The sequence below is a fragment of the Tinamus guttatus genome, unplaced genomic scaffold (assembly GCF_059628265.1).
Source record: "Tinamus guttatus ecotype Peru unplaced genomic scaffold, ASM5962826v1 Tinamus_guttatus_pri_ptg000260l, whole genome shotgun sequence".
In the NCBI taxonomy this organism is placed as follows: domain Eukaryota; kingdom Metazoa; phylum Chordata; class Aves; order Tinamiformes; family Tinamidae; genus Tinamus; species Tinamus guttatus.
Window position 1 is genome coordinate 2819866 of NW_028288794.1, and position 288358 is coordinate 3108223.

The 288358-nt window shown below is 39.1% G+C and overlaps 4 protein-coding genes across 10 annotated transcripts in view; 1 reads left to right on the forward strand and 3 right to left on the reverse strand.

Moving 5' to 3' along the window:
- DNAJC10 (DnaJ heat shock protein family (Hsp40) member C10) overlaps positions 1-15478 on the reverse strand; it is a 19980-nt gene extending 4502 nt beyond the window's left edge. Inside the window, exons 1-17 of the mRNA XM_088526992.1 lie at positions 15249-15478; positions 13713-13878; positions 11780-11830; positions 10449-10531; positions 10119-10250; positions 9138-9231; positions 8948-9025; positions 7313-7356; positions 6836-6973; positions 5711-5800; positions 5135-5248; positions 4643-4757; positions 3572-3699; positions 3180-3296; positions 2517-2618; positions 1463-1618; positions 929-1062 (exon numbers count right to left, since the gene is read on the reverse strand). Of these exons, the coding sequence (XP_088383118.1) occupies positions 929-1062; positions 1463-1618; positions 2517-2618; positions 3180-3296; positions 3572-3699; positions 4643-4757; positions 5135-5248; positions 5711-5800; positions 6836-6973; positions 7313-7356; positions 8948-9025; positions 9138-9231; positions 10119-10250; positions 10449-10531; positions 11780-11830; positions 13713-13878; positions 15249-15446 (1940 nt within the window). The 5' untranslated portion in view covers positions 15447-15478. The remainder of the gene's footprint in view (positions 1-928; positions 1063-1462; positions 1619-2516; positions 2619-3179; positions 3297-3571; positions 3700-4642; positions 4758-5134; positions 5249-5710; positions 5801-6835; positions 6974-7312; positions 7357-8947; positions 9026-9137; positions 9232-10118; positions 10251-10448; positions 10532-11779; positions 11831-13712; positions 13879-15248) is intronic.
- A 40986-nt stretch (positions 15479-56464) lies between these two features.
- Positions 56465-183202, forward strand: PDE1A (phosphodiesterase 1A). Of its 7 annotated transcripts, none has more exons than XM_088526995.1 (16): positions 56465-56572; positions 57253-57366; positions 137864-137977; positions 145585-145767; positions 146206-146272; positions 147146-147262; positions 148311-148451; positions 151916-152016; positions 153697-153822; positions 159015-159116; positions 159236-159356; positions 164386-164467; positions 166144-166264; positions 168250-168434; positions 178428-178796; positions 183088-183202. In XM_088526995.1, exons 2-16 carry the CDS (start codon positions 57263-57265, stop codon positions 183162-183164), a joined length of 2010 nt encoding a protein of 669 aa, XP_088383121.1. In that variant the 5' UTR covers positions 56465-56572; positions 57253-57262; the 3' UTR covers positions 183165-183202. The 7 variants fall into 7 exon arrangements, with proteins under 7 accessions (XP_088383121.1, XP_088383120.1, XP_088383119.1 ...); XM_088526994.1 differs by lacking the exon at positions 56465-56572 and adding an exon at positions 57006-57099; XM_088526993.1 differs by lacking the exon at positions 56465-56572 and having other exon boundaries at positions 57012-57366.
- Positions 183203-190700: 7498 nt separating this feature from the next.
- PPP1R1C (protein phosphatase 1 regulatory inhibitor subunit 1C) lies at positions 190701-230376 on the reverse strand. Its single transcript, XM_010215698.2, has 5 exons — positions 230008-230376; positions 227670-227730; positions 209109-209146; positions 208320-208380; positions 190701-190795 (listed from the first exon to the last, which is right to left on the reverse strand). The coding sequence occupies exons 1-5, from the start codon at positions 230086-230088 to the stop codon at positions 190707-190709; spliced, it is 330 nt and encodes a 109-aa protein (XP_010214000.2). The 5' UTR covers positions 230089-230376; the 3' UTR covers positions 190701-190706.
- A 7657-nt stretch (positions 230377-238033) lies between these two features.
- Positions 238034-275778, reverse strand: ITPRID2 (ITPR interacting domain containing 2). Its single transcript, XM_088526991.1, has 18 exons — positions 275556-275778; positions 275411-275459; positions 270548-270597; positions 269661-269717; positions 267263-267299; positions 266194-266292; positions 265466-265674; positions 263870-264558; positions 260791-260863; positions 254266-254357; positions 251428-252675; positions 249054-249134; positions 248494-248621; positions 247353-247503; positions 246465-246530; positions 245325-245741; positions 239679-239803; positions 238034-239257 (listed from the first exon to the last, which is right to left on the reverse strand). The coding sequence occupies exons 1-17, from the start codon at positions 275776-275778 to the stop codon at positions 239693-239695; spliced, it is 3780 nt and encodes a 1259-aa protein (XP_088383117.1). The 3' UTR covers positions 238034-239257; positions 239679-239692.
- Positions 275779-288358: the final 12580 nt, after the last annotated feature.

A 288358-nucleotide genomic window follows, 5' to 3' on the forward strand; every position in this document is an offset into this window, starting at 1 on the left:
AAAAAAAAAAACCCACCAAGGAAAAATAGCAACTATAATTCATTATTTGGAGCTTCAGAATAACTTTAGTTTGAAATTCCCAAGGATGAGATCAAGAATTAATTGGGGATTTACATCTACTCCTCTACCACACTCTAACAATTTTTTATTTTTTACTTTTTACTATAGAAGTGTCTAGTCAAAATATGACCTGAAAGCTGTTGTTGGTTTTATTTTAAGAGAATTTTTCAAATCAGGTCTTGGCATATTTTCAAAAGAATCATGACTCATGCTTGTTAGAGTTGTAAGCATCTATCTCCTAAACAATTTGTTCTCGGTGAAGGAAAAAAATTTACTTTTAATAAAAATTGTATCCAGAAGAACCAAATAAAAGCAAGCACCCCCTGATGAAAGATACAGAAGACTGCTATTAAGCACTATGTTGAGTTTCTCCTTGGATTTTCAGCTTCCATAGAAGCACATTTATCACAAATTTATTCACAATGGCAAAGTGAAAGGGGATGCCTAGATATACAAAAAGGACAATTTTTGCAGTGATGTTGATGTGCTGTTGCCTGCAAGGACAATCAAAGGATTATATCCCTCACTTCTCTAGAGATGAAGTTGCAATGACTCTCATCTAAAAGTAGTTCTATATTATTTGTCTTACATCATGATCTTCAATATGTTACTGAACTTAGAAAACTGGCAATCGTTAAATAACGAGCAGTAAAAATCAAGGCTTCTGAGGCAATACAACTTAATCAACTGTAAAATGATGAAATGAAATTGCACTGGTTCAAAAAAATAAAGTCAGTGCCTAAGACAATAAGGTCACAAAACCCCATTTTAAGAGCAAGTTACTACTTTCCCAAACTTTTATATAGAGCAAAACATGTAAATTCTTTCTGTTACACATCATAAGATCTTCCAAACTTAAACTACTTACTAATATTGTTGAGCTGTGTTTGATTTTTGAGGGAAGAGTCTTATTTCAGGATATCCCCGAATGTTTTCTTGTTGACAGAAGGAATAGTATCTTTGACAATCCACACTCCCTACACTGATCAATCCATTCAACATCTAAAAAAAGGTTAAAAAAAAAAAAAAAAGTCAAACATGCTAATCAATTTTACCATGATTTCAGTAATATTCCAGAATTGAAGTTCTAGTTAAGCTTCAAGGGAAGCTTGAGGGAATTCCCTCAATTCTAAGGAGTGAGAAAACACTCTTGTATCAAAGGAATAATTGGATTATTATATCAATGTACTGATCCTTAAAAAACAACCAACACAAACCTCCACTGTATCGAACACAATATAAACGGCCATGCAGTAATTCCTTATTTTGTAAATATTAATCACCAGTCTATTTCATCAACGATTGTCAGACACTAGGTCTACAGTCTCAATGACTTGAATTAACAGGATACAAAAGCAGGAAGAAAAAAGGAAAAAATAAAATAAAAAGGAGTGCTATTTACCCTGGCCATTTTTTTCCATTCTGGCATTAAAGCCTGGCAAGGCCCACACCATGGAGCATAGAAATCAACCATCCAGGTTTCCTCTCGTTTTCTTCTCTTAACTAATTCAACGAACGTCTCTGGTGTTAGGGAGACCACTGATGGATTCCTAAGATCCTAAAGCAAAGACAACTTATAGATAATTACTTTGCAACTTTGTTATCCCTACCTAGTGCCATCACATCCAAACAGATTGTATAAAATGCTGAAAACATCTATCTTGGTGAAATTGATTTGCTGCTGTGGAAGGGAAGCCCCCCACCACTGAAAGGCAGGAAAGGAAGAAAAGTCCGAGTCAGCCTGACAGTCACATGCCTCCTCTGCTATTAGGCAGAGGGAAGAGCTGTTAAAGATATGCAACACGATGGCAAAATGGAGATTCTCTGCCTTTCCCTTATAGTGGGAAGCTGGCTGCACTACTGTTCATCTGCAAGAGGGCTAAGTTCTGCTGGCAAATATGGAATTTGTTGGACTCAGCCCTGTTGCTTTGTCTGGAAGGCAGAGGAATGTTTAAGGTGCACACAGCGCATCAGCTGAGCACTAGCTAAAAGAAACACACGTATTTGAAGACGACCGTCTTTGCTGGTTCTCGTGTATACTACTGTGGTTGCTGTTGAGGGGCTGCCTGAGAAATGAACAGTCTCCTCGAAGTGTGGAGCTGGCAGTGGAAGAACATGAATGCTGGAGGAAAGACGGACACCTTGAGGAACACATGAGAAGTCTGCAGGGCAACAAGTTAATTTACAAAAATATGAAACTTCTCCCATGTTAAGTCATTTTCACTATAATGTCTTTTTAATTCTTTTATCCTTTCTTTGGGTTAGGAATCAGTAGTAGTATTTTACATATTGCAAAGATACCTTAAGTGATTTGCCAATTATATCAAAGAAATTTCATAAAATTTCACCACTCCTTATCTCATTACTATAATTAATTAAAAAATATCTTAGAATCTTTTGCATCTAAAGAACATGTTTGTGGACATAAGCTGCAACACACCTCGTAAATCACGTACCTCTATAAACTCCAAGATCTGCTCAGCAGAATGATGTCCTTCATACTCATGCACATCAGACTGATTGAACACAACTGTTGTTGGATAAGCTCGAATATTATGCTACCAAAAGAGACAAAATTGCAAGGAATGATTAGGTGCCCTATACTGTCCTTTAGCTGTTGTTGATATTTGTGGCTCAGGACTGCTAATGTGCCCAGATTGTAACGCACAGTTGCTCACAGCTACATGAACATAAGCATTTGGAAATGCTCCAAACCACTACAGCAAAAATATCAATTGTATTCAGGGACCACAGACATAAAAACCACCCAGCACTACTTTTGTCGTGCTCCACAATTACAGAAACCACCTTGCTTAAGCCTTATAAAATAAAAAGCAAAGTCTCTTGAGTAAACAAAAAAAAGTTGATTGCCAACATGTTCAAAAAATATTATACCAATATAAATGCATTTATCTATTTATCTGTAGATTAGAAAAAAAAAGTTCTGAGGTGGAAATTTAACCCATATTTTGCATTTTTGTATTATCTGTAGAAATTACATAGTTAATGCCTTCAAAAAAACCTCGTTTCCATCTGACACTAAAACAAACAAACAAAACTCAATAAATGTAAGAAAGCAAATGTCTTTGAAACAACTTTTTAAACTCCTTCAAGCTTACCATGTTGCAAAGCCCTTCATGGACAGTACAGTCTAATGTTCCAAATTTAAGTTGACCATAAAGATGTTTTGATGCTTTTCTCAGTTCTGGTAACAAAGCTCGACAAGGAGGACACCACTAGAAAATGAAATACAGATAAGTGCATTTGCTTTCTCTGCAGTTGACTCTTGGAGAATGTGAGCTGGTTGTGATGAATAGTATGTTTCCTTAATGATTAGATTCCACTAAAAACAAAAATCATACAACAATCCAGGAACTACTACATCAAGAACTGAAAAATCACAATACTGTCTCACGATACGGAAAGAAACTTTGAAGATGTTGCCAGTATTTGGCCACAATGTTACATAACAGTTTTTACATACAGAGAAATGTAGACATTAAATACCTACTGGTGCAAAGAAATCCACGAGCCACGGTTCCTTCTCTTTGTCAGGAAAATTCTGAGGCCCCAAAGTGATAACATGAGAGTTTACACTCTCTTTGGCAAATGCAACAATGTCATATAGGATCTTCTTTCCTTTAAAATGACAATGGAGAAAGGAAGCTTTATTTTCCCCTAGGAGAATCTTATTCAAAACTCACTGACAGCAGTGGGAGTCCTTCAATTGCCTTTACTGACCCTAAAACAAGGTCTGCTAGATAAAGCAGGCATCGTCTCCCCCTCACTCAGGAAGATGTCTTGGAAGTGCCTGGGCAAGCCCCGCTGTCTTCAGGCATTATCTGCCATTTAGCTAAATACTGAGCTGGGTGTTTAACTGGCATTAGCCAAAGAAACGTTTGACCCAGGACAAAATGTAATCCAAGCATCCTTCTTACTTTCCTTCTTCTTATACCAAGATTTTTGCTTTAACTTCTTGCAAGCTGCGTTTGTAATAGCTCACAGGCTGAAAAATCAGAACCTTGTCAAATGGAAATATCTTGCGCCTCATTCTGGGACTACACTGATTGTGGCTTGCTACAGTTGGGCTCATCTGTTTTTTGCCACTGACATTTTGGAATTCTTTTCAAAGGGACATGGTAATACAACCTTACCTATGACCAAATATCTATTCCTGAAAAAAGCATATGTGGTGAAGCCTCAATACAGGTTTTCTTGGGCATGAAAGGAATTGTTGTTAGTGCAGGAACACGTGAAACCAAGCGCAAGGTTCTCAAGTTGAGAGCACCAACTAAGCCGCAGTAACCGTGATAAAGTGTGCGCCTTGCAGCATTCCTGGGTTATCCTCCCCAAAGCAGGGGGTTATCCTCCCCAAAGCTGTCCTCATCAGCTTTGTGCATTTCTTTCTTATTCAAAGGAAACGCAAAGGGATAGCAAAGAAAATACATCTGCTGACTACTTATCAAAAAGAGAAAAAAGAAAAATTACAAAGCTGTTGTTTTGCAAAGCAAACGTAACTCACCAAAGATAATGTCACCTCAAAGTGAATGTGTAAGTGTTTAAACTTGTTAAATTTCCCTACCGTGATGAATTTCGTAATTGTCAGTTCCTTTTCCTTTGAAGACAGCTAGACAGGGCTGATAGACATAAAGTTTATTGCAGATGGTTGGTGAGGAAACGCAGTCAAACTTGCCAACCTATTTAACAAGACAGCACATTAGGGTTCATTTAAAGCCAAAAGGTAAAAAAGTAGAGTAGTAGCAGCCTTTTATAAATAACAAAGGCCTTAGGACAATCTTATAATTATGTTTGAGGAAAACTCACAACTCTATTAGGCTATTCTCCTAATTCTTAATTTAAACACAATTTGTTTGAAATCCATAGATTATAGAACAACATGGTATAGGTACTTTGAATTACATCATGAATTACTAACCTAGTGCTGGCTTTAAAAGAGTTACATCAGACTACCAGAGCAAACCGTGTCCCTTACAAAATCAGGTGGTAATAAACAGCTGATAATAAGGAACAACACAGCCACTTGTTTTCTGAATGCAAATAGAGGTTAACACACCTGGATATGTTCATCTTTAAGTAGAAAGTTCAGTTTTTTAAATTCCTGTACACTTGATTTGTCACCCTCCCCAAACTGGAAGAAAATCAACCATCGGTGATGAGCCAAACGGTCCTTATAACGGGGAGAGAAAGAAAAAGAAAAAAGTTACTTCTAATTTCTATCAATTTATCAATTCCTATAGATTTTGGAAAGGAAAATGATCAATTATTCTCTGTCATTTTGACTATAATGAAACAATACTAGGCCAGTCTACGTGGATGAAATTCAGTTCATATTTAATTTAACATAAGCAAACAAATATTTTTTTCTTTCCTATATTACTGAATACTAAAACAAAATTCACCAAAATATATAAATAAATCTCCCTACTTTCATTCTTGTGCTAAAATACAAAAGCAGAATTAAGCAATTTTAGCTAGAGGAAAAAAAAAAAATCATTGTCATCTAGAGAAATACCGGGTTGGTGTACCAACAGAAATTGAAAACACAAAAGTAATAATTGATGAAAAATATAAAGATACATATATAAAAAAAAAGATTTAGAGGCAAATAAACATATTTTTAAAAACTTACCTCTAATGATGCTGGAGATATAATTTCAAAATCTGGCAGATGCTTCATTACTTCTTGATATATTTCTCTGGCATCCAATGAGTTAAGAAACTAGAAAGGAAAGTCAAGCTCTATTTATTATAAGTAATAAAAACATCAACCTGATTGCTGATGACAAGCATTTAAACTGTCAGAGAAATTATTCTGATTAGTTTATTTCCATCAACTGAAGAGTATAGTTAACATACTATTTGATTGATGACTTTTTCATATACAGAATTTCACAAATATTTTTCTCAGAATACTTTTGAGTGTGTTTTCCCATATTATTAAACTTAAAATATAATATTAGGTCAAAATTAATCCTAGAAGCAAGTCTCCAGATCAAACCTCAAATCAAGTTCTACAAACCCAATTTTACAGGCCTTCTCTATTTGCATTATACAGATTCCTATGTTTCCATAATATGTAAAAATTAGGAATGAAGAGATCATTAACTCAGGTTGGTAGGCTACAAGATTGAAAGCATGTATTTTGCAAGTTTTATTTTCTTTTTTAGAGGATATGGATGACAGTAGTGACAAGGAAGGAACAAGCCATGCTTCAAACTGTGACATTTAAGTTAAAACTATCATAGCAATGTAGGAGTAGGTTGCAATAATAGCATAGAGAGGAATAATAGAGTCCATATCAACAGGCAGCATAGGAATGCTTTATCACCTGTGTGCCAGAACTCCCTTTCGAGCAGTATTTCTCAAAATTGTGATATCTGGGACACATTCTTTCTGGAATAAGATTTGCAGGTGCGTGGCCACTCTCCCAAGCCTGCCCAGAATAACAGGGCAGCAGCTTCAGGACTAGATCTTCTTGGGTTTGTCACAAACCCCCCACGCTCTGAGCCCACAGGCTGCTGCTGCTGCCTGTGCTCTGTTCACCCAGCCGCTCACCAACAAGCTGGGGGCAGCACTGGGGGCCACTGCCTTAGAAGATGAGAGGGATGTAAATGCACACCCGTGGGTAGAAGCAAAGGGAAAACCAAAATTATCTATTCAGCTTTTTATAATCAAACTGTTAGTTATCTATCACTCTTTCATTGCCATCGGCCCATTTTATATAAATACAGAACTGTTTAGAAGCAACTCGTACCAAGACACCTCCTTTCTCTTTGTTATTTAAGGTGGCTCCAGGTGGAAAGTATGCTGTAGTACTAGATGAGATATCTAAATTATCACAAAGCTCACCCTGGGTGCCACAGTCCATCCAGCCTACATTAACAAGACCTTCCTGTAACAAAACAAAACAAAACAAACACACAGTATTTTCAAATTCAGGTTCAGAAGTACTCCTGAAAATTCAATATAAGCAATTACATGCTACATTTAGAAAATGGAAGGAGATTTCACATCATAAACTCAACAATCGGTATTAATTCATTTGCATTAAAAAAAATGTTAAATATTTAGTGTCACTCCAAGCTATTCATTAAAAATATTTCCAGAAGCTCATGGGTGAAGTCTTGGTTCCACTGAGGTCAGTGACAGATTTTCATTAAAATTTCATGCTTTCACTTCTGTTACTTCACTTTCAATAAAACATGTAATGCTTTCAAGTGAAACTGCTTACCAACATGCCAGCAAGCTTAAGGCGTGTTTGATAACTCAAACAATCTGCAAAACAAAAACATTTTATTCCAAAGATAAAACTTCAAATTACTAATTCACTTTGCCTACTCTTTTTCACAATTATCCCCTTCCCACCTATAAAGGAAAGCCTTGCGAAGGATATGATTCCTGGCTATCTATCCAGCATTTCAGTTAACTCAAACTAGTTAAGATCTGGTAGTCAGCACTTGACTGCTGTCTACTCTAAGGTAAAATGCTGGAGAATTATTCCACTCATTCATTAACAAAGAACTACCATTTAAAAATATTATTTGCTTTACTAAGATTGACCTCTAAAATGTCATCTTACATAAATCAATTAAAAGATTGGAAAATTCATCTACATGCTGCCATGAAACGAGATTTCAATGGAAATACTGACTTCCCGTGTTTCAAATAGTAATTATGCATTACAGTAAACACATCACATGTTCTAATACCCATCTGGACATAGGCTGAACAGTTACTCTGATACAGATATTTTCAGAAATAAAAAGAGGTATCAACATCACTTTAACTGAACCAAAGTTGAAATCTTAATACTTAGGACTAACGATCTTAATGAATCTTAAAGGGTTACAACTTGAAATCAAACAATCAACAAACACAGATCCAAGACTGGAACTATGGTTATTCACAGAACAAAGGTCTCTACATAAGACAGAGAAATCTTTATTTGTCAAAGGTGTAGCAAATTTCCTGAGCGAATTAAAGCAACTTTACCACATTTAGTATGCAAAACTGTCACAATTTTAACATTTGCTCACAGTGGTTGTACACATATACACACATACACTACACATCTATTTGTACTATAATACTAAAAATCATAAAATAATATGTGGGAAGTCATAAAATAGTTGGATTGCTGTATTACATTGTCTATGTGGAAAATACACATTCCAGCTTATCTGATAGTTATCTAACAGTTCAAGTAACTTTATTAAATGTCTAATTGACTACGTAAGTTCATTTCTTCTGGAAACATTAGGAGGCCAAATGTCTGCTCTGACATATATTGGTCTATTAGGAGGAAAACAAACAATCAAACAAGAAACCCAAGTTCAACAACTAAACCAACTCTAGGCTAATTTTTACACACTAAGTGAACACCAGGTACAGACTGGCCATCAGACATAAAACCACATTACAAAAAGGGATTTTTACTAGTAGTCTTGAGACATATCCAGCCAATTTTTGGTAAGTGCTATTTTGTGGGGGAAATGCATTCCTCCTCCTACCTAGGTATCATGACAAGACATTATGCACCTGTGCACTATTTGTTAATTGAGCCTGAGATGACACTGAAGTCAGAAGCCTTTCCTGCCCGTTTCCTTCCTGAGGGCATTAAAATTCTGTGCCATTTTAGTGACTCATGTGGCATTAGCAAATCCTAGTAGGATAATCTTTCCATTAAGGCCCTTTGGCCAAACTGCCTCTAAAACAGAACTTTTATGACCCACAGCCCAGGTACTGTGATTGTCTTATAGGATCTTGATGAACTTTCTTCAAGAGGGAAGCAAGAGGGATTGTGCCTTTGTCAACACAAGCATCAGCTTCCTGCTTGCCTTGCTTGAAGGGTGGATAATGCACCTACCTCCACGTTCAGCACAGAAAGTGATCAGCCAGCCAACACCAGAAGCAAATGAAGTTTCAATGGCATTAACAAAGTTTCCTAAGAATGAAACAACATGCACGAGTTTTTGACTGGTTTCATATATTTAAATATAACTATGAAAAAAGAACATAAAAAAAGTTTATAACAAAACATAAGACATTAATATTACCTGCCCATAACTCAGTGACGGTGCTTGTAACATATTGCATAGCAAAGTTCTTTAAACTCTCTTTTGACCTGTCTCCATAATATTTCACAGGTTGCTAAACAAGACAAAAAAAAGTATTTATAAAATGCATAGAATATACTAGTGTTGTTAATATGGGCATTTATGCAATGCAGGACCCCCAAAAAACCCAGCTCGAACTGTTCTCTCCCTCCCACAGTGGAATGTTTGGAATTTAGTCTTCAATAGAACTTTGTGACATGCAATCTCCTTCCCAAGTCCAGCAATATAAGGAAAATTAAGCCTTAGAAACACCAACTCCCATTAATTATATTTCTATTTAAATAAAAATAAAATTGCTTGCATCAGTCCACTCGGTGTGTGTTTGCACAATCTCTGTTTCAACCTCTTAGAGCTTATCACTGTCAAAACATACCTAACTATTCAAAGGTGATTTGTATTCCACACCAGCTTTACCATTTAATTCTCAGCAGGCAGCTATAAAGCATGAAGTAGGTAACAGGCTACTGCAGAAGAAATCTTGCGGAACCAAGCTCCACGTTTCCTTAGGTACACAGCCCTCCTACTTAGATTCAAAACGCAGACTATTCTTTGTATCTGAAAACTCCATTTTAACACTGCTGAACTCTTTAGGCCATTCAAGTGCTTAGACTCATTGCTTCTGAAAATACCCACTTACATCGTAACTGACACGCTGCATGGTAGAATGATTTGGAAAAAAACAAAAAACGTTCTATAAAGCAAGTATCTATTTTTAAGGTTAATTGCTGTACAAACTGAATCAAAGTGAAAACATCCAAGTCAACTTAACCAAGGTGAAGTAAGAAAAAAAAAATTGTTAAAAGGAAGTTAGGCAAATGAAAAGATAATCATTATATGGAGAGTTATCATTGAACAAGCATTTAAAGAAATATTCTTCTGAATTTCAATCTTTCTGAAAATGTTAAAAGTTTTATCACTCACCATTCCAGTTTTGAAAACATACAGACTTGGATAGCTGTTAATCCCTTTTATTCGACAAAGCATTCTGTTATCTCCACAGTTGACAGCTCCAATGCGTATCACTCCATCCATCTCTTTAGCAAACTCTCTCCACTGTGGGGGAAAAGAAAAAGGAAAAAAGTAAGCTGGATAATTTTCCTATAAGAATATCATGAAAAAGTTGCCGCATCTTGAATCACTATCTCAGGTTTCAACTTCAGAACAGAAATCCACCTGTCTGAGTTTTACTCTGGCTGCAAACAGTGTTGTTGAACTGTTTTCAGCATGAATTCACCTGCTGCATGTACATACCGTGGGTGCCAACTCATGGCAGTGGGAACATCGGGGAGAGTAAAAATTCACAAACCACAGCTCCCCAGAGTTAACAGCAGCATCTACATCGAAAGAAGAAAAGCATATAAAAGAGATGTATAGCTACATGGTAGCTTTATCTAGAATGCTTTTTTCTACATCCCTCCTGCATCCTCCTTTCCGCCCAAAAAAGTTGAATTAGATTTTTTTGTGTATTGGATAAGTTAGTAATAGCAACCCAGATGGGATAACGATTGCATCCCACTTGCACAAACTTGCTGGTGTATACAAGCACATCAAAATCATACTTGAAAGGATATCAGCAGCTCAATCCTCAACACCTGCTTACTTCTATTAGTTTAACTATTGAAAAAATAACAGTTAAAAAACATAAAAACAGACCTTTTACAGATTAACCTTGCTGATATTTTTGATAGCGTAAGTTTGGTTACCTTAACAACAAAATACAAGTACTAAGCCACTTATACCCAATAAAATGTTCCACTTCCTTATAATTGTTTTACTTTTCTGACGGGTTTCACCAGACCATCTGTTTTATGTAAACTCCCTGTCTAACACTTTAAAATGTCATTTGAAATAAAGTAAAAATAATTGCTAAAGAAGCCGGGGAAGCATAAAGAACTAAGCTTACTACTAAATATAAATATAAACACAAATATACACACACTTGAATTGCTTGAATTGTTTGGCTTTCGGTCTCTCCATTTTTGGACATAAGTTGAATGAACAAATGACCATGACACCAAGATAATGACATTTCTCTCTAGTCTCTATGTTAATTATATAAATCTTAGCTTTTAGAAGAGAAGAAAAAAGAATGGATGAACTCAATTTACCTTTCCGGACCTGATTTTCAATATCTGATGTCACCTTTTTCAACCTCTGTGCAAGACACAGTTATCCAATTTTCACTTCAGAAACACAAACAGGAATATAATAGAAAGGAAATTCTATCGACTGCATTTTTAGACTGCAATTTACCAATTACAATTGATTAAACTGCCTCATCAGAAACTTACAGTGACAACAGCAACTGCAAAAGAGTGATGATAAACACGACAAACAAAATTTAAAATTAAATATTTCCTCTTCCTAGGTCTCACAAAATCTCTTTCGAACTTGAGTGGTTCATACCAATGTATTTGCTAACTGGCACTTGCCAGGAAGCATCAAGGGTTTTTTGGTTTTGGTTGTCTCAGATGATTTTTGACAGATATGTAATAGATATTAGCTCAGAATACAAAAAAAAAAAAAAAAAAAAGTTATTCTGGGTTGATATATTGGCAAATAGGTAACTATTTAAAACTTACCAAATTCTCCTCTATCCAATGTTATAATTTCAGGATCATCATCATAAATGCCTATCAAAAACAACAACAAAAAAAAGATGCTTTTTATTTTTGTCATCTTTAAAATAATGAACCAAACTCTAATCTTGCTTACAGGAGAGAATGAGGAAAGTGTACCTCATTTGCAATAGTAATCTGGCAGAGCTGGTTTTCACAACAAAGTGCATTCATTTGGTGATAGGTAATCTTCATTTAATCTCAGGTGAAGTTCCATGACCTCACACTAGAGAACTTTTCATCAGTTCTTTTGCTGTTTCAGTAGGTTAATCACTAGGTAAGCAAAGAAGTTAAACTATCCCTTTATACCAAGGAACAGTTTAATTATACAGAAGGTAAGGTATTACAGCAAAAGCATAAGGAATAGCAGTTGCCAGATTAAAAATGAGGTTGACATGAAAAATGAAGAAGCTTCAGTTCTAGGCCCCACATCAGAGAGCGAGCTATATTTAATGTCTGAAAGCTTTCACTTCCTCCTTCTGCCTCTGATTATCTGAACTAGATCATAAAGCCCTTACAGATACAAATTCTTTCACTAACACAACATGTATAATAAACTGGAATAAAATGCATAGAATAAAAGTAAGGAGGACAGGTCTCCTAAAAATTGAGCAATCTTACCTAGAATGTCATTTAAAAATTGCCAGCTACTCTGAGCACTCAAACAAAGCAGTACGGGATGCCAAAAATACTATTAAATAGCAAAATATTATATTACTACTACTACAGATCTTTTACAATACCTAATATGGTGAGATCTCATTTCACCTGAGGAGTTCCAGGATTAAACACAAATAAATAACAAAAGAATTTGATTTCCACAGTTGATGAGACTATTACTGGTTTGTTTGTTTGTTTTATATTACAGGTAACATATTACACACGCACGTATATAGACTAGGTATATATACTCCAAATGATACCGTTAATAGAAGTTCAAGGATATTCTTTCTCAGTCAAGCCTTGCAACTTCAGACAGATTTTATTTTTTTAGCTGTTTACTCAAGAAGTTCTAGGCCAATTCCCACTCTCCCACCCATAGAGTGGTGGCACTCTATGCCACCAGAGGCATAAACCATTGCCTCTGGTTTATGTAGTTTCAATTTCTACTGACGTTAATTTTATAGAGATTGGGGCATCTTACATCAGATTGCTTTGCAATTTTTTTGGTGCAATTAGAAAAAAATATATATATTTTTGCCTGCTAGGTTTGCCTGCTTTGCCAAAGTAGAGGTTCACTTCAGCTTGTTTTTAAACACCAAGCTATGACGCTCAGCTCTAATTTAGTTACCTTTTGTTACTGTTGCCCCGAGAACAGTTCATTCCTGCCAGTTTCCTAAAACTACCTAAACAATTGTTAAGACAAAGAGTAAACAACTTGTGTCAAAACTATTTTAGGTATGATTCTATCACTATGTTTTCAGTCATGTTCTGTTACAGCTTTACTAATCTCTAATGGTGTATCTGTATATAGAATGGGCTTCAGAGTGCAAAATCTACTTTAGACTGCTTTTAAGTACAAAAAGTCAATGGAAAATAAATAAAAAAGTCTTCTGGCATTAAAGAGTTAAAATGCGTACTGATGAAACATTAACACTGGAATTTAAATTTTAATCCTTAATAAAAAAAAGTTTGGTGATCATAATAAAAAAGGTACACAGAATTAAAAATGCTAGATAAACAGATTATTACTCTTGGTGTATGTTGGATAGCCATTACAAAGATAAGTAAAAAGTTGGGTCAAAGAGAGAAAATGACAGCTACAGGAGAACAATAGAATGGGCAGAAACCTGGAGAAAGACTACACGAGAAATGTGCAGAAAGAACTGGCATAAGTCTGAATACTGCATTTACTCACGACTTTTAAAGCAGATCACTAACATAGACCAAAACTTACCAAAATCATAGCGATAGAAGTTCCAGCTTTCATAACGACCACCCTGCTGCTGATCCTCAAGACCCTTCTCTCCATATTTATCATACTTCTTCCGTAGATCTTCATCTTTAAGTACTTCATATGCTCTATTTATTTTCAAAAAATTTTCATGTGCATTTGGATCATTCTAGTTAAAGAGAATTACAGTTAGTAACTGATAAATTGTATTGTACATATACTGCTGAGAAATTAATCCTTGGAAATATTTTTGTATCCCTGTCAAAGATGTCTGCAGTCTCTTGGTGGAAGCTTGCATTATGGAGTAGTCTCCCAACAACCTACAGTAATGCTTTCCTCGAGAGATGTCTTCTGCTCCTTCTTAATCCCAATTTTAAAACCTCTGCTAAAAAGAACTATCTCTTCTGATCTTACACCGCAATAGCCTCCTTTGTATTTAAACAGCATTTTGGTTCTAGGTAGCTTCAGTAGTAGAACGGCAAAGTATCTACAACCATGTTTTGAACTGCAGTTTTGCATATGAGATGATGCAGGTGTAACTGTGGTGAGCAAAATCCATAGCACTCTTCCATCCCTTTACCTTCTGCTTGAAAGCATGGTTTCAAAAAGACACTTTTTAAAGCTATCTTTTGAAGGTATCAACACAGGGAAATTATAACCAGTTAATGCCTGCAAGTTGGGATTTCTAAATTTGTTGATATTTGACTACTCTGTTTCAGGGTGTGTTCAGTTGCCACCAAGTTAATCTACGGACAATCGCATGCATCTTCCAGAAAAAGGGAGGAAGAGGCCTCCCGAAATAGGCTCCAGGTATCCATACTTCATTTCTTCAAACACGTATTCACTTCCTCTTTTTCACACTACAGAGTTTGTCTGACATTTTTCTCTTTGAGCTTTCTCGTTAAAATCCAAATGTAAAAACACTGGCACTTCAGATGCTTCAGGGTGCCCTGTGTGGGTATACAGACAGTTTTCTGTGTTCAGCTGCACATATATTTAATGATCAGCACCCACTGCTCCCAGTCTTCTTACTCTAGTCACCGTACAGCTCCTTTTTGCCCTCCCTCATTATGCCTAGGCAGGTCCAGATCTTTTGCTTTGTCCTTTCCAGTACTTGGAGACTGATGTCCGAGCACCACCTAGGCCTGTTTGCTCTTTAGATGAGACTTCATGGTAGTGGGACAATAAGTAATGGCTCAACAGAGAGACACAAACTCATCAGATCACCAGAAACATGATGTGGAACAGATATAAACTGTTCTTCCTTTATATATATATATATATGTATATAAAAAGATTAAGAATCAAAAGATCTTCCTTTATTTTTACGACAGCATTTTCATACGGCTTAAGTTCAGTCCAACAATGTATTACCAATGTAACCCTTTCTGCGCCTTTTCTGTGTGAATAATGTAAGCTGAACCATATACTGGGTGGTTACATTACTTCAAATGAGTTTTAAACCTACATGGAAACATTTTAGACAAAGAGTCTTATTGTTTAATCCAACCACACTGACCTGTTAAAGATGCAACTTACCTGATTTTTATCAGGGTGTAACTTTAACGCCAGTTTCTTGAAAGCTTGCCTGATTTCCCTACTGCTTGCCTCTTTGGATACTCCAAGCAAACTGTAGTAGTCCCGATCAGTGCACACGAGAACTATTAGGCACACCAACACCACTAGCAACGACCTGAAACATCTAGCACAGTCTCCTGTGGAGAACACGAGCTCCATGCTAAGTTTGGGGATGTTCACTGGCTCTGTGGACGGTCTCCAGAAAACTCCCGACGTGCAGGAGAGCAGCATAAGCGACAGGGCTCCTCGCAGTTGGGCTCGTCCCGCTTCACATCACGAGCCTCCCAAAACTCGCAGGCTGCAAAGAGCGCAGGGAAGCCGTTCAGCTCGCGCCTCGCCTTGGTTATTAGCACACGCGTTAGCCGCGTTACTGCCGAGTGTTTGCAGACAGGCAGGAAGGGTAAAGCTCGCCTCGAAGGCCTCGCAGTTCATTAACGGTGCGAGCTCCGCGGTCTCTGCGCCCTCAGCGGGACGCTGGGCGTGAGCGGGAGCCCCGCACGCACGAGGTGCCGCACACTTACATCACCTAAGAACGCAGATGTATGTATGTGTTTGCGTGTGTATAAATGTGTGCGCGGGTATGTACGTGCTGCTCGCTTCCCGCCGCGGCCCCCGGCACGGCAGCCCCCGCCCGAGGGAGGCTCGGGGCGGCCGGGCCTCCCGGAGCATCAGGGCCCGCCGAGCGCCGCGGGGCGCGAGGGGAGCGGCTGGGGGGAGCCCCGCGGGGCCGGGCGGCGCGGACGGGGCCCGGTTGGGGGACGCTGCGCGGCGCTGCCCCCGGCGCGGCTCTTACCGGGCGGTAGCGGCGGGCGGCGCGGGCCGGGCCGGGAGCGGCGCGGAGCAGCCTGGGACGGCGGCGGCCGCTCGCCGGCGCCGGGCGGAAGGGCGGCCCGCGCCGGGATCCGGCTCGGGGCGGGGCGGGATGAGTCACGGCGCGGGCGGCGGCGGCGCTGACGTGGGGGCCGCGGGCGCGGGGCGGCCGTTACGCGGCGCGGCAGGGAGCGGCCGTCAGAAGGGAGCTCTGTGGTTGCGTTATTTGTTTTTCATGAAGTTTAGTCAACAAAGATGAAAGTACACCCTGGGATGATAGCGTACCTCATAAATTAGTTTCTAATTTTAATGTTATTGCAACCTCTGAAATCAAAGCATATATATTTCAGTTTAATGAAGGTAAGAGATCAGCTGAAACACATTCTATTTTCCCCTAAAAGCTTTCTAAAAAGCATTTTAAAAGGGTAAATCCAGTTGGTTTTGATATTTTTTCAGAGTTTAAATGGTATGTCTTACAGGTGAACCAGGTTCTTGTTGTAACTTGTGGCTTTTAGGGTGGTATTCACCAGTTTCAGGTTTTTGGAGTCGACTGGAGATGGTCAGTTGTAGGTCATTTAGCACAGTGTAATGACACGTAAAATCTCTCGAGGGTGTTGAGAAGAGTATCTTTGCTAAAATATTTGAAATCGATTAGTGGGGTCTAATTTGCTCTCACACATTCCATTTTTTAAGCTCAATCTTGAGTGAGAAGAACATGAGCAAATGGTGGCCAGGAAAAGGCAAGTTATTTCTCTGAACTAGTGTGCTGGTGCCAGGGAAGGCAATGGTATATGGACGGCAGAAAAGGGTAAAGGCTCACGCTTTATTTAGAGGAATGCAAGAAGAATTTTGTCTTGATCTTCTGTCGCGATTAAAACTTCAATACCAACTTTAACTTACTTAATATCAATGCAGGTGCAGTGGTTGTTTATATGTATTTTTGAAAACAATACATGTCTAAAAATATTCGCTAAGCTATATGCTTTAATTACTAGTAGCAACAAGCTTCATACTCTGCTGGGTTTTTTGTTAATAGTTTTTGAATGCCCTGTATGTTAGAGGAGATGGCAGCAGACAGAAACTCTTACTTAGTTTAGACTCTGAATCATTTTAACAGCTGCTTACCCCACATTTATCAGGCTACTTCATTTTTTTTTCTTCTACTCGCTAAAATACTTTTTTAAAATTATTTTTAATTGAATTTTTAAATGAAAGTAGAAAATAAGATTATTCCTTTATCTGTGTATACTGTCCTGGTGTGTTGCACAGTTGCATTTCATCTATTAAGGAACATCTGTAATGTTTTAGTTTGCTCCCCTGCTAATGGTGTGGGTTTGTGATGGGCGAAGCGAAGTAGAAAAGGTGCTAAGTTTTATGAAGTTTTTGGCTGAAGAAGGCTGAACAAAAGCCCAGTGAAAGCATGGGAAAGCTGCCAGAAGTTAAAATGTATCTTTTGAGTTACCTAGAGGGTTCTGTGAATTACAGACCGGGTGAATCTATGAGACTTGTAATTCTCTTGGTCGCGTTCATCAGCTATAAAAAAAATAATAGTGAAACCCTTCCTTGAACTTGACATACTGCATGAAGTTTGTGTTTAGTAAAGCTTTCATGGAAACTTTCCCCGTTCTGCTTGTTATTTCTTCAGTCTTTCGTGTTCCTCTTTTCTTCCAACTATGTTATAGTAGCTTTTTGGAATCATGTAAACTGATTTTATTTCCCCCTGGGGAAACTCAGGGGACTGCACACCTATTTTCAGCTTGCACTTATCTCTTGGTGTAAATTCTAAGGCTTTAAAAAAAACTGTATTTGTTACAATCTTTCACATTCTTCACTGGTTGTATCTAACTAAGATAGTAGCATCTGTATATTGTTCAGAATTTTTTATAGGTTTCATCAGAAAATAAATTCCTTCTTATTTTTTCCAGGGTCACTATTTTCCTTTTTTATTAAAAAAAAGGAGATGAGGAGATCTAAAATATTTAATTAGGACTATTTAAATAATCTAGCAGAGTTTTGAACACACATTAACATTACCACAATGAGGAAATACCAAAGGTAGGGACAACTGTGGATTTTTTTGTTTGTTTGCTTGTTTTCTGTATTAGAAAATGGAAACTAGATTGCTTAATTATTATTGGAAATGAATGTTTTTATTAGTTTTCTAGTTAAACTAATGTACACATAAAATTACTTTGTAATTTAAACTTAGCAAATCAGACAGAATGCCATCAGAGATCATTTTGTAGAATATATCAAATGCTTAATTAAGCAATAAAGTCATGTAAGCCATCTGCTTCTGTTTAGTTAGTCAAGATGCTACAGAGCAATTTCTTGTGATTTAAAATATCTATACATTTTTGGTTACTTTAATGTTCAACTTTCCTAAGAACTTTCTTCTTCTTTCTGTAGTGAAATATGCAATAATTATTAGTGAAGTGCATTTTGACTGTTTTTGACAGTTGTAGAAAAAAGATGAGAAGATAAAGTGAGGTATGACTGTGGGAGCAGAGGTTTCCTGTAGTACGTGCTTCACAGTCTATGCGTTTCCTCACAGGTCTTGAACATCAAAATGTACTTTTCCTCTGACTTGGTCTGCAAATGCTTGTTCTTTTTAAATTTGTGCTTGGTAAAAAGTGTTTCATGTTCCAGGAATTTAGGACTTATTTTGTTTTCAGTTAGTTTTTGTTTTGTTTGTTTTCAGTTAGTGTTCAGTTAGTTTTCATAGAATCGTAGAATGCTTAAGGTTGGAAGGGACCTCTAGAGGTCCTCTAGTTCAACCCCAGTGCACACGCAGGGACACCTAGAGCACGTGGCACAGGACTGCGTCCAAGCGGGTTTTGAAGATCTCCAGAGAAGGAGACTCCACAACCTCTCTGGGCAGCCTGTTCCAGGGCTCTGTCACCCTCACTGTCAAGAAATTTTTCCTTGATGCTTCAGTTTCTGTCCATTTCCTCTAGTTCTGTTTGTGGCCACCAGTGAAAAGAGGCGAGCACCATCCTCCTCACTGCCTCCCTTGAGGTACTTATAGACACTGATCAGGTCCCCTCTCAGCCTTCTCTTCTCCAGGCTGAACAGGCCCAGCTCTCTCAGTCTCTCCTCATAGGGCAGATGTTCCAGGCCCCTGATCATCCTCGTAGCCCTGTGCTGGACTCTCTCCAGCAGCTCCACATCCCTCTTGTACTGTGGAGCCCAGAACTGGACACAGTACTCCAGATGTGGCCTCACCAGGGCTGAGTAGAGGGGCAGGATCACCTCCCTCGACCTGCTGGAGACGCTCTTCTTAATGCACCCCATGAACCCATTGGCCTTCTTGGCTGCAAGGACACCCTGCTGCCTCATGGTCAACTTGTCATCCATCATGACACCCAAGTCCCTCTCTGCAGAGCTGCTCTCCACAAGGTCGGTCCCCAGCCTGTACTGGTGTCTGGGGTTATTCCTCCCCAGGTGCAGGACCTTGCACTCGGCCTTGTTGAATTGCATGAGGTTTTTCACCACCCAGTTGTCCAGTCTGTCCAGGTCCCTCTGGATGGCAGTGCAGCCCTCTGGGGTATCGGCTACTCCTCCCAGTTTGGTGTAATCAGCAAACTTGCTGAGGGAGCACTCTGTGCCTTCATCCAGGTCATGGATGAAGATCCTAATACCAATGTTAACTACAGTTTGGTGTGTACAAGCATTGCCATAAGAACTCAAAGTGCTGCCAGTGAGGGTTTTGTGAGATAAATTTCCTTTTAAAAATAAGCCTCAAACTGCAGTATTTTATCGGATTATCAAATATGTTAGCTGAAGAGATGATCAGAGGTGACATCATGTATAGTCCATTATTGTGTATAATGGGTAAAATTTTGGTGAGTTTTATTCCAGATTGACATGCACATTTTGAAAATATAAAACATATCCAATTATGGATTTGGATTTTTTTTACCCATTCCAAAGATAAAAAGAGACACAAGATAAAAAAAAGAAGAGCGGAACTAGCAGTTAGGAAAATGGAGCTGACTTTTTTGGCTAGGGGCCCTAAAAACATGTTCAAGAACAGAAATTAGAAGTGTGAACAGTGAAAATTACTGATGGATATCATATTAAATTAGTTACTAAAATGGTACTTTTCATATTAATGACTTAGGTTGTGACCTTTTAATCTCACTGTCAAATAGTATTCACAAAAATACTTCATCTGATGTCATGATATTGTTCTTGTAAATGCTCTCCAGTGCAGCGGTTTGGTGATGAGGCTGTCTAATGCTCTTCCTGCAGGTTCTTCCCAACGACTGTTCAGTGTGCTCTGCTTGTCCTTGTGCCTGTGTCCTCAACACTGTTGAATTTCTTTGCGTCTAAGCTATAACAGGGAGAGTATAGTGAAAACCACATGCTTTAAAAATATGTATCTATCCTAATGGACAGTAGGAGGGGACTGCATAGCAGCTTGTTTGCACCTTTTGTTGTTGCTGAGGTCTGGAGCACAGAGACGTTCCTTTGGAATTGCTATTTTACCACAGAAGGGCAGGATAGAGGTTTGAGTGCTACAGTTTGCAAAGGCCCTGCTGCCTCTTCCATTTTGCTAGCAGGTGCAGGGACATGTCCCAACACTGGAACATGGCACCGTGTACAGTCCAGAAACACCATGTTTTAACTTCTAAGTGACCTATGTAGTTGCTGGGTGGGATCCTGAACAGAGAGCTTGGCTTTCTGTCTGGGATGAGCTGGCATAGTTCTGCTGAACTCATTGGGAACTGTCACTCTCTCCCCTGCACAACCTTGGACATCTCATCTTCTTCCGCTTTTTTAGAAGATGGTATTAAACATGTTTCGTTTTCAATTCTCTACTCAATAATACTGATTTCTTGTGAACAAATTATTAGCATACTAGTAAGAATATTATGAGGAAATAGTTTTGAAGTAGGAGGAGACTGGTTAGCACATGTAGTCCCAGTTCTATGCACTTAATGTACCTTTTTGGGGGGAAGAAGAACAACTTAGAGTACGTTATACTCAGAAAAGGGATATTTGTACCTGTAAATGTTTGCAGAATTTAAAAGTGTACAATACAGGCAATAGATTTAGAAGAGTTGTAAAAGGGCCCTGATGTGTTACTGTGATCCAAGAATATATCTGAATACAGTAGAATCCAAAATAACTATGATACATTTTTATTATGTAAACTAGTATTCTCATATAGATTGCAAACCAAAATACTTCCATCTTGAATGTCTTTGATATGATGCAAGCTTCCACTGCATTGTAAATAGGTAAGCAGTTTTTGCCTCAAAAAGGCAGTATTTGCTAAGAGCTCTGAAGCTTTTTACGGCATTCAGTGTGTTAGAAACCTTCGCTTGACCATAGGCACTTGCCTGAGATGGAGTGACCCAGCAGGACGTCCAGTTGTAGTGCTAGAAGTTGCATTGGTTCGTAAGATACCAGTCACTGCTGTGGTGGTCCCTAGGAGGGGAATAAATTTAGTGCTGCTCTTAGCTAGGATTTTAATCTCAGGCTAAATGTTACAGTACTTTCTGATGGAGTATTGTGGGATGCAGTGCTTTCAGGTTTTGGGATGCGCATTGATTGGAATCCTTTAAATAAAAAATGGAACTACCAGAAGGGGTTATTCATGAAGGAATCTTCTACTTTGATAGTGATTCATTCCTCTGATCATTTTTCAAAAACTTGTCTTACAAGCATGATAAGAATACACCATTTCCTCATCTTACCAGGACTTGTAGGACTGGTGAAAGAAGGAAGGTAATAGGAATTCAGGGCAGGCAGCTTTGTAGGAACTCCTGAATGAGTTTTGTTCGAAAACTTCCATGGTGTTGTATGTAGTATTTGATAATCCTTTCCAATGCATAGTAACAGGTGGTAGCAGGTTTTATTGGTGGTAGCAGGTAAAGCTAGGAGAAATGCATAGATGCGTTAGTAATAAAATCTTGCATGGCGTAATTATTTTGCTCTGCAGATTTTGCATAAACAAAGCAAATTCTGAGACATACAACATTTGTTTTAGGTTTTGTTTGTTTTAGGAGTGTAAGTACTAAAATCAATGCTTTCTGGAAATGAGGAACTTTTCAGGGATAGTGGTTCTCTGTAAGGCTGTAGTGCTAGTAGCTGACTGAACTGTTACTTAGTTATCAAAAGAGACTGCCTGGTTCTAATCAACCTCCTCTTTTAAGAGCGATGCCATCATCATTTTAAGAAATTGTGCAAACCACATTTTGTGCTCATTTAATTTAAGGAAGACTGAGATAGTCAAAAAGGCAAATTCTTTTTTATTCCTACTTCCATCCTGAGGATGGCTAGGATATTAAAGTGATGGGCTGAATATATTGCAGTGGAAAAATGAAAAATATGAATTAACTGATAATCTGCAGGGGCGAAAATAATTGAAAAGTATAATGTGCTGGTCTTGTATAGCATAGGTCTTAAACCTAGTTTGTGGAGCAAAACAAGTTTGTGGTTCTTAAACTTTGGCAATGAAGGAAGCATTTATGATTTCTTTTCTCTTTCTTAATGGCAGCTGTTTATACATGTCTGTTTCTAATTGTAATTTATGCACATGTAGCTCTGCTAGTTAACTGCATATTTGTAATTGTCTGTAGTCTTTTCATTCTAGAAGAAACTGTCACCATCTACAATATAACGCATTTTTCTTGAAGACAATTTTTTGGGTAGTTTTGATTACTTGTTTCTTTTGTGTTACCAGTTGCTGCTTAAATGAAAGAAAACAGCTTATTGTAGCACAGTTGTTCCCTGGAATCCAGTGCTGCTGGTTTTATAAACCATCTAGAGGCTGTGAAAGAGATGCCCTATATTTGCCCCTCGGGGACTTTGCCCAGAGATCCACCATCTGCGTTGCTTTAGGAAGCCAGCAGAGCAGTGCCGGCTGCTTCCCTGCTCCGCTTCCTTCCCCCTCTCTGCCCCTTCGGCCCTGCTGCCTCCGTGAGCTCAGTGGTGAAAGGGGCCGCGGCTCCGTCTCGCCCTTCTCTCCATCCTCTCTTCCCACCCGCTGCCTTTTAGGCAAAAGACAAGGATATGTAGAATGGTTTATTATGCATTGTAATACATCACTTTCCATAGCTAGTGGCAAACGTCGTCCACCCACACTCCTTATGCCCTTCTTTAGTTTCTGTAGAATTAATAATCCATTGGGTTTGTTAATAAGCAGAGATCTGGAATATCTCATGTTCATTTCAGTAGAAAAGTTTCTTCTAACCTGAATTCAAAAGTTCAAACTCCAGATTGCTGTAAGTTCTACTGCAGTTACTGAAACAATTTTAAGTAGTGTTCAAAGGGAAAGGAATGTTCTTATGTATCCATATGGTTTATTTAAGGATGTATTTTTTTTATTACACATGGAAGATTCCTCTACTAGCTTAGCTTCAAATGTGAAATATCTCAAAATTTAATTGGATCTTGTGATATATAGAACAAAATTTACTGCACTGAGTTAAGAATTTAACTGTACTGTGTGAATTCATAAACTTAATTAATTGGGAATGTGAAGCTTTTTCACTAGTAGGATTTCATAAAAATGTTCCCGAGTGGAACTATGTAGGATGGTGATGTATATAAATGACCTAAACAGTCTTTTATAACTCAAGGTTTGTAGCAGAGAGAAAACTCTAGAGGGAGCCCAACTTGCATGGTTTTCTTCATTGAGAGAAACAGCTTTACAAAGATAATAGAACTAGTGCTGTTAATGATTGATTTAATGTAAGCTCTCTTCTGATTCTGAGATATAAAAGAAAATACACCCAAGTATATTTTTTATGCCACTATTCCAAAGTACCGTAGGAAATTTATTTGCAAACGTCCTGGTTATATTCTCTATTCATGACGTCAATTCTATCTCACCTTTTTCTGTATTTTGTGAGTATTAGGGAGGGAGTAGTATAAAGGAATTTTCAATATTATGGTTGCATAATAAAAGAGAAATTATGACCTTTCTCTTTTAAGGAATTCTCAAAACACTGCAAGTGCCGCACTACGGAGGTAAAGTTTGAATATAAGCATCGTGAGGCATTGCACTTGTACAAATACACACGGAAATACCATCTTTTTGAGGAAAATGTCCAAATACAGTATTTTACACTTGATTGTGAATGCATATATGTTTCTGCTACATAATATCCTGCTACATATCAGTAGGCAGAATATGGGTGATGCAGCAGTCATAGTTTTAGCTGTGATTTCTGAGTAGTGTAATTATGTGTTGACAGGGAATAGAAACCTTATGTAATGCTATAGAAGCTAATGGCTTTACTGTCAATTTGATTTTAGTCCTTAACCTCTTGATTGCATTTTGGTTACTGTGTAGAGTTTAAGATTTAACTAGGTGTTTTTCCAAGGCAGACTGCTTAAGGCCGCACTGCAGGAGCTCTGCGTCCTCTCGTTGTCCAGGCTGGGGACCTGATCAGAGGGTGCCATAGTTCGCATAGTCCACGTGCCATAATTCCCATAGTCCATCCTGTATGACTGGGTTTCCTTCTGATGATACTTCCAGAGGAGTGGTAGACAGTCAAAGGAAATAGAGCTGATGGTGTCCTTCATCTTGATATGATTCAGGAATTCGCAAAGGATTTAGTACTGAAGACTTGTGCTTTGTGCTTGGTCCCTAAGTTTATAAATGGTAGAGTTAAATCCATGAAAAATCTGTTTACAAAATAAGTATTCAGTATTAACTGATTTTACTTGCATTCAAATAACTCTGTAATACTTCCAGCCAACAACAAATATATTTTAAATGCCTCACTTTAGCAGAAGATTATGTAAGTGTGTATTGTAGTTTACTCTGACAGTAACTGCTATCAACATGGTATTTACAATAGAATACAGTTCTCTCTGAACAGAGAACAGAAATGCATGTAATTTATCAGGACATACTCTCCATCCATATGTTGCTTGTACTGTGCTCCTCAACTAGTATTTACAAAACACTAACCCAAAGGTCTTTGCTTGGTGTCTATATCCTTGTCACCCTACGCTGTGCTAGTGGCTTAATCTGGGTTATTACCAAGGCCTTCAGAGCACCAAGAACTGAAAAAGCCTTACTAGGATTGATAGGAATGTACTCCAAATGATAGGAAATCACAGCTGCTTGTGCTTTTTTTTTTTTTTTTTTTTTTTTCCAAATGTAGCTCTTGGAGCTGCTACTGCATATGTGTTTACAAGATATTCCTTGTTTAAAAAATCATCTATGTTTAGTGCATGCTATTCTTCTCATATTGTTTTCACTGTTTGAAGTATAGTCAGTGCTTCTGTTGACTGCTCACTGTTTTTAACAGAGAGTGAACAGAGAACTGTTAATTTTATAGGTCTTTGTGGAATTTATCATGGATGTACAAATGCTGCAAATTATCAACCAGCTGATTTTTCTCAGCATTCCTCTGGAGCTAAGGGATATTTCTAGTCCTGTTTTAGAACAGACAAGAATGACACTCAAATTAATACCAGAGTAGCAGGGAGATTTCTGGACATGAGTGAGAGAAAAATCCTTTAACAGAAGTCCAGGTTCCTCAGTAGTGAGGGACTGAGCTTGTTGAGCTGTAAAAACTCCTTTGAAAGTGTAATTTCTAGGAGGAATTTTGTTTGAATGGTTCATAATTCCATCATAAGCATTTTGCACAGCCTACATATTCTTTGCGTTTGATGATGCAAAGATGAGTACAGTCAAGCATTGCATGAAGCTGATGTCCTGAGCAAAAGAAATTGTAGCGTTTCTATAGTTGTTTGCATGAATAACAATTTTGAAACAGAATTCCAAAAAAAATCTGTCTTTTTTTTCTGGTTGTGTATGCAGTTGTGTTTTAAAGTTAAATATTTTAAGTAATTCAAACAAAATTAAGTGCTACAATTTTAGTTTAAAGGTGACCGTTAGCCAAGCGAAGTAAATCATAGTAAGGCTTTTCACTTGCCACAAAGGAGAAGTGAAGTGTTCCTGTGTAATTCTTTGTCGATTTTCCCCCATACTTTCCGATGTATCCTCGTGAGAAAAGGAAAACATTTCCCATATATTTACAATTTTTCTGGGCAATGAGATATTTTGTTTGAATTCCCTCCCATTTCTGTATGAAATAAGTTAAAGGAAAGAGCTATAGTAAGAGATCTCTTGGTCAAACCTAATATTATTACTAGTTATTTTGTCCTAACAGTGTGGCCAACATAAATGCTAAGCTAACAAAAATATGTCCTTTAGCATAGTTACAGAAACCTGTTCTATGGAAATACTGTATTCTGGGTCCTATATGGCCTAGGTAGCAAGCAGAAAACTTATGTGGGCCTGAATTTGTTCAGCTAGACTCAGATGCAAGGTTTTGTATAGTTGTGAATAAACAGCATGTGCCCGAGAATGGGCTCTGTTTAAATGAGTGCCGTGCTGGCCAGGGTGCATGCAACAGCTGGTAAACAGATCGTGAGCCTTGCTGCAGTGTCCGTGACCGCATCAGCTTATTCCAGCTGATTCACAAACCACGCACAAAATCTGCCAAAGGATTTAATTTAATCTAACTGATAGAACAAATGTTTGCGCAGTAAAATGTTCAGGACTGCGTTTCAGTGGCTGTTCAAATATGAACTTAAAATATTCACTGTATGTTTGTAAATAAGGATTAATGCCAGAAGAACGTACTCATTTTAATTATTTACCAACACCATTTATGCAATGTCGTTTTCCAAGCATGATTTTTGTGAGTCAGTTGCCACTGATGTCAATATAATTGTGAAGATATGTGATAAGGTAAATATACTTTAAAAGCCGTTTAATTTCAATGAAATGTGGCTCTTTTGAGGATTACTCCTTTATGAGAAAGATGAAAGCAAATAGTCTTCTTGGGGTTTAGATGCCAATTATACATCATCTTCATCCTGAAGACTTTATAAGGTGTTTGTATTTCTGATTCCTCTTGAATCCTATTAAGTTGATGCTTTTTGCAGGCTGTTATGTTATAGGAAGCAGTAATTCATTTCTTACTGTGGAAATGTGAGATGCTATGAGCTAACCTGAATGAGAAGAGATCTCATCACCAGAAATTTAAGATACCCTAAGATGGAGGCTGGTGAATCCAGAGGTTGCCCTTGAAGAGATTGTATGATGGGGTGGAAGTGACCTTGACTTCTTTTTGATGAGAGACCGATTTTGGTCTTCCAAGTGGGCTTTAAGTTTTATCAAGTGTAGACTGTCTACACCGTGTATCACCACATACGTGAAAAGAACAGTGTTACTTTTCACTTGAAAGAAATTCATGTGCTTAGAGAAAACCATAAATGCCCTTCTACAGTTGAAGAGGCATTCCAGAGCCAAGTATCTATAATTCTAAATTACTAAGGAAAGTTGGCATTTTCTGGAATATCTTAATTGAAGATAAGAGTAATACAGAGTCCATGGGTAGAATTTTCACTTAGGTTACTTAACTAATACCATGTCTCTGACTTCGTTATTTTTAAGCCAGGCTTCTATGGGAAAGAGCCTTTGCTGTCATCCGCTGCCATGTGGTTTGCCCTGCCCTTTGGGCTATTGCCAAGGGAGCTCACAGTATGTTGGATGGAGGAACCATTTGTTGAGAACGAATTAATTTGATGCTATTTGCTGGCCTAGTTCCAGTCAAATCTGTTTTCTAATAAGCTCAGCATGCAGCCGATGCTTGCGCTAATGCAGGGAAAGTGGTGCTAAGTGTAACGGGGAGGGGATGGCCCCTTTAGGGAGCAGCTTGGGTAAAGGGGTCGCATTCACGTGCGTATCACTCGTGTCCGGGGTACTTGCAGGATGGGAAGTGCCTCTTGCCTCCTCTAAAGTCTCGCTCTGCTTTGCCCATGTCCTCTGTTTCTGTGGTTGCAGGCCTGGGCGCTTGGTGCATGCTCAGCTTGGCGGCGGGAGCTGCCTTCCCTCCTAAAAGCCAAAGTCTTTGGTTGTTTCTGTGCGAGGGAAAGGGGGTCTCAGGTGCCCTGGCCTCTTGTGCTTTACCTGCAACAACAGTTTGCCACTAATGTGGTGGTGCGGATGTAGCCTTGAATAAGTGAAAGAAAGAAAATTAGTTTCCCACAAAGATAACCATGTTAATGTTTAGAATGGTGTATTGTCGTAGATACCCATTTCTGCTTATGTCAGTAGTTAGCCATTGCTTCCTGTGACCCTGACTGATTTCCTGCACTAGAAATCCTTCGATTATTTATTTATTTACTGTCAGCTTAATTCTTGTTCCTTGTCATCCTCGGTACACTTCTGTTCTGAGTCTTAATGGAGACAACTTCTCAGTTTTAGGCATGCAAATTACCTTCCATGGTGTTAAACTCCAGCACACTCGCTCTCTGCTAAAGAGATAGGAATACAATATTTACTATTCTGCTAATATTTCTACAGTTTTATTAGTTCCTTCTAAGTTGTGTTTTATGTGCCAGCATGTGTTACACTCTTTTCTGATATTTTTCTTCTGAGCAAAATATGGTTTGCTGGCTTATGAAAAATCAGTATGTTATAAATACACTGTAAATTTATTTTTGTGTTGAAAAATGCAATACTAAAGCCTATTTTTGTAATGCATAACATTTTAACGCATACACAAATAATAACATCTTTGGAATCTGAATGCTCTAGTGATGCTTCTGTGAATGAAACCGTTTGTTTTCTGATACATGGCTGAGCCATGGTTTATTATAACTGTTACATTTTCCCTGCGTAAAGGGAAAAATGGAGGTGTTTCTACCCTTCAATGGTGAGGTTTTGTATTATATACTTTATATCCTGTGGAAGGATATATATACATATATATATATATGTACACATACTTTTCTGCTGCTGTACCCTGTGCCCCGTCTGCTTCCCTCCCGCGGGGAGCTCCTGCACGAGGACACGGGGCTGGCGTTGAGCACGGGACGTTCTTGCTGGTAGTGGCTCTTGGGAGGATGATGTGGGGCATCCCCAGCATAGAAGTGGGCCTCGTTGTGTAACTTCTGGTGTGAAATGATGAAAAGAAATGAACCCTGATGCAGTTGTTCCTAGGATAAAGACAAAGACAGTACCAGGATCCCAGCTGCAGAATTTTAGCACAGACAGTTCATTAGGATTAACGTGAACATCTAATGTTGATCTTATGATCTTGTGTAAGATTGAAAAAATTGGAGCTTTATCATGAGTACTTATACAAATGCTATCTTGTATTTTTGCTGTGTTTGATATTTATAATAATACTTTATTGTGACACAAATGCAATTGAATAAATAAGTTTAGTGCATGAGACAATTCTAATTTAGTTTTTCTGTCCTAGCATAGATTCTATATTACTAGTTACAAAAAAAAAAAAAAAAAAAAAAAAAAAAAAGGGGGGGGGGGAAAAAACAAACAAAAAAAGCTGAAAGGCTTATTTTAGTCACTGGAGTCAGGACTGTTTCTGTTCTTATTGTATATTTCAGTAAGAAGTTGCCAAGTTAACTTTTGCTTTTAGAGCTTAGTCATTTTTTTTAATGTGCAAATATTAGGACATTCTATAAAGACTCTTCTCTAGGTGAATGAAAATAAGGAGAATCAAATTCCATGTTAAAATCAAGCAGAAAAGAAGCAACAGAAATACTGCAAAAATACTTGTGTTTATTGTCATGTTCTATTATGTCGTATCAAAACAAAAGTATATGCCTTGCTTTGCTTTTTAACCTAGTGATTTATTGTTGTTTGGAAATCCTCTAAGATTTTCTGATTCCTCGCCAGTTCTGTAATTCATTTCATTTATGTATTTAGTCTTATAAAGTGAGCTTGCTCAGGAATATAAATCTTTCCTTTTTTAGAGGGTAAGAAAGACTCTCATGATTATGTTTTCATAACCAGAATCATAGGACCTCAATTTAACTATTGGAGCAGTACAAAGCTCCATATATGCCTTTTCTGAGATGGTATGTCATGAAAATTTTGATAATCCTTTAAGCAAGAAATCCTTAATTACATATATGCAACAAATTTTTTACTGTGTAATTCATCTTCATTCTATATGAAATACACGTTATCTAGTAATACAGATATTGCTAGATGCTATTTCTATTATTTTCATTTTTCTCATGTGCTAGAGGTTAGACACAAACAACTGTGATGAAGTCTGAGCGTTCAGAACTTGCTGGCAAGTAAAGCTTAGATTGTGTTTCATGGCAGTGTGCATTTCTCTTAGTTCATTCCTTTAGGCACCCTCAAAGCTTTAGATATTATCAGCTTTTCCAGTCTTGAGATTAATGTGAGCTTAGGATGTTTTTGAGGGGAAGGAGAAGGAAGAAAGTCATTTTAAAAGATTAACTTCTGAATATTATTACAATTGCAGAATTTATGTAACAAGAAAAGCAAACCATGAAATATAAGCACAACAAAAGAGAATGTCAAAGGTATCTTGTTGATTAATTAAACCCAGGTACTTAAGAGGCATTCACTGCCAAAACTCTTGATTTTCCTTTTTCTTTTCTTTTTGATATATATTTTATTTATTTGGAAGAGGGGAGTGGTCATTGAGATGGCATACACTCAACTAAAAAAAAGTATCCTTCCTCTTTGAAAAGTATTCCTTCTCTCTTTGAAAAGAGAGCCTTACGACTGGTTTCCAAAGAACTGTTTAGTGTTAGGATGTTTATTTTAATGTGTTTGTCAGGGGTAATTAAAAAATACCCCAAGAAGTATTTTTACTGGAGTATATTTTGAGGACAAATGAACAGAAATGCAATCTTCTCTTATTCTTTGGCCATTTCTTTAATCCCTATTTTTATAAGCAATTTGAGGGGAAAAAAAAAGTCAGTGTAAGAATTACTAATACTAATTTAACTCATTCTTAAAGCTATTCAAGTCTATGAGAAATTTCCTGCATAGGCAGTAACAGGAGGGTTTAGTGCAGGGTGTGCAGTTTCTGGTGGTGCACGGTCTCCATTGGTCGTATGCTCTGAGGAGCCGTGTTCACACTTGCATTTTCCCTTCTTGGCAGAGGAGTTCAGGGTTTTTGTAGCAGAGATTTTGCATTATAGCATCTGAGCTCCACCTGCTGATTAGTACTGAATGGTGGGTGTGCAAGCAAACATACTTTAATGTGAACGGGCAGTAGAACTGCTCAGCTGAAATAAAGCTTCATTAAACCTCTCTGAGGTATCCCAGCTAAAGCACAAATTTCTGTTCCCTTCGATTCAGTTGTTTTTTACCCCACCCTTTCACTCTGAAGTCACACAAGTAATTTTAGGCTGCTTCTCCCAAATGTTAGGATGGCATCCAGGTTCAAGCAGTTATTTCAGGTAACAGTGGAAAAAAGTTTTAATTTCATTCCATCATGGAACAAAAACAAAATCTGAAAATTCAGAATTTGCCATTTGCTCAACCCTCACACAGAGCACTGTTGTAAGTCAAAGCAATTTTTTGCTCAGTTACTGGGCACGATACAGACCTTATTCTTTCAGTCATCTCTGGCACCTTGGTGCCACACAGTGTGCATTTCTTCAAGAGGATGTAGAGCCGAGGAGGGGAACTTCCCTGTGTGAACTGCCTGGCGAGTGAAGGGCCTTGTGCGACTGGTGGCACTGGCACTTTGGTGATTTGAATTCCCAGCTGTGGAAAAAAAAAGGAGTACTACCCACTGCGCTCCATTTCCACCACCCTGGGTGCTGGGGCAAAGTGTTGCTTCGTACCTAGGAACTGCACGTGGAAATTCCCTGGCCTTGACTCTCCTGGAATGTGTTTCTCTTGTTCTAACTGTGGTTTGGCCAAATGCATGGTTAAGAAAAAGTTTATTTGGATGGCATTGCTCTGATTAATACCAGGTCAGCAGAAGAGAATCAGGTTAAAAGTCCCTGTGGACCAGACTGCACAGCTGTTTGAGCAAGAAACTGCCTTAAGGTCTCAGCCACATAAATTGCTTTATTGCTCTAGTGAAGTTTCTTATTAGGACAGAGGATTAAATTTCTTAAAAGCACAGAGCAGTATTTCAAATACTTTCCACAGTGATATGTGTTCCAGAGTTGTGCACAAATTAGGATACATTGTCTCATGTTTATCATCTGTGGCCATGGTCCAGGAAGCTTCATAGTAATTCAGGAGCGTACTGAATCCTGAGTTGCCTGTTGACCTCAAGTGCTGGCAGTTGCAACATATTTTTTTCCAGTTCAGGGTAGGTTGCGAGTCAGCCTCGCATTGGCAGTTTGCCACTTCATGTGCTGATGTGCATGTACCTCAGAGGAGTCATTTGCAAGAAAATAAAACTGGATAAAGCCCTGAGCTGCCTGGTCTGACATCAGAGCTAAATTTGCCTTGAGCAGGAAGTTGAAGTAGGGATCTTCTGAAGCCTCCTTTGACCTGAGTTATTCTGTGTGGTTAAATGGAAAGTCTATCTCACACAGCATCATTTTAATCTGGTTTCCTTGTTGATCTATTCTTCTCACAACAGGATGGGAGGATGGCTGGATTTCTGATTTACGAAATCCTTCTCTTCAGTAGCATTCCGTGATCAGGAATCTTGCAGAGTAACAGAAACTAGACTGGTTGCATGCATGGCCTGGTTCCTGACAGTCTTCCATGCTCTCTGACAATGGTAAATATTTTTTTCCACAAAATAGTATAGTTACCTTCTCCTTTAGTCTTCCATTGCAGCTTTTCCAATAGGTAATTTTAGTCCATCCTGTCCATCTTCATCTCCAAGAAAAAATGTTAGTCAAAACTTTTTTTTTTTTTTTTTTTTTTTTTTTTTTTTTAAAAAAAGGCATGATTCAAACACTCCTCTCTGATGGCCAACACTTCAGAGCTGGGTTTGATTACCATGTCATGAAAAGGTAAGATGGGCCCAAAGTTAAAATTTTTAATATGGATAGGCTATTTAGTAAGCATTTATATCATGAAAGTGTTCTAGCAATAGAAAAGTTTCAGTTCCTATATTGGATTGTATTTGTATTGATAACGATCCTGACCTGAATGATCTCAATATTTTTTCACTATTTACATCACCCTCAAGGCATTTAATCACAGCATAATATCCTGCTATTGATTTTTACTGAAAAATCCTATTGCCTGCAAATGGAATGATGGCAGTGTGTGACTCTGGACAGATTGTTCAATGTTATAGGCAAGTCTCCTGACACCCAATTTCCTACTCGACTGAAACTCAGAACTTGTAAAAATTATTACTTGTTTTTTTAGAGGGCCATTTTAATGTTTATAAACTATCCCTCGGCTATCGGGGACAGTTTTGAAATGAATTACATTGTGCAACTAGGAGCTCTGTCACACCTGTAGTCAAATATGAACAGTGTTTCGTATTTGGTTACTATGAATCAATCAAAGATTATAAGTTAAAAAAAAATGCAGCCAATTAAAGTTCTTCCACTTACATGGGGAAAATTGGTGCTTTTATGTAGAAATTTATTTTAATCTTTTTAATAGACTTCTGAGTCTGTTTACAATGGAAATTCCACAGCAAAGGCTGGTTTTATTTTATGTTTCTGTAGATAAGTAGTTTTGTAGTCGATTTCTAGTATTGCATAAAATATTTCTAGGAAATAACCATCAGAGAGCAACTCTTGGATAAAATTATCATCACAGCTAGTCTGTTCTGTAATGTGTCCTGTGTTAAATGTAAGATAGATACAGCGTCGCTCAGCTCCATTTATTTTCTCAGAACTTAAATGTATCCTTCTCAATCTCACAATTATTATTCTATTACTTATACAACCACAGTTCAATCTGAATTTCAGTTCTTCTTTCGATTTCAGTTTTGTGAACTTTTCTTCCACAAGACAGAACACCTACTGTCCTAACTCATTTTGAAATATCTGAGATGCAAAGCTGGGGTTCTGTACCAGTGTAGTATCTACCTAAATAGTACTGAAGTCTAAGTTAGTGTAGCTAAATATTATTTCTGTGAAGAGTATAACTCTATTATGGTTACCAAGAATGTCTTTTTTTCTGACCCTGATTAATTAATATTAGTTATAATATCAGTATTTAATAAATTAATATTAATCACAATGATGATAAATGATAATTATTTGTAATTCATTAATAATAATAATAATTTTCATGTTGATAGTAGTACTGAGTATTTATTTGGAATGGAATGATCTATTTGTGACCTCAGCAATTGACTTGGTGTAGAGAAATATATGCATGGGATGAATATTTTCTATGCATTATTTTTTTTCTATGCATTATTTTATACATATTATTGTATATAGGCAGGCATACATATCTATAAATAGATATAGAAAGTATTTAATATATACTTGATCTAAGATATATTGCATATATATCATATACATATGGTATAATTTCACGGTGTGTTTCTAAGTGGACTGAGATCACTCAAACAATATTTTTCACCCTTCTTTTTTCTGTGCATAAAAACATCTCCAGAGACAAAAGCTCCATCTTATGACTATGCATCTGTTATCTGAAAGGACTCAAGAGGAAACATTTGGCTCTTTTGTGATTATAGTATTTTTCTCTGGTAATTTCTGTAACATGCTCTCTGGTGTCCTTTATCAACTCCTGAATGGCAACTGACAGCATTTTTATTTCATGAAAAAAGGCTTTTAATGGGCTTTCCCATAAATAGCTGGAATTTGCTGTCCTGTGTGGAAAATACAGGACATGAGTCATTGCCAGCAGTGGGAGACCTTAGATCCTCTGTAGCTTCATGTCTCTGCTATGGCCATATCAAGGGCTGCATTTAATCTGAGCAGCACATGTTCATTCCCGATAACTATAGGAGACAACTTGGCTCCCACTGACAAGTTTTGTAATCCCTGTCCTCTAGTAAAATCTCCATACTTCAAATAAGCTCCTGTTCATTTTGTAATCACTCAGTTTCTGGTACCTTAAAATAAAAATGAGGAGAACTCAGTAACTCCTGGATGTAATTCCATTCCCAAGAGTTATATATGGCTTTTGAAATTCCTAAATATGCTTTTGAAATGCTTTATAAATGTTCTGCCTTTGAACATTACTTTCATAGAAATGGGTAAACAACAGGTAAAGAGAAGACACTAACTGTATAATTCACATTTTAATTAAGAATTGGTGAGAAAGTATAAAAGCAAGGTGAATGCCTTCCAGATCTCTTGAATCCCAGGACAAGGCTTTAATTGGATCACATGGGGTCCCAGCCCATAAAAGATTAGAAAGAATAAAAACCTGAAAGTGGCATAATGTAAACAGAAATATTAACCTCGGTGTTCTCCTCAGGAATGTGTGTTCTTTCTTAAATAGGTATTCAGGATGGAACTCACTATTTTTTGATATGCCCTGATGAAGTTGTACACACACATTAAAAAAAAATCACTAGTGTAAATCACTAGTTTGGATTTTTCCCCATGAAAAAAAAAAATCAAGAGAAGGCTCAGGAATGTGGCTGGACTTCTGATGAGCATGCTAATGTGTTTTTAGGCATCAAACATTTTTTGGTAGATGCAAGTTATAAACAAGATTTGTTCTTCAAATGTTGATACCCAGTGCTGTTTGTTTGTTGCTATTTTCTTTTTAGTAGAATTTATAGTTAGCAATACTTAATCTTTTACTTCAAATTTTTGTACACAAATTGCCTGTTGGATGTTGATTTTTAGAGTGTTTGATGACAGTTTAGTATCACGAGGGAGTTGTTTTCACACAAGAAAGCCCACTGGCTTGCAGCTGTGATACTCTACTATCAAAGAAACCAATACATACAAATGTGAGTCTTCTGCAAATGTTCCAAAGGAAGAAAATAATGCAAGAAAAAATGGCATATAATGACATTTCTTTTGATCCCTTTTGACCTGTTCAGTCATTATATACAGCCTTATTTTGTGTTACAGACCAGCCAAAACCTAATGTGAATTTTCCCAAAATTCTGCAGTTGAACTTTTTCTAATATAATGCTCCTTTAGATAATGATACTTTTACCAGGAGCTGCATAAAGTGTTCCAGTAAATACACAGGTTCCAAACTTTTTGATGTGTTAGATCAAACTGAAACACCTACAGCACTGATTTCTTTGGCTGTGACAAGTGCTAATGTGGAGACTTTTCATATCTGTAGAACCTACATCTTGAGATCCTGGACCAAAGCTGGTTAAAATAGCTACAGAAAAAGGCTACAGAATAATCCATCCCTGTAGAGGCTGGTGTAGTCACTCTGATGTATTCTGGGATATGGTTGGTAACCATAAGATTGAGAAGATGAAACTTTAACAGACACATGTAGGATATTCATGAAATTAATAAGTAAATAAGTAGGGCAGGCTGAAAGACCTTGGAGTAACCTTGAGCTGTTAGATGGCAGGCCGGTAAAAGGATGGGTGGTTACGTGCTTTGTATTTTTAGATGTCAGCTTGAAGCTGATTTAGTTGCAGAGCAAAGTGCTTCAAGGATTGGATTGGATGTTGCAATCTTTATGCATATACTCAGGCAGCTTAGGGAGGCTTTCAGTGCAGAAAATGGTAGGTTGATTTAACAGATTGAGATAAATCTACGTTCAGAAGTTAGTCCTTCTGATATCTGAGATTTCTGACTTTGAAAGATGAAGGGCATAATCCTAAAACTTGGCCAGTGCCACTGAATATGAGTGGCTGTTGCATTTTCTCTGTTTCGATCTTGTACTTTTGTTTGGAACAGCTGCAGTGCGAAAGGTGACAGATTTCTGCCTTTGGTCACCGGGGTTTAATGAACACTTTTGCTTTGGTAGCAAAATACCTACATGATATTGGTTAAGAAACTGTGCGCAACAGAAGAGACTTGACTAGAACTGCTGTCATCTCCTGAATTTTTACTGACTACCTGTTACCATTGTCTAAAAATTAAGACAAGAGGCATGATTTAATTAGACCAATTAATATCTCTGCTTGCTTGGTAGCAAAATTAATATGGAAGCTATGTTCTAAACACCTTTTCTTGTGGTGTGCTTCAGTAAGGGAACTAGCCAGAAGGGTAAGATGTGTATTGCTTCTGCATGCATCGCTTCCTACTCTGCCTGTTTTGTGGCAGCCAGTGAGAAGTTGGCTCATGGTTCAAGCAATAGAGGGTCATGATGTGCTTGTTCACCAAGTGGCAGTCCCAAATTTCATACGTGCTTTCCTCCCATCTGGTAAGTGGATGATTCATTTATGACTCACTTTTTCCCCTCATCTTAAGAATAATTCTTAATGAGTCAGATCTAATGTTTTCAGGAACTCCTGCTGTTGTAGAGCACTTTACCCCTACTGCTCTCATCTTCTCATCTTTCCCATACTGTGAGCCATGGTCTAACTTTCAAAGCAGAATTCTTTTACTCTAAATATAGAATTTGTGAAATTGCTGCTTCAGTGAGCCATTTCTGGTTGAACATGATTTTGGGCTTTGTCTATAATATTGTCACTTATTGGGGTGAGCTCAGCTTTATGGATTTTCATAGGTTTGATGGTGTGTGTAAAATATCTAGGTATGGAGTCTTGATAACAGAGACCTCATCTGGAATGAGGACTGGAAAACCCAACTAGAAATAACAGGTCTCGGTGCTCTCTCTACTTACAAATACTTGGAAATCAGACAACAACCACTAGGCCCTCCTGTGTGACTCTTTAAGAGGATCAGAGAATGTTTCTTTATCTGGCACCAAAATGTATGTAAATACAAATTACTACTTAAAATAAGGAATTTTGTACTATACTTCTCCCAAAATGTCGATCATAAGAACATTCTTCCTATGTGGTCTTTAAAAAGTGTTATGAAGACAAATTAACTCCAGAGTCGAAATCAAAACTAAATTGCTAAAATCCTACAGCCCATTATGGCTAATAGTCCTTGCTTATCCCCCTGAAACAAATTCTGCAAGTTTTCTTCTAGCTGGTAGATAAATTGTCTCAGACCAAAGGGGTCTAATGTTGATGTGAGACTTCGGAGCTGTTCTCTTTGGTGTCTCCATCTTAGCCATTTAAGTCTGTCTGGAGTTTTCAGAGTAAAGCTGATGGGATGAACTTAAGATAGAGGAGAGAATGAAGCGAAGCATCTAAGTTTGTGCTAAGCAGCATCTAATGGATGATGGTAGCAGGGATATAATAGCCGTGAGACCAAGGGTTACAGAGCCCTTCCAGGACCTGTTCACTGGCTTTTAGTGCTGGAAACTTCATGTGGAGACTCTCCCTCTGGTGATCTGGACAGCACTGTTGGCTGCAGAGGACACTTCGGAGACACTTAGGATGTTTTCAGTTGTATTGGACCCAGAGAAATTCATCAACAGCTTCAGAGTAGATTTTTTTCTGTACTACTTAGCCTTTCTATGCCTTGCAGCATTATAAAATTGTTTGCATGATTGGAATGTTAGATTAAAAAAGAACAAAAGACTGTCCTAATTTAAATTGGAATCCATTAATCCAGTTTCTGGCATTTACAATGATCTTCATAGTGTTAACTGTTATCCAGTTCTTCTGATATTTAGAAAAAAAAAAAAAAAAGGATGGTGAGAATGAAGTGTTGATCTCTAGCCATCATTTCTTAACTTTTAGATGTGCAGGGCAAAGCTACTGATGCTTAACTGTGTTAATCATTTTCTTGCTCAGGAAAGTTATTGTTTTGTTTCATATAGATCAATGGAGGGGAAATTAAAATTACTGCATTGCTATGAACTGAAAAAGTGCTTTAAAATGAATATTTTTTTAAAAATATATGTTTCTGCTTGCAAGTAAAATTCTACAATATGAGGTGCCATTTTGTTGCTTTAAACAGCACTATTATCAGACTCATATTTCAAATATCATCTAAACCCATTTTCTGTTCTGTATTGAGGTTTGCAAGAGAAAAAAGATCCAGATTTCTGTTTTATTGCCTTTTTTTTTTCCCCCATCAGTGACACAGCTTGCTTGCACATTGCTTAAAAGAGTGCTCTTTTATTGGTGTGCTTAATTAGGTGCCTCCAGACAGCATGAACAGCAAGAAGCTTAAGCAACATCAGCAGCTGCTGACTCGGTGTTGCTGAACGCCTTCAGAGCAGTTTCTGCAATTGGGCAGAACTGCTGTAGCAGTATCTACCCAGCAGTGGAGGACCTGCTTATGAAAATTGAAATAAAAATAATGTTCAGAGTAACATCATGACTTATCCTTTAGCCTCAGCAACATCAAGAAACTCAAAATTATTTCCGTGACAAAAATAAATGAGAATTATTTTGGCTTAACATCACCCCTAGAAAGATTTCTGTTTTGGGATGCCTATCGGAACATGCTTCTTTGCACCCTGAATATTTTGGATATTGGGCACTTAGCATAAGTATCTCATACTTGTCTCATGTAAACATGATGCAAAGATGGTTTTTGACTTTTAGCTTCACCTCGGCCCTATGAGAATAAGCTTGGAGCTCTAGTCGGTTCTGTCAAATCAATACAAATTTGCATTTTCCAGACTTCTCTAAGGGATGTGGAGCTACCGATTCTACTGATTCTGAAATGTTTATGACGACTTCTTTATCCAAATGCTGTCTGAGCACTGAAAGATTTTGAGCACTGAAAGACAGAAATGTTATTCCTATGGCCAGGTTAAGGTGCATCAGATGTTATCAGGCAGTGCATAATCCCCCCATTCTGAATAATTAAGGCATATAATCTGTAGTTATCATACCAGCCACAAGAGGATATAATTATCCGATTACATTAGAAAATGACATTTAAAAACTGATGGCAGTGCTGTGTTTCTACACCTCTCTTCCTCTAGGTTGGCAATATGCTTTTTTCCTTGGATGGAACCATGGTTTATGATTATGATTATTATTATTTTTTCAACTTGCTATAAATATTAATGAGAACTTCATTCTCCTTTTTAAACAGTTCAGTTATTTGGAGAAGAAAAAGGAAAGGCAGAGAGAGAGACAGAATATTTGTAGGCATCAATTAAAATAATGTTTTCATTTAAAAATACCTCTGAATTCAGAATACTTCTGTGTTTTCTCTTCAGAGATTTTTACATACTTTTAAGATAAATGGTATAGTCGCTTTCCTACCCTGGAAAGCTAACTAGTGACTTTAGCCTGGTAATAACTATTAGATCACTTATTCTGTTTAACCAGCCTATTCAGACAGGGAAAAAATGAATTGTGAACAGTGCAGAAGATGCTGGAGTCTTTAATGTGGATGTCTGTATCCAGAGTTTGTTCTTCTAACTTTGCAGAATGAGAGAACACTTTGCCCCTGCCATATGCTCTGTCTGTCTACTTAGCTTTCCTGAATTAAAATTAAATTTACTGAAATACTTGGATGAAATGATGCTTTAGTTTGGTCTCCATAACAGGGTTTCTTCCTTGTCTAAGCAGTTGCTATTCTCAGTATGCTGGCAGCAGTGATACTAACTGGTAGCCAATGTATAGGCTTCTGTCTTGAACCACAATGTTAAAATCTACATTTAGAAAGTATCTATTGTCCCATCCCAGGCTGCCTTAGCTGTACAATTCAGTATGATCAGAATGGGATCCTTTTTAAATGCTATTTTTTGGATGCTGTTGGTCTATTTGCTTTATAATTTGCAGCTATCCTTCTGATTAAAAAAAAAAAAAAACTGTATCTATGGAAACAGAGCGTGGAAAAATGGCTTCTACATCCAGGAAATGTTCAAGGAAAATGGTTAGGTGGTCTTAAGAATCATAGCAGTTGTCTTGGTAGCAAAACTTGGGGCACTGCTGGAGTGAAAAGGAATGTAGCAATGTGCTGCTGTCGAGTCGTAACATTTGAAAGCTAAGAGGGACCCCTCCTTAATTCTAAACTATTTGTTTGGAATACTTCATACTTATGGAGATTTAATTTTTTAAATGGCTAAGAACAAATGGGTGGATTTTAATTTCATTCAGATAAAATTGTTTTGCAAATTATATTTGTGCAAATTATTGCCTTTTTTTTTTCTTTTGCTGCTTTTGTGAATTGCCATATCCTAATTAAGGAGACCTCCCAATTTAATAGTTAGATCATATTTACTGCTAATGAATTGTCCCTGATTGCTACATGAGGTTAATAAACAATATAACGCCACATTTGCCACTGTTTGTAATGATCTTTAGGAGCCTCTGCCAGAAACCTTGGCTTCTCTCTGGCTTCTTGCTGTAGACTTAAGGAAACCTATCTGTATTCTCATCTCTTTTACATTTTATTTTCTGACTAAATGTGTTTGCCAACAAACTGTAATTTTCAAAGGCTATTGGTATTAACATTTCTAGTCTTAAAGATATTTTCTTCTCCAAAAGATTTCCTTAGCTTTTCAGCCCCCAGTAGTTACTGTTTGATCTGCGCAAAACTTCTACAGAGCCATGATGCATGTACCGTTGTCACGGAAAATGCAGGAAATGTCTGCGTTCTTGCTAAGAAAAATATAAATATGTGATTGAGTTCACTCACCTTTTTTGAATTATTGAGGGACTTGAGGGTCATGATCCTCAGCTATTGCGCTTTGGTTCATATTACAAGTTTGTGTTGGAAACATGAACTTGATTCCTTCTGGATGAAAGTAGGAAGGATCTGCTCCAGGAACAGATCTTTCCTCCAGGGGCTGGTTAAAACGTGTCCAGAGTAAATCTCCCTGATACACATGTAACGTAGACATCATGTCCCCAGCTCTACACATCCACTCCTATTGCAATATATTCTTGTGATAATTGACTGAACTATCTGTTTGTGCAGGAATATAGGTTTGATGTAGCAGTAAGTAGTGAAGTGCTCCTTAGTGGATGGTACAGCCCAGTTTTCAATGAGAAAGACTTTCATTTCTGTTATGACTTTTGCCATTACAGGAATGTTTCTAGATGATCTTTGTGGGTTATGAGGCCTATATGGTTTGGAATGTCAAAAGTCTGCAGGTGTTCCTGCGTGTGCTGGATTTGTTTTGCATTAAAAAAAAAAAAAAAGTGAATCTCAAAATGCGAATGCCCTGTTATATAAACATCCCTTATGCATTTCTATCTCTACAAGTACTTGACAGAATGAGAATGTGAATATACAAATGGCTTCGATCTAGGACATGATATTTTAGTGTGTATGTTTGCTTGCTCTTTGCTTTAGTTCGTGACTTAAGATTTTATTTCTTTCCTGTGTCAGAATGCCTTCCTTGCATAGTATTTAAATGTTGTCTAAGTACTAGTTGCCTAGTACTAGTGCCCCTTACTAGTAGAAGAAAAAAATAATGTTTTTTGAAAGAGAGTTTCATTTTAGCACTTTCTTGCACAATTATTTTTCAACACGGGAGGGGATAATTCCCAGATCAAGTCATGTTTTTATGTAGTGTCACAAAGAAAATAGCACAGGGATGACTGCCACAGTCCTTCACATCTTAGAGCTGTGCCACCACTTGGTAGGTTCAACAGTTTGTTCCCTTTTTGCTTGTCAAATGAACATTCAATTTCTGATCTCAGTAAACCTGAACGGTGTATTTGTAATGCGATTGTGAGCAAACAACATGACTTTAAGATATCGCATAGGTGATTGCACTAATAAATTTTGCTGGAAATGCTGTGAAGTCCCCTAAGGTTCTGGCCTGTGCTCTCACTGGACTTCTGTTAAAAGCAACAAGAACCTCTTTTGGTTTTAACAATGGAATTTATTTCTTTTAAAATCTACTTATTATAAGGCAAAATGAACAGTGCTCCAAGATACTGATTATTAAATAGTCTGCTCTTTGTATGAGCAAATGTTATCTCCATCTGTGGTCTTCTTTGAAGACTAAATAAGAAGGATTAGCATCTAAGAACGTTTAGAATGTGATGCATTTGCTGTTGCAAAGGCCAAGTTTATAGAACTTTTGTATTGCAGTGTTACTCTCTGGAAAACAGGCAGTCAAAATCATTTGTGTAGAGGAGAGTGCAGATAAGGAGAAAAGGAAGACTGGCAACTCTGCAGTTGAATAGATATAGATATTGTAACAATTTTCTTCCTATCTTTGACCTTTAGGATCAAAGATAGGATAAATATTCCAAGCTTTAGCATAGCTTTGTTATGAGATTCGTTCCTTCCCGATTTTAAACCCTGTGTATCAACAGTTGGTTGGTGTATTTTTTATAGAGAAAATCAAACAAAAAAGATGTCCATGGCCTGATTTTAATGTTTTGAGAAATATAAAGTATTTTCAGTGATAGATAGAGTCAGTGGGATTTAAAGAATCAATATGTCTAGGATCAAAGGTTCATTTTTTTTTCTTTTGTTAGTTCTGTAATACCTGAGGAGATTCCTAATTCACCCATGAAGGCAGTGTACTATAAAACTATGCACCCATGCCAGTATTTCTGTGAAATCTTTGCAACTGTCTTTGGATGATTAATGATCAAGGACAAATATGCTAATAAAGGGGCAAATAAGGAGACTGCCTTTTTTCACTGAAAACATAGCTTCTCCAGATTTAAAGGACCAATGAAAAACTAAACCAGCTAACTTCCAAGAATTTCTATTTTCTGATTTTGCAGAGTATGGTTAGATGATTAATAATAATATCAGTAATACAGCTATAATATCATCACAATGCCTCAGGGTTGTAACTGCTGCACTGCTGTATAGTTACTGAAATGCTACTGCGATAATCAGTTCTTTTTCTTTTTTTTTTTTTTTCCCCCCTCTCCTTTCTGCAGACGCCAGGACCCTCCCCTCCCATCAAAATGGATCTGATTGAAACGTGCCTTGTGGCAGAGCACAAAGATACTTCATAGCTTTAGAAAAGCTGGCAGAAATCCTGGCTGCCTCTCACATGCACATGCCTCTCACTGCCCCAGGGCAGTTTATCTCGTCACCATGGAGGTCACCAGGTCTATGTGGGAGCTCTCGGCTTTGGTCTCAGCTCCCCTGATGCTCTCAGGTAAGCACACCTGGCCTGCTGGAATAGCAGCTCTGCCAGTCAGAGGAAACCTGTGCAGGAGGACCATAGTCACTGCTTTATCGTGTGTGTTTCTGAAATTGAGTGTGTAATTTCTGCAGATTTCCAAGACGTTTAGTTTATCAGTTATTTAAGAATCCAGAATATTGTTTTTCAGATTTATTCTCCTATTTACACTTTTCGTTCAGCAAGTGGTTTCTTGGCTTGGGACCAAGGGACTCCATTTCCAATATGAAATCTTAAATGTACTCAAAAGAAAAGGGCCAAAATGAAAGGAGTAGAAGGATAAAATGCAAAGATTTAATTTCCTTAAAATGATTGGCAATCTTCTAAATTTATCATTTGTGCTTGTTCCCAATGTTCATCTTAACTTTTGAAAAAAAATGCAAAGGCTGATCAGAATATATTTAAAGAATGTAAATTCTTCACTGGGAATGCTTTCTAGATATCCATGTCATTTCTCGGATGTTGAACACATTTGTGGAGTGGCTGACAGTGACAAGATTATGGGCAAGGAACTGCATTGCTGTGATCAGAGGCATAAGTATTTTGGTTTTGTCTCTTTGTTTCTTTGTGAGTTTGAGCTCTCCACCATGTCTATAAATAGCTTGTGGCATCCTTCATGATGGCATGGACTGACTTTGGATAAGGTCTAATTTTACTTGTACTGCATTTGTAGCAAGAATCTTGAACATTACTTTTTTTTTTTTTTTTTTTTTTTTTTTTTTTTTTTGTAATTTTGGTGCTTTCCGTAAAGTCTTTTTAAAGTTTCTCTCTTCATCCCTTTATCTGAAATCTTTCACGCAAAATGAAAAAGAACCATCTGAAAAAATCTGATAAGTTATATGAAACTTGATTTTTTTTTTTTTTCCCTTTGGAGATTTCCAGCAAAACCACTCTGTTTAATCCACAAGCTACGTGCTATTAAAAATATATGACGAATGGAAGTAATCAGAATTTCTGGACAAAAGTGACTCAACAGAGGAAAAACCCCATATTTCTTAATTAAAAAGTCCATATTTATTTAAAACTTAGACCAGTGCCAAGCGTAATTTGCTTTGTGCTGCCTCAATGCCTTGGCCGCCTGGTGGCTTGCTGTGTATGACTATATGGTAAAAGCCGGGCACGGTGACTTCAGCAGCATTTTGTGCCAGGCATACAGCCATTTTATCGTGCGCTATAATCTGATATATTTGCTGAAGTTTTCTATATAGACTGTTGGATTCCCAGTGGTCACATTCATAAGGATACAGATTGAAATAATAAGCTTTCTCTTATAATGAGCAATATGAAGAAGCCTTAGAAACGGGATAAAAAGGATACACTTTACTAACTTAATGTCCTGAACTGTGTCTTACAGAGGCACAAACAAGCTCTAAATTACAGATTGGGTAAAGTTAACTCTAACGGCCTTGTTTAACTTGCCCATTTATGGCCTACTATTAAGTCCCCTTGGCTCTGCCCCTGGATTTCATTATGTAACAAAACTCTGCTTAACAAGCTTCGATCTGCCAGCACAGCCATATTTGGCAAACTTTTAAAAGGTGGGTGTTATTGTCCTTTAAAATCCATGAAAGTGGAACTTTTAAAGCAAGTCAGTTGTTTCATGTCTGACGTTGTGGGGCTTTGCCATATGAAAAAAAAAATGGAAGAAGACTGTGATGTTTATTTGCCTTCAGCAAAGACTATGACCCAATTTAAATATTTGGGAGCGAGCAAATCATGCTTGCTTTTGAAGTTCAATTCAAGCTATCATCAGTAACTTTCTAGCTTTCACAATCTCCTGAGGAAATCTAAAACACTTACGTTTTATTTTGTTCTCTTCCTTCTTAAAACAAAAACACAAAAACAAAACATATTACTGTTGTTGGCAAAGGCCATAACTGAGGAAAATTTTCCTCCTTTTGTTTATTATGAAGTGACAGATGCAGACTGAAGAAAGGTACTGGGGAATAAAAATTATATCAAAATAGAAGCCCCAGCTTGTTTGGGAAGTGGTTGCAATGTGAGAAGAATTCTTATCTGCTGGTAGTTGTGCCACACGATGTAAAGAGGTGACATTTATTTTGTTAAAACAAGTAGTGGCTGTGCTGGCCTTCTCAGGACTTATTTTAAAATAATTCAACAACTTTGTTATGAAGAAAGTTTTCAGACATTAATAATCCACAAAAACTATATCCATTAATATCTTTCACATTTTTTTTCCTAAAATACAGTTTGGTGCTGTGCAGTCAACTGTGATGTTCTTAAAAACAGAAATTCAAATTTAAAATATTTAGTAAACAAGAAATGTGAAATTAGAGACATACAAGCATTTTTATGGAAGTTGTTTCTTCACTGATGAACACTATTTTTTTTTTCAGTGATCTGCCTGAAGGCCATGGACATGTTGGCTCATCTTCCCTTCTGAGTGATGCAGCAGAATTTTTTTGTGTGCTCCCCAGCCTTCTGGTCGAAGGGATGCGAAGGCATTTTCAGAAAAATCACCTGGATGTGAATGTTCTTTTTTTGTGTAAGTTTTACTTTTAGGTGGTATTTTCTTATATTTAATTCTTATTCTTATTTTCTTATTATCTTTAACACTTGTCCTTGTGAGGGACGGGAAGGAGGAGCTGATGGGAATGGAGACGAGTTTCAATTCTGTGCACTTGGCACCTTCATAGGCTTTTTTCAAAATGCTGTAAGATTTTGTAGATAGTAAAGTGGAATATGCGTATCATTCATTGAAACAGAAGAATATTTACCATCTCAGGTACTTTTTATAAACAGAAATTTTAAGAATTATGCAAATCTACACTAGTGATGTCTAGAGAGCCATTATGTCAGTTATTACTTAATTGATTTGCATACATGTCAGCCTGTATGAACAAATGCAACGTTCTTTAATGCAGGTAATGTTTTCTGCATATGCAAATGTATGCAGTTGGAGCTTTGACAACCAACAGCAAATTCCAGTGTGATCTTTTGTGAGATTATAGAAAGCTCTGCCAAATGTACTTTCAAGAGAATTTTTCTAAGCAAAGTTGAAATCTAAAAATTTCCCATGAAAACTCCAATTCATGTAGTTTCCTGCCAATTTTGCAAAGAGCAGCGATGAGATAAATACACTTTTGATTAAAAAAAAAAGTCAGATGAATAAAATGATTTTTGATTTTCCTTTTACTGATGTCATAATTTTTAACGCCTTCTAAATCACAGGGGGAGGCAATGACAGAGGTTTTCCTCAGCTTTAATTTTCCTTGTGTCAGTGCTTTACTCATGGTGCCATACATCTCTTTGAGGTAGGAAGTGCTTTTTCACCATGTCAGTATATCAAAAGTCTTCAGATAGACATCTGCCTTATGTCACTATCTGAAAGAAAGTTTTGCATATAAGAACTCTAAAATTCATGCTGATACTTGCCTTAAGAGACATAGGGCTTGATAATAAGCAACATCCAATGGCTTAGAATATACCATTCAGCTTAACATGTATTTCATCTACCCTGGATTTTAAGAAATCTTTCCAGAAACTGTATTTGGTTAAGTTACTTTTTATTGTCGTCAGTAGATAATGTCAGTCAGATGGCTCTGAGTCTGGAGAAGGCATTACTTTGACTAAGGCTTCACTGAAATTAAATTTGGAATTTGAATCAATGCCCAGGAATGATCTCAGATATAACAGATTAAATTTGCTAAGGTCTCTTCATTTTAAATGTGTTTTTAAAACAAATCAGATAATTCTTCCAGACTTTGGCCTTTTAATGCTTTTAGTCTTTGTTTGGGCTGAATGAACCATTATACTTTGGGTTACTGAACAACAAATTTTAAAACTATTCTGTAGTATATTTGTATACAAATAAGTGCATTTAATAGATGCATATGTTTCAATAATAATTTATAAGTAGCAGAAAAACCTTTGTCTTTTGCATGCTATCATAATTTTCCTTTTATACTTTGGAGAAATATGAGTAAAAGGAAAGGCAGAGAATAATTATGGGTGTACAATATTGTCCACTGTGCATCCTCAGAAATCAAATATATGAAAGGGTTCTTCAAATACTTTACTGTGAAAGCAGGATGCAACACATAGGAAAATAGTTAAATAATTCAGTTTTCTGTCTCTGATAGTATTAGATACACCTGACCAGGATTTTGTATTATTGTAACAAGATAATTTGGTTTTTGTTCCATCTGGTGATGCACTTATGGTCTGAAGCCTGAAAATTACTTGCCTTTTCATTTTTATCCTATGTTACATTAATAGCAGTTGCCATTATTTATCCAATCTGTTAAAAGTCTTAATAACATAATTAAATCAATTACATCCTGCAGTAAAGAATTCTGCAGGTAAACTATTTAGTCTATATCCTGCTACCGGATAGAATACGAAGTGTGCAGATTCACGTACTTCTTTAAAATAACTTTTAATTTATTGGAAATGCCAAGTCCTAATGCAGAGCATTGCAAAGCATAACCTTGCTAGTACAGTTTCATCCATGTTGGCAGGACTTCACCATGCATTAGAATCACAGAATGCCAGTCTGGGTTGGGAAAGACTTCTGGAGCTCCTCTTGTGTAGCCCCCTGCTCAGTTAGTTCAAGGTACTCGAGGACTCCAGTCAAATATTGAACAACTTGAAAACCTGTGGGTGTTTGGCTTTTTGAGTCTGAAACTGGGCCCAGTATTCCAGTTGCAGTCTTACAGTCGGGGAAAAGAGGAAGGGTGACTTTCCTGGGCCTGCTGGCTTGGCCTCTTACTCTCTGCAGTGAGTGGTCCTTCCTCTGCTGAAAGGGTAGGGACCTGGGGAGCCTGAGAACAAGCATTACCAGTGAAAACCACAATGTTCTTCTCTCTCCTTTTTAATGCATCCACATTTTCACCTCCGTGCACAGCTCTCTGTCACCAATGCCTGTAGCTATCTCAATACCAGGAGAATTCCTTGGCTAAGGTCAGTCAGAGAAGCCTGATGGAATAGCTTTTGTCATTCGTGTGGAAAGAAGGTTGCCTGGATTGCACCTAGGTAGCCTTCATCTCTATCATTTCTGAGGGACTCTAACCCATGAGGATGATGATGAATAATGCCAGAAATAAAGAACTACAAAGGTCTCCTTTATCTTACTGTTGCATTTTTCTTTCTGGGATTTGGTGGGTGCAAAGGTCTTTGTGATCTGACCTTTTAAATATCTTTACCTTTTAAATATCAAGACATAATGCTTCCTTCTGGTGCCAGAAATATCAAGCACTAAGTTGCTGATGCTATAAAATGTTTGTGTTATGTATCTTAATGTAATTAGTCTCTTTGATCTCTGGAGTGATTCATGAACACTTTTAGGAAAGCAGAAATAATGCTAATCTGGCTTCTGAAGCCAAGTATATTAAAAAAGTCTTTCTATCGTGTTCTGTCTTTATACTTTTGCTCCTCTTTTATAGCTTGTATAGTCATCATAGTATTTGGATGTTATATTGCTGCTAGTTTGTTTTCCTTCTGTGTCCCCCCGCCCCACCACAGTTAGTAAGTTAATAGCATTTCTGACACTGACACAAGCGTTTATGAAATTCAGAAAGACAAGTGGAAATTTCCGTGTTTGGTAAAGAAATCATAGTTCAGTCATACTGTTGTTCCTGAAAGTGATGTGGAATTAGTCCAATTATTTAGATTACTGATGTGTTAAGCAGCACATCTGGATACATGAAACTATACTTATAGACCACAAAACATGTACAGATATTCATTAGTTTCAACAGATGCTTTCTGGAGAATCAGTCTCAGGTATCTTTCCATTTTGAGGGAAGTACAAAGGATTATTTGTTGCTCATAAGTTTCTAGAATAATAGATTAGTAGCATGAATTTTTTTAAAACATTTTCTCTCTTTATGAGGAAATGACTGGATTTTATTAATGGAAATGAAAATTTGAGTTTAGCAATCATGAGAATTCCTCTGTGGGTAGCTGAGTGTTCTTGTGCTTATAATGTGCTCTCCCAATGCTTCTCTGTGGGATCCATCTGCCATCTTTTTATTCAGAGAATATATTTGAATATCTTAACCCCGAAGTGATTAAAACACCTATTTTCTAAATCAAGATTAAAAGCATGGAAATAGAAAAAAACACATGGGACCATCTACATTTCTGATTCTTCTGATTTTTGTCTGTTCTTTTTGTAAGCTGTGGTGAAATATTCCATTATCACCCTGGGTATCCAGTTCTAGGGTTTAACTATCATAATTAGAGAGTGCTTCTTAATTTCTAGCCTGAATTGTGTTTGGTACAAATTAAACTGATTACTACTTTTGCTCTCCTGACTACACCTTGAGAACCTTGAGTTTTAATATTATCATCCAATATATAAAGAAAAAATATTGCATTTAACAGAAATCTTGTAATTTCTCGAATGGACAATACAGTTCTTTCATTGTTTTTCTACACCATGAGATCTGACAAATCCTCAAATCATTCTTGTTCACTTCTGGACTTTCTCCAACTTGTTCACATCGTTAATACTGTCAGGAAGCACATTCAAGCAAATGGTAACCTAAATTATAATTATAAATAAACAGACAAAGCGCAGAAAAATAAGCCTCTCAAATGATTCTAGTGAGCTGAAATGGATACGTCTTGCTCTTCCTTTTCACTTTTTCACTTTTTTTTTTTTTTGTATGAGTCTTTATCCCATCACTCCCTAATGCAACTTCACCAGCCGTATCATAGGTTAGGCTTTGATATTGTAATGGTTCAAAGAAAGTGGATAAGATAAGGGATGGAGTAATGATGTTTTCCTGTTAGCGCTGGAGATGTATCAGTGGCAGTGGAATAATGTGAGCTGCAAAAGCATTTTAATGAAAACAGTCTGTGGTAGAGGAGTTCTAGCTATTCTTAAGGTGTAAAAGCTGGTTGTATGACCTATGGATGTCAACTTTTTGCTAATGTATTAATCTATGTGTTGCTCACTGGAATTAGGTAAAGTTCAAATTCTCCTCTGGCCTCTTCCAAATTTTGCTGACCCTTATTGAACTCTTTCTTTCAATGTATATTTAACATTTAATTTCTCAAGGGCTATTAATGTATAAATTAAGAATGCAGGATAATTAAATCATGCTTTTAGAAACTCTCACTTTAAGCAATCTAATATTTAAGAAAGATATAGACGTTTTATTTTAAAAACCAATTATTTTAGTTCTGTCTTTTCACTTGAGTTCATGCATTTTTCTCTTCAAATTTTCTACTGGAAAATACATATGAAGATGTTTATGCCAAGTCATGGGATGATATGAAAAACTTGACAGAGAGATATTTTGTCATTCAGTTTACCTAAACTTTACCTTTACACTTTGGTTGAACTTGCATACTCCAGTGATATTAAACATGTTCAAGTGATACTAAACATCTGACTGTCAGCTGAGTTTTGCTCTTGTCATTAATCTTCTTGCATGCTACACTGTTGAACTATTTTTTAAATGTGCTGCCAGTTTTTACCATCCCTTTAATACTCCACTCATCCTTTAAGATGTTTAAAAACTATTGTTCCACTAAAAAAAACTGTTGTTCCACTAAAAACTGTTCCATTAAAAATGGAATCTGTTTTACGGGAAATGCAAGGTGAAAATGCAGTGTATGTTAAGAACTGGCCCTTCTGATTTCAGCAGCACTTAAATTTCAAGTGATGTAGCAATTCCATGAAGTGCAATGGTTTGAAATAGACTCATTCGAAGTCAGATAATATTGTGCATGCTCCAATACAGTCGCACCATGCACTCAATCAATATCCATACAATTACAGTCACACTGACTTATAGTGAATATTAATTGTGTACAGTTTGAATATTTTGAAAATTAAGGTGCATTCATCAACTTTCTGTGGTTCCTTGTGTGTCTCTATGATTGGTTTTACACTAGATAGCATATTATTCAGGCAGCCTTCAAGGACATGGGGAACATTTCTTGGCTCTTTAGTAGGATTCCCTGTATACTCAGTTTTCTAGCATGCGTTTGCCAGTACCAGTAGCTCCATCTACTAGTAAAACAGATAGAATGTTAGACTTAGAATAGATTCATATGTTCTTCACCTTTTAAAAGTTCTTTAGTTATTTAATTCCATTATTTGTAATGCAATACAGATACAAATGGCCCCATGAGGGTAGGAAGTGTATTTCAGTCTCTTGTGTTAAAATGTTCCTTGATGCTTTGAAGTGAACAGAAAACCTCTTTTCCTCTAAAAAGAGAGTGGTTACTACAACATTTTGTAATTCCTTTTATGGAAAAAGTCCCTCTATATAAGTAAATATATAAAAACAATCCATTAAAATATCTTCGAATTTGGTATCAAGGTAAGCTGACAACAAATATATTGGGCACTCTTGCCTCTAGCTTGCCCTGTTCATCAATTTGTTCTGATCTGTTGCCACTTCCCTTGTGTTGTTATGTCTTACTACTTAATCTGTGTGAAAAATATAATGGTCTCTGCTGCATTCTATTATTTATTGTATGTGTCTTCTGATTTCCCAATATATCCTTTCCATTTAAGCAAAACTCACTTGTGTTTGACTCTCCTTAAGGTATGAAATACTGGTGAATAGCCTTGCTATTCTGGATTACTGATTTCTTCTATTCTAAAATGCAGTGCATTCATTACAGCTAAATCACAACAGAACTTTCTGAAGGGGAATGGGATTTCATATGATATGAGAATGAACTGGTGTAAATACACTGAATGTTGTTAAAGAAGGCTTGGTTTTAATTTTTCATTAAGATCATTTTGGCAGTGTAGTACTTAAAATGAAAGTACCATTTTGTGGCTCTTCAGAAGTACCAGAGCTGGAGTACAGGCTTTAGAGTAAATTAAATTAATCCTTTAGTATGCTTGGAAAATACATTTATCTCAGAACAGTCACAGAAAACTTTAATTAGACTAATACGTGATTTAATTCTATTGTTAGCATATTGTGACATGAATTGCTGCATGGATGGGTGGAAAACAGGTGACCTGCTTATAGTCTTTTAATACATTTATCAGTTTCCTCTCCTGACATATGAATAAGCAGATTATCACTCACTAATATTAGGGCACAAAAAGCGTGCTAAAGGGATGAAACAATTCAATGACATTGTGGGACTCACTCATATCTTTGTGAGTATTTGCAGGAAGAGAATTCAAATCTGGAAAATGTGCAGACCATACACAATGCAAAGGAATACAGTTACAGGAAAAGAGTTTTAACAGATCAGTGACATTACTTATACGTTCGGATATGAAAAACAGCATCAGACAAAACATGGTCTCATAATTTTGTATTCTGGTAAAAGAGAGGTAGTCCTTCTTTGGGGAAAATGCTTAGAATTATCTGTGTTCATCTGGAAACCAAAACAGCAATTGTGAAGAATTGCAGAACTTTTTTATTTATTTTTTTTCTTTTTTCCCCTTAAGTGTTTTGTGTTTGTATCAATCTCTGGAGTTTCATTCTGTGTCTATGTAAGTATAAAATGGTGGTAAGTAGGCAAGACAAATCATGGTTTTGTCAAGGGAGCTCCACTTCAGAGCATAATTTGCAAATAAATTCAGCTTTGCCGCTTTATCTTGTCACAGCAGAGTGACCCCAAGGACCAGGGAGGAAATGCGAGAAGATACTGAACTAATACATACGTTTCTGTGTGCCCGTTTCCCCCTTCCACTTTCCTCTTGCTTTTGATGAGAAACTGTAAAGCATTTTTTTTCTGAATTTAAAAAATGGAGAGGCTGTAGAGAGTGTAAAGTCCGATGACATCAGTTAGCCTTTCAAATGAGACAGCACTTATCCGCAGTTGCACCTGTGTCCAAGGCCAATGGATGATGGCCAAGGAAATGAAAACTGGAAAAATACAGACAAAGAGCAACACAAAGTCTCTAGACTTTGTGTGTAAGATGAAGCCTTTAGAAAAATGTAGATTCTGATATGCTTTGTACAAGAGACGTTTCTGGGCCTGCTGTGGGCAATTGTATTAAAAGCGACTGTACTATGTGAGTGATTACACCCAGTATTCACAAAGCTAACTGGTGACTGAAGTTACAGACACCCTTGGTCTTTAAGAAACTGTAAGCAGAAAGCAGAGAACTAAATATGTGCATGTTGAAGCTTTGCAAATAAGCAAAAGTCTAATAATAGTTATAGGTCAGTAATACATGTATGGTCACGGCATCTAAGAGTTATGCTTGTAACAGGAAGCATTTCTGTAGTTTTAAAAGTAGTTTAAAAAAAAAAGAAAAAAGGAACCTGAAAGTTTATGTTGTCAGGTTTGGAGGGATGAGTGTTGGTAGGAGAAATTACCCTGCAGGCCTCTTGTTACTTCCTTTTTCTCTGTTACTCGTGAGTTGTATGTATTGAAGATAATTTCAAATAAAGCAGCGTATTTAATTTCACTTCAGAAGCAAGGGATTTGTTTAAAATAAAGCTCTCCTTTTCCTCATCACAAGCTGCCCTGGCCCCTATTCCTGTTTCCCAGCCAATCTGTTACTGGTCTGGCTGCAGGATTTTCCCTGTTTTAAGGTAGAAAGATATTTTTGTTGCAACTGTGTGATTTTGGTACAACTATAAATGTCTCCTGTAATTCAGCACTAAAAAGCTAGTCTGTCTTTACTATTGAGTAGGCTTTAAAATGAAATTACTTCTTTGCATATGACACTGAGTGTTATTCAAGGGAAGCGGTTTTGGTTAATGGGGAAACATTGCCATTTAGTGCAGCTTCCTATCTGAGGATTAAGTGGCATTGGGGCAGTTTTGTTTTTGCCTTAGTTATTATATCTCCATGTTGACTCACAGAGTCTTTCCTTTAATGTTCATTTTAATCCAGAAATTTTAATCCTAATTAAAAAACAAAACAAAACTGTGGGCGAAGGACCAAAACCATTATATTTTTGTAGGAGGAAAATGAACTCTACTATGGTTTGCTGAGAGCCTAGCAGGAATACTGGATTGGCCAGGGCAAAAGAGGAAAAGAGAACAAGAAGAGAAAGTGGCCGAAGGAAACCTCTTTAAGGTAATTGATCCTTTCAGCTGGTACCTTGCTGGTTAATGTCAGTCCCTGAAGTGACTGCTCGTTGTTTAGTGCCCTGGATCATCATCCAACTAGTGTGGACCACAGGGAAACAGACGTGTTCCTGAGCCAGTCAGGCCAGTCCTGATTCCTGATAGGATATTAAGGATATTAACAGCTGATAATACTTCTCTCCAGGAAACCAAAATAATGCATTTTCACTACTGATTTACTTGTTGGGGAGAGAGAACAGCTTAAACACACTACTATTTTTCCTTATAGAATTAGACAAGAGTAAGGAAATAAGAGAAAAAATAGGCCCTTAAAATACCCTCTGCCCCTGGGAGTTTATATGGTTTATAGAAATACGTTTTTTTTTTTTTTTTTTTTTTTTCCTCCTTTCATTGCTTCAGGTGTCTGGTAGTTTAAGAGGAATGAAACAGATTAGTATGTGATATTCTCATTAATTATTCTATGGAAGGATATTTATACTGTTTCTTATGAACTTTAGTAGGATTCCATGTGTAACAGTAGTGGGAACTTTGGAAGGTCCTAAGTGGTTCCTCAGGGAAGTCTGAAAGTTACTTTGTGTCTTCTTTAAGCAAAGAAATGCCTTGCAGTTTTTCAGAAAACAACTGTTTTCTGAAAACTGAACTGAACTGTTTTCTTCATTATTGTCTTATGATGCTTTTTGAAAATTATAAAGATATGGCTCGTTTAGTGACTGTTTCTCAAATGTTGCTAGCGGAATGCACAGGACTGATTCTTACAGATCTGAGGCAGGAAAAGTTCTGTGCAATTTTGTGAAAAATTAGAACAATTTAGACCTGTGCATGTGTTAAAACTGTAGAAGTAAATGAAACGTATTGTTTAATTGTCTAGATGGAATCACTGGATAAAAGGCACATCTAATGCAGATTTATAACTCCTAGAGGAGATATTTTAAATCTATAACAAGAAAAGTATTTTAGCAGAAGAAAACTGTGTAGAAAATTCTGAGGAGTGTTAGGATTCTTTCAAAGCTATGAATTTTTTGTTATAAACATTATCACCGAACAGTATTACCTGAATCTGCCACTGCCTCAGAGGGGGACCCCTCCTCATCTCTTTATAAGATTTAACACAGCTCAAGCTGCCTCGCTGAAGTCATCCTGGGATATGCATCACACCCCCTCGAGCTCCTTCCAGTCAGCAGCCAAGGAGGCTCTTTCTCACCATTTCATCACAGACCTAAGGCCCCTTTTCTTGGTTGGCAGTGAGCGCAGTAGCTGGCAGGGCTTAGACATATTTACTCCCATTTGGCACTCCTCTCTCGCCGGCTGCTCGCACAGCTCTTAGTGTGATTGAAAGAAGTGTGATCCCTAAGATAAGTGCGATATGCTTGGTTATCTGGCTGCTGCTCTGGAAACGCAGGTTGGCACTGACTCACAGATGGGGACAAGTGCTATGCAAAGAGCAGGATTTGCTCTGCAAAGCCCCGCTGAGAGCTGAGCAAGCAGTGCAATCCCCTCCAGAAAGCAGCCCTAACGCGGGGCCGGTCCGTGCGTGCGGCTGGGTCCTCACCTCGCGCCGCCTGCGCGCGCGTCATGGCGCTGCTGGCAGCGCCGCCTCGCATTGGCACCGGCGCTGCTGTCCCAAAGGATTCACGAGCAGGCTGGCTTGCAGCTGCTGCATTTTCCACTGGTTAAATTGACAGTTTCCTACTGTGTAGAGTTGCTAGGAGAAGGTGAATAGTCATCATTACAGCGTATGCCTCCCCTAACAACCTGTAGAGCTCTGATTCCTCTTCGGCAGGGATTTATACGTGACTTCAGTACTGACTTTGCATTTGTTCAGTCATATTCTTGCTGATAGGCTGGTTGATATTTATTCATTAAGAATCAATTCAGGATCAGCGAAAGAGATGAAAGCTGTGGCATTTAAAACATGCGCCCTTTCTGTAGGGTGATAGTGGCTTCTACCATCTGCTTTCCTATTGCAGCCTGTGTCTCCAACCTGCCTTTCTTTCCGTCTGGATTGCTAAAGCCACTTGCATTTCTCCTGCATAGCAATGAATCGTAGTCCATTTTAAGGAATCTTTTGTGCTTCTCAGTATATTCCTGCAACAGACCAAGCGCATGGGAGAGGAGCTTCGGCGGTCAGTCAGTCTGTAGGGTAGCAGCAGGCTCACATGGATGAATTAGACTTGTGAGATGAGAGGGGCTGCTTGTGCTGCTCTGTGTGTGTGAGCGAAGAGTGGATCTGTCTATCAAAGTGAGCAGCAATTCAGGCAGAATCTTCCCTTGGCTGTTGTAGCTCCGATGGGCAAGCTGCTACCGTGTAACGTTTGTGGATCTCCTCACACTGGTAGGGAATAAGGAATGCTTTTCCTTGCTGCTGAGCCTGACTGTGGCTGTCTCGCTATAGGGCAATAACCATGGGGGCTCGAGCTACGGACTCAACTCGGGACCTGGAAAGCACCTCTATCAAGTACCAAATTGGAGGACATGCGGAGAAAATGTGGCAACGGCTCAAAGGAATGTGAGTAGTTTCTCTCCTTGGCTTTTGTTCCTTTCCTTGGGAAAGATTATTTTCATCTCTCTGTTAAAATGACTAATTACTAAAATGAGAGAGAGTGATTTCTAAGCAGTGATTATTTGCTATTGCGATACAAATATATCTCTATGATACGTGATGGTACTTAGCTTAATATCGGTTACTGTGCAAGGTTCATTCACCGCATATGAAAGATGCAGGAGTGCGAACTGTGAGAACTGTTATCCAAATTCAAATGCAGGTAAGTCCTTTCAGGCTAGTACTCTCTTAGCTCTGATATGGTTTAGTTAATGTTATCTTCAGAATCGGCATCTCTGGGGCTGTTTCATCATTGCTGTCAGTATATGTAGGTAAGTGCATTATCACAGTTCCAGAGAAGATACCGATACTTTCCCTCTTGAGAGTGCAGGTAAACAAGTTTATGCTAGAAGATGCTTAGCTAGCAAAAGGATGTTATGTCTCTGTTTTTTTTTTGTAAACCATTTCGATACTCAACAACACTAAAGATTGATTAAAGGGCCAGCTGAAGGGACCATCATTATGCACCTGCAGGGTGTAATTCAGTCAAATTAATTTTCAATATAGACTTTTGGTGTAAATGTAACTAAATAAATGCGACTTATCAAAGAAAACCAGTGTGTTTTTAAACCCTCAAACATCAATGTCTCCTTTCAAATATTTGGCTTGTTTTTGCTCTAAAAGCTGCTGTCAGGATGTAACAAATGAATAAACACACATTATGTTTGTTGCTTTGGAAGCAAGGAGATGGCATAATTATTTTAGCTGGAGCGAGAAATATTGAGTTTCAAAAGGTATGAAATAAATGCTATATAGTGCATCAACCATCAAAGGAGAATATTTGATTGAAATCTATGCATACCCCACAGCACTTAAGAAGATTAGATGTGTTGGTCATGGCAACATCTGCATCCCCTATGCACTGGATAGAAATTCAAGCAGGCTATGGGAAAGCAAGTCTCTGCAGTCTGCCTTCTTTCAGGGGAAAGTTGGTTTGCTTCGCAGAGAAGCCACTTTAAGTTGTGGATAGGGTTTATAAGAACTTCTCTGTGATATGCCTTTGAATCCTTGCTCTGAATCCTATCACCACTCTGTTTAAGATTATGCACTTTGGGAACTGTGTTGGCCCTGGGGATCTCTAAGAGCGCTCAATGGAGCAAATATTTTCATTGTTTTCTGATGCCACAAGCTTGCTGCTTGACTTGCACCAACCAAAGAGCTCCCCAAGTTTGTGCTGACTTCCATTAGCATAGGATCTATGCTGCTACTTTTGTTCATTTTGCAAGTTCTTTATTACTACCAACGTCTTTGGTAGAAATGGTTTTTCTTTTAAGTTCCCTCTGAATATTGAGTGGAATTGCTTCATTATGCAAACTAATGTAAATAACTAAACAGTAATGCAACTGAGTGCAACCTCCAAGAAATAAAGCTCACACCTTTAGGTATAACTAAAGCAATAGTTGGAGTTTGTGGTTTATTAAGGTCAAATGGAGCTAAAGAGTTTGAAAACTGAAGTGTCTGGTGCTTTGGTGGTGCCGTGACAGTTGTGACTGCAGGACAGGGTACTTGACAGAAACAGGCCATAATATTAGATAAGTGTTGAGCTGTCTATTCAGCAGTCTTTCCAATGATTCACTCAGTACTTAATATGATATCAAATAAAGTCACTGACTAGTCTGAATATTCACTATTCTCAGCGTTGAATGGGGAAGTTGATTTTTTTTCGGAGCAGGTACTATGCTCAGCTTACAGTGTAAGCATCAAGTCACTAAGGAAATGAATTCATTCTGTTTATGTGGCGGTATGAAAGTAGCTGGTAACTACCAACATGATAATATGTGCTAAGGGAGAAGGACAGATAAGACAGACTGTCACAGATAATTGTGTGTGAGGAAGAATTCTTTTATAGATTGTTAGTTCAGGAAAACAGGTTTGTCTTGGGAAATGGAGCTGTTAAGGAAACTGAATTTTGCCAAGGGAAAATCTTTTGTCTGCAGAATTCCATGTATATAAAACCTCAGTGACTTCTTTTTGGTTTTTTTTTATTTTGTTTTGTTTTATTCCATTTTTATACATGGATGGTGTTATGTACAATAATTAATGAGAAATTGTCATCTGAATGAATGTCCAGTAAAAGCTGTGTTGTGAATGTGCTTGGATGAAAGAGCCTTCCTGCAGAGCCTCCTCTGTATAAAATTGCATAGCCCTTGTTGTCTTAGTGCTTTCCTCAATGCTGGATGAAAGTCTGGATGTTTCGAGTGGCACCAAATCCGTACACAACTTTCACCCAGTCCCTGTGACCTTGTAATCAGATTCTGCTTTCTGCATCGTTACCTCCAGTCCGACTCCTTTATCTTTACATTGAAACTGCATCACGGCTATGCAGGAGAGAGGATATAAACTATTTTAGATGCTAAAGGAGACTGACTAGCCTAGACCCTGTTTGTTGATCTTGCAATGTTGCAGTGAAAAAACGTCCATTATTGTTTGTGTAAAAACTTCATAGGGCAAAATGGTCCCTAGTCACTGATTTGCGAAAACACAAGCAGCCTTCCCAGTGTGTTAGTATCAACTGCAGAGATAACTTTTCTATTTAAACTTGACAGAAACTGTCAAGTAGAGAGACAATTCCCCTATTCTTGCTGAATTATCAGAAGGGAGAACGCTTTAAAAGGCAATCAATGTAGTTGCAGATTAGCAGACTGTTAGGTCTAAAAAGCACCAAGATGGATAAAACTAGTTAAGAAACCTTACTCGACCATTCGCTCACCAGACGCACAAATACTGGTGGAAAAACTGCAGAACAGTTTCCAGAAACGTATCCAACAAAGAGGTCTTTCCCTGCTTTCTGCAAGTTCCTTGCTCACATTATATTTTATACTGTAATTGGTATTTACATTTTTTTCTTGCCCTTTTCTCTACATTCAGCTTGCCTAATTGATGAAAGTTCAGAAAAAAAAAATGAAGAGATGTCTATCCTTATCAAAGCATGCCCTTTCGTGATATGGAAGTTTATAAATTTGTAAGTACTGAATGGTTAGGAGAAAAGATAAGCTTAGAGATGAATAACTGTGGTAAAAAATACTTAGACAGAAATTGTCACTTCCTGGCAACTGCATCAGGAACAGTTCAAGTTGTTTTTTTCTCTTGATACGATGCCTATTTTTAAGTTTTCTTAATATAAAAAGTTTTCTTAAAGGAAAATTATAAGCTCTTACAGAAGATAATGTGAGAGACAATTCTAAATTGTACTTAAGTGAAGTTAAAGCTGTTGTTTGTCAAGTATAATTCCAGAAATTCTCTGAAAAGAAAATTGAAGAATAATATAATGATTTACCTGTTGGTGTTTATTTAGCCCGTTAGTGCTATCATTACACTAAGAAATGTTCCATTTTAAATTGTGAACTAATTCTTGTATTTCTGAAATCTAAAATCTGTTTCTTTGGCCAGGTAGTCAAGGTAGACAATTTAGACTAATAGTTTTGTAATCTAAATATATGTATTTAAATGAAATGTGTAGTATGATAAATGTTATAATTTTCAATAATTTTAGATATTTTAGACATACAATTTTAGATAATTAAGCTAGCATTAGCAGTTTAGAGAACTCTGTGATCCAGTGATATTAGAATAATATATTTTTGTTGCTAGTAAGGTGTTTCACCTATTCTTATGTACAAGAGACATAGAATTATTTTTCCAGTTGGTACTTAGTTTTGCTGCAATTTCTGGCACGTCTGATGGTTTGGATGCGTTGCTGGTTATTTTGATGAATTAGGGCAAATGACAGTCCTGCAATTTAAAGTGGGCAGGTGCATTGCTGTGTACCCACTCCTTCATTTTGCAGTCCCTTCCAGCAGAGCCTTCTACACGCAAAAGTCATGATTTGCCTATGATCCCCATAAGAACAGCAGGAGTGTTTCTTTACAGCTTTCACAGCCTCTATATAATATAACATTGAAGTCCAGCAGCTCTAGGCCATCAAGTGTACACGTGCACATACCCCTCACCTATGCGTCCAATTAAAGTTAAATATTTTAACTGAGAACACTGCAAGGAAAATTAAAGACATTGTTGTATAGGACAGGCTACTAAACTGAAAATAAATGGACTCTCAAATTACTGTTGTCTGTATTTCTGTTTAGTTTAGATGTTTGCATGCACTTATATTACACCAAACACTTCTAAAGATTCCTAAAAGGTGATTTCTTTGACTATTTAATTCATCTTTTCTACTTGGATCTCTGGCTAGGAAGAGATTTCACCTAATCCACTGCACAAACAGTGACTACCCTCCTACTTTGAACCCCTGCCAGCTCATGCACCCTGCATTCAGATCAACCTGTTATTAGAAGTATTCGTTTAAAGCCCTCATTCTCCAGCCTAGTGGATACCTGTGAAGCCTCCCATGAAGTGGTTGCCCATTTTCCAAAGCCCTTTCTCAAAACCTCTGGAGTTTCCTTGTCTCTCCAACACAAAACTCCCAGCTTTGGCTTTGCCTCCACAGCCGGGACCTACAAAATGAAGTAAAAAAACCTGGGTCAGTGTAAGTCTTGCATCTCCCTAGTGCACCCTGGTAGACTACTTTGCTTGCTCTCTGGTGGCAGCAGACTTTTGGGAGCTTAGGTTTTTTGCTTTTCTATACCATCTCATTTAATATTTCAAGTCACCAGTGCAGTTTAGGAACTTGTTAAAACAAGGCCTTAGAGAAAAGAGCTACAGTGGGAGTCAGAACTGTGTATAAAGTCCAATCTTTTGATTTTACTAGAGAGATAAAAATGAGCCATTGTGGCTAAAATAAGAGAGAAAATTGCATGCTGCTGTGGTTAAGGGAGTCTGAGCAGAACTGGATTGCAAAGTAATCAATATAAACTGACAGCAGCGTGAATCAAGTTTCACCCTGAGTGAAGTATAACAGCTAGTCGAGCAGTGTGACGCGGTAAATGAGCAGTCCTCCTCCCGACCTCGCTCTTCTTTCAGAAAACTATGTAAGCCTATTTGTAAAGAGCTCCTTAAAGGCATTCGATATTCCTCAAACACTGCTGCTGACTGCAGAGTGCCATGTGGCTCAAATCAAAGGCACGTGTTCCCTGATATTTAGGAAACAGTGGATGTAAAAGAGTATGGGACTTATGCCTAAAGGTTTGCTTGATACTGCTGGGCCAGCATGTGAAATTTCATCTGTGCAAGTCAGACTGCTACATAACGTCTTGCATTTGTTCCTGTGGATTCTGATAGAAAAGTGGTTTCTACACTGGTCCTCTGTGAACTGTAGGAGTTTGTTGGCCACAGGGTCCACAAAGGATGACCTTTTTCAGCAGCTGTATTGGATTATTTTGTTCTCCATGATTCATTCTTGCCTCCCAAGTCTTGTTGTTGCCTCTGTGCTGTGTTTCTTAGCTATTCCGGCTTGACTCCCTGTGAGGCCATGCAGGGAATTCTTCTGGATTAAAAATAACCCAGTAATATCTTTCTTTTCTTTCTTTCTTTTTTTCTTCTTCTTTTTTTTTTTTTTTTTCCCTGCTGATGGCTTTTAACTTGAATCACTTCCATTTAGCTTCCTTGATTTGATTCTTTCTTTATTTCAGCACAGACTTGCTTTCTTACAATGGAATAAGCAGTCCAGGCGTGGGAACATCTGATTTCAAAGTGAAAGGAGGCAGTCCTGCCTGAGCTGGTGCAGTTCTTCAACAAAGCAATCATAGTCTTAAATCACGATTTAAGTCTAGGGTTTTGTGATAGGGTAAATCCTACTTTAGGGTACTACTTTTGACCTATTATTAGGTCAAAAATATGACAGCAAGTGTTATTGCAAAATGAACTTGAGCCGGTCGCAATTTGTTCCATCGTTTTTGAAAGGTTAACTTTGCACTAGCAGATTTTATGAAGATCAAGTATTGTCTGTCCGGCTCTCTCTAGTTTTGTGATGCTTCAGATAACATCAGTTCTCCTGCAGTCAAGTGAAGCTGGCCTAAAAGAAGTCCAGTATAAACATCTGCATTGTGTACTTTGGCTCATTCAATACAATAGTAATCACATATTTGTACCTCAACTGGATCAGTTAAGTACTGCTGGGTAATCTATAACTAAGTCAAGAAATGTGACCTAGAATTCCCTAAGCTTATTGTTTGCCTTTGCTGCCTAAAGTTCCCTGTCACCACCGGCAGTGTTTTAGATGTCTGCAAACTGAAAGAAAAAGAGAAAATTGCTTCAGTGGAATTTGATTCTTTTTGACCAAGAATGCTCTCAGAATTAATACCCACTAGCCAAAATGGCATTGCTTATGGTCTGCACAATGAAGCTGGAGGGTCATGAGGTTCAGTATAATTTGAGGAGAGTCACGAGGTTCAATATAACTTCAATATAACTAGTTATGAGCAGTATTGCACAGAAGTAACTGAAATACTGCACAGATCTCAGTCAGTGCCCATAAAACGAGGGGGGAAAAAAGGTATTTTGCAGTGTAAATTCATAAACAATAATGCCATTTCTGAAGAGGCTTCAACATTTTTAGGAATCAACAAGCATCAGGAAATAAATGAGAAAAGGCAATTCTGTCTTACTGGCAGGACTGCAAATACTGCCTATGACAGTTCAAGCTAAAGACAGTTAAGAGAGAGAGAATAATGAATTTTTAGGGTTTTTATCGTTTTGGTCTAAATCCTGACTCATAATTACTTTCTCCTTGTCAAAGAAAAACATTTAATTTTTCTGAAGATTTTGTGTGGAATTGTAAATTCTATAGAATCTGATTTTGCACCTACATACAAAAATGGAAATGCAGACTAGACAGAAATGAGCCAGTGAGCTTCTCTATTTGACAATTTAGGCAAATACATCTGATTTTAGGCCTTCCAGAGAAGCCAATATACTTTTAAGTATCAGCTGGAGAATAAAAAATGAGAGAAAAATATATTCAAATATTTTTTTTTCCAGAACTATCAGTTCTACTAATATACTTATCCTGAAAACTAAAAAAGTCAATGAACTGGCCAAAAAAAAAGGGAAGAAAAGGTGCTTTTTCTGAAGCCTTCCTTATTGATCATCTTCACTGCATGATGGCATAAGTAAATGTTTGTAATCATGATAATTCAGTATTTTTTGCCTGGTTTTGTTGCTATTTGCTTAACGAGTTTTTCAGTCTTGGAGGATTTATTATATCTAGTCAGGCCTGTTGAATTACCACAGTAGCAACTTTCCAAGCACAGGGCACATATTATTTGATGCAGAGTATTTAGCAGAGAGAGAGCTAAAGGGAGATGTTTGTCTATACCAAGTGCCTCTGCTCCATCATCTATTGTTTGACATTGGCTGCAATTTATTTGACCCAACCCTTTTGCAGCCTTTTGTTGCCCCCGGGAAAACAAGTAGCCTCTATAAATATTATGTGGATGTTTAAATGTTGTGAATTTCTCTGTTAAATACCGTGTTTGGAGGCAGTTCCATTTGAGTGGTTCACTGTTAGTGTAATTTTTGCCAGAAAGACACTAAGGAACAGATTAACAGAGAATATTTACTTTCTTTTGTTCATATACAGTACTGGACTATTGTTCTCCCTGTGCAAACTGAGATGAAATACTAGTGTTGCTTTTTTTCTGTTCTTTTGTCTGCAAAACTTAGTGAAAAATCAATGTGCTTTACCTGCAGTTATGTGCAATGAAATGTTTTTTAGTGTTTGTTTTGAATAGTTTTTTTCTGTGTTTGTAGTTTGTCATTCTTCTTGGATATTTTAGTAGCTTTCCTTTCCATTTTTTAAGGCACAATGAAGGTTTGATTTTATTATTATTATTTTTTGACTGAGAATTGTTATTAATATCGCTAATTTCCTAAACCAGAATACTTTCAGGTAAGATAAGTGAGAGGCCTGCTTGAGAGGGATGCCAAATATGCTTGGCGCCTCTGCATTTCAGTTGGAGCTGTCTTTTGACATATGTCCTTTTACCATGGACATATTATTTTCTGATGCACAAACAACTACACTGAAGGAAAAAAAAAAGTCCCTTGCCTCATTTTTGTATTGATTATTAGAAATAATTTTATGAGCAAAATTTTTGAAAGCCGTGCATAAAACCCAAAATTTTCCATCAGAGGAAATGTCTAATTAGAAAAATATTGACCCGTTCTGAGTTTATTCTTTTCAGCTTAACTAGAAAGCTGTAACAAGTCTTAAATTTTATGAGTAATTGGGAATTAGATACCTCCATCTACCAGGAAACTCTGAGGTGTCACAGAAAGTCTTTTGTGATCATGTTTATTCAGTAATTTGAAATATATAAGTCTCAACAGCTGCTAAGACATCTACCATAATGGTGGCATCAGTTAAAGCTTAGAGAGACCCCAGATTTAAGGAGTAATCCTCAAATTGCTAGTGGCAATGAGGTAAAGATGTAATGACCTTTTCCCTGGCATGCACTGCTGTTACAAGGAAATTATTCCTATTTTAGTTCTATATCGCTCTTGAGCAGACATTAGTGGTCTTTATTTTAAACAGTTAGAACAAAACAGAGGCTATGAATTAATATACCTCTGACGAGTGTGTTTATGCATGTATGTTTGTGTGTGTATATACACACACATATATATATATATACACACACAATAGACCTTTAAGAGAGTTTTACAGAAAAATACGTATTTTTTTGCATACAGCTTGTTTACAAGCACAGGTTAATAATGAGCAGAAACTTGTGTCTTAACCTTTAAATACAATGTATATATTTGAGGCTTTTCACAGTGCTGCATTATTTGTATTTCCCTGGAAAGATTGAGCACTCCCTTCCTATTGTCTCCAGGAAGGCTCTTCAAAACTGCTTTTTTTTTTTCTTCTTTTCATTGACTAAAATAATATACTTACTACAGTTTTACTTCCAAAGGTAAGTAGATAACAGGAAATATTACATAAAGTGCTGAGAATATATATAAAAGGAGTGGAAAGATTTATGCTCTTCACAATAAGTTTATTTAGTTCTACTAGATGCTTTCTGATTTGTGTAGACTTTATAGTATTGTGTGCTTAGCTTGAAATGTTGTGGATAAAAGCATTTGGTTTATCTTGGGCCTTTGACTTCAAAGTGCCTTTCTTTGCAAATTGATTTGATGTGGTTGTTTTTCTGGAAGTAAAAGCATTGGTTTATTTGGGCCTTTCACTTTGAAGTTCTTTTCTAAACAGATTGATTTAACATTGGTTGTGGCTCTGGAAATATTTTAAAATATTTGTCAAATACATGTCAAAACTAAGCTTGTTAATAACATTCATTTAAATAGAAGAGTGATGACTGTCATGGAGCTTTGCTTCAGACTGAGAAATACTTAAATCTATTTTATGTTGTTCTCTGGATTCATATCTCAGTTGGCCATTTTTTACCTTGTATGACCTATATCAAGAAGTGATTTCTTCTTCATTTGATTCATAGATGTGTAAACATGTAAAATGTAGATTAACTATGCATGAAAGTGTTAAAACATTTCAGTTCAATACACTTTCAAACCTGAAACATGAATGGCTTCGTGGCTTGTAATAAGTAAAAATATGAAGTGTACTTATTAGTTTTCCACTATTAAGTGGGTTATGTCAGATGATCTTCCGTTTGGTAGGAAATGAAAGATCATTAATGGATTTGTATCCTATGAAACAGAAATTGCATTTCCAAGAATGCTGAACAGAAGATTCATGAGCTGTTATGGCTCAGGCCTTATGATTTGTAATTCTGGTTTAATATACCAATTTTTTCCGCCTTTCTTCTCCATTATTGTGTTATTTTATCCCTGGTACTCCAAGAAAAAGAATGCATATAAGTACATATATACCCATATACAGCAGTTGGCTCATATGCTGTGTGATAGTGAATATTAGTGAAGAAAAAAAAGATTTGTCCACATAACAGATGGGGGGTGGGAAAAATGGTTTAAAAATGAATGTGTAACAGCTGCATGCCTGCTTTAGAGCTGGATACAGGATAAACACAGGATATGAGTATCTCAGAAGATTATGATAGTTTATAGCTAAATCCAAACTTTCTGAGTGGCTCCTACCGTTGTAATAGCCTAAAATAAAGTGTTGGGTTCAAACACTTAGACTCTTTTGGAGAACTAAGTTGTGTATAGGTCTAATGGAACTGTGACAAAGCATGTCCTGATGTTGCTTAAAATAAATACAGTGTTTGATTAACTATCGGGAAGAATTAGGTAGCTGACATGGGTATATGCTAGACATGGGTATATGACAAGTCATTTCTGTCACCTGTTTCTTCATTAAGTCTCCATTAAGTCACACTCAACTTTGACCAAATTAATTGTGGACACATGTGAGACAGTAGATCTTATCTTACCATTAAGCCATTAGAAGATTTTTTTTTTCTTTTTTTTTTTTTAAATCACAAGATTTTATTCAGAATCCTGTAGTGCCTCCTTATGTTACCATGTAAGATGAAAGTAGAATGTAAAGAATAGAAAATGAGTTAAAGTATACTTGAATTTTAATACTCTTTGAGCTTTACTTAATATGTTAAGTGTAATCTGGAATACACGCCTTGTTTGAATGAACAAAGAAATAGAACGAAACTTTGTATTTTTAGACAGCTTCTGTAGATGAAGGCTTCAAGGGGAAGGATCTCAAGGAAAAGGTGGATTTCGTAGTAAGTTCAGAAGTTTACTGGGGTTTTTACTTCAAAGTAATGAAATGCAGTACTGCATCTTTACGTACTGTGAGTCTGCATTGAAACAGACTCAAAAATGGTGCTACGTAAAGCTCTATGTGGACAGTGTAATATCCCACAAGCGCCAACAGATGCAGTATCTTGTGTAAGTGTGCTCTTATCATTTGGCAGTGATTAACATTATGATGATCTTCTTGGCATAGATCTGTTATTTTTCTACATTGAGCAAGCTATATTAAATCTGTCTTTAGCTGGCACCTATGCTTTGCTGAAATTGGCTGACTATCACATACACAGGACCAATTCCAGATTTATACATGGGCATGAATGCAGAAATCTCCATATGAAAATTAGTTCTCACAAGAGAGCTGCTGCGTAATGCAATGCTGTATCGTTCAGCAAAAAGTGCTTCATGATTTCTTATTAATTCAGTCATTTGCTTTTGTTCAATCCATTTGATTGCAATATTTAAAGGCATTCCGATTTCTGGTTATTCTGCAGCTTAGTGATACAGTCTCTAAGAACAGAATATCTCATAGCTTTATGAGATTGCAGTTCAGAGATTAAGAAACTGTCAAGATCCAATAATTCATTCCTACAGGTAAGTTGTGGTCTTGGGCTACAACTTTTGCTGAAATGGACAAAATAAAACATCTTTAGGGGCCTTGAATGAGCAAAAATATGTATGTAGTAAGTTTTAAGGCAGATGTAATTTTCATATTGATAGTGTGCCCATAGATCATGGACCATAGAACTTTAGCCTCTAATTTCTCCATCAGGCCCACAATATAATAAGATTAGCCTAATTCTGGTCTCACACCCTTTTTATTTGAGTCAATTCAATTAAAACACAATAAATCTGACATCAAAATAAATTTATTATGACAAAATTATGACAATTTGTTATGGGTGCAGTGGAATTTGGCTTCTCATATTTGACAACACTGAATTCTTTCATATACCTTAATTTTTTTAAAGTTAGTTGTTACTGGATATGATTCTTCTCTGACATTGGTCGATGGGCAACCCACCTGAAAAGACAAGAGTGAATTGTTGAAGCTGCTTTTTTGAAACATGTTTCCCTCTCCTTGTCTACCACTTGGCTGCAGCTGGATGTGATACCAGAGAAGCAGATTGCAATTAATTTGCTATTTACTGCTATGATTTTGGATTTTTGCCACTCTCACTACTGAACTATGTCTTTGCAATCAGACAAGCTAAGGATTGGTCCCCCTGCTAACAGGCCCTTGGTTGTATCCCAGTTTGTCATTTAAATTTATTTTTAATAGTAAAATCAACAGATTGTGATTTGTATTGAGATCTTCATGAATAGATCTCAGCATGTTTAATGCAGCTGTGAAACTTTCACTGTGCAGATGAGGCGACTTAGACAACTTGTGTAGATGAGGTGAATGAAACCAACCAGTTGCACTGCGTCATGCAGGCAACTGATAACAAAGCCGATGGTAGAAATGAGACTTTTGGACTCCCAGACACATGTTTCTGGATGCACTATGCTTTCCAGATTTGTTGCAGTTTGGGTGGACTTCATTTTTAATTTTATTTTAGCAGTTTTTGTAGAGTAATTTGGGGAATGGGAACAGAGAGGAGAGGAGGGATAGATTGGAAAGGACAGTGTTTATCTAATGCTCTCCTGCTTAAACCATGTAATTACATTGCATTCTAGCACTACAACCAGCAGAATATGCATAATATCGTACAGTATCTGGTACAGCAGGAGAAGAACACGCTATGTTAAGCAGTGAAGCCTTAAAGTTTAACTCACATTTTTCTAGGTAGCTGAAAGCATCTTTGTCCTTTTCACTGTACACACTCAGTATTGCTAAAAGTGTATAACAAGTAAAGGTTAGAAGTTTTGAGTTTCTTTCCATGCTAAGTTGCCTCAGAGGAAAGTGTCAGAAGCACAAAAGTATTTGTTTCATGATTAAATCCAGCATTGTCTACTGAAAGAACTCTTTTACTTTGTCATGCCTTTTACAAAATGTTTCTTTTCCTATCTCTAATATTACAGTTCCTCCACTTTCTAGTCCTCTTTTGTACGGCAAGTCACACCCTAATATTCTGGTTCTAGAAGCTGCCATGCCTTAATGCATAAAGAATTAAGCTTGGCTGTTGCATGTGCGTGAAAGAGATGTTTTACTCTGTAGAATATCTCTGTATAAAAAGTAGGCTGCTAATGAGCACATGTAGGCTATCAGAGCAACTACCTTTTATTATTTTTTAAATTTCATTATCTAGAGAATAGAAAATATCTGTATATGAGATTGCAGATACACAGTTTGCCTTGTCACTGAAAACGAGTTCTGAAATGGCAAATGAACATTTGTTGGAGCAGCAATATATTGCCAGTTCTAGTGTTGGGGTTATGCAACCATAACACCGTTACTCAGATTCTTCTCTGGTATGGCAGCCTTTCTCTGTTCACATTAAAAAAATTCTTAGCAAATAGGGTAAGCTTAAAGAGTCACATTTATACTCCAAGATGAACTGTTAACACAGGAAGTGTTAATACATACACTCTACACATTTAATAATGATGCAGTGTCACCTGCATCAGTTTAAGTCCACAGCTTTGGATACCATGCCACAACGTACTCACCTCAGAAGTCAAGGTAATTCCTTCTCTCTTACTCACCCAACGTATTTTGAAAAGGAGACTTGATTTTAATCGAGCTCATTTAAGGAATCTGGATAATTCCAGGGATCTGTTTTACTGGAACAATTAAAGGGATAATGAATTGTGGCACAGGCCAGGGATGAACTGTCAGAGCAAGGCTAGGAGTGTTACTTAATGCACAGCTGAAGCTGGTGTACTGAGAAACTAAATCTTTAAATTGTATTGAAGAGACTCTCTTCCACTAAAGCTGACAAACAAAAGGAAACGTTATCCAAGGTGCCGTGTCCTTGCCGAAGCGATGTTAAACAAAATATTAGATTGTCTCCCTCCCTCAGTGCAACTGGAACAATAGAAAACAGTGAATCAAAGACCAATGTTTTACATTTGCTTGGCACCATGCTAACTTAATCAAGAATTAACTTGCTCAAGGATTTTTTCCATAGAAATAGGACAACAAGACATTCTGGTACCAGTCCCAGAATATGACTCACAAGGAGAACACAGTGGAGAAAAAGAGTGTTTTTTTTCCTTCCACAAAATCACTCGCTTTCTTTCAAGGTTATATACGTTTGTTATTGTCTCTAAATGTGTTATGTGATTCTCTTCCTATCAATATTTGATAAGATTGTCTTTAAGGTAGAAGACAGTAATATTGATTGGAATGGGATGTCTTCAGGCCTTTTTCTTTTAAGATACGTGGGTACATTCTTTCTGATTTAGTCATTTCAGTTCAGCATGAAATCCTGTTGTGCTTGCAAGTTCTCTTGGCTCCTTACTAAACTATTTGGTTCCAGCAAAACTGACCAAAAAATACAAGTCAACTCTTTTTCAACATTAATGTTTTAGACTTAGGAAATATTGTGACTGGCAAGTCTTTGATTGATGGTTAAAGTACTTCTCATTCAAGGTAAACACAAATGTTTCCTTTTCAGTATTCCCACCCCCTACTTGAACAGGTGCTAGTCAGTTTTGATCAGTCACCTGCTAATCAGTATTTTGTTCAGATGGCTTTCCACTTAAAAATGCTGACCCACATCTTTGTTCTACTCACTACTAAATGATTAGATTGCTAAGTCCTAAGCTCACATTAAGATGCAATTATTGGGATACCTCAGGTCATTGCTTTATACCCTTGTTAGTGCAGTGTCTGATGCCATTCATTATCAAATCACTTTTTCACAATAATCAAATCACTTCTGAAACATTTCAGGTAGTACTTTGAGCTCCAGTAGCACAAAAATGTTAATGTGTTGCTATTAAACATGTGTTATCCTGAGAGCAAGAAAGTGCATAAGTACCTGACCTGGAATAAAGGCTTAATTTTTAGTCTCAATTGATTTACTTTTGGTCATCTCACTATGTATTGCTAACAAGACAATTCCATTTAACCCTTCATCTCTCAGAGAAAGAGATCAAGGAAGTATGAATGACTAATAGAGCTGGGTATATCTTCAACAGTAAATTTAGGTAAGCAAAGATAATGTATTTCAAAAATGTTTAAGGAGCATTCAAAGCAGTGTGCATGTAATTGGTGGATGGTCCATTCATGTTTCTATGCAAGAACAAAGGCAGTAAAAATATTTAAAAAAAGAAAAAATATTTTTGAAACATGAAACATATGCTAACACCAAATTATCTGGATTTGTTTATATGCCCAATGTTTTCTTTTATCTGCAAAAGAAAGAGGAAAAGCAGGAAAGAATGAGTTGCATGTTTATGTTACCACCAGGACACACATCCCTTGTGACTGCTGTTGACTGTGGATATGTCTAATCACATGTGCAGAACAGTGAGGCAGAGTTTATCTTTAGTGTTGGTGAAGTATCAGATAAATCTGAATGATAGATTTTTTCACATGATATTTAAGTGAATTTGAATTATTTAGAGCAATAGATAACTGAGGTTAAATACACTACTATTAATTAAATTCATCAACATCACGTGAGTGTTGGAAAGTGTGGACAAATAAATGAATAGAATACTTTCATAAAACAATTTTTTTTTAAAATGAGAGGAATCATCTCTAGGATTAGAAGCACTGCTTTATCTACTAAAAGTATGTATGAGTGGCTAGAGAGAGACTCATCCACCTTTTTAAAAAAATATTAAGCATTAAAACAGGTACAATTCATATTCATTTTACATTTTTCATTAGTTTGCCCAAATTAAATAACATTGCATAATAAATAACAGGAAGAGGTACAGGAGTAATAAAAAGTATGGCAGGAGATTGTTACTTTAGACAATTCGAAGTGGTGGACAAGATATTATATCTGACATGATATTCAGCAATTTAAATTCGTGATTTTTACGTTTTTATTTCTAAATGCAACACTTTGGCATTATAGGGTCTAATATTTTATTTAAGCTGTCCATATTTGATAAAATTCACATGTTTGGCTGTGTAATGTTCTAAACAGTCTGGCAGATGTTTCAGTTTTAGATTTTTAGGTACAATTATTTTCACTGCTTGTGCTTTTCATCTTGATGCATTTTATCCTGTGTAGTCATATAGAATGAGGCTGTTGAAAATTTTATTTTCTTGGAACATACAAAAAAATTAAAAGATAAAGGAATTATCACGCTTAACTTGAAACCTGTTTCTTGGGACATTTTATGTGTGCATTTATCTAGTATTTGGTGTGCTTTTTTTCTTTCTACAGATATGCAAAAGAAGGGAATATAAATTATATCTTTTTGAGTTTCAGTTCTTTATTTTCTCTGTAATCCTAAGCATTACAGAGTTAAAAAAATGAAATATATGTTAATAGCTCATATATACATAAAAATATAAAGTATATCTACTAAAAATGAAGCAAAAAAAAGCACACCTGTCATTTTTCAATAATACAACTTATTATACATAAGTGTGCATGATATGAAGTAGTATCAAACTGAGGAATTCTGTCACCTTGAACAGTCCTTTTGGTTCTGGGGTTGATCTTGTCTACCCTGTCATAAAGTGTATTTTCAAGTATGCATACTTTTAAAAAGGTTTGGGTTACTTATATGCAGAAAATTCTGTAGTGCATTCACGGTTGATACATAACCAACTTAAAGGTTGGAACTAAATTAACTATACTTATTGCCACCTTAGAACAAGACAATTGGTATATATTTTTTCTCAAGAAACTGATAAAGTAAATCTAAAGACTGAAAGATTCCATATGCAGAGGATCAAAATTTCTAGATATTCTGTGTCAGACACACACAAAACTGATCATATACCCCAGAATACTGAAGAGAGAGGTTTTACAAACACTGCTTTTATGAGCACTGATGTTTTATTTTAGAAGCATTCATCTTAGTTCTTCTCCAAGCTTTTTTTTCTTCCCCTTTTCTTTTTTTTCTTCTAGAACTTCATTTCATGTTTTTCCTTTCACTTTTTTGGTGATAGTTGTGGAAAGTTTAAATCTGACAGTTTAAGAGGAACCTCAGGCTCCATCTCTAGAAGATCTTGGACTTTTGTTGTCATTGACTTTTCTCTCTCTCTTTTTGAGGAGTTTGTCTGTTACATTTCTCTGTGCGCCTGTTTTAACCCTTTGTCTAGAAAAATCTGTTTCAGCTTTTTGGACATCTCCCAGAATAAAATGAGGATGAGCTCCAAGATCCTAGTTTTAAAGGACAAGAGAATCAAGAGAATATGAAATGATTCACCATCACTTCCTGTATAATTTCATTGCAGTCACCACTCACTATCTCTTTGCACCCTTTAAAGATGTGCTAAATACTGTACCTTCGGAAAGTTATAATTTCACCTTAAGAAAAAAAAAGTAGTGCAGGTTTGTGTTTTTAGCAGAAGATGATACTGATTTCCAGGACTCATGGCTGCTTTTCTTAGAATAATCTACAAAAGAAGTTTCATATCTGTGTAAAAATTCTGTATGTTGAAATTAGGCCAGCTGCTTTCCGGAAGAAGGTGTGCTCACCTATCTAGCTCCAGTATTGGTCATTATTGGACACTGACTCTCAAAGTGTGAGATCAGTATAATTATTATCTCTTTTAAGGAAATGGTTTGTTACTATCACTCCCATAAATATTCCCAACATTTGTCTATATGAAAAATATGGAGGCTTGTTTCAACCTGATATAGTTGTAATTTCTCCATATTTTGAACCTCATAAAAATGTCTCAAAGCATGATTGCTTCTCTGTAATTGAATCACACTTGGTTTGATATGTTTATCAATGTGCTTATTTCTCAGATAATAACTAGCTTATATTGTAAAATCCCCTTTGGGAAGGAGTCAACTTTTCATTCTGTTTGTATAGCACCTGTTACAGCAATATCTTTATTTATCACTGGGAACTAGATACCATCGTAAAAAAACAAATGACTCAAAATGAAAAAAATTCTAAGGTATTATAAGCAACTGCTACATTAGTGAAAGGTTTTTACTCAGTAAGTAAATGCTGTTATTTTAGTAGTGCAGTATTTTTTCCCCTGCTGAGGTACTAGTAAAACTGGAGGAATCCAATGGTGTGTAAGAAAAGAATTTCTAAGCGAGACAGGAAGGAGGAGGTAATGACTTGAATGGAAGCAGTAAGGGAGAGAGAAGACCTAAAACTCCCCAACTGTTGGTTATAGAATTGGTTCGAAACCTTATTGTAACTCTAAATCCCTTCAGTCAGTATGCCCAGTGGCTAATTAATTTTGGTAGGACAAAACAGTCTTCCAATATAGGTTGCAGCTTTAGAATGAATAATATTGTCTGTCTAGCAGAACTCTGTCAAAATATAGGCATTTCAGTGCTTCTTTTTCATCAGGAAAATAAATAGGTGGATATTTCATGCATTGTGGTGTTCAATTTAGAATTTTATAAGGATTTGTCTTTTTAATTTTCATCGTTATCAAGAAGTCCTAGAGGTTAAAGTAGATTTCTTTTTCAACTCTCTGTTAGAGCAAGTACATAACTGGGAAGAGCTCTGAGTGGCTCCTGTGTTTCTACGTGTTTCTTTAGAGTCCAGAGTAGTTACATCTTTGACCTGTTCTCCTCTTTGACTTGTGGCATTTCAGAATTATTCCTCCTTCCTCTCACCCTGAGTCAATGTAGTTAGTGAGGAGTGGTTTAAGCAGGATAATCTCCCTATTCCTGTTTTTATGGCTTCAATTTAAGAGAGATTATTGACACACGATGTTGCTTTCATTGTCACATTGCTTAACTTGGGAAATTGCACCATGATGATGGGAGAGAGGAAGTAATTTGATTTAACTTCAGACCCATCTAAAGATATTCTTCCATTTAAAAAACTAAGATGTTGATAGTGAAACAAATTATGCATAGCCTTGTGATTTAACAAATCAGCCTGGTCAAGTGTAGCAGTTCTCTCCTAATGCAAAGCTCTTCAGTATTTCTCACTGTGATTTGAAAGTTTATTTGCATTACTGACTGAGCAAAAAGTCTGATATCATAGATGGAGTTTGTCAGCAAGCTGGCAGAACATAAGCTTTCCTTTCCTGGCACAGATCACATAAGAAATTTATCAGAGAATATTGTGCAGACTCCAAATCTGTCAAAAATATGAATGATGGTGTGACAGAAACCTCCTGCATAGCTCATGATGTTCTTGGATCAAAGCACCAGCAGGAAATTGCTGCAGTATTACAAATATTAAGTGTGCTTTTGGAAAAAAAGCAGAAACCTTGGAGAGAAGATGATATTTGCCTTTTATCACCTTAAAGCAGGTCTCCAAAGCTTATATCGAAGGATATACTGAATTTGTGGAAATTGTTACTGAAAAATTGTAACTTATATGTGCACAAGTTGTCAAGAACTATATCAAGCAAAAGCTTCTGATATATGAGAAAAATGAAAGAGATATTGTTAGATATCTGCATGGGGGAAACTATGATGAAAAGCTCACTGAAATAAAAAAGAAAATATGCCTGGTATAGCAGAAACAGCAGACGAAAAAGAAACAAGTAGTTCTTGAAGGCATTTTAATCTGTAAAAATCAAAGCACCTTTTACAGGAAAGAAAAAGGAGGATCATGGATACCATTCATCAGGGATGGTCATGTTGGAAAAGTAATTTTGGCAAAGGATTATGAAAAGCTTATTATCAGAATTAAAGATGGATCTAATAGCTCTGAAGTCCTCCATCACAGGGCCATTTCTAATCAACAGTTTGCAGAATTACTAATTTACTGCAAGAGCGTAGATTGCACTGGAAAGCAAAGTAGAGTTCATAAATACAAATATGGTTTAAAAAACAATGCTGTGGCCAGGCTTTTGCCACACTTAGGCAACAGTAATGAGCTGTAGAAACACAGGGTGGAGCACAAGTGGCAATTCCACAGAAAAGGATCCAGAGGTTAATCACAAAGTTGAACAGAAGTCAGCAGTGTTCTGCTCTTTCAAAATAGGTAAAATGTCAGGCTGGGAGATATAATCCATGTTGCCCCTTTTGTGGCAGCAGTATACACGTTTGCCAGGAGTGTATGTATACATATAAATATATATATATATATATATGGCCAGGAATACACACTTTTGTGTACTCCTTCAAAGTAATGTAATTACTGCAATTCATGCATCTCTTTCCAAATAGTGACCCTTGCGTTGTTTGTATTGCTTCCAAAATACCATTTTTTTTGTACATGCTGATTTTGAGCTTTGTATGACTGCCACAGTTTTTGTTTTAAGAAATTTCGTCCTTTCTAATAGTCATGGTGTCATTTGGTAGCACAAAATATGCTTTACATACAGATTTGCAAATAAACAAATATTGTCATTTGCAAATTCACAGTTAATTGGGCCAGAAACAGATACAAAATCTCTCAGTAGTCTCATTCTGAGATTTTTACTGAGATCATCTTTTTTTTTTTATTAGAGATTCAGACTATGTATGTTTGTTGATGAAAGTCTAAATCCGCTTTTCCTTATTTTCAAGGATATTTGTTTGCAGTTATCAAATTTACAGCTTTAGGTGGAGTAGTTTTCTTCACCATCTGCAATGTAGTCTCCTAGTTATTGCCCTCGCCTGCTATAATAGCAAACTATGAGAATATAAAGTGCATCAGGTCCAGTTATTGTAAGAATTAAAATGCTAAATGTTAAACTAAAACATTATGTAAATCTGCAACTATTTCTTGTGTTTCCAAAGAGCCTCAGCTCTGTTGGAACTTTAATGGCTTCCTTCTTTCAGTCAGGTTATTTTCTTAATTCTTTCTACTTTTGACACCCTCATTGACTCGGAAAGTTTGCTTCATCATTATACCACATCCCGGCTGTGTAACATGAGTATCTGCACAACACAGTAATAGTTTGAACTCACTCATGAAAACTGCCCTGTAAACAAGGTTCCCCACACTAGAGAAGTATCTTCCTATTGACATAAACCATGTGGCTGACACAGGAATATGAAAAATAGAAGTTAGGAGAAGTGGAATACACCTTATTTTTATGCAGACATATTCCTGCTATTTTAGTTTTTCCTTTTCCATGTTTCCCCTGTTTTTTTTCCTAGAAATGATAATGCCAAAACAGCTTTAGACAAGTAGACTTAGGATATTTGTTTTTTTTGTGGGAAGATTTTCTGCATCATGATTTTTCAGTTGGTACCTACAACCTTCATGCAAGGATCATTTCATGGGGGGCGGGTTAAAGAGTACTATAAAGCTATTCACATAACTTATTTGGATAAAAGGATAATTAAATAGCATTGCATTGATCCAAGTGAGAAAAAATGATTAATGTTAATTGACATTTTACTGCCAGAAGTCATGTGGACATAGATACCTGCTTGTATAGAGTTAGGAGGAAAAGACAGGTTGCAAATATTCTGTTAAGTGAAGCTGATCAGTGAACAATAAAGTTTTGGTACCTGCCATATAGTCATTAATTATAATATGCTCCTTTTGTTATACATGCTATTGAATTGTTCACCATTGTTATATACTTCCTTGACTACCTGTATCTGCAGAGAAAGGCCATTCCCTACACCAAACCAGAATCATTATGTGGTTATTACATTTTAAGATTTTAGTTTATTGTGATGGCATTGAACAATTTGCGTTATTTCCTTTGCAATAAAAGTTGTGGTGGTTCTCAAATGAGTAAAACTCATTTGGGATTAAAGAAAAGGAGCATCTCCATGCATCTAATATAGGGAAAGTTCAAGCACTGAGATTCAGGAAGCTTGAGCAGCAGTATAGGAGGAAAGGACGCAGCAAGCTCATTCTGCCTAGCTCAGGAGCAAAACACAAAATCTTGCCAGGTGAAGTTTGGCTACTGTAAGATTGATTTGACCTGTGTGTTATGGCAGGCTAAGGTTGGGAGAAGGTACCAAACTAGGTGCCAGGTGCCATGCTCTATGTTGAGCGGAAATGCGAGAGGCTCTTCGGCTTAGCGTTCCTGTCTGTGAGCAGACTGGTTGTGAGGAACGTTAGTTAGTTGTCTTTAGGGATCATATTCTTCTTACCGAAATTCCTCTCTTGAGAAATGTGAATGGGCTGTGCTCATATTTCTGGAAGCAGATTTTACAGGTGTTGTCCAAGTTCAGGGCTCCTATGGGGGTAAGAATTCCTCTATGGAGAGTATATTTTGCTATAGTTTTGCTTTAAGATCCCCTGAAACCTGGTCCTTTATTGGAATAGGAATAGTCCCTTCCTAAGTATTATCTCTAATTACTATTGTTGTTTTCCACCACAGTTATCCTGGGTAAATAAGGGCAATTGTACAGGGCATATGGTTTTGCACAGACAACTTATTTGATGTGTATCGCTCCTCTGGCTCTCTGACCAAACTGGGAGGGAGCTAATTGTACAAATAATGCTGATGTTATGCTGATCTTATAGCAACTTCTCCCTAGCGTGAAAAAGACTCTGTGGGTTTTAAAATGTCTGTGTGTTGAGTATAACTTATGGTGGGAAGTAGTGAATTCTCAGAAATTTGTTTAACTGCATGGCTTAATTTTAATTAATTGGTGATATTTAGTTTTCTGAGTTGGGCCTGTTGGTTGGTTAGGACTAGGCACATGACCACAGACATGTCATATATGTCTTGTCTCATGTGTCCAAGGCCTGAATATTCAAAAGCATTGAATAAGGGACAAAATAGAAGCCTGATAACAGCAGAACTGTTAAATGCTTGACATTCCCCAGGGAACACCCTGCTGGGTTTCTGCAAGAACGTCATTTTGCTACACCTGCAGGATATCTGGTAACCACTGTTTGCTTGGGCTGCATATTGTGATCTCAAACATGTGCATTCCAGTTCTAGCTTGTCTCTTCAGGGTAGTAGCAGAGTAGCATTAATGAATGTACAGATTTCTATGCTTACCTTATAAATTCTGCTACAAGATAATGAAAAATTTGCTACTGGGCTATTTATATCCTTAATTTCAAATTATGCTTTATTCTTTACTGATTGCCAATAGCATGTGTAACAAAAGTGGTGTACTGTACTTATGGAAGGGGTATTTAAAAGCAACTGAGAATGTAGATTTCGTATTAAGGGGAAAGGTGTATATTAAGCATTACTGGAGAGCTGATTTTAATACTTATAAAAATGAGATAAAATCATAATTACATTTAATAGACAGGAGTAAGAAAACAAATAATTGTGTAATATACTCTTGTCAAAGAAGAAGCTATGTTAAAATAATCACAATGACAATTTTGCTTTAATTATAAGAATTTGAAATAGATGAGGAAAATGCACCATAATTCAGACAAAGGGGAATTACAAAACTGATGGGACCTGAAAGAAGAATCTTGTATCCTTTTATTCATGATTCACATCTGAATCCTTTTACCCAGGGTTCAGTGGTTCACATTGTGAGTGTTTAGATTGTGAGTTCTGATTCTAATCAGAAGGTGCCCACATTATATAATGCAGAATCATAACAAATAACACAGCCTGTTTTTTGGCAAGTGCTGCGGCAAGAACAAGATGGGACGAATTCAGGGAGGAGTGGAACCAAGTGGTAGAGTTCTAATAAGAGCTACAAAATTGATGCCGTTGGGGGGTGGGTGGGAAAACACACTCATTCTCCGGTTTTATAACATAACAAATTATACTGGAGAACCTTTTCTTAACGGAATATGGGGTTTAAATTAACTATTCAGCAGTGACTCATGAAAAAAGTTTTAAAACATTTAAACCTGACAGTTTCATGAAAGACATCAGTGTGAAATTTTCATTAAAAATATGGTTCTTTGTTACTTTTCATTCAATTTGAAAACTTGCATCTAAAAAATATGAACCTGCTCTGGGGTCCAGGTACACCTACATGGCATATGTAGCAAGTTTTCAATGCTTTATAGTGGATAAGAAAAATTCTGTTATGTGGGACTGGTAGCACCCTAAATGCATACTAAATTCATATGTAAAATAAATGCATGAGTAATAAAGTCAATTATATTGTACCCACATGCAAAGATCACAGAGAATTTAACCAGCAAAATTAGTTTGCCTCATCCTGGAATCTAGGTGTAGTATTCTACAAAAAAAAAAAAAAAAAAAAAGAATGTATTAACTTCTGTTGCAGTTTGTGGTTTGATTACAGCTTTTGAATTGATTTTCTGAAAAGATGTTTTGAAAGTATGGATGAAGAAAGATATATTTTTGTGAGGAAGGGAAAAAGGAAAAAAATTCTATGCCAAGAGCTTGCAGGAAACCATGACTCATATGTTGTTTACAAACTGTAACATGTTTGGTATGTTTAACCTTTTTCAGTCAGGCCCTTTTTATTTTACATTTCCAAGTTTTTGAGCCCTGATGAAAAGGATGAGCACTGAACTATATGTGAGCACTCTTTTTTATTAAAGAAGAAGAAAATTGTTGACTAGATAATGTATATTCCAACTAATCTACTGCAGATTACTTGATTGTTGGAATTTATTGAAAGGAGTAGCAGATCCTAAACACACACACAGTAGCAAACCCTTCTTGAGGTTTGAGCATGATTTCAGTGGGAAAATACATTATCTCTTTCCCACACTTGTGTAACTTTGCTCACTTTCTCCAGCAGGAGGCTGTTTTGTTATTTTTTCACAATAGCCTTTTAAGTCAAATCAGCTTATGCAGCTGAGACGTGGTCCAAAGATTCCTCCCAAATGGAGGCTGCAATTCTCAGGAGGGCCCCGTTTTAGATACTTCAGTCACAGTAAGTAAGAATTAACTCTCTTGGGAAGAGAGATAGAAGCATTTGACATACCAAAATAAGTAAATATCAGTTTCTGCTTTGCTTGTTAAGGATATTTTTCCTCTCTGAACTCGATACTGAGAGTGCTTCTGCTGCTGTATACACAAGTACAGAAAGAGCTGCTGCTGTGGCTCACAGATGAAAGTTTCTTCTGGTTCTCTTTTAAATATCACTAAAGGAGATAAAATTCCAAGTCTCCTGACCCTAGCGATGCTGCAGTGAAGAACAATTATCAAGCAATGAGTGGCACAAACTACTGACAGAGGGGAAAGATTCCTGGAATTAGGCCTGGCCTTACAGGAGTCTCAGAGAACGTGAGTCATATCCACAGATAACTTTGGAAGACAGTTATAAGGGAAACGTGTTATCAGGGTAAATACATCTGCAGTAAGAGGATAGGGTCGAAGTCTATGTGTGTAGGCAGTGGGGGAAGACGGTGAGTTGTATAAGGAAGAAAATAATATGAATAATTTCTTTGTAAAGTAGAAGATATAAAATCTGTGCAGTCTTCCCCCCTTTGAAAACTGGCACTGTGTATTGCAAGGGCCATAATAGAATCTAAACAGCATGAAAAAAGCAAAAGCAGATCATTGCTGTGTGCATTATGTTCTGTGGATATCTTTGTAATAGAAGGATAAGGTGGATCAAAATGTTATTATGCTGGATTTCTGAGTCATGCAGAGGACATCTTTTGTGTGTGGCTGTTTTATGGATCTGAGGATAGAACCAATCTCCGTACTTCATTTATCAGTACCTGTAAAACTTTAAAAGGAAGAATGTCAAATTCTAAGACATGTACAGGGAAACTGTTATTTAAAAGTAATTTTTGGCATCAGAAAGCCATGCTCTGGTTTATTAGTGATGCTAGGAAGAGTTTTGTAAGAAGAGTTGCACCTGCAGAATTTCTGCTATTGCAACTTCTTTTGTGGGAATGCTTGTGTGTAGCATTCCAAATAGTCGCCATCTCTCTAGAGCCAGAAACCTATTGATGAGAAGAAATTGTCAATACTGTACATAGGCTGGAGCTTTTTCACCAGAGAAAATGAAGTTCCAGAGAGCTAAAAAATAGCTTTGAGACAGTGATATAAGTGCAAAACACCTTCAAAATCAAAAATGGGAAAAAAACCTTATCAATGTATCTGAAGCAGTATTGCCAGAAAAAAATATTTTAAAAAGTATTTATTTTTCATATGCCCTTAGTTAATTGCTCTCTGGCAATTGTTTTTCTAATGTACATGACTGATATTCGCTTTAACTTCATACTCTAGCAAAACATCCCCGCCTACACAGAAGGGTAAAGCTGGGTTTGAACCCTCATTAAGAAGAAAAAGCTGTGTAGTGGGTAGGCTGCTGTGATGAATTCTTACCTCTTTATTGACATCTTTCAAATGGGAACTTCTATTGTATATAGAGAAAATTGGCATGGTTAAGTTTCATAGCTTGTATAAGTTCCTAAGAACCTCTTTCCTCATCAAATATAGCTCCAGGCAATAACTGCCTACCATATTTCTTCTGATTCCCTTTTCATGTAGTCCCTGTGTTATTAAATACCCAACTATTTTCCCTGGAGAACTGCAGTTTAGCAAAGAAATTCTTTTTGTCATGATCCTGCAGCTGTCCAATAGCCATTCTTAACATGCCACAAGTACCTACACTTTCCTTTATGGATAAATTTGGAAATAGTTCTAAACAATTTTTTGTTATCTTTAAGTATCATAGCAAATATTTGTAATGTCACTTAATTTTTAATGAATATTGTTAAATTTTAGCCATTATTTTAAATTAATATGATTTAAAAGTTTCCCACCATTTTTACTAATGTTGAGTATCCTATCAGCCCAGGTTATTTTACTACCTCTTTCCCTCTTGTAGAATAACAGTGTGCTTACTCAGGAGTTGCTTTATTGTTTGGTATATAATCACTGTTATATTTATGTATTTAGAAAGCACACAGCCAATCAATTGCAATGTTTTCCAATAAAGACAGAAATTCCATCAACATTGGCCAATAAAAATATTGCACTGGCTCAAAACCAAAGAATGCCAAGTTTGACTTGTGTATCTCAGTACTAATTTAGCATTTTATATTCCAAAGAATTTCTTTCTCCTTCCCTTTTCTGAACCCTCCTTTTTTTTTGCTTCACTAAGATTGCCAGATATAAAATCCTAAGAATATTAAGCAGAATCAAATAAACCTGACTGTGATACAGGCCATACTCTTCAAAAGAGTTGTATTAACATAAGCGAGCAATGTTCTCATGAGAGAGTATTTATTGTTTTTGGTAACTTTTGACAATATATTTACGGCTAGTTATGCATGATAGATATTTACATAGATTGATTGATCTATATCTCCACCCATCTATCTATTGGAATGTATTTTATTGTATGCTACTCAGTCTGGACTCTGGGCTTCTGGTCCTAGACTTGCTACTAGACTTGCAGACTGTACTTCAACAATTAGTCTTGTGGCAAGCAGGATGCTTCTCCCTGCAATATTACTTGCTATTCTTTGGGTCAGAAAAAGTTGTGAAATTCACAGGCATGAATTCTGGAAGGATTCCAGAAGTAATCCTTATTCACTGTTGTAAAATACGATGTAAAAGTTAATTCTGTATCTTTAGTTGCTTTGAAGATTGACTAATGTCATTCATGTTCAATATACTACAATTTTCAGTGAAATTGTCCTCTGATCTAAGATGACTGTTTAAGGCTCTTCTGTAAAGATTGTAAGAAAAGTACCATCAAAGGACACCTCTGGGTCCAAGGGACATATTCCAACATGTCAGATGAGTCACCTGGAGGTGCTCCTGCAGGAGCAGAGAATGGCTTCTTGTGAACTATTGCACAAGCTAGCAGATCCAAAGCAGGCCTGAAAAAGGAAGGGTAGTAGGATATTCACAGGGAATATCAGGCAGGGGGACATAGGTTTATAGAATATGAGTCTGCAAACAAAAAATGTAAGAACATGTTTGTTAAGGGAACTTGTTGGGATATAAAAGTAAGCAGTGCCACTTTACTATTTATTTATTTATTTATTCTGTGGGACAATTTCACTAATTTGCTTAAAGTTTTTCTAGATATCTTGAGATGTATTAAAATATAAAAGCAAAAGTAAAAGCCTCCTAAACTTAGTTCCTCTGCTTCTGTTTGAGCAGGAAAAGTCTTAGCAAGGAAATTAATCTCTTGTACGATGGCATTGACGTAAGCCTCTGTGCTTAGTTTATGTGCATATGTAAACAGAGAAAGCAAGAGGGAGAATAAAACAATTTTATAAATATGCATGCTTATGAGAGGTGAAAAGGGAAGCCAGATCTTAAAGCCTAACTGTTTGCATAGAGCTTACTGATAGAACCAGTAATGTTCGCCAGCTTTTCTATCTTGATTCTGAATAAGTCAATGTTATCTCCAGTACCATCTGCTCTTCAAGCTTGAAGAAGCTATTAGGTTAAGTTTCAGAGTGGGTTTTGCTGATATCAACACAAAGAAATAAACTGAAACTGCAGGTGTCAGAATTTACTAGTTAAATATTGTCTATGATGGAATAAGTATATAACATATTTCTAGCCAAGTGATTTGAAGAAAATATTGAGGCCCCAGACAGACAGCTTCCTAGATAAATTGTCTTTCCAGTTTGAGAGAAACACTGCTCTTCCAGAAGGATTTACTAATTGTTTTTCTCATTTATGCTCCAGAAGTTTCATACAGACTTTTTTTTTTTTTTTTTTTTCTCATATGTTGTTAGCCAACCATTTGGAGCTTCTCTTTCTTCCCTTTCTGTTGGTCCTACCACCTATCTCTCTACTGAGGTAAATGTGTCCTTACCCCTGACCAGCAATCTTCATTTACCATGTTAATTGTCCATAGGTTTGAAATTAAGTAAATTAATTGCGTTTCTAGACTTCCAGGGGAAAGCTAGAGATCATGATGAAGTTAAAGCAAATAGAGTAAAAGTCTTTCTGATCTCCAGCTCACATGCAGTCATTTGGATTAAGATATAGTACTAGATATCAAGTGACTTGACTATTGCCATACATCAAATTGGTCAAATTCAGGTTTTGTGAGCAGTGGGATGTTATATGCTTTTTATCTGAAAAGTCTGCTTTCACATGAACGTACGCATGGCAGATGAAATAAAAAGTAGCTCACATCAAGTAGAAAGAGCTGTGGCCATTGGTTGTGATGGACAAACAACAGCAATGATAATTGGAAAAAACATGAAAACAAACAATTCAGGAGTTTTCTGCTTGAATTTTATTTTGTTGGTAGATTAAATAAGGCAGCTCTAGGGCATTTTAAGAACAATTCTTGTTATTCTTTTTGTTGCTGAAAGGGCTAGTCTGAGGCAAGAAATAAAGTGAAGATTATCTACTGCAGGTTTTTTTTTTTTTTTTAAATCCAATAATGTTATCATGAAAAAGACTTCCTCATTCTAATAAAAATGCACCCGTTCAGTTTATCTGATTCAGGTATGTCATATGAATAACTAATGTGTTTTGCCCCAATCTTGTGATCTGCAAAAGTTAATTGCTGGTCATTTTACTTGTGTTTTCCTGATGAATGGTATAAGAGTAATTTTAGTGGGATTCAGGCTTCAAATAGACTGGTTAAAATGTCACGTTTTTCTGAAATGCCCTATATTGAAGAATCTGTGGGAATACTTTTTCTACATGAAGAACCAATTTCTTGAGGTTATAGGGTATAAAGATCTGTGGTCTTAAATGGACAAAAAAAATCTATTTGAAAGATGAAACAATGTAATTAAAACAGCATTCCACAGTAAATTTATATGAAAATTTTATTTTTCTTTTTTTTTTAATCAGAAAAAACCCTCTTATCCAGAGTAACCACACTGCAGAGATTTCAGATCCCCCAAATAATACTTTCTTCAGTGCTTGAATTTTCATGCTTGAATTTTAAGTTCATGAGCAAGAATATTCACTTCAATAGACAGAGAAACAAAGACTTTTGAGCACTTCACTAGTTTCAAGACTGGCAAAACTGCTAGATGAAAAGATAGGAGTTAATATATAATGTAAAATAACATATTTAGGATCACTGAGAATCTGTAGTATTTTTCCAGAGACTCTCAGAAGTCATCAGAATCTTTATCCTGAGTTAGAGCTAGTCTGAATAACAGAAACATTTAATGTTAAAAAGAAATTCACTTAATGTTAAAAAGAAATTTTTCAGTGATCTGCTTTGTCTTTAGACAGTGATTTAACCTATATTAAAAACAGGAAGTTATTTTGAAAAGCTGAAATCTGAGGGAGAAAACTACATAGAAAAATGTGAATTTTGACAGGCCACATAATATCATGACCATCTGAAAGGCTTTAAAATATTTCAATATTAAAACTTCTTTGTTTTCTAAACAGTAAATATATTTGAGAAAAGATCCTCAAGAGCCCAGCAAAAACTAATCTGTGATGAAGTTGTACTCCTCTCTACTTCTCAAATAAGTGAAGTGAGCAGTGGGCAGGGTGAAACTGGATTAACAAAAAGTAGCTGATGATGGATGTCTCATCATTTTTCTTCTGGCTAATTCCGTCATGGTTAGATCAGGAAAATAATTTAACATGGTGTATGACCAGCTTCTGGGTCATTCCAGACCATGACCAAAACTTTATACCATCCCTCTGTTCTATAGGCCATAAACAGTAGACAGAGGAAGAGATTTTATCTGTTTCAGCAAAATTTTCTAAATTGTTGAATTTTACTGTGATTGTGAAAATATTTATTGCTGGAATTATGTTCTCTCAGGTTGTCACACAGTTTCCAGCAGGCACTTCCAGGGCCCAGGCAGGGGTGCAGCTCAGGGACGGTGCTGCTGAGGGGCTGGTTTGCGGCCGGCGTTCCTGCCAGCACGGAGCCCGCGGCAGCACAGCGGCCTTATTGCCCTGGAGGTGGCATCTCCTCCAGCCACTCGTGGCTCTGCTCGCCCCGAACCACCATGAGCCACGGCTACTTTGCAGCTCTCTTTACAGCCTCTGTTTGCTCTGCTTGAAGCCTTCCTGATTTATGCCCATGTGACGTCAGAGTAAGCCCTTGAGTTTGAATTTCTGTGGAGTTTTTTTTGTTGTTGCATACAGTAACAGTTCACCACTGCCACTATCTGAATTTGCTCATTTTTTGTTTACCTCCCTAATAAGGCATTGGTTTCTTTTATGTAGTTTTGGTTATATCCACTGCAAATGCCACATTCTGCTTCAGCCAACTGTAGGTTATTAGGTTATGAATGCTAAAAATTATGAGCAGTGCTTTAATTTGCATAGTTATATCCACACATCATCCAGTGTGAATAAAAGCCAGATTGTAAAATAATTACAATCTCTTGAAGTAGAGCCAGCCACACAGACCAGATCCATCCATCTTCATTAATTTGTGTACAGCTCTTTTACCAGAGCAAACTTTTCTGAAGGTACTCACATGGGAATGCTGCAACAGCTGCACAACTTTTATTTTGAAGAAAAAAAAAGTTGAGTCTCGGAACAGTGTGTTTTAAAGGGAGAGAGAGAGAGAGAGAGTTACTCTGCATTTAAGACTTTGACCAGCATGTGTAAGGAAGTGGTCTCATGGCTGGGATAATCTAACAGATTTTTACCTGGGTAGCACTTGGCAAAGCTTCCCGTTTTTCTTGTACAGTTGAAAGGAATCCAGCCCTATTCTGTGCTTCAATCAAGTCGACTGCAGTGCTTTTGCACAGCCGGAGTGGTTTGGTAGTGCACAGACGTGCCTGGCTTATGTGGCCTCTATGGCCCTTTTTTGCTCAACTGTCAGGGAGAGGGAGGGAGGCTTCCCCCAGCATCAAAATACCATTCCGTGTGCTCCCTGCAGCACAGTAGCTAAGGACAAGTTTCCAGATTCCTGCCCGGGCTTTTTGGAGTTATTTGCTGGAAGAAGTCTGTTTTTCCCCTTTAAATGGATGATTGTGTTTCAATTAAGAAAAAGCATCTTCAAAGACCAATCTTTAGGTAAGTGATGTTATGGTTGCTTTGAAGTGAAAATGTCAACTTTGCTCTCTGCATCCTCTTTGTTAACTTAAAATTCCTATGCAAGCACAAAACAAAGTAGTTCAAGGGAACGTTTAAAGTTTAATGTTGTGTATCCAAGTAACGTATTAGATATTTTGGTGCTCAGAATATATTTCTTCTACTTGCATTGAGACTTTGTAGAAGTTCTTTTTCTCTCATCTCACTCATCTACGATCTCGGAAGTTTTGTGTGGGACTGGCTTTATTATGAAGGAGGAACAGCAGAGCTCTTGAAAACTTTTGTTTTGTTTTGTTTTCGCGCAGCTCTGCAATCCCTCGGTGTATTTTGGAATTATAGCGCTCTTTAAATGCGTTGCTCTCGGTGACTATAGCTGGTTCGCGTGGACGGCAGGCTCCTCGCACTCGAAATGAGACACCTTCCCGAGCCAAGGAGCGAGCTCGCAGCCGAGTGGCTCAACTATAGCTAATCCACAGGGCTCTGCTCATAGGAAAGGCTCAAGTGTTAGGAGTAACAAGCTGGAGGTTTTGTGAGGTGGCTCTTCTCTGGTTCCAACACACGTGATATTGATTTGTAAAATGTCTTATATTTTGTTTTATATTTTGTTTTATATTTTAAAGTGAATTATAAAATTCTTCTTACAGATCTATTTTATTTCTGTTTTTTATCCCAGAAAACTCCTTTCTGTTCTTTGTCCAATTGTAGTTTCAAATCAAGTGACCTTGCATGGGAAGTAACATCTATCACACTATTATGAACAAGGATTCAGTCGCTATAAAATTAAATAAATCTGTAGTGGTTCACACTTCTGTTTATAGCTAGTGACATCCTTAATAAAACTCTAACTTGTACTGGGTGATATCAATAGGCTACTGTAACTACCATGTTGATGTGACATAAATATAAGGTCCCAGAGCAAATACAGCATTGTAACTTACAGGATGGCCCTTCCTGATGTCATCTGTTGTGGGATGGCAGTAATGATTTGTATTTGAGCTTCTGTGTTAGTCAGACAGGTAATAACCACAGGCTTGGTATAATATCACACTGGTATTGTCAAGCGTGGACAAGAAAATTGAAGTATTACTGCTTTGGTGCAGGAAGGGAATATGGACATTGTGAGGTATTGTGAAAATTAAGTGACGTAACTATTGACCTCAATTTAGAAAGCTCTAAAGTGTGTGCATTTCCTATGCAGTTTGCATCATAGATTAAGCCTTTGTCCTCCACTTTATTGAAGTTAACGGTTATTCTGTAGAAAGTTTTTGACTGATGTTTGAGATATTCAATATTTCCTTTAAGTGATATCTTTATATTTAGGCTAATAGTTTTAGTTGACTATATCTTTGTTTAAACATAGGTAATTATTATTGAGGATTTATAATAATTATCCACTAAATGGTGACATTTAAAAAACTTACTTTTAAGACTCATTCTTTGCAGCCTTTTGGGACTATTAGAATTGGAGCAAAATAACTGCAGATATTCTGATGTTTTTGGAAACCTGCTGTAGAAATCTGATGTAGCTGAAGTACTAGATAGTTTGCAAAAGCTTTCTAAAGGATGTTTCAGTAAATTCTCTTTTGGGAGGAAACTTTTAACCCAGTGAAATACAACCAGTTTCAGCATTTCTTACCCAAACCAATTCCTGTAAATCAGTTTTAAATACAGAACTGCAACTAACTATTCTGACTTCTTTAATCCTGAGCTTGAAAACCCCAAATATGGAAAACCCCCTCAGAATCCATGGCCCCAAGGCTACTCCCTGGCAAAGGATCTCTCTTACACTGCAGTAAATGCTTAAGAAGAGTTTCCAAGGTCAAGACCAGTGTAATATTTTAGGCAGCTCAAAAAGACAGTCTCCTTACGCCATAAAGATTATATCATGTACAGTAAATACAGGGGCTATCATAGTATGATACAGCTGATTTTTTTATGTGTCTACATTTTGCTTTGGAGAAGTAAAGTGAAGATTTAGTATTAGTTCTTTTAATTCAGTAATTGTCTGTATAATTACGTGGGGTGGTTTTATTAGGTCCAAAGCTTACATCCAGCTAACTGAATTGTCCCTTTAAATAATTATTTGTTCAAAAAGTGAGGAAAATACCAAATAAACCATATTATTTTTGGATTTTTAACCAGATATCACCTACATCAAACACTGACTATAAACGAATCTTAAAAAGTAGCTCTTTTTTTGCTATCTAAATCAGAATTGAATAAGTGAGTGTGAGTATCTTCCTTTCCTACTAAGCAAAGTTACACTTACCTCTGATCTATACTTTTACTTGAATTGCTTTTAGGGTAATATGAAAAATAAAATGAGTATTTCTTCCAAATAATTCCATCAATATCACCAATCCTCTGCATAGGTGTAGGATAGTTACTATGTTTTCAGACATGAAAATTGTTAAAAAAGATATTTCTGATTAATTTCTATATTTTTTGTAATACTTGAACACCCAGCAGAGTGAAAATATGAAAATAGTGGGAAAGTAGTGGAATTTTTGTATTTCTTACCCAGTCATGCTTGGGAGGAACTAAAAATAATAATTCAGATATACAGCAGGGTAAAAAAAATAAGCAAAAACCAGTTATGAGTAATATATAACTGCTTACTAAAGCACATCAGTTTTGATAAAAAAAAATTGTATTTGTATCAGAAACCAAACTCCAAATAGCATACAGATTCCCAATTCCCTTTGTATGCAAAGATATATTTCACCACATCTTGTGGCATGGGCACTCTTTAACTATTTTCCAACTAATATAAACTACTGAGGGCACTTTGTATTTAGTATCAAGAACTGCTATGTCTTGTGCAAGTTTGCTCTATCTGGAAATGGTCAAAATAATTCAAACAATAAACAAAATCAACTTTCTCAAAGCAAGCAGTGGGGGCCTCATAGCTCTGACATTTACAATTGGCCCAAAAAAAGCCACATAAAATATACCGTAGGCAACACATTCTTCTCTGCCAAAGGCATAGACTAGTTGCCATAATAGGTATTTTTATTCCACATTTCTATGATTTCTATTAAAGTAAGGATCTGTACAATCCTTTACTCAGATCTTATACTGAAGGCAGTAATTTTCTGCTTTGGTCTTTCTTCCTTGTCCAACTTTGGTCTTCCTGGTCTTGACAGTGAATGGAAGCAAAAAGCTCCAAATATTACAAAAGAAGTTGCTCTTCGGTTACTGCTATTTTGGCGGAGTTGAAGTAAGGCTGGAATTATTTCAAGATATCAAGGTCTTTTGAGATTTCTAGTGCAACGGCCCTCGGATAGTGAGAAGAATTTGTCATTGCTATGTAATACCTTTTATTTAAGGCTTTTAATGTGTTCTAGAAACATTAATGCGTTAGCTTCAAAACACCTCTCTTTTCTGTTGTGTACATTCTTCTTGAGCTCATGATTTTGGATTAAGGGTTTGCACTCAGAGCAGCAGGGACAGAAAAACAGAGCCTACAGTGCTGAAAGCAGGAGAATGAATAAGGGTGAAAAATACTTGTTTTCCAATTCTTTAGGGAGCTCTATTATTATCTTTTCTGTGGTTTCTGCATATGAAAGAAGTTCCTTGTGCTATTGCTTTTGTTCCAGAATCTTTGCTCATTGTATATAGGAATATTGTCCTAATTACAGTTATCTAGACCAGCTCTCTCTGTTATTCTGAGAAAATGGCCCAGTCCTGTTTGGTATCTTGCTTGGAGTCCCTTAAAATACGTATGGCTGATGTCATTCTGTGATAAAATCAGCTCCAAAAGCTGGGTGCTGAACCCTACTAAAATCCACTGGCAGAAGCTATTTCTAGATGATTCCTATGCCACCACTGGGCATGTAGGTCTTGCCAAGTGGCAGCTGTGCAGTATTCTGCAAACATTTACAAAGACTTGGTTTTCAGAAAATATTCATACTGACATCAATTGTGAAAAAGGAATAATCCATACCAGTAACTTTTGTTTTTGTAACTTACACATAGTGTAATAAAATATAGAAACAGCATGTTCTGTGACTTCTAGACATTATAATTTGTTGGCAGAAACTCTTTTTCTCTTGAAAAAATATATGAAAAAGTGTCTAGCAAAAAATAGCTAGCAATGAAATGCCCTTGCATGACTTCTTTTTTATTTCTTTCCTTTCTTTTTTCTTCCTCCCAGAAGCTCAGAACATTCAAAAGACCTTTACCACAAGCAAGCATATTTATAAAAAATGCTAATTTATTAGTTTTTTCTATTTGTGAGTTCTACGTTTTCTCTTTTTATCCTATAGCTACCATACAATATATGTGAAATAGATATACTTGTATTTTGCATGGGCATACCTAATAGTTGCACCTCTTCACAAAATGTGTAAAATGTATGAAATTATATGAAACTGAAAATATGAAGATGTCATATGAAAAAGAAACATGTAACTCTGTTAGCAAGGATACAAACGATGTTCATGTGGACAGCCTAAAAATTAGCAGATTTTAAAGCTTCATAGAGGCTGCTTAGAAGCTCATAAAAATGCAGGTTTGTCCCTTCTTGGGTAGTGGCCTTCTACTGGTCCAAATTATTATCTTTATACTGTGTACAGGGAATAAGCAGATATGTGGGAAACTTTGCTGGGTTTATGTTAAATTATGCACTGCAATTAATATGAATATACATTATATATCATTACTGCTAGCGATCGCTTAATTGTAAATTAATGTAGCATATTAATTTAATGAGTGGTAATTTATTCCTGTGGTGTAGGAGGGAGGTGGGAAGAAAAGAGAAGATGCAGTCGTCATTTGTTCTTGCTTTAGGGAAAGGGTCGAATGCAAAGGTACAGCTCCCCAAGAAAACCTGTGGATCACTGTTCATTACTTGACTGTACCTTCCCTAAAGACAAAGTAATTTGCTGCAACTTCTACAAGGCTACAGGCAATTCATAGCTATCAGCCTTCTGCTGCTGATGTTGCTGCATTGCCACCTACTTGCCCCTTCCTATTTTCTACCAACATGCTGCTTTCTACCTGTTCCTGTGTGGCTCTGAGGGCTATGTGTTCAAACTGTCAATAATTCTAAATGGTTGTACATTAGGATAATTACCTTAGAAATCAGGAATTTGGGGGCGCTGACATAAAAAGTAATGACAGAGACACTGGGCCTTAGAAGGAGGATAAGGAGAAATAAGAGCATCTGTTCCAGGTATTTAAGAAGATGTAAGAAAAGAATTTGATTGAAGCAAAAAGTGAACATGTTTTTGAGTAGTATCCAGACATCAGAAATGGCATTTAAAGATCTTAGAAACCCAGGCCAGTGATTTGCACTTTTTAAGAGCCTGACACTTCTAGAAGATGTTGGAAGGAAGGATAAAGCACAGAGCAGTACATCGAAGAATTGGATAGTCAGTGGTATTTTTTAAATCAGTGAAGCTGGAGACAGAATAGTAAAGGAAGTAGGGAGAATCCATTGAGCATCCAGTTTCTAGAGAAATGATGCACCTTGTTTTCAATAAGTAGATTGAAAGGAGGCAGAACCAAGTACAAAAATGTACGACAGAAGAGGAACAAATGTCTAACATTTGCTTTCAGGATTTGAATCTATTCAGATACATTTGAACAGCTGTCCAAATGTTAGTATTCCAACCCTTAACCATACTAGAAGAAGGTGAATAAATACATTTTAGAAATATTAACAAGAAGGAAAAAAAAAAACTGCTTTAAATGAAACGACTTAGCAATTTCATTACAGTATGGGTAACTTGGCCGTAAGTAGATTGAGGTAGGACATTAAAAGAATGTTTGTAGCCATCCAAGTGATGACAGTCTAGAAAAGTATGTCTGTGGAAGTGATGGAGGAAATCCTAGCTCGTTTATAAAATGGACTTTTGAATGGACTATTTATTAAGTTACTTTTGATAGCAGAGTAAAAAGCTGGTGATAGATGAGACTGGTTGCATTTTTTACATTGTAATAAACTAAAATTCCTAACCGAACACTGTTCATTAATGCGGATATGATTATTTATTTTATGGAAGAGCATTCTCTTTTCTATCATTGTGCATCCAGTTTTAATCTGTCCTGTCTTCCACTAAAGAGCATACTATATAAAAAATAATATTGCGGACGTACGTCAAGCTTTGTACAAGAACTGTCCTTTTATTCAGATTTAATCAAGAACAGATTTAGCACCACATTTGATTGTAGAGGTCTGAGGAGGAAATGTTACGTGAGAATTAATGTGCATCCAGTGATTCAGGATATATTTATTTTCATCTCTAAGCATTACTTTTAGATGGAATTACTGTCATCATTCGTGCATGGGTTGGAAGGATCTACACACGAAAGTCAGGTCAAGCCTCCCCTAAAATTGTAAAGTGGCAATTTTCGGGTAGTGGAAGGGCAGCAGCAGATGAGGCATTTTCAGTTGCTTTTCAGAGGAATTAAGAAGGGAAGAAGTAGGAGTGATGAGCAGTGAGCCTCTGTGGCAGATCTCCTTCAAGAGGAGAAAGTGAAGAACACAGCACAAAAAAAGTTTGAAAAGAAGAAAGTGACTATTCTGCACATCCTAGAGGCATATAAGAAATCAAATTCAGTTGAGATCTGAAACAGAATTCTTTCTTTTCCTAGTGAGGATTTTTTTTCCATGTTTTTCCCTGAAAGGTGAGTGGAACTGTGATTCATTCTGGGGAGGAATTGACCTATTTTATAGTTTAAGAACACTCATTCTGTATTTCCTATGGGTGTAGCACTACTTATAGTTTTCCTGGAATATATGGTACCTATCTTGTTTAGAGGTATCATGCTTCATATCCATGTAGGAAAGCCTGTGTAGGAAAACTATAGCTTGCCTAAACTGATTCCCCACTCTAGTAGAGTCACATATGTTGTAGCTGGTCAGATTATTGAGATGATTATTCTCATTTACTTGTAAAATCTACTTGGAAATTATCTGCATTAAATAGGAGAATAGGAGTAGAGTGTCTGGAATAGACAGTATTTAAAATATTTCTTTCATTCTTTTTTTGATGCTGACTTAATATTCCAGGGTACTCTGTGTTCACAATATTTTTGGCCTGCCCGTCCTTAAAAAGCTATCAGACAATGTCATTAAATTCATTTGCAAATCAGGAGAGAATAATAAAAACAATCCAAGCCAATATTCTTCTTATTACTGGACATAATGGAAATCTTGACTTATTCTTCTGAAATGTTTAATTTGCCATTAAATCAGCTCACACTTGCAAACATTTGTTTTTATTCTCCAGTATTTCTCCTTCTACGTACATAATGAAGGCTAATAATGGAAAAAATGACAGAAATTGTCTACCCACCTAAGAATGCTAACCTTATTGAATTCACTTTTTAAAGCACGTGAAAGTGAAAGCAGGATTAGACAAAGACTGAAAGGTGTTTATATTTTAAATATAACTTTTTGACATGACTGAGACATCTATGAGGTAATAATGAAATATTAATGAATACTAAGAAAATAAGCAGAGCCAAAAGAGAGGCTGGGGAGCAGTTTATAGAAAGCTTTGGAAATGATATCCCAAAATAGTTTCTCAGTTCTGCTCTCAATAATAATTTATATATATTTTTTTAAAGGTGAATTTTGGTGACCATGATGGAAAACTGCATTGCTGAGAATAAGGCTTAATATTCAATCTTGCTGATGCAAGTATTTAAAATGAATATTTAAAACATTTCTCGTTCTCAACTTGTGTTTAGAAATCAGTGTAAACCTTTGATTTTCTGAGATAATCTGCTGGATCACCTGGTCATCCTAACTTGGCCAATAGAAGTAGTTTGTTTATGTTGACCTCAGTTAATATATTAACTCATAATCTATACAGGCTTCACTAAAAATTTACGTAATTTATGTATCATGATCTTAGTGTACAATGGGCAAAGTCTAGCCAAACAAATCGAGATTTCTCTGGTACCAAGTATAATACATTATCGGCTAACTTGGGTATCTGCACAAGACATTACATTGTGTTGTGTAGACACAGCAAGATTTTTATTTTTAACAAGAACAAGACATGGAAACACAGAAAAACAATATTTTCCATTGCTTCATCTTTCAATTTTGAAATTATTAGTACAATACTATGAGATCTAAGTGAGGAATGTTGGATGATTACAAAAAGAGCAAGGAAAGGAGCTGCAGTGATAGAAATATGATTTACAAATCAGGTATTTTGAAAAATTATAGGCATGATGAGCCGTTACCATGTGTGCTTCCTGAGCACACGATTATGGATATTCATAAATTAGTGTAGTACTCCAAAGAAGTCTTTCCACAAATTAGTCTTTAAGATTAGATTTTGCCATAACAAAAATGTATCTAGTGTTTATTATTATTAATTTTTCTACAATGTTAACATTTAGTAGTCTCAGTCCAGATTGAGGCTGTTTTGTGCTAAGTAGTGTACTGATAGAAAATCTTACTACATTGTGATGATAGCTTCAAAAAAAAACTAAAACTACCAGTAATCTTACCACAACCCTAAGATAACTAATAATGGTGGCTGTGAATGGGTGTTCAGTGGAGATAAGGAAAGCCAACATCTAGATGATGTTGCAGGTGGAGACTGATTAAGATGGAGGAGGAGTCACCTGTAGCCATTTTTTAAATGGAAAAGACTAGTGCATTCCTGTATGGGAGAGGAAGAGACATGACTTTTGAGAAGGGCTGAAGATAAAAGTGGTGATTGTGGTGAGAAAGAACATAGAAAATGGGACAAGTGGGAGGATCAGGAATGGGCAAAGCAGAGAAGACTACCTTTGTATTATCATGACAGATTCTGATAAGATTCATGACAGATACTGATAAGGTTGTGTAAGGGATGGAAGTGAGGAGATAAAAAAATCCTAAAGTGGAATAGATATAAAAGGTGATGGCATTAATGTCAGAGGCAGACTGGGAAGTTGGATAGGAATTTGTGGAAATGAGAATAAGAGGGGGACGAGGAAACATTACAGAAATGATGTGAAGGGGGGGGGGGAAAGCAAATAAAGAGAGAAAACTGGATAATAAAGAAGTGAAGGCAAAATTAAAATATGGAAAGCTACTAGAAAAGAGAATGAGTAATGCAAAATTTAATGAGTAATGTGGAAATGTAAAGACAAGCAGGTGGTAAACTGTCAAAGAAATTAATGAGAATATGGTCATTTGCAGTTTTACATGCTTACGCATCTCTAATATATTACAACATAAATTGTCTTAATTGCTCCATGTTATCTGTAGCTAGAGTATGATGACTGGTGACACTCGTGAAATATATTAAATATTTAATGTCATCCTGATGGTCTGTTGGGGACACTGCTGCTGTGGTGTTTTCTGCTATTTCCTTAGCAAAGTTTTCCAAAGTTAATTATGAAATCAAGAGACATAGATTAGTAGTTTAGTCATTTTCCATCTGGCACGAGTGCTCTTTGTAATGTTTCTCAGTATTAATTTTGAAAGTTTCTTACTCCTTAATGAAGTCCAAGGAAATAGGGATCTGAAAAAAAATCCCTCAGGAAGCAAATCTTGGGATTTGCTTTTTCAGTTTACAAAAATCATGTAAGGAATTTCCGGATCGCCAGAACTGTTGGTGCTCAGCTTTCTGCCATATGTAACTAGTGACTGAAACATTAACCAAGATAGAGAAGTTATTATTCTGCCAATATTGCCTTCCAGTTCTTGGATCAAAGATTCTCAGTTTTGTTTAGATGCTAGATCATTGCTTTTACTGAACCACAGTGGCTGTTACAGACTTTATGGGTAAGTGTTTGTACTCTTTGAGGAATTTAATTTGGTCTCTTGGTAGTGCCAACTCAGATGAGCTTGTAAATCTCTTAATTGAAAAAAAATCTTTTTTTTTTTTTGGTGCCTTTTTGTATACACTCACTAGGAATTTTATTTTATGTAAAGCAGGTAAAATGCATTTGTGTAAAACTAATGTTTTACACTAACCTTTTCTGTTGATAACGATGAATTACAGCAAATTGTTTAAACATTGTGGTGAAGCAGAATTAATAGCTTTCCTAATGCTGGAGGAAGAAGAATATTACACGGAATAATATGATTCATAACAATTATAATATATTGAGATACTATACCTGAATAATTGAGATGGTATTTCCAAATAATAAACTGTATTTTCTTCTTGTTTTGAACAAAAGCAAATTAACGAATTCACATACAAATATGGATGGGTTTTAAACAATTTTCAGCAAGACTAATCTAACCAGAATGATTGTCCCTTCAGGGCCCAAATTCAAATATACTGCTGTTTTGTTGCCAGGTTTCCCTTTTATATTCCATGCATTACATTCCATTTACCTGGAATGTAAAAAAACAAACAAAAAAACAGTTTTAATGACCTTATGGAGCTTAGTAAGAACTTCTTACATGCCTTTCATCTCTTATTTTGACTAAAGTAAAAGAATGAATCGTGTTCTTCAGTATTTCATAGTGTTTTCCAAATTCCAGATTTGTATTATAACTTTCCTTTTCAGTTGGTGGTAGGTCTGTGTCTTTCTTAGAGGTGTGATTCCTCCAAATAGGCAGAATATTCTAGCAACCAATTCTTTACAGCTGAGTCTACAGAAAAACTAGTATGTCTTACTGTATACCTAACACTACTTTTGTATCACTGAGACTTGATCTTTTACTTCATCATCCATTCTTACTCATGTTTTCATTCCCAGAATAGCCCCTAGATATTTTTCTGCATGACTGCTGCCTCATCAACGGTCTTTATTTCCTTCTTACAGCATTTTAAATTGTTATTTTATGTAATAAGGGCATTTTCTCCAAATGAAACTTTTACTTAACCTACCAGGTACTTGAAACCTTGCCCATGCTGGTAACATTCACAAGCTCTTATCACTGATCTCCATTCCTTCATCCAGGCTGTGAAAGAGAACATGTAGTAGATGTGACCAAAAATCTTAAACTGCACTTTGGCAGTGAACCACTGCTAATTATTTTTCAACTAGACATGCCCTCCTCTTAGGAAATACAACTTTGATGAAATTATCTTACTTTCTTTATGAGAATGTCTCATTTTTTGGTTTAGCCTTTCTAGGTTTGTTGCCGTTCATATTGTATTATTACCATTCCTTCAGTTTTCCTTATTTGCCTATAAATGTAATCTCAACCATTTCATCACGACTTTTAGCCAAATTTCCTTGCACTGTTGTATTATAACAGATTTCTATTTTAGCGCATAAAATTGAAATAACTGGCCATCTTCCCTCCCTTTCTGTAAGTATGTCCTCTTCCTGAAACAAACACCTTCCTAGGTACATTATGTTCTGTCATACTTTTTACCAAGAAAAATAGTGGAGCTGTCAAAGCATCTCATAGTCTTTGTGTACTTTATTCCATTTCTCAACTTGATTAGTTGCTGTATATTTATTTGGATCTTTCCTGACTCCTGGTTAATAAAACTACTTCTTACCGAAGGGCCCTATGTTGTTCTAGCTGTTTCATTTGTCTACCTGTTTCCTTGTGATATGTATTGTCTTTTTTGGGCCTTTAGCTTCAGCTGAAAGTAGAAGTTAGAAATCTTGTTGTGCCCCCCGTTACTTCACCCTTGTGAGGATTATGCCAGACAATATCATAAACAGCCATGGATGAGCAATAGTAATAAGGGAATGCATCGTGTTTTGCAATGTCTGTGATTTTGTCTGCAGGACAAAACAAAGTCCTCAACTATTGGAATACCTCAGACCGAAGAACAGTTTTTGGCCTTCGTCTTGCATTGAATCCTAGCAGAAAACTGAAGAGTGATTTCTTCCCTTACTTGGGAGTGTTACTGCTCTGTATTGCAGATTTTGGATCTTGATGGACTGCCTTTAAGATAGAGTTCTGTCTGACACTTGAGGTTGGCAATGGTTCATCATCTTATGCAGTTCTGGACTGTGCTGATGCAGCTGCTGTCTTCACTAGCTAGCTAATTTCCCCAGTCCTGGATATGTTGCATCCTGTTGAAGAAATCTTTTTCCTAAGGAAATTTCACAATTAAAACATGCCTTCCCTGCAGCTCTTTCGAAGATTGGAGGGACTTCATTAGCAGATGTCTCCCAGACTCGGTGATGCTGAGCTTTTTTTGGCAGAAATACAGATGCTTGTTACCTGGACCAGGGTGGAGGTCCACAGTGTCAAGATGGTTGTGTGGGCCAAGACTTAACAAGCTCAGAGGAAAAAAAGAGCTAATAGTGGCATTAACGTCATTTTGCTTTCCACCATTGTGATTCTTCCTCTGTGTAGTATCTGAAACACCAGAGTAAACACCTGCCTCTGTGACTATATACAAAGGGGTATTTAGCAAGAAAATTCACTTTGTCTCCTACTTTTTTTTTTTTTTTTTTAATATAGCCAGGTTAGCATGACACCAAGACCAGGATAACGTCTTACCAGACCTTCTATCGTACATGACAAACTATGATGTACTAACACTGGCCTGTCAGGTGGCAAAAGGGTGTAAGCAAAGAGAGAAGCAGAGCTGTAGTACAGAGACTTGGAGACTGCATTGTTATTACCTAGTTGTAGCCCAGCAGTAACTGCTTTTCCTTCTCTCTTGTACAGTCAAAGAAGTTGGTTTAAATTACTGCCTGCCAAAGGAGGCTGAAATTGAAGTTTGACTTGGCCTCGAAAGGGCTGCTTGTATGGGCAACAGAGCCCTGAGTTGTCATCTCTTGTTTGAAGACGTAGTGTGACTCCAGCTAGGCTTAGGATGGGCTACCATATCCAGTGCAAATCAGTATCTGTCATGCTGGTAAAGAAACTGGAAACAAATTCAGGCATGAGAGTAAAGTGAATTAACAGTTTGAACTGTGTCTCTGGAAACATGTCCAGAGAGTTTTACTTTTGAAATTAAATGAAACACAAAACAGTAAACAAACAGCATGAGTACATTAAAATTTCTTTATTTTTAATTTTGTCAAGATAGTGAAAAACAGTACGGCTAGTTTAAAATAAATTGCTATTCTAAAAGTATTCCCTTAAAATAAGAGTTTTCTTTCTCATGCAATGATCTTTCCTTTTAATTATGTGTAGAGAACATTCACAGAATAAAGTGATGAACTGGTTTGCTATCATTGCTGTCCAAAGATGTTGTATGGAACATGAACAGATCCACTAGAGTGGTATTTTTTAGGCTGCAACACAGATGTTTGAAACTTCTAGATGAGTATCTAAGCCTGCCAAATATGCATTTATAGAATCTTGCAAACTAGCTTGGTGAGAGGGATTGAATTCATTATATCCATGTCCTTTCCTGACTATCTTTTGATGTTGTTTTTTTACTAGATAAAGATGTGATCCTACTAATAATTATGCCCCTGAGTAGTCATTATAAGAAGTCTGATGAAATTGCATTTAGGAAAAAACTATACTTGACAGTTAGGATTTCATGGTGTCAGTAATCTAGAAGGTTATTTTTTTGAATGAACACTGTATTGATTTCAATTTCATCCTTCTATTCTTCTGCTAATTAAAAGTAATTTAAAATTATAAATAAAATAAAAATAAAAAATAAAAAGTAAATAAAATTTTTTAAGCTTATTTTTTTAACTTTTCAGGATCTTTAGGCCAACTGCTAAGATAAATGTTACGTATCTCTAAAGATTAGTATTGATCTGTATGATGACTAATCGAGAAACAGTCTGCTAAAGTATGCTATTGACAAAATATTATCTTTATCATCTGCAGCTAACAATACCTTAATGGCAGATGGTACATTGTAAAAGGAAACTAAATGTTACAGTGCCATAGCATGCAGGAAATGTTTTAAATGGAAAATGACTTTAGAAATTATTCACTGTTACAAGTACAGGAGTCAATTATTTAAGTTCCTCTTTCATGTAATAATTTGCAACTGAATAGATGAGGCAATCAGTGACAATTAGGAAAGGTTTAATAATGATACATCCATTTCCTTGTTACTGCTATATAAATGCCAGTTTTGTTTTAATTTATACAGTAATGTATTTTAAAAACAAGAGGATTTTAAAACCTGTGTTTACCTATACAGACTTCATGCTTAATAGAGTACCTATGAATAAATTTCTGCTTCAGATCAGTTTGAATTTATTAGATAAAGCACATCTGCTAGAAAAAAAGACAGTTGTCAGTTACAGATATTCTACCGTACATTTTACAAATTATTTTAATGCTTAGCTATTTCTGTCTTAGACATCTCTATGTGATTTAATCTAATTTCAACTCCCATTTAGTCCACTTCTGTAACCTTGCTGGATTGAAATACCTCTCTTGCTATGTTTTTGTCCCTTAGCATTGATCTCGTCATCAATGAGATCATGAGACATAGTTACTGAAACAAACATACACATTCTTAGCACAAAATAGATTCTTTGACCTCAAATGAAACCATCTAGTCACTAGTTTAAAATGCATTGTGGGTTTGGCTTCTCAGAATCTGCTTTTTAACTTTTCAAATTAAATATACACTAGGAAAATGATTCCAATTTTACAGCTCCCTTGCAGATATCTTAATCTTTAAGTAAGCATTTTCACACTTAGCTCAATGATTATTTCAGTTCATACCATAGGAGTGACTGACGATCTGCTTTATGATTCTCTTATTAGGACACTTCTATAAGATATAAAAGACTCCTTCCCTAAACTGGCAGAAGGTAGGTCTGAACCGTTGCAAGCCCTAACGTTCAGATGGGCATTAAACGCACTGGTTGTCCTCTGTTCTTTGTGATATTTTGCATCACTTTGATTGTGTATGTTTTCTCATAAGGTATTAATAATTAAAAATAATTTAGTAATGAAAAGCAAATGCATTATTATAAATAATTTTAATTCTACTTACTTATCACCCAGCCCTCTAACACTATGGGCTATGCAGTGTTATCAGATTCCCCTGTAAAGTTTCTTGCCATCTACCTTGCACTCTCTAAAAGATCTAGATTTACCTGCAATATTGTACTACCTTAAAAAAAAATCATTTTTTTCATCAAATTTGCAAGGCATCAGAAAGACTTTCCACTCCAAAGCACATGGACCCAGTCTCTCTGTAGATCCCTACAACAGACATTGTTAATTTTCTGCTTACAGGAATCCTTCTCACTAGGCCTCAGCTCCTCAAGGGTTATCCAGTTTTGGTCACCATGGGGTATCTCAAAACTCCGTAAGGTTTCACTCCAAGGACCACAAAAGATGTATTTATTTCCCCCTATTGCTCAGTCTGTTACTGATCTGGCTCCCTTGGAAAAGAATTTGCAGGAGGAGGGATAGCATATGCCAGTATATTTGTCATCACCAGCTGAGCCAGCTAGCCTTTAATCATACTCTTTTATCTCAGATGATTACAAATCCTTCCAGGATCTTATGAGAAAAGTTTCTTGACATCGATATGGAAGCAGTCCAGGAAAATCCTTATAGTGTTGGATGTATTGAACACAGCTGTGCCTAGATGGATAACTCTACTCATTGATGAAAAATTGGACAAGGCCAAGCTCCTTTGAGAAGCAACAAACTCCCTACCACCTGTCCCCAAGAGAGTAGACTGTCCTTGGTGTGCACCTTCATGTGAGCAGTTATTTTCCTGTCTTTGCTGGACTTTCTGGTGATAAAAGCAGCCAGCAAAAAGTCTGAAGAGCAGTAGTTTAAATTTCTTCTATGTATAAAAGTCCACTTGTAATTTTCCTATATTTAGACTCCAAGACAGAATTCCCAGACCTCATCTACACACTGATTTCCTTAGGCATAAGGGAGAGTTTTAAGTTCTCTCTTAATGATGGGCAGTTTGCAATCACTGAAGGCACTTTGTGCCAACTCAGCAGGCTGTCACATCCATTGAAACATCCATGTCAAGAACTGTCAGGCTTCCATCAGCATTTGAGACAGTCTTTATTGAAAAAAAGACTCCAATGTAATGGTAAGACTATAAGAAGTCACATCAGCACCATGCAGACGAAACGGAAAACACAGTTATCAGAACTCTTATCTTAGGTAAGCTACCTGACAAGTTTCACAGACTGATTCTGCAAAACTTTCACAAAATTTACAGAATCACAGAATGCAGAGGTTGGAAGGCATCTCCAGAGATTGCTTAGTCCAACTACCTGCTCAAAGCAGAATCATATAGAGCAGATTGCTCAACTTTATCCAGTTGGCTTTTGAGTATCTCCAAAGAGAGTGTCTCCACAACTTTTCTGTGCAGTCTGTTCCAGTGTCTGACCACCCTCAAGGTAAAAAGCTTATTTTTATTTTTTCATTTAAATAGAATTTCCTGTATTTTGATCACTGGACACCACAAAGAAGAGTCTGGCCACATGTGTGCTGCTGACTCATTTTCAACTTGCTGTCCACGAAAAACTACACTCTTTTTTTTTCTGTAAAACTGCTATCCAGCCAGTCTGCTCCCATTGTGTGTTGGTGCAGCAGGATATTCTCCAGGTTCAGGGCGTTGCACTGTCCTGTGATGAAGTTTATGCTGTTCTTGTTTCCCCGTTTCTCCAGAAATTAGGTCCTTAGCTAGTTAGTTAGTTAAGGTTGAGACTGTTGTGACAATCTTTTCTCTGAAGTGGTGCTTTTAAAGATATATGACCCAAGGCCAGATGCTTTATGATAGGATACGTGAATAAGTGAAAAAAAAATACAAAATACAGTGCTTTATACTTGAAGTCTTCATCTGCTTATCTTTTCCTTTATGGTTGCTTATCCATGAGCTTTAGGTATAAAGTATTGATATAATTAAGTTGCTTTTCTTTTCATTGTTCACACAACTTTATGCAAAGTTTCTGTTTGTATAAAAATGTGATCGATGTGACCAGGAAAACCTTGGTTCATTTAAGGGATATACAGCCTGCTGTCTCTATTCTGCTTTAAAGACTAGTGCTCTATCTTCTAGTCAAAACATTTCACAACAAAAATTTAACAGGCTGGAGAGCATTTCCAGAAACAAACTGTTAATGTGAGTATGGGCTGGAATAACACAGGAAAAGAAGGCACAAGGAAATGATCTTTAAAGGCAAAAGTAAAATATCTTAACTTTGACGCAATTTAACTCCTCTGGATGCACTTCTTGTAATGGGTGGTCACAGCCTGCTGAAACAGTGGTGGCCCATCTGCTGCCCTGATAGTATGGGTAATAATTCCAAATACTGTGACCATGCTGTGGAGAGTGTTTATGCTGTCTTTTTTGTCTGTGCTATAGCAAGTAGCTTGAGGAGGTGGGGGAGAATGAGCATTCTGAAGGAAAATGAGCTGTTACCTGCAGATAGGCTTTTGGGTAAAATGCAGTTCTAGTGGGAAATCAAGACAATGAAGATGCAATGCTAGTAGAAGCAATAGAAATGGCAAAATATATAGCTAAGATTGCTGCAAACTTTTCAGTATAAATACCTGTTTCATTCATTATAACTTTGCCATAACTACACTGGATTCTTGTTGTCGTTGATCTGAAAGTTTTACCTGAACCCGTACAAAAGTATGGCCATTTCTGAAGCCTGACACTTCAACAAAATCCTGATGATATTAGTCTAGAGTGGCTCTAGTCTTCCCTGGTGCTTGGTATTCAATAGAGAAATCATTTTGGCATCAGCTTTGCACTTTTTACTGACTTCATGAAACCATGTGTGAAGTTGATAGTAATAATCCTCTAAGTTTCGGTTGTAGATACAGTCTTTGCTTGCTGAAGTTGTTATGCAGGGTCCCCTGGGCATCCTCTCTAGCAGAGGAAGGGCTCTGTCCTCACAGCTCCCTGCAATCGGTTTGAAATTACAAAGCAACTATGCTAGGGGACTTTCCAAAACACTCACATTGTTCTCCAGAATGCTTTTGTTAGCAGTTTGACTCTAAGATTCCCAGTGCTTGCAGAGCTGAAGCTCAGGGCAAAAATTCAAGGTTGTCAAAATGATTAAAACTATAAGTGCTTCATGAAGCTGAGTAAGAATCTGCTCAGTGAAGCAAATCAAAAGAAGCCCGTACACATCCTGAGTTTTATTTACATTCATGTGAAAAAAGTAATGACAAAAACATCTTTATTTTGATACCAGCGCAGTTTCAGTCAGTATTCAGGTTGCTTTTTTTTTCCTGGCAGCTCCTTGTGCAATACTGTAATATAGTGCAGTTATTTCATAGTCCAAAAAGAATAAAGCTGAGAGGCTGGCTCAGATTACAATATTTTTTTTAATGGTGCTTCTTTGGAACTGATTCCTGGCATACACAGCTTTCACAAACCACCATTTACCTTTACCCATAGTCCAGAAGAAAACATTTCTTCTTTTTTTCTCTTCTTTCCTAAAGCATTTGTAGAAATAGGTGAAGGTGTATTAAATATTTCCTCAGTCTATTGTGATCATGCCAAAAAATACTATACCAAAAATCTGGTATTACAGAATTTGCTGTTAAGGAGAAACAAAAGATAAACATTAAATTTTTCTAGAGACTTCTATTACACAATGAAGATATCACACATTCTCAGGGAGCATGTGTCAGGAAAAAAAAAACATAAATCAGAAAAATAAGATGAAATACTTGATTTAGATTTTAGTATCTTTTTTTTTTAGCTATGCTTTTTATCTGCATTCATTTATAAAGCTCTTTTCTTCTCTCTATCAATAGTTGCTGCAAAGAAAACTACTAAAATCTGTCTTATTATGAGAATACAGTGCTATGATCAGTGGAACAAATGTGAAAAAACAATGTTATTGCTTGGCAAACTCGCTTACAATCCTACTCCTACTTCAGTGGGTAATTTTTGGTATGATGTGACCATCTGAGTTTTCTCAGATGAGAAGGTTTATAGCAAATAGAGAGGAAAAAGCTCGTGGGAAAATGCCTTTTGTAACCCCTTTCTCTGTTATTTTTCTTGACCATTAGATCAATATTCTCAACTCTGTAAAATGTGTCTGCCATCACACAACCGTTAATTACTCCATTGCTATCCTGATATGAAAGTAGAAGAAGATTACCTCATAAAATGACTTTATTTTCTGACTAAAGGAAAAAAGGGAACTTACATTTCTTTTAAAGAAATCTAATAATAGAAAGTAGATATGAACTTAGACATTTTCGTTCGGGAAACTGGATATTCGTCTTTGCTTGACCTAAGACTTGTGATCAGCTGACCAGTTTTACTTACTCATATATTCTTTGTTTGTTTCAGTTATTTAGTTTTGTTTCCTCCCAGAAAAGTATTCTTATTAAAGGTTTTAAAAGGTACTATAAGAATGTTTTAATAAACTGATGTATGTGATTTTGTTAAACTGGTGTTTTTAAAGAGAAATTTCAAGTCTTTTGGAGCTTAGGGTATTTCTCACCATCTTAGCATTGTATTTATTATTCAGACTTTAGTGTGTCCAGGATCTACTAGGATTCTGATGTATTCTGAAGTAGGGGACAATATAGTAATTTGGAATTAAAAATAGCGCTTTAGTATTGTTCAAGGAATGCTTGTGGGAAAACAGCAAATCAATAGCTGTGCAGTGTAAGCTGGCCCGTAGCTCTAAATCATAACTCTTTGGGTTGGAATATCATGAAACTGAATGTCATGAAAAGGGACCAAGCTCCTATTGTTTAATTCCTGTTCTCTGCTAAGCATGAAGGAAAAGTCTAGATCTTTACAGAAAACATTGAACATCTGCCCAAAGCTAGTTTTAGTAGAAACTAAAGGGTTATCATTCACTACTTATGAACAAAAAACATAATAAGCAGTGTATAAAGTAACGTTTTCTGAAGAGTCATATTCTTCCACCTTTGCTGTTTACCTGTCAATTACATTTTTCTATTTAAACCAGTGTTTACTTTGGGAAGGGTGAAAGATTACAAATAGCTCATTACCAAGTCACCTTTAGTGCTGTGCAACCCTTTTCAAAGCAATGTGGGCCATGTGGGCTCTGTTTGATCATTAGTGCATGCCCAGGTGAAAAAACAATTGCATGAGAAATGCTAGTAAGGAAGGACTTTCCATGCTGGGCTTGTCAGCAGGTCTGAAATTTTCCCATGATGGAGAGGAAAGGCACAGAATGGATAGAAAAGACCGTTCAGATTTCCTTGCGCTTCAGAACACCCTCTGCTCATGACGTCACTACTCGGGTAGGATACTACATATACTAAAAATACAGGACAGTTGGTATTACAAGCCTTTTTCTTTTTTCTATTTTTCCATAATTTATATTACCTTATTTTATTAAAGTGTCCCCTTAATTGATTTTAATCTGCCCCCTGTTTATCTTTTAAGTCCTTTTTGCACTGCTTAGTTCATTTTTTGAAAGCTCAGCTAAGATTGGTTTTCTTCCTTACAGTTTTGCTATTTACCAGCCTAAGTAGCTGGTATTTCTTAGTGTAGGCGGTTTTTATTTTCCAGGAAAAAATGGCTTAATAATTAATCTGAGCCTGCCATACTCCCTCTTGTACGTGAGTACATCTCAGTGCTCTAATGTTTGGTTAAACGATCTTTCTACAAATACAGGTACAAAAAATAAATATGTCAGGATTGGCACTGAAAGCATCCAGTGGCAAGGTGGATCACACCTTGAGCACACCCTGCTTAGATCACAAAGATTGTGCAGCTAATGTAATATTTTCTTATTCTGATGTTAGGCCTGACTTCGTGCAGGAGGCCTTTTCGAAGAGTGTTTCCTTTCGAGACTTGGTTTCAGATTGCAACTAAACTTGTTGGCCTCTCCTCTCTGAATCTTTATGTAAAGAATTGCTGAATGGAAAACTACGGTAATCTGGGCCTGTTGCTGGAAGTAAAGTGACTTCTGAGGGTGTATATAGAGTTACTGTAAATGCCAATGATTAAGATGATTAGTTATCAGATTGGTTGGCCCATAAGCTAGAGAAAACGCTCTGCTTTTTGGGCATGCTGACCGAGTCCTTTACCTGCTCTAGCACTGGGAGCTGTGTTCTGTTCAGAACAGAATTGCAATATATTTGTATGCTGTTACAGGGAAAAATTTGGTAAGAAAAAGCCTATTTTACATTTCACTGAGATAGCCCCTACTGTTATTGCAAGTGAAGTTTCACACTATACCTACCCTTCTTGAGATCCTCTTGGTCCCACGTTAGCTTTGCTTCCTTTTCGTAGCAGGAAGGTATACCTATAAGAACAACTATAACCAGAGGGTGGGTCAATTTAGGTCACCAAAGTGAGACCACTCTTTTTTTTTTTTTTTAATTTAGGAGGCGATTTCCTAAATAGCTATCCCACGTATCTGAGCTTACCTACCTTGTGACCATAATATCAGATCCCTTACGGGGAAAGCAGAAGGAGCATGAAGACATGGGGGAAGAGAGTACAGTCATTACACTGAATATCAGTCACTGTTACTTACCACACTTGGGTATGAGATGCAAAATTAGGCCTGGCAGCGAATTGATAGCGAATTGATCTGCTTAAAACAACTGTTCAAGGTTTGTGTGATTTAGCAGTTTGCCCATTAGTCACACAGGTTTCTCATAGTAAAGTACTTCTAATAGGAAAGGCTGATGAATACTTATTTCAAGGATGTAAATATTCTTTCTCACTTCTGACTCATCAATTCAACTCCCCAGATGTATTTTGTTATGTTGACATCACTGGATGTAATGCCAAATACAGGGGGGAAATAAGGACTAGCAGCAGGCCTTACTATAAAAATTACACATTTGGCCAAATGTAGGGGTTATGCTGCGCTTTGCAGAGAGGTGCCTGCTCCTTGGACAGGAGAAATCCAGAAGATGGGTTGCACGTTTCTTAGCTGCTCCAGGGCACATGACCCGGGAAGGGCTGTATCGCAGCACAGTTGTTCACAGTATCGTCTATTCCCCTGTGACTCCAGAACTGTGTGTTTTTTTAGCTGAAGAAAGTTTAACATAGTGCATTGGAAATATAAACAGAGCTGTAAAAGCCACAAGGCGTCCTTAACAACAGTTCCATCAAAACTTCTGTTTCAGAAATAAGTATCATGTTTTCCTTGGATTTATTAGCACTTTCTTGTTGTTACTTTTTCCATCAGTTAGAACTATCTCAGAACATCCGAATTCATTAGAACAATTTAAAATATATAAAATTACCATATTGCGACATAACTCTGCCTTCTAATTGCCATCTGAGAAGCTCTTGCATATTAAATATACTTTTGTATATTTAATGTATATTAAATATACTTTTTTTAAAAAAAAAAAAAAAAAGGAAAATAATATTCCTCTTATCTGCTTTGTTTTCACTGCAACCCTGTGTGATGGTAGTTACTGAATATTGCTCCAAATATTTTGCCAGTTCAGGTTTGTTTCTCAAAAAAACACCAAGTTTTTATAACTAACCCTGAATCAACCACCTAGTTTTGGAATGCAAAATATTTCCATGTTACAAAGATTAGCTGGTAAATGAATATTAACTTTTGTTTCTTTATGGCATGAATAGCAGGGAGAACCACTTTGCTCCAGGCAATTTTTCCTCATTTAGGACTCACAAGGTAAGCTTGTTTTTCAGGAGTTAAATCAAAGACTAAATCAGGCACGTATGGTCTGCAAGGGTGTATTAATAAACTGCGTAACTTGTTAAAACATTCTAAACTGGGATAATCATTATGTTTATTAGCATATTAGTACATAGTGTACTACTAAATCTATTGTAGCTAAATTCTCGTTACTGCCCTGTTGACAGTTACACCTGTGCATTCTCCCTGACGTCAGGAGGGTTTATATGAAAGTCAAGCAAGAGAAGTAACTGGCACTAAACATAAAAAGTTGTTTGTAAAGAAAACAATGTTTGCAGAAAGGAATGAGTATCAAGATGCTTTAAAAAGTTTGGCATATTATTATGAGGAAATATTTAACAGGATGGTTAAACTTTAAACTAAAATACATTCTCCCATCAGTTTTATTAAAAATATCTCTTCAGATTTTAAATGAGAAAAAGACACCTATAGACCAACTGTTGTCACCATGACAACAAGTTAAACTCACAAAACACATAGCAGTTTTATTTGGCAGCACTGTTAGCTTGCAAGCTAGGACAGCAAATCCGCAGAATGCAGGCTGCCCCATTTCACCCCAAATCGTGTGTTTTTGTTCTTTCTTAAAGCATGCACTAGCAGTGGCACACAGGAGGCATGAAGTCAGGCTCTGTTGCCTCATTTCATGAGTTTTGGTTGAACAACTAAAGGAAAAACCTGTTCTTTAAAAGCCAGGTCTTTTTTAGGAAATGGGACTGTTGGCGATTTGCTCATGTTTGTGAAAAGAGAGCTGAGCAACTTTCTTGACTGTGCAGCTGAGGGGTTCTGCATTTTGAGAGTTATGGAAACCAGGAATGGCAATGACCTACCCGTATCCACTCGTGCAACCGTATCTTTTGCCAGTGCAGAAATATTCCCCAAACTACATCGAGTGTTATTCTCTAGTCTAGTTTTGAAAGTCTGAAGCCATGTGGATTCCATTGCTTCCCTTGGGAGCCCCATGGGTTTTGCTGCCAGGAAGCTTTCCTGATACTCAGCCTCAATTTTTCCATGTTTAGTTTCAGACTGTTAATATGAGAGTCTCATGCTGAATAACTACTCTGCTTGTTGTTCATGCTGTCAAAATATTTGTAGCTGCTCTTAGTCTAATCACATGTGAACCAATCTTTTCTTAATTATTTTCAACACCCCTCCTTAATTGGCCCTTTCAATTTCTTGATCAAAGCTCTCTTTGAGCAATTTGTATTTTACATGGTCCTGTTTAATTATACGAATACATAATTCCATACCAAAGTTGTGCAAAAAGAAAGGCTTTTTCTGTTTGCTTGCTTTCCGAGATGTAAATCAAAATCTCCAATCACAAGAGTCTTTTAACAACATCCTAGCATGAATATCGATTTTTTTTAGCTTTCTCTTTGGCCCCCTTCACTCTCTCTTGATGTTGCTCATTTCCAGTGCTCTCTCGATGCACATTTGTGTATGGTAAGATGTTCTCCCTTATTTTGTTTAGCCTCCAATGTTGTGAGATTAATCTAGTAGTGTTTTTCCATGCATTTCCAGTTTTTAAGTTTTCTGGCTTAAAGTCTGAAAATATTATTAATATTTTGCAATTATTTAGTAATAACTAAAAACCAGTAAGCTTACTGTCCTAGATATTAGCAAAGACACATCATCTCTTTTCGATGCTACTCTGTTTATTATTTGCATGAAAATTTTCAATTCTCAAAACTGCCTTCATTTGTGAGCTAATTCGAATGCTGTTTCCAGGTATGAGTTAGTGTTAGTGACTAAATCTTTCTGGGAATCCAACTGCATAATGTCCACTCTACTCCATTTGCTAGTTGTGCTTCTCCAGCAATAAGGCAGTTGAGATTGCTTGATTCTGTCTTTATAAAATTAAAAAGCTAAACCTTCCATGGTTCCATCGTTCCCCAGACAATGGGTATGCCTTCTCTTCATGTATTTTCTGAAATTACTAGGGAGTTAGAAATTCAAATGACTAGCTGATAAATGCCAATGTTCCAATCTACTTCCTGTTGCTTAACATTTACTTTTCTCAGGTTTCCAGATGCTGGTAGGTAAATACATTATCATTATTACGGCAAAGTCTTGTTCTGTATTTATTTATTTTTCTTCTTTTTTCAGATTTGATCTATACAGACATTTTTGGAGCAATCATTGATATGTACGAATTTCTTTCCTCTGTAAATCTGTTCATTGGGATTGTAGTGTTTTTAAAGAAAAAAAAAATGAAAGACCTTTCTTACAGGAAGTGCTCAAAAAGGGGAGAGTGAATTCAATATCAGCATAGATTTTAAATGTAGTGGTAGATTTAAGAAACTGTGTTTTGGTAGATTCACAGTAAGTCTGAGGTATGGTCACCTTAAGGAAATGCAGTAGCTCTGTCTTCTAGAAAATAATATTACATTGTGTTGATAAATCTTGGCTATTTCTTATATAATACAATCATTTAATGAAAAATAGTTTATTTAAAACCACAACCATTAAGAAAGCACCACTGCACCATAATGCAGATTGATGAAGTTTGGAAGTAAAATCCTCCAAAACTTCAAGCTGAACAAGACGACTGGCAGAATTAAAAATATTTACTAATCCACATGTAATTTCCTCTATTAAATTCAAAATTTTTGTGAACTATGACACATGTAAAAATAGGTTGGCAAGCTATGTCATCTACAATATTCACTAGAAAGTAATAAATAAATATAATTTATGCAGCTAGTTTACAAGAACCTGTATTCCTTCACAACGTTTCATTCCATTAGTAATTACATAGCAAAAAGTTCAACTCACTTTTTTTTTGTGGAGAGTCACTCATATGAGTGACTTTAGACAAGGACTAGGACTAAACAGAGGAGGTTTGGAAGCTTTTTACCTCCAAAGGAAATGGCAGGCAAACAAGTCTTTCTGTAAAGATCTTATGGCATATCATGAGGTACATGGATGGTCTAGCTGGATGCTTTTCAGCCTGTGGTCTGTGTGCTCTGCTTTTCGGGGGTCTACAAAAAGTAACTAAGAAAATCCAATTGATGTCTCTACTCAAAAAATATTCCGAGGGGGAAACAAACTGGGCCAAGCTCCAATCATCTTTGCTTAGCTTGACCGAAAGCAACTTGAAGGGATATAGGGAAATCTGTGATGAAATAAAGACCCTTTTTATATCTGTCATTGGAATATCTAAACCTTGTCTGTTGCTTCTGACATGCAAATCTATGAAATAAGCAAGTCCACAGGCTAGTGAGACATAGACACCAGAAGCTGTCAGCTATTAGTTTTAAGTTGTGCTGTTTGTAATCAAATGCTGAGACTTCTCTATTAAGCAACACACATCTGTCACATAACAGGAAAAATGTAGTTAGGATCTGGAAAGACTGAATTAGAAGTAACGCAAGGGGCATCTGCTTATAGAGATTTCATCTGTACCTCCTCAGGCATATGGGGGACTGGTTCTGGAAGACAGTTCTTTTACTTGCAGCTTCATAGGCCACCTATGGCTGGAATTTCCCCCATCTGCCCTGCAGATGACCATTCTGGGCAAGCACTCATCACAGGAGCTGTTCTTAATTAAGCTCACTATATCATAGTTTAGGTTCAAAAGCTTTTCAAGATGGTAGGGAAATAAAATACATTTCAGTTAGGTTCTATGGAGTTTATTTATAGAAGGAGAAAAGATTAGATAGTAATAAATTCTGGAGACAGTTCAGAACATTAGAGTTAAATAATCAGCATTTGTTCATCATTGTCTTTGTTGGAATGGGGTTCCTATCTCTGTCATGTTAATACTAGTAAGTACTACTAGTATTACTACAAGTAATTTTTTTTTTTACTTTTTTTGTTATTTTGTACAAGTAAATTTACTTGCATTACTACAAGTAAATATTTACTACAAGTAAATAGTAGGTCTTAAGGGAGATTCTGAGGTAAGGAATTGTACTATCCGTTCATTATCTGATGTAGAGCAGTTTGTCTCGCCTGACAGGAAACAGGTTCTTTCTTTCCCAGGAGTTTTGTAACATTACATGTGCTACGTGTTCCAGTAGCAATTTTATTTCTTCATTAAAAAAAGAAAGCGCCTCTTTCATTATGGAAGCAAATCTTGGTATTGATCCATCTCTGCATATCTAGAAAGTAACCCAGGATCTAGCAACATGTTTAAGTACTTAATAAATAAAAGAGACTAATAGTGCTTTAGTGCTGTTTGCAAGGAAGCAGTATAATTGGTGAGGAGAATTAAACAATTGAGAAATAAAGACAAATTTAGAAAGAGAGATATTTATTTGATCTTGTGCAAGAGCTTTGAAAAAGTCATACAATTATTTTCATGTGGTTTGGAGAATAATGAAACATTAAGCGTTATTACTTTATTTTTGATCATATCATTTATGAAATGATTTGCAGACAAAAAAGGTCCTGATATTCTTCCTTATTTTACCAACATAAGAAGTCACTTCAGTGACAAAAAGTACTGAGTTACATGATTAAGTGTTACTTAGAAACAAGGAGGGTCTCCAGCCTTTAGCTATATTTGAATGAGTATAGCTTTCATGAATGTAATTTGAATTATATGGTGCTGGAGAACATTTAAACATTTTGAACATGGTGCAACTCAAAATCAGTACTTTTTTCTCCAGACTCTAATTATTGTTCCTGTCACTCTAGAATTATCTCTAATTTAAGAATTTATGAAAGGTAATAAGGGTAATTTTCTTATAGAGAAAGGTTGACTTTCTCAAAGATTTTTGACAGATTGAGAATGGTTATATGTGGTTTATTTGTTCTATTTTTCAATATTATAAATGTAAAAGTTTACTATAGATTCTGATGCTATTATGGCAATCAAATGGGATTGATAGTTATCAAATCCTTTGCACTGAATTACTAACTTGTCCTGCTAGGTTTACCTGGGCTACTGTGTTTTAAAGGTTAGGCAGAACAAGAAGGAGCAAAGTCAAATTAAAATGGCATTTAAAATTTTTTGCTTACAAGTTGATGTACTTTTGATATACGCTGATCCTTGAATTCATTAACAGGAATTCATGCATTAAATTCATCTTTTTTTAGATGGAAGTGATCAAGTATATTACTTTAAATTTCAATACTTTTCTCATTTTTTCATAATTAATGTTAGTATTGTCATCACTTCAGTGCGTATTTGCAGTTATCTGGAAATATTACAGCTCCACTGTATTGTAGCAGTTACAATATACCCTATTTCTTGTTTTTTTGCCTATATTATTCAGTAAAGAAAGAAAAGGCGTCGTTTTTGTAACTCTATAACATAAGGCAAAACTTGAATTTTACAAAGAAAATGTCATTTAAAGTTAATTTATGATTCATATTTACCCATCGGATAAGTCCCTTTTGACCTAGGGAAAAAACTTGGTCTGACCTTGCAGCCAAGCCTGCTTTGAACAGGCAGTTGGAAGGAACCGACCTGTGCTTCCTAGTCCTACACTCTGTAGTGAGACCTGAGAAGCGCTTGTAAAAGCACTACGATGCCACACAAAATAATGCCAAAACGTCCTTCTGCACATTGCTGAGGTAGCAGGAGATGCGCATTTGCTCAACGTTTAGCAAACATAGTTTTTAGTAGTCATGGTACTGTCCTGAGGCTATAGTTTTGGGAAATGTACTCTGCGTGAGTTTTTAAACCTACTGGGGGAGCACATGTAAAGAGTGGCTAATAGTAATCCTGTGAACAAGGAGTTGGGTCCTCTTTCCCATGACCCCTGACACCTGACTTCTCATATTCCTCAATATTCCTATTTGTAGAATGGAGATAAAAATTTGGTGTTGCAAGTATCAACTTGTTTATAAAGTGCCATGGTATCCTTGGATAGAAAGTGCTATGAAAATATAATCTACCAAATATAACCACACATTACCAGCCCCTTTTACTTTATTCCCTAACATTTTGGCACAATGAATTTCTATGGAAATAAACTGTCTTTACAAAAACTAAGAAATAAGTTAACTCACAGGAAATCAATTCAGTACATCGTCATGCTGGTAGAAATTCATTCACCTCTTTGGTAAGATTTCTACTCAACTTCAACTTGTATCCAATCAAGATGTCTTTGTTTTCAAACACTTTTAATAGAATTGTTTTTGGAAGGCTTCCAGTGATAAAAAGGGAAATAGATTAGGAAAGCTTAGATAACAAGTATTAAATATATATGATATAGGAAATCTTAACTGGTCATTTATTACACAATATAAAAAGCCCACTTATTGCTATGAAATTTTGGGGGGCTTTTTTATGAGTTATTGCTTTTTTTTTCTATGAATTATGATTTTTTCTCCAGAAAATATAGCAACAAGGTAAGTGAGTTGTCCTTGCTGAAAAAGATAAAAGTGGCAGGATGAAGTTATAAGTTGTACTTCAAAGTTCATATTAATACACATTTTTAAACTATTGGTGTCTGGACTTCATGTATTTCCTGACCTCAAGGAAGATGAAGCAAGTTACAGAAATCTTGTGTGATATGAAGACGAGAAAGGAAAATTTCCCTTTCACTGAACATCCTAGAAGAACTTTTTTTTTTTCCCTTTGTCTCCAACATCACTTTTCAAATTTTACCTTCAAATGAAGATGTTCATCTAACTAAGGAATGTGCAGGCCTTGAGTGACCATGATCTGGCCTACTCGAAAGGAAGTCCAGGCCACTGTTAAGTCTCTCAAGACTTCAGCAGTTGCCCTGTCCTGTTGTACACTGAATTGAACTGAATAAGTTAATAAAAAACAGTGGTGCAGTTAGCTATGGATTAAACAATGGCACTTTCTCCTATATCAGGAAGTAGTAGGATGGGACTGTGATCTTTTTGGATTTTCCATAGAAAAAATAACCAGAGAAAGTCAGAGAGCTAGGAAATTTAAAATGATTTTATTATTATCAGTCTCTTCTGCTAATGTTGTCCTTTTGCCTTTTTTTGCTTCTGTTTTCTTTAAGTAGCTGACATTTTAAACTAAATTTCAATATAGTATAATAAAATGAATGCAGATGTCCCTCTTATATGAAGAGGGGTATATTTTAGGCCTTTGAGAACTCTAAATTAATTTGTACAACTGAAGCTATGGTCTAACAGCTGACAAATAATATCTGACAAGAGGAAATACATTCAGAGAGACACTAGTACTGAGAGTCTTTTGGAGAGATCACTGGGTGGCTAAGAAGCCTTTATATAATTATTGGGAATCTGGTGCTAAGACAGAATAGCAAGCGAAGAAAAATATCCCGTTAACCTTTAGCTCTGCTCTTCTTTTCAACTGACATTCTAAGAGATACAACTCATAAGTTGTAGAGAGAAAACATATGGTTCAGCACTGTATCTTATGTTTGGACAAAACATAGTCTTTTTTGAAATAAGTTGACTATAGGAAGTTATAGCCAAATTTAGACAAAACCATTGGCTTGGAGTAACTTTAGAATCTCTTAAAATTAGTATTATAGGGCACTTGGGTTTCTGGGAAGGTTTTATTTTGGTCTCTTATGACGTGATATGATATGCTGTGCAATTCTGTAGCAAGATAGCTGGCACTATTAGGAAAGTACAGATTAGTAGCATTTTCCATTGTTCACAAACAAGGCTTTTCATTTATCAAGTAGTATTTCTTCCTTTTGGAAAACTGCAAATATTACAATTATAGATTTGCAACAGAGCCAAGTTGAGTCTCCTAAGAAGCACAGGCTAAACTTGATTTTTGTCTCAGCATTGGGACAGGAATGTTCAGGTCTGTCATGATACTGAGCAGCTGCCCCATACGCTGTGCTCCATGAGACCAGTGGCATTTTTGGCATTTGTAAGTGGAGTAAGGACTACAAGATGGTCATTGGGATTTTAAACAAGTGTCTTAATTATTGCTCGCCAGTATTTTGCTCTATGCTGTATTGATCCATTTTATGTTCTGATGGTTTCCTAAAAAACAGAGCAATGTTTTTCACCCGCATGCTTATATTCACAGGTTTCTAATGATGCTTAGAAATTCAGGATCCACACCTGTCTCACCCCAGAGAAGTGCAATCCCTGTCCTGAGGGACGAGGTGGCAGAAGAGATTTGATACAAGGAGGCAGGGAAGGGGATGAGGAAGATCCTTTCCTGGGAACACTCACGTATATGTCTTGGGTGGCCAGGGTTGGACCTCCTACCTGGCGGAGGTCCTATCAGGACTATGGTACAGGGTCTCAAAACAGAACAGTAAGAATTTGCCCTACACTAAATCGATGTTTTCTACATTACAGCTAGCACATTATTAGGTGCGTTATTTGGGCTTCCCAGTGCACTACGCAGTGAGGTAAAGCCTGGTCAGAACAGGGTACAATGAGGCCTCGTTCATTACAGCGGGTTCTGATCAGCCGCAGCAGGTGAAGGCTCCTGGGCCGCGCGGCGCCGGGGGAACGTGGTTCCTCCCGCGCTGGCAGCCTGCAGCGTGCGCGCGCTGCCGCTCACTCGCGCTTTCCCCGTTCTCCTCACAACACATGTACCAGACCGGGCTTTTTATGTCACGCTGCAGTAGCACCATCCCACACACTCGCTGTCTCTGAAGAAATGTAACCCTTTTTCCGTTTATCCTGAAGTAGATCTCAGTGATTTGAGAACTGAGTATCTTCTGCTGAAGGAGTGTGCATCTGCCTAACCTGTAAAGCAATGACAGCCTCGTCTTGAATCAGTCGCTAAAATACAGGCACCTAGTGCTATTTGAGACACTTAAGGGTAGCCGAGACATCCTCTCTGGGCTGGCAGATATGACCCAGGACCTGCAGGACACCTGCGCTCTTCTGGAGCAGCAGCTGGGGACCAGGTGAGACACTTCAGGGCGCCTCGATTGGCCCTAGGTGCCTATTTTGGGTAAATGATTTGAGCCTCCTATTTGGGGCTTAATGAATATTTGATGTATAGGATGACTGATCGGAAATTCCTGTTTTTTTTCTGTTTTGTCTGAGGCCAAGTTGTTCAAATCTGTAATTACACAGAGTCCCTCTTAATGCAAATGGGACTGCTGGTACATGGAATTACTTGCTCTTGTGGGGAAAATGTACATGGCTGAGCTCTAAACCACTCCAGTTTTGCTGTTCAGCAGCTGATCTGGAAGTGAACTCTGATAAATGACAGACCATTCAAGACCTGACGGCTTCATAGTATTAAAGGAACAAAGCAACACAATTTGTAGAGCTAATAACCAAAAAATGAACATGTATATTTACACAGAAGGATTTGCACTTTAAGGCTTGTAAAATCTTCTCTCAGTTCTGTTAGGATACAATCTGTGAAAGAAGCAATAAAGCACTAGACTATGTAGCATCTCTCTCTGAGACCAGATTTATGTTTTGTGTGCCAGAACAATATTAAGCAAATCCTTCTCTTCCTGCTAAAAAATAGCCAGTCTGCAGCTCTCGAGAATTTTCTCTTCCAGTGATAAACATTACTTAGAAAACTTTTCCATGCACCTGGGTACTGACCAAAGACAACAAATAACGGAAGAGGAAACCATATTTCAATTCTTTACTATATAGAAAGCTTTGCAGATGACCTAGGCAGTTACATTATTTATATGCACTGGCTTTTTAAAGAGCTTGATAGGTTTTTTTGGCTGATGAAAATGGAAAAATCTGTCTCTTCTGGTGTGTTCTCTGTGCATTTAATTGTGTTTTTAACCCTTGCCATAGTCACATGCTCCTATTGTGTTTCCTTCTGTGAGCAGGACAGAAAAACAGGCTTGATGCATTCCTGTCAAGGTGGCTTTCAAACATATAAAGGTTGCAGGACAGACTGGCCACCTAGTTTAAAATGCTAAGCACTTAGACTAAAAGCAGTATAATTGTTTTTACTTGCTCCTTTCCTTACTTGAGAGAGGTATTGAGATGAGCAGTTGTGGCACATTATACTTTTATTATGGATGCTGCTTGCTTTTTCATTTCCATATCTAAGGCTGGTTACCCATCTTATTAATGTTCTTTCAAGTCCGATTCACGATTTTCTTAATAACAGCAATTTTAACATCATATCAGAGTTGAGACTTATGCCAAACTTCAAACCTGAAGAAAGGCTGGAATGCTCTGTAGTTTGGCTCTTTTAATTTGACCTAGCTTGAGAACATGTACGAGCAGCAAGGCTGCTTTTGGCACCGCTCGTTGAGTCATGGGGAGAAGCCAGTTATTCCAGTGCATCAGGTATATGCAGCTCCCTGGAAGGATATCTGTCACAGTGATAGGAAGAAATACATCTCAGAGAAAACAGATGAAAAGAAAATTATTCATGGACAGTTGCAGTAGCTTTTCCTAATTTTTCTGCATGGACAGATCCCAAACATTTTCAGATATATAAACTTCTCCATCTGATCCTAATGGACACCTATCTATTGATAGACCGTTAAAAGTTCGGAGGAAACTTTTGCTATAATGCCAGTTAAGTTTCTTGTTAAGTAATGTAATACAGCTTTTCTTTCTGACATTTGTAGATGTTTTCAGCTGAACTGTATGTCTCTCTAGAGACAAGGAACTGAAGCTGAAATTTCCTATCATTCTGTCAAAAATGACTGAACAAAACAAGAACAAAAATCTACACTCTACTTTCAGGAGCTTTTTAAACTAATGCGTAATAGATACACTATGCTTCAGTTTTCCAGATTTTTTTAAATCTTTTTTTTAATCCATCCTATAAGCCTATCTTGGAAATTTGTCATATGAACGTAAAGAACATGACCATTTTCTTTAAAAATTATGGTCACTATTATGGTCACTAAAACCCGTTAAAAAATGTAATTGGTATTTATTGCAGTTCCTGGCAGGAATTATAGAATACACAGGTACAAATTCATTGAGGATACTGGGAAGAGCTCCATAAACGTAAATAGTCTTTAAATTGGGTATTTTTGCACAAGATAAATTTCCTGGTCTTCTGGAGAGAAGAAATTTAGTGTCCAATCTAGCTAGCTCCATAGAAACAATTATGCATGTGTATATTCGTGTTTACGTAGCTCTTATTAGGAGATTTCAGCTTAAAGTGTTGAATTTTGGCATGTTTTACTGATCACCTTCCATAGTGATTTGAAATTAGGTTGTTAGCAATTTATTAATTAGATATGAGAGAAATTTTAATTTTCTTGAAAGGAACATGAGCGGGGATCTTAGTAGGGTCATTTATTTCACTTACTGATTTTTATATATATAATTAGTTTGCTTCTCCATCCCTGCTTCACCACTTTCTTCTCTCTGAAAAAAAAGAGAGAAGTTTCTTTAAAGAAAATATATATATATATACAGAGAAAAATACAGAATTGTGAATTAATATGCTCATTTTTACAGCTGGTCAACCTCTGTATTCTCTTCCAGTGTCCTAGTCTCAGTGATTTTGATCAAACCGGATTATAAAATCATCAAGACGAAGCATTAGGACAAAACTATTGCTTGTTGTTGGGTTGCTGAGAGTGCCCCTGATAAAATAGGTATTCTGGAATTGCCTGGTATATAAATACATCAGCTAAGTGGAGAAGGTCTACTATTCTTGCTAGTTTTGATTAGTAAAACAGTTCTTCTTAGATGACCTGGTGTCTGAGGCATGTGAAAATCAAATGCCGAAGACTACTGTTCTCTGCCCTACCAAAATGCAAGCTTGTTTTTAAAAGAAATTGCTAACTATTCAAAACAGAAGTCTTTTCTAATGCTATATCATTTTCAGCCAAATACTTGTTGAGAAGAAAAGACCGTTTTCTTGATAAACTCTAGGCTATTAAGAAACAACTATGTTGTGTTTCTTCTGGAACATACTGAAACGTCTGAAAAAGCCTTTATGTTTTTGTTTATTTTGTTTACATACTATGTCAAGTGATATGAATGCCTATAGCATTAGCTATAGATATTCTATAGAAATTCTTAAATTTTATGTCAAATCTGAATGTAACAGAGAACATGTGATTTTTAGGAAAGAACCACTGTAACGTGTTGGTTTACTGCAATTATTGCAGAATGAGACATTCTCATTTGAAGTTTTAGACTTCTGACTAAATCTAGTGGCTAAATCACAAAAACAGTCCCGTTCTGTATGAGGTCACTGATAAATGGTCTGACAGAGCACATGGTTATACAATCTGATCCAACAGTAAATAAAATGCAGGGACAGTTTTTTATTAATAGTGGAAATTCACTAGCATGAATCTATTTTCCAACAGCGTTTTAATAATTATGAGGAGCTAGTTATATGCAGTGACAAGTCCATTAAATAAAGATTCTATAGGCATCATGAATAGGATTATCATGATATATTTATCTTAGTTTTCTTTTTAAAACTCAAAATCTCTAAAAGGTCTGAAAAACATCTAAATGGACTTTTATGGGGTTTCTGTAATCCTATTTATAACAAAAAAGTTTCCATGTTCATTCACTGATGTAGGTCTGCAAAATACTGTTTAAAGATTTTTCTGGTTAAATAAGATTTATGAGACAATATGTTTTGGAAAAGTGCCACAGTTTTACTAATGTGGGATAGGGAAGTGCTGAGAAGATTCAGAAAAGCAACTCAAAAACTGCATTATTCATTGCAAGAAAACATTGAAGTAAATCTGAAGAAAAGATAATTAAAATTTCCTAAGTAGATACAAGCCTTGCGAGTATTAAATTTACAGTATTACGAGGGATGCTAGGGAAGAACTCCATGATTTTATGTGGCAAGTAGCATTTATTCTAGCATCATCAGAGAAGGGAAAATTTAGGTGACTTCATAAGACATCTAAAATTGGGAGTTTAAGACCTTCTGCAAGTAAAAATCCAGTTAAGTTAAATGGAGAGTACATAGTTAGTTTGCAAAATCTTTTTCTTTTTTAAATTAAAGATGGCTTGCTTTCCTCATAATACCTTTTATGCCCTTAAAAAGTTAATAAGCCATATACCTAAAATGGAAGCTTGAAAGTGGCTATACGGCTGAAAAAACTCTGCAATGCAACAGAAACCAGCAATCCCAATCAGTAAGAATCTTAGTATATCGTAAAAATAGCAGAGAGGAAAGGAAAGGTCATCGGCCCTCAGCAAAAGTTCATGCTAAGTCACGAGTTTCAATAATCTGGCCATGTAAACAGGGCAGTAGCATAAGGCAGGTTGATACTTGTATTGCATGAGAAACGCTTATGCAATAAATCTTCCCCTGTCTGTGGGAGAGCTGTTCCTGCCCGCAGCTCCAGAGTTCACCTTGCTGACACCGAGGCCACTTGCCTTAGTGTCTGCTCTTTGCTTCGCCTGGACACCCGTGCAGCTCTGCTCATCTCTGGGTATTCTCCAAAGATTCTATTTTGAATTCTTTGCAAGCTAGTCCTGTAATAAAAAGAAAAATGCACTACAGAATTTAGTAGCTCAGACCTATGCAATTTAAAATATTTGCAATCATGATATTGAAATGTTGCAGGGGAGCTTTGCAAATGAATGAAGTGAATTTGAAGGACAAACTGTGCTTCACTGCTGACAGCAGTAAAATATGTTTCACTGACAGTTTAATAATCCATATATGTTTATAATATGTGTAAGGTATAACAATTTATGTTACTCGTCTTTATAATGGAAATTGTTTAGTAGTTTTCTAATGAAACTGTTAGAAGTAAATTCAGTACTGATAGCCTAGACTTAGAAAAGATTGATTTTGTTTCTTCATGCCATTACACCTGAAAGGATTGAAGAAAAAAAAATGTCCAAGTGTGAATGATTCGACTCTTTTATGGTTGATGAAGTTCATGCCAACTAAAAATCTTGCCTATGATCACTAACAATATTACTGATAATAATTACACTGATAATATTGCCAATATCAGCACTATATTGTAGCGTGATGAAGATATAAGAAAACAATTCCTTTAAGTCCTGGAAAAGATATTGCACTTTATATTCATTTGCTTTGCATCAATTCAGTTGAAAATAAATACCTCTATTGGCAGTAGAGCAGGACTCACAAGACTCATCTGTAAGAAACTGCCTTGTCTAATTACTCTTTTTATTTAGTCGCATGTTAGATCAACACATTTGAAAAAATTGGATCAAGTCATAAATCTAAACTTAGACTGTAGCTATATATTATATGAGCTATAGATAGTGTGATACAACTGCGTGTTGTATATTTTGTAAATAAATGGGGTAGTAGTGGAAAGGAAGGGAAATGCTCTATTAATGCTGATACTACAGTTCACCTTTTTGGTATGTTTTCTTGCATGTAAGAAGCAGAAAGGCAAGAAAATAAATAGGAAATAAAATAATGGAAAGGACCAGGCTCAGTTTAGAGCAAAAGTGTTATGGGAATGAAAGTAAAGCAAAGCCTAGAGGTCTGTCTGGGGAAAGGTTTGTCTTTCACCTGCCTGGACTGAAGATTAGGGGAAATACTAAATAATACAAGCATAATGTGCATGACTAGAAGGTGAAAGTGGACAGATGTCATTGACAGGAATAAATAGAGAAGGGAAGTTACTTTGTCCAAGGGAGGCAATTTAGGATGAATGGAGAGAGTAATGGCTCAGCAAGGGGAAAAGATACAGGCTTTATTGCTTTCATTTTTGCAGGCATTTTTCTGCTTCTTTGAGCAGAATTAAATAAACAATACTTTTATTTAGAAAATCTGAATCACTTTGCAGCTGTGATGCAAACTCTGAAATTAATGTAATTTATGAAATGGCATTTCAGTCCAGATTTGCAGTCAAAAAGTGATGGGATAGTCTAGAAGTGGTAGTCTAGCCAGAGATGGTAAACCAGAGGCGTAAGACTCGCAAATTGTCCTCCAAAAAGAATTTTTCCTATGATTATGTTGTATTTTGTCAGATTTTGGGGGCTCACATGAAGGTATGATCAAATAAGTAGCTGTATTTCAAATCCTTCTGCCTGTGAGTGGAATTAGTTAATTCCTCCTGCTGCAAAAATAATTGAAGTGCATGTCAGACCAATGGATAATATAAATGAGATCATAGAAGTTTAGTTAATTTTTATTTAATGATTTTCATGGTAGAGATACGAAGATCTCTTTTCTGAGTATATAAAAAAAATGTATCAGTATAGCTCTGATTGAGTGAGCTTCTCTACCTCTGTTACCACAAAATAACTAGATGTTGTTTTGATTAATCCTCTACCAGAGTTGTTACTGCAGTTTCATCAGATCCATTTTGAAAAGGTTTATTTCTTTGTATAGTAACTGTATCTTACTCCATTGCTTTGTGTTTGTGTTTTGAAGTTGCTCCTATTTGAACTTTAGTAAGTGCATTCCACAAAACAGTCTAAGGTTAACTATTCTGGATTAAAATTTAAACTAAATGCATGTGGCATGACCTAAAAAAAATAAACATAGTGAATGAAAAGCTGAAGCAGGTATTTATCTACCAGTACATTTTGAAAAACAGAGTAGAAAGCTGGTATTTTATGGCAAAACCCACTTTAAATTGTTCCCTGATTAAGTTCACATTCAGTCTGATTCATTGTAATACAAATTCCATTCTTTAATACCTGATCTATTATCCACAGAAGAAAAACTATTACATTGATTTTACTTACATTTCTTTTTCATTTAAAATATAATAACACATGTCCAAGAGAATAATATCAACAGCGTGTTAAGCCATGTACTAATCTATGCAAAGTTAGAATTGCATTTGCAATAGACAACAAATTTGGAGGACAGTAAAAAATTAAGATTAATAGATAAAGGTACAAAATACTTATATATTGTTCTCCCAACAATTATGCTAAGTATCGTATCTTTTGGGTATATTCACTTTATCAAGCTTTTTGCAAATTTCTTCATGAAAAAAATACATGTTTTTGCTAGTTTAACTACTATCTTAAATGTCAGTGTCTGTACTCTGGCTTGTTCACATTTCCATTCATATTCCTCAGCTGACAGTGATGCAAAAGGGCTTTTGCCCAAGTTTCTTCCATTCTGTCTGTTAATCAATCAGGGATTTCAACACAGGATTCCTAAAAAAGACACAGAGTCCCTTTTTTAAAAACTACTGCATTTGCATTAAGTATTAAAAAGCCAGGCTTAGATCTTTTCATTGCCTGATTTGCGCTCCAGCTTCAAGGTGAGTGCATATTTTTCTATGCCAATGTGTATTTAATTTATTTATACATGGGGAATAGCTCCAACAACAATTGCACTATGGAGCTGTTAATAAACTGCTGCCACGTTTCCAGGTCTGTATCCACTTTCCAGTTGGGTGTTTTGCAATCCTATGGATTTCCATAACTGTTTTCACGTGCATCCTTGTTGTGCAAAGAAATGTGGCTTTTCCTTCTCGTTGTGTTTGTATGGTCACACAGAATGCAAATCTGTTATGTGTTTCACTTAACACTGAAATTCCTCGTGCATCTTTCCAGATTGTACCCTTGAATCCTTCAGTCAATTTAAAAATCCGCAATTTCCTTTAATGTTCTTTACAATAAAATTTCTAGTTAACAATACTCATAAAATTTGGCATTAAAAAAGAAGAAATCCCACAGAAATAATGAGTTGAGATAGATGGAAAAAATGGTTTAGAAGACACACTGTCTAGTATGGCCAAATAAAGTGTTATTGAACATTGCAGGAGAGAGAGCCAAGCAGGGTGCTGGCTGTGGTATTCAATCCATATAAGCACATCGAAGTCTTCAGCAGTAACAGTCATCTGTTGACCTAAGAAAGAGTAGTGGCCTCCCAAAAAGGTGATACCCCTCTGATTTGCTGTCATTTTCAGATTATCTTTCTAGAAGACAATTACACTCCAACATGACTGTTCTCATCCCCTAATATTAGCAATAAGATCTAAAGTAGAGTTGTTCCATCATAATGATGATAATCCCACAGAGTATAAACTTTAGTTGCATTAAAGTTGAGCTGTTTTATCTGATTTGCTTGAAAAGGATCACATCCTTTTTCACATCACATCAAGGAACCATGTGCAAAACCACCTTCACAGAATTGTTGTGCTTTTTAGCATTACACTTTTTTCTTTCACCATTTTCTGCTGGAGAATGTCCTGCATTGAATACTTGGGATAAAGTATGCAGATAATTGCAGATGAAAGTGATATATTGCTGACAGGCAGCTGAACGTGTTCAAGGTTTCTGTTCATTTTGTAAGATGTAACTCTTGCATACTTTTCTCTGGTATCTCTTTGTGGTCCTTATTCCGGGAAGCGCTAATTGCACAAGTGTCCATCCCTTGATCAAGATCTAGATTGGTTACTACTGTGTTAAAGGTGACTTGTTTTCCTTGGGTGAACTATTGGCCTGCTTCTCTGAGTTATGTTATTTTAGATCAAAGGGAATAATTTGATTGCAAAAACGAGGACTGCAATGAAAAATATGCCTGCCATAGGAGAGATTGAGAAGTTATGGAAAACAAGAAGTGTATTTGAGAATACGACAGGCAAATCACAGTATACAAAGCTCTGTATTTATTTTGATTTCAAATCATGTGTGCTATTTATTTTACACACCGGCTTTTCCTAAATCCTTAGTAATCATATAAACAAACATTATCATATAACGTAGAACCAAGAACCTTACTAGTTTAATATTTCAAAATCCAAAGTAGCTAGGTTCTTACTTAAAAGGAATGTCATGGTTTTGCAGAGAGACTGATGAATAGTGAATCATTCAATAGAGCTATAAAAAATGAAGCATAATTTAGCAATTATGTTAGTCATGACCATAAGGAAGCTGAACTTTTCAGGTTAGATTCAAGTCCCTGGAGGGATACGTTTAGAGAAGGTGTATTAACATCACGTTGAAGAATTCAGTTTTTGATTTCTGACTCCTGGGAAGGCAAAGAAATTATGAAAAATATTTTACATTATCAAAAGGCTATCATATCATTCAGGCTGAGAGATGTTTTTTGTGTTCTTTTTTTCTTCCACCTATAGACATGGAGAAATTAAGTAAAATGCTGTATTCTGAAAAAACGTTGTTGATGAGCTAGTATAATTTATATCTTCTGAGTACTGTCTTTAGTAGTTTGAGCAGTAGGTTCTGAATTTTCGATCTATTTATATTTACAATATAAAACCAGGAAAAGTACAGTCAACTACACATATAATGAGGAACAAAAGTTTAAAATAATATCTTCAAGGTGAATTGCAGTCGGCATTTGCTAAATTTTGTCAATTTAAACAACACATAAGACAAAAATAACACTTTTGATGATAGCTTCTGGACTACACCTTCTGACACATGCTCCGTTACAAACATGGAACATCAACAAATTGAAAGCTATGCAAATAATATCATTTTTATTTGAATAGGCTGATAATCTTGTTGATTTAATGGCATGTTTTCAAATCAGCCAAGACAATGCGAATAGCCATTGCACTTAGGTCTTATCAGGAGAGGTGAGTTAAGGAATTTTTGGTGGAAGTGTATGAACGAAGAATCAAATTCAGCGCTGAATCCAGTAGAAAAAAATCTAGGCAGTTACATGGAAGAGATAATCACCTCTCCTACCCTCCAGATTGCTGCAGTGTGCTACTCTCTGCACAATGCTCTGAGAAGCTGTTAGCCTGTTTTTGTTACATATGGATGGAGTGGAAGGAAGAGTGGAGATGATGTTACAGGCAGCCAGCATGAATGAGGACAGAGAACAGCAGCAACAGAGTGATCTCTCATCCGCCTTACCCTCCCAGACCTACAAAATCCAAGCCCTTGTGCTGAGGGGCCGGGGCCCTTCACCATCTGATAGAAATAGCAGCTCTGTTGCAGACATTGAATGTTCTCCTCTGTCTTGGCTACAAATGCCTGTCGCAATTGTTCATGGATCCAAAACCAATGTGCCCGTATGCCAGGCACTGTAACGGTAAAACACGCGATATTGCCCAGGAGTAAGTGTTTCAATAACCTTCTTCCTGAAGAATTCTGGGGCTTGTTTCTGTTTGCTTCTATCAAACATCAAGTTTTCATGTTTAAGTAAGAAAGGTAATGTTACACCTCATCCTATTTATGGTCATTCTTGAAATTAGGGGGGAAATATTGTTTGCATGATTCTTTTCCTCCTTCAAACATTTATACCTCTCTAACGATTGTTTCATTTTTTCTTAGGCTCTACTTTTCATTATCAAGTTCTACTTTTAAGTACTTTAATTTGTCAATTCTTCAGGAGAACATTTATTTTTAGCATTTTTAATTGCCAGAATTTAGTTTCACACTTAACAGAGTGCTGAATTCTAGCATATCATACTTTTTCTTTTTTTCTTCATTTTAATTGCAGTATTACAATTCTAAATAAAAGCCCTATTCATGTTTTTATGTTGTTATGTGTATACATAACATGTTCTATATCCTTTCTTCAGATTTACTGAGACGGTAACAATTTTATAGCAAAATTGTACTGTAATTGTTACAGCCATTTTGCTAAAGCGTTTATGCCTTCTGTCTTTTGATTGAAAAAAAGAGTCTATTGTAAATAGATTTGCTGACGTTGTTAATTATTCAGTAAAACAAAAGACATTTGAATTAAGATGCTGGAATATTTTATAGAATATATATACCGAGGCACATCTTGATTTTAATGCTTTATTCAGTAGTCCATGGTAGTTCATAATAACTACTTGTATTTTTTTCATATTTCATAATTTTGTCCCAACAAACAGAGATCTGTGATTTGTTCCTCCAGTTCCATTAAACACTCTGTGAATCCCACCTGTAAGGCATGATTAACATGTAGAAGTACACCTTTTCTACTCTGGTGCTTTAATTTCAGGAGGAAGGTAGGACTTACGCTAGTAACAAGTTGGTCTGAATCAGGTTTATGTTTGTGGTAAAAACATGTTCATATCTATTGGTCTGGTTAGTCCAGTTCAGCCCTCTATACTTGATGCATCTCACAGTGTAACTGTACCTACGCCTGGCCTCTAATCTGGTTCTGTCAAAAATTTCAGTCAAAATCCTGCTTGCTTTAAAAAAAAAAAACATATTCAGTGTAAATCATATTCTTTTGGCAGTATCTGTTTAGAGAGCTGTTATTACACATGCAGTCGTGCTGTCAGATAGGGCAGTAATTTGTAGAAAAATGGGGTGGGATAGGACAGAGAGAGCTAAGGACCATTTCAAACAGTTATTTTTATGTCGGTCTGTATATAATCTCTGTTAATATAAAATCAGTCAATTGTATGTTGAGAAAAACAGGAAGGAAGACATTGATTTGTGATAGGACATCATTGTGAAGTAATCTATTCAGAAATATCCTTCTGCCATGAAGTTATTCTAAAAAGGGGGCTGTGTGGCTGCTTTGAAAGATTTAGAGCCTTTTGCCTCTCTAACTACTTTCAGGAATGTGTTCAAAGCTGCTGTTTGCAACTTTGAAATAGAGCTTTTAAAACAGCCACAGAGAATAAGGAGTATGTGCCTTTTTTTGTATTTATCAGATTAGCTTCTGCAGATAAGGCTTACCGAAAGTATTCCATCATCTTGGAGCATGATTTTTGACAGCTAATGATTTTACATTTGATTTCCCAGCTTGTTGGGAGTTCATTTATCTGGATTATAATGAACACTTTAAGACATACAGACCGTTGGAGCATTTGGCAACTTCAAGATTAAATAGCTTTATCGAGCACTCTATCTAGCCAAACACAATGCAGGGGAACCTCGCAGATTGAGTGTCAGTCTTCAGAATTAACATTTAAGAATATTCAGAAACATAAGTATGCCTCAAAAGTGATTAGGAGGATATTTTGAAATTTGCAAATAAGTCCTATAAATTTTGCGTTATTTGTCTGTGATTTCATGGAATGATTATGAAATGGGAATATGGCAACTGAGTTGATAGAAATATGAATGGGTTTTAGAGAGGAGAGACTAGATTTAACAGAAGACTGTTCTGTATAAAATATTCAGATCTGTGTCAATAACTTGGCACAAGATGTTGAGAAGACGGTGAGGAGAGAGAGATAAAAGAGATTCTTTTGGTTTATTCCTATTTATTGTAAATTTAATTTACATCTCTTAGATTAGTCATTCATTATATATCAATGTCCATGAATGGGATGGAAATAGAACTAATGTTAATTCATAAAACAAATATAAAACACGTAAAAGTTGCTAAGCTAATGTTCCTGTCAGTGATGCTCCCAGGTACTAAGGTTGCTGAAGTAATTCCTACAAGAATTTAATTTTCTAGGTTGATTTTTTCTTCTATAGATTATTTGACAAAGTCTGAAGGCTACTATTAGTAACATGGTGTCTCAGAAATGTTAGACCTTTAACTGGATCTGAAATGCAGTGGAGTTATAAATTCATCCTCCTCTCTTAAGTTGTCAGTGGGAGGGTCCTGTTTCTCATATGTTCCCTCAAAACTAAGGTTCTCATATGTTCCTGCTCTGCTAATGGAACATATGGTGCCAGTTCAATCAAATCCTCAGTGCACGACTTGCTTGAGTTTGAGAAGTTCTTCCACGAGAACTTAGCAGTCATGTTTCAGAGTGTATTAATTTCTTTTTTTTTTTCATTTTGTACTTGTAGAGTATGCAGATGCATGTATACTCTACATCTATGTACAACTGGAGAGATGCAACTGAATAACACATCTAAATGTATAAAAATACTAAGAAATGGGAAATATGGGGATTTTTTCATTAAGATTTAGCCCGGAAAGCAATTAAACAGAGGAACCAAATTAGCGTTGTATATACAGGTGATTCATTAGCAGAAGTGAGAGAAAAGGTTTCTAGTTGACTGGAAAAGGTTTCATTACATGCCTTGTGTTGCATGGAGGAATGTGCAACATGAATGGGAATTTGTGGGGCCTCTATCTGATGGCATGGCTCAACTGCCATGCTGAAGGTTACTTGTGGGTAAAAATGAATAACTGGGAGAGAAAGAAAGAGAGCAGGAAAAAACAACAGCAAGTGGCTCCTAGGTGAGCTTGCAGGAGGAGGATCCCCAGGGCAGCAGGAGCTGGTGGTGGTGGCGATGATGATGGTGGTGATAAAAGGCTAGAGCGCTGTGAATAGCAGGTCTTTAACATTACTGAAGCAAGTATACTACGGCATCTCAGGCACTATGCAAGTTCCTTGGTCAGGTAGGTTGAAAATTATGCTAAAAGTCAAGAATGTTTTGGAGAGCTTGGCTCAGCTTATGGTTTCAGGTGGAAACCATGTAAGCCTCTTGTGGTTTTCTGTGGTTTCAGTACACAGCTAAAGAAAACTTAGGAGCTTTGACTAAATTTTGCTTTAGTCTTTAAATAGAATTAAATTTGATATTAAATGAGACCCAAAGGATAATATTTGCATAGTTTAGCTGTGCTAGATGCCATGAAAATTTATAGGATGAGTGAGGTAAAATGAAAGAAGCCTAATAAAGAATCCTTGTCTGGAGGAAAAGCAGTTCCTCTGGCACAACTATCATCAGTATTTAAACGGTCAAGACTATTCTGTCATCATGAAAATGTGGGATTTTATTATTAACAAAATTCCAATGTGTGTTATATAGCTGCAGAATTTGTAGTTTCATTTTTTGATATGGGATTAAAGTTTCAGAATATCAAAATGTTAGCTGAATTAACAGCATATTCAATATTTATTTTTTAATGACTGAATCATAATTGCAGATCAGACTGTACCACTCATAGTGCCTAAAATAATCATGAAATAAATGTGGTTCTTGAAGCTCTTAGCAACCACAAGGCTTCCTGTGCATATGCTCAGGCACAGGAGTAACTGAGAAGTAATTTCATAAAACACATTTGCTGCACTTAAAAGTGTGATATATCTTTCTTGCATTTCACAGTACCAGAATTTACTGAGAGGTAGCAACTCTAATTAGAAGAAATATTAGATAACCACATTTGAAAGTGTATTTTTAATACTCCAGAGAACTGGAATCTGACTCAGATGCAAGGTCTAAGTCAGGAGTCCTCAATTCTAATCCTAGTCTCCATTGACATGTTGGCCTTGCTTTGATTGACAAAATGTCCCTGTATCAGTGACAACTGAAGTGCTGGTTAACCCTTTTGAAGCCATGCTTGATGCTGACTCTATAACTGTGTGTGGGAATGTGGAAACAGGACTTTCAGATCACTCCCGAATCTTTGTTAAAGTATTCTGGATTTTTTTCTGAAATCTCTCATCCATTTATATGATTAGGTCTAGTCTTTCATATTCATCTAATACAAATGTTACAATTATGTCTATAGTTTTCATATTTTTTTTACTGTCTCACAGAAAAGACAAAGGGAATTATATTCTTTTGTAATGATCAAAGATTTCTAGTAATCCTTACATTATTAGGATTTATGACTTGAAAAAATGAAAGGATGGATTTGTGCTTCTTTTTTTATTATAATTCATTTTTTATTTCTGAGCTATGTTACTTTTAAGTACTTGGGAGAAGCATGATGTATTTAGATATGGATTTATTTGACATATCCGTCTTATGTAAAAATATAAAATTCAAATGATAGTAAGTCACAAATGGAAAGAATTGCTACAGGTATTGTGATTGCTTTACATTTTCTCCAAATTTACTTCAGGTGTTTAAGTTGTATATAACCATATTGTTAACACACTTGCTTTCCTTCTTATTTTTTATTTTAGATTATGCATCATCTAATTTTTAATGTGTGATGTTAATTTGGAAGTGAAATCACATGCCTATGATTATCCACTGAATTGTTTCATTCAATATTAAATTACCATAAGAAAAACCTTGAAATTATTGCTTACAGGAAAGTAATCATTTGTTCCATATTTTCCCTTTTTAACACATTGTCAGTATTTGCTTATCATCTTTTCATGTGGTTGATACATTTGGCACACAGCTAGGATTTTCTCAATTATTTCTGGGGCATGTAACAATATGCAGATTAAATTGGAGTTTATTTCACCAACACAAATCACTTTAAAGTGGCATTGTTATTAAATATTAATATTATTAACTCTTTCTATATAATTAGCATTAGTATGTGTTTATTACTTTTAAATAACTATTTGTTGTTTGTCCATTCTTCAACAGTGACTTCCCATTAACTTAAAACTATAAGAGGAAACAGGCTTGTTTTATTCTTGGTGGTCACTGATAATTTACTTTGGAAAAAGGAGGCGGCAGTGTCTGAAACTTATGGAACTGAATTGTCCCACTCTTTTGCATCCCTACTTTACAATGTCCCTCCTTAAGCAAATCCTTCTTAGCATCTTATCTTTGTAATCTGTGTTTAGGAAAATATTTCAGCATTTCTCTGAACCACTCCAAAAAGGTACCGTGTCTCCTGGTTTGCCTGTGTAGCTGGGTGGGCTTAGGGTGCTGTGGCTGGGCATAGGTATGTGCTCCATGGGAATATGAGGAATGAGGAGCTTGTTCCTGGAGAGCTGCCACTTGCAGACAGCACTAGTAAACATAGGTGGGAGCAGAGTGTCTTTGGACTGTCCAGTAAAAACTTTTGATCACCCAGCTCTGTTACTGGTGTTTACCCAGTATGGCAAAAGTTGGTTCTCCACCCATATACTTATTAGTTACAGATGTGTTGTTCAAGGCATGACTGACTGCTGGTTTGGAAAGGAGGCTGTCAGTTGTCCCAAGAGAAATGTTTCTTTCTCTCCACAAATTTATGGCTGTTTTGTATTAAGTCTTGTTTTCTTCATACTTAAGCATAGTTCATTATTCTATTTCACAGTTACTAGCCCATTCAGTTTTTTTTTCTTGTTACTATTATTTCTTAGCATGTTTCACAGACAGTGTAATACCATGAGCTCAGGTTTTAGGAAGTATATCACGATTATGAACGATGTGTCATGTTTCTTTTCACTTCGTTACACTTAGTTCAAAGAAAACAAATCAACAAAAAAATCCTGTCCAGTGCATCTGGAATAATAATTAACTTGTGATGCTTTTCTTCCTCCTTTCTACAATTTTCCTTGTCTTGTGAAATACTGGGATATGAGTATTTTAAAACTTGTTGTTGTTTTGTCTCATAAATTGACATGTTTATTCTTTACCAAAATGTTAAACTCATTACTGAAATGTCAGCTGTTAAACTGCGTGGTTATTTTGCTTTAATGCAAAATATGTTGAGTGTATACAGACCATTTATATACTGTTATAGCCTACCTAATACATTTTGCTGTCTAGTAAAACCATTTTGCTAATCCTTGTTAGCAAAGTTAGTGAGAGTAGCTGAAGCCATTGTAGCCAGAGTTTTCTTGGAGGTGCCTAGCAAAGGATGGTGGGCAGAAGTTCTTCCAAGGAAATTCCAGTTGGTTATTAGAAAGATATAGTTCTCAGTGAGGCTGGTCAAACACAAACTAGTTACCCAGAATGTTGATGGAATCTCCATGCTTGAAGATACTCAAAGCTCAAGTGGATATGACTCAGAGCAACTTGATCTAACTTTGGAGTTAGACTTTGCAAGTTTATGAGAGATTTGTTTGAAATAACACCATTTTTTAAAATATATTTTAATTGGGTCCAATCAAACATTGTACTTGACCCATAAAAGAAAACAGTCATCAGATTGCCATTATATTAGAATTTATTTATTAGTAATTATCTCTGTTTTTTTTTTTTTGTTATCTCTGGTTTTGTATTATATACATATATATTTATATAGTTGCTTTTTCATGTGTCATAAATATGATTTTATCTGAATGTAAAATCAACTATTGCAGACTGCCAATTTCTATCCACTTAATACTTGTTTCACACATTTTTCCTGTATTTCATAAGTATAAGAAAATATGAATGTATGAAAATAATCTTAAAGTAATGATGTAGTATCTTGAATGCAAAAAAAAGAAAAAAAACCTGTATCTTGGTGTTACATAACAAACAACTGTTTCATTTCAACTTGGAAACAGAACACAGAAAGAAAAAAATTCCCCAACCTCTTTAAGCATCCAATTAGTCATAAATCTATGCAGTTACTGATAAGCTTTTCATTTCACTACGGTACTATGAGTGCTCTGTGCAGTTAAATAAAGCAAGGTGAGAAGTATTCTGCTCTTCAAAAAGGTTAGGAAGAACAATCTCGTGTTCAAATAGTTTATCTGTGCAGAAACTTGAGCTGATGCATTACAAATTTTCTTTTGGGTGTATCCATGTTTGTAATGTAAAAGAATGTTCTCAAAGCTAAAAGCAAAAGCACCCTTGGGAAAATATTTGGATTTTTCAAATGTCATAGGCACCACCTTTCATCTGGTAAACACAGAAGCAATGGAGTTTCACATTATCTCATGCTCATAAGAAATAAAACTTCTGCAGCAAAGATGTACTGCAGGCAGTCAAGTCAATAAAGACATGAAAATAAATGCAATAGACCTTTTAAGCATAGAAGAGTTATAGTAAGATATTTTGCAATTTTTAAAAGTTATTTAATCAAAATTAGAGACTTGGACTTCTTAGTACAAGTAAATGTGAAGTAAGTCCAATAGTAGTTAGTGAGTCCTCTACAACTTGCTGAAATGCATAAGCATTTTCTTAATCCATACCTCAGATTTAACAATGAGCAGCTGTGCACGCTTACAACTGTGGTGCTTGTTCTAAAGGGATTAAAAAAAATAAGAAATGCAATGAAGGTCTCTTTCATCTAAATTGGCTATTGTCTGGCTTCCAGCATTTCAAGTAGAAAATACAGTCTCTAGAAATGCAGTAAAATTTGATACAAGCAGTGCACTGATATTTTTATTTTCTTTTTTACAGACTAAGATGCTTAGTAAAGCAGCTGGAGAAGGGTGACATTAATGTGGTGGATTTGAAAAAGAACATTGAATATGCAGCCTCTGTGCTCGAGGCAGTTTATATCGATGAAACCAGGTAAGTAAAGGGACATGGGTGGGAGGAAAGGCAGCCACATTTGACCTTTGCACGTAATTCTAGCTGACATTAGCTGTAGGTCTCCGCAAAACAGGAGAATGGTGTGTGCCTTTTCGGCCTCTCAGTGACAAGATTAAAGCAAGAAGATTCTAAAGGTCAAATGTAGCTGCTATCTGGAGAGTCTGCTTAGCTCTTATCTACCTCAGTGGTCAAATGAGCACAGTAAAAAGTCATTAGAATTTTTCTGAAGGGTTTTTCCATCCCCAACAAAGGCCACATGCTGATGATCATGCTGAGAACTGTATCGTTGAACAAAATGAGTTGTTTTGGATTAAGTGTTAGTGGAGATGAGTCAGAGGATTAGAATTTGGCCCTTAAATCCAAAAATTAATGACAAACTGTGATTTTTTTTGTGTGTTTGAGGTTTTGTTGATAATATATTTATGTTTATTGCTACTGGAATTATTGCAGGCAATAATTTTTGATGTGGGTTGGCTACAGTGAAATTACAAGTTCTAAATATATGACTTCTTGAAGGAATTGTAAGATGTTAACTTCAATTATAGTACCTAACTAACTTGAAATCTTTTTTTTTTATTTCACTATGGTGGCCTTAAACTTTTCTATCTATGCAGAATGTTCTTCTAAAAATGTCTGCCAAAATGTTTTCAGTGTTGTCTGAATATGAAACATATGTCTAGTCTTGGTTCTATATTAAATTCAAGTCTGACACATTAATTATTTTGTGGATCTTTCTGTCCCTCTCTCCTTGACAATCAACATGTTTGATACAGTGCTTTAAGTACTGCTGTCATGTTACCCTGCTTCCTTTCCTTTCGTATGTGAGAGTCGCACATCTAGGATATCAGCCAATATTCTGGGGTTCTGCCATGGGGCAATAGGAAAGCTAAAAGTAAGAATGAAAATGAGAGCAAGTGGAGGTGGTACCTGTGTTCCTTTTGCCGCAAACCTGTTGGAGAGTGGGTTGGCAGAGTTGGTCATGCTGGTGTCTTGCTCATAGGTTTAACATGTGCAAGTCTCAGGGGATCTGAACTTGTGATAAAGATGCATAAAATCAAATATTTTAAATTATTAGTAGTTAATTCAGATTAAATCCCTTTGCTGCTATATGTATTTCAACTAAGTTGCCCAACGTAAGTCAATTAGGTTTCCTTTTTGTCTTGAAACAAAAGCTGGTGTGTGTTTGTCACATGTGTTGTTAAACTGATTCAGTTCCTTAGGGAAACTGATATAAAGGTATCATTAAAAAGTTGTCTTTGGACAACATGTGACAACGTAAGCCAGAAAGTCTCAGTTTTCAGCAACTTTTTAATCAGAAGGGACTTAGAGCTGTGGATAAGGATGTCAAACGCTGGTCAATATTCCTTCCATACACCTCTCAAACATCAGGTTAAATGGGTTATTTATAGGTCTTTCTGAGCAGTAGCACCACAACTGCGGAAATAAATAGAACTATGATAATGGGGAGTCCAATCCTATAGGCTCCATGTGAGAGAACTGGGAAAACTGCAAATGCCTGACCTGTGGCAGCAACACGTGTTCCCGTTAGTGTGAGCAAATCTTAATTGCCCTCAGAGGACAGAACAGCAGGATTATGTAGCTGTCCAAATGAAAATAAACATATATTATTTTACAGTGGTTTGGAAGATTTTCAGAGCCAACAGGCCATTCTCTCCTTTTTTTTTTTTTTTTTTTTAGTCCTAGAAGCATTGTGACTTCATAATGAAGACTTTCCAAAGTTTAATTAATTAGATTATTTGGAAATATTTACATAAATTTCTCTGACTTGATGCTCAACAGTATTTAATATGATTTATTTATTGCATCCATTTTTTCAGAACAATCTGATTTTTTTCACTGGACAAAAAAACTTAAAACTAAGACAATGAAGGGAGCAAAGCATGAGTTTCTGGCAGGGTGTGTTCAGTAGCATAGCCAAGGATCAAGGGGGAGCCTGGCCTTTTCCACGTTTCTGGAGAACTATTTGTTCTGCTTAGAAATTTCAGGCATTACTGCAGCAAAATCACCTTGCACTGCGTAAGTCTGAGGTTTTTTCAATTGTCAGCTCTACCTTCTTAAAGTAAAAGAGACAGAGATACCCATTTTTTTCTCTATATTTTTAGAATTGATAGGCCTGTATTTTTCTGTAAATTGTGTGTATTTGTATCAGCATAGGCATGTGTGTAAACCCATTGAAACTTTTACAGAGTACAACAGTAATACTGGAAATAGTCTGTAGAATTCAAGCATAAAAAGTGTCTTTCTCGGGGCTTATTTTCATTCCGTGTGGTCCTCTGTTGCTCTACAGTATAGCTTTTTATCTGAAAAAAATCATATTTTTAAAAATTATGTATAGCTATAAATATAATATGCCATTTCCAAAAATATAGCCAATTGGAATGGGCAGAATGCAGAGAAATAATACAACAGATTTTATTTATGGCGTGCTAAGAGTAGACTTGTTAGAATCTAGGTGGACAGTAGGGACTAAACTATGTAAAATGGGCATGGGACAGTGAGTGATGATATTCTGTATTTTACAGCAGTGAAATACCAAGTTTTCACAGGATGCTCTTGTCAGCTTCTGAGCTGAGGCAAAAAGCACAGAGATATCAGATGAAAAAAAGAGCTGCTTTCCTATGAGCTTAATCTGTATCCCATTTAAAAATTCCTACATTAATAAACCTGCTTCAAAAAAATTTAGTTTTTAGGACTGCTGTATCTCTCAATACTGTCTAACTGTGAGCTGCATTAAAGATTTTCTTGAAAGAATACTAGTATGTTGGAGGCTGAAGCCAAGGTTTGTTGTCAGCTGAAAATATTCAGAAAAGTATTTTGCAACTCTGAGCCCTCAGCAGATCTCCTCAGGGAAAAAGATTCAAGCTTTGTCAACAGGTGTTATAAATAATGCCAACAAATTGTGCTGAATTTTCTCTACTGTTAGGTGATGCTTGGGTCAAGGTTGTGAAGGAAAATTCCTTGAGTTTATGAAGAAAAATCTGCATTTCATTCTCAGAATACTGGGGCAGTTGGTCAATGATGCAACTTAATTTGGAGAAACTAGACAAACTTCTCACTCAAAAACATTTTTGTTCCTAATCTAGGGATATCCAAAGGAAAATAAAAGCAGCTTAAGCTTTACACAGGTAGAATGAAATGCCCAATTCTGTATTCATTTACCAAGAATGTGGACTATATGATTCCTCTCTGAGGTGACTTAATGGAGGAGAGGTCAAAAGTGAAAATTATTTCTCTTCTCCATACTTCAGAGTGTTGCATTCTTTGAAATCTTTGTCTCTATTAGAAAGGCTGACTGATCAGCACTGAAGGATTTATTTTCCCTTAACCATTATCTATTTTTTTTCTATTTTCTTTTCTTTCTTTTCCTCCATAGTACATCTGATATATTCCTTAGGGAGAAGAAATGTACTTCTACCTAATCCATTACTATATTTAAAATCCTGGTTCAAAAGAAGAGAGCTAGAAATGATCACAACTTGCATTTTGAAGGATTATTCTTGGCAAAAAGCACAGTACTGTGACAGGAAGATCAGTTATAATTTATTCTGACTGCAGTATTGATTGCTAAGCTGAAGTGCCTTGGGCCATATCTCGCATAGTGCCACTACTGCCAATGGGACTTCCACTCACGGAACAAATGGGATTAAATAACCCTGGCCTCCCCTCTCCCTACACGTCTCTTCCACATGTTGCCTCTGTTTAATAAGTGAAAGATATATTGGAGAAACAAGCATGTGTAACCTTGAAATTCTGACTTTATATTGAGGGGGAGTGGAAGTAACTCAGAACTTACACTTACCATTTATTTGGGCCTGCACTAGACAAAAACCAACCTGTATCTTTCTTTCCCATTTTAATGAAAAGAGTCAAATTTGTCACTTCTAAGTAGATGTAAATTAAAATACCAGTAGTATAATTCCTCAGAAATAGAAGTGTAATATTAAACTTCTGATCATTATTTTGCCCAATAACTGCAGTAAGCGTAGAACATATCCAAAGCAGTGATTGCTTTGCAGTGGTCAGAGGTATCTGTACTGCAACCTCACAATCCCTGTGCTCCAGGGCTCTGCCATTCCTGCTCCGAAGTTCCGTGCGACAGGCGGAGCAGGGGGAGGGTGGTGCGCGTTGGCGCTTTGCCCGATGGAGTCAACGCGCTGACCTACACCCGTGCAGGGGCTCAGCAAGCAGCCTGGGAAATGGTTCAGGACAAGAGGGACAAGAGTGCCGTCAAAGCAAACTGTGGCCCATCAAAATCAAAAACTGACACCCACAGGGTGAAAAGGTAGTCATCGCTTCTGGTTGGTGTGTGCCTGTTCTGATAATATTTCTGCAGAAGAGTTGTTTCTTTAAATTACATTTAGTAATCTTTTTATATGCGTGTTTTGCAAATAATCGGTAAAATCACTGATGAAAAGAGTGCAACAGTTTTAGGCTTTAGGATATAAATTCACTTTATCTGTGTTATTTTACAGACATATTTCACTGAATACAGAGGAGTTATCTAACATGTTTATGCACAGACACAAATGTAATTGAAATATTTTTAATCTAGGTATAAGTAGATAACTAAAATATCCAAAAGTTACATCATGAAAGTTGATAATATCTTGCTTTTTTGCAGCAATTTGTGGTAAATTAAGCATAGTTTACGTAGTGCAATAAATAGCCTAATTTATTTCCCTTTATAAATAGAATTACTGTCAAATTAGAGATCCATGTAACTATCCAGCTGTTTAGATCCATATGAGCCTTGTCACTGTAATGACTGAATAATGGCAGACATCAGTGAGTTTATTCAAAGGCCGTTTTTAGCAGCGCATATACCATGAGTAATTTCCCATAATAGGAATCTGTTTCTCCAAAAGGTTAGGAAAGCACATAAAATAGTCACCAGATGAATGACTCGTCCTCGTTTTCTCCCTTTAAATGTTCTTTCAGTTAGGCTTCTGAGAGAACCTAATTCTTCTAGAGAAGTTAGGAAGGCTTTATGTTGAAGATACCTCATCAAGGGATCTGTAACAGCTTATACTTGGAAAGGATCATGCTTAAAGTGTAATTCTGGGGTATAATTGTTGCTTTCCTGGTTGTCTGGAAATGGAGACGCTTAGCATCTCTCTCACACACATAAACGTTATTTGGCTATTGGAGAGAAATGGTCTTATTCCTGTAGCATGAAGCTCAGAGCAGGAAACTGAACAAAGGGAAGAATTTTGGTTAAATAATACTCTGTTTTCCTGTTTCTGCCTTCATAAAGGAATTCTATTAACTGTAATATGCAGAGTGAATGGTCTTCCTGCTTTAGAGATGAGTAATTAAAAAGATTGGAGAAAGTGTTGTGAACCTTGCAAGCCTTAATTCATACTCACTGGATGTATGCTCACTGAAGCAGTTCACTGAAGTTTGGGTTTCTATATTCTCCTGCTCCCTTATTTTGTAATGTATACTTATTTATAATCAAGTTTCTTATACATCTTTGGTGTCTCAGCTTCACAGGGTCAAACCTCCCCGAAATATTTTCAGTCTGAGGGAAACTGCATTTTATGTTTAAAATCCAGGGGATGCTAACCTTGCACACTCCTGGCATTAATAGAGTCTGTATTTCCAGAAACTCTGTTTCGCAGTCATTCTGCTCTTCCAGAATGATTTTCTTGTTTACCTCACAACCCCCTGCTCTAAAATCTCACTTATTGTCCCACTCACTTGCAATTCTGTATTAAAGCTCAAGAAAAATGCAATGACTTAGAGATTGCAAATTCTTAGAGATTGTATTCCAATTACAGTGCTTGTTTCTGCAAAGCTCAGAACCTGGTCCCAGATGCAGATCTGCATCAGGCCGTAGCTTCAGATTTTCTTCTTGGTGCTGCCCAGGTGATGGGGAGTATTCCCAGTACGTGCTCGTGCAGAGCTTGATGCCCATGCTGCTTCTTTCACTGCAATAATTTCGTCTCACTTTGAGTTACAGTTCAAACAGTTATAAAAATGCTTCGAGACTGTAAGTTGTATTCTTGATTTTTATGACAATTACATCAAAGACCAAATATTCCTCAGAAATATAAACATACTGATCTCCCTAAAGATGTTTTATAACAATGTTAGACTAGTAGGGATTTAAGTAAAGTATAACATAGTTTTTAATTTGGGGAATAAAATCAATTTATCGCCTTTGACCTAGGGCTAGTATCAGCCATAGTTCAATTCTGCAAGGCATTTGCCAGAATTGTTCCTTCTACACAAATGGTGCTCCTGTAAATTATTAGTTCTTGGCCTGTGTCCCACTGCTACAAAAGTCTTGTAATTTTTGTCCAGTGTGCTCCTTTTGCACCTTTTATTAAAGATACTTAGTAGTATATCAATCTTATGTTCCATACCTGCTGCCCTTTCAGGAAGCAGTGGTGATGTTGGGGGTGTTTTATGGCATTCATGTTTCGTGGACCTTTTTTTTTTTAAAAAAAAAAAAAACCTCCAGTTAACAAATCTCACAAAATATCTTGACAGACAGATGAGCTGCTGGAACTGAGAACAGGGCACACAAATACTTTAATAACTGTTCATAAGTAATTTGAATAGCAGTATTAGCGTCATGCTTTCTACTAGGCATTTACCTCTAATCCCTCAGAAAGTATTATATTCATGTGGGGAGTCCTTTGCAATAAAGATATTTGGGCTTTTTTCATCATCCATGTCTCTACTGACTTCTTCTATATGCCAGAGAAGAGCAAGGTTTTGGAATTGGTGATGAAGAGAAGCAAAAAAGGGTAAAGGAGTGAAAGAGGTGGTGAATAAATATGAGGAGCGAGTGCACAAGTAGTGGGAAGAATTAAGAGAGTTATTCTAGGAGAAGACAGAAAAGACAGCAGAGGTGACAACATGAAAATGGAAAGGGAAGAGAGATTTTTTTCTCTTCCATACAACCACCTGCAAAGGGTGTTAACCCAATTTCCCTCAAGTATATTTCCCAGGAATCCTGTTTGCTCAGGAAAAGAGATTTCAATTTGACAATTAGATTGCCTGATAAGCGAATTATAAACCAAAATAGTTTGTCCAGTGCTTTGTGTCCAAATAAGGGAGTTTTGAAAAGACCTCACGAGAGAAATAAGTCCATAAAATTGAATCAAATAGTGTCTCCAATTAAATTGGTATGACACTTTTTTTTTCAAATATTTAAAAATAATGACTTTACCTATGTTCAGTTCATCCTAACTGTAATTACATAAGGAAGTTTTCTTATTTGAATATATAAGAACTTATATAAGAGTTAAAAAAAAAAAACAGTAGATTGAGTGATGCAAAGCAAATAGCTAGAAATTTCCTCAAGATTTTCTAACTCATTAATTACACTTCAGTCCTGTGTGACTGTCAAAGCTGTGACAACTTTGTAGAAAACTCTCATTTGCCTTTGAATATCTTGCATTGGAATATTTTTTAGTTGCTGTAATGTGAAGAGAGCAAGAATGGATGGATGTCCACTGTGTCTCACTTTCTGGAGGCCTTGTATGCCTATCAGAGAAAAGGTTAAATTGTTAGCTGTCCATTCTGCCATCTTCTCAATTGTCTTTTACTTGTAGAAAGCTTTTGGACACTGAGGATGAGCTCTCTGACATCCAGTCAGATTCGGTGCCCCTGGAAGTGCGGGACTGGTTAGCTTCTACATTCACGAGGAAAATGGGAATGGTGAAGAGGAGACCTGAAGAAAAGCCCAAATTCCGAAGCATTGTACATGCTGTACAGGCAGGAATTTTTGTGGAAAGGTGAGAACTGTGGCTTTTTTTGTTATAAAGAGAAGAAGATTTAAATGTAGTTTCTCTCCACTAAAGATGCTTTTTGTGGTAGGCCAAGCCTAAAGCGAATCTTTGAGATGGGATTTATGTTTCACTTCTACAATTTCTCTCCTCTGGATTTGAATGGAATCTTCTAGATTTTAGTAAAAATTTAGGGCAAACTTTATAGTTTGTAAATTTCTACAATGAAAAAGCTCCAAATACTGCAGTAATATTAATAACAGTAATAATGCCAGCAGAAGGGCTTTTCTCATGACACTTATAAAAAGACTTAGGTCATCTTTGGGATCAGAGCTTAAATAGTTTAATATTATTTCACAGGCTATTAAAGATGAATGAAAAAAAAAAAGATTGCTCCAATAATTTTTAAAGAAATGCTATTACTTATTATCTTATTCATTCTTTTAGGATGTACCGAAGAACTTCTAACATGGTTGGTTTGGCTTACCCAGCAGAAGTGATAGTAACTTTTAAGGTGAAATAAGTTTAATTATTGTGAAATTTGGATGTATATGTACTCCAGTTTAGTGGCTTTTAGGATGAAATGTGTGTATTTTGCTGCTGAACGTACCCTAGTCATCTTTAATAGTTCTGAACTAAGACAACAGAGAAATGCAAGGGTTAAAAGTTCTCAAAAAAAAAAGCATCTGTCTGTTTGTTTCCCTGTTTATTTATGATTGCATTTAGATGGTAGTAGAGCAATAGGATAAAATTTGAATAGAATTTTTAATTAAAATATGAGATATGTGGTTTTACCAGCTCCCAGTGGTATGATAATCAGTGTCTCAGAGAGCTGTGTTTTTTCTTTCCTAAAAAGGAAGCAAAGAGTAGTAGTATGTGGACAGAGCTAACAAAAGAATCTGAAGCATATGGACCAAATACAGTATTTGCTGGAAATTTGAGGCATCAGTACAGTTCAACCTAAAGGCAATCTCTTATAATGTTAAAGTTCCTCTGGCTAGAGTATGCAATTAAAGTGATATTTCTTGGAAAAAAAAGAAAAAGAAAAGAAAAAGTCAGGCATTGCTGTATTATTCACAGGTTGTTATACAGATAATCAGATTGCATGATAGCCTGTTTAAAAGGCGAGTATTCAAATAGCTTCAGCAGGTTCAATAGAAACTTTAATGTGAAAGATTAAGGCCTGGCTTCTCAGCGTACAAAGCTGCATGGCTCATGTTACAAGTATTTTTATCATTTCTATTGAAATAGTCAGAAATGTATTGCCTACACTGACAGTTTGAGAGACTTAAATGATAAAACAAGCAAGCAAAACAACTCGAAAAGCTGGAAATCTCCTTAAACTTTGGGAAACTTGATGTTCTTTTCCTCTTCCTCTCATCTACAGGATGTTGATAAATGGTCTTTTGACGTGTTTGCCCTAAATGAAGCAAGCGGAGAGCACAGTCTGAAATTTATGATGTATGAACTGTTTACCCGATATGACCTTTTGAGCCGTTTCAAGGTCAGAAAGTAGCCACAAATAAAAATATGTGTGCAGAAATAAGTATGTCAGATTTAAAATATTAGAAAGCTGTAATATGTTTGAAATGATATTTTATTGTACAGTGGAGTGTGGAATTTCAAAGAACATGGCAGATTGAACATTGGATTACAGTTTGTTGCCCTAAACTTTGTGACAGTTTCAGTTGAACCAAACTTTGTGACAGTTTCAGTTGAACCTTCCTCTCCTAACCAACTTTGATGAGCTATCCAGAGAAGAAGGCTTTGCAGCGCTGTGTACAGGGTGTCCCAATATCATATGGAGTATTTATGATCTGTTTTGAAAGGCTAGGATAAAAAAATGGACCCAAGTGCCAAATTTATCATTATAATAGCACTGAATAAAAGTTTCATTAGAGTTGCAAAACTCTTCCATGGCAAAACTCTGTGCACCATTTGAAAAGCCTCAGTCAGCCCTGCATAACTTGACTTTGCCTGGTGACAGGACTTACTTCAGCTTTTCCCATGAATGCCGTGATTGCTTGAAGCCAGAATCACATCAGAGCTACGTTAACAGTGTAATCAGAAAGTATGCAATGTCACTGGCTCAGTGGGCTCAAGCCCTGTCTCAGTGTTTATCTTTCAGGTAAATAAATAATGAAGAAAAAACACCTTAAGAAAAGTGTAATTTAACTAGATAGAAAAAATGTCATGGCTAGACAGTGCCTTTATTTCGTGTTGTGTACAGGAAGGGAAGGAGGACTATCAGGGTCAAGGAAATCTTGATTGAGGAAGGTAAAGGCAACAAAGAAAAATAACCCTATTTTTAGACTCTTATTTGTCATGCCTTTATTACATAAGCAATCTATGCAACTACAAGAATTAGTAGAAGATTCCTTGATGCAGATTTTATTATAGACTTTTAAAGAAAATTTAAATTGCTTTGTTGTTGCTCTGTTAAAACTAAATTCTATGGTTAATTAATTTGTATTTTAATTATTGTATGACTGATTTTGCAGCTGTTAGTGGAAAAAAAATAAAACCTGTATTCTATTTTCTGCTTCCCCCAGATCCCTGTTCCCAATCTTATTTCATTTGCTGAAGCACTTGAGGTTGGTTACAGCAAATTCAAAAATCCATATCACAATTTGATCCACGCAGCTGATGTTACTCAAACTGTGCATTACATCCTGATTCACACTGGTATCATGGTAAGAAACACTGCAATTTTTTTTCTCAGATCCTCTGCTGTTTTGGGTGAATGTATATATGTGTCCCTTCCTTTGCTCTCTTGAAAAATTATTCAGATAGGGATTCTGATCAAACTAGCATTCAGGCTCTGAACTTTGTCATCTGAACAGTTCTTCCAGCTTACAATTCTCTTAATGCTGAGGAAAAAGTAGGAAAAAATCCTCCCCAAATCCTTCTGGCTTTTCACTCTCTGGGTTTGGGAGTATCATATGAAAAGCAATACATATGCAGGAGTGGGCAGGTGAGAATTCTGCCTTCCGCATGGGTGCCTGGGAGGTGCGATCAGGCAGGGAAACGCCGGATCTGCCGAGGGCTGGGCCATGGAAGGGTGTACGGAATCCTTGTAGGCTTCTGCTTCCCTTCCATGGGATAACTCCTTAGGGCTGCCCTTGCACCCTGCCCTGCTGCCCTTGCCTGTAGTAGAAAGGAAATTGGAATATCCAAACAGCTTTGAAGCTGAAGTGAGCCTCTTGAAACATCTTTGTCTTAAATGCTTTCATTTAATCCCGTGAATGGGTGTCATCTTATTTACTCTTGATTTTCTTAAGACAAAAGTTAAACTTGACTCTGAGAAAATGCATGATTCTGCCAATGACTTTTTGAAGAATTCAGTCTTCACTTAAAAAATGTGTGTGTGTGTATATTGCATCTGATTTGTATTTGTGAAGTAGTGAAACAGTGAACAGTGCAATCAGTGTTTGAAAGAGGCCATTTTGATTCCACAGCTTGCAAAGCAGTTCTGTCCTGAATGTCACTTGTAGTTTGAGATCTCATCAGGATAGTGCACACATGTTCTGTTTATCTTTTGGTGTTTTGTTTTTTCCCCCATTAGTTAGTGTAGCTAACTAACTTCAGCCTTACAGACCCTCACTCAGTAACAGCTTGAAGCTGGGTTCTCAAGCTAATTGTATGCAGATTCTGTCTACTTTAACAGTTCTTTTAACTCTGCCATATCTTCTAACAAGTACTTGGAATGAGTCACTTACCTTTGACGTAATTCTGTATCAAATGCCTGTGAGAGTTGTGCGGATTGACATATGATTTGAAATTCTTGCACTTTCATTGTATCTTAAGGAACTGATATTCATTCCCCAATCTCGCAAAGAACTGCTATCTTGTTCACTTCTGAAAGATGTATGAAGCAGATGTTTCCAAAAGCTAAGCTTTAGACAGTCCTTTTCACAATTTCTATTTTCGAAGTCATACATTTTTTATCTTTTACAGGCACTGGAAAAACAGCCATATTTTGGCATTTGCTGAAATATTTAGCTGGTCAGAGCTTGTGCCTCTCCATAAGTTTATAGAGAAGACTTCAGTGATGAATAACTCACATACTCATATTCATATCCGTAGCTTATTTCAAGAGATAAAATTATCATTATATTTTTCAAAAGGTGTTGGCTGTCCCTCTGGAGAAAAAAAAAAGAGAGAAAAAAGGAATATTCAGCCACCTCAGATCAATGTGTTAGAAAGTTAGCTCATATATGGCAGACAATCTATTAAACTCACCAAACCCTGTGGTTAAACCACAGATGTTACAAATGAAATGTGTATCTCACACTTGCATATATGAAGTATTCAACTTTGTGAAGATTTAAGAATCCAGTTCCCAGGGAACACATCTTGTTAAGAACTTTTGAGTCATCGATCAGCTTCCCACCACCCCTTTTCTCCTCCCACGCACCTGTATTGCTCAAATTAAGGGAAAAAAATCTCTATATTGTGAGACTCCATTTCTTATTCATTTTTTACTCCACCATTGTTTAAAAAATAGTTCCAACAAGAGCTCAAGAAAAGTTGAAATATGATCTTTTTACTTAGAAACAATTTACAATACTCCAAAACACCTCTGAATAGAAGAGATCTTTTCCAATAGGCGTAACACCTGAGTAACATAATATTTTCCACCTAGTAAGGTCCAGCCATTTGGAGTCTATCAGATCTCTGTGTATGAGGGACTACTGTTTCCCTTCCCTTTGAAAAAAACACCTTCTAATTCTTCCTCTAAGTGCTATCTCCTGTTTCTTTAGGAATCTCTTAGCTGAAGTTATTCTCTGACTCACTGAACTGAGTTTTGATTGTAGAGTATCTACAAAACTTGCTCTCAGGCAGGACTGAGCGAAGATTCTCTGTAGGCCATAGCTGTTGTCTGTAAGGAACTCTCTTCTAATTATAGATGTACTGTCTAGCAACTCTTTGGGTTGCTAAAAAAGCCGATTTCTGAAAAGGCAGCTTAAAGACAGTGTTTACGTTTAGATTTAGTTGCTAATAATTTCTGGGTTTCTATTTCATTGGTATGCTGAAAACATTGTGAAAGTCAGTACTAGTTCATGGCCTGGTTTCTTATGACACACAATACTATGAAGGTCATCGTTTCTATTTTTGGAACTGCTTACAGTACTTTCTCATTCCTTAGTTGTGCCCTTTTAAAATCTATACAGCCTCACCAACCAGTCAGTACTTTTTGTTCCTCAGCAATCTTATTTTGTCTTTTAATGACATATTTTATCGTTCTCACACTATTTATGAAACTTGACTGACTCGTATCTTGTTCTTTGAAAAGACTGTACTGCTTATGGCAGCTTATACATTTTATATGGTATGACCAACCCAGCATTTACATGCATGTGCATATATGGATGCAAAAGGATGAAGATAATTTTCTACCCCTATTCTTAAAAGGATTAAATTTTATCCTAAAAAATGATTTATCATTCAAGAAAACAGAGAGGTAAAACAACAAAGGTGTTTACAAACAGAGCAACAGAACAGTATCAGTTAGTAAGAGGTATAAAAATTTGAGTGATTATTATTTTGTATAGAAGATGATCTATACTAGCTTTTTTGCTCTGTGTAATTGTATAGTACCTTTATGCATGATATTTTTGTCTTACAGTGTACAGTATAGTATAGTTTAGAACAGAAAACCCTCCTGCTGGCCTGATTTCAATATTATAATACTGTCAAAATTTAGCTAATGCTGATGCTGTACCCAATAAAGTACTACATATATAGTTTTCTAAAAGACAAATTAAAAGCTTAAAACTGTATATCAAGTTTTTAGATGAATTTGCCATAATTTTTCAATGCTACTTATTGACTAGCAGATTATATACTTCCTACTCAAAACTCCTAAATATATCACACAATTTTCTTAGTAACTTCTTGTATTTTTGGACAGTCAGTATTTACTTTGCTCGTGATCATAAGGGCTATAACTTTTTACTACAGAAATCATAATATATATAGGCAGTTATTTTACTGTATAATATTTAAGTTTTGTGGATGTATTTTGTCACCTGGAATAGTAAAAGAATAAGGTTTATTTAAGTCAAAGGTAATGCAAAACATTTTAATTACTGCAGTCTTCAATCTAATAGGCTCTTACAGAAAGTAGAACTAAGAATTGTTTTTCATTTGTTAGCACTGGCTCACGGAACTGGAAATTTTGGCAATGATCTTTGCAGCTGCTGTCCATGATTATGAACATACTGGGACCACAAACAATTTTCATATTCAGACAAGGTAAATAGAGAGTATCATATCTGAAATTAGCTGTTCGTTTTTCTGAACTGTTTCGTACTTATACCTCCAGGGAATAGCTAGATGATTCTTTGTTTTATAAACTGTTTCCTTGCCCTCTATAAATTCAATGAGGTCTCTGTAAATTTGAAAAAAGTAATATACATGTCTCCATTAAAGTATTTTTAGCTCATCAAACGAAAATCACTGACCAATCCTTTGGTCAGTGACAGATTGTGTGCCCAATACTTAACCCAGTGCAACAAGTTGTTCTCTCTCTCTTAGCTGTGTTTTTTCCAGAATATGCTCAGATGAAAATTCAGCTTAACCTGCCCTTTTTCAGTAATTTTCAGCAGAGCACTAGCATGTTACAACAACAAAAAAAGCTCTAAGCAAGAGTGTAAATCATTATGGACTGCAAGAAATACTGCTTGGCGTAAAAATGAATAGAAGTATCTTCCCGCTTACCTAGAAAGATAAAGTGTCCAAGGGCTGCATTTAAATTAAATTCATGACATACTTGTGCACTGGGATATGCCCTTCAGCAATGAACAAATTCAAGATCCACAGCTGAAATAAATACATAAGCCTCCTCTTCAGCATAGTCTGGATAAAAATAAACTTCAATTTTTAGTTCCAAGTTTATATTCCTTTTCTATTTTTGTCTGTAATATTTTTGCTCTGAAGTATTGCAAAAGTGGAAAATGAATTAAGCTGTTAAACTTTGACTTTTACATGTACGTAGTTGCCAACAGGTATTTGTTTTGATTCAACTCCTTCCTCTCTCCTAGTGGAATTTGACCCTGCCATGACATCCCCATGCCATGCTTCCAAGTGTCTTTTGCCTCAGAAAAGCTGATGAAATAGCCCTCATAGCCATGTCAAATCTCAGCAGTGATTAAAACCAGACGTGATTAGCTCTGCAGGTCAAAGTGTGCCGAAGTGATTGGCAGATCGCAGATTTTCCCATGATGTTACTAAGATTATTGACATAAACATACTAATTATTTCAGTAGGATATACTTTATTACTTTAAGGAAACTTTCCAATCCAGTTTTAATTTTTTAGATTCCTTGGCACCATACCATGTATGTGAAGGATTAGAGTGGATATTTACTATGCTCACCAGCCCAAGGGGGTTGATTTTAGCTCCTTAGCATCACGGCAAACTGAGCTGCTAAATCATCACACCTATCTTGGAGCACAGATCTGTCAGTCACCTCCAGTCCAAATGGAAATACTCAGGAACAGTTTTAGCTGAGCCGAGGACTAGCAGGAGGGGGAAACTTAAAGCTCCTTACCAGGGCAGATCACAGGGCGAAATAAAGTCCCAGAGAATTCTTTAAGTTTGAGGATAAGTATTATAAATTCATATGCATTAAAGTGTGTGAAAATCTGTATGTAACCTCACTAATTGTAGTAAGAAACCCAAGGCTCTCCCCATAAACTTTCTTATGGTCATATTATGAAAATACAATATTACGCATTTAGAATTATGTCTGTCCTCCAAACAAACATACAGTTACTATGATGATAAATTTTCATAGCTTTAGTGTAGCAACTTTATCTGTTCTGTAGGAATAAATAAAATTACTTGGATATATAACCAAGAATATTCATTCCTAATTTCTCCAATGCCATTGTGAGTATTCTATTGCAAATAGTGCTTTTTTTTTAATATAGGTCAGATGTTGCAATATTGTACAATGATCGTTCTGTTCTTGAAAATCATCATGTGAGTGCTGCTTATAGGCTCATGCAAGAAGAAGAGATGAACATCCTTGCAAATTTAAACAAAGATGACTGGAGGTAAGACCTACTGTGACATTCAAGCATTATTCCAGTGGGTAAAAATTTTAAAAATCTCCTGTCCTGGGGAGTCTGTCTTAAAAGGTCAAATTACAGGAGAAAACTTTTGTACCAGGAGTTACAGGAGTTTTGTACCAGGAGTTACAGACATGTAGAGCTTGGGGAAAGCTGCTGTAAAGTGCTTTATGGGAGGCTCCATACAGTTTCCTAAGTGAGTTGTGTATTGGTGAGCCACAATACGTGGCCTCAGTTGAGAAAGCTCTGTAGTGCAACCTTTTATTTCTGCTCTGTTATTCTCTGTTATTCTGTTCTGCTCTGTTCTATTTCTGCTTCTGTTATTTCTGCTCTGTGACACAGCACAGCATAGTTGCATCTTGGCTAAGCATTAAAAAGTGAACTATCAAGTAAAGGCTCAGCTACACTACAGAAATATTTTGTTTTCCTTTCTATTTTTTAATGTAATTCCTAAAGAAAATTTGACCATCCAAAAGAATCAGGATCATAACTGACATGTCACAAATACCAAGTTCCAGAAGATTGAAGTGTTAGAGCTATGACTTTCTCCGTTATTAAGAAAGGTATATTGTCTTTGTACTACACAGCTCACAGACCAACACTTCAGTTATTAAGACTTCTGTTTGTTCATGTAAATATAACTAACATTCAGAGATCCCTGAAATAACTTTTAAATAACTGGACTTTGAAGCCAAATAATATCTTCTGCATCCAGAAAAATATGCCGATATCAGTGATGCCACTTCAAATAACAAACCTAATCTATTTGTATTTTTGTACAACTATATATTTATGAAGGAATATGTGAGTTTGAGATCAAACTTTGGCCTGGTGTATTTTAAAAATGAAGGACTTCTTTACATGGTAGACCTACATTATTTTACTATTTTCATGATCATACACTTAATATGAAAGTATGTGTTTTATTTTATATAATGTGAGAGAGGAATCATACGCTTTTCCCATCTTCTCAGAGGATAATAATTTGCATTTAGTTGTTATAAAGTTCTAATTATAAATTTAGTTCTGCAGAACAAGCTCTGGAAATAGTTTGTAAACTTGAGCAGGAGTTCTCTTGCAGAGTCAAATCTGCCAACATGAGTCACTGTTGTTCTGCTGGGAATTCCTTTGAGGCTCATAGAGTCTCTGTGACCCTAGTTCTAGCCACAGAGTATGAAGAAAGTGTTTGTGCCACTAGACAGCCATCAGAGGCTGTTATTTTTTGTTGTTGTTTTTGTAAATTTTCAGTGTGTAGAGGTAAGAATTTGCAGTGAACTGCAGCAGAATGGAGAAGCATGCTATAGATTGTTTGTGTATTTATGAAATAATCTATGCAGAGCACTTGGTCGTCTTGCAGTTTTGGACCCTTTTACTCTCACTACTTCTGATGCATTTTTTTTCTCTCTGGTTTTTGGGCTGACCATGAACTAACATGGTCTTTCAGGAGTATTTCAATCCAGATGTGTTTGTCTCCTTTTCACTTTCCTCTCACTGTAATTCAACCTGAGTTTCCTGGAGCAATTTATTTTAGATTTGTTTGTATAAAGTGGTTGCACAGGTGCCATGTACTCGTATACCCTTGCAGCTTGTTTAAAGGCAGTAGGCTTCAGGAACCAGGGAATGTAGAATTTCTGATTCTCTTTGAAGGGCTGTCCAATACAGTTTAGAACAGATGTGTGAAACCTGATTAAGATTAAGCAGCTAAGCCAGGACTCTCAGTGCCATGTTAGTCACTTCGCTAGGAACTTGCAGTATGGACTTTGAAACAAACCTGTAACTTCCAAAGTGCCAGCCTGAGCATCCGCAGAACCTGTGGAACTGTGGTATGTTACCTAATCTAGAGGGTCAGGTTTGGACGTCATGTATTGATATTCATTTCTAATACTCAGAAATATTCCTTTTACCCTGTCAGAAGGTGCAACTCCCTATCAGTGCAATGGCTAATATATGAGCCACTTGAAATAAGCTTTTCAAATTTCAAGTTATTTCTAGGGTGAACTTTATGAATTCATGGTATTAGACTAACAGTTTTGAATTTTGCAGTGAAGGAAATTGGCAGTAAATTGACATGATAATTTGTTCAACTTTTTAATGTACATCTTAGCACTCATTAATTTCTTAACTACTGTCAGATCTGTTTTCTTGAATTGCAGTGATTATATTTTTTAAAAAATTAATACCTTTGCCTTTTTAAACTGTGGTTCTGCTAATTATTTCAGCAACATAAAGCGAAGTGAATGGGAGTGTTTTATAGTATAACATTTTCCTTTCTACATGTTAATGTTAAGAACATAAATGCGCTAATAAACTGTCAGGTTCAATTAAGTTTAAAATATAGGGTTTGGACTTGAGCAGGGAAAGACTGCCAGCGCTCTGGTGAGGATGTCATGGTGGTTTCTCATTCTTCATTCCCCCCAAAATATTCTCTTTTCTCTCCCTCAGCTCCCCAGATAATGAAACAGGGATCTCCCTATCTCCCCGTTTCTGATTTCCCAGACCTCTGCTGTTTTAGCATCTCTGTATTATACCAGCAATTACAGTTAGCAAGATAGAGTTAAGATCCTCAGCCATTCCACTTATGAGGCATACATTGATCTATTGCTCAATTCTATGAAAAGAGTAACAAAACAATATGCATTATATCTCAGTATATCTAGCATAAGTGGCTTCTCTCTCTTTCTCTCTGCTTGGGAGTCTCCTGTCTGGGGAAGGCAGGATGGCTCTAACTTGCAAGAAGATTCTTACCTCCCAACTTGCTTCTGCTCAACCCACCCTGTTCCTAGGTTCTTGCTTACATTAACATTACCATCCAGGTTACTAAATGTCTTTGTCATGGATTAATCCAGGCCAAGCTGGTTTCAGGTTATTGGTTAACTATTTTCTTGAGAAATTCATGTGCTTCTCCTTTTCTGGGATTTATCACAGGATTATTCATGTTCATTCTCATTATCTTGCACCCAACTGTTTACAGTGTCCTACCCATAGGACATATAGATATGCAAAGGCTAAGAAAGAGAGACTAGGACATGACTGCTTGCTTAGAAATGGAGTTTGTATGCACAAGAACAGTGTTCTTTCAATTATATTTGAGCCTGAAACCATGTCTGTGTGGGATATGTGAGTACTGCTATATTTCTCATTCCAGAAATCAGATCGCAAGAACTAAGTGTAATTTTGCCTTGCTTGCCTTAGCAGGCTAGCTATATTGTCCTGTATACTAATTAATAAATTGGGCAGTGATTTCTCTTCAAGGGTTGTCTGTGAGACCAGCTGGGGTCATCTTTGATCGTGAAATTCAGAGGGTCTCTTGCCCCTGAGAAGTGGTTTGGAAGTGATTTGAGTTTGAAAGTAGTCTTCCATGCAGGGAAGGTGCACTGTATTTTCCTATCTCTGGGAAGGCTCTCATTTCCCTGTCAATTCTAGACTTTCCAGCTCTCTGTGGATGATTGGAGGGCAGGTATGTGGCTCCAAATCCTGCCACGTGTGTGAAGAGTGCTACTTGGTTTGATCCCCTGCTTTGGAGATGGAGGTTCAGAATTTGGGTTTGTCACCTGCTGTGACAATGTGAATCCACTACAGGCAGAATTTTGCTTCTGTGTTTTGAGGAATAGGACAGGGATTATTTCTGATAATTCTTAAAGTTGAGTCCTGAAAAGTTCCTAGGAGAGGGTGCTGTAGAACGAGGGAGTGGTAATGGAGTGGTAATTATTTTCAGTTTTAAAATCGATAGGACTTAACAATCCAGAGCCTTTGGTTTTCATTCAGTGTCTAGCTGTTCTATATTTTTATTTTTAATGGGTTTGGGTATGTTTGAAGAGTGCAGTTTAAAAGCAATGTGGAGGAGGAACAGTTGGCATGCAAATTAATTAGTATCTCATTATAAGGTCAGTTAAGGTAAGGCATTTTCTAAGCACAAGTTGCTATGGCTGTTTATTATTATTTGAGTAGAAGTGAGAGGGCTAAGTCTTTATCCTGTTACATAAAAGCAAATCAGGAACAAATACATGAAAATCAATGAGGGCTATCAACTTAAATATGCAATTAATTTGGCTAACAAGCACTCTTTATAGTTTTTATAATAAATTACTGTAACAGCCCTAAAGAAAACTTACTTCTTTAAAACACATTTATTTGAGAAAATGCTATGTTGAATAAATCATAGATTGGGATAAAATATGAACTATCAGTTCATGGTTCTGCTTTTGTACTTAATATTTTGACTAATAGTAAACAATCATTGTCAGTTCTTTGCCATATCACACCAGATCTTGGTATTTTAAGGAAAGCATCCTCAAGCCTGGAGGCACACTCGTGAAGATGTAAGCTACATAAACAAAGATTTAATGTGGCTGATTTCCCCTCACCACCAATACCTAGAAGCAACCCTCTTTTGCCTGTAAATCCCTCTAGGCCATGTAAAGAGCATGTTGACAAAGAGCTGGTGGACTCCTACATGGTCTACGTACAATCCTTGCATATTCCAAATTAGCAATTACTGGTGACAAAAAGTAATTTCATATACCATGATAATTAATAAGCTTTCTCACATGATATATGTTTTACTATTTTCATATTCATTTAATTGAAAACTAATGGACAAGCATCATCTCTGGCTGTAATATCAAGATACAGATAAAATGTGAATCTTGAACTTGTTGTGACTCATGTAATAGGCAATAAGGACTTCTAGAGGTTGAGAGAGTTTGACATCATGTTCATAATATTGACATAATGTTCATAACATTTTAAGTGCTTCTAAGTGTCTCCACACTTACCTTCTCACTGGACTTACTGTTGTGCCTGTTCTTCACCAGGGTGAGAATAGTAATATAAAACACTAATGTGTATGGTGGTGGGGCCAGAGACAACTTTATTGTTGTTGTTGTTAATCTAATGCTGGAAAAAAAAAGGGGGATGATAGAACTGCATGTAATTTTGGTTTATACACTAGAAAAGAAGAATTGCAAAACACCATGACTGAAATAATTGCAGCATGGATTTTTTGCTTCCAGAGTCCATTTAGGATGCAACATTCAAGTTAATAATTTATTTAAAAGCTTTTTAAAATGTAATAGAAAACGTGGATTGTTATAAATTAACAAGTGCTACTTAAATAAATGTTCTGTATGTAGAATAAATGAATTGTAATAACTCATTTTGCTTTTAATTATTCTTAGGGAGTTGCGTAGCTTGGTCATTGAGATGGTTTTGTCTACAGATATGTCGGGTCATTTTCAGCAAATTAAAACGATGCGACATACTCTGCAGCAGACAGAGGGGTAGGTTATTTTCCATTCTGCTCTTTATATGTCGTCTGTAAGTGAACTCATGTCCAAGAAAAGATGTTAACTAGTTGCTTTTGTTCTGAGATAATTGGAGCATGTCCTTGATTTGACAGGATAGACAAAGCCAAAGCCATGTCTTTGATTCTACACGCAGCAGATATAAGCCATCCAGCAAAATCCTGGAAACTGCACTACCGGTGGACCATGGCCCTGATGGAAGAGTTTTTTCGACAGGTGCCGTTTTAAAAATCTTTCAGTAAATGTATCTGAAGAAACTATGGTGACATGATTAAATCTGCCTCTAAGCAGCAAGGGTGCTGGAGGTTGTGATTGACTAACCTAGTCACTAGTACGTATTCTTTGCTCTTAATGCCGCTGACATTAATTCAACTTTTGTGTGAGTGAATAAGATGAAAATGTTATTGCACCATATCTATTTCAGGTGATACCAGATTCGAGATATTGTGGGTTCTTTTTCTTTCAATAATATTATAACTTGTCAAGCTGTTTTCACTCTGTAGAGAGAGATTTATATATATTTTGAGTTAAAAAGAAACCTGGATAAGATAGGATGAGGGACTTGAAACTAGAAATAATTTACATGCAGCAAAGACAAAAATGTTGTCTTCATCTTGCATTTCAGAAAACCTTCTCTCACATTTCTTTTCCATGCCATTGTTGCCATGCACATGGCGTGTATTTATGAAGATTTTGCTGTCATAACAGGTAATCGTTGGATCCCGGAGCTTTCTGGGAATGATCCTGTTGGCAAGGCCTGGTGGGATTACTGCCAATTGCAGGCTCACCCAGGCAGTGGGTGTCCTGCAATGAACACCTTGATCTGGGGTCGCTGGACACAGCTCTCATGTCAGCCAAGAGCAGCCAGGAGGGTGTTTCTGCTTCTCCCTTCCCTCGAAACTCTGCTGAAAGCACTTGTAAAAATTAAACTTTTTTTTTTCAGCATATAATCATCCTGGACAAAGCATTTCTCTGTACAAAAACTAATTAAAATACACAGCTCAAAGTGCAAGTCAGGACATTTAAAGTGTCCTGAAGTAAATAGCTGAGCTTCCAAATCATTAGCATATGTATAGAAATAACTATGTCATGATAAAATCAGAAACTACAGTATATGAGCAAATAATTTCTATGAGTTACTACTTCTGTCACCTAGGAATTAGGAATTAGGGATTATTTGATATGAGAGAAAAATTGTATTATGATATTATGGTTCTTTTAGCTCTCTGATGCAGGAAACAAAATCAGTAATATAGCAATACACATACAAAAGACTTTATATTAAAATAGCAAAATAGAAAATTTAGTGTTGTGGTTAGTTTTAAAAAAACTATGATATTGATTTCTGCCAGCTGTGAAGTTATTCTTTCAGAAAATAACATAATAAAAAAGAACAATAGCAAAAATTAAGAGAGACTTGTAATTTAGTATTTCTATACAATTTAGAGATGTTGCATACCAGGATTCCTTTTTTTTCTCTCTCTCTTTTTTTTTTAATTGAGCACTATTTTATGACCACATATACCCCTTGCCAACAGTGGTAGTACACGATCTTAACAAGTGCAAGGCTATGTAGATTTTAAAGAAGTCTACATGCCACTAGTGGTTCCTGTACCGTGACTTAGGAATTTTTCCTTCAGGCGCTTCACAAGGAGTGATGCACACTGAAATTAGCTTTAGTTTAAGTAAATAACCTTTGTTGATCTCCGCATAAACTATATATTTCAGCTTCTTCTAAGAAGCCAAAAGCTTCATGGCTTACAAAGCATTAAGATATTTCTCGTTAAATAAATTTGTATAACTTATAAAAAAAAAGAAAGAAACCTCAGTCCTTTCCTGGCTCAGGAATATGGCACTTACTATGAGTGCACAGAGACCACATACCTTATTTAAAGTATCATTTACTGAGATTAAATTGATAGCTACCATCCAGTTTAGATACTATTGCATGGTTCCTGTAATTATACAGTTTTAAAAATGCTTAATACAGATAATTGAACAGATCAGAGTGATAAAACAGTAAGTAGGTTAAATGACTAGATTGTTCGGCCCATCTGCCCTGGAAGTTTCTTGCTCTGTTCCTAGAGATTCTCAATAAGGAACATTCGGATATGCTCAACTCCAGCATCTGCCCTGGGGAGAATGAGTGGAGATCTGGTGCCTTAATCTAAATAATAAATAGACTAAATTTTGCGGAAATCACTGAGTAGAGTCATGACTTTGTGTAGGTTCCTGTAAATGGAAATGATGAGGATTTTTAACCTGAGATGAGAGAGAGGATCTGATTACCCCAGATATATATTACTTGAAAAGGTCAGAAATGACCAACTCTAAAAACATTTTAGAGACAGAGTAGACAGAGCCCATGAGACAGTGAGGCAATGTGTGCAGACAAGAGCCTTGCCATTGGCAAGAAGCAGTACCATGCTGCCTTGGTCTTTGAGCACATTAGATCAGCTAATGTTTTAGTTATTCTTTTATTCTTATAAAAAATAACAAGCTCACAAATAAACTGCTCAAAGGCTTGAGCAGGCATTTAATAATGCAAACAAGCCACCAAGTGTGTGTTTCTGTTGTTCGGTGATACACAGTGTGAAAGTCTTTCAGGCTGTAGAGGACCATGTGGAGAATTGAATGTGTCTTTATTTGTAGTGCTGAGGTGAGCAGGATGTATGAAGTAGTTCCAACGTTTATGCTGCAACAGAGTAGTTGTGTGTATATAAGTGACCTGATTGGTACATGCACAGAAGCTCTTTTCCTTCCTAGATGCACTGGCTTGGCTGTGCATCCTAGGATCTGTTGATCTGAGTGCGTGTGATGGATGTCTCTGGGATATCTATTCCAGAGCTATGTCAGCCAAAATGGGGTGGTCCAAGCTTATACAAAACCCACTAAGTCCACCTCTTTTTTTTTCTTTAATTTTTAATAATAATTCCCCTATTCTCCATACTTTTCAATACAATCGAAATGATCTATCCCTCAAGGAAGGATATTGTTTTCATTCTGGCAGGCCCATAACCATGCAGTATTTCAGGCTCCTTTTTTGGATCCTCACGGCAGATACATGGACAGCTAAAAATCCTAAGCATCTCTGGGCCAAAAATATAATCACTGAGTTGATTGTTGATTTCTCTAGGCCTGTGAGTATCTCTTCAGTCACAACATGACTACTCTGCATTCAGCAGGAAACCCAGTGCCAATTTATGTAATTACCAAGTGAGCTTAGAAAGTTACGCAAGAAGGGTTGCAGTGGCTTGCTAATTAGAATGAAATGAAAAGTCAGAGATAATCCACCAGTAAAAAATTAAATGAGTTTTCATGTTTATGTCAGTGACCTGCTAGGTATAGGGACCCTTAGGTTTGGATGATATTAATGTTACCATGCCTATTTGTGGAAGTTTCCCCATTACAGTTTGTCCTGTTTTGATTGACGACATTCCATTTTTTGCCTAGAATCTGGGCAAAAAGCTTGTATTTTGGGGTCACCGAAAGATCCTTATCAATTATTAAAGTGTCAACAGCTTGACTGACTCACTCATCCCACTTTGGCTTATTAATTTGCAAGTGCCAAGCGCCATTTGCCCTTTCCACCATCCCATTTGCCTGAAGGTAGTAGGTAGAATAGAAAGTCCAAGTTATTGTGTCCAGTTCTGGGCCCCACAGTACAAGAGGGATGTGGAGCTGCTGGAGAGAGTCCAGCGCAGGGCTACAAGGATGATCAGGGGCCTGGAGCATCTGCCCTATGAGGAGAGGCTGAGGGAGCTGGGCCTGTTCAGCCTGGAGAAGAGAAGGCTGAGAGGGGACCTGATCAGTGTCTATAAGAACCTCAAGGGAGGCAGTGAGGAGGATGGTGCTGGCCTCTTTTCACTGGTGGCCACAAACAGAACTAGAGGAAACGGACAGAAACTGAAGCACCAAAAGTTCCACATGAACTTAAGGAAAAAATTTTTAACAGTGAGAGTGACAGAGCACTGGAACAGGCTGCCCAGAGAGGTTGTGGAGTCTCCTTCTCTGGAGATCTTCAAAACCCGCTTGGACGCAGTCCTGTGCCACGTGCTCTAGGTGACCCTGCGTGTGCAGGGGGTTGGACTAGATGATCTCTAGAGGTGCCTTCCAACCTTAAGCATTCTATGATTCTATTTTTACAGCCTTACAGGAAAAAGCAGCACAGTTTGAAACTGACAGTGATAAAGTAGTGTTTTAACATTCAGCTTTCAAAGTAGTGGGCACCCGCAAAAAATGAACATTCACCTAGTCACAAAAGCTTGTTAACTGTAGCTAACGGTTAAAATATGCATCAGTATTAACGTCAGGGAAAAAGCCAAACAACACTGTAAGTTAAAACAACAGCTACACAAAACGTGTTGCAATGCAAGGAAAATCTGAGCTACTTGTTTAAAATAGAAACACACCCACCCATCTCAAAAACTTAAAAATAAAGATATATACTTTTCAAGTCACTCAAGGAAGCACAGCAGCTGCTCTAACATTATGCTGTCAATCTAAGTATGTCCAGTAGCAAAAAAGAGAACTTGTTCAGTGAGCTGGTCAGTTGGGAAACTAATTTCTTTTTTTACTCTCTTTATCTTGATTTTAAATCTCACGAGACCCTAATGACCAATTTAAATATCAACACTGTTCTCATTATTATAATTTATGATAGGCCTGATTTGATATGACATCTAAATATTTTTTATTCTGTTTTTAGCAGCAGAAAGATATTCCTGTTAGTGAGAGGGAGTTAAAAATAGATCATGGCTTTTTACCTGTGCAAATACACAGAAGAAATTTTACATGTTGTATAAACCAATGTAATGAAAGGAAACATTTAACCCATGTAATAATATTACAAACATTGTCCAGTCTCATAACATCAACGCGTCCTGTCTCATAATATCAAAGATTTGCAGGTCTAAGCTGTAAGTGTTGAAAGACTACTTATAAAATGCCATTTATTTTTCTTCATTGATAAATGTTAAAGGTTAATGGCAGATACCTTGCTTTCGAGGAGCACTTGCTTTCAACAGTTTCCTTTACCTAAAATTGTTAATTGTAAGTTATAATATTGGCCTTTGCTTTTCAGAAGAATTCAAAGTCAAAAAAGAGTTTCCATTATCTGCAACTTGTTTTTATTTAGAATAATTGAATGAAGGAATTTGTTGAATAAATACTAACAATGTTCAGATTCATTTGTCTATCTGATAATTCAGTATGTGCTTATAATATTAAACATTGTTGTTTCCAGGGAGACAAAGAGGCTGCTTTAGGGCTTCCATTTTCCCCACTCTGTGACCGCAAGTCTACTTTGGTAGCTCAGTCCCAAATAGGTAATGACAAGTACTGTTTTTCTTCTTGTTGTATGTTTAAGGAGCATAAAGAAACTGTGTGGACCTTTCTTAGACCCATTTTACATTTTAAATGCTCTGAGTTTCATCTTATACAATGTATTTCTTGTACCTGTTTGTTCAGTGAACTCCTATGCCCTGAAACAGCAACTCACTGGTTTCAAAAGAGTATTAAGTTGTTTTGGCATTTGTGATCCAACGAAAACAGGGTTTACCAGAGTACTAGCCCATCTTTTACTGCATACACTTTGGAGTTTTGGAGCTCATGTCCTCGGAGAGGTCGACCTTGCTTAGGAAGCCAAAGGCATGTCTCTGCTGCCCTCCAGAGCTCTGGTAACATTTTGTAGGTGCATGTCAACTGCAAATCAGCTGGTGGTGTCAGCCCTTCAGCTTCCAAGCCCTCAGCCAGGCACCAAGACCAAACAATTTCAGTTTGTGTTGGTTTGCCTCTGTGGCCTTATTACCTATTTGAAGCTAATTAAGAGAGCAGACTGCTGTTAAGACTACTGTTGTGGCAGGGCGGAGCAGCACAGGGCTGGAGCAGCCTCCTTGGGTTGACAAGGACCACTGCAGCCTGTTCCTACAGACCAACAATGGCCCAACTTCAGTTTCAAGTTTTCAGAAATACAGGTCTTGGTTCCCTCTATCCCAGTATCAGGTCAGCTATAGGAAATAGAGGAAATAGGAAGTGGTTACAAGGATATGCCCTGGAAGCTTACAGAGTAAAACAGCATGTCCCCGTAACAGCTGTACCTTTTATGTGAGACATCTCAAGTACTCCTGGAGAGCTTCTACTGGTGCAAATGTGTTAGCTTTGAATGGAAGCATGTCCTCCTGTCTGATCTTGTCACTCAAAATGCTGTTTTTTCCATTCCTCTGGGACATGAAATGTAACATGCTTGAGGGTTGCCCCTACTGCAAGTGCGAAGCTGAATGCAAGGCTGGAGCACTGCTGCGTGCCTTGGGTCTGCATTGCGTCGTCAGGGTGTGAAGACACCTGGAAATCCATTGCTAGCTCTCTTTCTTTCTTTCTTTTTTAAATCTATTTTGTTTCTGTGAAATGCTCAGGAGAGAATAAAGCTTCATTCTTTCACTATGTCATTCCTTACCTTGACGAGCACTTTAAAATGTAAAAGACATTGTTCAGAGCTGACATCTCAGAACTGTGGGATGAATGCTGTCTCCCAGGGATATTACTTGTTCTCTTCACTGATTTGACAGAACACTCCTACACACTGTGAAATAACACTTTACCTCCACAGAATAATAAACAGCAGTTTGAAATATTAACTCTTTGGCAGGAAGCTCTGAATGGTAACAGAGGCAGTAGGACTTCTAGCACCTTGGCTCTACTGTAGCTTCCATCCATTCACTAATTCAAATTATTATAATTCAGACTCAAGGTGTGTTCTATACTGCATAAAATTCACATGGAATAGGCATGAAAAGCTACAGTTTCTAGCATTTACTTATGTGCATAAAACTGCCTTTCTTTTGTTGTTGTTGTTTGCTTTCTTCCCCCAAGATTGTGCTAATAGTAACTAGTATATTGAACAAGGCCTACAGTGAGAAAACTTGCCTTATATCAAATTGTAGTCTCTAGATTTGGGAGCTGGGAATTATAATCTGATTTTCTTTTTTCTTGTTTTGTTCCTCAGGTTTCATTGATTTCATAGTAGAACCAACATTTTCTCTTCTTACGGATTCAATGGAGAAAATTGTTATTCCTCTTATAGGGGAAACTTCAAAATCTGAAAGTCCTGCATTTGGGACACCCAGGTATGAACACATTGTTTATTTTTGAACTGACTGCTGTCATTCTCAGCATTCATTCTCCCTAACTATGTCCTTCTCCCTAACTCCTGCTCACACTGGAGGAACAAATGACGAGCTATACAGCATTGCCACCTACTGGTGCCAGCTGCTATTTGCTACTCTGGCACTGGCCAGCGATGGCCGTGTGCATAAAATGGCAAAAGTGCAATACAGTGAACAAACTTCACACTTTTAAAATTCAAAGTTGGTTTATGCAGAATTTATAATACATTATTTTTTTCTTTTGACTTCATCTCGAAGTACCAGCCAATAGCTGTATGAGAGTGTTGAAATTCGTAGTTTTCTTACACTGAGTTTTTTTCAGTACTATTTTAATTGACAGTGACAAAAGTTGCCCTTTGTTTTCTGGTAGCAATTGAAAGTGGAGGTGGTGCAGGCAATTTCTTTTTTTTCTTTTCTTTTTTTTTTTTCTGAGTTTCGCTATTACTGCAGATCACTTCCCCACTTCACATTCCCATTTTTCAGTGTTTATATATATCAACTTGAGACAAAATTTACTTTGGAGAACTTCATTTGCATCTCTTTTCAGTATAAGTGTGATGCAGGTGTTTGGGTGGTTGATTTTTACATCATGAAGGAAGCTGGCTGCAAAACAAAATAGCTATTAGAGACAATGTTATCCAGCTGACTGACTGCACTGAAACTATCATTCAATAATCTGATGCTGCTGTTACAAAAGTCCCTTCTATTACCGTTTTTTCTTTTATTTTTTTCTTGTTTTCTCTAAAGCTTCTGATAACGATTCTGCAGAGTATTTGTTTTTTTGTTGTGAAACAGTTGCGTGGCAGTAGCAAAATGATGAATCTAGTTGTTTTCTAATCAGGAATTTGCTTATATTGCTGCAAAGAAATAGTTACTTACGACAGCATTCCTACTGTTCAGAGCAACAGTTCTTAAGTGAAATGTTACTGCTAACGCACATCCTTTAACTGCTCATTTTTGCACATTAGAGATGAGCAGCTCCAGGCTTAATTTTTAGTTGACACCCATAAATGAGTGGTACTTGAGCATTCTATTTAGCATCTCTGGAGTACAGGGATATTATAATTAACTCTTCTTGTACAGGCCACACTGAAATTTTGTCTGCAGCTATATTTCTCCTGACAAGGTTAAAGGAAATCCATTTGTATGTGTATGGATATGTCTTTGGTGCCAGTCAAATAAACTGTGCTGCTTGATCTAGTAAATAAAACCTAGTGTGAAATGATTACCTATACAAGACCAAAAATAGATAGGATTATTTTATTTCTTTAGAAAAAAAATGAATTTTTTATTCCTTTTTTGTTTTTTCACACTTTTACATTCACATATAGGAAATCAATTTTATCTGCACTTTACCTTACTAAACTGCAGTAACTCTTAAGTGGTAGATAACACTAAAAAAAAATCTAGTTCTTAATAATGAAGAACTAAAATAATAAATTTGAAGAGTTGGCTTTTTTAAGGTCATTGTACTAAATGTTGCTTTGACTACACTTGAAGTGCTAAGAATTTTCAGCTGAAGTAAAATTTATGTATCTGCCATGTATTGTCACATACTGCTTTTTGTCATATGGGTCAGCAAGTAATAATCTGATATCCCTCCCGCAAGCCCCAAGAGATACCATTTGCTCTTGGAAAGCATAGCTAAGAAGCTACTCTAGATTGATTACATAAATATTATTTAAGAAGCAGTCTACAAGGATGCATTGTCTGCTGTCATGGCTTTTCAGTAATTTCCTAGAAAAAGGTCAGTAAGAATCAGTCCCAGGTTACAGCTTTATGAACTGAAGAAATGTGTAATATCTTGGGCGCTCTTTGGTGAAGACTATTATTTCCTGTTAGAGATTTACACATGGACCTTAAAGAATTTGATACAAACTAACTGTTTATGTATTATTAAAATTGCTCTACTGTGTTCATAATTTAGGATTTTCTTCCTTCTGTAGCCAGAATAGTTTGGGAGCAGTAAGCAATGCTGAAGCACAAAGACGACCTGGTTTTAAAAGTGCAAGTGATGGAGGGGCTTACACAGAAAATTCTCTAGCAACTGTAGACCTAACAAGCTTTAAGGACAACTTGATGCAGATCATTCAAGCAAACAAAGAAAGATGGAAGGAATTAGCAATACAAGGTATGATATACTAAGAAGGAATGTTTTATAGATTCCTTAATCTTCCTTAAGATCTCCCCAAGTTTTATTTCTAAATTTCACTTAACCTATAAAAATATATAGTCTCTTATTGCTATATTTTGTTTCATAATGTTTATTTAGGTGACCTTATTTTGCTGTCCCAGGTGCAAGGAGATGTAGGTGGGCAGGGATGAGACTAAATCTTACAGCCCGTAAAATAGGGCTCTGGGCTGCTCAATTTATCTGCAGACGTCTGTTTTAGAAGTGTACAATCTTGCAAATTTAATCATAACTAATACTGACATCTGCTTTAAATGCCAAAATCAACAATTCGAAGTATTACATATTGCCATGTTTCTTAAAAATGTAAAAAATATATATATTTTTTGCTATTAAAATGCTATTTATTCTTCACTGTATGGCATAATATCGCAGGTTTCTTGGGATCATGCTGTCAGCAATTTTTTAAATCACCCCATGGATCTAATGATTTGGGTAATCACAGCAAGTACTAGAACCAAGGAAGACCAAAATTGACTGTTCAGTTGCCCGTTGACAGTTAATGAAGCCAAACCTGCATGAAGCTCCTTAGCTCATGAGCTGTCTCTGAAAATTGTCTAGGGTTACCATGATCTCTGTGCGATGATTTGCAATAATTTTTGTGTGAACATTGATCCAGGTTAACAAACAGTCATTTGGGAACACTGTGTCCACACAGTCTGTCTTGTTCCTGAGTGAGCACCTGGCATGTTTTAGGACAGTGTTTCAGCACTTGGCCATGATCTGGCCGCATGGACTGGTACCCTGGAAGCCAGTGCCAGGCCTGTCTTCCCTCTCATAAAATTCAAAGCAGTATCTTTTTTTTTGAAAGAGGTGTCAGTCAACATGGAAGAAACTCTGCTGACTGGTGCTAAAATCTCATTTAGTTCTTAGAACTAATATTCTCATTAAGAGACGAATAAGTAAGAAAAAACTGTGGTGAATGTATAGCAACACTGACTTGAGAGCTAGGCAGAAAGGACATCTGAGGAGAAGGTTTAAGTTGTTTTGCCCCTTCTGCATGAAAAGCTTCACAAGATCAGTTGCTTCTAACACTAATTGGTCAAAAAGAAATAGGGCTGCTAATTTGGAATCATCAGTAGTAATAGCATAAGATCAGAGTGCCAAAGACCACTAAGCTACAACCTGCAGAATTCAACCACTATTGATCTAGCTGTGTACGAGGTCCTTCAACATGGACACAACGGAGATAATGTTATCTGGAAGTTTGTCGCTTCCAGCTGTAGCTATTGCTAATGAAGCAGTTTGGTTTGGGGGGATCTAGAGGGACTTAGTGTGGAGATGCTTAGGGAGTGCAGTCAGTCTCTGCAGGGGTCTTGTGAATAGCGCACATGTTTCTGATTACAGAGTTCTGGTTTTGTCTGTATATACATATATAGAACAAGTTGTTGTTGTTGTTGTTTTTTGTAAAATCTTAAGGGGATTGTATAAGTTTTGAGAAAGTTATTTTCCATTCTTTTCTCAGAAACATTTTTTTTAGCTCCACATATGGGCCCTAAGGGATGCTGGAAAAGGACTTTGCACTAAGTGAACGTAGCTTTCTATAGGGTGCAATGTGATATAGCACATACATATTTTTGCCGCACTGGGAGCAGAAATGTGTCCAATCAGTCCAGACAGACAATATACCTGCTCTAAACTGCATGTTGTAAAGAGTGAAAATCCTTAACCAGACTCTGCAAAATTAATAAAAATCTAATAAAGAATAGAGACTTTGAAATGCGTACTGTTTCCACTCTTAATTCTTTTCAGCTCACACTCAGATTTGACTTAGTTTGACTTAAACCTGTAAGTTAAACCTGAGACTTTGTACCTGAGATAATTTTTTCTATCCTATTAGGGGCATACTTTTTGGTAGATCATTTATGACCTGTTTGTATCTGACATGGCAGTTTCTGATTCAGTCATTTGCTGAAAGTTTGTACGTTGCTCTAGATATGTGTATGAAGTGGAGTTTTATTTGCACATTAGTATGTACATGTACTGAGGGGAAAAATGTAGGGGTAAATCACTGCCAGGTAAGCAAGAGTTGGTATTGCTATCATTATTCATAGCTAGATAATTTATTGCAAGAGAGCTGAATGCACTGAAGGTCATGTGTGTTATGAGTGTCTGCCATAGTAGTGAGCAGCCTGGCTGCTGGTACAGACCTCCATGCAAGCTTCCTGGTTGTGGCAAACAGTACTTCTGCTTCTGAAAAACAAATCTGCATTTGTGTCTGCAGTCTGTGCATATAGACGTTGTTCCCAGACTGCCAGATAAGTTCATAGACTTAGGAGAAACTGTCTGTAAAGGGTAGCAGTGTAGATGCACCAATGCGCAAGGGCACTAACAACATTCCTTATGATTTTCTGAGTAGGACTCCAGCTTCTCGCCTTGCCAGGACACCACAATGCGTTTAGCAGTGCCTGGGATGCAGCTCTGCTGAGTGAGGAGGCTTGGGTAGGTGCTCTGGCTCGCATGTCCAGACAGACCAGAGCAGGAGAGCAGGACACACTCAGCGCTGTTGACACGGGAGCTTTCCTGCAGATGTAACAGGACCTCTCTGTGCTCTCTGGAAAGATAGTTACTATTGAGGCTGCTGATCCAGGGCAAACAGCTTGTGCAAGGAATGAAGTGCTTTATCTTGGGAAGAGCCGTGCTAGTAGGGAAAGCATTTACATACCTAGGCAGCTGCTCCAGAGCTTCCTTAACAGAAGGCTCGCTAAATTAGATGACTCCATTTTGCTAAAAAGGCCGTGTCTTGTATAATTGATGCAGAGGAGCTCAGTGCTCTATAGCCTAAGGGTCCACAACCTTTCACCGATGGAGAATTAGTGGAATGTTTCTAAGGCCTTTCAGGGAATGCTGGTAACAGGGAATTACCATAATGATCAAACATCTGGGATTCTAATTTGAAAGCCTTGATGTTTAATTAATATCCCAAACCCCTAATCACCAGCTAATCTGTCTTTGTTCAATTCAACACAGTGATAAAGAGACCATTCCACCCTGTCCTTTTTTTTCAACGTAGCAGCGATGGCAGCTGATATTTGCAATGGTGATAGTTGTAGCAAATTGACAGTAAAGATGTTCAGATGAGTTGGAGAGGTTGTTTCATTAGAGAAAATGATTGCTAAATTGATTTTAAGGTCTGGGAGTTAGTGACCTACTGAGACAACTGTAACAAGTTGTTGGGAAAGATTTAAATATTGTGTAAGACCCTTCATATGATGCAACTGTACTCAGAAGAGGGAGAAATTGCAAGACAATGGTTTATATTATAAAAACGTAAATCTCAAGCCTTTGTGTTTATACTTTCATGTTTATTCTGTTCTATAAAAATGTGTTAAAGATTTACTAATGAGGATGTCCAGTGGCTTGGAAGCTCAGTTACTCTCAACAGAGTAAATGAGCATATAATAATAATCACACTTATCATCTGTTAAGACAGTTAAGAGCAGACCATCAGCATTGTTCTGATTAAATTGTAAATCTTCATTTGCCAGTTTAAGCTTGGGAGGGAAGGCAGACGATACTGAGTTAATGGCTGTGTAGAGATAAGTGAAATAAGAGATATTGAAACTTATCAATATTTTTATTTTGTATTTGAGTGAAGTTGGGCACAGGCAGTTTAGGACACTCAGCTCAGGTCAGACAACAAAAGTGGATGCAGAACACAAACCAGGTCTGGTTGCCAATGGAATGAGCTCTTTACTGAAGCCTGCTAGCATTGTTTACCTTCAGGGTAACAACACCAACACTGCTACTCGGTGTTTCAGTCTTAGGCTTAAGTATACTTATTCTCTTGAATAATTTGAACAATTCACTGTTATGGAAGTTGGAAAAGAAGCTACATTGCTTGTATGGAAAATCTCCTCCTTAGTGTCTTTGTGCTCCACTGCTCAAACCTCTGTTTCTGACTGCATCAGAACAGGGATGAATAAAACGTGTGAGGCTGCATGAGTTTCTCACATCATCCTGTGCCTAATTATCATAATAAAAATACGAAAAGCAAACTATGGAATTGCAGGGAGCAGCTTTCTTTGGATTGGCCACGACTGAAGAGCTCTGCGGAGGACCCGCAGGCCCCCTCAGGCACTTTCAGCCCCGAACACTTCCAGCCACAGTCACCACGGGGCTCGGCTCCATCTGGTCTGAAAGATTATCTCTGCAGACTCCCTGATCAGAAGAGAGTAACAGCTGCTAAAATATAAAAGTCTCAGAGTGATGATCGAATACAAAGTCAGTTTTGTTTAGAATTCCTTTGGAAGGATGGGCAGGGAGACTCACCAGCAGTTTGACACAGGACAGCAACACTCATAGCCCCCTTTAATCTGTTGGAGAGAAATAAAATGCTAAGAGCAGAATTTTCAACAATGGCCTAAGGAAATAGAAGGAAGAGGAGAGATTTGAGCTAAGAGTAGCAAGAGATATTTTGTGCTAGCACTGACTGGTACACTCCAGGCCAAGGCCAAGTAATGCGGCCTGGCCCTAGAAGCAAATCCTTTGGAAGGTGTGACCAGCAGAAGTGATGAGCTAGGTGATCTAAAACACTTTTTCTCCCATAGCTCAGAGCAGCATGTCCTTACGTTCCATGTTCCCAATGCTTCCAGCACTCGTGACCTCCAGTTTACAACTCAATTGCAAAGGAAAAATAAAAGCTGGGTTAGCCCTAAGGGAAACCAGAAATACACAGATTATTTTTATCCAATGTTTTAGTAACATGTTTTGATAGCCAATTAGGTCTTCACTACATTCACAGTGTACCATTATGCCGTAACACCAAAAGCCACTGATTTACATGGCTGTTTTATATGCTATTATATTCTGTGATGACATTTGTTTGAAGAGTTGAAAGGGGAAGGTGTCAGTACAAAAATAACTCTGTGGGTTACTGCAGTGTATTCTGGGATTTGAAAATGACAGGAAGCCACGAAATGTTTGGAAACTTCTCTGGACTTCCTCCAGAGTCCTCTAGAGACTGCAGAATCAGCCCGCTTATCATCTGCACAGATTTGCTTTCTACTGCTGACCTCTTAAGAATGGCTGGTAGGAGAAGGTTCCTTCTCAACCAGATCCTGGTTTGGTCTTCTGCCACTGATTTGTAGAATGCTCCTTTCTAATAAAAAAGAGATGGCAGACAAGCCTAGAAATCAAATTAAGCTTGCAGTAATACTAGTAGGGTCTGTAATATCAAGCAACATTCTTAATCAGAGATTCCTCAAATAATTTCATTCTTAGTGCCAATGAACAGATTTTCCCTCTAGTCCAGTAGCTTGCTAGTTTTGATTCCTTCAGTGTCACTGTGTCAGTAGAGAAAGGCAAATGAATTCAGTTTATTTTCAATACACCCAATGAAAATAATGGTATGATTCAACAGGGATTTGCAGTCCTGGAGTTTTGCATTGTACCACAGGCTGCCAGTAGCTGTTGTGCTTACCTGTAATGTTTGTGGTTTTCCTCTTCACTCTTCCTAAGGCAGTACATGCTCAAATGCTGCTGTTACTGTGGGCAAAGGATATCTTATGAGATCTGTACTGTACAGACCATAGCAGTTACATATTTACTTCTCTGCTTTATTCACCTTATTACAGAAAAGTCAGGAAAAGAAAGTCGACGGACAAACGCAGAAGTAAAAGAGAAGGTACCAAAAGACAGAAAAACATCACCTAATAAAGCACATCCTGAAAATGTTGCTGTGTACACAGGTAGTAATGTAGCTGAGCAAATCCAGTACAAGTCAGCTCTGTGGTTTATAATGCAGAGTTGTCAGAGCTCCTGCGGTAGCAGAGCAATGATACAGGACATAGGACCCTGTGATAAACCTTGCTAGTGAGCAAGCCACATGGCATCCTAGTGGTTTCAGGATATTCAGAGCTTGTTATCCCCTCCAGGAGAGATCCAGGTTCCAAAAAAAGGAGCTCTCATTTCTTTTCGTGTTGCTTAAAGAGCTGAGTAAGATGTCAGAGGGTCTGTGGGACCTGATAGTGCCTTTCAGACCTCTGGGAATTCAGGGCTCTTACTCGCTCCACAAAACAACAACTGATTGTTTTTTCTTGATTTTTTTAAATGAAATAATAAGGCCGCCAGTCATATACATGGCTGGCACTGGGTAATTTCATAAGGATTTAGCCTAATTTTTATTTTTGCATTGAGAATGAGATGATAATCATGCCAACACAGGGGAAGAAAGATAGCACTTAATGTTATCTTTACTTATCAGGTGTTGTAGCTCCTTCTCATGAAGGACAGTGCTTTAAGGCATTAGGTGAGAGACAGCATAGAAGTGCTGAAGGGACAGATAAGACTGAGTCATCCAGGGCAAATCTGTTTGAAGAAGCAACTTGTTTCTCAGCGTAAGTTGTACAAATTCTGCTGAATAACACTTAGCTTTCTGTAAAGTAAGGAAAATCAAACAATATAAATTATGTAAATGGGCTTAGCTCCAAGCACTTTCAGCAATTTAAAACTTGGAGAGGAAAAAAATTGGTAACGATAATGCCTTTCCTGAGCTAACCATGCAGCATGCAATATGCCAGTATCTGAATGGACATGATAATCCTTTGAATGCATATGATAAGCTCCCTACTGTCCAGCCCAACTGGTCAAGAAAGAGGGAAGCTTTATAGAAAGAAAGACTGCTTAGAAGGTTGTTAAATCTTATTAATCTTATTCAATTAATAATACTTAATAAGAATCTTTTCAGAGAGCTAGTGGCTTAAATTTTAGCTAGTAGGTTACTGTTCCAGTCCTAACTTCTTTTAAAGACTGCTGAATATTTCTGTTTCATCAGAGTGATAAGGCAACCAACCATAAATTCCAACAGTGAAATACAGAGGCCCTGTATAATATACACTCCTGTTACAGAAAACAGGAATCTATGTTTTTCCAGACCAAATAGCATATTCCACAGGTAGAATCCAATATTATTCATCTCTTTTTATTCCTGTTTTGCAGTGGATTTCAGAGCAGATGAAGCAGAGTGGAGTCAGAACATAGAATCAGATGTACAGCAGATGAGACACATAATACCAGGAACAAGGATTTGGAATTTTAATGATACCATCATTGAGGAATTTATATCTGAGGATCCTCAGCCTCAGTCGCAACTACCAGCCACGTCTCCTAATTGCCCCGAACAAACTCCTCTCAAACAGATGAAAGGCTTTTCTTTTTTTCAAGCTGATTTAACTAAGAGTGATTTTGAAATTTTATCACTATGGAATGGTAATCACTGCTCAAAACAAACAAAAAAGCCTAGCAGCACTGATTAAGTACTCATTGTAATACGAATCTTGATGGAGCTATGGTTCTGGATCCGTTTCCAGAATGTGAAATCATACATATGGCATAAGTCTCTGGGAGGAGGCCCAAAACATATTTGCTAGTGAGTGACCCTGTGGCTGAAGTACGGCAAACCATTTCACAAATCATCTGTGAGAACAGTCAAATGTTTTTGTCCTGCTCTAGTTGTGAAACTTAAGAGGCAGCAGATACACTTGTTGCCATAAGCAATCTATCAGTAGTTTTAATGCCACAGATTCTGAAGTTCCACAGTGTTTTTCATACTTTGAAAATATACAATTTTTCTCACATACTCTTTTCTACTGGCTTCTGAAAAGTCAGTTCAAGTGCAATGGATAGGACACTTCACTAGTGGGTTATCAGGTGTGGACATGTGCCATACTCCATCAGACATGCACAGAGCTGAGTTAGAATGTGGCTTTGATTTAGATATCCATGCTTGAGATCATCGCAAGTCATAGAAATAAGAGAATAATATGAGCAGACCATAATAATTATTCAGATTAAATTGTTAATATTCATTTGCCAGTTTAAGCTTGGCAAGGGAGGAAAGACAAACAATACAAAGTTCACATATACTATGAACTGAAAAAAAAAAAGTGCTTTTACAAGAAGAAATGTTTTGAGACATTACTTTTAATAAGAGAATAAAGTGGTTAGCCACCAAGTCACACCAAAACTAATGGAAATTCTGGTCAGTACTGTCCTAAAGCATCATTTTTTAAGAAAGATACTGTCTCTTACCAGCTTTTAAGTTAAAACAAAGAAACCCTACAGCTTTCTGTCTTGAGCTAAGCAAATATTACTGTTTTAACAGGAAATAACTTAAATCAGTATCATACCATTAAAATAAAACATTGTGCTATTAAAAATAGTTCCTTGTAGCCTTTAAGCACTAAAGGCATTTTTAAGAAAGCCTTGCGTAAACCTGATGTAAAGATGAAGTGTCATCTCAAGATTTGTGCTTATTTTAAACACAGAAAAACTCTAAAAGTCTAAATAGCTTCAAATATTTATACATTTTTAAGATCTCTTTATTTACTATTTTAATTTTTCATCTTTCCATTTTGTTTGTATGCTTATAGTTTAGCTTTGCTTTGCTTAACTTACTGATGCATCTGAACAGAATCTGATATGTTTTTATCTGGAATTTCCTTGTTTCTGATAAAGTTAAGGAGGAATGCTTGTAGCTCTGCCATATGGAGGCAAGTATGGTATGTAAATCAGTTTAATAGGACAAAAGCCTTAGGTACATAAATTATACCATGAATGACAAATCATTTAATTAACATATCTGGATTAAACAACATCAGAGTTACTTTCAAGCTGCACGAATTGTTTATTAATTTCCTTAGTCTAACCAGTTCTTTGGGTGAGCAGCACTAAAGTCTGTAGAGAAAAAGCACCTGTCCAAGTTGGAGAAGATTTGCAGTCCAAAACAAGTTCTCTACAGACTGTAAAGAAAAAAAATGGTTAAGAATTTTGAAATTGCTCAAATTTGAAGTTTCTTGATTTCTTTTTAAGTTTAGACATGCCAAAAAGTACAAAAGGTGACAAAGTAGAGAAATAATTTAAATATTTTATGCTTCTGCATAATACTAGGGAGGTTCAGGTTTGGAAGAGTTCCTTTCCTTTGCATCCCACTTCACAGGCCACCTTGGCCTTCACACTGGCCTTTTCTTGGATTCGGAACACTGATGTAATGGAGGTGTTAAATGCTGGTTGAGGCATAAGGGTGATTGCAGCCTGGATTACAGAAATGCTTCTCTGCCTCAGTTAACACATGTGATCAGTTTTCATCTAGGTTTCAACTATTCACTCAGAACCAGTTTCTTCCTAGGACGGTGGCAATTCAAAATGATAAATATCCCAGTGCTTCATTCCCTTCCTTAATACAGTGATCACAAGAGTGACATTGGAGATTCATGCAATAATCTTTAGCTCTTTTATGGAGGTGTTGTTCAAACTGCAATGCTTTCACTTTTTAAATTGATTGAACCTCCAGAGGTTATGAAACACCTCTGAACAAGTGTGAAGAGTCTAAAATCTGAATTTATGAAACAGAGATTGTAAATGAACAACACAATCCTCCAACAAAATGGTAAAGGTTATTTCTATTAGATTTCTAGCCCTCTATCACAAGTCCCTTCGACTGTGTTTTCTTCATCATCTCGCACCTCCTACCCACCTCTCTGTGCTGCTCTGAGATCCTTTCATTCTCCCTCTTTGCACGTGTGCTTTTCTCCAATTCACCTGCTGCAGTGGAGCATGGAGTAGACCCTTCCACGAGCATTTTTCTCCTTTAGCTTCCTTCTTTTTTATTCACTTCTATTCTGTATTTGCCACCAGCCATGATAGCACCAGTACCAGATAGCATGCTTACAGCCCTCTCAAATTTGTTCTCCCTGTAGCTTGTACAAGTTAAGGTTCAAACCACAGAGCCAACCACTGTGATTCGGTAGCAACTGTGAAAATCAAGACCAGAATATGGCACATCAGCACACATCCTCATCTAGAAAGCTGATGATCACAATATTCCCGTGTGCAACTCTACCAAACACTTGCTACTCTGAAATCAAACAGTTGGGGTATAGCATTCATAATTCATATTTTTACTAATTCACATATTTTATTCCCTCTTTATAGAAGAACTTGTGAAAAGTGATGATGAACAGCAGAAAGACCAAAGCAGAAAATCCACAGATGCCCAATTACGGGAAGAGACAACAAGGACACAAAATGAGACTAGTCAGGGAGGTGATGATACAACGTGCCCTCCCAGATCCATCGTCCTACAAGTAATCTCTTTCGACACTCCTCTTCCTGAACCCGACTCAGAGAAATGCACTAACTCTGCTCTGAACCAGGAGGATCTCACCGAGGCCCAGCAAGAAACGCAGAGCACAGAGCCACTCAATGGTAATAGTTCTTCACAAAGCACCAGTCAGGCTAATGAAGCTGCCCAGGGAGAAGCTGCAGCAGTGTCCAGTACCTCTCTGTCAAACACCAACAGTGGTAAAATATCGAAATAAGGTGTTGTATAAACCACCAGTATAAGAAAGTTTCTTTCAGCATATGTTATAAAACCACCAAATAAAGGACATCTGATACAAAAAAAAAAAAAAAAGTATCATCTTATCATCTTTTTGATATTATCTCTTTGATAAGTAATAGGAAATCCTTTATATAAACAGCAAAGCCTGACTGGAAGAATGACTTTAAAGTTATTTTAAGATGCACATATGCAATTCAATACCAGTTTGTTATTAAGAATGATACTATGAGCTATTAACATTTTCTCCTTGAATATGTGCTTATTCTTGTGGTATTGAAATCATCTCAGTTTAGGCACTTAATGTGACTTTTATTTGGTGAAACACATACATTTTTACTAAAAGTAATATGAGTTAGAAAATTGTATCTACCTAAAGTGATCAAAGGTAAGTGTAGCAGGCATGGGAAGATGTTCTCTTAATAAGAAAAGTCATTTTCCTGACAGTAGATTGTGGGACAAATGGAACAGCTAAATAAAGCCCTTTAAGGACTTGTTTTTTTTTTTCATTTTATTTTTTGAGTGCAAGAATTTTCTCACAAGCTGACCAGTGGTTTAGTATCTGGTGGTTGTAAGACAGTATCAAGATGTCCAAGTGATAAAAGTAGGCATTTTGAAAGTAAGAAAAAGGCACCATAGACTAATGTTTATTCTCATACAATCTTAATGTTAATAAAAGCTTTGTTATGAGGGCAGTAAGAGGAACTGGCTTTCTTCACTTCTGCTTGAAAGGCTGAACTCATTAATGGACTTATGAGAGTGAAGCCTGTGAGAATGGGTCAAAAGCAACGGTCTGGGTAGCAGCTAGGAATAACTATGCAGTTCAGCATCGGCCTCAAAGGTCCTGTCTGTGGAGAACTGCCCCTTCTTCTAGAGCCCACCCAATTGGAGTGCGCTTGTAATTTTGTTGGTGACAAATTTCCCTCATTGGAAATAAGAGGTGATGAATTTATGGTCCTGTATCTACAGATTTCTATTTAAACTAATTTCACAACATTTTAAGTTTTCTAATGAGTGACATTTTTGCTTTTTATGTGTATTTTTTTATATATAATTTGTGTTCTAAGGTCTAAGCCTTAACAGACTGAAAAGTCTCCTATGTCCTGGATAAGGAGTGGAGTAGGAAATGCTGCATCTTTTACCTTTCCAGACATGCAGTGGGCAGTTGTGATGTGTTACAATGTATAGAATAAGGACATTGCTTAGGTTTTGTTTCTGACAACATCTCATATTTGAAAGCATTTTTAATCGTTGTTTTATGTAGCATATACCACTGTACACTGAACTCACTCTCAGCCATCTCCTTCTATGATCATTGGTGTTAATTTCCTGCATAGTTAAATCACAGAGGAATGGAAAACTCAGTGAATGTTTTATTTGATTGCTGTAGATTGAATCATTTATAATCTATCTATAATCATTCATAATTTATCATTTATAATCAAATAGATTGATTTAAATTTTAAATTTAATAGCATTTCATTCATGCATTTCCCCTATTTTCCCAATATCTAAATCTGTTATAACAAACTGTTTGAAATGGGAAAACTTTTTTTTGGTGATCTTTCAAAATGATTTACAAAATGATCACATCACCATATTTAATCTTTCTTTGCTAAGAAAAAGTAATCAGCCAGATTACTATTCAATGAGAATTTTTCTTAATTTATTTTTAAACTATTATAATATTTTATGTTAGCCCTGACCCTTATACAGACATTTATGCTTTGAATAAACCTCAGAGGAGACATGGATGATGTCATAGATAACATAAATAAATAAATCTGTGATGGCTTTTTTTGTGCCTGATATAACTAACTGCAACATACACATAAAATTGTTATGGTAATACCCAGAGGCTGGAGCACTAGATATTCTACAGAACACATGGTCCTGGCTCTCTGAGACAGACCAGACTGAATTAATATTGGGTTTCAACAGCAGCTTTAAATATCTCTACAGAGACTCTGCCATCGTGTTAGGTCTATTCAGAACAGAAAGGCAGAGCAGGGACTTAGTACAGAAATAGTTGGCGATACTGAATACTGAAAATTCATGCTTAAAATGTTTCGCTTGTCTGCTTCATTTTGGTGAAATGATCTCATATCACTCAAAATGTATGGAATTGCACTAACTTTCTATGCATGCTACAGCGATGAATACTCTTGCAAGAAAATGCATATTAAATATCTACATTTATCTGCATTTAAGCAACTACAATGAAGGTTAGTGTAGGATAGCACAATTTCGGGATGTTCTTGAACCTTGTTAGATTAGAGAGTCAGACATTTCAAGAAAAGGTCCAAAATATGTTATTTCCTATTTCAAATGCATTTTTCACAAATCTATGGTAAATTAAAATCCCATCCTAAGTGCAAAAGATAAACTTTCCAAACACAAAAATCATTTTTATGTATTTAATATTTCATATCTCGGTTTGCTTCAGTTTTCTTGGGCGGAAAACATTGCTCATTATAAAATGTGATTTCACAGAAATCCTATTTCCCGATAGAAAATAATGAAACAAACATGTTGCTTTTCTACTTGAATAATCAAGAGGAGTGTTTTGAACTGGATTTTAACCGGGTGCTACCGCATAGGCTCTCGCTTTGTACTAATGGGACTCGCTGTGCCCTGCGTGCTGGCTGGGCTGAGCGGGGAACCGCTCGCGCCTGGGAGAGCTCCAGTCGACACTGAAAGCCATTTTTCTCCACAATATCTTTGTCCTTTCCATAATCTCCCTTCCATTTAATCAAATGTTACAAGATTAAGTGGAACTATTATAGGGTGATTTTTTTTTTAAGTGATGATTTTTCTTTTCTCCTGAGTGATTTATTAATTAGATCATTAACTTTAAAAACTGCTTATGTTTAATTAAACAACTTAATGTTTTAACGATTTATAAAATGCTAATTGGCGCACTTTCAACTTTTCACTCATTTTGATTGCCACATTAATCCTTAATATCCAAATGCAAGGAAGATAATAAATCTGCAATGAAACAGATTATGGAGAACTTCTTTCCATTTGCCAGCAGAAGACTACCCAGTCACGTGAGCTCTGCCGCGGCAGTCAGCCCTGAAAGCCTCTCGAGGATATCGGTATAAAACAGCAGTGCACAAACCCACCTCAGGGATGTGCTGGTTCCATTCACGCCGGCACCAGTGATGGCCACGTCGGCCCCTGCTCGGCCTGGCCCGAGCGGCTCCCTCCGCACGCAGTAAATGTGGGGACAGCGAGAGCGGGCGCTCGCGAACGCGCCCGGCGTCCACGGCAAACGGTGCTAAAACAGCAACCGACGCGCTGACGAAGAGGGCCGTGATGACGAGCTAAAAACCAGCGACAACCATTTAGTAGGCACAGCTGACATACAAAAACTTACACAGTGACCGGAAGAAAGTTATATATGGTTTAGAAATCAATATTTAGCTTTTATGAAGATTAAACAGCTTCTGCTTACAAGTTCTTCACAAAACTCCCCCTTGTACTTATTTTATTTTAACCTTTCCCTTCTTTCCTGCTCCTCTTCTCAATTTTTCAGTCTTCTGTGCTTTCCCTTTTACCACATTTTAAATCTAGTGTTAGTAGTCACTGGTGGGAACATCTGGTCAGTTGGTTAAAACTGAGCAATTACACTCTAGTTAATAAATAATGCTATAAGTTTGTCACATTCACCCCATGCATATGGCCACTGATCATTTTATAATCTTCTCAGCTGTAGATATTATTGAAAAGCACTCACAGAACAGTTTGAAATTCATATTAAATGGCTCAGTTTGAAAGCTACTTGTGTCACACAGTGTCATTTCTCCTGTGTGACTGAATTGGAACTTGACATTATCTAAGTGAAACTTCCCATAATTTGAGTGCCTAGGGTGAAGGGGATTTAAAAGCACTTCTCTACTGAAGGTGGACTTTCAGTAAGATGGAAGATATATATATATATGTGTGTATATATATATATAGGCACTTTATTAATATTTACTCATGTAAATGCCATCATATTTTCATTTAATGCTTTGATCTACTGCTTTCATTCCATGTTTTGCCTTATGAATAAACCATAATTATTATTTAGTGCAGTCCCATGTTCATGCTGGTGAGAAAGCAGTGAAAGAAAGATGGGACTGAAACCCCAGTTTAGCCTTAGAAAATAAAGGGAAAATAATTCCTGTCCAACTAAGGCTGTACAGACTCTAGGTACTTGGTTGACTTCCTCACTCAAGATCCCAATAACATTTATTTATCTTCCAGATGAACCTAAACACTGTAAGAAATCAGAAGATATAGTAAAATCCACTGAGCAAAAACCTGCACTGATACGCAACTAGACTTGGTATTTCTTAAAGGCTTCTGACATTTCAGGGAGGAGAGGTAATTTTGTCTTTTTTTTTTTTACTTTCATAAATATTTGCATATTGATAATACTGTCCAATTTTGCATTTATTACAAAATTTAAGAATTGGGTCAGAGGGCACCCTACCTTCTGTGCTTCCTTAAAAAGCCTCGGTTTAATACAGAGAAAAATTGATACTTTTACGTGTCCAAATTGTCAGGCTAAATAATTACATGCTTAAAAATTAAATGTAGAACATTCTCAATTCACATGTATTTAATATATGAGTTAATAACTGTAAAAAATCCCGTTTATGACTTTTCGTTTGAACTCTGTTTCAGAGAAAAAGAAGAGCACTAATAGTTCCTACCCCTGTTCTTACTGAGGCCACTATCCATCAAGTTCCTCTTTGATCATATCATTCTATGGCGAGTAATTGAACAAAACTTCAAAAAATATAAAACATAAAAACCTGAGCTGGTAACTCAAGGCACTAGACAACTCTCAAAACTTCAGTTGTAGTTGTTGCTATTTCTGCTTCTGTTCTGCTTTCTGAAACTATCCAGAATACTTTTTTTTTTCCACCAAAATTGGACCTCGTTTTACTGCATCACTGAAACAAGACATTTTCAGCTAAGCATGAGACATGCAAAATACATGGCATTTGTCTGCACTGGATTGCTCTTACGTGGCACTGCTACTCAAAATCAAACCAGTGGTAGAGACCCTTGTTCATGCAGCCATGCTGCACGCAGCTTTGGAGCTCTCCTGGTTAGCTTTCTTAAAGTATCTGGAAATAGGAAATATACATAAACTGTACAGGGAACTTCTAGAGTTATATTGATCAGCGCACACGGATGACAACTCTGTCCTATTGCTCTGGAGACCTCGTGTTCAACAGAATCAGTATCAAAATATCTCCTTTAAATTAAGTAGCACTCACTGTTCAGACCCAAACCTTCTCAGTGCTGTTTCCTGTAGTAGTTAGCAAGACCTTGGCAATGGTGTCTACCTTGCCACGAAGCTGGCCATCGACAGCTCCATAAATGCATGGTGAATTGCTTCACTTCAGCAAACATCGAGTTGCCTCTCAGACAGAACTGGAAGGAGGCACTGAGGCCTTATGCCATGGTTTTGTTCAAATGCAAAACTGACTACTTGGATCCAGGAAAATCCTTCCTATGGAGGATCCTTCCTAATCACACTCACGCTCCAGACCCCCTCCACCTCGGATATCTTCTTTTGAGAGGCAAGAGAAGAGCTCAGCGCACACAGGCAGCTTCCCCGTGGGGCAGCCCCAGAGCCAGCCCTCCGGCCTGAGCTGTGTCCAGAAAGACTCCTGACCTTTCATCTCCGCCTCCTCCTTAGCCGCTCGGACACGCGGCCGACCTCAGCGCTGGAGCCTCCGCAGAGATTCCCACACTGTTCCTCAGCTGGGGTCACTGCCTTGCCAGGCCCCCTGTTCGGACTCTGTGATCGATACCTCACGGACCAAAAAGTCTCTGCCATCAGCCATGGTCCCCTGAGCGGGACAAGGGAGGGTGACTCCCCCCTGCGCAGAGGCCCCCATTCGCTCGGGACGTGCCCTGTTCAGCTGCTGCTTCGGGGATCCGGCCGCAGCTGAGGGTAGCGCAGGCCTCGCACTCACCCTCAGCAGGGGCACGTCTGCTCTCGACTGAAAAGGAAGGATGAGACAACCCCCCGGGTGTCCGTGCTGACCGGCGGCCTCTTGTCCAACAGCCGAGCAATTGCCGTTGAACCGGGAACGCTACGGGCGCTTTGCTCTGGGACAAGGGCATGCCAAAAGGTGGAATTCGTGTCATTCGGTATGTAAGCCATATATACGCTATGCATACTCAGTGTGCATAGTTTTAACTTAAGAAATGTTTGTGCATATAAGATGTAAAAAGTGCATTTAAATCGTTTTGTGTATCTGGTCCAGGGCTTGTATTTAGCATGGACAAATTTCTGTACAGTGCGGTTAACGAATGAAATGTTAACAAATTAAATTGTATCATAAATGTTATAATGCAACTGATATTTTTTGCTAAGGGTTAAGAATTTATATATTCTCTGCTAGTGTTTGAGCAAATCGTTAGTAGCCTGAATCCCTCCATGAACCTTTGCATCCCTTTCTGGAATGTTGGACTTTTTTTCCCCTTTATAAAATTATATAAACTCTCTTTTGGTTTCTTATTGCCATTATGACAAGAGAAAAATGTTGGTCATGTCAGATCTTTTATAGAAAGCTGTAAATTGCCAAGTGCTGTGGCAGTGAAAGATTTTCATGTTTAAAATGTGAGAACTTTGGTTTTATGCTTTTTATTTGAAAACATAGCACACGTTATTTTAGATTATGGGGAGTGTCTGCAATTCCCCCTGACTTTGGAAAGAGCAGAATATGACTGATACCTGTAAATTTGATTTAACGAGATTGAAATTTGGAGAAATCTGAATTTGATGTGTTACTGTATTTTCAATTTCAGACTTTTACCATAATTGGACTTGCCTTTTTTTTTTTTTCCCCTCTGTCCCATAGTGTTTTATACACTCTGCAGAAGTTTTCTGCAGCAGAATAGAAGCAGCAGATGCTGCAGGTCATGGGGGCATCCCGGCGGACTCGGTGTCCTGCCTCCCACAGCGAAGCCGGGAGCACTCGGGGCCTGCAGAGCTCAATCCAATATCCAAGTGTGATTCGTGTATCAATAATTGCTCATTTGTTTTCAGTTTAATCGCTGTGGTATGTGTCACTGAAATACCAAAAGAAGAGTTCTTTGTTTTTCCTTTAATACCAATTATATTTTAATTCTTTCCTCTTTTATTCCTAACAAGTTTTTGTCTGGAGTTGACCCAAAGTTTAGCATATTGTTTGTATGAGGAGACATTTATTTTGATAGAGAAGACCAGTATAACCAACATATGTTACTTAAGGCTTAAACCTTGAGCAAAATTAGCATTCAGATGGCTGAAACGCTTCTTGTTCGGCCTCTCCCTTAACAAAAGTTTCACTTGGAAACTTGTAAGGCTGCGCTACCAAAACACTGCATGGGGCCATAAGAAATGGTGTTTGTATGTGCCTATCTCCTGCAGCATTATGGGCATGCATCCCTGCACTCAGCACACTGAGGAGCCATAGCTATAGATTAGCCCTCAAAGGTTTTATTTTGTATTTTTATCTTGAGATATCTTACAAATATATTATGTAATCATGTTATGGGTTATGATTTAGCCAGTATTTTTTATTTAATTTTCAACAAGGCAACCTATGACTGAGTGTTTCTATTCTGCTGTACTTGTCCGTATTTCCTATGATGATATTCCTAAATAAATTTGATTTGAGGGCAAAGATTGCGAAGCTGGTGAGTATTGGTTACGAGTGTAAGCGCACGTCCCGCAGCCCGCCGCATCCTCGGAGCGCTCTCGGGAAGAGCGTCATTCCATGAGTCTTGTCATTGTAACCTGTACGTCAAGATGTAGCTAAAATACTCCTCACATGCAGAAAATCATAACCAAAACAAACAAACAAGCAAACAAAAGACCACCACAATTTTTGTGCCACGTTGGAGATGTCCCGTGGTGCGGGACAAGTGGAAGTGACTCCATGGCACACGCTGAACTTCCTCAGGGGACCTCAGTGGAGCAGAGGGTAAACGGGACCCCATGCAACTCAAACTGCAATCAGACGAAAGGAATCCCATTGACTCCCGCTCGTATCCAACCCTAGCAAGGCATGGGATGGAATAATCACAGCTGCATTCCTTGTGTTTCCCTTTTCGGCTGCGATCAATTTTACGCTGTAGGCTCAAGGGGCTTCCTTTTGTTGCGTAGATATGCCAGTAGTCAAACAAGCCCAACAAATCAACAAAGAATTAAGTATTTAACTGACTATGCAGTCATTGTGCGAAAAAAATAAGAGTGTAATTAAATATTTTAACATTCTTCCATTGTGACCTATTAAGGTTTCAGTTTGTATTTTATCTATTTGTCTGAGGGGAAAGTGAATCTGTTTTTAAAACAATCTTTGAAATTACATCTTTGAAAACAAGTGAAAGTATGACCAGGGATGCCATTTAATACTTCCAGTTTAAAGTAAATGTATAGGCAGCAAATACATAGTTATCTACATAAGAAAAAAAGAGAGCTTCCTTCATCAGCTACATTTAGATCATTTCCCTGGGATATAACTCTACTTACCTGGTGTTTATTACCGAAGGGGAGGAGACCACATCCCACAGCAAACATTAGAAGCTTTACAAAAACGTAGACTTCTTAGTAGGCCCATGGAAACAGCAGCTCTGCCTAACGTGGTTAGACAGAGTAGCTACAGTTGGCATTTTTGTGTGGACTGGAGTTATGAGCTTTCCTCTCTGTCATATAGGGCCTAGTCCTAACCAACTTCATCCTGAATCTGCAAGAATAACGTTCATTAGAGTAAGATTTGGAGATCGGGATCATAATACAATGAAAAAAGCTTAAATAATGGGAAAGTACTTGCTATTTATTTAGTTTCAAATGGATTTTTTTTTAGCTGATGCAACTCTCTTAGTCCAATTCAATAAGGCAGTGGATGCAGTTCACTTGTAGATGTGCTCTCAGGTTGTAATCACTGTATATATAAGACACTGCCCAACTTCAAACTATGTTTAATTCCTCTCTTGAAGTTATACTTCATTGCTTTGATACCTCCACCCTTCAAGAGAGAACTATATTTTTCTCTCCAGTTGAAAATCTATGTTGACCTTTATTATTAAGGGTACTCCATTAGCTTATGATCAGGGTATGTCAAGTATTGTAATATGATGCACAGTGCATCTTTATTTTAGCTTTCCTGCCTGAAAGAGCCCTATGCTATTAGTCACAAGGTGGCTTAGGCAGAACTGGGGGGGTTTATAGGCAGATCTGAGGGATGCATGTGTGCTTTCATGTCAGTAACGGGTGCAGGAGCAGGGCCACCGAGTTGGTATTTCCAGCAAATTACAAAGTAAAGATGGCACGAGCAATTTAAATATTATTTATAATTGACCTTCATGCCTGTTTTTAATATTCAATCTGCTGAACGTTTTTAAAAAAAGGCAATTAAAAGACCCATATAACGTTAAAACCCTTGATAAATGTAATAAACACATGACATATTCAAAAGCGAGAATCTATGTCCCATTAGGAGAGAAAAAGAAAGATGAGAGCAACATATGGCAGTATAATTAGCATGATTAGGGAAGCACATCAACAGAATTTATGCTGCAGGGAAAATGTAATAAGAAACCAACACACTTTCCTCACTGCCTTGAAAACTGCAAATATCGTGATCTGAAAAGGAGAAGGCATAGAAAGGCTCTCTGGCATTTAAAGCTGTAACTTGTGTTCTTCTGTCTTTAATAAAAAGAGGCACACGGCCATCTGCAAACCATTTATTTTTTGCAGCGTTCACATTGTCCCATTGCTTTGATTAATAAGCAGCAATATTACACCTCAGCTGCTTTTCAGAAAGATGCTATTTTGGAAACCTAATTAATACTCATTCCGCAGTGAGCTTGAGGTGTTTGTTAGTGCCAGATACCGAGTCCTTATTTGTTTCTCATTATGCGGAGAGTATTGCTCCTCAATGCCAGCGTTTTCCTTTTGCATTTTGGAATAGCCTTTGGACACCCTCCCGGCTCCGGCGGAGCCAGTGACACCTGTCGTGGTTACCGCATCGCGCCCGTTGCGCCTGTTGCAGACACCAGCGCCGGTTGTTTGTGCCGACAGACTGGGTTGGGGCACAGCAAACAGCCCTGCCGTTTTCTGAACAGTTGGGCCACAGTGAAAAGCGACATTCAGAAACTTGGCAGTGCCATTTGATTTCCAGCTTACCACTAAGGGTCAGTATATACTAAGTAAATGAGACATTATAAATGTGAAACATAATGTGCTTGATTTAACAGTGGTGCTGTGAAAGGTGCAGGAGATGAATGACCCTCTCCTCAGGCCCTGCAAACCTATAGCAGAAACAGCCCTGTTGTTAACATTGAACATATATAAATTCAGTCAGACGACTTTGCTGTATGCAGAAAATAGCACCCCCCATTTCTTGCTCGAGATGTGCCTGACATGCTGGACACCACCTCCCTGGAGGGGAAAGCAGCAAGCACAGCAACGCCTAAGAGGCATTGGGGCTTATTTTGCTGACGGGCATAACCAAAGAAGACACCACAGAAACTCTCCTTGCAGCTCAAGGAAAGAGAAGAGCTGTTGGAAAAGAAGAAAGGAAGAACTCCTTTAAATAGAGCAGGTTTTGAGTCCAGCCCTGCCAGCAGAAGGCCCGCCCTGCGGTGCTGCCTTGAGCACCTCAGGGATAAGAAGCCTTATAAAAAGCCCATCTTTCAGACAGAGCAAAAGTGATGAAGCAAGAAATTCAACACCTGGTAGCAGGATGACATGAGGTTTCCTGCTATACACCATGTTTTCCCAGGAGAAAGCTTCCTGCTGGCCAAAACCTGTGGCCATCGTCAAATAAAATTCCTCTGACTAGAGTCGAAATGATGCTTTAGGAAGGCCTTTTTAATCTTGGCCCTTACTTCAAATCTATTTAAGCATTATCTGTTTTTTGCACCTGGAGAATAACCAAGTCATATCATCCGGTCAGTCAAGCAGGAGAATTGGTTTCCAAGCACTCCATTAGCACAAGATCTCAATAAATTTCTCTGAAGGGAAGAGCTTATCAAGAAATAACAGGTGTAGCATAGCAAAGCTGCAAAAATGTAGTAAAAATAATAATAACTTTAAACTACTTCACATTGACATGTTGAGGGATATTGTAAAGAGATAGAGATCAGTCCGAAGGGCAGTGCTCTTTAGTCTTGTGTGGGAGTTCATTCTGCAAGAAACATTTCTTGTAGTATATGCAAAAAGTGAGGAAAACGGCAGACGTACAGCACAGTAAGGTAGTAGATCTAAGAACCTCTGAGGGGGAAAAAAAAAAATCCAAAATCAGAGCCGTCATTAAAAAAGGAAATATGTTGATTACTCGCCTGCCTTTTCCTTGTTGCTTTTTCCACCTTCGAAATGTCATGAGCCTGTTCATGGAAAAAGGACTAATTAAGTCCATCTTTAAAGATCCTGCTGTCCTAAACCTGTGACAAATCCCTAGCAAGAAGCAGACTTTTTATTTGAGAAAGCAGCCCTAAGCTGAAGGAGCCATTCCACGTGGACGTTCCTCTGCACAAAAACCACTGCACCACACTTATGTCTAAATGAACATCCTATTTATTTCATAGCCTTTAAGTTGGCTTTATTTACAGGAGGATACAGCTCACGCTCGGCAGTTAAGCTCTGGCAGTACTGCTGTCAGGTCACTAACACGTTTGCAAGTTACACTTTTAGGTCATACAAAATGGAAGAAAAAAAACGACTTTAAAATAACTGTTTTATGTCCGGGGCGCGGGAATCACGGGACAGGTTTGCAAGGGGCTGCACAACCCGGTGAAGAGCCGTGCGGCCGCGCTGTCCCACCGCGCGGGGCCCGCGGCCGCCGGGCAGGCAGCCAGGGCCTGCAGGCCGCTCAGTGGCCCCAATCCTCCTCTCTTTCGCCGACGCCCTCGTCCTCCTCCGGAAAGGCGGAATCGTTCTGGCTTTTCAGGTGCTTAATCCCTGCAAGGACAAAAGTCAGAGTTAGGTTTTTTTCTTTTCAGCCTAGGAAGCAATCAAACAGGCACCAACAACCAGGCCCAGCCTCATCTGCTGAGCTCCGCCTTGGGGTGAGAGCAGAGTTCAAGGAGACAAGACCAAGCGAAAAAGAAGATGGAGGAAAGAGCCCGAAGGACAAGGGTTGTTGTGTGCAGAAGATCTAAACCAGTAAACACACAGCACTGGCTGCTTTTGGGGCCCCTGGTTTTTGGCAGTCAGAAGCCCTAGCCAAAGATGCCTGTTTCCATGCCTGAATTCAATTCCTGCTGTCATTACTGTCATAACACCCCCAGTACTTAGCAAGTGTGCCCTTTGATACTCAGCCCATTTCACTCATTTTTGCTTTACACTTTACACTACATTTTACATTTTTTGTTTTCCAATTAAGTATCAACAATAAGTAAAGAAATACTTCGGCTGTTCAGCTATCACCCAGTGGGCCTATTTAGCAGCCCCTATGAGTAAGGAAGGCAAACACTTCTAATGCAATTTTACCTAACTATAGGTTAATGGGTATTCATTTCAAAATGAAATTATGTTTGTACTGCAAGTTCATCTCCTGTGGTCTAGCTCTGGTCCTATAAGGCCATGTTTTATTCATCTATAAAACCTGTCTAACATATATTATACAGTAGTTCAGACAAGAATTATTAGGAGCAGAATACGTTATTTTCTAGGGTTGATTTTAGAATATGACACAGGAATAATTAGGGACAGAAATAAGGGCACAGCATATGCAATCAATATGAAAAAGTTTCATAAAACAATATTTTTTGCTAAGAGTAAGGACTTTTGGGTATACGGCCAATTGCAATTTTTAATGTGACAATTTTAGTAAACTGAGAGCAATGACATCAGTGTGTATCACCCATTAATACATACACAGTACCCAATACTACATAGCAGGCAACTATAAGTGTTATTTAATGATTTTTCACAAACTCTGTTTTACAGCCTGCCTTCACCTCTGCCGGTAATTTAATAGTGCAGTGTCACTTAGAAGTAAAGATTCATAGGGTTTCCTGCACAGACCTGTAGATGCACAGGCCTCATAATGCCGTGATTTATAATCCTCAAAATGTTACACCGGTTTGCCAAAATTAACCAACTCTTTATCAGTGGTATTTCAACCAGACAATGAAAGAAACTAGAGTTGACAGCAGAAAACAACTCTATTGTCTAGATTCAACTAGATAATAAAATAAGTCAACATGAATTGGTCTACAGGTAAAGAAGCTCCTGTCAATAAGATATGATGATAGAAAAGAAAGACGGCTTTTCTCAAGCTCTTCTGTGCATGCGTAATAATAAAAAAAAAATGCAGTAAATCATAGCAGTCGTCCTCTTAGGTTAAAAAGCCTAACAACTAGTCCCACAGTAGTGCAGTAAACCGCAGTAGCTACCATGAATGGTCACAATATCTTCAAGCTAGTGCGTCGGCACATTTGTACCAATACCCAGCAATGCACTGGCACATTTATCCACGGTCCCTCTAAGCTAAGACAGTTTAGGAGAAGAGGATGTTACGCTGGCTTCAAGCGTCACCCTGGCGGGGCTGGTTGAGCTGCCTTGGTCCATGTGAAAAACACCAATAAGCCAGGAAGGAGGTAGAGCTCTGCTTATAGGAAGAGCTTTTTCTAAGCAGCTGAACCAGGTGTCACAGAGCTGGCACTGGTCATATCCATTATCCTCGTTTAGGACTCTCTAAAGCAGTTACTTTTTTGTAGTTGTAGTCTGGATAGCGCTTGGGCGAAGACGTTATTACTTGGGTCACCCAAACCATTTCTGTTACTGCAGGCGTAGAGGTGCGTTAATTAAGTAGAAAGGGAAATGTATCCTTTAACTTTGCGGGCCTCACATTACACGGCTTTCCTAAGCCAGGAGGCCTCAGCACACTTGGGATCTGCCACTATCCCTCAGTGCAGCAGTACATTAACCCTGAGCAATAAATACAGCTTCTGAGGTTTTACTTGTTAAAAATAAATAAATAAATAAATAAATAAATAAGAAAAACACACAAACAAACAGGAATGACCATCTTGCTCTTTTTTTTCACCCAAAACCTGGGCCTGTCCTAACACCACCTTTTCAGTTCTTGCTCCCTTTTTGCTCTTCTTTTTTCACTCCTAACACCAGAAGGAGGAGAGCTGTTTTTTTTCTCAGAAGGCTCATGTTTCACTGCAGGTAATTTAATCCCATTAATGCTGATGAAGAAGCCCTTAATGCCAAGCCATATTCAGCAGCCATGCACTAATACACTTTGAACTGGTAATGCCTTTTAGATGAAGTCACTGCCTCAAAGCATATTTCTAGATTACTTATAAATTGTAAGTTCAAATTAGACAGTTTTGCAGTCACATAATAAAATTTATGCTGTTTAATCAACAGCTTTTTTCAACCCATCTGACAAAAACACCAGATTAGAAGGCTAAGAAGTGTCACAACATATGAAATAACCAAATGTTCCTGAATTAAATCGCTCTTGAAATTAAAAAAAAAAAAAAACTGTGATGGATTAAAGTAATTAAGTTGGATCCCCACCTTATTTAACACTCTTTCCTCCTCCCTGCTTCGTTGCCCAAGGAATGGGCTGACATTTACCAAACTCTGGTGAGGAGTCTGCTTGGTAATTTGAATTCCCTGAAGTTTAGAGGATTATTTAGTCTTATGATTTGGACCTGAGCCTCTCTCTATCAAAGAAACATTTCCATTTTTTCAAAACCTGTGGAAGCCCAACCTGAGCTTTGGCTTCTTGTTCACAGAAAAAAAAAATAGTTGTTCAAAATCACTGAAATTTATTGAAAGCCATTTCAAATCCACATACATCAAATTCATTTCCTTTCTATACGCATTCAACATTTTGACGTATGAAATGCATCCATTGTCCTATGGTTTATATATATTGCAATTGTTCATTGTCAGGTGCATGCAAAGTGTGCTGCTATACTTACTTAGACATAAGACATATGTCTTGTGTTCTCGCTGCCCCATTTGGTGATGATTTCACATACAAAGCTGTCATCATTGTGCATGGGAAAACTGAGCGCTTAGTCCCATACATGCTTTGGTAAAACACACTCTGGATACTTTGTTTTCTTGAGGAAAATTTCTCTGAGCAAACAGTTGATTTTTTTGTCCCTACTGTATAAAATTTTTGTCTTAAGTAACTGAAATACAGAAAACGATGCATTCCAGGTAAAGGTAGGACAGTAAATCAGAAAGGAAAGTGCTTATTTGCAAAATGCCTATTCTGAGACTTCTATTGTTCCTCCTTCACATAAATGACTTGCCATCTATCTCCATGAGCTATATAATCAGTTCCTGAAACTTTCAATCCATTTTTACGTAAGTGCCTGTTTTAGACAGGCTTTCCTTGCAGAAAACTCAGAATCAGTACATGAAAATGTATTGGTATTTCCTAAAATCGCACACCCTAGTTGCCTCCCCAGCTGCTGCTCCTCCTGCTTTCCAGCTCCCTGACGGTGATGCTCACTGCCACCACCTGACTTGATAATTTTTTCCGACTGCATCCTCCGCTTCCTTGGAGCAGGTTTCCCTTGGGCTCAGACTGAAAGCATTCCGGCTGCAGTGCCAAGTGCTCCAGCTCCATCTCTGCCTTTGACACTTCTTTGTCCTGGTTCTTCTGCCACGGCACTTCCCAAGGGAACCCTTTTCCCTTGTGCTCCTCTCCATCTCTCCCGCTGCTCACTGCAGGGGTGATTGATAGCAAATAATAAGAAATAACAAGGACCTTTAAAAAGCCTCTCAAGGAAAGAGTCAGTTCTTTCTATCCAAATTAGAGTTTGTAGAGGCCTAATTTGTTATCCCACCACTGCCAAACTCAAGCCCTTGATCTCTCCTCCTGTCTGAGATGCTTTCTTTGATCGCTCACTGTGGGTGATACCATCACGCTTTCTGGCCTTCAGGCCGACACACTTTCTCATTCTCCTCCAGGTACCACATTCCATTTTCATCTAAGTCTTGTGCATTTTTATTAGTTAATGCTTCCAATACAGTCTTTAGAATTTTTCCAGCAAAATAGTCACGCAGACTTTCTTCATTCTGGGTCTTCATTTCTGCTGTATTTTTGTCTCTGGACATTATGAATGCTGCCATGCTCCTGCATACAGAAACCTGTAGCTAAGACCATCCAAATAATTTCCTTGGCCATTTCCTAGGTCACCGCTGAGCAAGCTGCTCCTCCATCCTTTGCTGCCCTCCCAAACATTTCAGGCTAATGATGTTTCTCTTTGCTTTCAAAGCAAATTACATCTCTGTCCATATCATCATCACCACCTGCTGTCACCTGGAATGAGGGCACAGTATGCTTTTGGTGCTCCCTTTTCTGGACTTTTAAGGAAGCATTTTCATCCTTTCTCCCACGTTGTACTGAATGCATCCACGGACGCTTCAATCTCTTCCCCAAAACTCTGTGTTGTGGGATTTAAAGAAGTGCAGCACCTGAGCCCCGGCTGCCGCGCTGCAGCACAGGGTATCTGGGCTCACGCAGGGCAGCCCAGGCAGCCTCGTCCCTGTGTGTGTCCCACGGCAGCCGAGGGTGCTCCCAAGGGTATTAGAAAGTCATCTGTGAGATGACAACAAAAACCAGGCCCAGACCTCCACAATCGCCATGCGTGCAAGTCAGCACGCAGCTAAAATAAAAGGAGATGGACATAGAAAATTTTGCTTTATATATGTGAACAGTTTGCGCATACAGTGCCTGGCAATTCTCCAAAAAGTTAAGCTGTTCTTTGTCTGCAAAGTCTGAAAAGCACTGCTCTGAGGAACTAGCTCTAAACCACACGTGTGCTTGTGAACTCCCATTTACCAAGTTTTCATGGCAAAGTAAAACTAATCACTCTAAGCTTTACAAGCAACATGCAAAAGTGCATCCTCACCCCTATGAAGCAAGGAGCCACGTGAATGTAGCCAGGCTGCTTACAGCTCTTTGCATTTCAAAGGTTGCAGCCCCTGCTCCAGATGTCAGTGAGACTTTCTCTGAGTTTTCAAGGAAGAAGGATCAGGTTTTGTAAGTGATTGTAACTTCCAGGTATAATGAAAAAAGTACTTTCAAATAGCTACTGTTCACTTACAATGAGTCCATGTAAAATACTATAAATTGATGTTGCATTAGAATTTAAAGTTGCAAGTATGAGATAAACAGATCGACTCATAAGATTTGCACACAAGGTCTTGTCAAACTCCTCTTTCCTTTGCCCAGGGAAATACAAAGCCAGGGGTTCACTCAGTGTTTTAGAGCTAATTGAGTCTTCAAAGCTTAGCACATACTTTATGTCTTAGAAGGTCAATATAAAAAGGATTTGAAGCACCAGTGTGGCAGTTAAAATGATGCTGAGGCTTTAGTGAGCTATAAATCAGCAAAACTGTGTCCTTGTTATTTATATCAAAACTGAGGCTGAAGAGCAAAGCTCTCATGTGTCACATATGACCATAAGACCGAGATAATATTCAGTCATGCAGTAAGTTAAATCATCGACATGTCCAGCAGGTCACTATAACCTCATAAATGGTTGGGAAGGATCATCCAGACACCAAGCAAAAACGATTGACTAATTTCTAAATAATTTTCTAAAAACAAAGACTGACTCTTTTCTAAATGCTTAATGGTTGGCTTCTCTTAGCTAAGTCTTCTCTTGGCTCCAGATACACAACACTCAGTCCTCACAGTAGGCCTTTTAAATGACAAATTTTAAGACTTAAGCTTCTTTCTCTGTGGTCAAAAGACCCAGTGTTCATAATGAATACTGTATGACAGCAGCAAAACTCATGTTACAAAGGTCTGGCTGCTTTCCATTTTATTCTCTCACACAGCACTTTCCGTTCTGTTTTTCCCTCCTTACATTCAAAAGTTGCTTAAATCAGCACTAGCTCCGTATGAGTAGCACGAAGGATCCACGTCAACACAAAAATGCTCTTGTTCCCCCTCGACGGATCGCATGGGGAGGGACTGGAGACAGAGGTCGGTGTAGGGGTAGCAAAGGGAGAGCATCTCTCGCTCGGCCGTGTCCAGAGGAGGAGGCAGCACAGCTTGCAGCGCTCCAGGCAGCCTCTGCTCACGTGCAAACATCTCCTTCTGCCGATTCCCCGATTCCTTACCAGCCTTCAGATGGCCCAAGTCAGCCGGCCTGAAAACCTCACTGAGAAGCAGTGGCCCTTGCAGCCAGCTGAGCGGGAGTTGCAGCTTGCAACGCTCTCGCTTGACGTGTCCCTGGAAAGCCAGGAGGCTTTTCTCAGCTGATGCTGTGGAGGAGGGTGCTTGGTCAAATACCTCAACAGCAACTTCGAGTGCAAAACGTGAAGAGATGACCTGAACATCAGCAGTGAAGCCTGGCCCTGCTGCAAGGCTCTGTTTCTGTACCTCTACAGTGTGCTGCTGTGGCTGGGAAAGCTCGAGTCTGCAACTATGAGAGTTTTCAGCTCACATTTTTCTTCTCCATTTTTTATAATTCAGAGAGAGGCTGAGAAGCGAAGTGTGCTTAAATAAAACCAGTGCAGGCAGATTTTCAGTCTCTGGGTAAGCTTGTTAGGTAGTCAGAAACACTCCCCAGAAGCTAGATATTTTGGAGGCAGGTTGTACTGGGTGGCGGGCTTATCCTCTGGAATTGCTAAAAATTCACTTTTAACAGCAGTACATTTCACAGCCATTTGAGCGTGTCTCCCATAATACATTAAAAACACAGGATTGGCAGAATCACTCCCTTACGTCAAAGGATTAAAGTAATTCCATCAGAGAAAGGGCTATGTATTCAAACCTGGGTCAGCTGCTCTGTATAACAGAAGCCAAAAAAATGGACTACTGTACTAAGATACAGAGGAGAACTCACTGTCCTTAGAGGCTTATGAGAAGCATTTTCTGAGTGTGACTTCTTTAACTTCTTTATTAAAGCATTTTTGTCAAGCAATTTCTGTCACCCTGATAAGTCAGCACATGATCCTGGAGACTACCTGGAGACTGTCTGTAGCTTGGCCACCTATAGACAAACTGTTGTGAAAAAAAATAAAAGCAGGAATAAATGTTCATAAGATCAATTAGTCTCAGACCAAACTAATATCCTCCGAAATGTCCTGAGAATGGTGGCAACCAAGAACAGTCTCTATTTCCATTTTGCTCTGCCAGTCCTTAACACGAAGTCTCAGCTCTGCTCTCCTGCCCACTTCGCTTACAGCACGTGGTCTTGTCTTTACCCTTTCTGATGAAGACTAGGAAAGCAACCTTCCTAGAAACTGCTCTGGGGGCTACACAAACCTGGCTGCAAAGCCAGAGGAGTAAGCTTGCTAAAGGAATTTACTTAGTTAGTTAATTTGCAGGCAGAATGCAGTATGAAAGAAGCTGAACCCTGGGTATCTCAGCTGTCTGGTTGTTGGGCTGCAGCCTACAGGCAGTTGGTAATTATGGTTGTCATGATATTAAAAACTACACTGTGACATTATCAGCACAGGGTTTCTACTATAGATTTTTTTTGAGCCATATGTTTTAATTTCAGATTAAATTGGAGTCTAGAATGTAAAAAAAAAAAATCCCCAAATGTCCCATGTTTGTCTGATTTTTTTTTCCAGATAAAGGTCATGCTTCCAGTTAAATGTTTTCTATCTTTGCTATTGCTTTTGTGCATATTATTTCTTTCCATGGCCTCAGTCAGAGACATCACCAGATTCATTAGTGGTGGGTCTAAATCTTCTGTTGCCCCTCTGTGGGACCTCTGATTTTCTGAGAGCAGCTGAAGTCATTGCAGCGAATGGTACTTTTTAAAATGAAGACAGGAGCACAATCTTTGCTGGTTGGCCCAAAATCCAACACTGTGTTTCTCTTCCATACTTCCATGTGCTGCCTGGCTTTCACTTTTAATTAATCCAGTCTGTTTGGTTTCTGCCAGAAGTCTATAAGCTTCTCTGTTAATTTGCAGATGTATCCCCTACTGAGTTACAATTATAATCATCATTGTGATCCTTCTTGTGATGACAAAGGAGATGGGATTTTGGCATTAGCATAGCCTGACATCAGTAATTTCATGTTGGAAAGAGCTCTTCTTTTGGATGTTGGAAGGAGCTCCTCCTTTCTTTTTGTATTATTTTATAAACACATTTAAAATTACAAGAACACTGCGATGATTAAACAAGTGACCAGTAGGTCAGTGTTTACATTAAATTATTCCCATCACAGTTGCTTTATGGGTGGTATATGCAGGAGGCAATTACTGTGGGCCATATAGTAGGCAACTGCCACTTTCTTTACATTGCAGATCATCTGAGACAGCTGGGATCCATTGCAGAGGACTAAGGCTGGGTATTTCCACTCTTCCCTCTGTAGCTGACATTTTACATTAACCAAAGCAAATCTAACGAGCTGAGTTACCAACCTGCTTAGCTACCTGGGAGCACCAGAGCATGTCTGCAGGACCAGAGCCAGTCCCTCCTCTGGTTTTATTAACATCCCTTGGTGCTACGAGCGTTTTCTCCTGTTAGGAAGCGCAGAGGTTGGAAAGGACCAAGAGGCGACCTGTGAGAATCCCTCCCAAGACCCACGACGTGCTCAGCTGGCGAGAAGGAAGGCAGGCTCCCAACCTGGAAAATGAAGCGGCCCTTTCCTGCATATTGCTGAACTGGAAACAGCTCTGTCCCAAACTGTTCAAGCAGGGCTAAGCACTTCAGGGATGCTTCTTTTTCTGAAAATATGGAAATTCAGCAAAAGCAAAGTCCTAGTGCAGGCTGCAGAGCAGTGCTGGGCCAGCCTGTGCTGATCTTTTGGGAGAGGAGGGAGCAGAGCACTGTAAGAGTGAGAGCGTGTGCTCACTCCTTCAACAATATCTCCATTTTGGAACTTTTTTTTTCTCCCACTTGAGTCATTAAACTTATCTGACAGCTGAAAACCTACCAAATTATTAAACTTAAGGTTCCTTTGGATTGCTGGCAAATTAAAAAAAAAAATCAGTTATTCAACATCAAATGCCGTCACCACAAACTATTTGCATTACAGTAGCTGCAACTGGTCTCACTTTGCAGTTGCCATGGGCAGCAAAACATTGAGGGCAAAATCTTTAGCGGCTCTTTATTGTGTGAGCGACTGGAGCTTGCGGGAGACCTGCATCTCCTGGCTTGCCTGAGGCATCAAAATACCCCAGAGCCAACATTCAGCCCGAGCAGAATGTAATTACAGTGAGCTGGCACTCACGTTAATAGTCAGAGGCTCAAAACAAGTATCACTCTCCATTTTTCTGGAAAGAGCAAACAGGAATCTAGGACAAAGAATATCAGTTTACTCAATTTCCTTCTTAGAAAATATGGACAAAGTACAGGACATATAGACCAAGCTCTCAAGGTTTAGCCACACTCAGAGAGTAGCACCTGTAGAAATGGGTTTTAACACTATTCTTGCTTTTCCTCTTGCCAAGAATGAACATGAGGAAAAAGGCTGTAACTGTGCCAGGATTTGGGAAAATTCGGAAGCTGAAATTTAATTATAATCTGATATATTTTAGTTGTGAATTATGAAATGTGGGCAGGTTTCATTATTTTTCCCCTCCTTCTCTTTTCGCTTTCCCAAAATTTTCAGCAGGTTTCGTTAGGAAAAAATAAATAAGTAAATATATAGAAGCATGCAGTAATTCACCAGAAACAGTGGTAAGAAAAATACACCTAAAGCATCACCAGGGGGAGCTTTAATGCCAGAAATTCCACTGACATTTATTTATTCAGCTTTACTAGCTATTGTGAGGAGGTTGAGAAGATTGCTGAGTTTACATAATTTCTGTTCACCCTAGAAAGCAAAAAAAAAGTTACCTGGCTTTGGACAGGAAGAGCAGACTTTGCAGTAATACGTTATTCTGGAGCAGGCAAGCACTTGCTCTGCAGAACCCATTTCATTCAGGCCCTCTCCTAGAGCGGGATTTTCTAGGGCTAAAGCATTTTCATTGCCTCCAACTCATCTCCTTTGAACCACCCTCATCCTCTCAAGCACAAGGTCTCGCACTGGACTTGGCTCCAGCTGCAGCTGAGCAGAAGCACATGGGTCCCAACACTTTACTGGCAGATTTTCTAGAGGCCAATCTGGTGTTTTCTGTAGCCCTGTCACTTGGGCAGCCACGGCTGCAGCCCACAAACCAGCACCATGTCCCAGGGTTCACCAAGGACGTTTACCTGTATACATCTTGCTGCATGCACAACACACAATAAAGGTGTTGTAGGCTGAGATGATATATAACAAATATTTTAAGTTTTTTTTTTCTGCTTCTGAGTGATCATTAGATCCCCCAATTCCTTTAACTTTATTCTTAAAGAAACTAATCCCTTGATTGCTCAAAGCCTGATGATGATCTTCACTGGTTATAAAAGCCACATGGAATAACATTGGTTCATGAATTGGAAGAAAGCTGGAAAAAAAAGCTGAAAAATGCTTTAACCTATTCAAGAAAACTTAGCAGCTAAACTGGATCATAAGTTTTTTTTTAAAAAAAATTTCCTTCTGGCCAATGCATCTCAGAAAAACGCATCCCTTTTCAGCTCCATATGCTTGCTGCAGTATTTCCTGTGTTTTTCTGGTCACATTCACACGCGTAATTGCATGCGAGTTTTCAGTCCTAGCACTGGTCCTGGAAGGATGTGGTTGAAATCCTCAGCCTGCTCGTGTGCTTGTCTCTGTGCCAAGGCTCTGGTGGATGGTTTTGGGAACTCTGTGTTCCTGCTAAACTGGGCAGTGCTGCATCCCAAGGGGTGAAAGAAGGGAGAAATTAGGAAGGGGAGGAGAGCCACACGGGCTGCTTTAGGAAGGTTTTGCTCTTCAATAAATTCAGACTAATAGCCATGCACTTGGAAAGGAGCAAAGCTCTAGTCAGACGAGCAGGTAACAGCCCTGCCACAGGAAACCCAGCGCACAAGGTCCCCACGCGCGCGCTGCCCCTCGGCCTTATCTCAGCCCGGCACAGAAACGAGACCCGCGTTGCACAGAGATAGAGATCACGAAGCCGCCGCGCCGCGTGGGCACTTACTCGGGTCAGAGTGAAAACAGGTGGTAGAAAGCAAAATACGTGACCTTGACTTGCTATTTCTGGAAGAAGAGCCCGCGGAAGGAGCCGCTCTCTAGCATCCTGCTCGGTGGCTCAGGTCTGCAGGGAACTGTGCCTTTTTGCCCTGCTTTTGTGGCCAAATAACAAAGCACTTCTTAAAAACTTCTACAGAATCACTGCATTTTTCAAAACATCCGTACTGTACAAAATGCAGTATCATTGGCCATTCCTGTGATTTTTTTGTGCTGTCTTTTGACAGCTTGATTTCTAGGGGTGGAGATTTTTATAAATGAAATCAAGCTACTTACAGAGGAGTCGTGTGCAGACATGGAGGAACCGTGGGAATGTGCCATTAGAAACCACACTGAGAAGGATTTTCATTTAGGAGGTAAACTAAATGAGATGTGAGCTCTCCTGCTATGAAGAATCCTACTTATCTGTGCTTCTCTCCTTGTCTTGTACCTGCACCCTTATACCTAAGGCTTCCTTATCTCCGTACACTTCCCACCGCTGTGCAACGTCCCACCTTGTGTGCAGCTTTGGAGAAGCCAAGGAGAAGCCACCCGCTGTTCAGGAGTGCTAACGGGAGCAGGCAGAGCCTGCAGCCCCTCTCATCCAGGCCCATCTTTGGTCCTGCACTTGGGAACAATTTCAGGATTTTAAAAGCTTGGGAAGAACAAAGGGGCAAGTATTTATTGTAGTGGGGCTCGCTGGAGCCGCTCGTTGTCACATGAGCTGGCTGTTAACCTTCAACCCAGAGCGCACGGCTGCGGCCAGGAAATAAAATGCAATTCCCTGCCAAGCAGCCGGCTTTGCAAGAATGCTGCTCTTCTTATACAGAAATATTATCTTTTCTTCAAAAGCTATTTCAATTCAGAGCACAGCATTGCCAAAATCTTTGGAATTTCACTATAAATATATCTTCTGAAATAAAGTAACCAGAACAACACATGTTGCCCTTCCTGAGCTTTCTACTTTGTATTTTAAAATAAGCACAAAGTCTCCCACACTCTATAATATTTTAGGCTGTTATCTCTGAAAAGGGTGACTTTTTAATGTTGTCTGTTACTGCTTAGAGGCGATTAATGATGTTTACATTGTTTTAAATTAAGTACTACAGTGCTCAATAGTATTACTTTCAAGTCTTAAGTATTGTTCCACAGAGGAACATTGCAAGATTATCCCTCCATCGTAAAAGTAAAGTTATACCCTCAAAAGAGGCCAATTTAATGATCATTGCTTGAAAAACAGAGCTATCAGATATGGGCTTTATGCTGAACTGCATGAAGTCAGTGGAAATATTCCCGCAGCCCTCGGGCTATACGGAAGCCACACACGGAGCGCGCGGGACGGTGTTAACCCTCGCGCCGGCCCCTCTCCTTTGAGCCGGGTAATAGCAGCGCACAGCAAGTTGTGACACAAACATCGTGGTTTTGCTCAATCTCCACCAAACACCTCGGCCTCTCCAAAGGTAACGTGTTTACAGCAGCCAAGGCCGGAGTTGTGTGGAGCAGGAGGCGCTGGAGGCTGCTGGAGGCCTCCAGGCCGCGCGGCGCTAATTGATTTACCTCAGATTATTTTTTTCATTGGATCTATTGTCGTCGTGTACAAGTCTGAGAAAAGAGAAACTCAGGAAGAAAGACTCAGGAGGAGAGAAGCAGCACTGGAAAGGAGCTTCTTTAAAAGGGAAAATATCCAGGCATATTTTGTCTCTTCCTACTGTAGTATATATATGAACTTTGGGGATATAAGCTCTATAACTCATTCCAATATGTCACCTGCAACACAGGCAGGAAATTTGCTCAAGACCTTGCTGTATTAAGTGGTGTGAGTGCACTGAGGTGCAACCTGGCCAAGATGCAGGCAAGGACAGTGCACAAGGGAAACCAAAGCTGCACCAGTGCCTGAACTAGGCAAAAGAGCAAACGCAGTGGTAAGTACTGCAACAGCAAAGTTTCTTGCTATTATCCTGGTGTATTTCACCAACGCTAGGAGCTGTTCATGGCGTGCTTGCTTAGGCTAAGGAGGCAGCACAAAAATGATGCTTGGTTCTGTAGTCACTGCTTAAGACCTACAAACTTCACTCCTCTGCTGCTGGGAGCGAGTTTAGTCAGAGATTTTTGTTCCGCGAGGCTTCCCATGGGGTCTGGAAGCAGCGCTCGCCACACTGACAGCAATCCTCTGCGTCTCCAGGCTCTTCTGTGTTCCTTGTTAACCTTCAGTCACAAAGTAATGAGATGCATCAGACATCATCAAGCTGGCCTAAGGGGTTACAAATCTGGATCAGGGCCACATACTGTACTAATTGCTTCTAATAAATTACATATTTCAGGAGGGACATCATGATTTTAATCATTTATTCTGCATGTTGTTTCCTTTGGAGAGAAGAACAAGCAAGCACTAAACAAGCCCAGCATCTGAGATTCATGGCAGAAGCTAGAAAGAGCTCATTTAATATCAGCCATCATTGTAAATACTAGAATTATGCATGTATCAAATCCCTGGGTATGAACACTTTGGGAACAGCCAGTGAGCCCTGTTTGCTTTAATGAGGCGAACCAAAATAATGTCTTTGCATGTCTCTCAGATTTATAACAACTCAGATTTAATCCCATTTCAAATGTTGTAGCTTGGGTCTAGCTGAAATAAAAGTCGTTGTTTCTATGCAAAGAAAAATACATTAGGAGGGGGATTTAAAGGATGTATTCTCCCAAAGGCTTCAGCGTGACTATCAGCACTTTGAGCAGACACGCAACGCAGAGAGGGAACAGCAGAATGAAATGCACCTTTCACCTCTACGGGGAAAAACTTTAATTATGACTTGATGGCAGCTAATTGCACAGGTGGTTCAGTGAACACAGGAAGCTACACGAGCTTCCCTTACAGCCCGCTGAAATTAGCAGGGATCATTACACTGATCTCCACGGCCTCCTGACGGGGAGAGCGAAGGTTTCCTATTCCCCCGACATCCAGCACGCCCTCAGAGCCCTTTGGAATTGCGTTTCCTCCACTATGGGAGACCTTGGGGGGATTTAAATAGCTGCTGGTATTAATAGCAGGAGCTGGTAGGTAAGCTGGAGACTTGGGAGCTCCAGGGAAAAATGCAAGTTTGTGAACAACCTTGTTTCCCATTACTTTAGTCCTTGCTTCCTTTCAATGAAGAGTTGATATGCCAAAAAAAATAGGCTATCTAGGTAAAAGGAAGCCAATTTTGATGCAGCGTGTGGTTTGAGGATGGGGAGCTGCAGTGGTAGCTCTGAGATTCAAAAATGCTCTTTGAATTTTGGGGTGGCAACGAGGTACTGAGGCAGCACTGTCACCTGGGTATGGTCCTGGGCAGCACCATGGACCAGAATGTGAGGATGTCTTTAATAGTGTTGTTTGTGGATGGATGGACATACTTGCTAAAACACCTGCCCTTCTACTTGGATACATTGGGAAAGGACCCAAGGATTCCTCTTTATTTTTTTTTCCTACCAAAATAGAAACAGGTAGGAGGGAGAGGCCTCAAGCAATAAGAAATGACTGGAAAAGATTGCACTGGGTAAAACTGATGATCCATCTGAATGAGAAACCTCCTCTGGTGGTCTTTATGGTATTCTTCCTAAGAAAGGACAAAAAAAAAAAAAAAAAAACCCTCTGCACATGGTGAAGGAGAGCTTAAAATGGAAGGAGAAGATGGTGGGGGTTCAAACTTAGCGCCTAAGTGCATTAGCAGTTAGAGAAGCACAAGGATTTGCAATTCAAAGAGAAAAGCCCAAGAGTAAGACAAGAGGGAAGGGAAACAGTCAAGAGAGGCAGAGCTGATGAAATCATAGAACAAAGGAAAATTAATGGATTTTCAAGCACATGGGATAAACTTTTCCTTGATGTAAACCAGTGTTAGCATTTTAAAGGCAAAGGGGTATTTTGGCTTAAAGTATTTGAAAGTTTAGCCTATTACATTGGAGCAGACCTGAATTACAGAAAGCAATTTCAGCCTTCCTAACTTTCACTACTTTTCTTAGTTATAACAACTAGCCAGAGATAAGAGGTATTGAAATACTAAAGACAACGTGACAAGAGGTTAACCATAAAATCCTGAAAATATTATGGATTGATTTGATGCAGTCTTCAGCCTCCAAAATTATCAGCTTTGCATACTACAATAACAGCACAGAATAAGCAAACATTAGTGCAGCAGGCTTAGCAAAAGAAATATTAAGAAAAAAAAGACTCTTTGACATCCATTAGGCATGGTAATATAATGCTAGCAAGAACACTGTGCTGCACTGCTATCTGGTTTGCTGTGTGATTTGCTCTGCAGATTACCACTTAGATCAATAGCTCTCACATTGATTTTTCCAGCTTGCTGTATTCCAGTAAAAAGCCCGGAGCGCGGCGATGAGTCAGCTCCCTGCGCCGTCGCAGGGACGCCAGGGCATCTTCACATTGGAAAATAAAGGCAGGAGCTAAAGCACCACAAAGATTCGGAGAGGAACCTGCCTGCTGCCCTGTAGCACGGCCCTGGATTTACAGACACGCCAGCGCCTGGGTGCCCAGCGCCAGGCACTGCAGTCACTGCTCAGATTAAACAGCAATGACAGACTACTAAAACACCAAAGCCGAATAGCAAATGGAAATGCCTGTTGCTCTTTTCTACCAGCATCTCTTTTTCAAGGCTGGTGGACAGGAATCGAGATTTATCATCTTCACATGTAAGAGGATGGATATATTCTAGCCCATCATCAGTTAATAACATGCCCAGAGGTTGTGGAGCAGTCATAGAGGATGTGGAGGATGTTCAGCCTCCAAAATCTCCTTCTTTTCCCTACTGAGAAACATTTTTCTGAGAATGCTGAAGGAGAAGCTGAGCCTGCAGGAAATTATCATATGCAAAGCTCTGGAAATATTTTGTAATTAAGGATCCTGCTTTTCTGAAAATATTGCTAAATACTGCCATCTTCAACAGCTAGGAAATTTCAATTATTTATATCACTACAGGATTTTTACAAAATTCTGCATCTTACATGAATGCTTTCATAGCACATACTATTTCTGATTACTACCTACCTCTTTTCTTCTTAGTCTTTTAGTCTAAGCAAAATAAGTTTCATGTTTTAAAGCAGCAAAGAGCAAGGAATGGCAATTTTCTATTCTAGGCTGTTTTAAAATAGGAAGGATAGTATTTTTGACGGTCACAGTATGGTAAATTTGGAGCAATCCTGCGTGTTTACAGGAAGGGTTATCAGCTTCCAGGTTCCCACCTCTGTATCTAGGAGAACTGCATAGTTTAGGGAAATAGGAGGGGCATTTTGTGCAAGCTTTGTCCTGTTTCCAAGGTATTTCAGGTTAGCCATGTGCTATGTTGGATCACATACTCTTTCCTTCCAGAAAGTCCACTCACCGGGAAGTAAGTTGAAGTAGAAATGAGCTATCCCAGCTACTTCTCAAACCTCAGCAGGATCTTAATGTCTTTAGCCCCTGAGAGCAAAGACACTGTCTGCTTCCACAGAGCTCTTCACCTACACAGTACTGAGTTTATGCTTATACACATAGAGAATAACACATTGGTGAGATTGGTAGGTATAACTGCTCCTCATACAAAGCTTTTCCCTGTTGCATATTACTATAATTGACTATAATAACATGAGTTCTGATACCTAGTAACCAGCTCTAGCCCATTTTGATAATTAGATAGAAAGTCTTCCAAAGCAGCTGAGTGATGTTTTAAGCTATGCTAAGATGAGAATCAGATAACCAAAGTTACAGAATGAGATATATAGGACTGGTTATTACGGTACCTACCGACAGCGTGGGTGTTTAGTGCGACAAACCAGATGTTCTAGGTTTTCCCCAGGTGATAAATCATGGTTAGCAGAAGGAATAGACACTGAGGGTGTTCATTATCTGGCTGGACAGCGTTTGGACTGAAGACCACTTCAGTCTGAAGGCAGATAAATCGCTACTGATCCTGCTTGCCTGCAAAAGTGATCAAACCAAACTCTGCCCAGAGCCATTTAAGACGGGAGGCCTAAATGCAGCCACGCTGATCACAGCTAAAACTCCTGCTGCTTTTCGGCTCATCACGAAAAGCACTTAAGCCCTCCGAAGATTTACCGAGATTTCTCATTTCCTCTCATCTTCGCAAAGAAGGGCTTTGTGCTTCCTATGATCAGCCGCTCCGACCGCAGCTTGGCCACCCTCCTCCTTGCAGCGCTCGGAGGGTGAGGCAGGGCAAACAGGAGGGATTTAAGCAAGAAATAGAAGGTCATATGGGGCAAAACCTGCTAAAACACCCGTTCAGGGAGTTCTGCTCAGAGTCTGATACGAAATTATGTTCCCTCATGTTGATAATGGCATCGAGAAATTGCAAAAAATAAGCTTATTTTTTAACGCCACTTCTGCAAGGCTGTGAGGCAAATAACCAAGGCAGAGACCGGCGCTGCCCGCGCGCTGCCCCGCCGTCCCCGCAGCTCCCGCGGTACCTTTGATGGGAGGTGGCGTGTACACGCTCTGCTTCCTCTGCTTCGGGGAGGCGCTCTGCGACTGCGGGGGAAACGCACAGTGAGAGGGCAGCCGCACGAGGGCACGCGCCTGGCGGGGCTCTGCCTCCTGTGCCCAGAACCCCTGCCCTGCGAGGGCTTGCTACCCTGGCCAACACGTGTCTCCTATTCGAGATGCCCAGGAGCGCTTGCAAAAATGTAACCCTACTGCCTTACCCCATCATAAGGGATGGAATGATGCCATTTATAAATAAAATATTGTCTTCTTTTAAAAGAGAAAGCTATTTATAACCACTATGTGATAGGTAATTGATCCTTATCCCTTTTTTGTATTCAAATCCAAATTTGAAGCAATCAATACTGCTTACTGCTATTTAAAGCTCTGCTTCTCTAAGCAATCAGTGAAGGAGAAGGTGGTCAGGGCAATGCAGGTAGAGATCAGAAAAGGAGGTTGGAAAAGCTAACTTTTAACTACTCTGCAAATGGTAGCAATCAGCTGTGTGTGTGGCAATGGGTGTAAAAGAGCCTGAAGTGGTTTTGCAGAGTACCAGTAAGCTCAAAGCTTGGGCAATGCTGGGTGGGGTGACCTCTCTGGTTTGCTCTGTTGCAGCGGTGTGACTTGGAAATGATGGCCCCTGAAGGGCTGTGTTACTGAAGATGGTGTGACAATGTAAACAAAAATATAAACTGGGATGAGCAGCACGTTTCAAAGGGGTTTTAACAATAAATGCATTATATTGTATATTATGCATTATATTATGTTTCACTTACTTCTCCTTGTGAGATGTTTGTTCTCTTCTCATCTTTTTCTAAAAGAGGAAAAGATATGGATAGAGAAAAGTTAGTACAACAGTGTTTCTCTCAGTGCTAAGTATTGCAATTCTGCCCTGAACTCTGCAGCTCTGAGAAAAGAAATAAGAAATTGCTCTGCTGGAAATAAGAAATTGCTCTGCTGGTTTACAGCTTTTCTCTCTCTTCTGTGCTTCTTCGAAAACCTGAGGCCTTGTTCTTCATAAGTGTTTATACCTAATTCCCATTCTACATTTAATCAATTTGTGCATAAAACGAAATTATTTTTCAGGTGTTTCATTGATGTAGTTAATGGTCAGAGACTGTTAGTCCCCTGATGATGGTTCCTCAAATATTTTACAAAGATCATGCAGAATCTTTGATACGAAGTAGTTTGGAGCTCTGAAAAAAAAAATGTTACTAAAAATAGTGACATCCTTCTCTCATTATACCAACATCCTTTCTAAAATTTTCCACTTGCAGATATCCCTGTGCAATTTCCACTCAGGTCTGACCAATCTTAAATACAGGTTTGAAGGAAAACCCAGTCATATAATTTATTTACCACCGTATCTGTGCACCTTCAGAGGCATTAAAATGACTAATATTCTTAAAAATATAGATCAAAACAGACCTGATTTATAAAGCACAGTCCAACAAATACAGAATTAGACAACACAATCACAAGGCCTGTTCCTGCCATTGAAATTTGTATGAACTCACATAGATGACTCACCACTTCCTTGACTTCCCTACCTGTAAATAAATATTGCAGTATCTATTATACTTTGTAAATTACTCTGGTGTATGAAGACATGATGAGTATAAATGTGTAACCATTTACATACTTGAGAGATATTGACTTCAAAGATTCAATTTTTAAGATTTTTTTTTAGCTTAAGATTCTGGATTTAGTTTGGAGGCTGAAATTTGAATAAATCTCAACTTTCAACAATGCAAAGTTATGTCCCCTTTCCTCCCTAAACCCTAAACTTACCCAGATTTCAAAGTATTTTTGGTAAACCCAAGGGAGGCTTGGATAAGGAACAAAACCAGAAAAGTAGCAGTTTTGTTTAGTTCCTGGTTTCACTTCTGAGCAATGCACAACTCTAACATTTTGGGCTTGTGCTTTCAGATTTTTTAGGAGGGTGACACCAAACCTGCCACAAAGGTGCCCTTTCCAACCTCTCCTCTCCCCAGCAGCCCTTTCAAGACAGACACCTTTGTGTACAGGAATTGGTCTTCTACAGAGTTGCAATAATCATTCATATCCATAAGGCTAACAGTGCCAATGAAAAACATCACAGCAATAAGAAAGTTTAAGAATGACTTACACATTCACACAAACAAAACAGTTTTTCAAATCCAGTAAAGAGAGAAATGACCCTAGAGGTTCAAAGGAGACAAGCTTGAGGCAGCAGATAGGAAGAGTTTTGAATGAGTAGTGCAAAGAAATGAAAGGCAAAGACGGTTAGAGTTGCAATTTGGTCAATGATACATTGCAATTCCATTGCAATCTTTTTGCTAGAAAAGACTATCACTATGTGTGCTATCACTATATATATTAGTACTACAATAGGTTATTTCTGGCATCAAATGACTCCATGCAGAAAACCTCTGAGACAACAAAAATTATAAAAAAACTAGAACGTACAAGGAAAGAAAGAACATTATCTGTTAGCTAATGCAAATCAGACATATCCACACGAGGGAAGCCAAACCAACCGCAGACTTCCCAGCCTTAAATCTCTGTCAAATCCATTGATAACAAGAAGCTCAATTTCTCTACTGAACTCTCAATAAGCATGCTTCTTGAGAGAGGTCAGGAAATTATCTGAAACCCAATCACAAACGTCAGGCTTGGTTCTCAGAAGAGAATGAACTCCCTGGTTTCTCAACATCCTTCAGATCTCATTGACTAACCATTTCAGGATTAGAGCCTTAGGCTTTGGTCTTTATCCAGCACAAAATCCCCCTCCCTTTCAAGGAAACCTTCATCCAGCTATACTGCTGAAATATGGAGGGAGAAACACCAAGGGATTAGCCTCCTGCAAGCTCTCCTGGATGTTTATTAGCAGAACCATCCAATCAGATTGACATAACACACTGAGCAACTCCAAAGGTATCATCATATAAACCGTTGTGTATATCGTCAGAAACCAAGCAAGCCTAAGGAAGCCAGTCACTGCTTGACACTGATGGTCGATTTTCTGAGAACCTCCATTACGGTTCAAACAGCACGACCGTGCTGGGGGACGCCTTATGTTCATTTTAGGATGAGATTAAAATTCATCTGCCTCCCTTCTCCCGATGGATAACGTTAATGTACTTGGAGCAACTACACAGGGCAAGAGGTGACATATTTTAAAGGACTTGGCCTCTGATGTCACCCACGGGCTCTGCAGTGGAGCCATCCTGCAAAAGCTTATCTCATCCAGCTAAGTGCCCTGCTTTCTTTCCCTTTGGCAAGAGCAAATAAGAGCCCTTTCTGTAGGACTTCACTCAGGCACTGGAGGAAAAGAACAGAACAGGTCACAGAGGGCAGCTTTTACACAGAAGAAACCCAGTAAGTGGCTAGCATAATTGCTGGAGAAAGCTTTATGTGGGGAGTTTGGAATTTTCCTTAGGAAAACAAGGCTGGAAAGTTTCAGATAAATATCACAGAGGGCTAATAGGGCTCTGGATTTGGTAATTTTTTGTCATAGTGTCTAAATTTTCCCTTAAAAATAATGGTTGCAATACGCTGTAATTGCTCAGATTATAGACATAATCCATGAGCTCTACTCATATAATATTTACATTAAATAATGACTTAATGGCTTGTTTAATGATTTAATGGCCTGAATCTCAGAGAAATGACTCTCAACAAAACTTAAGGCCACAATGTCACTGTTGGCCTGGAGCCATTTTATAATCCTGGCCTAAGACACTATATAAACAGTGCCACTGGAGAAAGCAAAGTAGATGCAACAGAAGCCAGGAGCCAGCCTGTCACGCGAGGATTGCAATTGCAATGCTGCCAGCGTTAACGTCAAGCTACAAAGACATCAAAAGATGCCAATGCTATGAAATAGTCCAACCGATTTTGTTTTATTCATTTGCATGAAATGCCTCCATGGGGAAACACTAGCATGTTGGCGAGCAAAAGTTTGTGTCCTGAAAAATGTGAAAGAAATGGGTCAAACGCTGGCATCTGATTAATACGATTTATGACAATATATATCTTCGTAGGTCAGAAAAGGAGATTTTAATGTTCCTATCTCTGTCTCTACCAAAGACAAGTTAATGAGTTACACGACTTACTTACAAATTGACAGGCATAAGATTATTTTCTCTTTTTTTCTGTTAGCAAAACCATTCTTCTTTCCAGAAAACAAGGTAAGGTCAAAATGTATTTTATGCTCTGCCTTTGGCAAAATCACTATACTTTGCCAGAACAGCTATCATCCTGTATCGCTTTACTAAACCACAGAGGTAAGAAATGGAAAAGAAGCCCAATGAGACAAGCATATGAAATGCTCATCTAGGTAATTATTTGACTTTTGCTTGCTGGTTTTTATTTGTCTGTATCTATCTATAAAAACTTGACTATGGGTATAGATGTAATTACATTTAATTACTAAAAAATATCCTGGTAAGCCCTGCCGGCATGAGTACATGTTTGTGAAAATCTTCACACTGAAAAAGCTCCTCATTAAACTGCAGTTTTCCAGCTGCTATGGTAAATGTAGCTAGAGGGCCTTTTCCCCCCCTCTTAGTCAAGTGCTGACAAGAGACTATATATGTTATGGTTCTGCTGCATTTCACACCCTAATCAGCAACTAAATTACTGCCTGGTCCTGCAGGGAACACTAATACCAAGGTCTGGAGAGGAAATAATGATAAAAACATTGAGGAGAGGGGAGTTTGCTAGATACACAAGCATTTCCATGCTTATTCTACAAGGTGCTTTCGGCTAAGATAAGCAGTATGTTAAAGAAACGGATTTACATTGACAGGGCCTTCGTTGCTAGAAGTTCTGTTTCTTGGCTCAAAATCAAATGTGGAGAGGAGGGCTTCGTTACGTTAAGTAGTTACATGGTAATAACAACATCAGTTGGCTTGAGAGGACGCAAAAGGCCCCAGCAGCAGAACCGGTTGGACCCAAGGACAGAGCCGAGTCGCGCAGGTGCCGTGGGCTGGCGCAGGCCTTGCCTGGCGGCCGGGGCTGCGCGAGGAAGGAGCAGGGCTGCTGCCAGGCCGGAGGGCCCCGCAGCGCTGCGGCCTGGTCACAAACAGAACGCAACTGCCTTGGAAAGCTAAAACAAAGTAACTTCAGATGAAATTACACTGGGGCCTTTTTTCACTGATTTCTACTATTTCTTTTCCTAAAAAAATAGAGCTTTGTTCTGCAGAATTCTCTTCCTACTCAGTAGGATTCTTTTGACTCGTGTTAATTCGCTTCTGTGCACAGCATTAGAGAGCTTTATTTATGGTCATCCTGTAAAAGAATAGTCCTCTACAGCACTGTTTTTGAATGCACGTAGGTGTGTGTTTGTGTATAACTCTTCAAAAAAATTCTTCTTTTGGTGTATAGTCGGCATAGTCCAGGCACCAAGTCAGAAGACATTAATTTCTATTCAATTCTGGCAGTTGCACCATGCAAAAGAGAGGAGGCAGAGCTGCAAATTCAGTGCCACGACAGTGACTGCTGGGGAGGGCCAGGACGCGACGCTGCTCTGCACTTGGCCGACCAACGCAAGGGTTCCCAGCCCCTGGGCAGGGTGGCCTTGTGCTTCCTTAGGACAAATCCTTGCTAATGGTGCTGAAAGTCAGCTTGTAAATGAAGGAAACCACCACCCATTTCCTCCCAACACAGCAATGTCTCCTCCAAACACCATCTGCATCGCTGAGAACTGCACAGGCAGCCTCGAAGGACGCTTGGAAAATTGCACGGCCATCGGGGTATGAAATAAAACCATCTTCCCTAAATTACACAGATCGTTCTTTCCCTAAAACATACAGTCTGAGACTACGATTTTGTTTGGACGAAACCGGAGACACTGCAGACCTCAAATGTGAATCTAAATGTATTCGTTTACATCATGCCAATTGCAGAAGGCAACAATAGTGCCTGAGTCACCACCTCACTATTCCAGCTTCATGCCAGCCTAACTCATGGAAATCAGTTAGTTTTGCTGGCATAGAATATAACACTGATGAATCAGGTCTGCAGCCTTACCACAGAACAGACACAGATTATTATAACAATCACAAAAAAAAATCAACAACCCTTCTCCTAAAGTTTTTGTTGTCATCTTCTAATTCTCTCCTCCTTAAACTATTACACAGAAATTATAAGTATTTCTCATTAATCAAATACAGCTACTCAAAATACACACTGGAGTATTCCGTATAAGAATTTAAATTTAATTCTATATTTTCTTCCCTTTTCTCAATGATGGGTGATTGGTTCTTTCTGCTTTCTGGGATACTGTGAGCACACTGGTGGCAAAACACGACGTCGTGTAGGTAACGAAGCTGTTTGGCTGCAGCACAGTGTGCGCACACCCATGTGGATGGGCACCTGCATCCTGCGAGCTCCTTGGCTCCACAGATGGGCAGTGGGAGCCGAGCGGCTCCTCCTCGCCACCTCCTCAGGCTCTGCCCTCCCAGGGATGGAGATGCCCCATCCCTCGCCCGGGACAGATGGCCAGGGCCCCACTGCAGCGACGTCCAGGGTTGCACAATCCTCCCATCCTTCAGCCCTTCCTTAAATTCTTTTGGGCATAAGACTCTCCTCTTGGGTACGACACTGGCTTTCAATGGTAGCACCGAGGAGTGGTGGATCACACAACATATCTCTGCCCAAAAATGCAGGAAAAAAAGGAAAAAAGAAAAGAACCATTCTAAGAGTTCTTAGGGGTTCTGGCAAAGTAGCCCCTCATCAGTCATATGGGGACAATTACAGACTTGGCAATTCCTCCCAGACAAAGAAACCAACTCAGGGAAAAATCCTGCCTTAAAATAAATCTTCTGTTCAAATAACTGATGCAAAGACTGGCTTTAAATCACAATATAAACAATGCTAGTTTTTGAATTTAAGTCTTTTCATTGCTTTCTAAGCCCCACAAGCTCCTTTTTGGTGCAGTAAACAGAAATGGCTTTCAGCTGACTAACACAGCCCCGGGATGAGGCGAAAGGGGTTTTTTTTGGGGTGGGCTCTCAGCTAGCACGTAGGCCAAACACAACATAAATGCCTGACCAGCTGTGATAAGCCATCAAAGATAAAGAAGTCAATAGAATGTCAGGAATGATTTTGAGATAAACATTTTTTTATATATAATTTGCAGCTGAGCGGTGATTAGTTCAGCAAATTACAGGGGGGGGGAACCCAGCAGCAAGACCACAAGGTGTCACTGTGTGCAGAAATTCGCATTCAAGAGTCTTCAGAGCTCTGCTGGATCAGCTCACTCCAAAGGAATATCAGTTGAGTGGAATCAAACCATTTCTTCCATTTCCAGCACAATAAAGTTGAGCTTGATTGTGAAGACTTTTTAGATGGCCACAGACAGCAGGTGTGTGCATCAAGCCCACCGTAACAATCCCCAAAGAGTGAGATACTTCAGTGCCCTGTTTAACGTCAGTTTTTGGGAAAGAGCTCTGCTCCTAACAACCTGACTCCAACACAGAAGTTCACACCTACTGAGGATGCTCAGGGGAGCTAATGTAGCAAATATAAGGTCCATGGCAGCAAAACAGATCAGACCAAGCAGCATTTGTGAGGGAAGTGAAGAGCAGAATCACTTTACCACTGGATTCACTAGGCCATAAACAAAAAGACATTTAGTCATTGACTTCAAAGTCAAGATCTCATCCAAGATATAGAGCTCAGGGGGGGAGTTCTATAAGTGGGGGAAAAAATCCAAAAAGCCCAGCAAAGAGAAAAAGGCAAGACTTGAACTACTTTCTCATTTAAAGAGCTAGTCTTGGAGTTACTGTGACTGGGAAAGACTTTCAGCCATATGTAGACCGGGTTCTTAGTTTGGACTAAGAGTCATCACCTAAATCAAAAAATAAACGGCTGTCACATTAATGTTCATTCCAGTTTTGAATATCCAGGTTAATTCTTCCAGATAAAATATAAATGAGATGATAAACTGAAGAAATACAATGCTGAATTTAAAATGTTTGGCCTCTTGGTGTAAATTTTGATTGCAAACTCAAGTTTCAAAAATGTGAAAAGTAAACGCTTAAAAGATACATATGATTGTCTGCATGTGACTTTTATGGATATCCATTTGGGAGGATTTTCCTTCAGCCAGCTCCTGTGCCTGTAGACTGAACCATCGACAAGAAAAAGTTTGCTGCTTCTTGGAGTAAATAAAAAAACCAGGGAGTATTTGATATTCTGGAGTGAGCGTCCCGCAGCTGCAGGGTAGAAAATCATTATGGCAGATGAAAGAACCTGATAGGCAGCACTGCGGAGTGTGCCTGGCCCTGCTGGGCTTCAAAGGGAAGTACAAAGAGACCTCGGAAAAGCAGAGACTGTCAGAGAGATATGGAACGACGCGGAGGACGCAGACTGGAAAAATCAGCCTAAAGCACCGCATGGTGTCTCAAAACTTACCTGATGATGCAGAAGGAGACCTTACCTATCTGTAAGGTTATATTGACACAGGGTCTCCTCTGACACAAAAGCAGACGTCAATAAAGATTACATCTCTGTTGCATGGGATGAGGGTGATTTCCACACTCAGAACATAACCTCACCTAGCCTGAAAAATAACAGTGAAAGAAAAGGCCTACATGAAGGAAAAAGGAAAGAAAGTAGAAGAAAACGTAAAATGAACATAAAGATTTTTGAAAGTTACAGGAGAGCCTCCTATTGAGTAAAGGCCAGAGGATATTCAGTGAAATAGTTTCAAAGAGCAGAAGCTTCTTGGTGAAATCAATGGGGCCAAGCAAAGTGTACTGCCCGACTATTAAGTACTTACTTACAAATAGCTACTGTCCTAACTGCATTTGCAAAACTGCCCAAGTAGCTTGCAATCCACTTGTTCATTGACTGAAAAAGTCAGAGCAATGCATCAGTTTCTGCAAGGATGTAAAATGTTCACTAAATACAAAAAGAAGCTAAATACCTTAAGGAAACAGTTCCCTAAACTGTGAATTCATTAGTAATAACAAATAACATTACTAAAGGGGTACCTTCCAGCTGCTTGCCTGCTTCATGCTTAAGCTATGTTTAAATGGCATGATGAAGAAATTGAAGTTCTAGATGCAACTGAGGCAAGGATGATAAGAAAAATCCATGTCATTGGCAATATAACACTAACTGATCTCCTAATATACGTTTGAGCTGTTCCCTAATAGCTTCATACACAGGAATCAGTTGTGAGGAAAAGTAGCTCTGAGTTGACCCACTGATGGCAATCTTTGTAGTGGAGCTACAGCTGCAATAACTATCAGTGTGAGCCATTTCATTCTTTATTGCGAGCTGCAAGAGTATTCTGAGCTCTAAAATAAAAAACAGCCGCAGCAGCCAAAAGTAGAAAAGTCAAACATTTCTTAGCATGCTATAGCTCATGGAGCCATAAAAGAAAAGAAATTTATTGTAGCTGAGCAGTTGTGTATTGTGTATTCTGGAAAGAGACATTTGCCATGGGAGAAGAAAACAAATAGAAAAAAATAAAATTCTCCCTTAGCCAGTGATTCAGGCTTTGATGATTATTGCTGCCTGTGCAGTTTCTTCCCTTTGAAATACTACCTCAAGGATTTCAGTAAGAATGCATTTTAAGGCTAGCTTTTGCCAGCTACTCTCTCCTCTCTGGTTTGCACGTATTACAAACCTCTTCACATCCCTGCATCGGTTTATGTGTAAGTCAAGTGAGCTGTTAATAACAGCCCTGCTGGGGTTTCAGAGCCCTTTATGCAAAAAGAAGATGCAAATACAGGTTACACAAATTCAGTGCTTGGTCTTATGTCTGGAAGCTTTCGAAAGTCAAGAACACGAGGCTCCCTAATCTCATTCTCACTGTGAGCATGGCCAGCCAGGATGGAAATGAGAAGGTAGTAATTTGTTAAGTGGAACTATGATAGCCTGTAGGACAGCCTGCAGTGTTTTCCAGATTTTCTACTAACTTCACTAAATAAAGAGACAGAGGTGCTCCTGTATTTTGTTTTATGCATCCCTGTTGGTACTAGCACAGTCAGAAACACAGCACTGTATTTATTTCACAGGAAATAAACCATCCCATACTCTCTTATAGGATGCGCTATACATATCAAGGTGTAGCTCCTACACTAGCATCATCATTTTAGGAGTCCTGACAGCACATGTCTGAACAGTTACAGCCCTGCTGCCAACCTCTTGCCTCTCAAAAACAGATAGTAGGACTTGAGGTTTCCCTAAATCAAAAAATCTCCTGGAGCACAGCTCTCTAAGAGGAAGCTGACATGCGGGAGGTTTTTCCTTTTCCCTCCCCTACGGGCAGGAGTTAGCTCACCAAAACAAATCCTTTCCAAAGGGAAAGTTTATCAAATCCCACTTAGCAACTTAGGTACATGAGCCTGCTGGTCTTGAAGGTTAAGATGCTGGGTGTAATAAGGAGAAGGTGGAGCAAGTGAGGGGCTACCTAGGAGAAATGGTGGCTGTGAGGGCAGGTTGTTGTTTGGTGGCTGTCAGAGACAGGCAGGGAGGGCTCACCCAGACCTCCTGCGCATTAGGCTGCTGCCGGAGAACAGCTGTGCCGGGGAAACTTCAGGAAGACTTAGCAGAAATGTTAACACCGAAAGCCTCTCTCTTCCCTGAGCAGCAGAGACTTAGCGCTGAAATATCTAAACTGTGGGTTGCCTACAGAGCAGGATAAGCATCCTGTAGGATGTACTGCAGGATGCCACAGGGCTTAGGCCTTCATTAGACTTCCCATCTGGCTCAGTCAAGCTCATCGCCTGCTCTGCGTGACCCTCCCCTGCTTATGCTGCTGGATCGAGGAGGGGAAAACGGTGCTGATCCAGTGGACACACAGCTTTTTCTCCCCAGTACAGCTCTGATCACTGCAAAGAGAGATTTGGCTGGACACACAGCTTTTTCTCCCCAGAACAGCTCTGATCACTGCAAAGAGAGATTTGGCTGGTGCTGCTGACCCTGTGTGCCCCAGCTCTGGCTGCGGCAAGGGTTACACATCCTCTGCGCCCACACTTCAAGCGTGTTTTCACATGCAGCTTCAACTGCAGCTTCTACATAGGAAGAATTAAATTTCGTCCCTGGGAACTCAATAAATGAGGAACTCAGTAAATCTTGATTATTGCTGAGAATGCAACACTCTCCCAGTACTCTGAATGCAATGAGGTTAGTGCTAAAACCCGAATTCTCTCTCATTTGTCAGCATTATCTATTTATCCTGCACACGTCACAGTGGTAAATGAATGTGGCATTAAACACTAAATACTAGAGGTGAGATAAATCCTGGTTTTGCAGGGGCTCTTTGGTTCTGCTTCATCATCCCTGCTGCCCCAGCAAGACTGAAAAGGATTATTAGTGGATTTTTGTTCATTACCTTTTTTATGTAAAAAGTATATTGTCACACTATTGGATTATAATTTCAGCATGATCTTAAGCAAAATAATTTGATATTTTTATTTAGAACACCTTCTCTAACTATGTTCATATGGAACTATCAGCTACTTCATTTCAAAACAGCTCTAAATACTTTGCCATTAAAAAAAACTCTCAAAATATAAACTTTTTTTCAGGCTAAACTGTATCTAATTTGAACTATTCTGATCTGAAAATTTTTAATACTACCAAGCCAAAAAACTGTACTTGGGTATATCGCATAAGTACTCTTTGTCTATAAGTAGTAGTTAATTACAGCAAGGCATCTCATTTTTTAAACAGAAAACTCACAATCTAGCGAGAACCCTCACCAAAAACAAAATGTAGTATAATTATCTGGCTTAGTGTGAATCTGTTAGGGTACCTCTTGCAAAATATTAAGCCTTATGAGGGTAATAGAGTCAGAAGCTGTCAAACTAACTTTTCTCCTTGCCAACATTACGTAGTACCCTGCTATTTCCTACTCACAGCGATAGACCTCTTTGTCATGCTAGCAAGCAGCCAGATGATAACAGAAGTAAATAGTTCAAAGCCTTATCTGACACTCAACAAGCAAGCAGCTGGAGATCTGTAACGTGAAGCCATATATATAAAAATGATTTACAAATAATCTGCTAGGATGGAAGAAGGCTGTTTCTATGGTGCTTTTATGTAAGGAATGAGGAAAACAGATAAAGAGCACAAGGTTCAACTCTAAAAATATCTCCTTTACTTTCAGATAGCTCCATGGACACTGAAGGCCAACAGCAGGCAGGCAGGTCGAGATGTTGTGATGTGCATGAGCTGCTCAGCTACACTCACAAGAAGTGGATACATTTACCTGTTAGCGTCTGAGGCCGAAATGAGAGAAAGGGATAAATTCTGACAAACTGGGAGCAAGTGAGATGGTTTGGCTCTGTGTCCCCCTTCTTGGATCTGGGTCAGAAACTCCAGTTCAGGCTGTCAACGCTCAGCCTCTGCTGGGTGGTTCAGCCCGTCTCACGCACCAGAGCCCGCGCAGACCGTGCTGGGATCACACTCGTGCTCCTGATGTCGCGCAGAGCCGAGCGCCGGCGACTGCAAGACGCTCCTCCGCCTGCCTTCGCTGCGTATCTGCCCGCTTTGGCCAAGGAGACTGCAGCCAGGCAAAGAAACCAAACTTATATACGTATTAAGTATCATGCAGAATGTGCCTATGGCATCTTAATTGAAAAGGTAGCATCTTAATGAAAACTTCTGAAAAAGGACACTAATTGTTAGCGCTAATATAAATTCCGAATGACAAAACTCCCTGTGAAATTCCCTGTTTCTGTCCTGTTTTTAGAACATACATGTTTCAGGGGGAGAGGTGAGGAGGAAGAAAAGAGACTGAGGCCTCAGGATACTGACACATACTTAGCTAAATATCTCTACTTTTCCCTCATTTAGAGCATCACCTGACTGACTGAAAGGGACAGTTCAAATTTGTTTTTTTCAGCTGAACATCCAATTCAAGCTTTGGACAGTGCTATCTACTTAAATAAATTAGCTGAAGCTACGAGAAACTTCTGGCTCTTTTCCATCTTCAAACCACGTGGCTTAGCCAGGCGCTATATGAAGCAGTGGATAGGAGTGTGTTTTACACAATGACTAAAATGTTTCCAGTGAATGTTTATATTGTGGACTAACACATTTCCTGACCTGAAAGAACAGCACAAATGCATTGGATCTTATCTCAGTTTCTGAGAAAGATAAGTAAAACACAGGGTAGAAATGAGGATGAAAGCTAGGTTGATTAGAAGCAGTGCAGTCACTCAATTACATTTAACAAATACAAATACATTTAGCAAATACATTTAACAAAAATCTGTCGGTTTACTAAGAGCGAGGAGAAGAAAAGTAACCAAAGCAGTGAGCTTGATTTGTAAGGTAGCCTGGCCAAGATGCTCAGCCACAGCTTCTTAGCACTGAAATGCATCTCAAGTGTCCGGCACTGCAGCTCTGAGTCTCATCTGACACTGCTTTTAGTTTTACCTCCCACTGAATACAGCTTCTGCCACACAAAGTATCAAGGTCTAGGTCCAGATCCCATTGGGCTAAGCAGCAAGGCCACCGCAGAAGCCCTAACACAGCCCACTTGAACTCTATTTTTAAAGGACAGAGGATATTTACAATTCCTTCTGCAAGATCTTATTAACCCATCTGCTTGCTGGATCTCAAAAGCATCTGGATGCCTTTGTGATAACCCCTAATCCAGGCCCAGGGCCGCACAGGCACCGCGCAGATGAAAACCCAGCCCTTGGGCTCGCTGCCTCCACGGCAAGGCGCAGCGCCTGGCAGCTCTCCTGCGACATATAAAATCCTCATGAAAACCAAACGTGCTTCCCGTCCACGCAAGCATGGGAGTGCCTGTGTTTGAAAGATGCTAGGCAAGAGGAAAGACTTTTTTCTTTAAAAAAAAAAAAAAAGTTTAATTGCTTCTGTTTGGAACCTGTGAGCTGTCGCCTCTGGGCTGCAGTAAAAACGGCTCAGACAGTTTCCTGTCTTTTTATTATTATTATTATTATTTTAAGTTCCAGAGCTTTTCTTTTTATTTTCAAGGACTGCATCACGGCATCTCCATGCGTCAGGGAATTATGCTGTGGCTTGCCCCAGGGATTTCTGTGATCTCGATCTGCCGAGTAAATTCAAAGTAACCTGAACACAGGACCCTTCTAGTGCCGTTTATACAGACAAGAAAAAGGGACGTAGTTTGTCACCCAATGTTGCCAGCTGCGTGTATGGCCTCAAGCAACATTTGTTGTATGTATTTCGCTATCCCATTGCATCAGCTGTTTCTTTTAGGGGGATGCAGACCTAAACCTGCCCGTGGTACTTACTGCCCTGGCTGCTCTCTGCTCATCTCCTGCAGAGCAGCACGCGTGCCATGCCATGCCATGCCGTGCCGTGCCGTGCTGTGCCGTGCGGGCCTCCCTCCAGAGCCCCCTGAGGGGGCCGAGGGCAGCCAGCAGGCCCCGACGGCATGCACGCTTAGCCTAAAGAAAAGACAATCGTTGGACAAAAAAAAAAAGTAAATACAGTCAATGACAGTTTTTATTGATGAACTGCCTCTCTGAATACTTTATTACCGTATTAGAAGCCTAGGTTTTCAATTGAAACCAGCTGTTACTGGCTTACTCTCTGTTTCCTGAACCAAGGCGAGCAGCGCGGCCTACGGAGCCAGGATCTCGTGCTTCTGAAAAACAGATCCGTTTTCACGAGCTGCGAGGCCAACAATTCTCTGCTGATTCAGGTTTCAGGGAAACCTCAGTCTGAGAAAGGACTGCAGGGAGGTTCTACAAGCACCCAGAAACACCTGCCTCCTACCTCATAGATGTTCTTCGATTCCAGGCTGTTTTGTCTTGGGAGGAAAAGAAATGCAAGAAATACAACCATTTACTTTGAAGTAGAATGTAACTAATATCAGTCACAAACATGACTTTTGCATGGAGAATGTGGCATTCTTTCCCCCTCAAGGAAATGCTTGTGGTACAGTTTCCTTCATCAGAAAAACATGGCTAAACATGGCAATGAGTTTCATTGTGCAGGGGAAGTGTGGGAGCACCCAGGACCAAGTCAGCATTAAAAAATATTGATTTACTCTGGGTTGCCAAGGGATTGCAGCAGGTGTAAGGACAACTGTTCCTCCCACCACCTCTCCAGCTGTGTTGCTTGCTGCCATGCTAAATATTGATGCTGATGCAAGGCATCTCAGCAGGCCCCTGGGGAAGCCGCAGTATGAAGCAAGGCACAAACCCCTATCTGGGCAACTGCAAATCCATGGGGAACACAGCAGGAAATCTGCAAATGCCCCAGCACAAGCTGCAAGCAAGTTTCTTCTCTGGTACAGCTTTATTATCCTCAGTTGCTATTTCCAGCATTCAGAAAACTCAGGTTTTGTGCAGATTTGCACTTGGTATTTATGTTTTATTTTGCTTTTGCAGTGATAATATCTTTTCTGCGTTGAAATGAGATTCATAAAAACAAAAAGGCAGCTCTGGAGAAGAATTATCAAAACACTATGCTGTGTTTTCCTTATTTCCAAACACTGAGTAACATTTACGTTATGAGCAAGGAAGCCAAAACACGCAACCAATAAAAAGGAGAGTTGGAAACAGCAGATCTGCAGAAAGTCCTGAAAGGCAGAAGTTTATCCCAGTGCTTGCCCCTGTTCTCAGGCTTTGGGCAGAGGGAGCCTTGGGCACAGGAGGAGCAGGCTTTGCCAGCCGGAGCGTTTGAAGCCGCGCGGGCTCCGTGACGCAGCCCGGCCTGCAGGGACGCTGGCCTTGCTTCCTGATCAAAGCGACCACGGGTCACATTCAACCTGAGAAGGGCTCTGAAATGTTCTCCCCGCTCCACCGTCACTTTCCTACATCACGAGCAGCTTATCCCATTGCGTCTGCCAGGTTACAGCGTGGTTACACTGTTACTTCAAGTAAAAAGAACTGTTTTTCTGTATATATTCTCCTATGCTTTGTAAGAAGAGCAGAGTTTTGAGTACTATTATTATGTCTGTGCAAAAAAATGATCGCTTACAGGACATGGCAATTTTTAATTTGTTACTCCCAATGATATCCTCACAAAACAAAGAGGAAGCAGAAGAGCTTTAGCAACTTACGGATTAAGCTCTTGTGCAGACAATTCTTCAAAGTGTCCTTAAAACTAAGCACTAAGGAAATAAGCATGTGCTTATACATGTGCTTATATTCCTTTTTTTAAGCACATAGACATGAAGTGACTGTGGCTGTAGCAGGACATGGCTGGGTTAACCAAGGAGCCCATACAGGCTCCTTGTCACAAGATGAGGTACCACACTCTGCTCACCAATAGCTGCTCTGCTTACAAATAGTAAACAGGACTAATACAAAAAAAAAGTAAAATGGATTAGATATTATGAAATCACACACCAGATGCCCATAAAACATAGCCCCATTGATGGCAAGTGAAGCACAATAGAGTTAAGTTACTTGATTCTTGATCTTTTTGGTGCTAGCTCCTCTGCTCAGATCCAGACCAAACCACAGAATATTTCCCAAGAAAAGTAAGGCTTACTGTTTTTCATTTTCCTTCACAATCTGCGCTGTCCACAGCAGTCACTACTGCTGCAGTTCAGAGCTCTCTCTTGCTGACTCTGACGGCAGTAGCGTCTTGCTTCCAAGGGCAAACAGGAGGAAATGCTCCAGTCCGTGGCACTACGTGCTGGGCAGCGCTCTAGCACTCAATAAGTCTATAAGTCATTTAGTGGGGTCTGGCACTCACTATCTCCTTGGAAGCAAGGAAACCAAGCAGATTCCTCTTATAGTTTTTGAGAAACTGTCATCAGCTTAAAATGATTTAGACTCAGCAACCACTCCATCTTCACTCTAAGGCCCTTACCTTAATTGGCGAGGACAGATTCCTGTCAAATCTGTAGCATCCATCAGGGATGGATGAGGAGACATGGAAGAAAACAACTGTTTCAGGCCTTTGTGCAGCACTCAAACTCAAACTGAATTTGTTATAAAGTTCTGGAACGTCCAAAAACATTTTTATACCCTTCTGGTTTCCAGATGGGTATGCATCCAGAGCATCAAAATGTCACAAAAAAAAAAAAAAAAGCTGCTGCTTTTTCCTGCTGCAATCAGGAGCAGCTGCAGCAGAAGCAACTTTTTTAAATCATAGAATCATAGAATGCTTAAGGTTGGAAGGGACCTTTAGAGGTCATCTAGTCCAACCACCCTGCACACGCAGGGTCACCTAGAGCACGTGGCACAGGACTGCGTCCAAGCGGGTTTTGAAGATCTCCAGAGAAGGAGACTCCACAACCTCTCTGGGCAGCCTGTTCCAGCGCTCTGTCACCCTCACTGTTAAGAAATTTTTCCTTAAGCTCCTGTGGAACTTTTGGTGTTTCAGTTTGTGGCCATTACCTCAAGTTCTGTCGGTGGCCACCAGTGAAAAGAGGCCGGCACCATCCTCCTCACTGCCTCCCTTGAGGCTTTTCCCAAAGTAAAATTAGTTTAGATCATTGTAGCAAACTTTGCAGGGGCATCTAAACATTTAGAAGCACAGTGAGACGCAGCTTTCAAACTCGGGGAAGCAAATCCTGCGCCAGCCTCTTTACTCCCAAGGAGGGAACTGAGTGCTCCATGGGCAGCAGCCAAGTGACAGGACTCGGCCTTGCAGCCCTCCCTGGGCAGGTGCCTACAGGAAGCCCATTTAAATGCTCTGCCACTCATTTTCCCCATGGATCGAGAGACTCATGCTTGCAAAACAATATTGAGAGTCAAATTTCAAACCTTGCAATTATTATTATTTCATTAACTGTAAACACGTGGAGTGATAAATTAACCAGATTCTGTATTCTGCTGAATATTCTATTCAGAATCCAATATCAGCACCTTGGGCTTTAGGCAGCAAGGTGTTAAGAGGCTCTAGCGCTTGCTAACTTATATAAGTAAGTGGGAAAGGTGGTTCTAGCTCTTCGGCTTGTAAGAAATTTGACTGATACTTCTCAGAATCATAATTGGTAATAAAAATTATTTAAGGATTTATTATAAATATTGCAGGAAAGGAGATAACAGACATGCACCACTGTTTACAATAAAATTTCCTGTAAATTAAAAAGAGCCCTTATGCTGTGTTTGGTTTTGATTTGGTACCATACCAAGTATCTGTTTATAGAAGGAAATATCACAGTATTAAGTGTACGGAGTGAATTGCGAAAGAGAGCAACAGCCAAGGTGAGTTTGCTTTAAAGCAAGGCCTAGCAACCGTGATACTGCAGGTCCCAGGGAGCCTGGGGAAGCCAGACCAGGGCTTGGGTGCGTGATTCCCAAGAGCCGTCCAGCCAGAGGAGGCAGCCCGGTGACTCCGTGGCAAGACCAGTGGCAACTGGGGCCACAGGCCAGGCTTGGACATCCCCAATGGAGCCAGAGCTGGCTCCAACACCAAGGCAGGGCTCCCTGAGAGCTTTTTCCTGCACCTTTCTGGGGAACTGCAGCTCCTGCTGACGCTGACGGGAGCTGCAGACCCTCTGCACAGCACGGAGACCCCGGCGGGCTGGTGGTGGCTTGGCTCGCCGAGAGGCTAAGGGACACAGCAATGACACCACGGCTGCACAGCCAGGGGTCATCGCTGGCAAAAGCCTGAACTGCTTTTGGAAAGCGTTTCAGGTGGCAAAGAGATAAAACAGGGGAAAAAAACCATGCAGAGCTCTGTATAAAAAAGGAAGTTTGATAAAAAAGTGGGTAGCATGTTTCAAAGGGCTTATGTTTAGATGACTTTTTTTTTCATTCATTTTGATTTGCATCAAATGCAATTCATTTTTGCTGAACTTTTTCACTTACAGTATTTTCCAAAGTAGCTTATTATAGAGTCTTTCTGAAGTCACAGTTACATGGCACAGTGTGTCATAAACTCAAATCATCTCTTCCCACATAAAAACTTCAGTGAGGAATCTTAGAAAAAGAAAACATTCACAGAATGTCTGTACAAAAAGAAGCATTCACAGTTGAGAAGGAATAGTGAAAATGGATGTAATCTATTTCAACAGGAAGCTAGAAAGCCACCTATTTTGCAGAAGCAATTGCTGAACTAGCCAGGGACCCATCCTGGCATCTCTAGAAACTGAAGGACCATGACTACAACTTCATTAATCTCCACAGTACCCACCCAGGGAGAAAAAGGGTTGTGGACAGAAGTGCTGCATCAGGAGCGTGTGAACGCTCTTTTTGTGTATGACAGAAGATTTACTTCTGTCTGACTGATTAAATCCTGAAAAAAATGGCAATACCTGGAGCCAAGAGTCACACAGATTCATAGGTTTCACTCCAAAAAGTTCTAAGATCCATTATTTGATATTTAGTGCATGAAATTAATACTGCTCTTTTTTTTTTTGTAAATCCAAATAAAACCAATCTGCAGCAGATATGCTATCCCATTATACAAGTTCAATCGTTCACACTTACCTGGGGGCACGTGCTCATTCATGATGACGAGCGATGCTGGGGTAGGTCTTCGTTTCCTGATCTGTAACACGCATAAAAGTAAAGTCATCAGGGACCACCAGCAAAGCAAAGTGCAAATCCATCTGCTGTTCTCCTGACTGTGAACTCAGTTAACTATATTAGGTTAACTAAGCTAGCCAGTTGATCTAATTTTTTTAAAAAAAGAAATGTTCAAAGAACAACAGCATATCTTACTAACTGCTGTTCAGAATCATGCTAGTGCTTGCACGTGGAAAGCAACAGTGCTGGGGAGAGTTCCCAAAATACTTCAGCATTTGCATTCATGTTGAATAATCTACTGGGCCCGTTTTCACTGATTGACTTAAGATATATATCTTAAAATACTGACATCTAGATCAGCTTCAGGAAAATGATTGTAGCGGACTATAAGCTTATATACATAAATTTCTAGTATTGCTATTATTCTTACAAGTAATTATTAATATAAATATTTTGCAAGCCCAATTGAGAGCCAATATTACACGTATGCCTTCCAATGAAATTGGTTAAGAATATTTCTAAGATGTGGCCACAGGCACTATCATAATTCCTTTTACTATAGGAAAACAATATGGGATACTTCTAAAAGAATATTTCCAAACATTGTAGCATAATACAAGCACTATAGCACAGATAATTACATATTAACATATAAACTTGAATAGTGATTGTATGTGATTCTTCTTATTTAAAGTTTATTCAGTCAAGATTAGTGTCAGGCACTTAGCTGCATGGTATGGGACTACCCTCTGATAACAGACACATTTGTGCTGAAAGCTCTGTGTTGCTGTGCTGAAGCCTCTGGCCTATTAGGTTTCTACTGAATTTGAGAGTGGGATCAGCTAGAAACCTAGGAACCATTCTGAGACAAAACCCCAATGTCAGTGTGGCTGTTCTTTCTACTTGCTGAGCCAACATCTGTGCATGGCTGGGTTCAAATTTTGCTTTCAAAGGTGGACACGGAAAATTACATCACCAGGATTAACGCAGTTAGTGTAAACGTAGCTGATAGCAGAATTTATTAGTGTACTTTCTTCACACAGCCACAGTATAAATGTACAGCACTTACTTAAAATTAAAATCATGACATAAGGAAAAGGGACTGCCCATAAATACCAAGCAGAATTTGGCTGATAGCATTGCAGAAGCTGCAGGAATTCAGTGAAATCCTAATCCTCTGAGTCTCATAAACAGCAGAACTCGTCCTGCATGAATTAGTCGCCGTATGCTCCATAGGGCACAGACTTCCTATAGCACAAATGTACCTATGGACAAAACGAAGACCCGTGGCAGTTCCCTGACGTGCCCTTCTAGTATTTCTCTGCTCTGTGGCCACCCACATCTCATCCCTTTCCAGCAGAGGCAGGTGCCTCTGGAGAGACATGACATCAGAATAATCAGGAAACAAGATATCTGTCCTGAAGATGCGAATAATTTCATAGCTATTAACACGAACCTGGCAAGGTTATAATATTCCTCTGGTGCCACCTAAAAGTAGACTTACCAAAATAGCAGCGAAAGTCCAGAAGGACTTGCGCTGATATAGGTGATGTACTAGGTGACCTAATTAGTATTTATCTAGTTTTTATCCTAAAAACGTGTGCGCCTTTACGTATATCTGTGCATATCTTTACACAATAACATTTTTTTCCTCCATAGATTATTAAATATTTTATATATGTGTATGTGTGTATATGTGCGTGGTTTGAGAGTCAAAACCTAAAATATTATGTATATTCGTAATTGTGTGTGCATAACGTTACAGTTGGGCATATTTTTACACTTACGTGTCTTTCAGACACTTAAAGCACTGTAACAATAACAAAAAGAAAACAGTATCAAAATCTTGAATATACAGGAGCTAACTGAAGGGATAAGCATTGTGCAAAATCTAAACCATATTTTCTCACGTTAAAAGGAAGGATAAATAACTGCCTTCTCTCTGGGCTGCGCACTATTTCCGTTGAGTACCTATTATCAAATTCACTTTTGGCTACATATAAACACGATATACTTCAGAGATTCATTGAAAGCACATATTAATGTGAAGTATATGCATCAGAGCAGAAAGACAGTTATAAAAAAGGCACCATGAATATAAACTGAATAAAGGTACTAAGGGAAAGAAGACTTATTCTAACTAAAGGACACATCCTGCTCTGTCTTTGGATGCACCCAAACATATCGCTACCACCTTCGGATCATTTAAGGTACGGTTGCGCCGATATAAGCTAGGAGAGCACTGAGGCCACAAGTGTCCTCATTCCGACCCCAGAACGGTGAAACTTGTCTTTCTTACCTGCTCGGCTGCCTCGGGGTCTATCGGGCTCTGGAAGGGCGGCACGGCAAACTGTATCTTCTTGGGGCTGTTGGGCTCCATGGCGCTGCCGAGGGCAGAGAGCAGCGAGAGGAGCCGGGAGCTCCTGCAGCGGAGGCTCGAGGCTCAGCTGTGCCCCCGGCGCCCTCCCTGCAGCCCCGCGAGCCTCCCCAGCCGCAGCTGTAATTCCCGACTTAGCGAGGGAAGCGCTGCGAGCCGAGCGGCTCCCTTGCACCACATCCACGGAGATGCCGTGGCTCGACTTTTTTTTTTTTTTTTCTTTCCTCCCTCTCCTCTCCAGTCCTTCAGATCCTCTCAGCACAAAGCTGAAAGGAACAATAAGCTAATTGTGCGCCCGCTCACTTCCACACATGCCAAGCGTTCACTCAGAAGCTAATTGAGAATGCAATACTAGCCCGGCATGGCCTGGTGCCCTGGGATTTGCAGAAGAGAATCTCTCCGCCGTACATTACGAACTGGCTGCGCAAAAGTGCAATGCAAGCTCCCTCTGAGCATTGCTGATGGGCTCTTAATTATTGATGAACACAAATCAGGAAGTTTTCAGATTTTGGGGGGTGGAGGTAGCGGGAGGAGTGGATGTGCCTATTCCATCACTGCTGCAGCGTGCCAGGGCCGCTCTCCTCTCCTCACGTGGCAAAATGTTCTCTGCCCCTTCAAACTGTTTCTCAGCCTCTTCCAGGAAGATTTTTGATGATGATGCTAAACGGATTAAACATATTTGGGTTTGCACCTCAGGCTAATTCAGATTTAGGCTGCAATCGCCTCTGATAGGATCCATCTCATGTAGCATCAGATGCTGAAAACTTTACCTTAATGCTGCCTTAGCATTCCTCTAAGAGTTCATACCCTTGTACTAGGGTACCAGGGTAAGTGGAATATAGGATTCACTGGAGATGGTATTTTCTCTTCACCAGCCCTGGAAAAAGTAAACCCAGACTAGGTCTCACTTTAAGGTGGCTAAAACTCAGAGGGTCAAATTTAATTGTGAGGTACAAAATTTTTCAGATCAGAGGAAGCCTCATGAGCTGTCTTAAGAAGGAAGGGAAAGGCCATTAGCCAGAGCAGAGAGCTACCAAATGAATGTCACAGGGAAGAGCAGTCACTCTAGCACAGTCAGATCTCTGAGCAAGAGGAGCTCAGGAGCAATGAGACAGAGAAGCTGCAAAATCCAGAGCTATGATCAAACATCACCAAAACGCAAAGGAATCTGAAAACACACTCTGGTCTAGGCCTCTGAAAACAGTAGGGATTTTCACAGTTCATCAGAGGTTTATGCTAAAGCCAGTGAGTATTTTACCATCCATGCCCAGCCTTGCACTTCCACCTAAACCCGAGTCCAGGATGGATGGGTTGTTTGGCTCTGGCGTACACAAATGGAAGTTGTTAATGCAATAACAGCATACCAGGGTATTTCTGGATGGAGACAGACACACAGGCAAGCTGAGGAACCAGAAATAGCCCAGGAGGGGGGAATACAGCCACGTTAATCAGTAATGGGAAAAGTTCATGGCGAAGGTAGAAAGGTCCCTCCCTGCCTACCTGAGCACGTCCACGTGCCACGTGGCTCCCAGACGACGGCGAGGAGCTGGGAGAGACACCGATGACTTCGGACCAACAACTGGCTTGATGTTTTGTCTAGGCAGGAGCAGGCCATTTGGGGCAGATATTAGGAAGCTGTGGTTTACGATAGATGTTGAAAGGGCAGACGAGAAGCAGGGGGTTCATTACTGTAGAACACACCGTAACGTAACAGGTTTTTATATTCGGCTATTTTGCTTCGCTAACAGAAGATGGGTAGAGAGCAGAATGAACCACCACAGGGAGCATGTCTCATCTGGTGGTGCTTCTCCTATTAGATTTATTGTGGTAGCTTATGTGGCATTAACCTAGAGTCACAGAACCATAGAAAAGTCCAGGCTGGAACGGACATGCTTCCATGTTCTGTTGAAAGTCGGGCCTTTGATTCCAGCTAATCTGGACCTCCTCAAGCCAAGCCTTGAATGTTTTCTGCAAATAGCTAAGTAATTGGTTTCATTTACAAGTGAGAGACAGAGAATAGTGTCAACGCCAACATTTAGTGTTTTATAAGACCATTTTTAAGTCTTTCCTACTCCTACAAGGACCCGTCATAATGGATTTTATAGACTTTCACAGATAATTTGAGCCAGGGCGCAAATCCAGCCATATTGCTAAGAGGCTACAGGGAAAGAAAGCAAGGCACGTAGAGCTTTCCCCAGTGATGGTCAGGGAGCTGTGGAAGGATTTCAGAACAGCACAATGATCCAATTTCACAAGTCCTACAGGAGCTGATGCGCCACTTCCTTCCATGACAGCTTTAAACACAATATTCTTCCACAGACAGGGATATAGACAGATCTGAAGTTGTGGTTTGTCTCTGGTAAATTTTCATGCTCAGAAGAAAATACTAAGTTTTGTTGGGCATGACTGTCTAAAGGAATCATGTCTCAAAGTTGTTGCTAGCAATAGTATCTGAGAAACAAGTTCAACGTCATAGGAGAAACATAATAAACACACCAAGATGATCAGTTCTTGAAGGGTTCGGAGTAGAGCCAAGGGCAGGACAAGGCATAAGGACAGATCCTCGATGGGACTGGTACACCTTAGATAGACCTGCTGGTGCGACACGTGGACATGCGTGCCCTTGCGGCTCTCCTCTCCGTGCTCATTCAGAGACAGCTGCCAAGCATTCCTCACATCACTGTAACAATAAAAGTATTTTTAAAACAGTATAAGGGGCATATTTCAGAGAGCACTCGGATATAACGTTTCATGATTACTGCATCAGCTCACTCTTGCACCTAATTTGCAGCCCTGGATGTCTCCAGGCAGAGAGTGCTTGCATTTTCTATAGACTGCATCATAGTCTGGGGAAGAGCTGAAATGCATTTAAGTACTGCCAAATCCTTTTAGCTCACTTTCTGTTTTTAGTGCACTCTTCACAATGTTTCGAATTCCTTTATGATTCAGCTAAGACTAACATGGAAGAAGAAAATAATAATAGCTGTCTAGGATTTTCTATGTCATTTATTAGGTCTTGATATGAACCAGTGCCTTTCTATTTATCCTACATTAACAATGAGCTATGCAAACATTCAGAGCACCATTCCTGGTTTAGAGATTTTCTCTATTGTATATTGGGAGGGCTAAGTTTTTTTCACAGCCAGAGATGCATCCTGCTCTCTCTTTACCGAATTTGTGCTACGGCTCTGGGCTGTCTCCGCTCCGATCAGGGATTACTGAGGTATCAGACTGGCGAGGACAGGAACAGCTTATAAAGCCAGCGGTGGATGGGCTCCGAGTGCCGCCAGGACGCGCTCGGCTGCGCTTCCCCGTGCACCTGGGCTGCCTCCGTGGAGAAGGACGCAGCTTCCCACCGGCAGCTCCCCCAGCACATCTCTTAGGGAGCAACTCTAACCTCGCATCGTGCCCACGCGTATGTGAAAACCTTTACAAGGATACGCTGAATCGGTGCTTTCACTGGGCTCTCGGCTGGGGCCTTTCTACTTGTCAGCCTCTCCTCAAGGCACTTGGCTTAGCACAAAATATACAGGGGGTTTTACAAATAAGGCAAAAACATAGCAACCTCTATTTATAAGATTTCTTTGGAGGAGGTGATTACTCTGTAGCAGTAATAATTGCAATCATAACAAGTGCGGAAGCTACGTGAATTTGCGGACACTATCCACGTAAGTGTTCCTCCTGGATTAACAGCTCTCCAGACTCCCAGGTAAGGTACAAACATTAGCTGGTAGGTGCTGTCTACTGCTATGCAAAGAATCAGGAAATCCAAAGCATAGGAAATGAGCTGGACTAATGGGGCATAACCTGATTAGTCAAGAAATGCACGTCTAGTACAGGCTATCATTCAGTACTATAAGGACTAAAATTCTGCTAACTTAGTTTTATATATGCATTTAAGCAGAAAACCATACTACAATTCAGTTCTTTACCAAGAGGGTAAATCTAATATATTTTTCAGTAAACAGAAACTGCTCTTGGCAGTTTACATAAACTTTAGAATTAAATTATATTATCTTCTTTTCATATTAAATCTTCAATGCAAAAACTGACTGCAACATTGAATTAAACTACTGAAGTATAAAAATGAGTATTTACTGTTAATTTTTTAAAAATCAAAATACAGAACATGGAGAAGCTGAACAACAATGAACTTTCACAGTTTCAGAGCCCAGATGAGAAAACTCAGTGCACAAGCACAGGCTGCCTCGTTACAAAAGGAAAGCATTTTTAAAATCCGGGCTTTCGAGTTGGAGACTTAAGATTTTCAGTTCCTCTATTTCCTCCTCCTCCATCTCAGAGGACAAGATCAGACCTAGAGAAGTCCAAGTCCCCAAAGAGCTTCCACATGGGAATAAGTGGGGAACGGCAGCACAGGCCGCAGGGAGCAGCGAGCGGAGCCGCAGGGTGGCAAGGAGTGACCCCAGTGGTGGCTGAGCCCTCGCCGGTGGGACACAAACCCGCACTGCCCAAGGCAGGGCTGGTGGCACCAGCAGGCCCAGACGGGTGCAGGGCACCAGCCAGGACACCAGGGCCTCCCACCGTGAGGTAAGAGACAGGACCAGAGACAAGGTCAAGGCACAAGTCCAAGGTCCACCAAGACGACTGGCTGAAGAGCAGTTTCGTAGCACCTAGGTCCCTCATCCCTCCAGGAGCTGAGGCTGGAGGGGGCACAGGCTCCTCTACACCTACGCTTAAGCAGAGCTGCAACCCAAGGCCTCAGGCTGTACTGAAATGGGAGGTGCAGGCCCAGGCAAGGCTAGTCAGGGCCATCAAGGTGCAATGAGGGCCCTAAAAACAACAACAACAGCTAGATAGTGTCAGCTTTAATTGTTACAAAATTGGTTCAAAACAAAAGCCTCCTCCTTCACCCCTCCATTTTTTCATACAGGCCGTGCTTAAATCATGGAATACGTTGCCACAGGATGCTGTGGGTGCCAAAATTTTGCCCAAGCTAGAAAGGCAATTAGAGAAATTCTTGAAAAAGCAATCCACCAAGGATAGCACCTTGGAAATCAGGAAATCCGTCCGCCCGGGATGCCGAGAGCCGCAGGAGCAGACGGACAGTCGTCACACTTCCCTGGCGCCACCTCCTCGCCACGCAACACCGATCCGTGGGGCCAAAACACCAACCTGCTTGGACCTTTGCTTTAATCTACTGCGGCCAGACTTATGTTACTAATTGCAACAGCACTGCTGCCATTTCAGTCACATTACTAAGATCATTTTCATTGTTTGGGTCAAAGTGAAAAACATGGCTAAATGGGAATTTTCCTGCAGAAGGAACAATAACAACAATACTTTTCAGTACATATTTCTAAACTATTTTTAAAAGTAATTTTAACCTAAACTTTATTTAATCTTTAGGATGGGACCATGACCTTTAAAATAATTTCCCCTGCCCTTATACTTTGAAAATAAAAGCTAAAATTAAAGTCAAGCACGCAAAACAAAAATACTTGTGTAGATTTTTTTATTATTATTATTATTTTAAAGAAAGTGACTGTTAAACTTCCTAAACCTTGCCAACAACTGATGTAAAACAGGAACTTTTTTAGAAAATAATGAGAAACCTCACATAATTACATAAACCTTCACCTGCTTAGAAATACCATTGGAATTAGGTAGCTCACACACTCGGGACAATCCTCACTTTTCATCATATTGCCATCTCATTTACTGTAATTCATTCACTTTACCACTGCACAGGCTGCCCCCTGTTACCCTGCCAAAAAAAGGTGTTTCTCTGTATCATACTCTCCATCACTCAGAAAACTTGCATGCACAATGCTATGTTGAATTATCAGGAGACGGTGTTTCTTTTAAAAAATTGTCATTTCGCTCATTTCACTTATGTCTACATAGAAATTTATTCTATAGAATGAATGTAAAGGATCACAATCATATCTAAAAAAAATCACATCTTAAAATATCCAAGTAAATTTGCATTAGACCAAAGTAATTGTATGTACTTCCTGTTTCCCCTAAGACTCAGATCATGTATTATTTTGGATATTATCATGTTAATTCAGACGAATGTGTTGTATTTGACTGAAGCCATGCAGCAAAGGGTTATTTTATTTTAGAATATCACTCAAGATTCTGAATTTTTTGTCCACTATAGAAAAACATTCCTCTAAAACACAGAAATCTTCCAGTAATTCAGACATGGCTCTGTTTTTCACTGGTGGTTATGGCTTGAATGACTTGTACTCTCTCTCTCCAATCAGTATTTTCCTGAGGGTGATTTCACTGAAGTAGATTCGAATGTGATAAAACTGAATGAAAGTGTTCTAACCCATGCCATATTTTACGTATAAGCCATTTGCTCAGAAGTATACAAAATTCAGAAGATAAATGCTGTCTCACAGGATTTCAAGTAACCCCACTGATGAACCTCAGTGGCTGCACTGCATCAACAAGGCTTTAACTTTTCCCCTTAAACAAGGCAGGAGGTAGCAAATAAATCCTTAGGAAACACGGAGCACCGATCTCACCTTAGGCACCTCCACAACGGCAGGCTGCCCAGCTCACACACCACGTGTTTGGAGAGAAAGCACAAGGGCCTCTGCAAAGGCTGCCTTCAGCCTACAACCCCCAGCTTCATGTTCCTGAAGGCAGCTGGTAAATACCAACACCATCGTCCTGGGGAAGTTTGGAAAAGCACCCAACATGATCTCTTGCATAATTACTGGTTTTGTTCACCAGAAACTTGACTGAGCGGCATTTGTTAGACGCTCATAACCGTTTCAATCCACATATAATTCATTAAATTGCAGGTTGGCAGAAAAAAAAAAAAGACATTAATTTGTAAAGAAACATTAAATAAAAGAAACACCATCCTTACTCTGCAAATGATTACAGCTCAACTGACATGAGTAAAAGGGTAAGCCACCCAGGTTAGGCATATGCCCCATGATAGTGACAGCTGCTCCTAAGGCACAAGCCGAAATGTCAATACAGGTTGATACCAGGCCTGTTTAGTTTATATGATAGCAGTAAGTTATCATCTTAAGGAGTTTATTGATATGTGTACTTCTAGAAATACTTCACTCAAAATTAGATAGGAGTGTCTTTAAAAAGACCACAGTTGTATTAGGATCATAAAAAAAAAAAAAAAGGTCACATGCTCATGTATTCATGCTCTATTTTAAATTACGCCAGACACTAAGCTGCTTTGCATGAATGAAAAATTGGCACTATATTCATTTCTCAGGATATATTAATCACTTGCCTTTGTTTTGTGAAGATCAAATGTTCTTATAAGCCCCAGGTGCTCTGGGATCTTCATTTACCCGAGTGATCTGTCTGGTCAAAGCAAAACCCCTGGCTCCAAACGTGTTTTCCTCTGCTGCTCCACGAAAGCCAGACTCGTCACCTTTCTTGAAATACTGCTTTGAGAAATGCAGGGTTTATATTAACAGTAGAATGTGCTAATTAGTCTGTGTGGGGGAAAAAAGCAGCCTCTGCTACTCCAATTACTGGAGGCAGCTTGGGCCGTCAGCAGCCGCGGGCATCCCGCTCTAGCTGGAGATTCTCCAGGTGCCATTTGGGAATGGAACTACGTTCTGGGACAAGATGCAAACGAAAGCAGCAACCTGCTGCGGCTTACAACCACATATAAATTGCATGCACAAATGCTGCTGGAGTTTATATTTCAACTTTTCAACATGTAGGATGAGACTTTCAAGAAAGCTCTGGCTCTTCTCACAGGGACAATTCTGAAGAGAGGTCAGGAGCAAATTCTTAAGAGCTGAAACAGGAGCCAAGAACTTTAACAGTTTGGTTTTAAAATGTCAACAGTTCTCTTTATATACTTGAGAAACCTGTGATATAAATTTGAGTCCCACAGAACAACTGAAAACTTTCTGAAACCCCAAACCCAAGATTTCATGCCATGTATAGTCATTTATTTTCATTTTGCTTAAAAGTAAAACACTGACAAAGATTATAGGCAAAATAAATATTTTATTGGTTTAATATAGTTTTTTTCTTTTTTTTATTTTTTTAAGAAATCAGCCCTTGTGTGTGTCTTCCTAACACAATTACACAATTAAAATCTTTTAGATAAACTTTTCCATGTGATATTGTTATATTTGAGACTATTTCTGATTAAAGACCTCAACACAGTATAAAGTTTTAGTAGCTGGAAGTGGCAAAGGAGAAAAAAGAAATTCCAAGCTCGGTCAGATGGGATATCACATATCTGCTAAATGTCTACTTGACCACAAAAAACCTCCAATGACTTCCAATTTTCTCCATCGGAACAAACACGTGTTCACTAGGCAAACTGAAAATAGAATCAGTGAAGGATGGGGAAGGAAAAGAAATGTTTCCATCTTCCCCATAATACAAGCAAGGTCATTCAGCCATTCCAAATTATACATCCTAATTGCTTTCAGAATATCAGGACTTCCATTGCATTCTGTTAATATAAAGCAGAAAAAGAACTTTTCTTGATATAATTGCAACAAAGGCTTAAAATAAGGCACTTTTCCACAGAAGGAGGGGCAAACAGTAAGTAAGCAAATAAAATTAGTTAAAAGTTTTCTTCTACACAAAGATAAGGCGTTCAGTGTCAGAACTTTAAGTAGTTTTAAGTAACCTCATGTCATTCTACCACTCTGCTAATAGTAACCTCCCCAAGAATTAACAGCAATTTTTACAACAGGATTTTTCCTTCTTTTGAAGTGGCACTAAGTAACAGCAGTGGAAAAAATTATTGGTTGTTTCAAGCTCTCAAAGTGGATCAGTTATTGCACAATAAATACCTCATAGAGGTCAGTGTTTTTGTTTCTTTGTTTTTTAAAAAGCTAGGCTGAATATTTGTGTGTTATTTATAAATTGTTTATGTCTGGAAATCTTCAAGTTTCATGATACATCACTAAAGAAATTAGCTACATAAAAATTTACAACAGGGACATACAAATAAATACAAAACCTTTTGGACAGCCACAGTTTTGTTGATGCTTTATGGAAAGTAATAAACTAGTTAAAGTGTCTAAGGCTTTATATACGAACTCAAGAGAAAGTATGCATCAGAGAACCAAGCGTTGAATACAGTAGCCTATCTCAGCAGCTTCAACACCTCCTGAAGCAAGAATAGCTTGACACTTTCACCAGTGCATGCCGCTCAAAGCAGAATTCCGCAGCATTTCGGACTACATCCAACCTTACAGAAAAGGGGAAGCAAGATGAACATCAAAATTAGATTTTCGGAAGTCGGCTTGCTGTCAAATGCCTAACTAGATACTTTGCTAATATCCATATCTAAATCAGGCAAGCTACAGACATCTTCTAGCATGATCAATTCACAAACAGAATCACCATGGAGAAGACTGAAAAAAAAGCAAGGACACTACACTAAAACTTGACAGTAGAAAGGACCAAGTTGTAAAACAGTTGATTTTCTGAACTATATAAACTATCCGTGTTCTCTGTATTAAACGAAACTTCAGTTTTGACTGGTCACATTTGAGAGGAAAAGTAAAATCAAAACAAGACTTTAGCTAAGATATTCCATGCAATAAAAATAACAAAAAAGCCCACTTCACTGACCCTTCGAATTGGCCTAGCAGACTCCCAAGAATTACCTGTAGTACTCACTTCACGGTTGTGAATCTTGTTTTGCAGTTGCAGATCTGCTCGGGGACGATACAGCTGCTAACAGCCCACTTACTAGTTCGCGTCGGATTTCACCAACAATAGATTCCTTGATCTGAAAGGGATTAGACAGAGTTTTAAGGTCAACGAGTTATATAACCAAAAGGCTAAAACTGAATAGTATTGCAGACGTGTTTGACATTAGCAACACAAGAACAAATGCAACAGCAGAAAGTCAACATTATAAAAATGCAAATGGAAAAAGTAAGAGGGATTCTCTTGGACAATAATTCTAAAATAATTCTGAAGTTCTTCAAATCTTAACAGTTGTAGACTAAAGTAGCTTATCTTTCCAGATGGAAGTTGTAAAAATAGTGCATCAGAAAATATGTATCAAAAAGCACCACAAATGCACCATTTTCATCATTAGTAGTAATCACTCAAAAGAGAAGACAGGACCTATTTACCTCACAAATTCAATATGTAGGAGGAAAGTTCCAAGTCTTTGAACAGGAGCTGCTGCTTTAATATAAATCAAAGGCAGCTAATCCTAATTACATACTTTTGGCAGCAAAGACAAACAAAGGACTTGAACAATTGCTCACATCATCCTCTGGCCACTGGGATAATAGCTGTGCCAGAAAAGACTATTTTTCACATGATCATGACTAAGTATTTACCCATTAAGTTTTACATAAACAAAAAGAGGAGTCAGTACTAGAAGGCATCTAACTGTGAGTAAGGGCCGAAGAAAGATAGATCACTGAAGCCTACAGTAAAAGAAAAGAAAGCAAGAGGACCCGGGAAAAAAGTAGTTCTGCAATAACATATTATGCTGAAGAGGGGAGGAGGAGGAGGCCATAAGATCAGATGAGTAATATGAGCTGCTCACAACTACAAGAAATCTTCAGTGCCAACTCATTTTTTGAATGGCCTTCACTTAAGCAACCATTAACAAGTCAGATATGGTTATAAGGACAGAGGAGAAGAGCCACAGTGAAAGAATCGAAGCAGGAATAGAAGCTGGACAGGCAGGGTCAGTAGCATTAATCATGCAGGTTAAAGTTTTCTTTTTCTTACAAGAAGGACAAGTAGATTCTTAGGTTAAAATAAATAAGTAACCAAAAGCAAAACAAAGCAAACAAAAAAAAAATTGCTGTCCATAGTGTCACTTCACAAAGCAGCTTTTCAGGCGGTAAGTAGCTGTAATGAACATGAAATGTGACAACAGAAAAAAAATGCTAATGCCAGTTTTCCAGTAATAAATCCCTTTTATGTTCCAATATCCCACTAATACCATGGGAATCACATTTACTCAAATGGGGCCTTTCTAGAGACCCTGCCTCTCTCTGTGGCACTCTGGACATCTCGCAATTATTCTTGTCTGTCTTTCAAGAGGAGCTCCCCTCTTCCTTCCTGGTGCGTCAAGAGGATTAAGCAACAACGTCAGAAGGGTGGCAGCAGAATTAGCAAAGGGTTATTTATCCCCTTGTCCTCATTGGCAAGCAATTCAATCCCTAAACCATTAGTGGCAAAGTTCCTCATTTCGTTATCGCCCTGAAACAAGAAGTAGCTCAGGGAAGGCAGCTCGACTGTTTGCTGATTAACAGACAAAAGAAAAGCCAGTGTGTAACAAAACCCGTTCCTCTGATGGTCACAAATTCTGGGGTTGCCATGCAAATGCACACACACACATGCAAAGCTTGGGGAACACTGTCAATTTAATGAGCACCTTTTGGATTTAAGAAACATGGAAATACACCAGGAAATTCAACAGGAGAGAGCAGTGACAGACAGTTTTGTGAGAACCATGCACTCCCCTGGCTATCTGGCAGGTCACTGCCATCCTTCTCCCTCCACTCCTTTCACAGGTTGGCGTCCTGAATGCATTACAAAATATGCACCCTGTGCCCTTCCCTAACAGGATAGCTAAAAATAAACACCACTTTCCACAGCAAACCGATAAAAGCTTCCCGAATTAGCAACGTAAATGGTCTAGCACGACAGACAGTCTTGTGACAAGGCCTGGACTAGAAGCGAAGCAGCTCCCGCGCTCTTCACGGCCTTTCGCACTCAACCTTGGCAAAGGTGCCCATCACCCCGGGCAAGCGCTGTGCCCCTCCAGCTCCCCCGCCTCCTCCAGCCGCCACCGCCTCCTCACGGCGCCGACCCCTGCGCTGACTCGGTCCCATCCGCGCGTGACAAGCGCCAATATTTGTCTTTGTGATTACGAACGACGTAGGACAAGGTGCAGCCTCCCTTCCCTCTGCGCAAAGCACAGCAAGGACCCAGCAGGACCAGAGACGCCAGCAAAGACCCCCCCAGGGCTTCAAGGAGCTGAACGGAAATGTCATTGTTTCAAAGAGGGGAACCCACTTTGATGCAGTGCATTAATGCAGTGCCACACATCCAGGCAGTTTTACTACAGTAAACCAGTACTGCACCATTACCACAATATGGTCTTGCCACTAAGTAGCAAACTCCTTAATGCCCCATCCCGGCTCTGTGAGAGATGGGCTCTTCAGTTGGTGCTGGGGCGGGCACATAAGTCTTTTCACTTTCCTCATACTCACGACTTGCAGTATCTTTTGCACACAGAATTACAAAGACTATCTGTTACCCCATTTTCTTCTTAGGCCACTTATTTGCAGCAGTAAATGGTGAGTTTTTATGCCCACATATTGTGTGCTAAGTCCAAGAGCCTCTGCAAGGGAAGTGGTTCAGCATTTTTTGATCAGTGTTGAAATTGAACCAATGTAGATTTGAACTGGAAAGAGAAAAGGTAGAGACTCTCTATCAAATCATCTATCAGTTCTAAAAAGCTCTTAAAAAGAGATGCTGACAGGAAATCATACATTTCTTTAAGATATAACTCCACAGAGTGTCATTTACAGTGCAGAACCATTAGTCAAGACAAAACCCACACTACTGCTGGACAGAAAGCTTTCCAACACGTGCTGCACTGCACAAGAGCCCAGTGAGGTGGCCAGCCTGGCTACGCTCCTTCTAATACCGGATCCACAAGCCAAGTAATAAGCATTTCATGTGGGATTCCTGTGGGAGTCAGGCCACGTTTTCACCAAAATAAGAGGACCACTGTTTGGCATTTTAACATTTTACATTGTTGTAGGCTTTTCCGTGGGAGTCTGTCCATTAACACCAAAAATTAGCATCAACATTTTTGGATTTTTTTTTTTTTGTAAGCCAGCAAATAGTCACAGGTCAAAGCTCACAAACATTACAGTCCACCCAAGCATCCTCTGAAACACTGCTGAGCTTCTCTTTCCTCACCACAAGGTCAGGCAGCCACTGAGAATGGGAGCAATAAGCAATGGTTTAGCATTTGGACATGCCCATAGCAAATGTGCACACTAACAGATTTCTTTCTTTGAACAAAACTGGAATTCCTTGGGTAACAATAGGGCTACTTAAAGAAGACACATTTCAAATTATGGTATGCTTTAGCTCTTAGGAGATACAAAAGATTTTCCTGTGCAGTGTTTAATAGCATATGCAGACTCTGCAAAAATCAGCACATGCTTCCAGCCAATGCATCTTCACTCTGACACACAAAACTCCCCATTTCAGAATTGAAGCCAGTCTGAAACCGGCTGCCAATACAGCCAAAGTGGGGAACAAGTTTTCTGTGCGCTCAAGCATTTGTGAAGTGAGTCAGGCTCAGTCATTTCTTTGCTGACTATTCACATTTGAACACTACTCTCTCCGTTCAGCACAGATTCTTCTGGAGTTACAGGGCACGCAGCATCGTGCAACCCAAAGAATATGCTCTGTGCTAAGAGAACACACCTTTATTTGCTACCAATTAATAATGTTGAAGAGGAACTTTCACATAGGAATAATCTCAGAAAAAAAAAAGTGTTGACTGAAGTAGCTCTGTACCTTGTCTCCAGGTCCCTTTATTGCCTCTGCTGCTGTTACGTTTGAATTATAGCTCTCCCCATCTCTCTTGACAGCACCCAACCACGAACCACTCCTCTGAAATGCAAGCTTTTATAGAAGGGCTGGACATGATGCAAATGCAATATCCTGGTTTCACATCAGAATCAACAACAAAGTACAAGACGTGAGCAATCTCATGTGCGATGCTCTGAGCACTAGGCTAGGAAGCTCTTTAAAAAAAAAAAAAAAAAAAAGAGGGAGGATGAAAAGAAAGCAAATGGGCTGAAAACTGAAAGAATCTGGGATGCCTGGGCAGATTTCATGACATCTCCATATCAAGGCCCTTCCCAAGGCTCCTTCTTACTCCAGCTACTTTGGGAAGACCGAGGAGGGCACGGAGAGAAGCCACACGCCACTCTGCCACACTCCTTCCTTCCCCAGGATCCCAAGCAGGGGTGTAACACTGCAGCACCACCAGCTGCACCGCAAAACCCAGCAACGACAATGTCCCTCAGCCCTCGGCGCAGCACCCAGCAAGGAGGCCCCGAGCCCAGCGCTACCCACGGAGCAGCGCCCGCACTCCAGGGCAGCTCCGCACCCCCTAAGTCACCCCCGCCTCCGCGGAGGGCCGAGGCGCCGCTCGGCCCGGGCAGGCCGGCGCCTCACACCCGCTGCGCGGCGGCGGTGTGCGCAGGCCGCGGCAGCTCGCGCAGCACCAGGCCTGAGCGTTACTGCAGCAGGAGCCGCTACTGGGGAGGGCTCGGAGCTGAAGTAAGGCTCTGCGGCCCAACAAACCTCGCTGGGTAAACGCTAAGCGACTACGCCCGGCCGAACGCACGGGGAGGCAAGTCAAGAAGGCCTCTCCACTGCGCAGGGACAGGCACAGCAGACTCTTAGGGTCACACAGGGAGCAAGGGGAGCCTTACGGCAAAGGCCATGGGTTCCCAAACCCCACTTCTGCACTGATGACAGATACACTACATTCTTGCACTGGTGCTGCTTTTGCAAGACAGTTTCTTTTGCTTCTTTTTCCCATCTACACTACTTGTCATAGGCTTCTTTTTGTGCCATTGAAAACAAACAAATACAAAAAAAAAAAAAAAAAAAAAACACAAACAAACCCCCTCCCAGTTTTAGTCCTGTTTTCTCACCTGGCCTTTGGGAGCCAGGCAACCCTTCACTGGCAGCCAAAAAAAACTCATCCAAAATCATCAGTCTTAATGTCTGAAATAACTGCTCATCTAACCTCAGTTTGCTTTAGTTATACTCAAGAATTGTTAGTGGTTTGAGAAGAGGGACTAGCAAAGTATTTTTAATGTTTACTACAGAGTTGTTTTAGAAATGATATTTCATCAAATTAACTCCAGAATGGCATTTCTGCATGCAAACATGACAGAATTTTTCACTTAGGAATCTGAAAACCTACCAGTCAGCCAGTATTTGAGATTGCAATTTCTTTCTCATCTAGACTTACAGGAGTAACTAGCTACTTATGTGCTAACTACTATCCCTAAAAAAATGTCTATTGCTTTGGACAATAATATTATTGTGGCTTGGACATCTAGTGACAAAAACACTGTGACTGCAAGCCCTGAGGCTTTAAAGAAGGACAGTAATAATACTGAGCCTTGGCTTGAGAAGAGACAAAACTCCAGCGGTCAAGAGTTAGAGAGAGGCTAACTTTCAACTTCAGTAAACAGTTCAAAATGTCTGAGATGCAGAGCTTCTCTCCTCACCTCTCGTATGACCTGCTGAAGCTCCTCCTGCTCCACGCTCTTGTGGATTTCATCAACTGAAGGCACCAGCGGGACTTTTTCAAGTTTGCTGTGTTCCACCTCTGCCTTGGAGTCCACCAGCTCCTCGGGGCTTTCTGCTTGCTGCCCAGCACCTGCTCTCACAGGGGGAGCTGGCGTTAAGGCCACAGAGGCTCGGTATAACTTCTTGCTTTGACTCTTGGACTTTCCTGTTAGCTCAGAAGATCCACCACCAGCTTTCCTACTCGCATGACTGGAGCACACTGAAGAAGAATCAGAGTTTCCATGAGAGAACACAGACTCTGAACCCTCTGCTGGCAGAGTTTCCAGTCCAACATCTCCCAGTCCTAAACCCAATTCAGACTTCAGAAATGACTGCTCTCGAATAAGCTCAGAGACCTAAGGATTCAGAAAAGAAAGAACTCCGATTGAGCAATAAGCATTAAAAACAAACAAAAAAACCCACAAAACAAAAAAACACCACACACACATGTAGACACAGCTAAGCCTTATTATTTATTCCATCACTTACTCATTCTCTCCATGTAACAAATACAGATATAAAATAAACATATACTTTGCTTCATGACTGAAAAGAGGATCATAAAAAGGAATAGGCTTTTTTGAACGCCAAAACAAATAAGCACTGTGGCAGCTCCCCAAGCCACTGACTTTTGCAATATGGATGCATCCTGTCAGAACCATTGACAAGAGAAAAACATAAAGGCTTGATTTGTTTTAGCAAAGCAAAACAATTCAAGTCTGTTCACTTTTTTTTTTCCTGCAGTCTTTGAACTACTTGCCTTCAGTAGCTTGGGAATTTACACAGGACTCCTAGCATAATACTCTCAGAAAAATAAGAGATGATTTTCCTAGCAGAATAGCTTCTACATATTCCTCTTAAAAACAAATGAGCCTCCACAGCCATCTTCACTTAGGTTAACTTTGCTTAAGAGGAAATGCAGTTGTGCTCAACAGAACTCAGGACCTTCATTAAAAACCCTCAGAACTACTCAAAACCCAAATTCTCTGAAATGGATCAATCTCTTGAATGAATGAATCTCTTACAACTTTCCTTCAGAATTTCTTTAATAAAATAAAATAAAACATGCAGCTACTTACGGGTTCAATGACATTCAGTGGAGAAGGGCATGAAAGATTATCAGTACTTCTGCTGCCATAAAGACCCTGAAAAATTAAATCAAGTTAAGGCATTTAGGTTTTTCTTTTTTCCACAGCTGTCAGAAGCTAATATTTAAACACACCATGTCACAGACGACTTTCTGTACTTGGAACCAGGAAATAAAGCTGGTCACAGAAAGTTTATTTCAGTCATTTTTAAAGCCCTCTTCTATAAAAGGATTTACAAACACAAAGATATTTACATGGTTAAAAGAATGCATGTTTGGCTTGGAATCAGAGTAATACCATACTTTCCTGTTCTTCATTTTTTTTTTCCCAATCACAAAATACTGAAGAGGAAGATGGGGCCGGTGCTGCCTCTACAGAAGAGGACTGGCTAAGAAAGAGAAATGAAGCCCATGAAGGACATATGATACTTTTTGCCTGTGTTGCTTTTGTTTGGGTGGTGACAGAGCTGCAGCTGAAGAACAGGACCAGTCTTTTGCTAAATGAAGAGGAGAAAAAGTCTTTTCCTCCTCCTCTTAGCTTCTATGGGAGTGACTTTGTGAGCAGAGCTTCTCCCCTTGTTTGGCAGGGAGCCACACAGCCATCTGAGCAGATGTGGAAGAGCAGAGGAAAAAACCTGAAGACGATAGTACAGCGACCAGCAGAGACAAGACCTACCCATCGTACTTTCCATGGATGGGCAGAGCTGGGGTAGTACAGCCTATCTCTTGGGTCAGAAACACCACATATTTCTCATCTTTCTGCCTTCCTTTCACAAGGAAGGAGATCAGTATAGGTAAACTCCAGATGGACTGCAAGAGATATCTGAGATCCAAGACCTGAATTTCATTCTAGATGGAATGCTGCAAAAGTGATACCTACCATATGTGTCTGAGGTCTGTAAGGTGAAGACATGTGCAGACTTCTCAGCTGGTCTTCCAAAGCCAGCAGACGTTCTTCTAGCTGCATTTCTAGCTCCTGTAGCTCCATGCGGACAGATTTCCTCAAGCTCTGTAGCTGATCAGCTTCATATCTATATAAAATTCATTACAAAAAGAGCAACAGCATTCAGTGCACTCAGCTGCGCTTTGAGGAAGACGTGAATAAAGGACTTCATGTAAGAGAACTCAGACTGCAACACAGAAAATTCTTCTTTCACAGAAATCAGTAGAAAGCCCTAGACAGAAGGGAGGTCTTCCTACACTTAAAAGAAGCACAGTATAGAGAAAACTATGCAGCAAGATGCTCCATAAATTTTAACTTTAAACACTTAAATATATGCAAACAGAAGAAAACAGATCCAATTAAAAACTGCAACAACAATCGCAGAGGAACACAGCAATCATATAACACTTCGTCTGCATGGTTCTAATTGCCAAGCCAGTAGCAGCTACAATTTGGTAAGGATGCTATCATCCAAAGAAGGCCAACTAATTTCTAATGTATTTACTTTCAAAGTGAATTAGTTAAGAGCTGATTCAATGATATAATGTAAATAAATAAGCAATTTTGAAAATTGTTTAAGATCAATTGCATGAGACTCTTGCTGCAACTGGTGAACACAAACACTTAGAGCCAGACTAACAGATGCCATTTGTAACTTGCTAAGTGGAATCTGTGGGTTGGAAAAGCGACTGAATGCTCACTGTTCACTGAATGCAAGCTGTTCATTATTTATAGAAATCTACTAAGATGGCAGAAAAAATAAGCCTGAAATCTTTAAGACACTTTTTAAACAAACATTTCATGCTAAAAGTCAGTAAAACCAAGTAGGAAAAGGAAGAAAAATAAATAAATAAACAAACTAATGGGAAATATAAATTAGAACAGAACAGAGGGGAATAAACTCTGGAATAATGAGTTGTAAAATAAGACAGTAAACAAAAGTTTTTGGCAAAAACTCAGCTCCAGCCCTTTTAAAACTGAAACTAACAGATTTTTTTTTTAGTGTGATTTGAGCAGCAGAGTACATTTCTTGCAGTGACTAAGTATGATCTCTCTCTTTTTTAGAGGACCAGATTACCTTTCCTCTTCAGTCATGTGCTGATAGACCGTGGTCTGTTGACGTAACATGGTCAATTCCAAATCCATCATTTGGGTTCTGAATAAGTTTAGATTTCGCCTCACCACTTGTAGCTCCTGGAAAGTATTCTAAAAAACAGAGAAAGATCAATCTTTAAAAATCCTTAATAAAAAAAAAATAATAAAGATTCAGGTTCTGTAACTGCATTTGCACACATATTCCCTCAGAGTCAAGCATAATCTCACCAATTTCTGTATACAAAGGTTGTGTGGTAGAACCTCACAACAGTTCAAAAAAAACCCAAAACTCATTCACTTTCATTGCCTACTCATTCATTTCATTTTTAGACATATCATACAAAGAGCCGCATGAAAGCCAAAAGGAATTTACTTAAATGTGCAGAACTACAGTTATTTTCAGGATGGAGCCCTTTGTGGAGTCCTATCTCTTTAGAGCAAAGCTTGGGAATTGCCCCAAGTTAGCCCAGCTTGTGGCACATTCAAGGCGCTACCGTGTGCTTCGCTTTGACTGAAAACCACCGTGTGAACAGGGTCACTTACTTCATACAGAGGTAGAATGGATGATCTCTGAGTAGTGTAACTGGTGGCGGCTGAAAGATCATGACCTCTCATCACTGGGTACTAGGAAAGAAGCAACCGTTTGAAATGAGAACACCGAACAACTCTTACACACTCATCTTCTCAAATGCTCACGTACTCCAACAGCAGACACTATTAAAACAACATCCTTCTGGTTCTGCGTTTTCCACTATCCATAAAGCTGTTGGAACAGGAAAAGGAAACTTTGCAAAATGGCAATGCCAGCTCCAAACTGAAGCATATGCAAAGTTTAGCAATGCTAGCATGTTGAAGCTGAAAACCAAATGATTCCCATCTGATACAGTAAGCAGGAATAACATTTTTTTTCCTTGCTTCAGGCATGTATGCCTGAAGATGCACTAATCTCAATTGTCTGAGCTAACGATAAAAAGAAAATTGAGTTAAACAAATGTAAGTGTCCCATTTTCAAATCATGATCACAGTCATATTCCTTGTGTGGTTTTGCTCAGTTTTAAGGGTTCTTTTGTTGGTGGTGGTTTTATTTTATCTCAATCTGCTTCCATCCAAGGACCCTTTCATGCTAACAATCTCCTAGGAAAACAAAATTGTTAAAAGAAATTCTATTTGCATGTTGCATCAACCCATGGAGCAACCAGACAAAATTCAGGGGCTGTTACATGTAGAGACATGGCACAAAGAACAGTGGAAACGGCTAAAATATTTACCTTTTCAATCATGAAAGAGAGCTTGTTCAATATCATTTTAAAAGAATTCAAAGGACTATTGCCACGCCATGGAAAAATTGAAGCATATCCATTTGATCAGAGGAGTTTTGCTTCAACATGATCACACCAAGGAGTTGTTTTGTTTTTCCTCTCCCAATTTTCTCTGTTCCTTGTTCTACCAGGAATTTATCTGCTCCTTTTTATTCCTTCCTAAACCCAGGATCGCCCATTGGGAACACCTCAGCTATTTCTCTAACAGGCCGAGTATGTTGTGGGCCAAGCACAAGCTCAACTGCAGAAACAGGGGCAGCAAATAACAACATATTTAAAGCAAGACATTCTCATACAAATCCATGTACTGGGAAGTGCCAAGCCCCCAAAACAGAACTAGTCTAGACAAATTACACTCGAAGCAGCACAAAGGGGATATGAGCTGTCATTATCTCCATCAATACCATTTTATTAATTGAATTGGCATGAGCATGACATAATTCAGAGGTTTCAACTTCAGTGGGTTAGACAGCACAGCCTAAGTGGTAAAAACACTTCAGCACACTACAATCTTACACATAGCAGGCCAGCAACTGGCACACACTGGGGAATTTAACAGAGGGGCAAATTCTGCAAGCTCTTCCTCCGAGGCAGACTGTCCTTTTCCTTGAAGTGTGTCATGTCAAGCTAGCTCCAAGTCACAAGGCCAGCTGACACAACCCGAGTTAGGTTGGACTAGACCACTAGACCTTGCCTTTGACAAGGGACAAACCAAGGCAATGTGACTAAAAAACACCCCCAAGGCCAACCTCCTGCAAGAGGGGGCAGGCAGACAGGTGCTTGCCATTGGATTAACCCCCAGGAATCACTGAAGCTCTGCAACTCCATAGTCCTCAGGTGGTTGTATATAAACAAGCAGAGCCTGCAACTGCTCTGGAGCTCTATTCTGAAATGCTGGAGGCGGCAGAGCTGGCAAGCAGCCACGAAGGAGCAACGCATGGCAGAATCTTGCCTTCTAAAGCATTTTCCCTCTGCCCCCGAGTACCCTGAGTAATAAGAGGGCCAAAATTTCACACACTGTGACAAAGCTAGTTCAGGTTGATGACTTCAGGATCCTGCGGACTAGTTCCCCAGCTGAACATGCAAAAGGTTGGCATGAAACAGCCCAGAAATGTACATGCAACAGGCTGACATCGCTGCACTGCTATCACCAGTGCAGCCATGGCATTTGCAGTAAAAAAGGAAGTTTCTAACAGCTGGATGGAAAATATGACAAAGAGAAGAGACAGGTTAAGGGATTCTGAAAGGCTCTGTGTGATTTCAAATCTAAAACTAATTATTATCACCTTAAAAACAGACAAAAAAAACACAGCTATGAAGTATACAGTGCTCCTCTTCCCACCCAATAATATCTATAAAAGTAAAAAATCAAAGAGAGAAAAAAAATATGTAGTAAAGCAGTGGAGAGTTGATCACCTGCCACCTCCACAAGCAGCAAATCAAAAGTGTGCAAAGTGTTGTTCCCTCCTTCCCTGTGTCCCTCTATCTGCAGCAGTACAAGAGGAATGTCAGGGAACATATAAAATCAGATTAATAGTTTTGATACAGTAAGCAACCCCTTTGCCCCACACTGCTGCTCTGCATTTGTTCCTTCTCACCTGAGAGAGATTCTGCAGAGAGTTCCTGATATCGTGCAGGACTCTGCGCAGCTGCATCTCCACGGTGGAGGGCGGATTGATGGCGTGAGGCCGGTGGGAATATCCAGGGTGCCTCGGGGAGAAGGGACAGCCGAAGGGGGAGAGCGCTGCGCCGAAGGAGGAGCCCGAGAGGCTTGGGACACTGTGGGTGCTCAGGGTCCTCATGTGCTCGCAGAGAGGCCTGTCCTGCCACTCAGAGGGAAGCGAGTGGAGAGAACAGACCGACTGGGACATGTGTGCAGGGATGTGCAGTGGGCAGCTCTGTACCCTGCTGTGACCGAGCTCCTCGGGCAGTCTGCTGGGCCCGCTCTGGGACATTTCTCTTTTGGAGGATGAAGGAGCAATGAACAGGGTGGATTTGCACACAGGCTGACTGGCAGCTGGCTTATCCTCCAGCTTGTCCTTCTCAGATGTCAGGTTCTCGTCATCCTCCACAGGGGTGTACTTGTAGGTGAAAGAAGGAGGACTGCACAAAGTCTCTTTTCCTGGAGCTAGCTGGACGTTCACAGAGGACACCACCCTCACTGGATTCAGCAGGGCAGTTGGGAGAGACTGAGACCGCCTGAGGGGATAGCCCGTCTCAGCAAACCAGCACCTCTGCTTCCTGAGGAGGTCCTTGGACTTAAGCAGGGTGCGTCCTGCCCTGGAATCAGACGTGCCAACAATCTTCATCTGGGCTCTCTGCAGTGCCACGTGGACCCTGTCCACGGAGGAAGGCGACGAGTCACCAGCTTCAAGAGATTCCACTGGCTTCAGAATATGGTGTGTTTGGTACTGAGGAAATTCAAATGTGCTGCTTTTGTCAAGGTCACTGTCATCACTGCCTTCCTCCAGTAGCTCCAGCTCTTTTTGCTCACCGGAAAGGCCTTCCCCTTTGGAGCTGACCTCTGCCTGAACTGTCTCTGGTGTATGAGATGACTTGCTTTCTCCTTGCATTTGTTCAGTTTCAAATTCAGGAATGCTTTTACTGTCTTTCCTTCTGTTCTCAGAAGGTGCCTCTATCTTTTGTCTCTCCATTTCAGAGAGAACGTCCTCTTCTTCCTCATCATCCTCTTCATCTTCCTCCTCCTCCTCCTCCTCCTCAAACTTATTGAAAAAGAGCAGTTCCTTGGCTATGGGCGTCTTCTGCTCCTCGCTGTGCGACGTCACCGTTGTCTCGCTGTCACAGCTGTCCGCGCTGCTTCCCATGCCCTGCAGCGACTCATGAACCTGCGGAAGACGAGGGCAGTGAGCACAGGCGGGACTCGAGCGCTGCCTCCCGGCGAGGCAAAACAGCCCAGTTCACACTCCCCGGGCACTGCAGTAGGCAGCGGAAAGAACAACCCAAAATGCACTCAGCGTTCCAGAGAAACCCAGGACCGGGAACGAGGAGGCCAACGCAGGTGAGGCAGGTTGGAAGCACACCAAAGCGCAGGGGCTGCATCTAGGGCTTCGGTTCAGCACTGCTGGCTAGGCTGGCAGTCGGCAACATGGACAGCGGAGCGAGGAGAATCGCTGATCCTCGCGAAACCGCCACCACAGCGCAGGGCTAAGAACGGGGGAAACGGCCTGGTTTACATCACAGAACCCTCCGAGATGAACGGTTAGGCCTCACATCAGGCAGCTAATCTCTCCTGAGACTGAGCTGAAGACTGCATCTGTCTTAGAAATCTTTATTTTTGTTGCCAGAGATGAAGGGAAATACGGCTCCACTCTTTCAGACATCTGGATTTCAAAGGAATGCTTTGGGTGCAAGAGTCAATTATTTAACAGTAGATGGCACTAAGTTACTATACTTTTAAGAAACAATACACACCCCCCCATCCCCTTCATCATCTTTTCACAGGTTGTTCATCAGCTGCCAAGTTCTCATTTTCCTAGTCTAATCACTCATCTGTATTTTCTAAATTCAGCTATGTACTTAGTCTAAATAAAGCAATTAAGGTGGCAGAAGAGAGCCTAACAGCTCCAAAACTCACACACTCAAAATATCTATTCAAAAGAGAATAAAACAGAAAAAATATTGCTTTATGACCAACACAGATAAACTCCATTAGTTGAGACATGAAACTCGGTTGCAGCATGCTTAAACAGGTTCTGTTATCAATCTAAAAATCACTCCGAAGACCAATAACATCTCCATTCTGAGACTCCTTCTAACCTGCCCATCAACTTCTGTGCAATCCCAGCTTAGAAGAGCATAAAACAGTATCTAAAACTGCAATGCTCATTTCAAAGACCATGGTCAAATAAGGCTCATGATCCAAAGGAACTGGAACAAAAACGAACATTGGATTTCAGACTGACTAAACATTTGTATACATTCATAGCAAAGTCAGCACAAAAAAAATCTTCTCACTTTCTGTCAGCTGCTGAAGTTGATGAAAACAATAGAAAAAATATGCAAAAAGAGTAGGAAGGCAAAAACAATAAAGAAAGGAAATTAACAGCAGAAAAGCCACATTCTTAAACTCTTCTTTCATATTCCTCCTTATTCACTTGGCGTTATGAGAGGAAGGGACTGGTTCTGGAGTCTTGGCCAATAGCAAAGGATACAACAAAAACCATGAACAGGAAGCCATGAATTTAAAGCTTACTCCAGATCCCAGTACGCTCAGCTTATCCTACTAGGAGGGCTTTCGATTTTTAAGCCAGTTCTACAAGGGACTTAGCAGGTCGAATCTTGAGCGTGCAAAGTTATCTGAGGATCTAGACTGATTCAGGATAGAGGCCAAACACCAACATGTCTCCTCCTCCCCACGGCCCCCACTGTACCACAATGATTTGTAAGTATTTCAAGCCACGATACAAGACGCTTACCTGAAGGTGATTAAATGAAAAGCAATCCGTGGAGGAATCCTCTGCGAAGCCGCTGCTATCGGAGTGCTGGCTAGCAGTCCGTAACAACTGATCTATTTTAAAAGAAAGTAAAACCCAGCTGTAATTACTTGACAAATCCCAACCTTTTAAGCCCAACTACATTTAATACATGCTTTTCTTTTACATCGCAAGTAGCAGATGTAGATAATAGAATTCTTTCTCAAATTCATCATTGAACAATTCAGAAAAATAAGTAGTTTGTTTCAAGCATATAAAGCACAAAACCTTTTCTCATACAAAGCTCAGCTTGTGAAGTTTCCAGCCTCAGCGGAACAGCAATCACCTTCCACATTTTTGTTTCTTGTGCTGTGGAAAAGAAGCCCCATTCCACTGACTCTCCTTCCACAGAGCTGACCTACCGGTCACAGCTGATACGCTGTCCAAGGAGCAGCTGCTTTTGTGCTACTGACACGCGCTGACCTGCCGCGCGCCCCGATCGCAGGGACGTGGGTGACCACCAGTATCCTGCCAGCCGTGCCCACGCAGAGGAATAAACAACACGAGCAGAGGGGACGCGGCCCTCCCCAGACTTCAGTAAGCGACGGGCTGGGCCGTGAACGCCGCTGGCAACTGCGCTGCTTGCCCGGCTTGCAGGGCACAGCACCAGCGCATCAGCAGGCAGCCTGCCGAGGCACATCCCGGCGCTCCAGAGAGGGGCCTCCTGCTTGCCCTTCTCCTCGCACCCTAGCTAAAGGGCTTGGGCAGCCCGCGAGCCTCGGCGCTGCCCGGGGGAGGTTTCCTGTGGCGCCAGCCCCCTGCGGATCCCCAGGATCCCAGGAGATCCCCAGGAGCTCTGCAGCAGCGGGACACGCGGCCAGGCCTCGCTGCCTCCTGCACGCCTGGCAAGCGCAGGGTCCACCTCGTGGCACCACAAACAGGTCGCTTAGCCAAGTGGCAGCCTAGGGAGCAACAACCGCTTCTCAGCACCTTTTTTTTTGGAAGAGCCCGGATGTGGGACGAGGCCGTAGCGGCCGTAGCCTCTGCATCCCTGCCTCCTCTCAGCCCTGGCCCTGGAGCGACTGCGCTCGGGAAGCGCTGTGCCGAATTTCGCCCCACATTCCTGCAACCACAGAACTGTCATCATATAATTAATCCCAGTTCATAGCTCAATGCATTGGAATGCACTGTGAAAAGTGTTTTGAAACTGCTGGATATTCAAAAACATTTTTTTTCCTTACATTAATTTTGATGAACACTTCACTAAGGCAGGAATAAAAGCCTGCATATGCCCAGAAGCTTGCAAATAACCAAACAGGCCAACTACCTTGTAAAACCTTGGCATCAGCCACCACATGCAGCGTTTGGTGGGTGCCTTTCCAGGGTGCTGCTGTTCCATTATCACGGCAGCCACCAAACCCTGTGATAACAAACATTATTTTCCCTCCAGCTGCCACCAAAGGCAATGGAAACGACTTCACTTAAACTGGACAAGTTCTCATTGAGTGCCCAGTACAAGTCATACCCCAGGGATCGTGCCAGCAGCAGGGCTGCACGGCCACTGCAGCTGTGGGGGAGCTACCAGCTTCTCCGCAGTGAATAATCACAGATTTTGGCCTCCTCGCTGTCTCTTTCCCCATTTGATGGATGCTAGTTTAAATGCAAAAAGGACCTTTCGTGAAAGCCTTAGCCCCACAGGATAGATTCCATATGGTGCAGTCAAAGGAAGTTAGCCACGTGTGTCCTGGGATCTGCTTTCACGAGCATGAAGTTTATTCTGCTCAAGAAAAATACTGACCTGCCCTTTTACTTCCTTCTCCGTCAGTATTTCCTTCGCAGCCACAAACAAACAAAAATTCTCTCCTCAAATCAATTCTTGCTCTGCTGGGAGGCAGTACTAAAGTCAAAATCAGTGTATTAGATCATTTTCCACAAGATTTGTTGTGCACGCACATGCCTTGACAGCCAAGCGGGCAGGATAGGATGCATGCCGAGATTCTTGCAGAGCCTGAAGGAATTAGGTGTCACAAAGGCTGTCCAAAAGACACATCCTTCTTACAGACATCTTTTTTTTTTGTGTTGCAAAGGTGCTAGAAATGTTTGGAATGTTTTAAAGCTAATCAGAGAATGCATTTTTTTTAAGCATTGTAAGTTGTTTTCTACCACAAATCTCCTTTGCCTCTTGCATGTTCTCCAGAGTGCTCCACTACCTCACTCTCATGAAAACATAGCAAACACTTTAAGGATCCCTGCTACTTCTGCAGTGAAATGGCTTCTGTTTGGCCAACGTATGGCAGAGTTCAGCACTGTACGAATCAGAGATATTTGCTATTACATTGGAATACGCTGATATGTAATGGTACCCCACCCTCCTCGTCAGCTACTGATCCAGATATTTGACCCACTCTAGGGCTCTTGGATGTCTCCAATTCAGGCAGCTGAGGGCGAAGCATTAAAAAACAAAACAGCCAGCAATAAATTACATCCAGACTCTTGGCAACAGAGCGTCTGAAGAGAGGCAGGTTGTGATCAGACAGGACTCCGCTCTCTTCATCTTGAACTCCATACCAAGGGCTGGGCTGTAGAGGCTCAGATGGCTTCACCCCTTGCCTAAGGGAAACGTGAACTGGGCTGTCTCCCCAGTCAGGTCCATAAAGACAGTTTCCTCCACACAAAGCCAAGGAACACAACAGCACAGCACTCTGCTCTGATCTCAGCAGCCTTGCAAGGACCCCACTAATGCAGCTGTACCTGCCACAAGGTCACTGCACAAGGGCCACCGTGCGGGCCGGGCTAACCCACGGCCACGGAGAGGAAACCTCCTCATCGAGTGGGACGCGGCCAGGGCCAGCACAATAAGGAACGTGTGGGAAAAGGAACCAGGCAGCATGAACCAAAACCAAAAATATATAAAAAGGAACAATCAAATGCACGTCCCAGTTGAACTGAATACAAAACAAAAACGTCCTCGGGATGATTGTTTTAGGCTCTATAAAGCAAGAAAATATTTTTAGGTGCTGAATACATGCCAGAGAAGCGTGGGTACTCAAAATATACCAAGGAAGCTGACAAAGTTCTAAACAAAAATGGATGATGAAGAAACAAGCCTGTGGTTTATGAAACACAAGAGTACAGATTAATCGTTATCACATAATGCAATAAATCAGTGTTATCTATTGCTCAATAATATTCATCTACCAGAACCACTCCTAAACAGTCCCATCAAGTACTTGTTTTAAATGCTCTGGATCACTACTACTGACTTACACAAGGAGGATAAGCCTACAGAAGCTGCCTGCAAAGCCTTAGTAACATTCAAGACTCTTGCAGCTGCGGTACTGGCAAAGCTCTAATGTACTTAACAAAATTGTTAATGAATTGACCTTTCCAGCTTGGCTGCAAAGCATCCCGTTAGGGGATTCAAGGTACTGCTGCCCCTTTTCCCACCTTTGTCAGGTGGCACCACAGGACCAGCCACATCGGCCCGCAGTGAGCGCTGCCAAGAGGCTCCTCAGGGCTCCTGAGGATTCCCCAGCTCCTGCTCAGCTCAGCGCAGGCTCCGCCACATACAAATCCCGTTCCAAGTGATTCCCTCTCACTCCCACACCTCCCGTCTTCTATGGAGCTGCACCTATAGAAAGCTACAAATACCCAAATTCAGTAAAGGACAGAACGGGCAGGTAGGTGTTGGTCACTTCTAAGGACCATATTCTCAAAATTAACTACTGCTTTTTCCTATCAATGCGAGGCACCTTAGCAGAAACAGCTCTGTGGCTATTCAAAATGTCACACGGCCACGGATGTCGGTACCCAGACACGCACAAACCCCAACACTTGGAGAATACTTTGTTCTCTGTGTGTTGTATCTGTATTTGTCTTGCTTGTCCTGCATTTTTAGAAGGGAAGGTGCTGCTGTATAAATACGTCACAAAGGATTTTGTTTTCTAACTTCCTTCTAAATAACTTTGGAACAGTTTTTTGTCTTGTTTTTTTATAGTGGACATTTAGCAGCCCTGTATGTTTATAGTGCAAAGCAACTGAAGCTTTTCATTTTTTTCTGCTGTGTTCCTTATAAATAAATAAATTTAAAAGGGCAAAAAACAAAAGAGCCACCTACACCCACAGAGGAATTATCTACATTTGATGTCTGTAATAACAAAGGGTAGCATTGCAGTTTGGAGCATAATGGCTAAAGCAGGTCAATACGATACGGAATTCTTTGCATCTCCTATGAGGAGTTTAACAAACAGACACATTACTATAGCAAAACATTAACTTGCAAGCCTTTTTCAAGTATCTTTTGCTTGAATGACTGTAGAGATGTCTTAATAGTCTCCAGACTATTTCAGTAGCAAAGAATTTTTTTTTATTCAAATACCTCACATCTTATTATAGAGCCTCTTAAAAATGCCTTACAAAGTGTTGTAAATGTCAAAGGAAGGATCCACAGCCCTCTCTGTAGAAATAAAAAGACATTCCAAGGTTTAAAACAGTCTGTTATAAACTATGAACAGCACTAAGCCTGCTAACAGACCCAGAAATATCCCGACATGGAAAAAGGACAAATCTGTCCCTGGGGGGAAGCATTCACCTGGAGCAACTTTCTGTTTGCGGGCACAAACTCACACAGGTGAAACCACACCAGATGAGAAGAGCAGCACTTGAATTTCACACTGACCCCATCTCAAAAGATTGCTGGTGAGCAAGCACTAGAGACCAGAATTCCACATTGGGATCCAACGGCCAGCATTTTCAAAGCATGATTTAACTTTGGATGCCTTCAACTTGGGGAGCACTTGCGCTACAAGAAAACAGGCCTCTATATTGTCTCATGTTGGACATCTGACTTGTGTTTTTTAAAGTTACAGGTACGCTCCCCACCAAATGCTTTCTTTTTTGGTTGTTTTACAGAAACCCATGCAGAACAACATTGTAAATTTCCACACCTTCCAGGTTAAATAAAATGTTGGTCCCAGATTAACTTTTAGTGAAAGTGCAGCGCTCTCATCAGCACTCAAATCCTTATAAGATAAGTCAGCTGAGAAGTCCAGGCTGCACTGGCATGAAAGAAACTGTCTAAATCATGTGAAGTGGGTTCAGAAATGGGTGGGATCCACTAGGTGGGAAACATGAGACTGTAGCCTGCCCTGCTCCTGCCCTTTGAAAACCTCTTGCTAGAACCTGCCTTTTGACAGGAAACCCAGGACCATCCGGTTACTTTTCCTTGCACGGGACAGGATAGATGTAATGTAGCACCAGGAATAAAAGCACAAAATTCAAGTTTTAGGAAACAGGAGAGAGAAAAAAAGTACTTCTTCACTGCAGCTCCTAATTCCTTAAGTTTTCTTTATCTGAAAAGCTCTTTCTGTAACTATTGAGACCTGGCAACAAGGAATCTAATATGTAAAGAGTGCACCCCTGAGATACTACCGGTACTACCCACTGCCCCTGGGGCTTTAACCTGGAGCAGGCAATTGCTTTAAAGCACAAAACAAAACAAAAACTTTAAAAAACAATCAAGTGGGAAATGCTGGGAACAGCCAGAGATACCCTTTCTGGCAGGTAAGTTCAAAAGAGAGGAAGAGCAGCAGGTCCAACTCTTGTGTTCTACAAAATACTGCTGAATCTGTAAAACAACCATCCCTAATAACCAGGCGTTAGACTGCAGAGCTTAGACCAGAGCATCTCCAAAAATACTAATGCCATTCAGCTGAGAGTTCACAGGACTGTCCATTTACAAACCGACAAATAAACGTTTTTTTCAGTTGTTACTTCAAAGAGGCGTCCCTTGCTGATGTGCATTCCCGGAGAAACACGCCTGGCTATCCACCCCGCGCCTGCTTTGAAGTTGGGCCTACAGCAAGCTCCAGTTCTTCTTTAATCACACACATATCAGCTGAAGAACAGACTTCTCTTGCCAACATAGGATAAGAAGCAGTAACTATCACAGCATGAATTTAAACATCAGCCTTGCATTTCTCCCAGACATAAAAGATAAGTAATAGTTTGTGCTTTCATCTCAAACTGAACAGGCTACAAAAGCCAGTGCACAGAGCTGGCCATTTGAAGGGCTACGATTTCCACGTGGTTGCAGACACTGCTCCCTTGTGCAGCCAACACGCACATGCAGCAGCACCACGTAGGAGACTGTTGAACACATCACACAATTTAGGCTTAAAACAACATAATTTTAGTTTAAATGGGTATCCTAAATTACAGGATCTACTAGGGAGAAAAATCCCATACAACCCGAATTAACATTTCAGTTTCTCTGAGCTATCATCAACGCTACAAAAGTCAAAGCAGTCCCTGAGGTTAGAGAGCTGTCTTCTTGCCTGTAATTTGGGTGCCACTTTGCAAAAATGTTCGCTGATTTTAGAAGTAACTGAAAAGAAAGAGGTCTTTTTTTTTTCCTTCCTCTAAGGAGAAAAGAAAGTCCAGAGGTTTTAAGTAACTGCACCATCATTTCAGATAGGGAAGGACATTGAGCAGTGTTCTGCTGTCTCCTAGGAACAGGAGGCTACTCACCCTTCCTTGACTTGGCCACTACCAGCTGGTGAGAAGCAGGAACATGCGGTAGGTCTCCCTCCGTGCTCTGGATCTACAGGAAGGAAAGGATGAGTATTGTGAGGCCAACTGGAATTCATTCCTGTGCTTCAAAATGCCTGAACTGCAATATACTGTAAAACATCCCTGTAAGAAAACAGTGTTTCTTAGACCAAAACATCTCTCAAACACACACACACACACGCACGCACACACACACACACAGAGCACAGATCTCCTCTGATCACACTCATTGCAAAAACAACCTATGACAATATTGAGAATTCTCAGTTCCCCTTCGGGAAAAGGCTCAAATAATAGCATCCAAACATCTTTAGACATCCTTACTCAAGTACTGTCTTTTCCTTTTGGCATTCTTGGTCCCCTATTAGAGTAGGAAGAACAAGCAAAATACATTTAGAAAAGGATATGCAGAGATCAGCACATGAGAAGTGTCATCTGCTGTCCTACCAGGTATTTCTCCAAGGCCTGTGAGCCCTCCTGAACAAGCGAGATCCTGCCAGAACCTACTCCAGACTCCACTACATTAGTACTTGTGGAAACGCTTCCTTCATTTTTCAGTAAAAAAAGAAAAAAAATAGGGCAGATAATCCCAAGGAATGTTAAAACTACAATATATGGAAAATTAATACTGTTACTTAATCATTTTGTGAAACAAAGTCTTATTAAGAAAGCAGTTCACGGACAACTGTTCAAACAATGAAAAGAATAAGCTTGAGATCTGAACAGGAAGGCTTTTGTTTAGCTTGAAAGCTAGAATACATTTTCTCTTTTGTGTGCTACAAAAAAAAAAAAAAGCTAATGGTTCGCATGCAAGCCTACACTTAAAAATAAAGTAGAAGAAACGCCCACCAACAGGCTGCCTGCTTAATTTCAAAGTTAAGCAACAGAAGCAATTCAAGCAGTGCAACTTTCACCTCCATTTGTGGGGACTTAAAACATGCAAAATGAGGATATTAACGTTTAAAGCCCAAAGCCTGTGTACGGCACCCACAAGGGTGCATCCTCTCACGTGCAAACTCCTCCAGAAGGAGGCAGCCTGAATCTTCCACTATTAGTGAGAAAAGAGACTATATATTGTATATTACACTCCTGCACAACAAATGGGAGAGGCTCCTATTCCCATAGCAGCTGAAAGCTGCACTGAAAGGGCAAATGACTATTTTGTGGAGATGCAAGGGAAGCTCAGCAGTTAAGCTTACAAAACCCATCCTTCTCTTAAAGAGCAGTAACGAGAACAAGCAATCTTACTGGCTCCTTGACTGCACTGGCCTTCCAGCAAAGGCATCTTGATTCTCTTGAACCTGCCTGTTTCCAGCAGCTGAATTTGCAGCCTCCAGGCAGCGCAGCCCCTTCTCATGCGGCTCCCTCGCAGCCGCTCCCCCGGGCTAGACGCAGCGCCCGGCCCATGCGGCGGCCGCCCCTTCTCCCTCCCGGTCCCATGGACGTGCGGGGCCGGGGCGCTGCAGGGGCTCGCTCAGCGCTCCCGGGCTCCTATCTGGGCAGCGCACGCTTCCCAAGAGCGCTCCGGCGAGCCCGGAAGAGGCTCCGCGGGCCCCGCTATCAGGGGCATGAACACGCTCCCGGCTAACTGGCAGTGCCCAGGGACGGGTGACGCCACTGTTTCTAGCACAGTTTATTGTTCTCTACACCCCGTTGAGAGACGCACGGGGAGGGAAGAAAGAAATGAAAAGAAAACAAACCTCAAGCTGCCAGGTATTGTTCTGGAGTTTCTTTACCAAAACCAGGTCCCTCCCTCCTCGGACTGTGTGAGCAGCTGATACGTATACATGATATTGCATAAACAAGGAGCCACCACAACCCCATCCCACACCGCATGTGAGCCGGCCAAACCAGCTGTGTTTATGCACTGGCACCACTGCGAAGTATGTCAACCAAAACCTCGCAAACGCAGCGCGTCCAGCTTGGACAACAGTTTTGTTAAGTCTTCTTCACTTCATAACCCTTTGCAGACCAACATACTCAGAAAGACAACTCCAGGCAGCTGCCTGGCGTTTTGTTTGCTTCACTTTGACCAACAGTGCCAAAAAAACAGGAAACATTTCTCATCTGGGATGTGTGAAAGCAGCCTATCAAGAACATAGGAGAAGGCATCTCCGTGCAGACCCCTCACAAACATCTGCGTAGCTGCACAACAAACTGGATCAAGAAAATAACCCAGCTGAAAATTACACCAGGAAAAATAAACTCAAACACATGGGGCATCTTTTTCCCTCTCTCAGCAGCCCCCTCTCCTTGTCCTAGACAGCCATACAACATGTCGGTGATGGCACAGAAAAATGGCAGGAATTTCAAGGGGCAGAATTTGCTAAACCATCACAAATTGAAGACAGCCTTTGCTGTTTGCTTTAAGACTTTGGGAGCCTTCACTTATTTTCTTCACCCACTTCTATAATGAGATTGCAAACCTTCATTTTAATAATTATTTCACACAGATAACCGATCGGTAGCTAAGTTTTGCAACAGCAGCCACTTAGAAATGTGCCCACAAAAACATCTGCTGACTCAAGACAGATCTTGTAATTGAAAGTGTGAGTCTGTGTAGAAAATTGCATTCCTGAATCCGTAGGCTGCACATTTACTAGCCTAATAAACAAATCACAGGAACCTGGGAATTAAAATCCCTTTGGGACTATTACCAACGAAACAAATTGGCTAAATGCATTTATGAACATAGCAACAGGCAGTTAACAGAAATTGTAACTAAGCCACTGCAAAAAGGCAAGGGAACAGTGACTTCTAGTGAGTGCACTAATCTCTACCAAATAAGCAAGGCAACATACAGTGCATGGTCAACAAAGCCAAACTTATTTGAGGTGGGAACTCTACCCGACATTATAGTCCTTTGTCCTTTAATGCAAAAGGCACTTGTCCCATCCGTAAAATTATCCATAACCAGAGAATTTGAAGTATTCCTGGAGAAAACACCATCAAATACATTGGAGGGAACATTCCTCCCCTGGCAACCATCAAGTTATGTAAACTGTATGCAAAAACAAAGCCATTTATTTCCACCTACCTCTTCCATCTCAAAGGAGTCCTTCTGCGGCAGCATGAGATTCATTATGGATGGATTTGCTATTGGAGCACAGGGCTCTCTACTTGGCGATGACGTGGGAGGCCTTTGCACCTGAGTGCTACTCTCAGACTCACTAGAGGCGTTAGAATCACTGCTAAGGTTGGGAGAGTCCAGAAGCTGAGATTCCTCACACACTCTGTGCTGGGAGCTTGGCAGCTTGCTGTACGGCACAGTGCTCTCCTGCTCACCATTAGTTCCAGCAGGAAGGTCTGCAGGTTTGTGCACGTCCGTAGTATTTGTCTGATAAGCAGCCATCTCCTCCCTTACAGTAGCCAACAAGGAGGGCGAGTCTTTCTTTTTGGAGTGTTTTGGCAATTTGGATTCATTTTTAGCATCGTTTTCCTCACTGCCTAGTTCTGCAGGACTTTTCCCTCTGTCAACCGGTGACTGCGTGGAGCAGCCGCCGCCGTCGGCCTGCTGCGCGCCACACAGGTTGAGCTTGGACAAGGTCTTCATCAACCGGCTGGCCGTGTTGCTGCGGTTCAGAGGGGGAGGGCTGGGCGCCTCCTTGCTGGAGGACACTGAGTTCATGCTGCCAATTTTCTGTAGCGGAGTCCCAGAGACTTGAGAATATAAAGAAGAAAAGGCATTGGCCACAGTAGTAAGCACTTCAATCTGACGAAAGCGACCTGTGCAGGAAAAAAGGCAGAGTTTATGAGAATATCTGGTGTCACATCTCTGAACAGCTGACCCAGCTCTACGTGATGGTTCACAGGCAGCTCCTATCTTCACATTTAAGACAGAATTTGCTTCATAAACTGTCCCTCATCCCACCGCAAATCTCCTTCTTATATGAAGGAGCCCCAAGATGGAGCACTGTCTAGTCCTGTTACGTGCACGAAATACAACAGGGCATTAAGGAACAGAAAAACCTCAGCAAGGGCTCTTGATAAACACGCCCAGAGCAGCATGGGAAGTTTTCACAAAATAAAAATAAAGGACACAGATATGCAACTTCACATTAATTTACACAGTGCTAGCAAGAATGATCATTTAGATTGATTGCCCTTTCCATCTACAGCCACAACAGGACATTTCAGCTATGCCTGCATTTCAGAAACATTCATTACTGACTGCAGAAAGCTTCCAGCAAAGTCAAAGGAGACACTGGCACACTTTAACAACTACAGAATTAGGTCAGTGTTGAGAGTTCTCAAAAATCCTACCTGATACTGAGGAACACATTAAGAAGCCAGGTACTGCTATCTGTCTCAGTGCTTTAAACCTACAGCAGCAGACTGGCTTAGAAGCAAGAGATGAGAATGATACACAAGGGAAGGCAGCAGGTCTGACAGGATGCCTTTCATTCCCCTCCCAACTATAAATTCCTTTCCATCATCCCTAGCTGTACAACACTAATGGTCACTTCTTCCCATAATTAAAACCAAGCAAGATTTTTATTATGGATTTTGAATGGAATTTCGCCTTTAGACTGTAAAGGTATTTTTGCCAGGACACTAGATAATAGCCTTTCTTTTGAGGTTGTTTATATACATTAAAATAAATAAATAAATCTCACTTCAAAAACATACTTACTTGTTAAAGCAAAATTTGGATTTTCCACTTCCATGCGCTGCATTTGGGCATTCAAAAACACTTTGATGTCTATCCCTCTGGCAAATGATGATGAATTAAAAAATCTTGCTGGAATTTTTGAAGCAATATCTGGTTCATCTCTTCCAAACCCAAGGTTATAGAGCACTTCTTCTGGATCTTCCTCATAAAGCTCCAGTAATTCAGAAACACTAAAATGAAAAGACGTTTACCATCCACTTATCTCCTTCTGGGACATGGTCCCTTCTGCCCAATTGCTAATTTAGCTCACTATCCAGCTTTGCCTATTGAACTTTTGACTCCTACAACTCTGTTGATTTTAGGAAATAATTTTGGAGATATCTGTATCTGAAATGTTAGTTCGCACCACCACAGACATCAGCCCAGCTGCATTTCCAATTGGATTTTTTTTTTTAATTTAAGGCAGATCACCTTATTCTGCAGATCATCATTTCTAAAATGGCATTAAAATTTCAGACATTTCTAAAGCTTAGGCCCATTTGTAAGTATTTACTGCAAACCACAGCTGAAAACAAGTAACACTTTTTCAAGCAACAAACTGAAAATTCCTTTCTCGGCTACTAAATACAACAAAGCACATAAATCAAGCCAAGTCTATTTAACTTAGGAACAGAAGACGTTTTGCCAGCAAAATGGTGCCAAATTCCACTGAACTGTGCCATGACCTTCAAAGCATAGCACTCTTTTACCTTGAAACAGTTGCACTGCTTTTTCCAGACCCTGTGGAGTTCATACTTCTCCCCTTCTGGTGAAACTGAAGCCTCCTCTCCTTCGCCAACATACCATTACTGTCAAGACAAACGGAGAAGACCACTGTGAGAAACCGGTTTCTTTCAGCAATTCAAGTCTTGGTCTCTGTGGAGAACGAAGTCTCCAATCCTGCTGAATTCCCCGTTTCCCATTCAACGTTATCTGGTTTATATTAGCCATGTCATTTATTGAAACGGAGTAACAAAAGCACCCCCGGAGACACTTCACTTAAAATGTATGTATATTCTTAAGAAATGGGAGGCAAATGCAAGCCAAGCAGCCCCTAATCTTCCCAGGGCTGTGCCTCCCGGCCAGCTCGCAGCCGCCTGCAACGAGGAAACCCAACCTCGGGCACGGCCTCCTTCCCTTCCTGCCCGGGAACCAGGACGCCCAGACACTTTCTTTCCCAATCCCAAACTCTTTCCTCCCTGAATCTCTGGAAGCTGCTTCCTCATTAGCCTGTACTCCGTTCTCGAACGTAGCATTAACGACAACCTCTTCTCGGGACAGAATTCCCCAAGGGAATTTTGCTATACAAATACTAACCCAAAGAGCAGAACGGACGCTAAGATTCACTAAAAAGCCTGTTCTATGGAGTTTATCTCAGGAGGAACATCAAAGGAGCTCTCTCTATAAAGTAGGAATCTTTCTCTTCCTCTCCAAGTTCTTCCTCCCTGCTCGGAAAGGTAAAACAACTTTTCCCTTGAAATTCCTGAAATTGCCAGGGATCAGTAAGCCAAAGAAAGAAGGTAAATCATACTAAATTACTTCAAAAATGTGCATTTTTCTCTCCGCCCAGAAGCTACAACAGGTCTGCCAGAAGGGTAAAAATCTGCATTTCAGAGTGACTGTTCTTGTGCTACCTGTAACTTCTCTTTTCCTCCCGAAAACTCACCTGAACAGAAGGAGAAGCCTTAGTCCTGAGGCAGCCTAACCACCTCCACTGCACCCCTTCCCTCACTCACTCCAGTAGGAATATTACTGCAAGTGAACAGAAAAGATGCTTACCATGCTTCCGCCGGGGTATCACTCCGTAGATGATTAGCTGGACAGAAAAAAAGAGTAAATTACAGAGGGACCTCCTCTATATTGCACTGCTCATAATCGAAATGAAAAAGCAGCCGATGAGCACTCTTCTGAATACTACCACATGAATCCGATTTTTTCTCTTTCCAGATAATAAGACTGTCAAGAGTTTCTAGTATACAGCTGATGTAAACATGATCTGGTTTATTCAGGCTCTGTCCAAAATAAAGTCTCACACAGACATAAGTTTGCATTCTATAATTAATCATGTTAACTTGAAGGTTTACATGCTGTAAGTTAATAATTGTTACTCAGAGAGACAATTTAGTTTTTGCAATTTAGGACATGTTTACCAGCCAACAGATTTTTCCACAGACAGGAAAGGGGAGGAAGAAGAGAACATATGCAGACAGTTCAGCTAGAAGAGAGAAAGAAAAAAAAAAAAAAAAAAAAAAAAAAAAAAAAAAAAAAAAAAAAACCTGGCTCCCATGGCCAGGCACTGAGAGTATATTCTTCAGCCCTTAAATCATGACTGCTAGTTTTCAGCTTGGGGGCAGGCCCAATGTCTTTCAGCTGTGCAATTTCTAAATAGAAGCTGCATGCAGGCACCCGGTCACCAGTTTGGTGTACAGAGTACGAGCATTTCCCTGAAGCTGAGACACTTCGGCTCCACATGTGAGCATCCCAGGCAGCGTGGTTCTTTTAGAAAATCCACATCCTGCCAAACCAGAGAGCTGAGCCTTTCCTTTAACTACAGGCTCCCTGAAGCAGCGACTCAACATTAACAAACCGGCCACAGGAGAGAGGCCAGGAGTGTGTGTTACACCTGGGCTTGTCCCATAGCTGGTTCAGAGGGGTCCTGCCAGGAAAACCCAGCATCGAAACCAGCTGTGCCACAGCAGAAGTAACAGACAGCAAACTGGAAAACCTCAGCCCTGGTGCTTCTCATGCAGAGACATAGCTAAGAAACTCAGCTGCACACGCTCAGAATCCACAGTGCAGAAACAGATCCTCCCTTTTCCCTTCTCTTGCTGGCGGCTGGTTTTAGCAGCCGAACCACAGGCGTGCGCGTTGCAGCAGCTTGTCCGACGCTGCCCACGGGGCTCGCAGCTGCATTCCCGAGGGAGGGCCCCTCCTGCTGCTGCTCTCCAGCGGGAAGCCACGCGCTGCGGGAGCACCCACGGCTGCATGCAGGAAAATGCCAGTGTTAAGACCCAAAAAGGAAGGAAACCTCAAAACCAGAAACACCTGATAATGATGGATGAGGCAAAAATTTGAGAAGAATTAAAGGTACATGATTTACTAAAAAGTACCCGCTCTTTTATTCTTGGTTATATGCTCAGAGCTTGGATTATTTTAATAAAGAACTTCTATGAAACTTTTATACTGCAGGCAACCCGACAAGTAGAAAAGACTATCAGAAAACAAAATGTAATCCTATTTACTGTATTGCAGTAAGGGATTAATTTACTGCTTCTCCATCATAACCAGATCAAGGGTTTTATCAGATCAACTGATTTCCTCACAGGTCTAGAGTCTTTAAAAATTAAAACTGTTTCCCACCCTTAAGCCCTGTGCCATTAGTTTGGCAACACTGCTGAGACTGCTAAGGAGAAAGAGACTCTCCACTATACAAGTTCTGACTTTTTCAGGAGCTACAGTTCCAAAAAAAAAAAAAAACTTTTTTTTTTTAATTTAGTAGAAGAGACTTAAAGAAGGTCCGAAAACAACCATATCTCCATCCTCTTAAAAAAAAAAAAAAAAAAAAAAAAAAAAAAAAAAAAGGAGGGAAAGAGAAAAAGAAAGAAAGAAGCAGAAGGTAGCTACTGACAGCAAAAGTGTCAGCATATATATCAAGGCTGATCAAAAAAAGTACTTACTCAGCTTTGGATTTTTTCACTTTTAAAAGCACTTAGTTGCTAATGGGTTTGCCTCTTGGCTGATATAACCCCCATCCTGCTTTCAGAAGGCCACGTGTGCCACCCCCCAGGGGTTCAATGGAAGTGAGGTACGTAGGATTGCCCAGAATAACCCATGGACAAGAAGAACAAGTAGCAAGAGGAGAATAAAAAGCTTTCTCACAGCTTCAACAAGTGCTATGGGCTATATTGCTGCTGTGGGTATTAAAAGAGAGCAGACGGAACAGAACTCAGGGCTGACTTTGACCTTCAGGAGAGACCAGAATATTTAACAAAATCAATATTCCAATAAATCCAAGAAGCCAAACTTGAGCATTTTTGTAAATTTTCCAAGCTGGTTTTATAGCTAGCTTTACCAACTACCTTTGACCAAAAAGGAAATAAACGTCTTTCCAAATAAAAATCAGACGACTGAATATAGGTTTTTTTGCTAGAAAGAGTCATAATCCTACCACACCCACCTTCGGCTCCCAGGGATAAGTCATCTTCAAAACTTCCTCCATTTCTCACCAGCATGCCTGCAAAAGTACAGTCAGCAGCTCAACAACTATAACCTTGCAGCATATTCTGCCCAGCAGCTCAAATAAAGATATTAGCAAGATGCTTCCAGTTCATACAACAGGAACCACTAGACCATATTTATAAATCCTACATCACTCATACACTGAAAAGTTACAGTTGATACCATAGAAAATGTAATGTGCAAGAGAACAAATAATACACTGCTTTCGTTTCCTGCTCAGCAACTCCCAAGTCAAACTATGAGCAAATTAACTCTCAGTGCAAACCTGGAGGTACTATCTAAAGTACCTGTAGCTGCTGTTATATTATACTTCATGTATCTTACCAGGGCGTTTCAGAGTTATAAAATGAGTTTAGATCAGCCATTCCCTTCTCTCCCCCTATACCAGGGTGAGACTTCAAGCAAAGACTCCAAGCCCAGCAAGTAATTTCTCTATGCTGTGTCACTACCTGCAAACTCTTGCTGTACTTTGAACTTTAGTATTCAGTCCTGCTCAGATAGTAAAATTTTCAGGTGTGGCAACCTCAGGTATTAGACAGAGACTACCTAGCTCACCTAAGTCAGAACTAAAGTTACCAAGCTCCCCTTCCTGCTCGTTTGGGAGTTTTTGTAAGGCTCACTGAACTCCAGGAAGACTTCATCAGGATCTATTTGTTCTTCCCAGTTTCTCTGGCACCACCGCTTTGCTGCGGTAACAACTCACTGGTGCCGATGAGACTACGGCGGCTCGTGCCACTGATAAGGAACTGAAGTCACAGGTGAACGTACACGAACACACAGTTCTCAGTAACAGAAAAGGTTTCAGCAGGCAAAGCCTTTGCTTACCCTTCAACAGAGGATTGCTTTGCTCATCCAGGGAGGCTCCCAGAGGCGTTCTGAAACCACAGAAGAGATTAATACTGGTTTAAAAACTTGCTGCTTCATGTCCTTCCTTACAGTGTGCAAGAGGCTTGTGATAGCAGCAGTTGTCCCTCCCTCCGCCCCCAGAAAGCACAAACATATGAGGACTGGCAACAACTTCCTAAACAATCCCCAGCCCTCTGAACAAACACACCTCATAGGGGAAAAGAAAAACAACAAAACAGGTTAATGACTGCACTGCTGAGACACAAGCCAGTGGCAAAGCTTCACAGCCAGCAGGCCTCTGTCAGGGAAAACATGGACCTCTGAGCAAACCACCTAGAGAAACGAGTATGGATTGCTGGAACGGATTAGTTCCACGTCTTCTACATGCCAGAAGCTGTCACCATTTTTCCCCAAATTTAAAACTTACTAGCATCAAGTTACCTCAGGCTTTGGAGAGCAGGGACAGAAAGCTGTATTTGCTGATCAGAAGCAAGATAAGAATCTTTATGGCTCTGTTCGCTATCGCTTGCCAGTTCTGGCATTTTATAGATTCTTTACTTTAGCTCTTATTTGCATGATTTTTCCCAGTCTTATTCCTCGAAAGGCAGTGGATTTTCTAAATCTCACTGTGTCTAAAACCAGCATCAGAAACCGCACCAGTGACAGGCCCAATTCCTTTAGGCGTTCGCACCGAATTTGTTGACATTAACTGAGTATTTCTCTACTAGTCCCTCAGAGACCTGTTTAACCAAAGATCTGTCACCAGTAAGTAGTGCAGCATAACTTTCAAAGCCCAAAATAAATTCAGAAATAAAACACTCAAAGAAGGGGAAAGCAGATGATTCATGTGCCTATATGTTTCACTTAGGGTTTTAATTAGACAAACATATAAACCTGCCCAAAAAACCCGTTAAAGTCAATAGTGCTCTATTTACAGTATTTGTTTTGGTGCCACAGCCAAAATTAAGCAACAAAAGTTTGCATTTGCTGCTTTGGAATAGGCCTTATATTTTTCCTTTTTTTTCTGAAAATAGCTCACTGTTACCATTGCCTATGACAAGCAACACGCTAACTTTGACAACAGCTCTTCTAGAGGTGCAGAAAAAATACACGTTATAGCAAGATGGCAATTGTAAGAGCAAGAGCATCCAGGCAGGTGAACAGGCTCCCCGTGACTGGGAACCAATCTGAGAGAGACTTGGATCCGCTGGATTTCTGTGCACCTCTCAATTTGGGGTTTTAAACAAGTTAGGGTATATTGTCTAAACTTTTCATGCTACAACAAGTCTCAGCTCTGGGGCAGTAACTCTGCCTGCTGTTCACTCCCTGGCTTTGATGGGCCATTCCCTCTTCTTTCCCCTTGCCTCCCCCAGTGCTATTTCACTCTCACTTTTTTGAGGCAGAAACTTGCTGGCAGTGACTGTGACAGCCCTGCAGCGGCTGGCAAAGAGCAGCAAAAGCGACCACTGAAGCTGGCATTTTCCCTCGGAAACCAAGTCTGCCACCTCCACTGCATGCTAGCAGCTAGCAGAAAAGCAGCTCTCTTAACTATTCATCTGCTTCTGCATCCTTACACAACTGCTTAGCACTCCTTTCTGCTGAAAAACTTGCATGCAAGTACTAGGGACCTCGTGACTTTAAGCAAGCAAGAAATACCAGTACAAAAAAAGAAAAAAAAAAAAAAAAAAAAAAGACAAAAACTCTTGGACAACAGCATGCAAGAGTTTTACCTTTCTGCATAAGACTATTTCCGAACATCAAGGCAGCTTATGCGGGTACCTCAGAGACCTCTCCGCTCTGCGTCGCACCCAAGGGAAAGGCCAGGGCTGCTGGAAGCTGCTGCCCAGCTCCTGCTGCAGGTTCTCCAGCACATCCCACATCCCGTGTGAAGCCACTTGGGCAAACAGAGCAGGGATGCCCAGGGATCAGCTCTGCAACATACACTGGCCTGCTCCAGGATCTGGGGATCCTGCAGTTCTCACTTACTCTCTCGCATAGACGATTCATTTATTTGTTATTGTATTTTAACATACATGGTAATAACATATCCCAAAGGAGCGTTGGAAAGAACAGAGAGAGGCCCCTCTGCGTGGCCAGTGCCCAGGCCCCAGGGCGAGCGGGCGGCAGGACGGGACGCGGGGCCCGGCGCGAGCTCCGAGGACGCCCCTCGTCCCGAGCTCTGCCCGCACGGCCAGCGGGTGCCTTCAGGAACAGGACAGGGACTTCGCACCGGGCTCTAAAAGCAGTTTTAAACCTCGGCTTTTAAAGCTTGAGCTGGGCAGGAGAAATGTTTATTTTAAACTCAAAAAAAAAAATCTCTTCTTTTTGAGGCATTTCAAGAACTCATTTCCTGCACACTCTACAGGAGATATTCCTAAATGCCTCCAACACTCCCTGTATTACTGGAAGCATTCAAACATCCTGAATTAAAAGAGTGTCATCCCAGAACTGGTAAGAAAAAATTCTATTTTTCTGTCCACATTATATGGACACTTTTGTTTCCTTTGCTAGCCTTTTAAAAGTTAAAGATAAAAGTTTCTGCAGGCTTTCCTATCACTTCAAACGGCTTTTCAAAATATTTGGGAGACAGAAACAAATGCCTTTCTCAAAAAGATGGGATTCCCAAAAGATGAATGGAGCAGAAGCTTTGGGCAACATCAGATATTTCCTAACCCTCTATAATTATCGCTGGTGTGCAGTAACTTGCTTTTTGTTGCCTTTTTTCTTTTTTTCCTAGATACAACTCTACCAAATTAAATAGTGAGAGGTGTTAGGAACTCCCCTTCCTCCTGCAAAACAGATGTGAAATGGAGATGCCAAGAAATTGTGGCCCCAATCTGTTAACGTGAACATTAGGGACAACTAGTAATTCTTTTTCTTCCAAATTATAATACAGTTGATGCTTTTGGAAACAAAGAAATAAGTCTTATAATCAGACGTGTTACACAGTGAGTTAACGCTAATTTCTGCTCTACTGCCCACGCAAAACAGAAAATGAGATTTCATGCATGCAAATTTTCTTCCAAGGTACATTTCACAAAAGCATATGTAAATCAGACAAAACGGGAATAATCCTTTTTTAGAAAATCCCTAATAGAAAAAAATGCTTAATTTTAGTAACTGAACAACCCTTTGGGGTAATGGTTCTATTCTGCAAGACAGCCAACTCACAAGGATCTGACTAGTGCAATGGACAAGAAACATAAGACTGAGTCTGCGTATGTTGCAATCAAAACTTCCTAGCAAAAAACACAGTATTATTAAAGAAATAATAATTCTCAGGGAAAACAACAGCTTTAAGTTTTCACAGCGACTGCTCTTTTTATCTGATATCTTTTAAGCAACATAACATGTTTGAGAGTGTTCTGACATCTTTTGCTGCGTCCTCTTTCCCTGCATAGGCTGTTAAGGTGGGACGGTTCAGTGTGTTCATTCTGATTTACAATCACTTTCACAATTTTAAAACACAAAGGACTGTGCACCACTTTAAGCAGCTGAGATCCTACCTGCGCGGGTATCAACATACTCTGTATGTTATGGAGTTAGGGGCTAATTCAAGTTTGGATTGCACGTTGCTGCCAGCTAGCCCCAGGGTAGAGTACCACAACATATAATACTACATTGTATTTTTTTTCCTCTTGGGTTCCTCAAAGCTAAATATCATTAAAGTAAAATTTAAGATTAAAAAAAAAGAAAAAAAGAAAATGGTAAATTCCATCCTTCTTAGTAGGACAGAAGATTCTTCTGAAAACTTTTACAAGAGGGCTGCTATACTTTAAAGGTCTTCTGTGGAAGGGCCACAAAAGGTTTTACATCCTTTAAAGTTTGCATCTCTCTATTAGCAGAATGATAATTAAGGTTTTATTTCCTTGCTTGCGAAATAAAGGAATCTTATTCTACACTCCATTTCCCTATTTTGTCAGTCAACTGCAAACACATTCCACAGAGGTGGTCAGTATCAGATTTAACAGCATACTTGTCACTGACATGGATGAATAAAGTGGCAGACGTGGGATTATTATTTAAGATTTGGGACCACTAATTAGCTCCACGTCCCTTTGCACTTGCTGTCCCTCTAGCTCTCACCGGAGCAGCGAGGATGACGGGGTCTGGGAACCTTCCAGACAAAAACGCTGCGGACACAGAGAAGCGGCACCGCAGACAAGGAGGAATCTCTCTTTCTCACGGGCCTCTTCCTCTTCTCCTTTTTTTTTTTTTTTCCGCTCCTCATTCAAAAAAAACCCAAATATCTCATAAATCACCAAATCTACGAGGTTTATATTTAAGGACCTGCTTTGCCAGACTAAGAGCACACCAGGTTTGCAGTAAGTTTGGGAAGAAACCTCCACCCGTGTTGGTGTTCTGGAGGAAGCCTGGGCTGCTGGGGGGCCCGGCTGCATTCGGAGCCTCTCGCTGCCGCCGCCCCCGGCCCCCGGGGCACGGTGCAGAGCATGGGCCGGGCAGCGGGTACTGCTCGCTGTGGGCGCTACCGTAAGCTCTGCCACTTACTGGATCAGAGGATCCCCAAGGTGCAGCTAATCCGGGAGTTGAGTTTTGTCTCAAAGCAGCCGCTCCCGGGAGAAGGAAACCAGAAGCACCGGGCAGGGGAGGTCTGGGAATTTCACCGGTGGGAAGGCTGGTTACTCACTGCCTTCCCAAGGCGGGACAAGAGCACAACGGCGGCGGCTGCTTTTATAGGAATGAGGCTGGGGAAACTGCGTGTGGGGCGCGTGCATCCCGTCCCGCTCCTTGCGGCGGCTCCCGGACAGAGCCACGGGCGCCAGGGTCCCGCGGGTCGCACGGGGACGCGCCCGGCCCCACGGGGGAGGCGGCGCCGCTCACCTGCAGTCCTTGAGCCATGTGGCGATCTTCTCGTTGGGGACGCCGGGCCCTGCAGGGGGAGAGCGGCCGAGAGCCCCGTGAGCGGCCGCCCGGGGCGGCGGGGGGCAGAGCGGCCCCGCGGCCCCCGGCGGCGCCTCGCACCGACCTGCGGCGGCGGCGGGCGGCAGCTTCCCGCCCGCGAGCGCCTCCCGCGCCCGCTGCTCCCGCTCCTCGTCCTCCTCCTCCTCCTCCTCCTCGTCGTCGTCGTCCTCCCGGCCGCGGGCGCGCTCCGCCGCCGGCTCCTCCGAGGCGTGCCAGGAGTCGCGGCTGCGGGCCCAGGCCCTTCTCCTGCGCCGCGCCGCCTGCCGCTCCTCCGCCGCCGCCTCCATGCGCCTCAGGCCGGCGGGCGGCGGCGGCGGAGCCGCGCACGCACCGCACTGCCCCGGCCCGGCCGCAGGTGCCAGCGCCGCCCGCCGCTGCGGCTCGGAGGGCGCGAGGAGGGGGCTGCCGGCCGCGCTCACATCGCGCGCCGCGGGGAGGCGGCGGCGGGCGCGCCCGGGGCCGGCGGCGGCAGCGGCGCTGGCGGCGGCTCTGACTTCCTCATACCGCGGCGCGGAGAAAACTTGGCGGCCACGTGACGGCAGCGGGGCCGGCGGCGCGCGCCTCCTGCCGGGCCGGGCCCATCCGATCCGATCCGATCCGATCCGGTGCCGTCCGGGCCGGCCCGCACCGGCCTGGGCGCCGCCGCGCGGGAGCCGGCGCTGGGTGGGCGCAGGCCCGGGGAGGTGGCTCCCTGCCCGCCTCGAGACATCGTGGTTAAAAAAACTCACACAGCTTGGCCCAAGGGTCCCCCGAGTTAAATTACAGAGTCTTGTTCTTCAAAGAGCACGAACCTTGCAGGGCTCCCCTCAGGCCTGGCCTGCCGGGGTGTCGGCAGGTACCCACTGCCCAGCACAACATGTCTACAGCACTTCCACCGCTTCCTTGGGGACCTCTCCCTGCCAGGATTCACTGTAACGCTCCCCTGCTGTGTTCGGCCATGGATTTCCTTTGGTTTTGGCTAGAGCAGAGACATAAATAAAATGCATGTATATATGCCCACATGGAAAGCACTCTTGAGCGAGTGATGTATGTAGATGCTTCTGGACGGTGCCATTAGGAATCCGTTTGCATGCCAGGGTAAAACAAAAAAATCTGTGAACGACGAGGAATCGTCAAAATCAAGTTTTGCCCGTGAATTCCTGACTTCCATCGCTCTGGAACATGCAATAGAGGAAGGAACCCACCCAAGCTCTCTGTGAAAGACAGGCGCTGTCTGTACCAATCCTGTGTTTGCAGCGCCACTTAAAATGTCTTCTGACAGCAGAAATGGGAGTAATTTTAAAGGCCGAAGTATTGGGAGTAATAATGGGGAAAATAAAGAAAAAAGAGAGAGAGAAAAAAAACTTTGCTAGGTTTCAGAATTGCAGTGAAAAGCAGTTCTTGACAAAAGGAGAAACTTCATGCTCCAGTCCAAACCTAAGGCAAGCGGTGATAAGTCAACAAAGTTGCATGACTACAGCTGGATTTCCATATTGTTTTTTTCCAGACAGAAGAGAGGAGGAGCTAACAAACAAAACACCTTAGCAAACATCATAACAAAATATGCCTACATAGGAACAAAATGATGATAAATATTGTGTGGCTATTTGCCTTGGCAGGGTTCATGTTTAAGAGCAAGAAAATGCATGAAGAAACACACAACCCAGTGTCATGTACATCATTAAAGTTTCCATAGATCCGTTTTAGTAAATGCACTTTGTTAAATTAGGATTTTGCTTTCTGAGCCAAGATTATTAAAGAAAGAAGAGGCCTCTGCTGAGGCCTCTGATATACTTTAAATGAAAAGACAATCTGGCAAGACACTGTAGTATCTATTCTGTGTCCTACTTCTGCCGCTACCAGGGTTACCATTTAGATGGCCTGGTACCAGGACTGGCAAATAGGTGTCCTGACCTCTCTGCTAAGCAGAGGGGACGTCTCCAAAGGGAGGCAAAGGGCTGGAGGTTGAGCTCTGCAGAACTGCCCGGAGATGGTGCTGGCTGGGAAGGGGGCTGCTCATCTTGCTTGGAAAGCTTCTCCAAGGTGTCTCCTTCTATCCTATGAGATAGAGATGCCCTAAAATAATGGATAATAAAAATGATGCTACAAAGGAACAACTTTATGCATTTCATATTTTTCTAAGTTTTCATTTTTTAATTTTACATTTAAAGTGAAAAGCGGCAAACATCTGAAGTGTTATACATGTATCTTTTACTGTAAAGAACAAAATCCTATACTTGATTTGGAACCATCATTCTTATGAGACAGATGTTCTCTTTCAAACATATGGAATAGAAAGGATGGAAAATAACCTGGCAGTTTTAGTCTAATAAATTAAATTGTTAGGACAGCCCCTACAACTTTGCCAGTCATTTTGTTTATGCATGAATGATATGCATGGTTTCTATAAGGTAAGAAACTAATGGATTAAAAATAATGCAAAAACATATCTCTTTGTAATAGCAGGCTCTTTGCTAAAACTTTTTTTTTCCTGTTTTATAAAGTAACTTGTATCTCTAGGACCTCTTGTTGCAGGAGGAAGGAGGAAAAAAAACCCACTTCCGTTAGGGCGTTTACAAGAACTATAGCATAGCAAGAGGAAGTTTCTAAAGGAAGAGCCGGATATCTGTATTGAAGAGGATTACAGCTGCACCACCAAATCAGATGGAGACAACTAAGGCCAAGTATACATAAATCTACAAAAACAAATGCTGTAAGGAGGAGAGAGTAGAAGTGGCTTTCGGTCTTCCAAGGTGTAAATGCATTCAAGTCACTGAATTATGTCAATAGGACATTAAGATCTTCTCCAAGAAGGCTAGCTAGGCAAAAAAAAAAAAATACTGCAGATGTTGGATATTAAGACTGAGCACAATCTATTTTTACATCTGTTTTGGTTCATTTCATTTTTCAAAGCAGTCTTTTTCGAAGTTGGTGTCTTTGTTCATTCCTGTTCTTTTTATATGTTCCCATTGTCATTAGGTTTACTTTTTTCTCCTCTTTATTTATAGCGTTTATTCTATTTTTGCCTCATTACACAGGGTCCAATAAGATTTTTCCAATGTAATGTGTTATCTGAATACTACCCTAACAAGACTACAGCATTAGAGCAATTACCTCTAATGCATATGTAACCTATACTCCAAAATTCAATGCTTTATTTTTACTGCTGATTACAGGTAAAAGACAGTCTTTTTATTTTAAAGGATGCATAACATTCCTTTTCATCACCTTCAAATATTATGTGTGTTCCAAATGTCTGATAAAGGAACTACATATGAAAAATAGAAGAGAAGGGCACTTGAAATATTTTTCCTTTTCTCTGCATTCAGAAACATTCTACTAATATCTTTCATCCTGTTTCTGGTTTCACTGGAATCACTGAGGAAACTGCATATTTTGAAGAACTAAACTTTTGACATACATTTTTTTTGAGATAAGTATTTAAAGGTATGGAGTAGGTGTTCTATTACCCGCTGCCAAACAGTGATCCAGAGGAAGCGAAGGAAGACAAACCAGGATATCCGGGCCTAGCCAATATGTATTTCCTTCCAAATTTAGTCAAAGAAGAAGAAGAAAAAAAAATCTCACTGGATTGATTCATTGCAGAAAATCAATCAAATGAATAGTTTCCATCAGCTCCATTCTGGACTGCAGTTTCCTATGGGTTTAGGTTATGCAGCTGGATATTTTTGCTTCCATTAAGTCTTCCATCACTGGAGCATCCATAACATTTCTGTCTTCTATAGAGTCCCTATTGGCCAATAATGGATGATTTCATGATACAGACCTTGCCTCTCTTCTGTCCAGATATCTATTTCCTGAAACACACTGAAACTTAATATAATCAAGTCCTCTTCCTGCTCTAGAATTGGGCTGAGACCGCATATACATACACACACACACACACATACACACTTAAGATTTTGAAATCATTCTTCCTAACAAAACCCACACAGGGTCTGTATATAAGCAAATACAGAGGGTAAGTCCATGGATTGTCACCTGGAATTGAACAGTTCGATGTGTGTGATCAGTTAGCTGTAAAAAGGTGCCATCAGATATATTTACCCAATGTGCCAGGTCATTAGTGGAGTTGACTCAGCTCTAAAATGAATGCAGTTCCTGCCCTTGGGAAATCCAAAAAAAAAAAAAAAATCCTGAGTGATAACAGTACTGGCTTAAGGGTGTTGACCAAGTTATCCTACAGGTAGACAGAACTATAGGATAAAAGTGGTAAGGAGAAAATACTAAATTGAAAATGGTATGTGTTTCCAAACCCACAGCTAAGACATGCTGGAAAAATCTTGGAATATTCATATTATTTGGTATAAATTATATATGCATAATGCTAAAACATCAGCTCAAACCAAATAAAGCTTGAAATGCTCTTGGAATCGTAGAATCATTATGGTTGGAAAAAACATATACTCTTCAACACAGCTGCTAAACCATGTCCCTAAGGACCTCATTTACACGTTTCTTGAACACTTCCAGGGACGGTGACTCCACCACTTCCCTGGGCAGCCTCTTCCAATGCTTGACTATTCTTTCCCTGTAGAAGTTCTTCCTAAAGTCTAACCTGAACCTCCCCTAGCGCGACCTGAAGCCATTTTCTCTTGTCCTATCAGTAGTTATTTTGGAGAAGAGAGCGACCCCTGCCTCACTACAACCTCCTTTCAGGTAGCCGTAGAGAGCAATAAGGTATCCCCTGAGTATCCTCTTCTCCAGACTGAATAATCCCAGCTCCCTCAGCCACTTTTCATAAGGTCTAAATATATTGCTATATATTCAGTCCCTGGCAGCAGGTGGGAGAGAGCTTGCACAGAGCAAACGGCTTGAGGGTATTGAATTCATTCTAGCCAATGGTAGGCCAAGAAAAGGCTGTTAAAGAACATTGCAGCAGGAAACAGAAGAAAAATTTATCTGTATTTAAAATGTTTTAACCCCATTAAAATGAAGCTGGAATCAAAGGAACAAAATCATATTTTTCTTCCATTATACATGAAGTGGTTCTAGTCTTAAGAATAATCAAAGAATCATAAAAGATCAGGCTTGCTATGGGAAGCTGCTTGAAGAACAAGAGACATATTTCACTTTATGATCTCTTGCACATCAATCAATAAATTCTACAGAAAGATTTATTTATCCAGGTCAATAACTCCCTGATGAGTCACTATGCTATTTAAACCCTTTTCGTAGACATTTATTGGTCAGATGATATCACTCTGAAGAGGATTTTCCAGCCTAAGAACTCCATGTTGTTGTATATATTTTTAAATGTTTATAAATGGATACTGCAGTGTTCAGAATACAGGATATTTCTTTAGCTGACTGGTTAGGGCCTGGCCTGATCCGCCAGCAGCCAAGAGTCATCCCTGCTTCATGATTCTTTGGCAACTTTGGCAAGTTTATTTGATGTGGTCAACATAAGTAGCTCCCATGGAGGCAGAAGTCCAAGTCACAAGAGCATCTCATTTTGTGCCGATCAGTTACCTCACTGCATCCAGGCAGGCAAGCATTTCTGTATGGTTGTCTCCTTCACTGTAAGCCAAACTCCTTAAAGGCTGGACTGGATGACTGGACTTGATATCGATAAAAGTGACACCAAAGATAAGCAGGACTAGAACCTGTGTTACCCTGAGAAATTATTCCATTGCATAGAAGTTCAGGTGTTCTGATAATTAATAATTAGCTTCATCAGTCCAACCCCCTTTAGATACTAAATTCATATTGCCTTTTGGAGCATTAATGAATTCAAACTCATCTGGCTCCAAGCCCTGAACTCCGCCAGAGATTTTCCCCTCCTTTTAATAGATTAAGATATTAACTCGAAGTCCAATTGCAGTATTTAAAAAAAAAAATCATATCCCTTTAAAATTAGCTAGCATCTCAAAGAAAACTTTCCTTCCTTGCTGGGAAAGCTTTCCATATTTGCATGTTCCCTGAGTGACTTGTTAAATGCACAGACTCCCATTTCTGCAAATGGAGCATTTGCCTTTCGCTGGCTCGGCTGCCCCGCGCGCGCCAACGCCGCTGCCACCTTCCCGCTGCTGCACGGGCACTCGCTACGCCAGCGTGTCCCGTTATCACTAGCAGAAAGTTGTAGGCAGTAGATATGGAAGGGTGAGAAAAAATTGCTGTACTAAAGATAAGGGCTCTAGCTGTTGTGTAAATATGCTAAGAGATAGCTTGATTAGGGGAGATAGATACCACAGAGCGCAGCACCTAAAGGATAAGAATGGGGAAGACCATGGCTCTTATTACCATTAGTTTGGGGCATCAGCTACAGTGATGTATTTTGATGCATATTTTAGTGCATGCCATGCACCAGTAAGGCTTTTCTAGTATTGGAAAACCTGTATTTTGTTAAAAAAAATCATAATGCTTAAAACTGTTTTGACTCTTCTAACATGATTGACGGCAGTTGTTGTGCCACCTGTGGTCCTCCCTTCCTCTAGCCCATGCTCTTGGGACTGTGTATCCTGATATGTATTAAGTGCCACTACTGTCACGTTAACACCTATTGATGCTGAAAACCTTTCCCCTCCTGCTTTGCCTCCATGTCCTTCCTTTCATAGAATCATAAAGGTTGGAAAGGACCTCTAGAGATCATCTAGTCCAACTCCCCTGCACACGCAGGGTCACCTAGAGCATATGGCACAGTTTCCACAGCTTTTGATGTGTGCGGAGCAAAAGCAGAGCTCCTGAGCCCCCAAGAGCTGGTGGCATCACAGAGGGAGGTCATCTGCCCCCGGGATGCTCACATGGGCTCAGACACGGAATTTGGTAATGGCTGTAAGTAAGGGTGATAAGAGGGAGAATTCTTTCTCCTCCGTGCTGCTCTCTGCAGCCCCACTAGCACCCATCAAGATGGCTAAGCCATGCCATGGGGCCAAGTGATACTGTGGTAGCTTTTTTCATAGCAATATTGAGAAACATTTGAAATACAGCTTACGCAATCAAAGATGAGAAGAATTGAAGGTTCAGAGTGGCCTGACATTTAACGCATATCAGTACTATTCTAAGGTAATAGTATTCAGAGATCAGGACACTTCCCCCCTCACCCACCTCAACCTCGATCATTAGAGAATGTTAGCAGTGCCCTTTCATGGCCAAAATTAAGTCTTAAACTTGAGCTCTCCAGAACAACATGTCTGGGTCTCATGGATCCAGAAAGCTTCAGTTTCCCAAGTTGGATTTGGTCAGTATGCCAGGCTTAACATTTGTTGGAAAAATGACTTTTCTAATGACCATTACTAGGCTTCTCACATCTCAGGCCTCACAGGTTAGAGTGGCATCTTTAATCAGAGAGCCTCAGTACTTCCAGTTCATTGCCAATTTTCATATACTGCTATTTCTGATACCTTTCTTTTTTTCCTCCAATGGATATGTGCACTCAAAAGATACAGACAAGATCACACAGAAAGACTTCTCTATGAAATTGTAAGATGATTAATCTCATTAAGTCAACACAGCATTGAAGGAAGCTTCTTTCTTTGTGTAAAGTCTCGCTTTTATGGAAACTGGTGCTAAAGGGAGAAACACTGTCCCAGTATTTTCAGTTACGGCATTCTTTGTTTTAATGATTATATGTGAAGGAATAATTATCCTGGCACTACTGAGCACACCACAGGCTAGAAGCTTTTTATTTGCCAGTTATTGTTTGTATTATAAGTGCTAAAGTGAAATGACGCAAGTGCCCTTTTTGTTGTCATATTGTTTGCTTTAGCTTGCACTGGATCTAATCCAAAAGTACCTTTACGCAGGCTCCTGTATAATTAAGATAGTGTGCACTGCTTCTGAAAGGAAATCATTAAGAGTCTCTCAGAGAGAATGCACCAATTTCCACGTCTGTGCCTTTTAAGTCAGTATAGTTCGCCCTATCAATTAGCCTCTTGATAGTTCAGGCATACTTTAAGTATTAAGCCTATTTTTGCCATCCAGAGGGACCTGAACAGACTGGACAACTGGGCGGTGAAAAACCTCATGCAATTCAACAACGCCAAGTGCAAGGTCCTGCACCTGGGGAGGAATAACCCCAGACACCAGTACAGGCTGGACCGACCTTCTGGAGAGCAGCTTTGCAGAGAAAGACCTGGGTGTCATGGTGGACGACAAGTTGACCATGAGGCAGCAGGGTGTCCTTGCAGCCAAGAAGGCCAATGGGTTCATGGGGTGCATTAAGAAGAGCGTCTCCAGCAGGTCGAGGGAGGTGATCCTGCCCCTCTACTCAGCCCTAGTGAGGCCACATCTGGAGTATTGTGTCCAGTTCTGGGCTCCACAGTACAAGAGGGATGTGGAGCTGCTGGAGAGAGTCCAGCACAGGGCCACAAGGATGATCAGGGGCCTGGAACATCTGCCCTATGAGGAGAGGCTGAGGGAGCTGGGCCTGTTCAGCTGGAGAAGAGAAGGCTGAGAGGGGATCTGATCAGGGTCTATAAGGGGGCCTCAAGGGAGGGAGGGAGGAGGATGGTGCTGGCCTCTCTTCAGTGGCGGCCACTGACAGAACTAGAGGAAACGGCCAGAAACGGAAGCACCAAAAGTTCCACAGGAACTTAAGGAAAAATTTCTTAACAGTGAGGGTGACAGAGCGCTGGAACAGGCTGCCCAGAGAGGTTGTGGAGTCTCCTTCTCTGGAGATCTTCAAAACCCGCTTGGACACAGTCCTGTGCCACGTGCTCTAGGTGACCCTGCGTGTGCAGGGAGGTTGGACTAGACGATCTCTAGAGGTCCCTTCCAACCTTAAGCATTCTGTGATTCTATGATTTTGAACTTCTAAAGTAGTCCTCAGGCGAGGGGAAAAAAGAAAAAAACATTTTGAACACTTTGTAGGCTATAATTCACTTATGGACATTGTTTCATATTTTTCCTTATTTTTAAGGCATCAATTTCTAAATCAAATAAATTCCACACCCTTGGGGAAACTTGCATTTTTTTTTCCAGAAACACCTTACATAGAGCCATATAAAGAAATATACTTAAAAAAAAAGGTACACACACGAAACACAACTCCCCAGAACCATCTTACATAATACCTGGCCAACCTCCTTGGCTAGAAAATTTAAATCCAGAAAAATTAGAAGAAACAGCTACGTTAGCTGGTAAGAAACCTCATAGTTTAGCAGCCGAATCAAAAGGGCACAGGAACATGCAGTGTTGCAGCTTATTTGCTCCCCTGTCGTCTCAGGACCAAGGCATATTCCTTACCATTGCATGTGCGTGACAAGCTTTATCGCTACAAATTCTCCAGGGCTTCTGCAACAGTTCCCAGCAAGGTGTGGGGCCTTGTGATAACAGGTTATCGCTGCTGTACACTTTCTGGACTAGGAGGTGTTTGCTCATACCCTCTCCTCCCTCATTCCAGGCAGTACAGTACATCCTCACCTGTTTCTTCATGTGCTTCTGCACTATCTGCATTGTTTAGATGAAGCAACTTGTAGCTACTGTCCTTTCTGTCTTTTGTTGTTGTTGCTTGCTTGTTTGTTTTTATGATTTTGGTCAGATAAATAAATAAAAGCATATGTTTTTCTCATGTTTGCAATCCAATAATCCTTCCCATACTGGAAGCCAGGAAAAATCCCTTTCCCCTGCTTTACAGCTCAATTCCTACCCAGCAAAAGGTCTGGAACTATAGGTTGTGTATGAACGCTATGGGAAGCATTGCCATCACTTTCTTTTCAGTGTCTCTTCTGAAGACCTCACAGTGGATATTTCTCTCTTCTAGATCTAGTGGATCAAGAAAACACTAAAACTAAAAAAAAATCTTTGCTATCGTTGGGCTCACCCTACCTGTATTTTGAGTTCAAGCAAGGGATTGATTTCGTCCACCATTAAAACCAGTTAAAAATACAGTAGACTGCAGAGGACGTCTGAAGCTGTTCACTTAAGTAAAAATTAATAACAAATATACATACAGTTGCTGTTTGTTATATTTCTGTTTGTAGAGGGTCAATGCAATACCCTGAAGAATGGTTATTGAAGAGGTATTTAGAAAATTCTTGAATATGTAGCCTAAGATTAAATAGTACGTATGAAGCCAGAAACTGCTTGACCCAACATGCTTTAGTCAAAGTTATATCAAAGTAATTATAAAACCTGATTAAACAAGGCTTCATTCCCACATGCAGCTCCACCTTATTGTCTTGGCAAAGCCAAAAAGTGGTAACACCCTTTCCTAGGTTTTCACAAAAGGCATTAAAATTAATAAAAATAGAATGAAGGAGTTTATTTCCAATATGCTGAATGTTTAAGGAATCAGTGATGAAAAGTGGTGCTTACAAAAAATAAAAAATAAATAAAACCACCCAAAACACACATAACTGGCTTAACTTAATAAAGCAGAGTCGGTGCAACCACCCAAACCACCCCAGTAGCATTCTCCAGCCAGGTGGGAGACTGGTAAGATCTTAGAGCTCTCAGTAGCAAATTACTGAAGTTTTCCCACTTCTGAAGTCAATTAGAAAAGAAAGAAAATTGTCCTAAGCACAGGTGACCTTTTTTTTTTTTTTTTTTTTTCCAAAGCTTCCGGGCTTTAGCCTTTTGCAAGTCTTCTGTGCATTAGGCTATTGAAATAACAATGCTTTTTATTACTTATATTGGATATTAAATTGTATATTGCAAGCCTACTGTTTACTAGAAAATTAAATTCTAAGTTTTTAATGGTGAGGGCTGACATCCAAGCTCCTATTCAGCTCTAGACAAGTTGTATGGGGTCTTGGAAGCTATTAAGACAATGAAATAAGGTAGCTAAATTCAGTCTTTCATCTGTACTATGAATCTGAACTATCTAATTTTAATTGTATTCCAGCCCATTATCCACTTCTGGAATAAAGATCCACAGCAGAAATTCATCCACTCCTTTACAAGCTTTCCAACAACCACCCACAACAGTATCTCACCCTACTAGGAGTGGTTGTCGAGCTTCCCTACCAAATGGGAGAGAGTTGGATTTATTTTCTTCCACATTCTGTGCAGATCCCAGCCCAAAACTTTTCCCCTTGCTCTTGTAATAGTGGGAAAGGAATGCAATGCCTTCTACTTTATGCAAGGAGTTCTAAGCAGAGCAGCTTGAGGGGAAGGAAAACAAAAACAGATCTGAAATATGTTAAAGTGCAGATTTCTGATTATTTAAAACCAGTTCCCATACTTGTAATGGCAATGATTCCTTTACAGGCCTCTTTATATAGAGGATGCACCATTCAGTGGTCATGGTTTTTCATGGGATTATGACATCCCAGCGAGGTGGCGAATAAAAACCTGATTTGGTATTACTCCTGAGTAAGAGAATTAAAGAAGTGCTCCTTCAGTTGCAAACAGAGCTGACTGTATCACCATGGGCTCTTTTCTGAACCAAAGACCTTAAAGAACAAAGCAGCTCCCCCCATTTGGTTGTTCTCCCTACAATAACAAATCTAGCATGCTGTGGTGATAACCACAGTGCTCCATACGCTCAGGAAGAGATGACATGGCATTGAAAGGAAAATGCCAACCCATTCTTTTTCCAAATCCAGAAGGAAAGAGTGAGAAACGCATTTTAATCATTAACTCTGATTAGCTATCACAGTACCCGAGAAATTGCCATATGGAACATATTCCAAGATAGTTTCTACTCTTAATGACCTAGAGCTTTCCAAGAAACAAATCATGTCCAATGCAAACTAATATCAAAGTGGCCTTGTTTTCCTTTCTCAGAGCTTCAATACATCAGCCATGCAGGAGCTGTACTGTGATGTACAGTCAGCGTGTCTCCTAAGGCATACTGAGAGTTACTTGGAGCAAGCCTTTGGAAAGGATAAGATTTAAAGAAGTGGCAGCCTTGAAGGAGAAAGTCCAGCTATTTTACCCTCCCACTTTAATTTCTTCTCAACAAAGCCCTGTTGTGGCTGTGTTTTCAGACCAGAGAGCAGAGGATACAAAGCATGAAGAACTTACTTCACCCTTTAATTATCCTAACCCAGCTGTCCCCAAGCCAGGAAGACAGCTTAGATCCTTTGCAAATTTTCTACACATGGGAAAAGAAAAAAGAGCCACAAAAACTCCAGTGGTATTATCTTAAAAAGCCTGAGTTGGTCTTAATTTTCCAATAGTGCTTTTTATATTAATTCTTAGATCTGGATACAACTTTTTCTGATTGCAGACAGATTTTTTTTATTCCTTCCTCAGAGATGTTATAGGTAATAATACATTTACATGAAAGCACCAGGACTAAAATAAAGGAACTGATTGCCTGTGAAACTGTGCCACCAATCCGAGCTCTGAACACACATAGAAAATATGCCCCTGAACTTGACCTATGTGGCCTAAGCTAAGAAAGGGTCTATCATAGGCCTAGAAAGTGCAGGTATGAAATAACATGTGCAGTTTTGGTTAACAGAGGTACACAGATGGACACAAATGGACCCAAACTCCATCAGTTATGCTCTAAGCTAACTGAGCATGCAAGCAGCCACACAGTTCGTGTCAGTTATGCTAACTACAAGAGCTCACCATTTTCCTCAACACCTTCCCACACAAAACCAACAATAGCGCAGTTGGTTGTCTTTCCCCCTCTCTTTCTCCCTGCAAAGTGACAAAGATTATTTTAGAAAAGAGCAACTAAAATGGATACCACAGAAAATCCAACATTGTGAGATTGACTCTACTGAAGAGACACCTTATATAACCAGACTCATGATTGCAAGGGCAACGTTAACCTAGAGTGGCAGAACACTGTGAATTCAGTGATAAATCATGTTGAACACTTGTCTCTCAATAATCATTAGCTGAAAAAAGCTAAAAAGTAAAATGGCCCAGTCCTCAAATTTTCACATGCAGAGCGGTAATTCCACACAAATAAAAATTGAACAAAGCAGCAGCAGTCTGGCTTTTTTTTTTTTCAGTGAGCTCTTA

Excerpts from the sequence above, each read along its gene's own strand:
- PDE1A (XM_088526995.1), top strand. The coding sequence starts at position 57,263 with ATGGGGGCTCGAGCTACGGACTCAACTCGGGACCTGGAAAGCACCTCT. Across the intron at positions 148,452-151,915 it reads TGATTCACACTGGTATCATG|CACTGGCTCACGGAACTGGA; the intron begins GTAAGAAACACT and ends TTCATTTGTTAG. Across the intron at positions 153,823-159,014 it reads TTAAACAAAGATGACTGGAG|GGAGTTGCGTAGCTTGGTCA; the intron begins GTAAGACCTACT and ends AATTATTCTTAG.
- PPP1R1C (XM_010215698.2), bottom strand. The coding sequence starts at position 230,088 with ATGGAGCCCAACAGCCCCAAGAAGATACAGTTTGCCGTGCCGCCCTTC. Across the intron at positions 227,731-230,007 it reads ACCCCGAGGCAGCCGAGCAG|ATCAGGAAACGAAGACCTAC; the intron begins GTAAGAAAGACA and ends TGCGTGTTACAG. Across the intron at positions 208,381-209,108 it reads CAAACATCTCACAAGGAGAA|TCGCAGAGCGCCTCCCCGAA; the intron begins GTAAGTGAAACA and ends TTTCCCCCGCAG.
- ITPRID2 (XM_088526991.1), bottom strand. The coding sequence starts at position 275,778 with ATGGAGGCGGCGGCGGAGGAGCGGCAGGCGGCGCGGCGCAGGAGAAGG. Across the intron at positions 248,622-249,053 it reads CCATTCTACCTCTGTATGAA|AATACTTTCCAGGAGCTACA; the intron begins GTAAGTGACCCT and ends TCTGTTTTTTAG. Across the intron at positions 247,504-248,493 it reads CACATGACTGAAGAGGAAAG|ATATGAAGCTGATCAGCTAC; the intron begins GTAATCTGGTCC and ends AATTTTATATAG.